We start from the raw sequence: 220,292 nt of genomic DNA, 5'->3' as shown, positions 1-220,292 counted from the left end.
TTGCCTAAACCTAACTTACTTACTGTTAAAGAACACTAAATGAAGTCCAGTTATGAAACTAAGCCTTTCTGCATCTTTCTGCTGTCATTTGTTGTTTTGCATTGAACATTAAAACCATTACATATAACCAGTCGGTAATATCTAACAAGAACAGAAGTTGAATGAAAAACACAAAACACTGTGCAGAAGACCCAGGACCATGACACATGAATGCAATCCATTCCTTCCACTTTTGTGAAAAGGCATCTCCTTTAGACCTTTGCAAGAAATCCATCCTCTCATAAAGATATCCTTTATATACCCTTTAATTACTCCAAGATAGAGCATCATGGGATCTACAGGAATTTTGCAACCTATTTCCTTTCTTAGAGTTAAACATGTATCGTCCCAAAATGTTTGAACTTTCATGTCCAAAGATTTTGTGAGTGGGTGTCATTCATGTGACCACATTGTCTCCTGCTGCTGTGACTCACATTGCTTTTAAGGTGTAACAAAGAAACAAATTCAATTTTTTCTAACCAATTTCTCTCCAGTCTGTTGAGCTTGTGTGTCACCCACATAGAAGATAAATTCTCCTTTGTTATTTGTATGTCTAGTTCTTTTTTGTTTTAATGTAGGTATTATTCCCTTTGTGTTTCTGGAGGCCTTGGTATATTTTTCCAATTATTCTGTTTATATGTTTCAGTCTTTATATATACACTATGATGCTAATAAAGAAATAAATGAAGACAAAGGAAAAACATTACGATGATGTAATAGGGAGAATGGAGGAGACACAGCTCCTCCTCCTGATACTTGTATTAAATGGCTCCTCCAGCGACTTTTCTCGAAATCAGTTCTTAGTTCAAGTCGACATCATGCTGGTGACTCTCTGTGCTCTGCTCACTGCTCTAACATGTAAACATTTTGACTTATTTTGCACACATATATACTAATGTCTGTGTGTTTCTCTTGACTGCATGTCTTCTTGTTGTTTGCAGGTGTGAGTGGTGTGACGGTGGTGACACAGAAACCTCCTGTTTTATCAGTGAGGAAAGGAGAGACAGCCACCATGGACTGTAACCTGGGGACTGTTACTAATGAACCTGCTTGGTGGTATAAACAGATTCCAGGAGGAGTTCCTCAGTATGTAGTGAGGTTTCGTCATGACTGGAGTTCTCAATACTATGGCTCTGGATTCTCTTCTCCAAAATTCACATGTACTCATCAGTCAACAACAGATTATCGTTTGATTATCAAAAATGTGGAGGAGGAAGACTCTGCCGTTTATTACTGTAAGACATGGGACACCTCTGTTAAGGAGTACACATCACAGTGATTTACACTGTGACAAAAACTTCCTCACTATTACTTCTGCTTTTTGGGTACAAACTCAGTGCACCATATAAACAATTAGTTCTTAAACATTTCTCTTTTAAATGTATTTATTGTATTTCTTTATTTATTTCCACTTTCACTTTAAATAAACAAAGGACCAGAATATTCACATATTATTCACACATAAAACCTCACATCATCAGCTTTTAATGTTATTGTACTGTAAAACATGTTTGATGAAAAAACATTCTCAACATATTAACTGGTTAATCTGATTTCAAGCCACAGTACGAAGAAAAATGAGACCACACAAATCCTCTTTATATTACAGTTCAATAATTTCACTAATTCATGCTTCACTAAAATTCAGTCAAAAAAACAAACCAAGACTCAGATCAGATCAGCTAGTTGCAGAGATTTATTATTTTGAATCAGCTTTAGTTCATCAGAAGCATGTTAATGAGGTAGAAAGAGAATGTAAACATATACAGATAAGGTAATTTCCCTGTGTTTATTTCTATTGCTTTTTTTGTTTGTTGACGGAGGAAAACACAGGGCTTAAATACACAGGGAGTAACGAGGGGATCAGACAAATCTGGGAGAAATCACACAGGGACATGGAGGAAGCAAAACTGGAAATATTTACAAAGGATGCGAGACTATCAATGTAAAAGACACAGATTTGACACGAAGATCCAACTGACAGCGAAGACAGAGCGAACATGGGTCACAGAGACAAGGGTAACTAACACTCACAGAGAGACATGACTGACTGGGGAGACACAGGAGATGAACGAACACAGAGACAAGGGTGACTCGACATGAAGCGGTGAACACAGGAACAGCACAGAGAAAACACAGCAGCAGAGACTAAACACAGGCTGAGATAAACACTAAGGGAGGGAGAACTAAGGTCACTGAAAACTTAAAAGGAAACCAAAATCATGAACAACAGTAATCAAAGATTATAAATCTAAAACTTGAAAGACAAATATGAGTCGCAGACCCAGTACTGTGACATATACAGTGGGGCAAAAAAGTATTTAGTCAGCCACCGATTGTGCAAGTTCCCCCACCTAAAATGATGACAGAGGTCAGTAATTTGCACCAGAGGTACACTTCAACTGTGAGAGACAGAATGTGAAAAAAAAATCCATGAATTCACATGGTAGGATTTGTAAAGAATTTATTCGTAAATCAGGGTGGATAATAAGTATTTGGTCAATAACAAAAATACAACTCAATACTTTGTAACATAACCTTTGTTGGCAATAACAGAGGTCAAACGTTTACTATAGGTCTTTACCAGGTTTGCACACACAGTAGCTGGTATTTTGGCCCATTCCTCCATGCAGATCTTCTCGAGAGCAGTGATGTTTTGGGGCTGTCGCTGAGCAACACGGACTTTCAACTCCCGCCACAGATTTTCTATGGGGTTGAGGTCTGGAGACTGGCTAGGCCACTCCAGGACTTTCAAATGCTTCTTACGGAGCCACTCCTTTGTTGCCCGGGCGGTGTGTTTTGGATCATTGTCATGTTGGAAGACCCAGCCTCGTTTCATCTTCGAAGTTCTCACTGATGGAAGGAGGTTTTGGCTCAAAATCTCACGATACATGGCCCCATTCATTCTGTCCTTAACACGGATCAGTCGTCCTGTCCCCTTGGCAGAAAAACAGCCCCATAGCATGATGTTTCCACCCCCATGCTTCACAGTAGGTATGGTGTTCTTGGGATGCAACTCAGTATTCACCTTCCTCCAAACACGACGAGTTGAGTTTATACCAAAAAGTTCTACTTTGGTTTCATCTGACCACATGACATTCTCCCAATCCTCTGCTGTATCATCCATGTGCTCTCTGGCAAACTTCAGACGGGCCTGGACATGCACTGGCTTCAGCAGCGGAACACGTCTGGCACTGCGGGATTTGATTCCCTGCCGTTGTAGTGTGTTACTGATGGTGACCTTTGTTACTTTGGTCCCAGCTCTCTGGAGGTCATTCACCAGGTCCCCCCGTGTGGTTCTGGGATCTTTGCTCACCGTTCTCATGATCATTTTGACCCCACGGGATGAGATCTTGCGTGGAGCCCCAGATCGAGGGAGATTATCAGTGGTCTTGTATGTCTTCCATTTTCTGATGATTGCTCCCACAGTTGATTTTTTCACACCAAGCTGCTTGCCTATTGTAGATTCACTCTTCCCAGTCTGGTGCAGGTCTACAATACTTTTCCTGGTGTCCTTCGAGAGCTCTTTGGTCTTGGCCACGGCGGAGTTTGGAGTCTGACTGTTTGAGGCTGTGGACAGGTGTCTTTTATACAGATGATGAGTTCAAACAGGTGCCATTCATACAGGTAACGAGTGGGGGACAGAAAAGCTTCTTACAGAAGACGTTACAGGTCTGTGAGAGCCAGAGATCTTCCATGTTTGAGGTGACCAAATACTTATTTTCCACCCTAATTTACGAATAAATTCTTTACAAATCCTACCATGTGGATTCATGGATTTTTTTTTCACATTCTGTCTCTCACAGTTGAAGTGTACCTCTGGTGCAAATTACTGACCTCTGTCATCATTTTAGGTGGGGGAACTTGCACAATCGGTGGCTGACTAAATACTTTTTTGCCCCACTGTACACTGATTAAGTCATTTATATTATTTTTTGTAGAGCAAATTCAAAGAAAATTATATGATATCATTGAGATTGAAACAATAATGCTCATATAATGGCAATGTTCACTGTATGAAATTATGAATTATTAATATCAGTAATTTAGTCTTTTATAAATAAAAGCTGTTTTGCTGAATCTCCTCCTCTTTCAGTTCTGCTTCTCTGTGTCTTTATAAGCTTCAGTATCTCTTCTCACTACATCCCCTCTCATCTTTCAGGATCAGTTTCTCCACCTACTACTGTGCTCTCATCTCTGCTCTGACGTGTAAGATGTTCTTATTGATTTTAAAATCTGTATATTTTTAGGTAAATCTTTCACTCATTTTTTTTTCTCGGTTTCTTGGCAGATGTTGATGCAGTGATAGCGTTGACCCAAACACCTGCTGTCCACACAGTTTCTTCAGGTCAACAAGCTGTTCTCAGCTGCAACATAGAGAGATATGATGGGAATTATGTTAACTGGTATAAACAAGTTCCTGGAGGGGTTCCTCAGAATGGTCGAAGTTTTGACTATTCTGGCAGCTCACTTGAATTTGGAACAGGATTCTCCTCTGACGGATTCAACTCTAAATCCTCATCAAACATTGATTCCTAGTTCATGATTAATCAGGCAGAGACAGGAGACTCTGCAGTCTATTACTGTAAGATGGGACAACTCTGCTAACAGTGGAGTATCACAGGGATTCACACTGTGACAAAACCTCCACACTGATACTTCTGCTTTTTAAGACTCTTTCACAACCTGGTAAAAGACACCTCTAACAAACAAACCTTCAAATAGTGTGTTATTTGTTTGTTCATTTTTTTTAAAAATATTTATCATTGAAATCATGAACAAAGAAAACTGGGGAAAATCCATATTCATCCATCCATCCATCCATTCGCTTCCGCTTATCCTTTTCAGGGTCGCGGGGGGCGCTGGAGCCTATCCCAGCTGTCAGCCAATAACTACTCATATGCAAAATCATATACAAAAAGCAGACCTACATTTTATGCATGTACGTATAAGTAATATAAATTTAGACACCAGACTCAACTCTTAAATAGTTATAAACATAGATTCAGCATCATTAAATGTAAGAAAAGAAGAAAATGTGTGATGTGTGACGATAAGGCCATTTGCATTTGAACTAAAATTGTTCAAGGAACTGCCTGTAATGGTTCAAGTCTCTGATGGAGCTGATGGAGAGTTTTTAAATGAGGACAATTCACTTTACTTTGTAACAGGATTCTCCTCAGACTGACTAAATTCTACATCATCCTTAGACATGGATTTAGAGTTAAAAGGAGGAGGGTAAGCATTGTACTGCACTGAAACATAGACTCTATTGAGTAGAACATAACACAATCATGAATACTGAGACAAAAAACAAACAAAACACAACTGAGTGACTCAGTTAACATTTCCAACCATTAATTGTAGAACAAAACAAATGAATACAAAAATGAATTTGAGTGTCTAAAACCAAAATGTTTTAGTAAACGCAAATTAGTCAGTCCTCTAATTGTTGTGTTTAACTCTCAAGATGTAGATGAGCGACACTAGTATTTGTTTTTGTGAATCAGGGGAACTATATCAAAACGCCTGTATCACAGTGATTTCATTTGTGAGAAATACCATAAAACTCATGTGGCTCAAGTTTGCATTGAAAAAGGAGCCCACACAGTTCTAGTACTAAAATTATTCTCTTTTTTGAACTCTTTATTCAGTTGTTTAATATTCATAAATGGCGTAACATTTTATCAAATGTTCTTCTAATCCTAAACACTCCAGTTTCATGTGAATTTCCAGAGAAGTTCATACATTTCAAGGTTGTTGATTATGTAATTATAGCAGGTAACTGTAAGGGTTAGCGGGATTCTGATCTTTTCTTTTTTTTTTTGTCCAAACATAAAAACTGGTAATGGTAAAAGCATCAGTAATAAACCTGAAGGACATAGCAACCATCCATCCATACATACATCTTCTTCCACTTATCCAGGGCCGGGTCTCAGGGGCAGCAGCCTAAGCAGAGGACCCCAGACCTCCTCCAGCTTCTCTGGGGGAACATCAAGGTGTTCTGAAGCCAGCCGAGAGATATGCATATCCGGGGTCTGCACCGGGGAATCCTCCCAGTCAGACATGCCTGGAACACCTCACCCAGGAGACATAGCAAACAATTTTTCATAATAAAATGCAGCAGCACAATCTTAAGGGAGCAGAGGGAGACATCACAATCACCAATATTTATTAATACAAAAACAGAATTACCCTCCACTGAACATAAATTACCCAAACATCGCAAACTACGCAGATTTAGCTCCTCCTCCTGTCAGTCTCTCTGAGTTTCTGTCACATATTTAATGGCTCACACCTCCTCTCCTCCTACAGAAGCAGTGCCCTCTTTCTAGGTCACAGGTCTCAACACACAGTGACAACATGCTGGTGACTCTCTGTGCTCTTATCACTGCTCTAACATGTATGGAACCTCATTTATACTTCAGATTAGTAGTTATTTGTTGGATTCATATGTGCTTGTGTTTCTCTTGACTGCATGTCTTCATGTTGTTTGCAGGTGTGAGTGGTGTGACGGTGCTGACACAGAAACCTCCTGTTTTATCAGTGAGGAAAGGAGAGACAGCCGCCATGGACTGTAACCTGGGGACTGTTACTAACACTGTCTATTGGTATAAACAGATTCCAGGAGGAGTTCCTCAGTTTGTGCTGTATTTTTATCATAGCTATAGTTCTCCAAACTATGGTTCTGGGTTCTCTGCTCCAAAATTCACATCCACTCATCAGTCAACAAAAGATTATCGTTTGATCATCAAAAATGTGGAGGAGAGAGACTCTGCAGTCTATTACTGTAAGACATGGGACAGCTCTGTGAGAGAGTACGTATCACAGTGATTTACACTGTGACAAAAACCTCCCCACTGATACTTCTGCTTTTTGATGCTCTTTTTTCACATGCTGACAAAAGACCCATTCAGCAAACTCAGTGTAAACCCACCACCTTCAAATAGTGTGTTTATTGTTATTTTTTATTTTAATGTTCATCAATGAAAACTCAACAACTTCAGACAGTCTGCTAATAAATACTGAATTACTTGTTTTGATATATTTTTACATTCATCACTGAAAGTATAAAATATCGAGGAGTATAATGACCACCAACAACACAAATTGCCATATATATGTACACAATTATGTGCATTTTAAATTATGTGCATCTAACACAATTAAACCTATTATGTGTGTGTCTTTTTAAATAACAGCAATTTGACAAACGGTTTCCTAAAACTCTGATAACTGTCACATTCTAGCTGCAGTAAATCACATTAATCAACCTAAACAGATACTGATAAAGTTGCATAATAGTTTTAAAAATGTTTCATATGAAATAAAAATGCAGCTAAATTGCATTTTATCTGTTGCTTCTCTTGTCACTACAATCGTTTTCACATCTCAGCTGAATATTAAAGGATATTTACACCTCACACTGACAACATGCTGGGGACTGTCTGCTCTCTCATCACTTCTCTAAAGTGTAAGACGTTCTTCTCATCTGTTTCATAGCCCATCGTTTTGGAGAAAGACATTTCACTCATGTTCTTTCTGTGTTTGTTGGCACATGTTAATGCAGCGGAAGTGTTTATCCAGATACCTGCTGTCCACAAGGTTTCTCCAGGTCAAGAAGTTGTTCTCAACTGCAATATGGTTCAATTATGTTGGATGGTCTAAACAATTTCCTGGAGGGGTTCCTCAGTTTTCATTCTGGCAGCTCACTTGGCGTTGGAACAGGTTTTCTGTCCCCAGAGGTGGGAAGTAACCAAGTACAAATACTTACTTACTGTACTTAAGTACAAAGTTTTCAACAAGATGTTCTCAAATGCAACATTGAGAGAGATGATAGGAATTCTATTAGCTGTATAAATAAGTTCCTAGAGAAGATCATCTGTATGTTTCTAAGATTTCTCCATTCTGACAGCTCAAAAGCTTTGAAACAAGATTCTCCTCAGAAAGATTCAACTCTACGTCCTCATCAAACATTAATTATCATTTAACTATCAAGTTCGCAGAAATAGAAGACACTGTACTTATCACAATGTGTTACAAACCTCTTGGCAGTACATATGCTTTCTTAGACTTATTCACAGTATAGTCCAATCAAGAAAATGCAGAGTAACATACAATCTCCAGATAATGTCTTATTAAACATTGGATTTTTTACCGTTAACCTGCTCAAATACAACATTAAAAAAGCTGAAAGCTTTTATGTCGGCTGGTACAAACAGGTTCCTGGTTCTTCTCCTCATTTCTGAGATTTCATCATTCTCACAGGTCAACTGCATTTTCAGCAGGATTCTCCTCAGACAGATTAATATCTAAATCCTGACCAAACACTGATTTTCAGGCTTTTATCAATCATGCAGAGACAGGAGACTCTGCAGTGAGTTCCTGTCAGACATGGGAACACTCTCCCAAGAAAGCTGGTTCATAGTGAAGCAGACTGTGGCCAAAATCTTATTGAGAGGCAGTACAGTTTTGATTAATTCTGACCAATAATGAGGACTTTATTAAATCTTGCACAAACAAGTGACATGAAGGAATAAACTACAAAGAGAGAGACACAGTTATAAAATACAAACAGATGAAGTGAATGAGATGTTGACAGTACAAGTTGGTCTCTACAGGATGTTTCAGTTCCTCTCCCCTCATCAGTGACAGTCAGGAGGTTTTTTTACAGCCATGTATACAAACTGAATCACTGTGGTATTCGGACAAGGCACCAAGCTGATTGTGACAGGTAAGTACTTTTTAACTGATCATAAAACAAGAGAGATTTTGCGAAAATCTGCTGATGACTACTTAGTTCAATATGTTTCTTGTTCAGCATCATTTTTTACGATTTTGTACAATCTGAAATAGTTTCAGGTTGTCTCATGTACAGGAGACATGAATGACATGTTTAAAAAATGTGAAATGGTGTCAAACCAGTTCTATGAAAATGGTGTGAAATATGTTGTTTTCCTGTTCTTATTGCTTTTAATTTATGTTTAGGTTGGTATTTCAAAAACATACATAGGCCCATTTTCTCTTTCTTCAATAGTAGTTAACACTGTTACTAAAGTTCAAAATTACTTTGAAGTGATTAGAACTTTTCTTTGATATGAAAGAAAATTACCCACATTAGCTGACATGTTATGCAGAAATGTGTAGAATTAAATCAAAGACATCTTACATGGAAAATTAAACAGTGACTAATCATATTTTATACTGTAAAAATACAAAAAGAAATTCAAATGATATGTTGGATCCATATATTTTAGTTCATATTTTATACATTAGTTTTGTTTTCTTCTAACTTCATAACAATTGTTATATTTATTCCATATTGAGTCTTCTTGATTTCTTCTGGTTTTATGACCTCATGTCCAATTTCCTTCTTTCCTTTCATTTCTCTTTTTTTGTTTGTCCTTCATGTATTTTCAGACTCCAGCCTCCCTCCTCCTGTCCTGACAGTCTTCCCTCCGTCCAGTGCTGAGCTCCAGTCCGACACAGCTTCTCTGGTCTGTCTGTCCAGTCAGTCTGTGCCTTTTGCAGATGTGAACTGGTTGGCTGCTGGGAGTCCAGTGAGCAGTGGGATCTCTACCAGCACTGCTGTTCAGAGATCAGACCAGACTTACCAAATCAGCAGCTCTCTGACCATCCAGACGTCAGACTGGAACATGGATAAGGTTTATACATGTAAAGTGTCTTTGGGCTCACAGACTTCAGAGAAAACCATCAAGAAGTCAGAATGTCCCACTGAGTAGTCGATGACCAGAATGTGCTTTTAAAATCTGCTTCTTTACTGCTTGTGCTGTTTGCTCATTACAGTCTTTACGTGTTAGAAATCAAAATAATGCAAAAGGTTTAAGTCATGTATTCATTAGCTGGTTTTCAACAAGTATTTTCAGGAATTCATGTTTTGCATTAAATTAATAAAAGCATTGATTTAAAAATGTGTTTTCTTGTGAATAAATGGGATTGTGCCACTGTTTTGCACTAACATAAATTTAAGGTGATTGAAATGAACTGTTACATTTTAGAGAGGGGCACACTGAGGAAAACAACACTCATAAGCACAAAATTTTCAATTTTCTTGCTCCCATAGTTAAAACACAAGTATATTCTGACATACAGACTAAGTAATATTTGACCACTAGAGAGCATCATTTAATATTTCTTCATAAGAGTAAGAGAGAAGGTAAGTGTCACTGGTTTAAAATGTTGGTTGTAGATTTGCAAATGTATCTTCACTCTCGGTTAGTGAAGCATCGCCTCTCTGTGCTTCTGTTTCTTCGTTTCCAGGATGCACCTGCAGGTCTTAGTAACTCAAGTAAATGGCAAATAGGCTCCCTGTAAAATAAAATGGACCTGCTGTTTTTAATGGAAATGTTTCAGTTCATATCATTTGATCATTCAGAGACAGCTGAGCACGGTACGATGTTTGCCTAAACCTAACTTACTTACTGTTAAAGAACATTAATGAAGTCCAGTTATGAAACTAAACCTTTCTGCATCTTTCTGCTGTCATTTATTGTTTTCCATTGAACATTAAAACCATTACATATAACCAGTCGGTAATATCTAACAAGAACAGAAGTTGAATGAAAAACACAAAACACTGTGCAGAAGACCCAGGACCATGACACATGAAGGCAATCCATTCCTTCCACTTTTGTGAAAAGGCGTCTCCTTTAGACCTTTGCAAGAAACCCATCCTCTCATAAAGATATCCTTTATATACACATTCTTTGAGCTATTTGTTTTGTAACCAACAATGAGCTTATTTTTTTTTTACCACAACATCCTCTTTAATTACTCCAAGATACAGCATCATGGGATCTACAGGGATTTTGCCACCTATTTCCTTTCTTAGAGTTAAACATGTATCGTCCCAAAATATTTGGACTTTCATGTCCAAAGATTTTGTGAGTGGGTGTCATTCATGTGACCACATTGCCTCCTGCTGCTGTGACTCACATTGCTTTTAAGGTGAATGTAAGGAGTAATATTTTAAATTGAATACGGTACTTTATGGGCAGCCAATGCAAGCTAGCTAGAACAGGAGTAATAGGGAAAAATTTCCTGGTACCAGTCAAGAGGCGGGCTGCTTCATTTTGGTCTGTTTGTAGTCTAAGAAGAAGAGAAGAGGGAAGACCGTAGTACAAGGAATTACAATAATCCAACCTGGAGGTCACAAACGTTATCTTAGTGAACTTCTCAAATCACATACTCCTGCTAGAACACTTAGATCCGCCACTCAACTACTTCTGACCCAACCCAGATCTCGGCTGAAGTCCCTGGGTGACCGTGCGTTTGCTCTGGCTGCCCCGGTACTGTGGAATACCCTTCCTCTCGACCTCCACGCATCTGATTCCATTGCACTGTTCAAATCACGACTAAAAACCCACTTATTCAATCTTGCCTTTCCCTCTAGTTAATATTTCTTTTATGATTTTATATTATGCACTTTTATGCTCATTTAACTTCTTGTTTGCTCTGTACCTGTTGCTTTCCTATGTATCAGTGACAGCTACCTGTTTGCATACCTAGTACTTGCTTTGGTCCTATTTCTATTATCTTCCTTCTATTCTCTATGCTACTTGTTAAGCACCTTGGCATACCCTTGGTTTTTAAGTGTGCTTTATAAATAAAGTTTATTATTATTAATACAAAGCTTTCACCATCCCTGAAAACCAAGTTATCAAAATATTCAGTTTGAAGTAATTTGATTGAAAACATTAATCCAGGAAAGTATTCAGGAAAGTAATCACTCTAGAGTTGTGACTGACAAAAGAGCTCGTTTAAAGAGCTTTGATGAGATTTGACCCAATGCGAGAAAAAAACTGAAATAAACACTGAATTACTTTTTTGTGACTAATTTTAACATTTATCACTGAACATATAAATAAGCGAGGAATTTCAATATGTGCACATTCATCTGCAATAACACAAATGATTATACACAAAATGCTAACAAACACACAAATGTGTATGCTGCTGTATGTGATTTGCTTTAATTACATAAATTTGATGTATACTAGTCTATAGTGTTAAAACTGTTACATTCCAGCTGCAGTACATGTGGCAATAATCAGACTAAAAGGATAGTGTTTGTTACACAATGAGGTTGTGTAAAATAGATACATGTAAATGAAGAACTGTCAACTGTCAAGAAAACATTTTTATATATAAACTGAAAATGCACTTAAATTTTAGTTGAAAATCGATCATAAACACACTTGGGTAGAAAGAAAATGGAACGTGTGGGCATAAGGACATCAGTTATAAATATTTGTTTCTTTTACATTAACTGTTCGAGAACATTATTTTACGACAGACATGAGCATGAATGATGAATATGAATCCAAAACATTGTGAAACAATGTGAACAACAATGACAAACTGTTCATAAATCATTTGATCTATGAATGAAAGTAGTTTTGTTGAACCACCTCCTCCTTTGGTTTCCTCTGTCTTTATAAGCTCCAGTATCTCTTCTCACAATCTCACTCACATCTCAGCTGAACAGTAAAGATCATTTACACCTCACACTGACAACATGCTGTGGACCCTCTGCACTCTCATCACTGCTCTAACATGTAAGATCTTCTTTTTATTCCTATTTTTTTATTCCATATTTAGAGCTAAAATTTATCTTCAGTTTTTTTCTGTGTTTCCTGGCAGATGTTGATGCAGTGATCGTGTTGACCCAGACACCTTCTGTTCACACAGTTTCTCCAGGTCAAGAAGTTGTTCTCAACTGCAACATAGAGAGATATGATGCAAATTATGTTAACTGGTATAAACAAGTTCCTGGAACGGTTCCTCAGTATGTTCTAAGATTTCATTATTCTAGCAGCTCACCCAGCTTTGGAACAGGATTCTCCTCAGACAGATTCAACTCTAAATCCTCATCAAACATTGATTACCAGTTCATTATCAAGCGAGCAGAGACAGGAGACTCTGCAGTGTATTACTGTCAGACATATGATGACTCTGCTTCTGCACCCGTATCACAGTGATTCAGGCTGTGACAAAAACCTCCTCATTAGTACTTCTGCTTTTTGAGAAACTTTTACATGCAGAAAAAAGACCCATCAAGAAAACTCAGTCAAACTCACCACCTTCACATAACATGTTGATAAACACTCAATTTTTCCATTTTTAATGCTTTTTAATCTTTGTTATTAAAAGCATAAAGAACAAAGCACTGAAATATGTACATCTCATTTACTCACATCAGCCCAAATGATCATTTAAACCAAACTATCCAACATACAGTATTATATGTTGCTGTTTTTAATAAATTTTATAGACACTACTCACATGTCTAACTGTTACATTCCAACTGCAGTTTAACTTATTGTTTAAAACAAAGTGTTGTTAACATGCAGTTAAACAAAAATACAAAGCTATACTGAAGATAGTTTAGAACATCTAGGACATCTTCATTTACATTTAGTTTGTATTGATCACAAACATATTTATAAGGCGGAAAGAAAATGTAGAAAGGTGAGGTAAAGAACACTAGTAAATGTTTGATACTTTTACAACCACTTTTCAAGAACATTATTTTTGTCAGACATGGTGATTAAACATGACTTTGGTAATTCTGATGGTGTCATTTGTTGTAGTTATTGTATTATTATTGTATATATTTGAGCTAGTCAGTTTGAGCTAGATCAAATGATGAAGCTCAAACTGACTGACATAATACTCATGGGAAGGAAATAAACAGTATCTACTTCTTCTTCCTGGAATTCTGTCAAGAATACTTGAATGTCACATTTAGTTAAGCAGGACTCAGAGCTGTGCAGTCAAAAGGGGTTTTATTTACAACACCAGGTGAGTTATTTACATATATACGGGAATAATGCAAAGAAGGTTCCAGGGATTTGAAGAGAAGGTCGGGGAAAACTCACTCACGCTACTCTTTGTTTCAGTCCATAACAGGAAACACAATTCCACACTGTGACTCACTCTCACTCATGCTTATCCATGTCAGGTCCAAGGGAAACAAGCAAGGATCCAGGAAGATCTATACAGGGAGACGAAGACAGATGTTAGAAGAAATACCAGGGAACACAGGGAAGTACACTAGAGAGAGCCGGGCCTACACTAAAGGAGGTAAGTACAACGAGGAACTTAGGAGGAACGGCGCTCCAACAAGGCCTTCAGTACTGCCTGGATCGATTAGCAGTGACGAGCAACAGGTGAGTAGCACGTGGGTGTAGAAGCCAAGAGGACACAGGAAACCAGACGACGACTTGGCAGAAAAGGTGAGGACAGCACCTTGGAGCAGCAAATGGAGCACCATGAAACTTTAATGAATTTTATGTATTTTCACTTAAATAATTAGTACAAGTGCCCATAAACTACCAAATGATGATCTGTAAATGTTCTTGAAAGTGACTGTTTACACTTCACAGTCATGTCAAAAATACATTTCTTGTATTTTCCTGCTCTATTAGCTGGTCCAAAGGCTATGTGCAAATAGAAATTATAAAAAATAAGACTTTTATTTGCAAAAGCAAACAGATAGCAATAGTATGTTCCCCTAACATCACATGCTTTGTTATTGATGACTAATGAATAAAAAGAACAACAAAGAATACAATACTAATTTAGAATTATTTTACAACAAACGAATGCCAACAAATTGAATAACAAAAGCACAATAAACATTCAACTTATTTGAAATGAATAAGACTTTGACATAAATACCAATTTTTGGTTCACAAATACACAAACACACACACACACAAATATATATGACCTGAGGACTATTACTCTCAGTGGTGGTCGTTGTTACACACAGATTCAGTATTCATCAGTGTGTAATTAGAAACACATTTATAAGGCAGAAAGAATGCCAACCCAAATTTATATTTGGGTTGGCATTTCAAAAACATAGGCCTGTTTTCTCTTTCTTCAATAGCAGTTAACAGTGTTACTGAAGTTAAAAATTAATTTTAAGTGATTAGAACCTGGCCGTACCATTTTTTTTAAAGAAAGAAAAATGCTCACATGTTATGCAGAAACCAGAATTAAATTCATGACATCTTACATGAAAAGTTAAAGAGTAGCTAATCATATTTTATTTTGGGAAAACTTAAAAAGAAATTCAATTGCTATGTTGAGTTATGTCTGTATATTTTTGCAAATAACAGTATAGTAGTATTGTTTTCTTCTAATTTCATAACAAATATTATGTTTATTCCATATTGACTCTTATTGATGTCTTGATTTTTTTTGTTTTCATTATTTCATTTCATTTCCTTTGATTTTTCCTGAACATCTTTCATGTATTTTCAGGCTCCAGCCTCTCTCTTCCTGTCCTGACAGTCTTCCCTCCGTCCAGTGCTGAGCTCCAGTCCGACACAGCTTCTCTGGTCTGTCTGTCCAGTCAGTCTGTGCCTTTTGCAGATGTGAGCTGGTTGGCTGCTGGGAGTCCAGTGAGCAGTGAGATCTCTACCAGCACTGCTGTTCAGAGACCAGACCAGACTTACCAAATCAGCAGCTCTCTGACCATCCAGACATCAGACTGGAACATGGATAAGATTTATACATGTAAAGTGTCTTTGGGCTCACAGACTTCAGAGAAAACCATCAAGAAGTCAGAATGTCCCACTGAATAGTCAAGGACCAGAGTGTGCTTTTAAAATCTGCTTCTTTACTGCTTGTGCTGTTTGCTCATTACAGTCTTTACATGTTAGAAATCTGAATAAAGCAAAAGGTTTAAATCATGTATTCATTTGCTGGTCATTAACAAGTATTTTCAGGAATCATGTCTTGCATTAAATTAATAAAAGCATTGGTTTAAAAAAGTGTTTTCTTTTCAGTAAATAAGAAATTGCGTCACTGTTCAGTAAGATGTCTCACTGAATAGTCGAGGATCAGAATGTGCATTTGAAATTGGCTTGTCTACTGCTGTTTACTAAAATATATTCATGTTGGAAATCTGAATAAGGCATAAGATTTACACCATGAGTATATTTTCTTGTCATTACTGCATAGTTTTAGGAATTCATGTTTTGCTGTCTTTTTCCTTATTTTAATAAAATGCAGTTTAAAATATTCATACATGAATTTTTATTTTTATTTTACATAAAAAACCTTAATTAAAGTGTTGTTCATTTAAACTGTACTCATACTTCTTTCTTTCTTGCTTTTGTTGTTTTCATCTTATTTTTGCCAGAAAAGGCTTAAGTATGTGTTGTTTGTCACAGCGTAATGTACAATCGCTGCACACCAGTGAGCAGCGCTTCTTAAGTTTAGATAAACATACAAAAGGTCACAGTGACACTAAGATGACGTGTTGTTTCTACCCTGCATTAATTTGCATCCTCAGTCAGTGAACCATCACCTTTCTCTCTCTTCTCTTCTTTCCCAGGATGCACCTGCATGAGTTCATCTATTATTTATAGATATATGTAAATGAAGAACTGTCAGCTTTCTGTTTTAACTAGTCAGTTTTCACAGCCGTAGTCATCAAGTAATATTTTTATTTTTTCTCGTTAAATATAAAACGGAGTAGAAGAGCTTCAGCTGTGCACACCATCTTTTTTTCAATCATGACCCAATATATCATATTATTATTTTAACATGCATTTAACATGCTCTAAATTACATTTAATAATAAGACAGAATTAAACAAAAATTAATCACCAATTCTAAGATCTGACTAGAGTACGGTGTACATTTTAGGACATCGTCAGGTATCAGACAAAAAATTGTCAGGTGTCAGTTGTCAAAAAAAAAGTTGTCAGGTATCAGAAAAAAAATTGTCAGGTGTCAGAAAAAAAATTGTCAGGTGTCAGTTGTCAAAAAAAAAAGTCAGGTATCAGAAAAAAAATTGTCAGGTGTCAGAAAAAAAGTTGTCAGGTGTCAGAAAAAAAATTGTCAGGTGTCAGTTGTCCAAAAAAAAAAAAGTCAGGTATCAGAAAAAAAATTGTCAGGTGTCAGAAAAAAAGTTGTCAGGTGTCAGAAAAAAAGTTGTCAGGTGTCAGACAAAAAATTGTCAGGTGTCAGTTGTCAAAAAAAAAAAAGTCAGGTATCAGAAAAAAAATTGTCAGGTGTCAGAAAAAAAGTTGTCAGGTGTCAGAAAAAAAGTTGTCAGGTGTCAGACAAAAAAGTTGTCAGGTGTCAGACAAAAAATTGTCAGGTGTCAGTTGTCAAAAAAAAAAAAGTCAGGTATCAGAAAAAAAATTGTCAGGTGTCAGAAAAAAAGTTGTCAGGTGTCAGAAAAAAAGTTGTCAGGTGTCAGACAAAAAAGTTGTCAGGTGTCAGAAAAAAAATTGTCAGGTATCAGAACACAAGGTACCAGAGAGAAAATCTTCCTGCAGGTGGCGCTGTTGTCATGTCCCACCCGAATTGATTTCCAAATACGTCATCAACGTGTGACCGTGGGAGAGCGTAAGGTCATTGACCTCACCGGAGTTTTACCGTGGTTCAGGCTCCTAACGACACAAGGTAAGTTTAACTTTTTCTCCCTTTTGTTCATATTTTTGCCACAGTTGTGTTATATTAAGTTGCAGTTATGTTGTGAAAGTTACATATCAGAGACGGAAAGCCAGTTTTGTACGAAACCAAATCAGTACTATTTTTGTCTGGCTAATTCATTCTAGCTAGCGACAGTGGTGAAACGTGATTCAAATTTAAACTGTTCAGTAATTGTTTTGTATACATTTCAGCAAATGGACAAGGTGAAAGCTTACGAGCAGCCTGCATCCTTTCTGTCGCTCTTTTTCTTTATTTCTCTTTTCTATATTGCTACTGTCGGGATATTTTTTGATCCCGATTTTTTTTTTCTGTTATTGTTTTTAGACTTTGCTGCAATATGTCATCTGACGATGATGAAAGGAGTATCCGACTCTGGCTGGTTCCCATGACTGTACCAAAAATACTTTTTTTTTTATTAAAAAAAGAGCATTAAAAATAAATGACTAAAGTACAACTTATTTATTAACTACTGCTCACCTATTTAATATCAAAGAAGTGTATTTTTTGCTACACGTTTTATTTGTGGGCACTGAATTGACGATGCTTTTAGTGTAATTGCCACATAAAAAGATTTAGTACTTTACTGGTTAATTACTTATGTTCAGTGTAAGAGGTGGGTGATCAATTAGACTGTTGTTGTTACACTTAACCTTTCAAGATATGATGATAATAACATTGTTCAACAAAGGCTTAAAACAAAAGGAAATCAGCTGTGCACTGAATTCATATGGGCATAAAATAAGGTAAGTCTGCATTTCAACAGTTTCCGTGACAACTCTCTAAAATGACAAAACATGCAGTTTGCATTCAATATAATGTAAGTCTGTGTTGTCTTTTAACAGTGAGAGGCATCTGAGACGAGTTTTAAAACTTCTAGGGTTGAAGCGAAGATGCCCCCAACGACCTTTTACTGAAATCCACAAAGCTGTGGAGGTAAGCGTTAAAACATCAGTGCAAAAAATATATATTTTCCTGAAGTCTGTGTCATGAGCTATTGTAGAAACAATAAATGTTATTTTCTGTAGTGATTAAAAAAAAAAACATTCAATTGTCTGTTTGTTTGTTTTTTAGAGTGAGATGAAACAGTGGTCTCCTGAACAAGGAATCAGGGCAATGGTAAAGCGGGTAAGGGATGTCAGAGGAGTGCGGCCTTGTTACAGGTTGGTTAAATAGTGTGTATATAATCAAGTATTCTCTTGTTTTACTGTTGAGCTCATAGTAAAATCTATTGTTACTGTAGAGACGATGTTGCTAATATAATGAGGTATATGGATGCAAGTGTTCTTCAGAGGAGATCTCCTGGAAAGAAGAAAATTCCCCGTCGGAATTACATCAGCCGTGGTCCAAATGACACATGGCACATTGATGGTATTTATTTTATCTTTTCAATTAACCTTCCAAACATGTTTTGATGGTACTTCTGTTGAAACAAATTGTAATTATTATTTGTTGTTTCATATAGGCAATGATAAACTGAAGTTCTTTGGAATGTGGATACATTTGGGGATTGATGGGTAGGTTTGAATATGGCATTCGCTACTTAATTTATTATATTCAGTGATAGTACAAAGTTGCTTCAAGATAAGGATGTGCGGTAAACTGAGGTGTTATCTCTCCTGAGGAGTCTAGGGCAGGGATGGGCAAGTCCAGGCCTCGAGGGCCGGTGTCCTGCAGGTTTTAGATGTGTCCTTGATCCACAGCTGATTCAAATGGCTAAATTACCCTCACAACATGTTTTGTAGTTCTCCAGAGGCCTGGTAATGAACTAATCATTTTATTCAAGTGTGTTTACCCAGGGTGATATCTAAAACATGCAGGACACTGGCCCTCGAGGTCTGGATTTGGCCAAGCCTGGTCTAAGGGACCAAGATAAAGTATGAATAGTGAAGGAGTATTCAAGATGGCGGTTTTTAAAAGGCTTATTTCCTGCTAGTCTTAAAGTTCCATTTCAGACTGGCAGTTAATTTCAGGGAGGGCCAAGACCAACACAACAAACAAAACATCCCTGATATAAAGTAAACAGAATTTAACTCCAAAGAAAATAAAATGTACAATTTACGATAACCTACCTAACCAACACATAAACAGGAGAATACAAGGGATTACAAAACAAAAGGCAGCTCTCCCCTCGCGTCAGTCTGAACACAGTCAAGAGTCACATTCAATTCCAAAGGCATGTAAGCCTACACAACTATGGCAGTCAAAATGGCCGGAGGAACCAGAAACAACGCCTAGACATAATACAATGGAAAACCAGCATACTCTTTGTCAGGGGAAGACATTTGTTCAAACACAAGCAAGAGAAATAAGACACTGCAGACCAAACTCAGTGTATAAGAGCGTGCGCACGGGTGAGTGTCTCTGAGGAACACACACACCGAATGCAGGCTTGCTTCCTTTATTTATAGGAAAAAGCAGGTTACATAGTACTTTCTCTTTTGTGAGAAGTCGAAGAGAGGTTAGGCATTAGATCAGCTTATCTGATCTTTCACACACTGGGGTAAGAATACAGAAGTATATCATGCTTTATCTGACATCACAGACACTGAAGTAAAGAATGCATCATTATATCATGTTTGTCAAACATCTCAGACACTGAGGTAAGGAATGCATCATGTTTTCCTTTCAATAGACTTGGTTAGGTGATTCTTCAACAATAGGCTTGGTTATGTGAAAATATATGAACACTTGAATATAAGGCACACTTGATTATATTGTATTTCATAAAAATCCTCTGTCACTCTTGGGGAATGTAACAAAAACCAAACATAGTGCCAAAACATGATTAAATCATATGTACAAGTGGCCACTTTTCTGTTTCTTTCTTTTCAGATTTTCCAGGAAGGTTCTATGGCTAAAGGTGGGCACATCCAACCGCAAACAAAACTTTGTGGCCAGATACTTCTTTGAGGCTGTTCAAGAACAGGGTGGTATGCAATATACTAAAAAAATGGGGGGTTAAAAAAGATTACATTTTGTTAATAAATTTATTTTTTCATCATTCACTAATTATCTTCAGTTTGTGTCTTTAGGCTGTCCTCAAATGATTCGGGGGGACAGAGGAAAGGAGAACCTTGTTGTGGGTCAAATGCAGATGGCATTTCACATGCGAGATCTTGGGAATCAGGCATGGAGGTGCTTCAGAATGGGGACATCAGTGCACAACCAGGTATGTCTTTAAGCTGGTAAATGACTATTTCTAAAGTAACAACCTGACAACAAAACTGATAATGTCATGTTTCTGTTGTTTAGAGAGCTGAATGTTTCAACAGTATTTTAAAGCGGACATGGATTAAGAAATGGCTGACAACATTTGAGGTAAAGCAAATCTTTCACCTGTAAAACCTATTAACAAAGACTAGCCATCAAAATTTCGTTAAACATACGATGGATTAGTTTATCTGAAAACACAAGGCCAGAATCTGTGTTTATGTACATCTGTACCTTTTCACTAATGAAATTCTCACCTTCACAACTTATGTCTTTTTCAAAACAACATGCGTAGGCCATGATGGAGTCTGGGATCCTTGAACTGGACAATCCTGTGCACATGTAAGTTAATATTTTTAGACATGAAAAATAATCAAGCAGCAGTATGAAAGTATGTGGTCTAGGAATGCCTTTGTTTTTTGAGTACTGATTAAAATTTAGCTTTTACTTATTCTACCTCAAAGAAGCAGATGAACATATTAATTTTTTAATTCTCCTTTTTCATAGCAACTGCTTGCAGTACTCACACTTGCCACTGCTTCAAAGAGACTTAAAAACGGAGCAAACAGTTTGGAACACCCATGACATCCGCAAGCAACGCAATGCACCTGGTCCATTTGGGAAACCCGACCTTCTGTTTACCTCACCACCTCCTGGTATGTCATTTGAAAGCCTGTGGGGTTTTATTTTTTTGTTTTTTTAACTTTCATTAGTTTACTTTTACTTTGATATAGCACTCTTCACAGGATAAAAACCACAAAGTGGCTTCACAATAATATAAAACAGATGAACATAAAACAGCACAATCGAACATACAGAATAAATGCAATCAAGGAAACGTAATGATGGAGGCAGAGCATTCCATGACCTGGGAGCCACCGCTTTGGAGAATCTCTTGCCTCTGGTCTTCTGGTGGGACTACTAACAGCCATTGATTAGATGATCACAGGCTGGGAGAGGGAGCGTGGGGTTCTATAAGATCAGAAATTAAGGCAGGAGCTTCACGATTCGGAGCATTGAAAGTCATTACTAAAATTTTAAAATGAATTTTCTAAAATATACTGGAAGCCAGTGTAATGAGCGTAAAACTGTTATAATGTGCTTTCTCTTTTGTGTCTTCCGAAGAAGCCTACTTGTAGTACAATAAGAGATTTCTGAATTTCTACTGTCAATACTAAAATGGCTTCATATTGACACCTTTAACTAAAAATTTATCTAAATGTTTGAGTGATATTTCCATCTTTAAGTTTCTGTAATAACATCTGTAAACACTGACTGCTTCTTATACAGGTTCTAGAACAGCTTTGTCATTATTCATTTATTTTTAACATTCAAAGTGAACATCTTTTCAATATTGTCTTTCATTCGCAGGATATGGCAATGTGCTGCACATTGTTGACCCAGACCTTTTAGACTATGCCAAGCAATTAATCTGTGAGAGGGAAGAGCCTTCACTGGTAGCAAACCAGGAATTCAGAGACATGTGCCAGAACATTTTAGAAAACAGCCAGTTTCCCTGCACACCTGATGGTTGCCTTGCTGCATACCTCATGCTAGTCCAAGAGCTCACAACTGCCATGAACAGAAATGCAGTTCCTACACCTTCTACGTTTGCCGAGGCAAATGACATATACATCTTTCTGAAGAGAGAGAGGATGGAAGGTGCACCAGTAAACATTTCCAATGACCAATAAAATCATACAACAGTGTTTGTTAACATTTATTTATCCTTGTTTAAAATCAACAGGTAATTTGAAAACTGTCTGACCAACAAAATGTACAATAAAATTTTGAAATACAATTGACAAGGTGCCATCTTTCATAATGATTCAGTGTTTCATTTACCACAACTTTTGTTAACAAAATGTAGAACATAATTCACATTGAAAGACTTTTGAACTGCAGACTGTAGCACCATTACCACTTGTAGCCATATCGGCTCGTAAGATCAAGGCCTGACTTGAGAAACTTAACAACATCAGATGCGGAAGGCCTTGAGTCTGGGTCATAGCTCACCAAACCACCAAGAAAACTGTTTTTGTCACTGAGATGTGATAGGGCATGTGGTGGGGTTTTGGTGGCCATTAGTGCAGCCAGTTCTCTTTGTTTTTTAACCATCCACGGAGCGGAACCCGTCAGGATCTCCAGATATGTGGCTCCGAGGGACCACATGTCTGTCTGGAACGAGGCCTCTTCAAACATCAGTATGCATTCAGGGGCCATGTAAAGATATGTGCCACCAGCTGGACCAGTAGCCTGGGCAGTGAACTTACTCCCTTGACGAAGCATCACAGTGTCTCTTATGTTTGCCATGCCCCAGTCTGTCAGGACTGCCTTTTTAGAAGGGTGGTGAACCTATAAGGTATATATAAGAACTTACCAGGTTGTCTAAAATTTCACAAATGTTATCAAAAATGTCATTCCAAAGACCACAGCTCATAATTGGGGAAAAAAAAAAAAACCCTCAAAGCTTTTAGCACCCAGATCACCCAATCACTGCAGATTTATTCTGAGATTGTTTATTATACCAAACATTAAAATTAACAGATTGGTTAATGATCCAACCCGGTTTTATAGTCCTGTGCATTTTTTAATCCCCATTCCACTTAAGCAAGTGGTACAGACTAATAAAAGAATAGAAACTTTCAGTTTGTAAAGCCTAAACTTACAACATGTTTGGGAATTTTGTAGGTGTGCAAGAACCAACATATTAAAGAAAAATTGGACTATTAAAGAAACAATGTAAGGCTTCTTACTTTAAAAAAAAATCCTTTATATGAATATGCCAGAAAAGTTTCTCATTGTTCAAATGTAGTGTTTAATAGACTGAAGAGAATAAAGTTAAATAAATAATATACTATTTTTATTTTGATCTTCAAAAACAAAGTGGAGAAAAAGAAAAATACAGTATGGCTTACCATGACATTTGCTGGCTTTATATCCTGGTGAATGATTCTCTGTGCATGGATGTACTCTACTGCCATGGATAAGTCCAGTGATATGAAACCGGCATCATCCCCTTCAAGCTATCAAGACAATATATAATATTAATAAAACAATGCGTAGCCAGGTGTGACAATCTAACATGTCTACCACTGGAAATGTATTACTTCAAATAGGATTAGTATTCAAATGCAATTGCCATTTCAATTTCAATAAATTACAATGGGACCTAAGACCAACAAAGTCAATGTTTGGCGGTGACAATCAAAAAGCCCTGATTGCAGTCCTCTTGCGAAACTGTAAGCAGAGGTGAATGGTGTGTGTGAGCAAGGTGGCCAACCAATCTGACTCAGTTACACCAGTCCTGTCTGGAGGACTGGACAGAAATTCCTGAAAAATATTGTAAGAATATTGTAGAAGAAAACCTAAAATGTCTGGACCTCATCCAAGTAAAAACAGCAATTCTACCAAAACAGTAAGGGAGCTTATTATTAAAAATTTAAGATTATTCTTTTACTAAGTTGATACTTTTCTGGCATTTGACAATTAAAGATCATTTTGGTAATTCTAAATGGTTGAAAACATGAGAGAAAAATAAAGGAATCAGTCTTTTTATATGTTGTACACAAAGATGGTTTCAAGTACATATTTAAACAAATGCCAGCAATAAAAAGTTCTTTTTTAATATGAGGGTATTAAGATAATTAACATCTACCTAAATGTATTAAACATAAAGTTATGAGTATTGGTACCTTCACCAAGCAGCTGTCTGTGTGAAGCACTTGCTGCAGGGTTGCGCCATGAATGTATTCAGCTGCCAACAAAAAGCAGGACTCAGTGCGGGCAACTGCCATGAGTCTGACGATGTTGGGGTGAGACAGTCTCCTAATAAAACAGAAACATGTCCGAATAAAAAAAACAAAATAGAGGCATATTATGTTACAGCTTGAGGAAGAATCGATTTTGACAATGAAAAAAAAAAAGTGTGTCAAAGTTCTTACAGTGAAACATTTATCTCATGATGAATGTCGCTGTCCTCCATCCCTTGTTGGCCACACATGATCCTTTTAACAGCTGCTGGAGTACCATGAAAAGAACCTCTATATACCTTGCCAAATGTTCCTTCTCCCAGTAGATTGTCCTCACTGTATGTAATTAAAGCCTCTTCCACATATGGAACACGTGGAAGATACACTTGGGGATAAAAAAAAAAAACACAAAGTAACATCCATTAACATACAGCTACTGCTAATCATTCTTCTATTAACTGCTGGATCACTAATATCTAGGTTTACTCCAGGAACTTGAGTACCAAATAGTGAAGAATGAAAACCTTTATTTACAATTTTGTCTGATGATATGATGTTAGCCCTAAATGGGAAAGAATGCTTACATGATGGCGATTTTGGAGTTGGGTTGAAAGACTGTGCAAAATCTATCAAAAGCCCACTACTTCCAGCACCTTCAGATAGCTCTTCAGCTCCCTCCATAGCTTCTTTTGACTCAATAACTGCATGTGGTAACATGTCTTGGCTCACTGCTCCACCTGGACCTAGAGATGACCCTACATTTTCCTCCTTCCTTTGCTTGGACTGGCTTTTCTTTCTGACTCTCCCTGTTTCAAATTCAGCTGAGCTGGATGTTTCTGCATGGAAATCCTATGAACACATTCAGCCAAGATATACTTTTTGCAGGGTGCACTGTGAAAATATCCACATTTATGACAATGATAAGAAATTAATTGTTCTGTTCAAGATGAAGCCATGGTTTTACCTGTTCTGCAACACTTTGTCCTATGAGGGTTTCAGGAAGTTCATCTGCAGAATAAGATGCATATTATATACAGTAACTGTGCAATGACCAAGCATAGTAAACAAGTGTGTAAAGGTTGGAAATGTAATGCAAAACAAAAAAGAAGTCAATTTTAATGATTTAGTTAGATGTCCAGGCATTCACCTAAACTGCAACTTTCATCACCACCCACTTTAGTTACAGGGTCTTCATCTGTAAAATAACACATTAATTGCAATATATCTGAATAATGCCCAACATGGCCAGTGTACCATGTTCAATCATAACATCAAAAATATTCAATTTGGTTTGGGCAGGCACACACCTGAGATGGAACTTTGATCATCCAAACACACGACCTCTGTACAAAAAGTAAAATTATTTCATACCATACAAATTCGAGTGCTAGACAGTAGTTAATAGTAATATTGAACACTTTATTACCCAGTTGTCGTCGCCCGATGTATATTGTTCTTTTCCACATATGTGTAATATCAGAAACAGTTCCGTATTCTTTGTGGAACTCCTGCTTACTCCACCTGGTCCCGTCAGAATGGCAAAGAGTGAACTCACTCCCCTCAGTACGCTCTGGCCAGAAGCGTTCTTTGCCTATGGTAATTAAATCATCATAGGTTTCATGGCCTTGAAGAATGATTCGAGGTGGAGCTTCGTCCATTATTAACTTCTGGTACCGTCCACACTTTCTATGAGTTCTTGGCTTCCACTCCATGGGAGCCAGTCTGACCTAGCATCAAGGAAAAAAAGGGAAATTTATTAAAAAATAAGCCAAATTTAGAAAGTTATTTTTTAATATATTGCTGATAGTCATACAGGTAGCTTCACTTTTTAACTAACCTTCAATAATGATTTGGCATGGTCCAAACGTTTATCATTCAGTGGAAACTGCCTTTTCTTTACTTGAGGCTGTAGTAGTTTCTTGGCTTTACCAAAGGCCTCTGCTGCACCTGTAATGGATGAAGCTGAAAGTTAATCAAACTGATCCACAGCGAGTTCTATATTACAAATGACCTTGAAGCAAAATAATTGTGGTTTTCTTACTGAGAAATTCATTGCCACGTGTTGAAGTAGTGTCATCTGCAATATAAATAGGGCATTGATGTGAAACATGTGGTTTATAGAATTCTACTACAATCACAGACTACTGCACAGTCATCTGCTTTCAAAATGTATTGCATCTATTAATAAAGTGGTTATTCAATCATAACCTGCTAAGCATATCATGTTAAATAAAGGAGATTGTTTTGCATGTTGTTCAAAAGTATCAAAACCTACCTGATTTTTCTGCTGTCAGGAGCTTTTTTATGTTGTTATCAAAGCCTTTTTGGGTAATCTCACCTTCAAATAAAATTTTAAAAGGGTAAGTAGTTATAGATTGACTGTAGGAGACAGATCCTACATGACTATCTAACTTTTAAATTGCAATCTTTTAATTTTGTGAGAAATTTAACTTTTGTCATTTTTATTTATTTATTTATTTTTTTAAATCGGGCACTCCAACAATATCATAAAGTAATAACTATATACATCTGTTAACATGCATATTAATAAAGAGAAGTAAATATGAATACCATACATGTTAAATAATTAAAGCATGATATTGTCAGGGTTCTTTGCAGTTAAAAAAATTAACTTGCAAGCATTACCAAAAAGTTTAATAAAGTGTTGGATTACCATTTTCAAGGTCTTTTTTAAGCTGCTCGTAAGCTTTCAGCTTGTCCATTTGCTGAAATGTATACAAAACAATTACTGAACAGTTTAAATTTGAATCACGTTTCACCACTGTCGCTAGCTAGAATGAATTAGCCAGACAAAAATAGTACTGATTTGGTTTCGTACAAAACTGGCTTTCCGTCTCTGATATGTAACTTTCACAACATAACTGCAACTTAATATAACACAACTGTGGCAAAAATATGAACAAAAGGGAGAAAAAGTTAAACTTACCTTGTGTCGTTAGGAGCCTGAACCACGGTAAAACTCCGGTGAGGTCAATGACCTTACGCTCTCCCACGGTCACACGTTGATGACGTATTTGGAAATCAATTCGGGTGGGACATGACAACAGCGCCACCTGCAGGAAGATTTTCTCTCTGGTACCTTGTGTTCTGATACCTGACAATTTTTTTTCTGACACCTGACAACTTTTTTGTCTGACACCTGACAACTTTTTTTCTGACACCTGACAACTTTTTTTCTGACACCTGACAATTTTTTTTCTGATACCTGACTTTTTTTTTTTTGGACAACTGACACCTGACAATTTTTTTTCTGACACCTGACAACTTTTTTTCTGACACCTGACAATTTTTTTTCTGATACCTGACTTTTTTTTTTTTGACAACTGACACCTGACAATTTTTTTTCTGACACCTGACAACTTTTTTTCTGACACCTGACAATTTTTTTTCTGATACCTGACAATTTTTTTTTTCACAACTGACACCTGACAATTGTTTTTCTGATACCTGACAATTTTTTTTTTGACAACTGACACCTGACAATTTTTTTTTTGACAACTGACACCTGACAATTTTTTGTCCGATACCTGACGATGTCCTAAAATGTACACCGTACTAGAGATACTGTTAGTATTAGTGGTCACTCATATTTCCAGGAGGTGTTCATCAGGTTGCAATAATATCTTTCACAGTCAAAACCCTCCAACAGATTTTTCAGATTTTTCTCAAATAAAAAATGGCTTACTTGCTTTTTTTTTAAGAACAAGGGGAAGCATATTAAAAGACCTGTACCACAGCGCTTTACTTTGTGTCAAAGACCTCTTTACTAAGCAGCCTTAGGTCCACTTGCTGACTGTGTATAAGTTTGCAGTGTGTACTGGATAAACTCCCGTTTTTGTAATTATTCAGTTTAATTTCTGCTGTTACTGATAGATAGATAGACAGACACTTTACAATTATGATAAATATTACAATTAAACCTACAGTTTAATGTAATATTTAGGGGAAGGGAGACATCAGTAACACCCAAATTCAAAATAAAAAAATAAGTTAGCCTCCACTCAAGACAATATCACAAAGTATGCAGTTTTACACAAAGCTCCTCCTTCTGTCAGTCTCTCAGTTTCAGTGACATATTTAATGGTTCACACCTCCTCTAATCATCCCACAGAGGCAGTGAAATTTCTTTCCAAGTTACAAGTCCATTCTCAGCACACGGTGACAACATGCTGGTGACTCTCTGTGCTCTCATCACTGCTCTGACATGTATAGATCCTCATTTATACTTCAGATTAGTTGTTATTTGTTGGATTGATATTTCAGTGGGTTTCTCTTCTTATCATTTGCAGGTGTGAGTGGTGTGACGGTGCTGACAGAGAAACCTGTGTTATCAGTGAGCAAAGGAGAGACAGCCACCATGGACTGTAACCTGGGGACTGTTACTAATAGTGAGGCGCGCTGGTATAAACAGATTCCAGGAGGAGTTCCTCAGTATGTGCTGAGGATGTATCATACCTGGAGTTCTCCAAGCTATGGCTCTGGGTTCTCTGCTCCAAAATTCACATCCACTCATCAGTCAACAACAGATTATCCTTTGATCATCAACAATGTGGAGGAGGGAGACTCTGCAGTCTATCACTGTCAGACATGGGACAGCTCTGTTGATGAGTTCGTATCACAGTGATTTACACTGTGACAAAAACGTTCTCACTGATACTTCTGCTTTTGGGGACTCTTTCACACACTGTACACTCACAACTCTTTTACACGCACGTTTTCGTCCTTAATCAAGTTTTGAATAGACGATAATTTCAGTAAGCTTTATAGCGATAACTGTTGCATTCCATCTGCAGTAAAAGTAATAGTACTCAGTAAATCCTATTTACTCTTTCACCTTAGGGTATATTTACTTTTCATAGAGCTACATGCATGCAAATACTCATACTGACGACATCAACAAACTTCTAAATATCATATCATGAACATCACTGCCATGAAATCCAGGATTTCAGTTTGTGCCTACTACACTGAACAAAAATATAAACTGCACATTCCAGGGTGGCCTTTTGTTGTGGGCAGTCTGAGGTACACCTGTGCACTACTCATGATGTCAGATCAGCATCCTGATGTGGCACACCTGTGAGGTGGGATGGATTATCTCAATATAGCAGATGTGCCCACTACCACACATTTGGACTGATTTGTGACCACTGTTTGGGAGGGATGGTTATATTGTGTATCTGGAATGAATTTTAGGTCTCTACGTCCATCCCATGGGGAATGGGAGCAGTAACAAAGGTGTTGCGTTTATATTTTTGTTCAGTGTATTTTTCACAGTACACTTTGAAAGCACTCAGAATAAAGGAAAAAAACATATATTTTAACATAAAAATTCCTGCAGCAGTTACTTAGTTTATTAACTTACCATTCAGTAATCTTACCATCTTTGCCACTGGATTTTGCTCAGACAGATTCAGAGCTTTAAATCCTAGAACAGCTAATACTATTTCATTACTGACGGGACAGAACTGTCGACTCTTTGTACTACTCCTATTCTAGTGAAGTTGTATCACAGTGATTCAGACTGACAAAAATCTGAATGAGATACACTGCAGTGCTTATGTATTCCTAGTATTAATCAGGCAAAACCATAAAATCTTCAGGAAAGCAACTAATGACACAGAGGAGAAACTAAATGTCTAAAGAGACAGAAATTGTTTGAAACACGTAAGCAGTGTTTTGAAATATCAATTAAGGAAATGAGATGTTGGCAGTGAAATTTGGCCTGAAGAGGATGTTGCAATTCCTCATGCCTTATTGGTGCCGTTTTGTAAAGCCATGTATACAAACTGAGTCACTGTGGTATTCGGTACCAAGCTGACTGTAACAAGTACTTTTAACTGAAAAAGATTTTCTGATGATTCATGTTTTCATATGGTTATATGTTTTGTTGTTGTTATTTTATATTCATTTTTATTTATTGATTTAATTTTATTTATTGCTATTATTTATTTATTTATTTTGTGGCGGGGGGGGGGGTGGGGGGTCACTTGTATTTATACCCTCTGTTAATTATGTGTAACAAGGAGAAATGAAACAGGGGGAAAGTTTTGAACATATGAAGAAAATGAGGTGCAAAAAATGCATGGAAAGTCATATCTATGAGTAATTTGAACGTAATCCTGCCACTTTGTGCATTCCCAACTGACGGTCTAGAAAAAGGTGTCTAATTTACCAAGCTGTGAAACAAGAAACATCTCATGATGGTAAAACCACTGAGCTCTCTCACAATGCTTGCAACCTTATTGTTGCGAAACATACTGACAGCATTGGCACAGTTGGGGTCATAATCTGGAAGTGGAAAGACAATCATTTCGCCATAACCGGTGACAACCAGGTGGTCCCTGAAAGAGTTCAGACAGAGTGAAAAGAATCCAAGGACCATCTGTAGAGAGCTACAGAAAGAAAAGAAAACAATCAGTAATGGACTCAATTTTTCAAACTATAGCCTGTATGCAAAAATTCACTGCTGAAGAAAAATCATGTTGAAGTGCATTTAAAGTTTGCTGAACAACATTTAGACATGCCTGAGAGATCACCATACTGGGAGATATACAGTCTTGTCAGATGAGATACAAATTTTCATAAAATGTAATACTTCGGATGGCACAATAGACACCATGCTTGGAAGCCAAAAGCCACTGCAAATCACCTCCAACACAGTGAAGATTGGAGGTGGAGGTGGTGTGGTGCTGTTTTTCAGCATACAGCTCTGGCATATGTCATATAACTGAAGGAAGGATGAGTGGAAAATGCACAGAGGCAATCTTGATAAAAAAATATGCTGCCATCTGTCAGGACATTGAAGATGAAGAGCGTGGACATTTCAGCAAGACAATTATACTAAATGCAGCCAAGGAAACTCACAACTGGTTTCAGAGAAGGAAGATAAAGTTTCTACAATGGCCCAGGTAATCATCTGACCTGATGACCTGAAAATCTGCACAATCTAAAATAGTTTCAAGTTGTCGTATGTACAGGAGACATGAATCCGTTATATTAAAATTGTGCGAAAAGGTGTTAAACCAAATGTGTATATTTTTATATAAATGTTGTTCACTAAAATGATGTGAAATATGTTGTTGATCGCTCTTATTGTTTTCATAATATTTTAATTTGTGTTGAGGTTGGCATAAATTAAAATAAGATAGGTAGGCCTGTTTTATATTTCTTCAATAGTAGTTAACAGCAGCGGTCCCCAACCCCCGGGCCTCGGACCGGTACTGGTCCGTAAGTCGTTTGGTACCGGGCCGCGAGAGTTGAGGCTCAGGTGTGAAATGTATGGTTTTCAGGGTTTTTATCGGTTTTCAGCGTTATTTTGTTATCGTTTTTATAGTTTACTCGGTTTTCCTGGGTCTTTTCACGTGTGTTATGAATAAATCTTCTTTTTTTCGGTACTGGTACTAGTTTTATTTTGTTGTATTTATCCACGACACCTTAAAGGCCGGTCCGTGAAAATATTGTCGGGCATAAACCGGTCCGTGGCTCAGAAAAGGTTGGGGACCACTGGTTAACAGTGTTACTAAAGTTAAAAGTAAACTTTAAAACTTTAAAAGTAATAAGAAACTGGCCTAACATTTTTTTTTTAAAAGAAAGAAAATTACTCATCACCTTTAAACTTCTCCCTCTCTTCCTGCCCAGCATGCACCTGCAGGTCTTAGTGTCTCATTCATAATCTCACGTTATCAGTTCTCTGTCAAATAAACTGATCGTACAATATGAACTGCTTACTGAAAATGTTTCAGTTGCTGTCATTTGTTTATTCAGAAACTGTTTTATTTTGGTCAAACAAAACTTTATGTATTGTCAAGAAAGTCTAAATAAAGTCGGTACTTATTTTTTTTTTATTTAAAAAAAAAAAAAATCAAACATGGAGAGCTTCTGGCTGTGGTAGCATGTCACCAAATGTTTTCACAGAAAAAAGTCAGACAAAAAATGTGTCTCCAAAATTCTGAAATACAGAGAGCACGCCTACACAGTGCTGAAGCTGAAATTTTGCACTTGTTAAAGGCTCTTTGGAATATAATTAAAAATAATCAAATTTAAATATGATCAATCAGAAATGTTCTCTCTTTTTAAATGTATCTATTAGTTTTTATTTAGCAAGTTTTAATTTTGATCAAACTGATTGTTCGTGACAAGGTAACTTACAAGAATTGAATTTCCTGGAGGAACCCATCTGAGGGATAAAGTTTCAGCTAATCTAAGAAGAGCATCTCCTCCAGCTCTCATACTGTAATGTAACCGCTGTGTGGCAGGCAGGTATTGGACCCAAATGCAGGGCACAGGAGACTGAAAATGCTGCACTCAAACAAAATACAAAACAAAGAGTGGCCAGGAACAAAGAAACCAACACTAGGAAAACAAAGAGCAGGAAAATGTGCCACCATTAGGGATTGAAAGTTTTCTGCTTTTTATTTGTTATTTTTGAAAGTTTTGACATAATTATATTAATTTTATCCTACAGTTTCTTTTAACTGCTGCATCTTAATGGTTTATCACAATGTGGGAATTTCAAGCTGGAAACTGGTTTCAAAAATCATGATAAACTGTTTTTATACATCACATTTATAAACAGGCCATTCTCATTTACAGACATTTAGTTACTTAATTAGATGATTTGTGCAAAGCCAGGCGTGTCAGAGAATAAAATACAGAGTTGAAGTTGAAATTCTAAACTTCATGTTGCTTCAGAAAATGTAAATCTAATTGTAATTTTTTAAACAAAATACAAGTTAAAGTATAAAATATAACAAACCAAAATCCTGCCACATTTAGGATATGGAGAAAGTCACCATTCCAAAATACAAAACAAACAAACAAATTTATTAAAAAGAATGGAAGATGATGATGTTGCCACAGGGTAAATGCACAAGGCATTACCAACACCAATAATAATAATATTAATAGCACAGACAAGAGAAAGTAAAAAAATCAAATGCTCCTCCTCCTGTTAGTTGTATTAAATAGCTCTTCCACCATCATCTCTCCACTCAGTTCTTAGCCCACACTGACAACATGCTGGTGACTCTCTGTGCTCTCATCACTACTCTAACATGTAAAGTGTCTTGAATATACTGAAGAAAAGACTTCATGTTAGAGTTAAATGTCAGTGTGTTTGTCTTAACTCCATGTCTTTTTGTTGTTTGCAGGTGTGAGCGGTGTGACGGTGCTGACACAGAAACCTCCTGTTTTATCAGTGAGGAAAGGAGAGACAGCCACCATGGACTGTAACCTGGGGACTGTTACTAATGTTGCTGCCTGGTATAAACAGATTCCAGGAGGAAGTCCTCAGTACGTGCTGAGGATGCATCATAGCTGGGGTTCTCCAGAATATGGCTCTGGGTTCTCTGCTCCTAAATTCACATCCACTCATCAGTCAACAACAGATTATCGTTTGATCATCAAGAATGTGGAGGAGGGAGACTCTGCAGTCTATTACTGTCAGACATGGGACGGCTCTGCTAGCAGTGGGGTATCACAGTGATTCACACTGTGACAAAAACCTCCTCACAGATACTTCTGCTTTTTGATGCTCTTTCACATGCTGAAAAAAAGACACATCCGAGAAACACACTGAAACCCCACCACCTTCAAATACTGTGTTATTTGTTTTGTTTTTTAAATTAATTTTAATATTCATCATTGAAAATATGAATAAATCAAGCAGAGGAATATAGAGATATTATTCAGCCAAAACATGTCAGAAGTGGACTAATACTGTATATAACTAAAAGTTATCTATAAGTAATAGAAATTTAGTAAACACCAGTCTCAGCTCTTAAATAGTGATGACTATACATCAGGCAGAAATAAATATAAGACGAGAAGAAAACGTGTGATGTGTGAGGATAAGGGCATTTGCATTTAAACTACAACTGTTCTGAATTTGTTGAGACTTGTTCTACCTCATGTTCTTATAAACGTTACTGTTTATTCTTTTCACATAAGTCCTGCTCACATTTCAGCTAGAAAGAGATTGGTGTTAACACCTAAAACTGTCAATAATCAGTTATATAATATTTATTCCCTTTACAACAATATTTTCGTGAGCAATATGTCATGACAGCCATAAGTGTGTCAGTTGAACATGAGCCAGAAACATTTAATTGATGTTATTTGCATTATAAATGATTTTTTATTCTATGAATGAAAATCATTGTGTTGAATCTCCTCCTGTCATGGTCCTGGGTCGGTGACCCAGCGCTTTAAGTTTATTATTATCATTTTCCAATTTATTATCATGATTATTATTATTGTTTGAGTTCTACGTGTTATATTCGGTCTGCCTCTGAGCCTGCGTCTGTATCTGTCTGTCTATGGTGTCACCCCGTCTGTTTGTGAATCTGTCTGTTTAGTTCAATGTCTGTGTCTGAGTTTCCTGTTTTATTGTGAAGGTCTGTGTCATATGTGAGTGTGCTCAGTTTACGTTTCCCCTGTCTCGTCAGCTGTGATTTCTCCCAGGTGTGTTCCCCTCCTGTCTCTCATCCCTTGATTACTGCCGTCTGTGTATTTAAGCCCTGTGTTTCTCTGTGTCAGTGTCGTGTCGTACCATCAGATTATGCCTGTGTGTTTCGGTTCTCCATATTCCATGTTCACTTCATGTTTTGTTTTCGTACCAGCAATAAAGCTGAGGTTTTTGAGTTTCAAGTTAGTGTCTGAGTCCTGCGTTTGGATCCTCCTCTCCGCCTGCCCGCACACAGAGCCCTGACACCTCCTCCTTTGGTTTGCCTCTCCTCTGTGTCTTTAAGTGTCAGTATCGCTTCACTTCTCACTACAATCCCACTCACATCTCAGCTGAACAGTAAAGATCATTTACACCTCACACTGACAGCATGCTGTGGATCCTGTGCACTCTCATCACTGCTCTAACATGTAAGATCTTCTGTTTTAGGGTGTATATTTTTGGAGGTAAACTTTTCAAGTTGTCAGAAGTGAATTTAGTAAATTTCTTTACTAAGACCACCAGGTACCGGAACAGTTTCTTCCCCACAGCTGTCAGACTCCTGAACTCTGCCTCCTGACATCTGACCCACGTTAACACATGGACTGAACATACACACACCCACAATGGACAACTGTACCCTCAAACACACAATAATAACATGGACTGAACCACCACTCACAACCACTAGCACTTTATATAGCCTCTGTAGAAATTATCCACACCCTCACCTTCACAACATACTTCATACCGTGTACATTATAACATACCATAATAGACCCATTTCTGTAATATACTTACTAGAGATGGCACGATACCACTTTTTTATGTCCGATACCGATACCTATATCATAAATTTGGATATCTGCCGATACCGATATGAATCCGATATAGTGTTTTTTAATCAACAAAACTGTTTTTTTAAATATCTTGCTGCATTTCGTATAAGTTCATACTCAAGTTTAAAACAACAACTACACTAAAGCTATTCTGTTATACCTGTATGCAAAAAAAAATATTTCATAGTTCAGCAATACTGATCAATCTAATAAACTTAAACCTACACCATCCTCCCTATTCTGGTATCTTAAAGAGTACTTAGCGTAAATATTAAGCAACCTAACCAATAGGGTTCCAACTCCCAGCAACAACAAAAAATAAATAAATAAAAAATAGGGAACAACCCCTCACGCTCCACCTCATGATGCTTAATCGACGTAATCAACCTTAATTTGATGCAGTGTGAAAAAAAATGCACAGAAATCAATTATTTTTCAATATATTAAAATATTAAATAGATTCAACATCTTTCTTCAACAAAATTGCAGACTGCACAGATGGTACCTTCCCAAAGGAAAAAGTACTATAGCTTACTAGGATATATATTGTAACGATGGTTAAGTGTTACTGGACAGTGACATGTTGGTTTTCTCTGCACACTGTTGTTGTTCCTTTAAGATTCATGTTTGGTTGGGCTGCAGGAAGTAGTGAGGGTGGTGTACAGGAAGGGGTGGGGGGACCTGGTTGTTCTGTGTGTGTGCCAGGCTGAAGAGAGGTGTAGTTCGAGAGCGCTTCCCCCTGAGTTAACAACCCGCTGGCTTATGTGCCGAATAAACGGACAAACTGAGACCCCAACCGTCTGGTTCTTGTGAACGTTACAATATATTAGACTTAATAGTTACTATATACAGTAATGGACTTCTATTCATTTTACATCAAAATAAAACTTTGGGTGTCAGATAATTATTTATTTAAAGCTAGACATTTTAAATGAGAATAAGAAAGAAAAGTATGTCTTTGTGCTCCCCCCCCGGCTAAACTTTGCTAGATCCGCCCCTGCAGAGTTACCAGCGTCAGCTACGTAGAAAGAGATCCTGGTGTAGAAAGAAATATTAAATAAATTCTAACAACAGCTTATCAAGCTTAAACGTGCTGCTGTTGTTCAGCCGCTGGTTTCCTCTTTCTGGTGCAAAGTGGGCCAAAAACAAACCAGAGAGACGGACTCACGACAGAAAAGCCGATCAGCTGATCATTAAGCAGTTTCATGATTGAAGTAGCAGCAAGAAGAGGCAGTCGCTCCATATATCGTTTGTTAAGCTTAACGCAGGAATGCTTTACAAACATTCAGAGATGGACTTACACACTTGCTTTACTTCTCTCGGGGATAACTTTGTCGGAGATGAAATGCCGGGTTGCTAGCGAAGCTCCACATGCTATCCAGACCACCGACAGGTCCCGCATGCCACAGCCGCTCTATCACGTGATGCATACTGCTCCGACGTGCTAACGTTCTGAGGCGAGTTACGGCGTGTTGCAAGTTTTGTGAGGTGCTTTCGTGATATTTAATGGATCGGATTACATTTTTTATTTTTCTCCGATATCCGATCCAGTAATTTAGGTCAGTATCGGACCGATACCGATACGTAATATCGGATCGGTCCATCTCTAATACTTACATATCTATATTATTGCTAATATATATTGTAATATGTCTATATCACTGAAGCACTTCTGGATGGATGCAAACTGCATTTCGTTGCCCTGTACCTGTGCATGTGCAATGACAATAAAGTTGAATTCTATTCTATTCTATTCTATTCTATTCATTCATGTTTTTGTGTGTGTTTCCTGGCAGATGTTGATGCAGTGATCGTGTTGACCCAAACACCTGCTGTCCACACAGTTTCTCCAGGTCAAGAAGTTGTTCTCAACTGTAACATAGAGAGATATGATGGGAATTCTGTTAGATGGTATAAACAAGTTCCTGGAGAGGCTCCTCAATATGTTCTAAGATTTCGTCATTCTAGCAGCTCACTCAGCTTTGGAACAGGATTCTCCTCAGACAGATTCAACTCTAAATCCTCATCAAACATTGATTACCAGTTCATTATCAAGCGAGCAGAGACAGGAGACTCTGCAGTGTATTACTGTCAGACATATGATGACTCTGCTTCTGCGTACGTATCACAGTGATTCAGGCTGTGACAAAAACCTCCTCAGTATTACTTCTGCTTTTAGAAACGCTTTCATATGCAGATAATATATATATCCAGTGAACTAAGTGTAACCCACTATCTTTAGACTGTGTTTTTAAACACTGGAATGTTGTTGGTGTTTTTTTATTCATTTTAACCTTGATTATTAAAAGTATAAAAAGAAAAGTACCGAAAAATACATCTCATTTACTAATATTGGCCCAAATTATAATATGTAAAAACACATAAACCAAACTATCCAACATACGGTATTTTATGTTTTTGCAAGTTATTTTTAAATAATAAAAAAATTATAGACTTCTCTCAGCTCTTTCATGGTTGTAATTGTTTAATTGTTATATTCCAGCTGCAGTAAATGTGACAGTAACCAGATTCTATCTGTCAGAAAGAACGACTCAATAGAAATATACACTGGATTCATCAAAAACACATTTTTAAATGGAGAAGCAAATTCTCATTTTATTTAGAGATGTGTTTATGATGTTTGTCTTAATTGTACACACATTTATATTTAATGTGTACATGTTCTGATTTTGACATGGTTACATATATAAATGTTGATGTTTTTGCTTTTGAAAATGAAATAACATTTTTTTTAACCTTTCTAGTTGGTTTTCCCTCATTTCCCTCATTAACAAGAAACAACTAGAAGCTGAAGTGTGCCAAGAACAAAGGTGCTGCTAAGAAAGATATCCATCTCTATCTGGGTGTTTAAAATAGTTCAGACAGATTTAGTACCATATAATGAACCTTCATGTTAGACGTTTATAAGCCAGAAAGTAAATCTAGAAAATTGAAGACAAGAACACTAGAGATTTCATTCTTTTACCTTTTTTCAATAACATTATTTATGTAAGTCAGGTCTTTAAAATATGACCATGAACTAGTAACACTGAAGGTGTGATTTACTACACTAAGTGTAAATACAGTTGAGATCGAAATAACTCCATTATAGATTATATATTATAATCTTATTATATATTATATATTATATATTATATTATATATAGATTATAAATCTAAAACCTGAAAGACAAATACTGAGTCGCAGACCCAGTACTGTGACATATACACTGATTAAGTCATTATATTAGTTTTTGTAGAGCAAATTCAAAGAAAATTATATGATATCATTGAGTTTGAAACAATAATGCTCATATAATGACAATGTTCACTGTATGAAATTATGAATTATTAATATCAGTAATTTAGTCTTTCATAAACAAGCTGTTTTTCTGAATCTCCTCCTCTTTCAGTTCTGCTCCTCTGTCTTTATAAGCTTCAGTATCTCTTCTCTTCTCACTACAGCCCCTCTCATCTTTCAGGATCAGTTTCTCCACCTACTATCATAGTGCTGGGGACCCTCTGTGCTCTCATCTCTGCTCTGACGTGTAAGATGTTCTTATTGATTTTAAAATCTGTATATTTTTAGGTAAATCTTTCACTCATTTTTTTTTCTCGGTTTCTTGGCAGATGTTGATGCAGTGATCGTATTGACCCAAACACCTGCTGTCCACACAGTTTCTCCAGGTCAACAAGCTGTTCTCAGCTGCAACGTAGAGAGATATGATGGGAATTATGTTAACTGGTATAAACAAGTTCCTGGAGGGGTTCCTCAGAAAGTTTTCACTATTCTGGCAGCTCACTTGAATTTGGAACAGGATTCTCCTCTGACGGATTCAACTCTAAATCCTCATCAAACATTGATTCCTAGTTCATAATTAATCAGGCAGAGACAGGAGACTCACAGTCTATTACTGTAAGACATGGGACAGCTCTGCTAACAGTGGGGCATCACAGGGATTCACACTGTGACAAAACCTCCACACTGATACTTCTGCTTTTAAAGACTCTTTCACAACCTGGTAAAAGACACCTCTAACAAACAAACCTTCAAATAGTGTGTTATTTGTTTGTTCATTTTTTTTTAATATTTATCATTGAAATCATGAACAAAGCAAACTGGGGAAAATCCATATTCATCCATCCATCCGCTTCCGCTTATCCTTTTCAGGGTTGCGGGGGGCGCTGGAGCCTATCCCAGCTGTCAGTCAATAACTACTCATATGCAAAATCATATACAAAAAGCAGACCTACATTGTATGCATGTACGTATAAGTAATATAAATTTAGACACCAGACTCAACTCTTAAATAGTTATAAACATAGATTCAGCATCATTAAATGTAAGAAAAGAAGAAAATGTGTGATGTGTGACGATAAGGACATTTGCATTTGAACTAAAATTGTTCAAGGAACTGCCTGTAATGGTTCAAATCTCTGATGGAGCTGATGGAGAGTTTTTAAATGAGGACAATTCACTTTACTTTGTAACAGGATTCTCATCAGCCTGACTAAATTCCACATCATCCTTAGACATGGATTTAGAGTTAAAAGGAGGAGGGTAAGCATTGTACTGCACTGAAACATAGACTCTATTGCGTAGAACATAACACAATCATGAATACTGAGACAAAAAACAAACAAAACACAACTGAGTGACACTACAGCTTTTATGAATTCTGAAGAGTTAACATTTCCAACCATTAATTGTAGAACAAAATAAAATAATACAAAAATGAATTTGAGTGTCTAAAACCAAAATGTTTTGGTAAACGCAAATTAGTCAGTCCTCTAATTGTTGTGTTTAACTCTCAAGATGTAGATGAGCGACACTGCTATTTGTTTTTGTGAATCAGGGGAACTATATCAAAACGGCTGTATCACAGTGATTTCATTTGTGAGAAATACCACAAAACTCATGTGGCTCAACTTTGAAACAAAAAAGGAGCCCACACAGTTCTAGTACTAAAATTATTATTTTTTGAACTCTTTATTCAGTTGTTCAATATTCATAAATGGCGTAACATTTTATCAAATGTTCTCCTAATCCTAAACACTCCAGTTTCATGTGAATTTCCAGAGAAGTTCATACATTTCAAGGTTGTTGATTATGTAATTATAACAGGTAACTGTAAGGGTTAGCGGGATTCTGATCTTTTTTTTTTTTTTGTCCAAACATAAAAACTGGTAATGGTAAAAGCATCAGTAATAAACCTGAAGGACATAGCAACCATCCTTCCATACATACATCTTCTTCCACTTTTCCGAGGCTGGGTCGCGGGGGCAGCAGCCTAAGCAGAGGATCCCAGACCTCCTCCAGCTTCTCTGGGGGAACATCAAGCTGTTCTGAGGCCAGCCGAGAGATATGCATATGCGGGGTCTGCCCCGGGGAATCCTCCCAGTCAGACATGCCTGGAACACCTCACCCAGGAGACATAGCAAACAATTTTTCATAATAAAATGCAGTAGCACAATTTTAAGGGAGAGGAGGGAGACATCACAATCACCAATATTTATTAATACAAAAACAGAATTACCCTCCACTGAACATAAATTACCCAAACATCGCAAACTACGCAGATTTAGCTCCTCCTCCTGTCAGTCTCTCTGAGTTTCTGTCACATATTTAATGGTTCACACCTCCTCTCCTCCTACAGAAGCAGTGCCCTCTTTCTAGGTCACAGGTCTCAACACACACTGACAACATGCTGGTGACTCTCTGTGCTCTCATCACTGCTCTAACATGTATGGAACCTCATTTATACTTTAGATTAGTAGTTATTTGTTGGATTCATATGTGCTTGTGTTTCTCTTGACTCCATGTCTTCTTGATGTTTGCAGGTGTGAGTGGTGTGACGGTGCTGACACAGAAACCTCCTGTTTTATCAGTGAGGAAAGGAGAGACAGCCACCATGGACTGTAACCTGGGGACTGTTACTAACACTGTCTATTGGTATAAACAGATTCCAGGAGGAGTTCCTCAGTTTGTGCTGTATTTTCATCATAGCTCTAGTTCTCCAGGCTATGGCTCTGGGTTCTCCTCTCCAAAATTCACATCCTCTCATCAGTCAACAAAAGATTATCGTTTGATCATCAAAAATGTGGAGGAGAGAGACTCTGCAGTCTATTACTGTAAGACATGGGACAGCTCTGTGAGAGAGTACGTATCACAGTGATTTACACTGTGACAAAAACCTCCTCACTGATACTTCTGCTTTTTGATGCTCTTTTTTCACATGCTGACAAAAGACCCATTCAGCAAACTCAGTGTAAACCCACCACCTTCAAATAGTGTGTTTATTGTTATTTTTGATTTTAATGTTCATCAATGAAAACTCATCCACTTCAGACAGTCTGCTAATAAATACTGAATTACTTGTTTTGATATATTTTTACATTCATCACTGAAAGTATAAAATATCGAGGAGTATAATGACCACCAACAACACAAATTGCCATATATATGTACACAATTATGTGCATTTTAAATTATGTGCATCTAACACAATTAAACCTATTATGTGTGTGTGTTTTTAAATAACAGCAATTTGACAAACGGTTTCCTAAAACTCTGATAACTGTCACATTCTAGCTGCAGTAAATCACATTAATCAACCTAAACAGATACTGATAAAGTTGCAGCTGAATATTAAAGGATATTTACACCTCATCCTGACAACATGCTGGGGTCTGTCTGCTCTCTCATCACTTCTCTAAAGTGTAAGACGTTCTTCTCATCTGTTTCATAGCCCATCGTTTTGGAGAAAGACATTTCACTCATGTTCTTTCTGTGTTTGTTGGCACATGTTAATGCAGCGGAAGTGTTTATCCAGATACCTGCTGTCCACAAGGTTTCTCCAGGTCAAGAAGTTGTTCTCAGTTGCAATATGGTTCAATTATGTTAGATGGTCTAAACAGGTTCCTGGAGGGGTTCCTCAGTTTGTCATTCTGGCAGCTCACTTGGCGTTGGAACAGGTTTTCTGTCCCCAGAGGTGGGAAGTAACCAAGTACAAATACTTACTTACTGTACTTAATGATAGGTTTGTAGCTTGAACCTATTCGCTGGAACGTTGAAGACAATATAATTACACAGCAAGCAAGCCACGAAGTAGGCAAAGTTCTTCATGTTTCTCGTGCACGGGAGAGAACCGGACAAACGCCGTTCCTTCGCTTGACCCCAGTTGCTCTCGTCCGTTCTCCCGTAACACTGCTCTTTTATTGAGGTTACATGAATATGCATAGGTTCATTAACATATGACGTCTACATACACACAAAGAGTACCTTGCCTTTGTGTGTGTGTGTGTGTGTGTGTGTGTGTGTGTGTGTGTGTGTGTGTGTGTGTGTGTGTGTGTGTGTGTGTGTGGCTTGTGTGAGGTCAAGATGTGACCCTGTGAAGACTCCCCAAAGCTGGTGCCAGGAGTCTAGCGGGTCCATCTGAACAAAAGGCTCTTATACTTAAACAGATATACGTGTGTTTGCTATGCCATATATCAACAAGAGAAGATACGACCTCTCCTAGGAGGTGTGTGATCTATGCCAGAACACTCTGTAGAGGAGTGAACGCACCCCCCTCTTCATGCTACACAGAGTTGTTACAGACCTCCTAGGATGAGACATTCTTTCAATCTACAAATGATTATATACTTCTAAGCATATATGGTTAAATATTTCTAAGCATAAATGACAATCAACAATACAAAACCTAACACTTAAGTACAAAGTTTTCAACAAGCTGTTCACAACTGCAACATTGAGAGAGATGATAGGAATTCTATTAGCTGTATAAACAAGTTCCTAGAGAAGATCATCTGTATGTTCTAAGATTTCTCCATTCTGACAGCTCAAAAGCTTTGAAACAAGATTCTCCTCAGAAAGATTCAACTCTACGTCCTCATCAAACGTTAATTATCATTTAACTATCAAGTTCGCAGAAATAGAAGACACTGTACTTATCACAATGTGTTACAAACCTCTTGGCAGTACATATGCTTTCTTAGACTCATTCACTTGAGTATAGTCCAATCAAGAAAATGCAGAGTAACATACAACCTCCAGATAATGTTTTATTAAACATTGGATTGCTCATTTATTAAAATCCTTTTTTTAAAAACCTTTAACCGGCTCAAATACAACATTAAAAAAAGCTGAAAGCTTTTATGTCGGCTGGTACAAACAGGTTCCTGGTTCTTCTCCTCATTTCTGAGATTTCATCATTCTCACAGGTCAACTGCATTTTCAGCAGGATTCTCCTCAGACACATTAATATCTAAATCCTGACCAAACACTGATTTGCAGTCTTTTATCAATCATGCAGAGACAGGAGACTCTGCAGTGAGTTCCTGTCAGACATGGGAAGACTCTCCCAAAAATGCTCCGTCATAGTGAACCAGACTAAACAAAATCTCATTGAGAGACAGTGAATCTCTGTTTAATTCAGATCAGTAATGAGTACTTAATTAAGTCTTACACAAAACAAGTGACAAGAAGGAATAAACATGACTACACACAGAGAAATGCAGTTATAAAATACAAACAGATGAAGTGAATGAGATGTTGACAATGAAAGTTGGTCTCTACAGGATGTTTCAGTTCCTCTCCCCTCATCAGTGACAGTCAGGAGGTTTTTGTACAGCCATGTATACAAACTGAATCACTGTGGTATTCGGACAAGGCACCAAGCTGATTGTGACAAGTAAGTGCTTTTTAACTGATCATAAAACAAGAGAGATTTTGCAAAACTCTGCTGATGACTACTTAGTTCAATATTTTTCTTGTTCTGCATAATTTTTATGATTTTATACAACATGAAATAGTTTGAGGTTGTTGTATGTGCAGGAGACATGAATTCTTTATATTAAAAAAATTGAAAAGGTGTCAAACCAAATTTGTATATTTTTATATAAATGTTGTTCACTAAACATTATGTGAAATATGATATCGTCTGTTCTTATTATTCTCATAGTGTTTTTATTTAATATTGGGGTTGGCATTTCAAAAACATATATAAGATTGTTTTCTTTTTCTTCAGTAGTAGTTAACAGTGTTACTAAAGTTAAAAATTAATTTTAAGTGATTAGAAACGGGCTGTACAGTTTTTTTTTTTAATGAAAGAAAATTGCTCACAGTAACTGACATGTTATGCAGAAACCTCCAGAATTAAATTCACGACATCTTACATGAAAAGTTAAAGAGTAACTAGTCATATTTTATTTTAGGAAAACTTAAAAAGAAAATCAATTGATATGTTGGGTTGTTATGTCTGTATATTTTTCCAAATCACATTAGTATTGTTTTCTTCTAATTTCATAACAAATATTATGTTTATTCCATATTGACTCTTATTGATGTCTCGATTTCTTCTGTTTTCATTATTTCATTTCATTTCCTTTGATTTTTCAATTTCCTGAATGTTCTTCATGTATTTTCAGGCTCCAGCCTCTCTCCTCCTGTCCTGACAGTCTTCCCTCCATCCAGTGCTGAGCTCCAGTCCGACACAGCTTCTGTGGTCTGTCTGTCCAGTCAGTCTGTGTCTTTTGCAGATGTGAGCTGGTTGGCTGCTGGGAGTCCAGTGAGCAGTGGGATCTCTACCAGCACTGCTGTTCAGAGACCAGACCAGACTTACCAAATCAGCAGCTCTCTGACCATCCAGACATCAGACTGGAACATGGATAAGGTTTATACATGTAAAGTGTCTTTGGGCTCACAGACTTCAGAGAAAACCATCAAGAAGTCAGAATGTCCCACTGAATAGTCGAGGACCAGAATGTGCATTTAAAATCTGCTTCTTTACTGCTTGTGCTGTTTGTTCATTACAGTCTTTACATGTTAGAAATCAGAATAAAGCAAAAGGTTTAAGTCATGTATTCTTTTGCTGGTTTTTGACAAGTATTTTCAGGAATTCGTGTTTTGCAATAAATTAATAAAAGCATTGATTTAAAAAATGTGTTTTCTTGTGAGTAAATGGGAAAATGTGTCACTGTATTATAAACAACATAAGTTTAAGGTTATTAAAATGAACTGTTAAATTTTGGAGAGGGGCACAGAGAGGAAAAAAACACTCATAAGCACACCACTTTTTAAAATATCTTCTTCCCATAGTTAAAACATAAGTATTTTCTGACATACACGCTATGTAATATTTGAACACTAGAGAGCATCATTTAATAATTCTTCCTGAGTAACAGAGAGAGCAAGTGTCACTGGTTTAAAATGTTGCAAATGAATCTTCACACTCAGTTAGTGAAGCATAACCTCTGCTCTTCTGTTTTTTCATGTCCATGATGCACCTGCAGGTGTTATAACCTCATGTAAATGAAGTATCAGCTCTCTGTAAAATAAAATGAAAATGCTGTTTACTGAAAATTTTTTAGTTATTACCATTCGATCATTCAGAGACAGTTAGCTGAATCCTGTTTGATTTTTGCCTAAACATAACTTTATTTACTGCCATGGAACACTAAATAGAGTCCAGTTATGAAATGAAATGTTACACCCCAAAACACATAAAAAAGGAAAGATAATGCCCCCGCTCTAATCTCCCAAGGAAAGACCAATGCTGCCACAGGGTTGCGCTTTCACAACAACCAGATATTTTGTTAATTTCAAAAGGTAGCAAGTAGTGATGGGATTTCCGGCTCTTTTTAGAGAACCGGCTCTTTCGGCTCGGCTCACTAAAAAGAGCCGGCTCTTTCGGCTCCAAACCGGCTCTTCAGGTTGTTTTGTTGCTTTAATTAATTTAATATTAACAACAATATAAAATTATGCACAAACGGAATTACTAATGTAAAAAAAGTGGTTTTATTTATATATATTTATATATGCTGTGGCCCCTAGAGACAAAACACGTACAAACTCCAAAAAACATTTCTAGCGTTAACTGAACTTCCAAAACAGAGCTACCTAGATCACTTAAATTACACAATTGAAAGCATATGTGTATGGTTTGTGTATTTATACACAAACACTCATATATATTCAAATAATTTTTTTAAAAAAAGTTAATTTACCTGTTACTACCACACACCAAATCTGGTCGTTGGTACTTTGGTAACAAAAGCTCAACACTGTCTTTTGTACGTGTTTTGAAGTTTGTATGTGCTTTGTCTGTAGGGGCCACCGTAAATATACTTTTATTTATTCACTCCACATAAAATGTAATAAATAAGTCATATAATACAAAAATCAACTATTCACATTTCAACTTTTAACTATTTAAATTTTCAGCTTTTTCCTTTTAAACAAATTTAAAGGGAAACAACACAAAACACTGCAAACCACAACACAATTAAATATAAATTATAATATGAAAACAAAAAGAAGATGCATATTCTCTGTCATATGGACCTGCATGAATAAACTTTCTGAATCCTTTATCATCTGCAACTGAAAATACTTGTGGATGATTACTATACCTTTCTAATGTGACGTTGTTGTCCCTGCCTCTCTTTCTCTCTCTCCCTCCTGCTCTGTTCCTGTGCTACTGAGTGTAACTACCGCCCCTCCCCCCTCTGCCCAGTGCAAAGCACAAGGCTCGCGTGTGGAGTGAAGTGGAAAAAAATTGCGAGAGAGAGGGTGAGAGAAAGAAAAACAAACCCACGGCTCGCGATAAGGAGCCGGCTCGCGTCGTTCACGTCAAAGATCCGGCTCTAAGAGCCATTTCGTTCGCGACCGACACATCACTAGTAGCGAGCATCAAGATGGGCATGGTCAAAACAACAAACAAAACACTCTAGAAATGAAACAGAACTGACCTACCTATAACGAGAAACCCAAAAGAAAATACTGGCCTCTTACCTGTCTCCCTAACCTAAACAGGAGAAAAAGGTTTTGTCAGGTCACAAATTTTGAAGCCAATATGATAACCTTATCCCACCAACGCTGTGGACGTCTAGCTTTTGAATCCAATTAAAATCAAATCACTCATACTGATTCTCTGGAAAAGAGCAGAACAGACTTAGAACAGAGTTTATTAAACATTGTCATATGAACAGCAGAACAGTGCATTTACAGCAAAAATAACACATAGCAATCAACACAAACAAAAGCAAAGCAACCCCGGGGTGTAGAGCCTTAAAGCACAAACACAAACACATCCAATATTTAGGGACAGTGATCCCCCCTCCTATCGTTTGGTATTCTTTCTTCCTTTTTTATTTCTCTTCATCTTCTTTTTGACACTCTTCCACATCCTGATAACAGAGAGATCAAGCAAACTCAGTATAAACCCACCAAGATAAAGTGGTGGGTTTACATTATCTGCAACACATTATGCAGATAATATTTTGTAGTTTTTCTCTGTCAATTTTTGCAAATTTCTCAAAGCAGAATCATCATAACACTTATTATGCAGTTCTGACAAGCAGTTAGGGCATTTTTATGACACAGACCTGTGCACAGGACACCCCAACAATTAAAACAACAACAACCTTTTCACATTCGCCAAAACATGAATAGTAAGTCAGTCACTTCAATTCTGGGATGAATGAATGTAAATTTTTCACCACCCTATAAAGACAGAGTGATTGAAATATGACTAATATCTAATAATATAATATCTAATATCTAGTAGCAACTCAAAGCTAGCAACTTGTGCTTTTTTTGGTCCAGAGTCTCACACAATTAGTTTATAAACATTGTTCTGTTATTTTTATTGATTGTATTTTTATTTTCATTTAAATTTTCACTTTAAATAAAGAAAGCCCCAGAATACACACACATTATTCACACACAAAGCCTCACATCATCAGCTTTTATTATTATTGTACTGTAGCATATGTCTGATCAAAAACTGTGAAGGTTCTCAGTCATCCAGGTCATCTTCTTTCCAAGCTTCTTAGAATTTGATCAAAAACATGCTAATTGTGAATATGATTTCAAGCCACAGTAAGACAAAATTGAAAAAAAATGAGACTACACAAATTCATTTGGCATTACAGTTCAGTAATTTCACTAACTCGTGCTTAACTAAAATTCAGTCAAAATAAAACAAGACTGCATCAAACTCAGAGTTATGTTCACTGTATGAAATTATCAGTAATTTATATCACTTAATTTAGTTTCTATAAATAAAAGCTGTTTTGCTGAATCTCCTCCTCTTTTACTTCTGCTCCTCTGTGTCTTTATAAGCTTCAGTATCTCTTCTCTTCTCACTACAGCACCTCTCATCTTTCAGCTGGACAGTTTCACCACCTAATATCATCATGTTGGGAACCCTCTGTGCTCTCATCACTGCTCTAACGTGTAAGATTTTCTTCTCATTTATATAACAGTTTGTATATTTTGAGGTAAATCTTTCACTCATTTATTTCTGTGTTTCCTGGCAGATGGTGATGCAGTGATAGTTTTGACCCAGACACCTGCTGTCCACACAGTTTCTCCAGGTCAAGAAGTTGTTCTCAACTGCAACATAGAGAGATATGACAGGAATTATATTAACTGGTATAAGCAAGTTCCTGGAGGGGTTCCTTAGTATGTTCTAAGATTTCTTCATTCTAGCAGCTCACTCAGCTTTGGAACAGGATTCTCCTCAGACAGATTCAACTCTAAATCCTCATCAAATATTGATTACCAGTTCATTATCAAGCGAACAGAGACAGGAGACTCTGCAGTGTATTACTGTCAGACGTGGGATGACTCTGCTTCCGCACCCGTATCACAGTGATTCAGGCTGTGACAAAAACCTCCTCATTATTACTTCTGCTTCTGCTTTCCCTTACAGATTATAGATTCATCAAGAAAATTCTAAAGAAAACGTATGGTGTTATTTTTGTGCCACTATTCTGAGCGCACGTAAATAAAAACGCACCACCTTCAGATAATGTGTTTTTAAATACTGGATTGCTAGTTTTTCCTTCTTAAGTTAAAAGTATCAAAAGGAAAACAATGAAACACATTCACACATTATCAGATAAATCAAAATTCAATTTCTCTCAATCAATTTGGTGCAATTCTCACAGCAGAAAGGTCATTCTGACCAGTCGACATGCTTTGCTCAAAACAGTTAGGGCATTTTTCATAACTCACACTCAACCGTGCAAAAGACAATGTAACTATTTTATATTTGTCAAAACATGAATAGACTGTCAGTCACCTCATCTCTGTGATAAATGATCATTTCCCCAGCCTGAAGACCAATTCATTAAAATATTTAGTTTTTTGTTTAGTTTTGAGATAGAATAGAATAAACCTTTATTATCCCACAAATGAGAAATGAGGTTTAAATATTTCTGTAAGGAATAGGAACACCTTTTTAGACAGCGCATCTTGAAACTAGAGAATTTACACTCGTTCCATTGGCAGATCTTTTCACTTGTTCCAAGCTTTTGTTCTCTTCCTGCCCAGCATGCACCTGCAGGTCTTAGTTCTCAGGTCTCATTCATAACCTCATGAGAAATGTTGAAATACAGAGAGCTGAAGCTGAAATTTTGCACTTAATATCACTTGTTGAGGAACTTTGTGTTAGGGTACCTGGGTCATCGACCAGGAGTTTTGAGTTTTGCATTACTATTGAGCTTTGATTTTGATTTTGTTTATCATTTCTAGTCTTTTGGTTTCTTTGTTGGAGTTCTCTGCCTCATGGTTTATGTCTCTGTGTTCCATAGTTGCTCTGTCTCCCCTGTCAGCTGTATCCCCTTGTCAAGTCCACTTGTCTGTGTTATGTTTCCTGTTTTACTTTGAAAGTCCATGTCGCATGTTAATGTATCTGGTTTTGCTTCCCTTGTCTTGTTAGCCCTGATTTGTCCCAGCTGTGTTTCCCTCCTGTCTCCCATTCCCTGATGGCTCCATCTCTGTATTAAGCCCTGTGTTTTCTTTGGTCTGTGTCGCAATCTCCATTCTCCCATGCTGTCCGTCCACCTGCCCGCTGGCCAGCCCAGCTTAGCTAGCCTTCAGTTTTTGTAATAATAATATTAATGGATTGGATTTATATAGTGCTTTTCAAGGCACCCAAAGCGCTTTACAATGCCACTATTCATTCACTCTCGCATTCACACACTGGTGGAGGCAAGCTACGGTTGTAGCCACAGCTGCCCTGGGGCAGACTGACAGAAGCGAGGCTGCCATATTGCGCCATCGGCCCCTCTGGCCAACACCAGTAGGCGGTAGGGTAAAGTGTCTTGCCCAAGGACACAGCGACCAGGACAGAGAGCCCAGGGATCGAACCGGCGAACCGGCCTGCACACAGCCTAAACATGACACTTTGAAATATAATTTAAAATAGCCAAATTTAAATATAACCAATCAGAATTTTTTTTATTTATTACTTTTTATTTAGCAAGTTTTAATTTTGATTAAACTGTTTGTTCGTAACAATGAAGGAGATAGCATCTCCGTCAGCTATCATGATGCAACTGCTGTGACAAATTTTGAGATAATTATATAATTTTTATTTTGCTGCTGAATCTTAATAGTTTATCACAGGGTGGGAATTTCAAGCTGCAAACTGTTTCTGTTTTTAAAAAACTGTTTTTATACATCACATTTTAAACAGGCCCATCTTACTTACAGATATTTAGTTGTTTAATTAGATGATTCCACTGTTGTGCAAAGTTTGACATGTGAGAGAATAACTTACTGTGAAAATGATTTTCTACAGAGCTAAAGCTGAAATTGTAAACTTTATGTTGCTTCAGAATATGCTAATCTAATTATAGTTTTTAAATACAATACAAGTTAAAAGTATAAAATATCACCAACCATGGAAAAAGAATGGCTATTAACCATTCCAAAATAATTAAAAAAAAACCTATATATACAAGACATATTATTATTGTTATTAATATTAATAACACAGGCAAGCGGAAAAAAGAAAACTCCAAAGCTCCTCCTCCTGTTAGTTGTATTAAATAGTTCCTCCACCATCGTCTCTGAGGAAGTCCTCAGTTTGTGCTGTATTTTTATCATGGCTATAGTTCTCCAACCTATGGCTCTGGGTTCTCCTCTTCAAAATTCACATCCACTCATCAGTCAACAACAGATTATCGTTTGATCATCAACAATGTGGAGGAGGGAGACTCTGCAGTCTATTACTGTCAGACATGGGACGGCTCTGCTAGCAGTGGGGTATCACAGTGATTCACACTGTGACAAAAACCTCCTCACTGATACTTCTGCTTTTTGATGCTCTTTCACATGCTGAAAAAAAGACACATCCGAGAAACACACTGAAATCCCACCACCTTCAAATAATGTGTTATTTGTTTTGTTTTGTTTTTTTAATTAATTTTAATATTCATCATTGAAAATATGAATAAAGCAAGCAGAGGAATATAGAGATATTATTCAGCCAAAACATGTCAGAAGAGGACTAATACTGTATATAACTAAAAGTTATCTATAAGTAATAGAAATTTAGTATGCACCAGTCTCAGCTCTTAAATAGTGATGACTATACATCAGGCAGAAATAAATATAAGACGAGAAGAAAACGTGTGATGTGTGAGGATAAGGGCATTTGCATTTAAACTACAACTGTTCTGAATTTGTTGAGACTTGTTCTACCTCATGTTCTTAAAAACGTTACTGTTTATTCTTTTCACATAAGTCCTGCTCACATTTCAGCTAGAAAGAGATTGGTGTTAACACCTAAAACTGTCAATAATCAGTTATATAATATTTATTCCCATAACAACAATATTTTCATGAGCAATATGTCATGACAGCCATAAGTGTGTCGGTTGAACATGAGCCAGAAACATTTAATTGATGTTATTTGCATTATAAATGATTTTTTATTCTATGAATGAAAATCATTTTGTTGAATCTCCTCCTCCTTTGGTTTGCCTCTCCTCTGTGTCTTTAAGTGTCAGTATCGCTTCACTTCTCACTACAATCTCACTCACATCTCAGCTGAACAGTAAAGATCATTTACACCTCACACTGACAGCATGCTGTGGATCCTGTGCACTCTCATCACTGCTCTAACATGTAAGATCTTCTGTTTTAGGGTGTATATTTTTGGAGGTAAACTTTTCATTCATGTTTTTGTGTGTGTTTCCTGGCAGATGTTGATGCAGTGATCGTGTTGACCCAAACACCTGCTGTCCACACAGTTTCTCCAGGTCAAGAAGTTGTTCTCAACTGCAACATAGAGAGATATGATAGGAATTATGTTAGATGGTATAAACATGTTCCTGGAGAGGCTCCTCGGTATGTTCTAAGATTTCGTCATTCTAGCAGCTCACTTGAATTTGGAACAGGATTCACCTCAGACAGATTCAACTCTAAATCCTCATCAAACATTGATTACCAGTTCATTATCAAGCGAGCAGAGACAGGAGACTCTGCAGTGTATTACTGTCAGACATATGATGACTCTGCTTCTGCGTACGTATCACAGTGATTCAGGCTGTGACAAAAACCTCCTCAGTATTACTTCTGCTTTTAGAAAGACTTTCATATGCAGATAATATATATATCTAGTGAACTATCTTTAGACTGTGTTTTTAAACACTGGAATGTTGTTGGTGTTTTTTTTATTCATTTTAACCTTGATTATTAAAAGTATAAAAAGAAAAGCACTGAAAAATACATCTCATTTACTAACATTGGCCCAAATTATAATATGTAAAAACACATAAACCAAACTATCCAACATACGGTGTTTTATGTTTTTGCAAGTTATTTTTAAATAATAAAGATTTTATAGACTATACTCTCAGCTCTTTCATGGTTATAATTGTTTAATTGTTACATTCCAGCTGCAGTAAATGTGGCAGTAACCATATTCTATCTGTCAGACAGAACAAATCAATAGAAATATACACTGGATTCATCAAAAAAAAACACATTTTTAAATGGAGAAGCAAATTCTCATTTCATATAGAGATGTGTTTATGATGTTTGTCTTAATTGTCTTAATCTGATTTTGACATGGTTACTGCTGCGAGATCGATCAACTTTAGACCAGACAACAAACGACGGAGACTCCAGAAAAGTGCAATCAAACGATGAGTTTGATTGTCACAGGAGAACAACCAACCGTCAGCATACGGAATGTGTTGCTCTGACAAGAATACACTGGGTTCTGGTTTTATAGGGTAAAATATCACACCTACGTCAATACAGTTCAAAAATGCCTGGTGACAGACGGGCAAAAGTTCAACTCGTGCAAACAAGGGTACATCACGTACATATAACCTTACACCGACATATAACTTCTCCTTTCTACATTACTTTCCTTTTAAGGTAATAACTTCAGGTCTTAGCATCTCTGAGAGCTAATAATGGACCCTTGTCATTAATCACTAAGTAAAGTACTTTTGCAGCCAGTCTCAAACTGAAGTAGAAGCCAGTTAGGCCTTCCCTCAGACCTGCTACTTGATTAATATGTGTATTGTAAGCGTGCATGCAATTAACCTGCTATGTTCTCATCTCCCCTCAGCATGTATCATCTGGACACTCTCACCAGTGAAGCTTAAAACCTTCTAGAATGGAACGTCAACTCTAACCAAGCACATTTATGCATTGTGTATAAAATGAACTCAACCTGTAAAAATAGAAAGGTCAATGTGATGACAGACATATTCAATGCAATATAAACCCTGTAGGAAATATTACTGATAAATGATACTGTGAAACATGTTATTAATACATTCTTCATAAGGCAAACCACATGGTATCAACAAAAGAATCTCTGAATCCCAACCTTACATATATAAATGTTGATGTTTTTGCTTTTGAAACTGTAATAACAATTCTTTTTAACCTTTCTAGTTTGTTTCCCCTCATTTCTCTCATTAACAAGAAACTTGTGTTGCTGAAGTGTGCCAAGAACAAAGGTGCTGCTAAGAAAGATATCCATCTCTATCTGGGTGTTTATAATAGTTCAGACAGATTTAGTACCATATAATAAACCTTCATGTTAGACGTTTATAAGCCAGAAAGTAAATCTAGAAAATTGAAGACAAGAACACTAGAGATTTCATTCTGTTACCTTTTTTCAATAACATTATTTATGTAAGTCAGGTCTTTAAAATATGACCATGAACTAGTAACACTGAAGGTGTGATTTACTACACTAAGTGTAAATACAGTTGAGATTGAAATAACTCCATACATATAGATACAGAGAGACTTCACTAAAACATAATTAGGTCATGCATTATTATAATTACACATTAGTAAGCATTAGTAAGGTACTGGTAAAAATATTAGTCCTTTACCAGTCAAAAGTTTTAGAACACCCCAATTTTTCCAGGTATTTATTGCAATTTAAGTCACTCAACTCCAATGAATTGCTTGAAATGGTAGTGGTGAACTGCCAGAGGTTAAAAAAAAAAGGTAAGGTTACATCTTATGCCATCAGCTTGCCCTAGGTCACGGTTTCCTTCCACATATAGCTTTGCAAAAATTGCATAAAAAGCGCTTGCAGGAACAAAAACATAATATTCCAGAAACACGCTTTGCCAATCCGATCAGCTGTTCGTAACACTTCCTACATTGAAATAAGAACTATCGCATGTCCGCCATTACCTGCCAGAAACTGGAAGTGACATCATTTTTGCGGAAAATGTAGTTTTTTACTTGTAGGCCTTATAAGCATATACTGGTGTTTTTAAAAGTCATGTTTGACTTTGCCTCCTTTGTCACCGATTCTGTTCATAATTTTTATGGACAGGATTTCTAGGCGCAGCCAAGTGGCGGAGGGCTTTCACTTCGGTGGCCTTAGAATCTCATCTCTGCTTTTCATGGATGATGTGGTTCTGTTGGCTTCATCGGGTGAGGGCCTCCAGCTCGCACTGGAACAGTTCGCAGCCGAGTGTGAACCAGCGAGAATGAGGATCAGCACCTCCAAATCTGAGGCCATGGTTCTCAGCTGGAAAAGAATGGAGTGCCCACTCCGGGTCGGGGATGAGTTCCTGCCCCAAGTGGAGGAGTTCAAGTATCTCGGGGTCTTGTTCGCGAGTGATGGGAGAAGGGAGCCGGAGATCGACAGACGGATTGGTGCTGCAGCCACAGTGATGCAGTCACTGCACCGGTCCGTCGTGGTGAAGAGGGAGCTGAGTGTAAAAGCGAAGCTCTCAATTTACCGGTCAATCTACGTCCCTACCCTCACCTATGGCCACGAGCTGTGGGTAGTGACCGAAAGAACGAGATCGCGGATACAAGCGGCAGAAATGAGCTTCCTCCGAAGGGTGCCTGGCCTCACCCTTAGAAATAGGGTGAGAATTTCAGCCATCCGGGAGGGGCTCAGAGTAGAGCCGCTGTTCCTCCACATCGAAAGGAGCCAGCTGAGGTGGTTCGGGCATCTGACAAGGATGCCTCCTGGGTGCCTCCTGGGGTTGGTGTTCCGGGCATGTCCCACCGGGAGGAGGCTGGAGAGATTATTTCTCTCGGCTGGCCAGGGAACGCCTTGGTGTTCCCCCGGATAAGCTGGAGGAGGTGGCTGGGGAGAGGGAGGTTTGGGCTTCTCTGCTGCCCCCACGACCCGACCCCGGATAAAGCGGAAGAAGAGGGATGGATGGATGTTTAACTTCATGCTTTTCTGAATAGTTTCTGGGATGCTTAGAACTCAAATTGCACTGCTGGAAATAGGTTATTTTGATGCATATGCTGTTTTCTTTGCAAATTTGCATTATAGAATTGTTTTTCGTTTTTTCTGCAGTATATAAAAATTGGTGTATCTCAAAAATAAAACTATGGGCTATAACAGTTGTGTTGATGTATAGCAACTTGAAATGCTCCCAAAAATGGCACTACAGCATGTAAAAATATAAAGTAAGCTCTGGCAGACTTGGTTCTATGGTAGGTCTTAAAGGGTTAAGGAATTTTTAATCATTAAAAAGTATATTGGAAAACATTATATCATTGTTGTGAAATATAAGCAGACTGATGAGGCGCATGATATGTTGACAGTGAAAGTTGGCCTAAACAGGATGTTTCAGTTCCTCTCCCCTCATCAGTGACAGTCAGGAGGTTTTTGTACAGCCATGTATACAAACTGAATCACTGTGGTATTCGGACAAGGCACCAAGCTGATTGTGACAGGTAAGTGCTGTTTAAATTGATCCTGAAACATTAGAAGATTTCCGGTAGTTTACTGAAAAGTTCTTAATTTAATATTTTTTATTGTTCATAATCCTTTTTTTATATATTTATAGTATCTGATGCAGAGCCAACTCGTATTTTATACGTTAGAAATGATTATGAGTTGTATTAAAATCAAGAAATGTTTTCAATCAATTTAAAAAAAATGTTGTTTACTGAAAAAGTGAAAGATTTTGTCATTCAATCTTGTTATTTTCAAAGCATTTTCATTTTTAAAGAATGCATAAGTCTATGTTGTCTTTTCTCATTAAGAGTTTTACCTAATTTAAACATTAATGTAAAGTACAAAATTTTAAAATATCTAGGTTTAAACCTGTCACCTTTGAAATTGAAAGGAATGACTTGCATTGTATAGCATATGATTGTTGACATATCCTCCAGAATTAAATTAAATTCTCTTTAATGTAAAATTAGGGCTTAATTTAGTTTTGTTTTATTTTTTGACAGTTTTTAAAACCAGTTGGAAATGTGTGATTACCTGTTTATTTATTTGTTTTTACAGAAAAACTGTTTATATTGTTTGATTTTTATGGGATTTATCTTTATTCTGTATTAAATCTTGTTGATTTCACCACTTCTACTTTTATTACTTCAGTTCTATTTTTCCTTAACATCTTTCATCTTTCATATATTTTCAGGCTCCAGCCTCTCTCCTCCTGTCCTGACAGTCTTCCCTCCGTCCAGTGCTGAGCTCCAGTCCGACACAGCTTCTCTGGTCTGTCTGTCCAGTCAGTCTGTGCCTTTTGCAGATGTGAGCTGGTTGGCTGCTGGGAGTCCAGTGAGCAGTGGGATCTCTACCAGCACTGCTGTTCAGAGACCAGACCAGACTTACCAAATCAGCAGCTCTCTGACCATCCAGACATCAGACTGGAACATGGATAAGATTTATACATGTAAAGTGTCTTTGGGCTCACAGACTTCAGAGAAAACCATCAAGAAGTCAGAATGTTCCACTGAATAGTCGAGGATCCGAATTTTAATGCATTTAAATTCAGCTTTTTCACTGTTTGTGCTGTTTGCTTATTGCAAAGCTGATATTTTAGAAATCAGAATAAAGCAAAAGGTTCACATCATTTGTTCATTTGCATTTTCATAAACAGATATTTGCAGTTGTTATGCATTAAATCAATAAAAGCATCGGTTTAAAAATCACTGTTTCCTTGTTCTAAAATAAAAAAAATTCTTTCACCGTTTCACTGAGGGGTACACACAGGAAAACGATCCATTTATAAGCACATCATTTTTTTAATGTTTTTCGTTATAAATAAAACATAAAGACATTCTGAAATGCATGCTGTGAGGCATTTGTACACTAGAGAGCATCACTTCATAATTTTACCTGAGTACAGAGAGAAAAAGTGTCACTGGTTTGAAATGTTGGTTCGAGAATTACAGATAAATCTTCACACTCAGTTAGTGATGCGTCAACTCTCAACTCCTCCCTCTCTTCCTGCCTTGTATGCACCTGCAGGTCTCAGAATTTTATTTATAACTACACATGCAAATTAAGATGTACCAGCTCTCTGTCAAATAAAATGGAAGCTGCTTACTGGAAATGTTTTATTACTAAAATTTGGTTATTCAGAAACAGTCAGCTGAATACTCTTTCATTGGTACAAACTTACATTTATGTATTGATTAAAAAGACTAAAGAAAGTCCATTGCTGTGCTTTTTCTTATCACTTTTTCTTCCTGACCTTTGTGCTGCTGTAACAAGTCAATCTCAGTGTAGTAATAATAAAGCCCATGTCTATTTATATCTGTCTGACTTAACTTATATAACCTGACCCACTGCCATTTGCAGGTTTGCTTTGGAAGTTTTTTGACTTTTGACATTTTTGTCATTATTATATGTATTTTTTCAGGACTTTTATGGTTTCTTTTTACTGTTGCATCTTATTGCTTTTCTCTATGTGGGCAATTCAAACACAAAGCTGTTTATTATTTCCTTTTCTTTTAAAAGTCACCATCAACTGTCTTTTAGACGTCACATTAATCCCTTTGGGGGTTTTGTGAGTAAGGACATCCAGCATCAAAGTCTGCCAAGTCTAACGAGCAGAGCTCATTGCTAGGCCACACCTTGTGATTTCAGTAGCAGCCAAAAGCACTGCTGATTTAAAAACAACAAATGCATTCTTTATTTTCTGACATTTGATTTGCTGCATGTCACCAAATGGTTTGGCAATTAAAAAAGAAAAGTAAGAAAAGTTCCCCAAAAGTTCTCATTAACTTTAATATCCAAGAATAATCTACAGAAAGCTGAAGCTGAATTTCTGCACTTATGACATCTCTTGTTAATGAACTTCAGAATGCTTGTCAGGGTCCCCGAGCAGTTATGAATTATATTGTGTTATGTATATGTATTTGTTATTCTATGCTTCTTTTCGGTGTTCCACTTATTTTATGTGTAGGCAGGGTGTGTGTATGTGTGTGTATATGTGTGTGGATGTCAAGCACCTGCAGGCCTGATGGGTGTGGTCCTGCTAGAGGATTGGCCACACCTGAAGCCCCACACACACCTGCTGCTGATCAGGCTCGTCGAGGGAGCTATTTAAGAGACCGATGGAGCTCCCACCGACGCGGGATCATTGCATGAGACTCCACGTTAGTCATACAGTTTTGGTTTAGTCCTTGAGTGCATGCCTGCTATAGTATTGTGTCCTGACGGCTGCCTCTATTGTTTTCCCCAGAAGAGGTGTGGAGCACCAGACAGCAGCCAGCACGGGGAGCGCTGAGACACGGGAGTGGACACGGACTTTTCACGGAGGACGTGACACAGGAGTCAGGGGAGAGCACGGGGATTTATTGTTGTTTTTTCCATACACTGTAAATAAACGCACTGTTTACACACAGAGCTCCGCGCCTGGGTCCTCCTTCCCACATCCCCCACGGTCTGCCACACTGTCCGTGACAATGCTTTTTTTTATCTGAAATTTTCTCCTTTGTTTTCTTTTTTTTAACTTTTCATTTTCTTTAAACATCACGAGGGAGGACACGGCAAAGAAGTAAGACAAACAGGAAATAAATACACAAGCCTATTTATGTATGTGTCGCCCACTTAGAATGCCAATCATCCTCAGCTGTTTTAATCTACTTTGTGTTATAACCTTTTTGTTTCTGAAGGCCTTGGTATCCGATTGTTCAGTCTGACGTCACTGGCCGTGTCTGGGCCTAAACTCCGCTGCAGGTCCATATATCAAACGATCACTATGGCATTACTGAGAGTTGAAAAACTGTCTAAAGTTTTTCATCTTTAATAAAATGATCAGCGTTCTGCTCTACCAGGTGTAACAATTGAGTTTAACATCCAGGCATCCATGAAAACGGAATTTATGACATTTAACGGAGTTAGAAGTTAGCAGGAAGTTAGCTCGCTAGCTTCTATCTAAATACAATATAGCATGTCCTGACTGCGGGGTTTTGGAAACAAATGAAAACGTACAGCTCTGTTATCACTTCCAGCATAAATGAAGACAGAAAACTAGACAGCAGTGACGTTTGTAGGGTTACTGAAGTTTGGCTAGCTGGTATATAATGATGTGCTATGTGACCGCTAGCGACACAGCTATGTTAGCATAATATAAACAAGCTAACTTTTTTCCACTCGATAAAAGTTAACGTGAGTGTTCTCGGTGGTCAGGAACAAATGTAATCGCATGGCAGGATGCTGTAAAAGGTCCAAACCTCAGCCAGGAGAACAACTAAGATAATCCATCCACAATACGAGGTTAGTCATTCATATACTGCTGCATGGGCTGGGCTGTAGTTACATCCTCAGGTTTTAAAAAAAACTGAGCTTAAATAAATGATTAGTGGTAATAAAAGCCGAGGGAGGTCAACAGGGATCACTGACTGTTTTAGGAGCTTTTGAGATCAAATAGAAGAAAATACAAAACATTAAACATGTTAACAACACAAAAGCCATATTAAAGGCAGACTACTTTAGGCCCGGAAGTAGGATTCGTCAAGTCATCACTGAACAATCGGATAATTTACAGATAATTTTTCCATTAATCAGTTTTCTTTAATCAAACTGTAGGCATTTTGTCTCGTTTTGTTTTCATAGTTTTTAATCATGTTTACCTATACTTCAAACAAAAGCACCAGAACAAACACACATTATTCACACATTAAACCTCACATCATCACCTTTTAATTCAATTCAGTTTTCATAAAGACTAGAACTTTAAATATAGCACAAGCAGAAAACAATTGAGAGAACTAAAACCATGACTGACACTAAATTAAGGAATATTAACAAAACTCAAAAAATACATGAGCACTGTGTTAAAGACCCAGTGCCATGACACAGCGCCAAGAAACCTCCAACAGAACCAGGGTCAGTGAGGGGTGGCCATCTGCTACGACCAGTTGGGGTGAGAGGAGGCAGACAGCAAAAAACATCAAATTCAATGTGGTGTATAAACACAGAGAGTAAAAAAAGGGGGAATGAAGAAAGACATCATGGGAAGCCCTCAGCAACTTAGGTCTATTGAAGCATAACTATAGGAGAATTCAGGGTCACCTGGTCCAGCCTTGACCTTATGCTTTATTGCTTTATCAAAAACAGTTAGCGTGGGTGTCTGTGAATCCAATTTGGAAGCTGGTTCAACAGGGGCGTGAAAGCTGAAGGCTCTGCCTCATATTCTACTTTTAAATACCCTAGGAACCACAAGTAAGCCTGCAAGCTGGGAGGTCTTTAAAAAAAAAAACAGGACCCGATTGTTCGGACCTTGTATGCAAGTAGAAGTATTTTAAATTTGATTTTGGATTTAACAGGTAAGACAATATATGAGAAATATGCTCTCTCTCGCTAGCCCTTATCAGTACTAATAAATCCATTTTGGATCAGCTGAGGGCTTTTCAGGGAGCTTTTAGAGCTGCCTGATAATAATGAATTACAGTAGTCCTTCATAGAAGTAATAAATGCATGAAGTGGTTTTTCAGCATCATTCAGACGGCTTCTAATTGTGGAGAAATTGTGTTAATGCAAGAAGGCAGTCCTAAATATTTGTTAGACATACACAACAATGTCTCCTATAGGAAGTAGATCAGGCCAGCTACTAATCAGAAGATTGGTGGTTTGATCCCTGTCTGCTCCAGTCTTAATGCCAAATGTCCTTGGGCAAGATACTACTGCCTGCTTTATTTTTGTGTATTAGCCTGGCTTAAAGTCAACAAAAAATATTTTCACAGTATGAGGCCTGTCAAGCAGCGTTTTTATATGAAAATAAATTTACATTTGAGAATGTTTTCAGTCGGAGACAGTCCCCTCTTACTTGACACTTAGAATCTCACCACTTGATTTGCATAAAACTCTAAATACAGACAAGAAGCCTGCAGGTGCATCCTGGAAATAGAGAGAAGGAGGTGTAAAATAGATGATGCCTCACTGACAGTCAAAGAAAATTCAGTTTAATTTAATACTCATCTTTTTTCAAACCTCTTTACTATTGCAGGTAAGTTAAACTAGAACAAGAAATATGACAAAAAGGGGAAATGCAGGATACACATCAATCATTTTGTTACAATATTTTTTTATTATTATTTTGCTGAATAAACATATAGCAAAGGCCAGTAGAGCACATAAATCAAACAGTCACAACAGTAACTGCTCGTATTTTATAACATGAAAATGAGCACTAAACAAATGCCAGGAGCATTAAAGAGCCAGATAGATGTTAAATGCTGATTCTGACCCTTCTACTACTCAGTGGGACATTCTGACTTCTTGATGGTTTTCTCTGAAGTCTGTGAGCCCAAAGACACTTTACATGTATAAACCTTATCCATGTTCCAGTCTGATGTCTGGATGGTCAGAGAGCTGCTGATTTGGTAAGTCTGGTCTGGTCTCTGAACAGCAGTGCTGGTAGAGATCCCACTGCTCACTGGACTCCCAGCAGCCAACCAGCTCACATCTACAAAAGGCACAGACTGACTGGACAGACAGACCAGAGAAGCTGTGTCGGACTGGAGCTCAGCACTGGACGGACGGAAGACTGTCAGGACAGGAGGAGGGAGGCTGGAGCCTGAAAATACATGAAAGACATTCAGAAACATTGAAATAAATCAATTAAATACTAGAAAAGTTTTTAAGAAAAGAACTGTGTAAGAGACAGCAGTGGATGAATATAATCTATCTGTTATTATAAATGATAACTTATTGTAGCCATGAAAAATATCGCATCTGCTAAATTAGAACCAGTCCTTTATAGCAGCTGAGATTTCATGTACAAACACACAAACAAGAGAACCATTTCAGGTTATGTCCTACAACATCATCATGAAGCAATTTACTATAAAATATAACTAATATCTTCCAGTAAAACTATAAATAAATAGTATCTAAAGTAGTAGAAATGTTACATTTCAAACACATAATAAACATTTACATCAGTCAGTATTTTTTAGTCTGAAACTCTTTAGTGTGAAATGAAACAATACCATCTATGATAAACGTTAAACAGAATACAGTTAGCTCTAAAACTGAACCAGATTAAGGTCAGAATGTTAACTTTAATTTAGTGTTTTGCCTTTTTGAGATTTGACTTTTAGATTAGTTACTACTAATCAAGACTGAATTATTCTCACATTTTGTCTTTAAACAATGTCTCATCAAAGTTCAATAATACTATTGCTTCATAGGAATGACAGAGATAAATATCTGCCTCTAATCACGAAGTTAAAGAATTACATTCAACAGCATTCAAACATTTCAAGCCTCATCTAAGAGGCTTTTTCAGTTCTGAAGAAACGAATTGAAGAAGAATCTTGTATTTGAAGGCTCATTAGAATATTAATAATTAATGATTAAAAATCTGAAACATAAGATATCAAAACATAAACACTGAATAATATTAAGAAAATCTCTCCCACTTTATAATCAGTTTAAAAGTACTTACTTGTCACAATCAGCTTGGTGCCTTGTCCGAATACCACAGTGATTCAGTTTGTATACATGGCTGTACAAAAACCTCCTGACTGTCACTGATGAGGGGAGAGGAACTGAAACATCCTGCTGAGGCCAACTTTCACTGTCATCTTTATTTTCCCCTCATCAGTCTGCTTATATTTCATAACACATTGAATGACTGAGCTTTTACTTTACTGTCACATTCAAGTTTGTTTTTCTTTTTCTTTTTTTAAGTTCAAATCCGATTGAGATGTGAGCAACACAGTTTTTCTCATGTCTTTATCCACATCTGCATCACACAGTACATTTGTAACTTGTTATTCATAAGACTACGCTGAAGCAGTGGATAAGATTTATTATCTCACACTTTAACTCTCTGATTTCATACAGATATAAAATCAATCATGGTTAGATTTTAAAGCTGAAAGTATCATGCTACTGGGTCTGGAACCCAGCGTGTTGTGTTTTTGATTAGTTATACAATTACATAATTTCCCTAGGGATTAGTAAAGTATGCTGATTCTGATTAGTTATGTTTTGATTTGTCGGTTTTATTCCCGTTATTGTTTTCTGCTTATGTTACATTCTTAGTTATAGTCCTTGGGTTTCTGTTACCTTCCCTTCCCCGTGTTCCACGTTTAGTTACTCTTCTCTCAGTGCTCCATGTTCACTTTTCCCTGTCAGCCATGTCTCCTTATTTGTCTGTAAGTAAGCCTTATTTGTATTTCCTGTTTTACTTTGGCGGTCTTATGTCCTGCGTTCAGTGTTTTCAGTCTTGCTTCCTCCCCGTCTTGTTATGTCAGATTAGTCCACCTGTGTTTCCCTCCTGTTTCCCATTCCCTTGCTACCCCCTGTTATATTTAAACCCTGTGTTGTTGTTGTTTTTTATTGCAGTTGTTATATCATTACCCTACAGTGGGGCAAAAAAGTACTTAGTCAGCCACCAATTGTGCAAGTTCCCCCACTTAAAATGATGACAGAGGTCAGTAATTTGCACCAGAGGTACACTTCAACTGTGAGAGACAGAATGTGAAAGAAAAATCCATGAATTCACATGGTAGGATTTGTAAAGAATTTATTCGTAAATTAGGGTGGAAAATAAGTATTTGGTCACCTCAAACAAGGAAAATCTCTGGCTCTCACAGACCTGTAACGTCTTCTGTAAGAAGCTTTTCTGTCCCCCACTCGTTACCTGTATGAATGGCACCTGTTTGAACTCATCATCTGTATAAAAGACACCTGTCCACAGCCTCAAACAGTCAGACTCCAAACTCCGCCATGGCCAAGACCAAAGAGCTTTCGAAGGACACCAGGAAAAGTATTGTAGACCTGCACCAGACTGGGAAGAGTGAATCTACAATAGGCAAGCAGCTTGGTGTGAAAAAATCAACTGTGGGAGCAATCATCAGAAAATGGAAGACATACAAGACCACTGATAATCTCCCCCGATCTGGGGCTCCACGCAAGATCTCATCCCGTGGGGTCAAAATGATCATGAGAACGGTGAGCAAAGATCCCAGAACCACACGGGGGGACCTGGTGAATGACCTGCAGAGAGCTGGGACCAAAGTAACAAAGGTCACCATCAGTAACACACTACAACGGCAGGGAATCAAATCCCGCAGTGCCAGACGTGTTCCGCTGCTGAAGCCAGTGCATGTCCAGGCCCGTCTGAAGTTTGCCAGAGAGCACATGGATGATACAGCAGAGGATTGGGAGAATGTCATGTGGTCAGATGAAACCAAAGTAGAACTTTTTGGTATAAACTCAACTCGTCGTGTTTGGAGGAAGAAGAATACTGAGTTGCATCCCAAGAACACCATACCTACTGTGAAGCATGGGGGTGGAAACATCATGCTATGGGGCTGTTTTTCTGCCAAGGGGACAGGACGACTGATCCGTGTTAAGGACAGAATGAATGGGGCCATGTATCGTGAGATTTTGAGCCAAAACCTCCTTCCATCAGTGAGAACTTTGAAGATGAAACGAGGCTGGGTCTTCCAACATGACAATGATCCAAAACACACCGCCCGGGCAACAAAGGAGTGGCTCCGTAAGAAGCATTTGAAAGTCCTGGAGTGGCCTAGCCAGTCTCCAGACCTCAACCCCATAGAAAATCTGTGGCGGGAGTTGAAAGTCCGTGTTGCTCGGCGACAGCCCCAAAACATCACTGCTCTCGAGAAGATCTGCATGGAGGAATGGGCCAAAATACCAGCTACTGTGTGTGCAAACCTGGTAAAGACCTATAGTAAATGTTTGACCTCTGTTATTGCCAACAAAGGTTATGTTACAAAGTATTGAGTTGTATTTTTGTTATTGACCAAACAGGTGCCATTCATACAGGTAACGAGTGGGGGACAGAAAAGCTTCTTACAGGAGATGTTACAGGTCTGTGAGAGCCAGAGATTTTCCTTGTTTGAGGTGACCAAATACTTATCTTCCACCCTCATTTACGAATAAATTCTTTACAAATCCTACCATGTGAATTCATGGATTTTTCTTTCACATTCTGTCTCTCACAGTTGAAGTGTACCTCTGGTGCAAATTACTGACCTCTGTCATCATTTTAAGTGGGGGAACTTGCACAATCGGTGGCTGACTAAATACTTTTTTGCCCCACTGTATGTGCTCCCTGTACATTCATTGGTTTCTTGTGATTCATTAATTTGGATCCTTCATTCTGCCTGCCACACAGCCACACATGACAGAAAGGTTCTCAGTATGTGCCAGTCAAGTAATTTCAGCCACCCTTTATTATTTTGGAATTCTAAGGTAAAAAGAAGATTTGTCAAAACCGTGTAGTGACATCTCATAACTGAGTAAATATCACAAAAACAGGAATGAATGGTTGTTTGCAAATATGATAACTTAGAAACTGTTGACAGTGAGTATAAAAAGCAAGAGAAATATATAAGTGTTTCCACCTTCAAATTTGAGCATTATAATGTCGTCACATTATATTACTAGTTTATTCAGATGAGTCTTCAAAACAATAACTATAACTCATATCATCAGTGTTTCTGGTTCATAATCATTTTTACATGTCTGACATAAAAAATGTTCATATAAAATATATTAGTTAATCATATGGTGGAACAACGTTAGTGCAGTCTGATGTTTGTCAATAAAAATAACATTTATTTAATCATACTTTCTTTAGGTGGTGAGTATACACTGTCTTAGTTATCAGTATGTGTAAAAATCCAAAAAAGGAGAAGTAACAGTGAGGAGGTTTTTGTCACAGTATAAATCACTGTGATACGAACTCATCAACAGAGTTGTCATGTGTCTTACAGTAATAGACTGCAGAGTCTCCCTCCTCCACTTTGCTGATGATCAAACGATAATCTGTTGTTGACTGATGAGTGGATGTGAATTTCGGAGCAGAGAACCCAGAGCCATAGGTTGGAGAACCCCAGCTATGATAAAACCTCAGCACAAACTGAGGAACTTCTCCTGGAATCTGTTTATACCACCGAGCATTACTGCCAGTAACAGTCCCCAGGTTACAGTCCACGGTGGCTGTCTCTCCTTTCCTCACTGATAGAACAGGAGGTTTCTGTGTGAGCACCGTCACACCACTCACACCTACAAACAACAAGAAGACATGAAGTCAAGAGAAACAAACAGACTAATAAATCTTTCTTGAGGTCCGATTGGACGCATAAGTCCTCTTTACATGTTAATGCAGTGATCAGAGTACAGAGAGTCAGCAGCATGTTGTCGATGTGAGCTGAGAATTGACAATAAAATGTGAAGAAAATGTGCTGGTTGAGCCATTTAATATAACCAGGAGAAGGAGGAGCAGGGAATCTCTCTCTCTCTCTCTCTCTCTCTCTCTATCTATCTATCTATCTCTCTCTCTCTCTCTCTCTCTCTCTCTCTCTCTCTCTCTCTCTCTCTCTCTCTCTCTCTCTCTCGCTCTCTCTCTCTATCTCTTTCTTTCTGGATTGTTTCCTTTATTAAATTCTATTAAATTATCTATCATTTCTGATTTAACTACATATCTTTTTACCACTGCCACTAGATTGAGCCTTCACATTTATCATTCAATGAAATCAAGTAGAGATTTCAGCTTTTGTTTAGTGTGGACCATTCTTTTGTAAAGTTTATATATCTGAAATAAAAGGAAGCTGGTAAAACTCATATAAAAAAGTAATACTGCCATTACTGTGACTATGACTAATGGTAACATTGAAACAGGAGTTTCAGGTGCATTGGAAGACTTTAAACATTGGGGGCTCAGTACAGCGCTGAAATCTTTGGGAGTTTCTCTTAATAACAGCACATTTTTAATTAAAAGGTAATTTATCATATTTTATTGTCAAATTAATATAATTATAGATATATAAAATATCAACCAATATGTACTGCCTAGAGCTTGATGTCACAGAATGATACTGAAATAAACAAACAGTGAAATTTGATTTCTTCTTGTTTGTTACTATTTGTTATTTTAAGCAACAGGAGTAAAACCTTCAGAAAAACAAGTGAAAATGTTGATGAAGTATTCATATGTGAGACAGTATGCTGACAGTACTTAATTCAATTCTTAAATTTTCTGATTCATCAAAACTAATTTAAGAGCAATATATGACTGACTTTTTTGTGTGTATTAGTGAATCATATCGTGAAACAACATTATTGTTTTCTGATGTTTGTTAATAAAAACTGATTTCTGTGGGTGGTGAGTGTACACTGAGCTTTCACTTATGTCTTTGTTATCAGTATGTGTAAATCTCAAAAAGCAGAAGTAACAGTGAGGAGGTTTTTGTCATGATGTAAATCACTGTGATACATGCTCCTTAACAGAGCTGTCCCATGTATGGCAGTAATAGACTGCAGAGTCTCCCTCCTCCACATTGCTGATGATCAAACGATAATCTTTTGTTGACTGATGAGTGGATGTGAATTTTGGAGCAGAGAACCCAGATCCATATTCTGGAGAACTCCAGCTATGATACATCCTCAGCACAAACTGAGGAACTCCTCCTGGAATCTGTTTATACCAACGAGCATCACTGCCAGTAACAGTCCCCAGGTTACAGTCCATGGTGGCTGTCTCTCCTTTCCTCACTGATAGAACAGGAGGTTTCTGTGTCAGCACCGTCACACCACTCACACCTGCAAACGACAAGAAGACATGGAGTCAAGAGAAACACACTGAAATTAGTATATATGTGTGCAATATAAGTCAAAGTGTTTACATGTTAGAGCAGCGATGAGAGCACAGAGAGTCACCAGCATGTTCTCACTGTTTGATGAAAGATAGAATTGCAGCTGTGAAACGGACTGTACTGCTTTTGTTGGATGAAGAGGGGAGGTGCTGCAGGAGCAATTTTATAAAACAACTAACAAGAGGAGGAGCTTCAAAAATGTATATGCAACATTTTTTTGTCTTTACTATATTTATGTCTATTTGTGTTGGTCTCCCGCCTATCAACCCATTACAACATTATTCTTTTTTCTTTCTTTCTTTTTTTAATGACCTTTTTGTTTCCTTTTGTTCATACTCACTCTGACTATATCTATCTGCATGCATCTCTCTGCTTTAGATTAGACATAAAACTTTCCTTTTTGCTAAAGCATATAGTTAGGAGTGGATCAGGTGACCCTGAATCCTCCCTTTTTTATAGTGCAATATATCAAGGCAGCTGGGGGATTCCTATGATTCACTGAGTGTTTCTTCTTCAGTCACCTTTCTCCCTCACTATGTGTCTATACATATATACATGGTGCCAATATGTTTCCAAACAACAAGAAGACACGGAGTCAAGAGAAACACACTGACTGATAATTCTTGCTGTATAATTTGGTGTATAAGACTCTTTACATGTTAGAGCAGTGATCAGAGTACAGAGAGTCACCAGCATGTTGTCAATGTCAACTGAGATTTTACGGTAAGATAAGAAGAGGAGGTACTGGAGTAGCCATTTAATACAACGAGGAGGAGGAGGAGCTATGGCGCTCTCTCTGAATTGTTTCCTTTGTTAAATTCTCTTAAATTTTCTATATTTTCTGATAAATAATGTCAAGTGCTTTTAATATGTATCTTTTTACCACTGCCACTGGTTTGAGTCTTCACATTTATCATCAAATAATATACTGACACTACTACTGATTAATTATACCTGGTGGTAATATTAGTGGTAGCAACACTGGGCTCATCTAACAAACTGAGGTGTAATGTTGTTAAACGTGAAGGTAATTTAAAAAAAAAGAAGTTCATTCATTATCAGTATTTTTTCACTCCTTATGGAATGACTGGAAATATTTAATGTTTTTCAGAATTCATGAAAGCTGTAGTGTCTAATTCAAGTTTTCCTTGCAATATTGAATTACTGTGCTTTATTTACCGAGTCACCCTATCCCAAAGTCTTTCTGTGGAGATTGCTGTTCTAAAGATGAGGAATTTCCCAGAATATACAGAAGACACAAACCAATGTGCAGCAAAAACCTTTAATTTAAATTATTTACAAATTATTTCTGCTGATCTACTAGTATTTTCCCGCACAGTCATCTCTAGGGTTTACATAGTCATATGGGCCCAAAAAAAGTAAATATCCAGTAAGTGTCAGTTCTCTGGAATAAAAATGCCTTGTTGATGCCAGAAGTCAAAAGAGACTGCTTCAAGCTGATAGGAAGGTAACAGTAACTCTGTCGACAACGTTTTACAGACAAGATATTCAGAAGAGCATCACTGAACAGACACACATCAAACCTTGAAGCAAATGAGATACAGCAGCAGGCACTGATCTGGTGTCACTCCTGTCAGTTAACAACAGGAAACTGTGTCTACATCTCACACAGATGATTCATCTGATTCATATTTCCTCTAATAAGCCTCCACAGATCAAAATATAATGAAGCTTTAAGTTAATTTGAAGCAAAACCACAATGCAGTAGTTCACAGTGATTTATGAGGGGCCGTACAAGCCAAAATTCATGTGCATGGAAGAAGAATATATGTATGTGAGAGTGAAAGTATGAATTTTGGCTTGTACGGCCCCTCATAGTGATTCCTTTATATCAACTACTTATTACCTCAATGCTTTTAAATAAAATCACACTCTTCAGTGGCTGAGACTGATTGGACAATGCCTCCCCCTTGTGGGGAAAATATATTCATTTTACAATGCTATTTATTTTTTACACATTTATTTTCTTTCTTATTTACTTACCAACTTATTTATTTGACTTTCAGCATCAGTGACTTTAACTTTTGACTCTTATATTATCTGAAAAGTTATTTACCATTTAACATCTTTGAGCCTTCACACTGACAATATATATATATATATATATACATATATTTTTTTTTTTTCATGGTCTATTATTTTATCATCACAAAGGATTTCTCCTTTTTTGGTAGATGAGCCAGGTTTAAAAGCAACAGTGGTTATTTGTAAAATAATGAAAAGGTTCACTTTTTTTTTTTCCAGTCAGGGACAGTCCCCTCTCACTTAGGACTTGATTTGCATAATACTCTAAATTCAGAGAAGAAGCCTCCAGGTGCATCCTGGAAGACAGAGGGGGAGGTGTAGATAGTTTCAGTTACTACTCATTTTGGAGGGGGGGGGGGGTCTTTTCAAACCACTTTTATTGCAGGAAACTTAAACCAGAATGTAAAATATTAATTATCTTTTCAGGCACTCCAATTCTCTATATATGATCAGAGAATTTTTTTACTTTTGTTTTTTGAGGTGGAAGTTTGGAGACTAACATGAAGCTATGATAACCTCCCCACAAGTAAAGAACTTATGGACATGCACACACTAGCACATGGACATACAGAAGAGTTGAGGAAATTCAAACTGGCAGAAGAAGAAAATGCTACATTGCCTCCAATGTTCACTTGCAATATTTTTTATTAACATTTTGCAGAATAAATGCATAGCAAACATTAACTGCTAGTATTTTCTTACATGTACACAGGCACAAAAAAATACCAAAAGGATTGAAGAGCAGACTTTAAATGCTGATTCTGACCCGTCTGCTAGTCAGTGCTACAGGTTGATTTGCTGATGGTTTTCTCTGAAGTCTGTGAGCCCAAAGACACTTTACATGTATAAACCTTATCCATGTTCCAGTCTGATGTCTGGATGGTCAGAGAGCTGCTGATTTGGTAAGTCTGGTCTGGTCTCTGAACAGCAGTGCTGGTAGAGATCCCACTGCTCACTGGACTCCCACCAGCCAACCAGCTCACATCTGCAAAAGGCACAGACTGACTGGACAGACAGACCAGAGAAGCTGTGTCGGACTGGAGCTCAGCACTGGACGGAGGGAAGACTGTCAGGACAGGAGGAGGGAGGCTGGAGCCTGAAAATAGATGAAAACCATTTTAAAAACAACAACAACAACAACAACAACAACAACAACAACAACAACAACAACAACAACAACAACAACAACAACAACAACAACAACAACAACAACAACAATAAAATGAATAAATAAAAACTGGATCAATATAAAGTAATGTATGAAAAAATACTATACTTTAACTCCCAAAATAGCTAAAATAACTTCTCCAAAATACATAAAAGCTATGTCTTACAACATCATCATCAGGCCTGAGATATTGGATGAAGATGATATTTATCCTAAAATAAACAACTCGCATAAAAGACAATGACATCTGCAAAGAAGAAGGAATAGTCATCTAAAGCAGAACAAAAAAATAGATTTTTTTTTAAATCAGAAAATTGTTGTTTTTTTTCACACAGATGAAAAAATAATACCAACTATGACAAACTGCAGACAAAATGGGTTTAATTCTAAAACCAAGCAACACTAAGGTTAAGGCCAGATTGTTCAATTATAGTCAGTTTTCCACCTTTGGTCAAATGTTTGTTACTACTGAGAGAACATGGAATAATTTCCAGAAAATATTATTTAAAAAATGTTTTCTGAGAGGCAGATAATACAAACCTTTTTTTAAGAATAATCAAGTTCAATATCTGTGTCTGTGCACTAATGAAGAACTTAAGTCACATTACAACGTGTGATCAACTCTGTAGCTTGCAGACTGCATGAAACAGCAAAAAAAAAGTCTAAAGAAAAATCTAAGTATATGAGAAATGAGAAAATTAGAGAATCTAAGCATAAACACAAAATACCTCCTGTTTCATGATCAGTTTAAAAGCACTTACTTGTCACAATCAGCTTGGTGCCTTGTCCGAATACCACAGTGATTCAGTTTGTATACATGGCTGTACAAAAACCTCCTGACTGTAAGTGATGAGGGGAGAGGAACTGAAACATCCAATTGAGACCAACTTTCACTGTCAGTGTCACTTCCCCATATATTGTTGATCAAAATGCTAATCTGATGTTGACGGATGAGTACATGTGAATATTGGAGAGGAGAAGCCAAACCCATAAAGAAAAATATAGCTATAATAAAAATACAGCACAAAGTAGGGATGGGACTTGATAAGAATTTAGTGATTTAGTGATTATCAATATTATTTATCAATTCGATTCTTTATTGAGTCTCACTGAATTCTCACTGGCTTTGCTTCTAGAGTCGCCAACATCACTGAAAAGCATATTAAACACATTACATTCATGAAAATTATTTGCACGCTGTGTGGTCAAACATTTGAACTTGTTAGAGGTATTTCCCCTCTTTGCTGTGATCATTGTTGGGTTATTACTCAAAAAAAGTAATGTTTTATACATTACTCATTACTATTCTTAAAGATAATGCACAAATAATGCACATGACTGAATTATTCCCAGTATAAAGTAATTCTCTACACTAGTTACATTACTTTTGCGTTTCTCCATGAAATGGCCTGAAATTCATTGTCTCATAATTGCTACTGAACAATATAAACCTGAGGCTAGACTGTAGTCCCATACACCAACAGAAATCCATATCCTACGGAGAACACACACATGATTTTTCTCTTAGTGTTTAGGTGTGAACTCAAAGCCATCAGCAGTCGTCACTGTGATTCTAGTTTAGAAACATGAACAGGTAGAAAAGGAGGCTGCAGTCTGACTGCTCATCACTGCTTTTATTATCTGTTGAAGTTTAGAGTCTGGCTGCTGGGCTGGGGTCAGCATTTACACAGCTTTAACCTCAATATTTTAAATGCACAGTACAACAACAAATTAACAAAAAAAAAGTCAAAGTCAAAAAAATGTAATGATTTCAAATGGTTAGAATTTATTTTTAAAATCTGTAGAGTCTCTCAGAATCAGAATCAGAATCAGAATCAGAATCAGAATACTTTATTGATCCCTGGGGGAAATTATTTAACTCTCATTTAGTTTTTTGTCACAGTGTTGATATTCTTCCTTTAAAACAACACATGATATAAAGAGGTGTTCCAAAAAACACACACAACGGAAATATTTGCTTCTATTTTATTTATGTCTGTATGTCTTAATCAGAGCCATCCCATGTCTGACAGAAATACCAAGCATCAGCATTTATGGCTGATGCTTGGCTCTGGGTTCTCTCTGGGGAGAACGTCAACAGAATGTATGCTGTCAAAGTCATGTGGTAATAGAAGGTTAGATAGTTAATCGAATTGAGAGTCCCTTGATTAAAATAAAGTAATTTATTGTTTATTAACACATTATCTGTCGTTAGTGAGTTGGTTTCAAAAAGTTTCAAAAGTGTCTTTGTTATCAGGATGTGTAAATCTCAAAAAGCAGAAGTAACAGTGAGGTTTTTGTCATGATGTAAATCACTGTGATACCTGCTCTTTGGCAGAGTCATCCCATGTCTGACAGTAATAGACTGCAGAGTCTCCCTCCTCCACATTGCTGATGATCAAACGATAATCTGATGTTGACTGATGAGTGGATGTGAATTTTGGAGAGGAGAACCCAGAGCCATAGCTTGGAGATGTATTTCCATGATAAAAATACAGCACATACTGAGGAACTCCTCCTGGAATCTGTTTATACCACCGAGCAGACCGGTCAGTAACAGTCCCCAGGTTACAGTCCATGGTGGCTGTCTCTCCTTTGCTCACTGATAGCACAGTTTTCTGTGTAACCACTGTCACACCACTCACACCTGCAAACAACAAGAAGACACGGAGTCAAGAGAAACACACTGACATTAGTATATATGTGTGCAAGTCAAAGTGTTTACATGTTAGAGCAGTGATGAGAGCACAGAGAGTCGCCAGCATGTTATCGGTGTGAGCTGAGAATGCACTTCTAATTTGTAACTTTAAAGTGGCTGTAAAGCTTCTGTAGGATGAAGAGAGGAGGTGCTGAAGGAACCTTTTAATACGACTAACAGGAGGAGGAGCTTAAACATACATATGTATATTTCTCATCTTGACTTGACTTGGTAATGTGAAGTCTCTTCTTTTTTTTAATTTTTACAATCTTTTCATGTCCTTCATGATGATTTTGCAGTGTTTTAACTTGATCCCTTTTCAGAATTTAAAGATAGATTTAAGTTTCTCAACAAGTGATATCAAGTAGATAATTTAAACAAAAATTAAACAGTACCTTAAACAAAAAGTGAGGATTACTTAGTGTAATACTTATAAAAGCTGAAAATAGTTTGATGTTTTTCAGATCTCATGAAAGTTGTTGTGTATCTCAGGTTTTTGTCACAGTCTGAGTCACTGTTCATGTTAACTTACAGAGTCATCCCATTTCTGACAGAAATACTTAGCAGAAAGTAGAAATGCCATCTGCCTCCAACCACTAATGTAATCCCATTACATGTTTTGTTCGAGATTTAATGATTTGAGATGAGTAATGTTGGATTTTTTTAAAACTGTAATGTCTCTAATTTAGGGTTTTTTTTCACAGCCTCAATCAATGTGATTAAGCTTCATCTGTGCATAAGTCTGCAGTGGACATCAGATTCTTTACATGCTAGAACTTTGATGAGAGTGCAGAGAATCACCAGCCAGTTGTCAGTGTGAGATGAGAGCAGATTTGTAACTTCAAACAATATTGGACAGTTTTTATAGGCTAAAGAGAGAATGAGCATGAGGTGTCATTTAAGATTACCAAAAGGTGGAGGAGCTGTGGGTAAAGATTATTTTGCTCTCTTTTCATCTTGTCTAGCTTTATAAGTAATTGTATCAGCTATATAACCTACTTGCACAGGCATCTACTATTCATTGGGCCATTATGAATTCTTGATGGTTTTCACAAAGACACTTCACCCAGTCTGATGTTTGGATGGTCAGACAGACCAGAGAGGCTTTGTTGGACTGGAGCTCAGCACTGCATGGAGGGAAGACTGTCAGGACAAGAAGAGGGAGGCTGAAGTCTGAAAATTCACGAAGGACATGATCCAAAAACATACAGAATCAATTCAGTAAAAAACTTAAATATACAGCATAAGACTGAGTCAGTACAGAAATTTATTTCTGAAAAAAACAACAACAAAGGCTATCCCTGAATATAATTAAAATGTGTACAGATACAATAATGTCATATAATCTGAACAACTTGTAGAGGATGGACGTGTCTGATGATTTGTGTTTTTATTGGCAGCTGCTGACAAACAGTCTAAATGACACGTCAAAGACTCTAAAAGCAGAATTACTTTGTACAGAGGTTTTTGTCACAGTGTAAATCACTGTGATACGCTCTCCTTAGCAGAGTTATCCCATGTTCCACAGTAATACACAGCAGAGTCTCCTGCTTCTGCTCGCTTAATGATAAACTGATAATCAATGTTTGATGAGGCTTTAGAGTTAAATCGGTCTGAGGAGAATCCTGTTCCAAAGTAGGGTGAACTGTGCTCATGGTAAAATTTCAGAATATACTGAGGAGTAGAACCAGGGACCTGTTTGTACCAGCTGACATAATAGTTTTCAGGTCTCTGAATGTTGCATTTGAGCAGAACCTCCTGTCCTGGAGAAACTGTGTGGACAGGTGGTGTCTGGGTCAACACTTTTGCAGCATCCACACCTGTCAGAGAAAAAAATTGCAGTAAGTCTGTTTTTAACTCTCAAAGTGCAGTCTATAAAATAAACCAGAAGATTATCTTACATGCTAAAGCAACAATAATAGTAGAGATGGTCCCCAGCATGTTGAAAGTACGGTGTATTCTCTTTGCTGTCCAGCTGAGAGGTAAACTGAGCAATGAAGAGAGGCTGAGACTTTTAATAACTAAGGAGTGGAGGAGGAGGAGTTTCAATACTGAAAACTGTACTATTACAACTCAACTAGAAATTAGGGTTTTACACCAAACTCAAAATTATTTTAAATGTCATAAATGTTTACTTTTAGGATAAGTCTACTAAATATGTTTTCAGTTTACAGCAATGTTATTTTTATTTATGAATATATTTAAATTCAGGACATATTTTGTTGGGATTAATCTCCTGTTAAGTTAAATAACAAAGTGTGTGTAGTCAGGTGAATCTATACATTCTATGTGGTTGTTTTATTTGCAAATAAGAAAGTTTTTGTAATTTTTTGCCACTTCTATTTTCACATAATCTTTGGATCTGTTTAAAAAGCAGGAATACAAAACTGATTTATTGTTGAACATAAACGTTACGTAAAAATAGCTACAACAGCTTAATCCAAGGATCTATATTAGGAGATGTTTTATAGTATCTAAATTCAGATCAGCCACACAAAAAAATTCTGCTGCAAACTGGATTCTTTAACATTAAAATGCACCTTAAACAGTCATTTCATCGCAGCTCAGACTTTTATGTGTACTAGCCATTTAAAAATTAGGATTAAGTATTAATGGCAACTAAATGTTAAAAAATCAACATTTTTCATATCAAATGTTTGTATGACAACAACAGAGCTGCGAAAGTTGTACAGCTGAACATTGTTTACTGCTTCTTATATAATAAATAAAGTTATTCTTGGACAAAACCAAAGCAGTATTCAGTTAATTCCCTGAATTACCAAAGTATAGTGAAATACAACATTTCCAGTCAGGGGCAGTTACATCTCCTTTTAGAAAGACCATAACTCTCTTTTACAACTTTCCTGACGTTATAAATTAGATGCTCAGACCTGCAGGTGCATTCTGGGGAAAAAGAGAAGGAGGAGTAGAGAGGTGATGCTTTACTAACAGAGTGTGAAGGTTGCAGGTTTAAAATAAGCATTTTAAACCAGTGACACTCATGCCTTTAACTGTCCCAGGTCTACAAATGTGACACAGCACAACATTTTATTTATTCTAACTACAGTAAAGTTAAATGTCCAGTTAAAGTCATTGAACCCTTTTGTTTTATTTTAACATGTTTGGTAATCAGTAAACAGCAAAATCAATGTGCAAGAAGATTTTAAATACTCATTTTGGTCCTCTGTTATTGAGTAGGATATTCTGATATTCTTGATATTTTTCTCTGAAGTCTCCTAGCCCAAAGACACTTGATATATGTTAACCTTATCTATGATCCAGTTGGATGTCTAGCAGACACATAGTCATTGTTAACAAAATGTTAAAGCCTCTGAAAGCAGAAGTATTCTGTACAGAGGTTTTTGTCACAGTGTAAATCACTGTGATACGCTCTCCTGAGCAGAGCTGTCCCATGTGCTACAGTAATACACAGCAGAGTCTCCTGCTTCTGCTTGCTTGATGATTAACTGATAATCAATGTTTGATGAGGCTTTAGAATTAAATCGGTCTGAGGAGAATCCTGTTCCAAAGCTGGGTGAACTGTGGCTATGATAAAATCTCAGAATATACTGAGGAGTAGAACCAGGGACCTGTTTGTACCAGCTGACATAATAGCCTTCATCTCTCTGAACATTGCATTTGAGCAGAACCTCGTCTCCTGGAGAAACTGTGTGGACAGGTGGTGTCTGGGTCAACACTTTTGCAGCATCCACACCTGTCAGAGAAAAAAAGAATGTTTAAATTAATTAATATTTAAATAAAGTTTTATGTTTCTAAATACAGACTATAAAATGAACCAGTAGCCGCTCTTACATGCTAGAGCAATAAGAGTACAGAAGGTTCTCAGCATGTTGAAAGTATAGCGTATTCTCTTTACTGTCCAGGTGAGAGGTGAGCTGAACTGAATAATGAAAAGAGACTGAGGCCTATATAGAGTAAGCAGAGGAGGAGGGGCTTCAATACTAAAAACTTTTTGATCACAACTCAACTCTAAGAATTTGCATATTTAGATCAAAATCTAACTTATTTCAAATATTGTAAATGTTTGAGTTTTTTTTTACAATAAATCTAAATGTGTTTTCATTTTAGACCTGTTTTATTTTATATATGTATATATTTGAATTCAGGATATACTGTTGATCCAATTTGTTGGAATTAAGATTCTGTTAACAGCACAATTCTGTCATTGCTATTATTTGTTCTGCTAATCAAGGTGAATACCAAAGGTTGGGTGAATGAAAAACAGTCAAGGTGTTTCAGCAGGCAATAAGCAGACATATGTACATCGTTATATAATATCATTAATCACATGGGCAGGGTTTTGAAAGCTAGCATCCTGCTCATATTGCAGGGTATATTCACTGGGCAGCATGGTGGCACAGTGGTTAGCACTGTTGCCATACAGCAAGTTTGCGTGGGTGCTCTGATATCCTCGTGTTGGTGTTGTTCCCAGACCATCATGAAAATGTTGTTCCAGGATCAACATTACAAGTGACCAATCAGAATGTTGTGACGTCATACTTTTGCGACTTCGGGAAAAACCGGCATAAAACAAAAAACTGTACTTAAGCTGCGTGAAACCGCCTCTGTCCGCCGATCAACAGACCCTGACCCTAACCCTAACCGTAACCCTTTAATAAACAGTAAGCAGAATTGATATTGTCCTTGCAACATTGGAATTTCATAAATGCACGAATGGCTTGCCACGCAAAAGAATAACGTCACAACAATGTGATTGGTCACTTGCAATGTTGAACCTGGAACAACATTTTCATGATGGTCTGGGAACAACACCAACACGAGGATATCAGATCATCCGCTCCCACTTCCTCCCACCGTCCAAAGACATGCAGTTAGTGTGAATATGCAAGTGGTTGTCTGTGTCTCTATGTGTTAGCCCTGTGACAGACTGGCCTGTCTAGGGTGTACCCTGCCTCTTGCCCTATGACAGCTGGGATAGGCTCCAGCGACAAGAAAGGAGAAATGGATGGATAGTCACTGTTTTTCTTTTCTTTTTGAACCCCTTTGATAAACATGCTCCTTTGAATATCTGCCCAGTAGTTTATTGGTCAGTCAAATACCACCACAGACTTGTGTAAAAGGACGTATGACCACCGATGCGTCTGGCTGTTAGAAATTTGGGGGAATGACCTGTGAATAAGCAAGAACTTTTGACAGGAAACTAAGCCGAGCAGTGTTTGTTGTAGGCCTGTAACTTTTTTGTATATTTTGCCTCCAGAGTTTGAACATTGTGATCTTCATCTTTATTTTATTGTTTAACAAGTAGTTCTTTGAAGTAATCCTGTAGCTCTGCAGTTCTATTCTTTCCTGGTTGAAGTGATCAGTGGTTCATAAGTTCTTCTCCGAAGGTAGTTACTCCACCTGAAAGTTTCCGTGTTTCAAGAGGTGCCGTATTTTGCATAGCAGCACTGCTACTGTTGCTGTGATTATGAAGCGATAACACATTGTAAAATACTATCTGTAAAAATAAATGCTCCAAGTACACTCAAGGAGTTGCACTGAATCTATAATTTAATAAGTATTTGGATAAACAAATCAAATACAAACCAATGGCTTGCAATGCTAATTAAAGTAATAAAAAAAAATCATAATGAGGTAATATATAACACTCCTTAACTACATGTTTAGCCATTTATTTGACTTTAAGTCCAGCCCGTTGATGCATCCAAAAAACAGCATATAGTGAAGATAATTTGATAAATGCTGCCACCTTGTGGTTTATTGTGATTTTGTAACAGCAGGTGGCTACAGTTTGCTTTAATAAAGTTTAATTAAAGCCACTTTATTTAGCTTTTTTGACCATACTCATCAAAGAAATAGTATAAAACAATCCTCTTCTTCTGAAAAATATATAAACATTTATTTTCAACAAATCTGCATTTATACCAAACAAAAAAGCCCACATGTTTAAGATCTCTGCGGTCCTCTCCTCCTTGCCCTTCTCAGTGTTGGGCTAGTGATTATCCTCCTTTCAGGACCCCTCATCTGTGCACGCAGAGGAGACCTAAGACCAAAGCTCGGTTGGAGCCTATGTACGGGCCGCTGAGGCAGGGCGTATCTGCCGTCCTTGAGCTCATCCACGAAAGCCTCCATTCTGTCGAGCTTTGTGGTAAACTTTCCCAGCTCATCCTTTAAAGTGTTAAACTGCCGGTAGAGGTCTCCCAGAGCATCTGAAAGAGGTTGGATCCTGGACATAAAAGAGGACATGTGGAAAAGTAAATGGTTTCAGTATCAGAATGACCATTCAAAGAACTTTGGCACTGTAAGTTCATGAAACAGGAACCTTGTTTATTGGCAAAACATAACTAAGAAGAGAACCAAGTCTAATTGGCAGCATAAACAGGAAAGTCACGACATGCTGTTAAGTGGAAACAGCCTCACTGTCGACGGAAAACATCAGGATAGCAGACGTAAAGGTCGGAAGTCCCCTGAAAAAAATGAAAGTGCAAAACATAGCAGAGCTTTGGCCCAGTAGAGATGGGCTGACCTTAGATGTTTACTGGGAAAAGTTCTGGTGAACTGTGATCCTAAGTGTTGCAATCACAGTTCAGAATCTAATCACCAGATGAAATGTTCACTGACTTGGAGTAATGTCTGCCAGAGCATGATGAAACACTCACTATTGTATTTTGGCACAGTAAGTACACTGAGGTCATTTACAAAGCAGAGCTGGCCTCATGTGAACAACAGCAATCATTGATCGCTTTACTGGCACTGACAATTCATGTGCAGCACAGAGCAGATTACATAAGTCTTTATTTCAACAAACCCTGAGGACGAGTCAAATGTTCACTGACATCACCGAGCGTTGTTTTTCCTGGACGTTTGACGTTACTCTTACTTAACATTTAGACTCGTCTGTCTGCTATCATTGCTGTGTACATCCAGTTTAATCAGAAGCTGATATAACTCACCTGTTATATTCAGGAAGGACTGAAGCGTGGTCATTGATCAGCAAGTCTTTCACTTGGGTCAGAATAGCAAATTTCCAGTTGTCCAGCACCTGAGTCAGGTTTGAGCAAGTCTTGGCACTAGTCTGTACTGCTGAACACAGAGTTTAACCGTATAAACAAACAAGTCATTATTCACTCCAAGTTTTAGAAACACAACCTCAGTGGTCAAAGGTCACATTACTAAAAATCATTTTCAGACCCTTAGGTTTCCAGCGTGATGTCTCCTGTTTCGATTTCTGAGCTCCACACGCTGAGATCATGCACAGCATAATGAGAGCCAACTTCATCCTCGTCGTTCTCATCTAACAAACACAATAATATAGGCTGTGGGTGCTGCTGAGGAGCAAGCTCACCGAAAAGTGCTGCCAAGCCACGTTACAAAAATACTAAACAGTCTTTCGGTTGAAGAAAAGCTGATGAGAAATTAGTTCAGTCATAAGTTCATCTTTTCTTCACCTTTTTTAAGCTATAAAAAATTGTTTAGTTTTGTTCCAAAATGAGCAAGAAAGTAAATTTAAATTTGGGTTTTTACGCTACCTTTTTTGCAAAGAAGTGCCAGGGGTCTTCTCAGATCAGAGTACCAGAACAAACTCTCTGTACTGTATGATCCTACAGCAGTGACACACTGAGAAAACATGAGTTGTGCAGAACTCTCTTATAACTCTTTCCCCAAACTCCCGGAGCAATTTCCCCACCTGATCCCATCCACGTCACTGATTCAGGGCGGTGACATCCTCAGTTCTTTTAGCATGTGTGCACACTGCTGCATTCACGTGCACAAAAAACAAAATCTCCCTAAACCCACTCGCACACATATGCGTCCCACTCTTGCATCATCTCTCATATCTTATAGACTGTGCATCTTCTAAAATAACCATAATAGGAGGTCCTGATCATTTCTGATGCCCCATCTCTGCTCCACATGTCTTTTAGGTTGTGTGGGTGGCATGTGACAACTGTGCTCCCCGTAGGCTCCAATCCAGAGAAGGTGTTTGATGTAGAAGTATGGCTCCAGGATAACATTCTTATTGCCTACTGTAATACAATCTGCTCAACATCTGGGCTACGACAAATCCAGCCAGCAACACTTTAACCGTCAAGGGTGATCAAAACCTGGTGAGCTGCACTCACTTAATGCAAATGGGACAATAAAAAACACACATTCAACCATATTAATAGAAAAAAGGAGAATATCCAAAACCATCTCAGAATTAGAAAATGGGTTAGAGTCCCAGATTAACTTTAAAATAGCAATTAAAGAGAAAATTATGCAGCCCTGAAGATATTTCTTAACACCTCAGCTGCCTTAATTTCTAACTTTACTAAGCTACTGTGTGATTTACTGCATTAGTTCACTCAGTCTGATGTGAGCCAACCTTAATAAATCTACATAACTGTGGAAGTGGGTTTAGATTTGATGTGCAGTGATGCAACACATGACATGTAGTTTCATGGCTAAGACGGATTTCATACTCTGGATAGTTTTCCACAGGCAAGTGCACCCAGTCTATAACCTATATAGTCTTCAAACAGCTATTTATCTTTCTACTTCTTCTTCTTCTACTCAAAAACCAGCAGCTTCAGGTCATATGAAAATATTGGACAACATTAGTGCTTTTTTCCTGTCCCAGATTTTTTAAATAAAATTCCAGCTTTGATTTATTTCAGATCAGAGTTCCTCATTCTGTTTGAAAGATGTGCCGCTGGGTATGCTGATGTCTGCAGATGTCTGCAGATAGTTGTGCTGATATATGAGCGGAGGTGCACCCATCACTGCTGAAAAGGAATGTAACAGGGCAGCGCTCCCTGCCATCTGCAACACCTTTACAGACAGTATACAAAACTGTATATGCAGTAGGTGGGATGAACATCACGTCACACGGACCATACATCTTCAGCGCTGACAGGCAGGAACTAAATACTTTTTAAATCTCCATCCTCCCAAAAGATTTAAAAGGAAACAGGAAGATTTGTTTAATAATGACTAGATGACATCCAACTTTTTTTTTCTGCCAACAATCAGTCACGATAAATATATTTTCTTATTTGAACGTAGGCTCATAATTTATAACTAAATGAAAAACCATTTTTTGATAGTGGTTATTTGTCTGCTGACCCTAACAAGCTGGAGTTCATTTTCCCCAGTGAGATTTTCCATGACCTGAGAAACCACAGGGCCAACAGTGAAAGTTGCCTAATGTGCAACGAGGGAAAAACTATTCAGATCTTTTATTTCTTTCTTCATTTTTAAAGTAGGTTTTATGGGATTTAAATTATAGAAATAAAAGTATATAAGACAATATTCTGCTTTTTTTCATCTTTTTGTGCAGCGTCATCAACTATTCAGCAGTGGTACACCTGCTAAATATACATAGCAGCATTAAAATAGTTACCTGTGAAAAAAAAATCGGATTAAAAGGTATCATAAAATGAAAGTAATTAGTTTTAAAATTACTTAATTATTTGCCACCAGTCATCCATCCCAGTAAAAAGCTAAAACCTTATCTGATAAATTCCCACAACTTACCCACAAATAATTTTCTAGCAAGTATAAGTGAGCATGTCTATGTTTTGTTTTGTTTTTTATTAATCATATGGATATGGAATCAAATTTATGGAAGGACTAAAGCCAAGCCTTACAAGCCTGGAGTCCATCATCAGTCAGTGCCTGCAGCAGTGCGCAGATCTTCCTTCCATTTCCCTGCAGCTCAGTTCGGCACAGCCAGAGGAAAGAATGAGCACAGTGGACCAGCAGAGCCAGAGAGTGAGATAACCAGGCCTCGCTTTCTCCCTCTGCTTTTTCACTCAGTGTCACATCTGTTCTCTCATGTGCTGCTTGTTATTGACTTTCAGTAGCACATCACTTCATAACGACTTTATCAGAACAACAGAGGATTTTTACTGTGAAATATATCAGGTGTTAAATACAAACAGAAGCTCCACAATGAGAACTGTTGCATTTCTTCGTATTTGTTATAGAAGGTAATCTATGACCATTTCATCTGTGTTTGGGTGGTGTTTCATCTCATTTGACTGATAGCAAAAACCCTGATAAGTCTGAGAGGCAGGGAGTTAATTCGAGGGGATTATTTTGTAAGCTTTTTAGGTTAACACATTTTAAATTTAACTAAAACTGAATTGACACTTCTACATTTCTTTCACTTTATGTAAAACATGCTCCTGTAATTTCCTCCATTGATTTCATCATATTTTGAAGGCTGATTTTAGCATTCTAGCTGTGGTCATGTTGGTATTTTGGAGCCACGGGTTACTATATTAGGAAGAAAATGTGGAGCACTAAGTAATTTGCTAATGTTGGGATGTTAGAAGCTGTCTTTATAAACCTTTTAAGTATAAAGTTCAAACATACATATTTGCTTTTTTAAGTAAGTAAGCACAATCTTCCACAGTGGATTCATATTTCAACCATACAATAGCTACAATAACCTGCCAAAATAATTACACATTTCAAAGACTTTACTCATTTGATGTGTTTTGTGGACTTAAAGAGGTACGTGCATCATTACTAGAGACTGACTTGTTTTTTTTGTGCAGTGTGTGCAACATGATATCATATAGAAATTAACCTGAACACAACTAAGGTCATTCACAAAGGAATGCAAGATGCTGTTTCTGATTAAAAACTGACGAAACATTTTACTCAGTCTTCTAAGAAGTTCTGAATTCCTCTTGGTTAGTAAAGTGTGTTTTATTTTTAATAAATATGACAATTCATTTGCTTTTCTGTTCTTTGTCTGGGATTATTCATGCCATACGTTAGAAGAGTCTCGGTTTTCTGAACTTTTTGTAAACGTTAGAAGAAACTGTCTTGTGCATGATACCTGACTGCATGGCCAACCAGCTCTAACTAGTGACAGATATATTGACAGATATGATATGATTAGTCTCTGTTAATCCCGTGATAAATGTTAAGTTGCATACACAGCAGGAAACCAAATGCACCTGGAAAATCCTCATTATATAAGCACAAAAGCTGGGAATCTATGTAGATTCTGAAACTTAAAACTGGTTTTAGTGGTTGCCCAGCTGCTACAATGTTGTTTCTTTTTTGAGGCCTAAAACATATTTTCCAGGTTTCTGGAAAATTAAAGCAAGGATTTTAAAATATGTCTTCTACTTTCTTCCTTTTGTGGTAATCACCATCAGGAGACATTTTTGTGAGTCTTTGACCCATGGGTCCCACTGTAGGGCAATATATTATCCTTTGCAGGTCCTGCTTTATTGCACATGAGTAGAGTTGAATAAAAAGTAGCTACTTCTATTCGGATGCCCACTTTTGTGTGAGTGTGTGTCTCCGACATGCTGCGATACCCTTTTAATCCCCTCACTGTGACTCTCACATGATGAAGAAATCCCACCCCCGAGGCTAAGCACAGCAATGGTTACTCCAGCTCAGCTCACATGCTTTTCTGTATTGTAGCAAATGATTGCCCTGTGTTACATTTTATCCTGTGTCATTCTGACCAGCTGATGTTTCCCAGTGGTTGACAAGATGAGGAGATTTTTGCCTAGAAAAAGATTCCCTTGGCCATGGCTGAGACGAGATGCTACTCCGAATGAGACCAGTCCACTCTTACCAAAGGTAGGTGTGTTACTGGGTTAGTTTGAGAATACTGTGTTCCTCTGTTCACCTGTAGTTACATTTCTGGGGTGGCTTTAATTTTTTGTGGCATTCTTGTGTGTCTAAAGGCAGGATCTACAAACAATGCTGAGGAGCTTGCCTTGGTCACTACTGATTTTCAAGCAGGGACAAACAGCGGACAGCAACACAGCAGTCCCACAGATGCCAGGATAGATCCCTGTTACGGTTATTCTTTCATGGACTATTTCCTAAAATACTTTCTTATCATATGCAATCTGTTGTTCACAGTTCTGGGCCTGTTGCTTCTTGCTCTGGGGGTTTGGGGTCTCATTAGCAAGGAATCCTTTGCTCAGGAGAAGATCAGCAGTATTGGCACTGACCCAATGCTGGTAGTTCTGAGCGTGGGCTTTCTGCTCACTGTGCTGTGCCTGTCAGGCTGCGTGGGTGCCCTAAGAGAGAATCGCTGCTTGCTGAAGCTGTTCTCAGCCACAGTGCTGGTGCTCATCACAGCTCAAGTCATCATCGCCATTGTGGCCCATACTCTACAAGATCAGATTGAAAGTAACTTGCGATCCGGGATGTTAGTTGCCATCGCACGGTACCAAGATGATCTGGATCTGAGGTTCATCACAGACGAGATTCAGTCAAATCTGCAGTGCTGTGGGGCGGACAACTACAGAGACTGGGAGATTAACATGTGAGCAACTTGGAAATCTTTTTTTTTTTACTTTTTTGAAAGTAAATCAAAGCCAGTTGGTCACGATGTAGGAATGTGTTGAAGAACTTAATGAGCTGTGAAGTTTTTTTATTGGGTTATTTTTCCCTTTCTTCAGATATTACAACTGCTCAGCTCCAGGAGTGCTGGCCTGCGGTGTCCCTGCAACATGCTGCGTGGATCCTCTGGAGAACGGCACCGTGTGGAACTCTCAGTGTGGTGTCGGAGCCCAATTACTGGATGAGTTTACTGCTCAGAGTGTGATCTTCCTGGGAGGTTGTCTGGGGGAAATCTCTCGATGGATCAAGCAGCACGAGGGCCTGATAGGAATAATTGTGACTGTCGTGTTTGGGGTCCAGATTCTGATATTATTTATTACCATACGACTGCTGGAACGCATTAATCGTCATAAAGTATAGCTATAACACGAAGTGACGAATACAGCAATATGCTGGTTGGGGTTTAATGAGTTCTGGCTGTGCTTAAATTCTGGCTTCATTTGTCAATCATTTAAAACAACCTAACCTTAAACACACAGACTGAACTTTTGCAAATGGAAATGAGACATAATTTAAACGAGGAAAGCAAATTCCAACACAAATTATCCACTGAAAATGTTTTACATTTTAAAAATGCTTGAGAGTTTAAGAAAAAAAGAATTTCAGTTAAAAGTTAACTGCAGCTTCGCGATAGCTATCACCTCTTTTGTGTTTAAAAAAAAAAACTCCACTTTTCAAGAACATGTACTCACTGGCCACTTCATTAGGTACACTTGTTGAACTGCTCATTAACTGAAATATCGAATCAGTCTGAATATGGAAATGGATTTGAAAGATTTTAACTTCACCAATGTGGGTCAGACCAAGGAAAGTCTTGAAACTGTATCTGTGTGTGTGTTTATGGGACGGTAGTGACACTATCACCAAAACGTTTTCACCACATGTGCCCAAATCCTTCAAAGACACACACCTCCTGATATTTGAAGGATTCTTGGAGGATCTCAAAATGGTGAAACAGTTCAACAGCATAGGAGTGGTTGTAAATGGGTCACCTGGAGAGTAGAGGTCCTGCAGATCAGATCTGCATCTTCATCACAAGCACCTACAATGTAACAAAATAATCAATGAACAAAAATGGAATTCATTTATTCTGAGCTGAGATCAGAATAAATGGAACAGCTCAGAAGAATGATTAGAGTAAGATTGTAAAAGCACCTTTCAGCGACTGACGGTGGACAACCTGCTGCAAATATGTGAAACACATGTGCACGTCCCACACATGCAAGGTTTCCTGCGCTGTTTTGAATGAACTGAACTGAGTTTGCTAAAAGCAAGTTTTGTGTTCTGAGTGTTAACAAATATTGAATAAATAATGATGATTACAGATGGTATTTATGATGGGAATGATGTAATCTCTCATGCGCAGTGTGGGTCAGTAAATAACCGTCAAATAAAAGGACAAAATCAAATGACTGAAATTGTGTTAAAAATGTCAACATTTATTCGAGAGTTTGATTAAATATGATAAAGACAGTGCTGACGATTGTGCAGAAACCAAGCTAACAGAGTTCTAGCTAAAACCACAGACTCAAGCAATGACACGAGAACACATTCGAGATACACGTTTTGTGAACATGGCAGCTTGAGATCGTTATGAAATTAGGTTTACAATATAAAATATATAAGACAAAGAACAGGATTCACAGCATGCAGACGTATAAAGACACCTTTTCAGCCAGTATTAATGATCCAGATTATTGAAACTAAATACTGAAATTGGCAGCACGGTGGCATGGTGGTTAGCACTGTTGCCGCACAGCAAGAAGGTCCTGAGTTCAATTCCACCATCAGGCCGGGGTCTTTCTGTGTGGAGTTTGCATGTTCTCCCCGTGTTTGCGTGGGTTCCCTCCGGGTACTCCGGCTTCCTCCCACCGTCCAAAGACATGCAGCTTGTGGGGATAGGCTAATTGGATAATCCAAATTGTCACTAGGTGTGAATGTGAGTGCGAATGGTTGTCTGTCCCTGTCTGTTGGCCCTGCGACAGACTGGCGACCTGTCCAGGGTGTACCCTGCCGCTCGCCCTATGACAGCTGGGATAGGCTCCAGCGCCCCCCGCGACCCTGAAAAGGATAAGCGGAAGCGAATGGATGGATGGATGGATGGAATACTGAAATTCAAAATTTGCCACATTTATTTAAAACAACTTCACAGCGGAGATAATCAGATGATGCCATACTGGGCAAGCTCATGTAGCTCTAGATGGCTGTATGCCTCCCACGGGCAGATTACAGTGATGTCTAAAATGAAAAAAACAAAGAGAAGAAAACAAATCATGAGTTGTTGTTTTTTTTTTGTTTTTTTGTTTTTGTTTTTTAAAGGAAGAAAAGGTCATGTCATGTGCATGTTTTGGTTATGTAGCCATCTGACTTTTATTTTTTTACTTACCAGTTCCAAGACCTTCCATTCCTGGGATCTCCTCTCCAAAGCTGGTAAAGAAAGAAAATAACAAGCTTTACTGGAGGATATCTGACAAACTTAGATGACTCGTGCGAGGTTATCAGAAAGAGACATACCCAATCACTCCTCTTTTGGGAGGCTTGCTCTTGAACTGCCGCGTGTTCCTCTGTTTGAACTTGGGTGCAGACTTGCGTGGGGAGCCGGGGGCCGTGGCTCTGAGGGGAGCTTTGTTGCCAGTCTTTCCTTCGGGTTTGGCCACCTCCAAATTCATGCTTCTGTTGTTTCAACTGTAAAAGTCACTGTCTCATTAAAATGCCCAACAATGAATGAAACAGTTATAAAAATCTTGTGACGTAATTATCCTCATATAAAGACAAGCCATGTGCTCATGTTACTAATCAAATGCTGCGATACCTTCAAGCTTGAAAGCGCCTTCATAATCAGATTACTGTGAGGATGTGCTGAAGTGGCCTCTAGGTTTACACTGACAATAGCTTGAAATGTTTATTTATTTATTTTCACAGTTAAAAAATGGAAAAATAGCAATGCAATTTGTATGTAAATGTGCATAGATGTAACCACATATTTTTAAAAAAACAAAAAACAGATGCAAAGCCGAAAGAGTCCAATAAATATAATGTGCAAATAATGTACAAAACATGACTACATAAACAATAAGTTCTGCTTTTGCCCTGAAAGGTTACACAAATACACACAATGACAACTCTAATCAACAATTTCATAAGTTCAGCTTTTTAATCATTCTTAGAAATTCAGGTCATAGTTAAAGGCGGTCATATATTGTTCGGCGACTCTCATTTGTTGTCCTTCCATTATGCAAAAAAAAAGGTGTGACAGAAAATTAAAAACAATTAAAAAGCACCTCAATGCTTCTTATAATGTCCCTGATATAATCTAGTCTTCCATATGACTGAATTAACACCTCATTAACTGTATTAAAAACATATATTAGGCTGGAAAGACTGAATTTCTATTCTGATTAATTTTACATTGCATATTATTTATTAAATATCTACGTTTTAATTAATAATCTAATACTACATGCCTGGATGGATACAGAAACATACTACCAGGTAAAGTCCAAATAAAGATGGAAACTTTTATATAACAATAATAAACTGCATGTGTTAAAATAAGTCCAAAAAGAGAAAGAGTGTTCAAAAAAGATTTAACCTGTTGTTTCAACTCACCGCTTGTGGTGCTTCTCTTGGTAGTTGATTATGATGGTAGTGTCCAAGAGGTCTGAGTGGCTGTTAAATGCTGTTGCATTAAGTTGCATTAGTGCAGTCCTTTTATACACCACAGACTTAGAGACGATTATGACGCCACCTGCCAACAAACTGATGATTCTATCATCACTTGTACCCAAGCAGATCATTGATGAGGGATTGGCCGACTGGCATTCAGCAGGAGGGGGCAGCAGTTTCCTGTTCCTGAGACTGTCCTGAAGACACACATGCTGATGATTCTGAACGGGAATTATTTGAGTATTTTATCCATAACCTCTTCAGATATGGTCAAATGTAAGCACTGAGTTCTGGAGTTTTCTCAGGATATAGCTAATTATTATCACTGTTTTTCTGTTATGACCAAATATTATGTAACACCTGAAGCCGAGAACTTACTGGCATGAACCGTGACATTCTCCTTTCATCAGCAGTCTCGCAGATTGAGCTGCATTATAGCTGCTAATCCAGCCCAGCCTCCTTCCATCACACAGGTGAACACACCTGCTCCATTCATGTGAAGATTTACTACAGCGTCGTTCTGCAGTCTGTACTGCTGATGCATGCTGTTCAGGCACATGTATGGACACTAACTCCTCATGTCACCTGTACAAAAAAGATTCAAATGTCTGAGATTAGTGGATATATTCAATAGAGCAAATCTGTCTAGCTACAGTACACTAAGGAGCCAGCTGTGGTATTTTAATTGAAGGTTGTTTCATTGAAGCTTGTTTATTATGTTCATTATAAGAAACACATGACTTTTTTCCTTTGTATTTTTGTATTTTGTCTAGCTGATCAATCAAATGGTATTTATTTCTGATGAAGAAATGTAGAGTTTACTCTTCACATTGTTTACTGGACAGAGCCACTTATTGATCCGCGTGACTGTTACATGTTATGTGACTGCTGTACAAATGATATGCACGACTTTGTAGATTCAAACCATAAATGATAAAGAGCTTGGTCTAGATCAGGGGTGGGCAGTTAATTTCCCCAAGGGCCCACATTCATCACCTAATTGTAACATCTACTCTTACCAGAGGCAGTTTAATTACAGGACAGTCTGGGTAATGAGCTACCAGAACAATTTTTTAAATTTATTTTTTTTGTAATTTTACACATTTATCTGTTTATTTATATTAATTTAAGCCCAAAAACGTCATGCTGGCAGATTTTTCTTTTATCAAAAGTAGTTACATCTTCATGATGTAGAAAAACTAAGACTAATTGTAGAAATCTCACTTATTTGTCTTATACTGAGATATTGCAGGGATTAAATTTCCATTTAAACTTCTTTACACTGAGAGAGAGGGATATTCACCATTCCCGCCTATTTAAAGACAAAGTGAATTGTCTGAACGACTTTAAATTATTTTGACCTATGTTTTCTACAGTTACTGGATGATGCCCTCTAGCGGTGGCAGGAAGCAGAGTCGTTGAATGGAGTGACCAACGACTGGCTCTGACAGGAAGCGTCTCTTGAGCCAATCAGGTTTGACCAAAGATCGTCTTATGTCTCATGTGTGTCACTCTGCAATAAAATTACTGTACGTCTCATTGATTACAGCGATTTAAAAAAATTGACAATACATATTTAATTTGATTAAATCAGTTTGGTTTTTTTTACAAAGCAAGAGTTTCATCACGAATCTCTCAATCTGTTTCAATACGCCAAACTTGCAAATCATGTTTTGGTACCTGAAAAAGAAATGGAGTGAGATGTCTGTCCTCTACTACGTGCCACCGGTAGAGTTTCGGTTGAAGTCTGAGCATAGTGCTCCACGTGTGTTGTTTTGCTTTGTTATGCATTCATGTTAATTATTGTAGCATGGTGAAGAATAAGAAAAATAAAGTGCCCGATTCGGGGAAACAAGCGGGAAAACCTGGACAACGTCAAAGGTACCATAAGGAAGCTAATACGTAATGGAAAATGTGCTAGTTAAGCTAGTTAGCAACAGAAGCTAGCTGATACGGGCTCCAACCCAAGTTGTGAGCGATCAGATTAAACCGGACTTGTTAAAGTTTTAAGTGGGGACTTGTGTCTGCAACTAAACATGTTTGCTTTTTGTTTTTTCCTGTCTGTATTGTGTCCAAATTTCAGTAATGCCAAGCTCCAGAGAGATGGTAAACCCAAGAAAGCCAAAGAGGTGGACCACATTCAACACATCCCCTTCAAACTACGAGAAATAATGAAGGCTAAGGACAGAATGAAAACTGGGTCCCTAAAAGTCAAAAAGCCGAAAAAGGGTATAAAAAAAGTTTATAAATATTCATTTTAGTGTCATGACTGTCGTGTATAACTAATAAAGACTGTGTTGTGTCTTTACCCATCTCACCTGAAGATAAATCAGAGTATTTTCTAGATGGAGACATACCTGTTCCACATTTCAAGAGGGGCAAACGGGAAAGCGTGAAAGCTTACGTGCAGCGGATGGAGCGTGAGACAAAACATGTCATGTTCCTCTCCAAAAACCAAGTAGACAGGAAGCCCGAAATGGATGCAAGCGAACAAGAGAGACCTGCACACTGCAAATCTGATAAAAAGAAGGAGTGAGTACACTTTACACTACACTTTACACTAAACCCCATCCTTATCTAGTAGGTTTCATGGCATAGCTTGTCTTCACTTATTCTGATTTGTGGCTGGGTTTCTTTTTTAGTGTTGTGGCACTGATATTTTTATATACGTGACATGGATTGAATAACAGTAAAGTATTGAAATAATGTGTAAATCTTTTATCAAAGTTCTTGATCCACAAACTAATGACATGACGAAAAGCAAACTTTGTAGCTGCTCCATCCATCACCATTTGTGTTGTACAGCAAAAAATCTGCAGTAATCCTCCAGAAGTTTTATTAAAACATGCAGATGAACTGTTAACTTTGCCTGATACCGTGTTTAAATTATACAGCTTACAGAATGCTATATAAAAGGTTATATGAAATGGGCAGCTGTCCTATTTTACAAAGAAGAAATAACTGCACCAAACAGGGGTGAGTTTAAGGCAGGGGTGGGCAACTCCAGGCCTTGAGGGCTGGTCTCCTGCAGGTTTTAGATATCACTTTGAATCAGCTGTGTTGGATCAAGGACACATCTAAAACCTGCAGGACACTGGCCCTCGAGGCCTGGAGTTGCCCACCTATAACACCGTTATAACATCTGTTTTCAGCAGCACAGAAACTTTGCGTGAATGCAGAGGGCAAACTTCAGAATGCTGATTTACCTGATGCTCTTCATTGCAGCAACCACATTCTCCTTTAAAGCCTTACAGACACAAACTCGCTCTTCGCTTGACTTCTTCATACTTAAACAGGCAGACACACGTGCACAAAAACTCATAAACATGAACTACCTCATCCCAGAAATAAAGCTTTGCCAGAGAGTGCTTTAGAGTCTTTACATATTTTTGCATTTAAGAAAATGTTGTTGTTTTTTCCAAAAAATTAAATTTGATCTGACATGTAAATACAGTCAGTGGGTTTATGTTTGTTGTTTTTCTGACAGGTGTTGTGTGCAGCTAAACTTTAAAACACTGCAAGTTCTAAAATGGAAACCAATGAACAGTTCATTTTGAAAGACCTGTGTTTTTTCTCTTTTGAATATTTATTATTGCTCATTAATAAGACAAAAGTATTTCTTATCCAATTAATCGATTGAACAATCAATAGATTACTCGATTACTAAAATAATCGATAACTGCAGCCCGACTGTCAAGTGTTACATTTTTAATGCCTACTGATTTTCTATTGGCAGGTATGGTAAAATGAAGCTACAGAAGCTACAGCAGAAAAAGGTGAACAAACAAGAGGACAAGATGGAAGAACAGATGTTTATAGGTAAGAATGAAGGTTTTACAAGGACATGTGGTGCATTGTTCTTTAGATGGGATCTGTCTTTGACTGTCACTCGGTTTGGTACTAATAGCAAGAGGTAGCATTTACCAGATATTATTTTCAACATTTCTTTGAAAGTCTGGGTCTTTTTGACATATTTAAAACACTAAAGGTCTTCGACACAGCACTTGCTTCAGTAGCATTTCTTTTTTCGTAGTACACCATCTACTAGGTAAACAAGGGTGCAGATGGAGGACATGCTGTGAGATATTCTTTCAGTAAAGCATTTTTTTTTTTTGCAGTACTGTCCTGATCACTTCCCTCTGAGGAAATTTCAAACCTCTATCTGAAGTAATCCCAGATTCAGCTGTTAGAACAAAACAAACATTAAAAATTTGTCAGTCTGAGCCAGAGTAAAACCAAATGACGCAGAACCAAATCACCTCAGTTGTAGTTCCCCGTGAAATTAAAGTAAGGACCCAATTCAAGTATATTAGATGATGTGTTCCTGGTGTAAGCCACAATGGATGCAGTGTTTAATGCCTTCAGTTGACATAAAAATCAACCACAAAGTTACTGTTTATGCTCATCTTTTCTGTTTGTGCCCTTATAAATCTACACTGTTTCCTACACAGAAAGTGGGAAGAGCATTTGCATCTCTGGGGTTTACAGAGACTGGTCCAAAAACAAATATTAGTGTGTGTAGATAGATGGATAGCCTACCTATGTATAATCACATTCTACGCATCCTATGATCGCTCACAAAGCTCTCAAACCGGTTTCTTGAATATGACAATGAGTTCACTGTATTCGCATGGCCTCCACAGTCCTCATAACTCATAATAGACTCATAATGGAACGGGAAATGTTATGGATGTGCAGTCCACAAATCTTCACCAATTGCGCGATGCTGTGATGTTAGTACGCACCAAATTCTCTGTGCCATAAATTAAGGAAGTGCTGAAAGCAAAACGAGTTTAAGCCGTTATTAGGACAGTGTAGCTAATAAAGTGACCAGTGTATAAATCAGGTGTTATGGTTAAAAGTTGTTGGGCTATACAAACATGGAAAATGGCAAGAAGTATTTAATTAAGGCAGCTTAACATGGCAACGGTGAGTGGTCATTAAAAAAATCCCTGTAGTTAAATGATGGCTTTTGTTTCGTAGATGATGTTCCTTTTGGTGAGGTTACAATGGCCCCTCCCTCTTTGAGTGCCAAACCAAGGAAAGCTGAAGTCAAATCTCAGGTAATCACACCGTGCATTGATCACATGATCTCTCATCGAACCATGCAGATGGTTCATAAAATCCTATTTCCTTTTTTTCCCCATTTCATTGTGCAGAAAGCATCAAAGGAGCTGCTCCTAAACTCTCTTCTTGGCCATACTGCAGTCTCCACTACAAAGCCCTCCATGGCCAAACAGAGAATCATGGAGGAGGAGCGGGAACGAGCAGTAGAGGCATACCGTCAGCTGAAGAAACAGAAACAGCAGCAGTATGAAGCTAGGACTGCAAGCATGAGAAAACTCAAAAGCCTTCATTAATGTCGCTTTTCACTCAGCTCATCTGCAGTCAGTGTTCCTGGCAGCAGCAGGGCTGAGCAGTGATCTGTAGAAACTGTCTAAATAAGATGGAGAGCTAGCCACATTTGAGATTAATATCTGGAGGAACTTTATGCATCCATAGGCCACTGTTGGAGGCTCCTGTAGCTCAACAGGTACAGCAGGCTGTTTGCTTTTCATGAAACTGGCAACATACCACTCCCCCACCCACGCTGTCTAAAAGAGGGGGAAAATGTGTAGTATTCAAATGTCTGTGTGTGCAAGGGTGGATGTGGCTCCTTGTGTAAAGCGGTTGGTTGGGAAAACTTTAAGGGCACTGTATAATTCCATTTTATCTTTAGTTACACTAAACAACACTGCCGCTTTCACAACGTTGTTAATTTAAAAGAGTGAACGGCTTTCAAAGTGCTTTGTAACACTGCAGAGTCATTTCCCAAGTCCGATGGAAAATACATGGAGATATTTTGCCTATGCTCATTTATCACCCTTGGAACGCTTGCGTATTTCATCATTTGTATTTACAGTTTTTTCACATTTGCATGTTCAGATAACCAAATTCTGAGGTCGTCCGTCATGTGATGGACAGTAAAATCCATCCATCAGGTTATTTCAAAGTAAAGATGATCCTCTGATTGTTTTTAGTGGTCCCACTAGATGGCACTCCTCTTGTACACAGCCGACATAACTTGCTCATTGTTGGTGCCACATTATATATTGAAGTATTTTATATTGTTGTTAAATGGTTGAGTGGTAATGACTGCATTTTATATAGAAAATGTAAATAACATGTTGAGAGAAACCATGAGGTCATTTATTATTAGATGTTTTTGATTTTTTCCATGCTCCTCAGCAGATGTTTGCTGTTTGTTGTCATATTCCCTGTTTTTTTCCAGAGCATTTGGATAAATCTGGAATTGTCATCCACACTGATGTTCAGAAACACCAGCTGAAAAAACAAATATCCTCATGAGACCTTTTTAGCTGTTCTTGGGTTTTAAAGTCCTTTGCAGCTGCTGTTTTTTGTTTGTACGTCTGTGATAGCCTCTGTCTTGGGATAAATGAGCCATTAGCCTTTTTAAATGTGCAGCATTTATTAGAGCCTGGCACAGCTATTTATATTTGTAATCCTTCGAAGGCTTTACACTCATGAACGAAGCCATTGTTTAAATATTTGCATATGAGACAGACTGCGCATATTCAAATCTTTGTTCAAAAACTTTCAAAGCATGCTATCTAAGGAAAAAAAACCACATTGATAATATAATGCAATAGTGATCAACTGAATAATATGACCAGATGGTGTCAATACTGAATTCTTCTTATCTGGTTCGTGGGTCCAATCACTGCTATTTAATCAGCTTGACTGGTGAAACCCTCAGTCCATGTTTGTCCTCTGATGGTTGTCACAGTGACACGGAAATGTATTAAGTGGGGACAGCTGCTGGTGATTGGGTGCACCGACTCCCTTGAGCTGAGCACATTTGCCATTGGTTATATTCCACCTGTGTGCAGGACAGCTGTTCACATTATCAGAGCTTTACAGCTGTTTTTCACTTAGGATGTTAAGATACTGGGTTTTTTTTTTACCTTCTTCTTCTTCTTTTAGTTGAATTTACTGACCCCGGAGTTACGTAATATACAAAGCTTCAATCGTGTTAGCGTATTTATATAGTCAAATATTTCAAGTGCAATGTGGCACATTGTGAGTTCTCTGTATTAAATGTTTTACCAACCATCCAAAGGTCCGCTGGGAAGCACGAAATCTAACCAGACTTGAGCAGTTTCATTGGAAATATTCTGCTCTGTTTATGTCCACATGCAGTGTTTCATTTTGGATATCATGCAACGCTTGTTTTTTTCAGCCAGATCAAGAAGGTGATACTGAAGGTTATTACAGAGGAAAACATCATTTGCTTATGTGTTCTGTTGTTCAGTGCTGTCTGATTTCCTGTTAGTGAGCAATTTATCTTCCGATCAAGTACCCATGGCTGCTGACAGTACAGGATGGGAAAGAGTAATTGGGAGAGAGACATTTAAGCCTGCTGCTAGGCAGCCACTGCTGACTGAAGCTTTTAAAGACGTGTGAGTGTGTGTGAGCGAGATAAATTATATTAAAATAATTGTGCTTGTCATGTAGAGAAGACAGACTACCTCTTGTGAGTCAGAGCAGTTGTAGATGAAAATTTTCGCAGCAATACGTACGCAATATTAATCTGTTACCACAGCGATTGATGATTGGATTCAGCAGCATTACAACAACATCAGCTTGACTATCACAGCGGTCTCCCTTGCTGAACTACAAACTCAGGCATCACAGAGCCAACCCCTGGATGTCCTGCTAGGTGCCAGGCCAGGCTTATCAAGCAAACATATGTAAATATTTGAAGCAGTAAACTTAGCAATCCTGCTGACATGATGACACTTCCTCTTTTACCATCCAGTACCTTTCGTTATTAGTTGATTCTTTCTGCAATCCAAAACGCCAGAGAATTTAACTGAAATTTGTAGGGCGACACCTTAGAATTTACACCTTCACATTTATTTCATTCATGGCTAAAAGCCACATTTTTGCATATGATTACATTATTATAGTTACACAAATTTACAACTAAGTATGTTATACTGTGGTGATCATGAACAAATTCTAACGCATACACACACACACATATATGTGTGAACGTGTTAGAATTTGTTTATATATATGTGTGTATATATATCATCTGTCATATATATATATATATATATATATATATATATATATATATACACACATATCTTGTATTTGTTGTATTTCACTATATAATCTTTCCTCTGTAAGCCCAGTGTGGTTTGCATCATTATAATAATGTGTGGTTTTGATGTACATAGAGCAAGCATTGCATAAGCATTAATGGAAACTAAGCAGTCATATACTGAATATTACTGGACTTTCACTCTGTTTTTGCTTAAGAGAAAACAGAGATATAAAATATCTGATTCTTGGAGCTCTGAGATGGAAAAGCTCAGTGCAATGTGCTCGGCTTGGGCTGCTAACTTATGATAGTCCGGAAGATGTTTAGGAATCCACTGAGCACGACTAGGAGCTGCAGCTCCCCATATTCAAAGGGCCAGGTGTGGTTCGAAGTATCATTGAGTCTTGGTCCTTCTGTGAAAATACACATATGGATTATTTTCACATGTGATGTCATAAAGACGGGATGTTTCGTGATTAAAAATAGCACTCACCCTTGTCAGACCTTTGGCAATCAAGGCTATTTCAGTGGGCTGGTATAAACAACTTCGTGCCTGACCATTGTAAACCCCATATGGAGACGTTGGATTTGTGGATTCTGTCATAAAAAAATGTTATTTTACAGTCATTACTGGATTCATTTTGTTGTCTGTGTGCAATCTGTTGCAAAAACCTAGAGCCACTCCCAATTTTTTAAAATTATTGCGCTTCCAAGGAGCTACACTTTCTTAAAATTGTCCAAGTGATGTTGAGCATCAGTTGTCCATTCTTTCTGAAGTTTTGTTTTTTTTAAAAAAATAAACAAATTGATGCCCAAAGTGCCTTTAGCCAGAGGTTTTGCATATCTCAGCATGGTATAAGCATATATGTGTATGTGCTTGTATGTAACGAAATTTGCTACATTCAAACTGGCATTGACGTGGATAGAAAAATACAGAATGGGACATTATATATTTCAGTAATATTGTGGTCTGAGCCTCAACATTACTGAAGCAGTTTGGGTTTGGGCCAGAAAAACAGTGATTCTTCGCAATGGCAATATGCTTTGTGCTGATAATGTGGGTTGTGGATAAATAGGAAAGTGGTATACAAAAACAGCAATTTTCAAAATTACAAAACAGTAAACTGGAGAAGGTGTACTGTAGCCAGTGTGGGTCTTCATTTGCTACACTGATGCATTATGTAATATACCACGCAGTGCTTGTTATCAGTTTGGAATAATCCAAACGTGTCTCAATAAAATTTAGAAATTAATTCCTATTGATTACTTAATTACTACTTAATAAAATGTATTAATTCTAATGATTCTGTACCCACCTAAACAGTATTAAACTGCTGAACTGTGAAGTTAATGGCTGACCATAATGTGTTATGCTGTACCTGGTTCATCCATAGAAAAGGCTTTATTTTCTACGTAGACATGCTGCGGGGTGGGCTGTGGCTCCTTCAGAATGTTGTCGTAAACCAGGCTTCTAGCAGGATAGACTTCTTCCCCATCGGGTTGTTCCTTGTTTGGGTCCTCCTGGGTCAATAAACAGATTTCTGGAATTGCATAGAACAAGAGGAACACCCAGGCATTTGACACCACGGCTATAGCCATAGTCGGATCGTCCCAGCTGGAATTATCAACTGCTCGGTTCCCATAGATGTACATGACAATCCAAGCTATCCAAAGTGCCAAAGTGAGGACTCCTGTGACCAGGATAAAGGCTCCATCTCGGCGCCAGTGCTTTTGCTTGTGTGTTAGTGAGGGCACAGACGTTAGCACCACAGCTGCTATCAGAACCATTACATATATAAGAGCCATCACAAAGTCCCGGCTGACAAAGCTGCAGGCCAGGTCAGGAACACCGAGACCTCTGAGTGGGCTCCTGGCCACAGTAATGACAAGCCACTCGGTGTTGATGATCACCTCGACAAGCCAGAGAGCCAGGGCTCCCAGCCATAACATCCAGCTCCTGGGCCCCTGGCCTCCCCTTTGCAGCAGGGCAAGCCACAGCCCATGCATCACCAGGCAGGCCAGACAGCCTGAGAACAGTACTCCAAACAGGTACCTCCGTGCAGCACAGGTAGTAGAATACTGCTCCACAATAAAGGCAAAACTAAGTCCAAACAGACCCAGTGTGAAAACTAAAATGCTGGCCTGCAGGCCCACCATACCCTTTCTCTTCTTGTCTGTCACAAACGGTAAGCTAGCCATGAGAATGACGAACAAGATAAAGGCAGTCAGCACACCAACAGCAGCAACAGCTTCCACTACGATGCCCCATACTGCTGTCAGGTCACACAGATTATAATATATGGAGCTCACATCACCACCACATCCTTTTGGAGCACTAGTTGGGTCCATCGCTTCACTGCAAAAAAAAGAAACAAAAATAATTTGATTACTTCAACATACATGTTAATGTTGTAGTTACAGATTTCATTAATAACATCCCTGATTATTACAAAACAAACTATTGGTTTAAATTGCAAGTAATATTACTGTAATAGTTTAATATTGCTCACACAGTAATATTACTGTGTGAGCAAGTTAAATGGTGCCATGCATATACAGCTGTGCCATTCCACTGGAGTTTCAATATGAAAATGACCTCATTTCTATTTTATGGAGTTTTAATGTGCCATACTAATTACTGTAAATTCAAATATTCATTCAGGTCTCTAAAGAATCCTGGAATTATGTACTGCATTCCCTGGCTGTAATTACAAAACTGAGTCATTCTACACAGAGCTTTAGTCACCGCTCACTCTATAGCCTCCTAAGACCAGCTAATTAGGAAAAGCAGCATTTCAGCATTTTACCATGACACCTAATGAGTATTTCCACACAGTATCCCTGTTCCAGTACGCACACAGGTGTCATTCAGGAATCATATGTATTTTAATAGCAGAATGTATAGTTGTAGGTGTACATTTTAAACCAGTTATAATTGAACGGCAACTTAATTATTGTTTATTCTCTTCTTCTGACTGTAACTGTAATATAATAATTAAAGGACACGACATTCAAAAATGAATATGTTTTTTATGCGAACTTTCTGACTGTGAAGATTTCAGATAAAGGTGCCTGTGTGGGATGAGAACATCGTCCTGCTGCTTATTTAATAATTATATTACACCCAGTGAGTTAGCTTAGTTAACTAACCACAAAAACAGGACATGCTGTTTAAAGGACAACAAGTTGTTTATGATTATTTATATAACAGAATCGGAGAGACTTAGAGGGGGAGACAGTTATGATGTTATAAAAATAAAAGACAAACAGGTTCAATCAGGAGTCTTTGCGTAATAACACGAGTCTCTTACCAGGATTGCAATGAGAGCTGTTCCGCTAGCCTCTCCAACAGGTAACAGGTAGATTCAGTCCGATAAAGATTACTGACCTCCGAAAAGGAACTTCCCTTGCACGAACGAGTTGATTTTTTATTGGTGGTAGTAGTTCATCTCCATTTTTACAACACTTCTTGATGATTCGACCAATAATTTCTGTGCGTCAGGTGTTGACTTTTGTTTTGTTTTTTTTCGGGCGGGATCAGAAACGGACCTCCATCGGTCACTCCTCTTTTATTCAGGCATCTTATAGTAGTGACCTCACAGGTAGTCCCAACGAAGTAGTTGCTTCTTTTAGTTGTTATTAATATTCTGTAAGTTCTCTAACGACTAACCTCAAACCACCCTGCTCCTTCCCCAGCCTCTGGTACCTACAGCTTTGCATATTCTTTGAGATTAGCACCCGGCCTACTTATTTATTTCAGGCAGCTTACATCCAAACAAAGGGAGCACTCATGTATACAGGCTATGCGAAGTGGTATGACCCATGCAAACACGCCGATCATCGATGACTTTAACAGGTTTTGTAATTAGGTCAATTTTGAGATTAGCCTTGAAATACTCAGCTCCTGCGCATACAGCAGCGTTTACAGTTGCCTATTTTGCGCTCCTATTGTGGAATATAATGACTCACATTCGTATTTTGGTTCAGATGATTAAATCCAATACTGCATATCAAATTTCTGAAATATAGCATTATTATTGCCCAAATGTCTAGGCTACTTTAGAGCAGTTACAGTTACAGGAGGGACTGTATGGTAAGCAGAGCCACCTGGTGGCATCAAGGCTGGGCTGAGTCCTGTGTTTTTCAAACAAATTGGATTACACAACAAAATAGATCTTTCTATTGATCCGTTGTACAGTAGGACATGTCAGTTAAAAAACCATAAGATAAATAAGCACATTAGTGAAGGAATTGATTTTAAGCTTTTAGACTGTCAGTTTTTCAAAAAGCTCTGCTTTATTTTATCTTCCATCAGTAACTTTTCCCCCCATTCCTGAAAGTTATTCAGTGGTGTTTTATGCCATAGTCTGTGTTTTCAAGTGGTTGCAGATCTGACAATTTATAAAACATAAACATGATTTTGGGTCAGGGGGTTAAACATGTTTTCAATGTTGTGTTTCTCTTTGCACTCTTTTTTTAAAAGCAGTCTCTTTCTCCTCTAATTTTAATAAACTACAAATTTTTTTTTAACCCTAGAACACTATCGCCGGGTGATTTTCACCCGAGCAAATGTATTTACATAATTTTCAATATGTTGCGTTTGTCTGAGTGTGGTGGGTCTCTGGGTAGCTTCAGCATTGTCTTTGACGTCTTTGAAGGCGTGGGTGTTTCCCTACCCCAAATCCCGCTTTTTCCTACAGGCATGTGTTCGGGTGAATTTCACCCAGCAATAGTGATAGAGGGTAAAGTAGGTTTTGGGTGGATTTCACCCGGTGATAGTGTTAGTGTATAAAATCAGGTGATCTTGCCGCATTTCAAGGGTGACAACATTCAGGCTCACCATATTTACTGTCCCTCTTCAACTACAGCTGTCACCCTGTTGCAGGTTTAGTGTCTTTGGCATCTCAGCTAGTGAGTAACACAGAGGTAAGGTTTGTTTAACTTGGCAATTGTTAGCTGATTAGATTTCTTTTTCTTTTCTTTTTTTAAATCTAAAAGCTATGTTATGTAGCTAGCTGTGGCATGACCTTAGTGGGAACAATAAAAGCAAACAAAAGGGAGATCCCACAAGTGATGAAAGTTAAAGAAAATCACGCGCCAGGCTCCAGTGCATTTCTTTTTACCAAAGAACTAACCTTGGTGTCCTTCCTCCCTGACAAAGCTTCAAAAAAGAAGGTTGTACTGCTCCTGTCATCCATGCATACACAACCAAGCATAGGACCCACTTGTAGGGCCGAAGTGATTGAATTTTACAACAAAACAAAGGGAGGTGTCGATACTTTTGACCAGATGTGCGCTCACTATGGTTGTGGAAGAAAAACCAAGAGATGGCCCCTTTGCGTGTTCTATGGCATGATCAATGCTGATGTGATAAACTCATGGATCATTCACAATGAGAATGCAATGAAGAGAGGTGAAAACCAAATGCAGAGGAGGCCTTATATGCAGGCTTTGGCATTGGCACTCAGCAAACCATGGGCAGAGCAGAGGCTCCCCTCTTCAAATCTGTCACATCAACTCAGAGTCCTGATCTGTAGCGTGCTCAACATCCCTACCCCTGGCACTCTTGAAGGTGAGGCACGACCAGTGGCAGCAGAAAGCAGTGGTCCCTTAGTGAGGTGTGCCCCACAGGCTTGGACAGGAAGACGCGATACAGGTGCCATGTCTGCCGTCGACCGGTGTGTCCACGCCATTACTACCCTGTGTGTACTGACTGCATGTAAGGAATAGGTAAGTAAAAGTGGTCCTGGAATTTGCATGTTATCCTTATTTAGTGCAGTGGTTATGAATAAATATCAACAAGTGGTGATTTCCAAGGGAATTCATATGGTAAAAAGAAATATTTTAGTCAACTGGTCATTTTTACCCACTCAAAAAATGCCATTTTTTGTTTCTCTCTCCTGCAGCTGTTCGCGTGTCAAGGAGACTGTGCCTTCACCAGGGAAGACTCAAATATCCCAGGAATGGGTGGACCAAAGACCAAGTTTCCAGCATCATTATATTTTTGTTTAGGATTTGTTTTGTTCTCCAACTGCTAATTTTCCAGAAATTTTGGAGCATTTTTTAGGGTCCCCCCATGAAACTTTTTTTCCATTTTGTTAGATATGGCACAGCTGAAAATAAAAGAAAACCCCTCTAATTTGTCATGTGTTGTCATATATTTTATATATTTTGATGACAAGTACTTTTTGTTGGGTATATTATATTGGGTAAAAATCACCCGGCATTAGTGATGGTGGTACTATTTTTAGCGATAGTGTTCTAGGGTTAAAAAGTAATAAAGTTTTTGTTTTTTAATTCAGTGTAATATAAGAGTAAGCGTCTCCTCACTGGCTTCACTGGCAAGTACCAAGGTGGACCTATTGAAGACAAACTATGGAGGACGTAATCGGCTACAATAATCAAAGCAGGAGAAAACTGAAGTCTGCAATAAATGTTCACAATTATTGGTTGACAGTAGAGGTGTGAAGTTTTTCAGATAAAAGAAACACAACTGGATGAGCTGTGACATAAGAAATTAGAATCAGAATACTTTATTAATCCCAAAGGAAATTATATAGTTACAGTAAGTACAGAACAGACTGAACTAAATTAAATAATAAAATACATTTCAAAGTTAAATATAAGAAATAGCTCTAATATATACAAATAGCTCAATTAGAAATATCCAGAATATTATCAAGATTAAATATATATGATTGACATTTTACCCTAAACTGAAAACTATAAAACTTTGCAACTATTGTACTGTGTACTGTGCATTAGATGGAGGAGTTGTACAGGGATGAGTGATTTCTTGTGTTCTTCAGTCTTGCATTTGGGTAATCTCAGCCTCTCACTGAACCTGCTCCTTTGCAAGCATGTCATGGAGTGGATGGGAGGTATTGTCAAGCATTGTCCTTATCTTGGACAACATCCGCCTTTCCGAAATCACCTTAAGGGAGTCCAGCTGTATCTCCACAAAATTCCTGGCCTTGCAGATCAGATTTATTGAGTCAACCTGCCACCTCAGAGAAAATCATGACAAATGTTAAAATACCTCAGCCGCTTCAGAAAATAGAGGTGACTCCATTCCTGTAGAGTGCACTGGCACTTTAACCCTGTCTAGTTTATTATCTATGTGTACTCTGAGGTATTTACAGCCCTCCACACTGTCCACATCGACCCCCTGGATTGAAACAGGGGGTCACAGGTTTCCTGGTCCTCCTAAAGTCCACAATCAATTTTTTTGGTATTGTCACGTTGAACTGCAGATGATTCTGCTCGAACCACATGACAAAAAGGAGTCCACCACAGCCCGGTACTCCATCACATCACCCTGACTAATGCATCCAACCACCGCAGAGTCATCAGAAAACTTCTAAAGATGGCAGGTCTCTATGGTGGCTGAAGTCTCAACAATCCAGGACACAAGAGAGGCATTTATTGCATCGCTGTCAGCTGATCACCCAGGAGGGTTGGCCTGATACTATTGAATGCACTGGAAAAATCGAAAGAGATGATCCTCACAGTACTCACCGGCTCGTCCAGATGGGCATAGACACAATTGGTAGATGATGGTGTCCTCAGTTCCGAGGTGGGGCTGGTAAGCGAACAGAAGCAGATCCTGATATGGTCTGACAATAGGTGGGAGCTGCTCAAGGATAAGTCTTTCCAGGGTTTTCACGACATGGGAAGTCAGTGCCACGGGTCTGTAATGGGGGCCACTGAGACGTGGCATCTTTGGTACAGGAACAGAGCATGACGTCTTCTACAGTAATGGGACCCTCTGCAGACTCAGACTCATCATGAACAGTTTATAAAAGACTGCACAGGCCTTGAGGACATGGGGACTCACCCCATCTGGTCCAGCAGACGTGCCTGAGTGGAGTCATCTCATTTGTCTCTGAATTTGTCTCTATCTGCTTAGACGTAATTCATATTCTTGCTCAGAAATAGTCAACTTTTGTGCATTAAAGCATCTGAAAGTTTTATGCATTTACATTCATTTAACTTTTTTTTTTTTTTTGAAAATTCATGACTGTCTTGTTTGAAACCCTGGCTAACTGATGCTTTCCCTCCCTGTTTAGAACAAGGGTAAGGTCATCCAGGGCACCTTGCTAAAGCCGGCTCTGGCATCCAGCCTGTACTTAACTTATTGTTTATACTGCGTGATGGAGCCCCCCATGGTGCATTGATCTCTCAATGGATCTTGTCCCCAGGGGTGCTCTCACAAATCCAGCAGTTTGTCAATCCATCCTTTTGCATTTTGGTCCGCTCAGATTCTTAATAGGAGGTTAGATCGAAGGAGAAAGCAATGTGACCTAAATGAAGGACATGCACTTTTCAGAGCTTTAGGCCTACTTTACTGTGAATTCTGCTTGCATATACCAAGTTCCTGAACTGGTAAACCAAGCGAAACCCAGTTAATACATAAAAATATTCATAATATTTACATGCAACAAAACAGGCTGAGTAGTTGACATAAGTCTCAGTGTGATGTCTATATTTTCTGTCTAAAGCTAAAACAGACTGAGATGATGAGATGCTACCATATATAATCCTGTACCCTGTCTGTATTGTCTTGTCCAGTTTGTTGCAGCAGACCTCATTAGGACACCTCAGCTGCACTGCTCTCCTTTGAGAACATGTCAGGTTATTCATAGAAGTGGCTCAGGTTTGGGTCTCACAGGACATCTCTTCTCCTGCATTTTTATTGCAGCCTGGCAGCCCTCAGCACTTCACCACAACCCAGTTCCATCTGAAATGGTCGCTCTCCTCGTCTTTCCCAAAGTAGGTAGATGGGCATAATTTTTAAAAACACTCATCACATTGTTCTATTTCACTGAATATCGCAACTAATGATCTTGCAATGATCAAAAAACACCCAATCTATATATTTCAAGAATAGTTTAGCAGAGATCTCAGTATTGAAAGACCCATCACTGACAAGCAGTTCAGTACTAGCTGAGTGTTAAATAAAGGTTAATTTAGATGAGAATGCAAACATCTCTTTGAACCCAGGGGACATGATTGAAGGAATTATGTATTGTTGTCATGGTTGCTATCTTACATCAGAACCTACTGAATATAGGTGTACCCCACCTACTCTGTGTTTTTTGTAATTCTCTACTGTCACGTGGTTAGCTCACTTTTGAATCATTATAGCATTTAATATTGATTTTTATAGATGGGAGGTTAGTATGTTCCCTGCAAGCAGCAAACCATTACCTCCATATCTAGCTGGTATTTATACTAGATACTCTCAATAAGTACGCCACACTTTGTGGTGCACTGAGTGCACCTGAAAAGGAAGAAAAGGGAAAAAGTTTTACAAGTACTTAATGATGCACTGGGAAGTCTCATAAAAGCTTATTTTACATGCCCTTTGACGAAGAGCAGAAATTCCAAAGCACATGCAAAAAAAGTCCTGATTGGCACTTGAGTTTGATAGACAAAGCTTGCCTCAAATTGATGCGCAGACCCAGCACCAATGAAATTATCCTCACATTAGTATGATTAACATGCCATCAAAGAAATAATTGCACTCAGCTGAAAAATGGTCTAATAAATGGATTACGAAATTTGATTAACTGCAGTTGGTCACACACATTAGAAACTCAATTACTTTTGACAGATAGTCTCAATGCAACCTGCAGTAATTAACTGATAAATTACACAGCTCTGATTATACTGAACTTAGGTACCATAAAAGAACATTTTCAGCCCAGAGATCTGCTGCAGTTTAAGTGCCATTAAAATGTGAAACTGTGTTGTTATTGATTCTTAATAGTGGCTAACCCCCACTGACTTTAAACTAAAAAACATTAAGCTGAGTCCTTGGCTGGCCCGGTGTTGCAGATCAATGCCATGTAACATCCAAAAGGGAGAAATTCAAAATCAAAGCTGTCGCTATAGCAACGCCCCTGCCAGATTCCACCAATCAATGGAGTCCGTGGGGTTGTGAGATGCGCCAGGGAAAGGCCAGCGTCCTACATAAAGAGTCCAGGACAGGGAGCCGGGCATCACACAGGGCAACACACCTTTCTGCACACACATACGACAAAGGCAAAGCAGTGAGAAGAAGAAGGGTTAGGAAGAACGGAAGAGTGGAGAAAAGGACAAAGGAAGAGAAGGAGGGAATAACTAAGAAGATATGGTACGCTCATGTGAACAAGAGATTCCTGCCTGGGTCTGTGTGGGCACCCTGCTACTCTTGATCCACTCTGTCACAGTTAGCGGAGGTAAGATAGCAAATTAAAATCAGTAGTTTGAATTTTGCTACTAAAGAGTCTTCTTGCCTTTACATCTTTTTTTTCCCCACATCCTACACTCTAAGGGAAGCTGTATTGTTCTATTTCAGTCCAGCTCCCCCCATACAGTCATGGGTAGTAGGGCACATCATGAATGTGTGGCTCGTGCCCAGCCTCAGGGCAAAGGAGGGGTATTTATCTGTTTCTCTCATCCTGTCCTCATCTGTTTGTGTGCCGGGTGCAGTGAAAGACGGGCAAGTCCATTTGCCACTAGGCTTTGTGCCAGCACAGTAGTACAGCAGAGTACAAGTGCTGAGAGGGAAATCTCCTCTACTCCTTAAAAGAAGGGCTGATTGTGACAAAAGTTATCGAAGGCCACATTATGCTGCTGTTTGATGTGTGTACACAGACTCATTTAATTCTTATTTATTAATGTGTATAAACCAATTCATGTTGATAAATAATTTCCCCCAGGGATCAATAAAGTATTCTGATTCTGATTCTGATTCTGATAGCTTTTTTCAAGCTTTAGTAGAAGAGGCACTACTTTTTAAGTTGTCTACTTTTAACTGAATTTCACATTTGTTATTCTTTTTCTAAAGAAATTCTGCAAAAAGATGTAACAGCCATTGTGGGTCTTGGGATTTATATTTTTTAATTGATCACACCATGCCAGAATCATTTGTCAATACACACTCCCATATACTCAGCTGGATCACAGTGCTGGCTGGCTAATTGGAAAAATGTTACTTTGAAGTGGGAGCTCTTGATTGCAGTGGAGAAATAAAGACTGTGATGCATCCCGGGAAGCCAAGTGTGCTCCCCCTTGTGTCTCATTAAACCCCCAGTTAACAGGCCAAGAAGGCTGCTGATGGCTGTGGCAGAGCAGAATGGAATCAGCGACTTCTCATGCTGAGTCTTTCATGTATGATTCTCCAGTATGTGCCACTTGTATTTATGCTCAAGAGGACCCATAGAAGAATCCATCTGCAATGGGGCTGCAAACTCAGGATTCATTTTGGTGCACCCGGTATCTGATGTTGTCTGAGTCAGCCACCTGGCTTGTTGCTCTCGCTCCCTATTAATTGAGAAGAGAGGTAGAGAAGGATGTGCAAGTCTGCTTTTCCCCCCGGCGCATTTTGCCAGTTGTGGTTTAGTCGAAAGAGGTGTGCTATTCCAGTTCTAGATGTGTCAGATATGATTTAACTTGTAAGAAAAAGATAGAGAAAGAATCAATCTGTAATCAGAGATGAATAATACATTTTCTTTAAAAAAAAAAAAAAAAAAGCTCAAGTGATTGTTGAGTTTCTGAGAAGTGGAAATCATCTTGCACTATTTTTTCCCCACAGCTGCCCTGAAGCATGATGTGGCATTGGATAGTGGAGCCACAGTGCTAAATCATACTATGAATTTAGTGCATCGTATGGAGACCCTGCTGGCCCTGGGAAACGGCAGTGATGTCACTCTCCGTGTGGAGACCATCAACACGGACGAAGTGAAGGTGATCCAGGCACACAGCCTGGTTCTTACCCTGCAGAGTGATGTGTTTGAGGAGCTGCTGCTCAGCCGCAACACCAGCTCTGTGGTTCTGAGGGAGACGCCTGACTGTGCAGCCATCTTTGAGAAGTTTGTCAGGTGAGCGGGACTGTCAGATGCCACGATTTATTGAGACTGATTTGTTACTGGGTCATATCGTTGATGACTAAAAAGATAGACACGTTTCCTATTTTTCCTTTCTTTTCAGATAAGTAAAATGCTCCATCTCCATCTCTATTCTAAAATTACACTTGCTCCTTGAGGCTTGCAGTCTAAAATCAGAGAGTGTGGGCTTTTTTCAGTGACTCAGATGCGTGCAGAAAAAAAGATTCAAAATATAGTATGCCCCACAGAAATGTTCCTTTCTTTTAACAATGCTTTCAAAAAATCTCTTTGCAGGTATCTGTACTGTGGTGATATTTCTCTGCGGCTAGATCAGGCTATTTCTCTACATAAGTTGGCAAGCAAGTACCATGTGTGGGGCTTGCAGGAGGGTTTGACCCAATATATGACTCAACATCTCTCCAGTGATTCACCCACAGGCCACGTGGTTGGTTGGTACAACTATGCTCTACAAATTGGGGACATAACCCTGCGGGACAGCTGTCTGCAGTACCTGTCCTGGAACCTGTCTTCTGTGCTGCAGAGCAGAGAATGGGGCTTCATCAGTGAAGATCTTCTCCTCTCCTTGCTCCAGCGTTCTGACCTCATTCTGCAGAGTGAGCTGGAACTCTACGAGGCACTGGAGGGATGGATTAACCAGAACCAGCCTGTTCGTATGACAGTGGAGAGTGCCCTGAGGGCCATTCGATATGGCATGATCCACCCTCAGCATCTCTTCCGTCTTCAGAAACATTCCCCCCTCATGGTGAAGTATTATGAGTCAATCCGTGATCTCCTCTATCTAGCTTTCCAATTTCACGCTGCCTCGCCTATCCAGCTTGCCAAGTACTTTGATGTCAACTGCAGTATTTTTACTCCCCGTAACTACCTGTCCTCTGCCTGGGGATCACCTTGGATCATAAACAACCCCACCCGTGATGACCGGAGCTTCAGCTTCCAGACCCAGCTTGGACCCAGTGGCCATGACTCCAGTAAGAGAGTGACATGGAACGCCCTGTTCTCACCTCGGTGGCTCCCGCTCAGTGCCAGGTCAACTTATACCGAACTGGGTGCTATGCAGCCCACCCGCACGGAGGGAGGTCGACCTCGCATCATTGTAACACCAGCCACTTCAAGCCCTGACTTTGCCGGCGTGAGTTTCCAGAAGACGGTGATTGTAATGACAAAGCAGCAGGGAAAAGTGGTGGTCAAGCATGTCTACAACTTCCACCAAAGCACAGAGGAAGCTGGGGATTTTCTGCTGGATGCTGATCTGCAGCGGCGTGCATCCGAATACCTGATTGACAGCTCCCTCTATCTGCACATTGTAATAAAACCTCTCTACCATACCCTTCTTGTTGCCAGGAAGTAAAAACAGGAATTCACTGAGGCCTCATCATCAGTGATCCACCCACACAATCACATGCACATATTCCAAAGTACACTCATATCACAATACATGTGTATGTGTCAGATCTGTGACAATTCCAGTGTTGATTAGTTTGTGCATTTTCTTGTCTTCCAACTAGTAAGAAAAAGATTTGTCTCATAAAATAAAGGACTCAAAATAACAGCTCATAAACTGCTCAGCAGTGATTATTACAGTAATGATGATGGGTTTTTCATGTTTTCATCCATATTGAGAAACAGTGTTACTGTACTGTATTTATCTGTTTTTGTGTGGCAGTTTTCCCCTTAAATGTATTCAATCTATGTGATCTAGTAAGAGAAGCAAGGCTGACATGGTTAGAACAGAGTGATAGTGGCTTCATCAGGGTGTTTAATATGGAGCTACCAGAGAGAAGGAAAATATTAAACCACAGAGAAGATTTCTAGATGTAGTGAAGGACATGCAGAGGGTTGGTGTGGTAGAGGAGGATGCTAGGGAGAAGATGAGATGGAGGTGGATGATCTGCTGTAGTGAGCCCTAACGGGAAAAGGTAAAAGAAAAAGAATACGAAGAATATGTTTTTTAATAGGCCAGTAGACGTTTTCCTTTAAAATAAAAATGTTATTGAGCTTACTTTTATGCATTTTCTCATCCAGTACTCTGTAATGAAACATTTACTACATGGCACCCAATTCCTGTGATATGCTCCTGTTTGGATCTTGCATGCCAAACAGTGGAAACTGAAGTGAAATCCCATTATGAGTGTTCCTTAGAATAATATAGTTGACTTGCAAGACTGTAGAGACTTTAGGATAATTGCAGCAATTTTAATTTATTTTTCTTCTTCTTCTTTTTATTGTTACACTTGAATGTTGCCTATCTTTTAAAGAAAGTCCCTGTGTGATTCTCCTGGAACAAATAAAAAAATCTGTATGAGAAAACACAATTAGAAAAGAAATGCATGTGGTGACTAGTAAGGATTTCCAAAATAAACTTTGATAAACTAAAATTAAGGTAATCTTTTCGTGTGGTTTTTTTTTCCTTGGGGGGAGGGGGGGGGTGGGGGGGTCTTAGATTACCGGGAAATTGCCTGGAAACTACAGTCCTCGTGATGCTTTGCGCGCGGCCGGACGTACGTCATCGGAACCTTCAGCTGTCAGACTTTGGCCACCCTGCAGGTTTTGTTAGCAAACTAACGCGAACTCTGCGACTTTATTTAAAGTTGTGCATTCGTCTGCTAACCGATTTTGGATCTTAAAAGCTGGCGATTGAAGCGCAAAGCTTGCACGAAGACGAGGCGACTCGTTTTTAATCGCTGCTAGCTCTTGCAACACAAGCCAGCGATATACTGAGCGGGTGTAAGAGTAAATGCAGGGAGGGAGGGAGTAAAAAAAAAAGAAAAAAAAAAAAAAAGGCAAAAGTCTTTGTGCTTCCCTTCCCCCTCATCAAAGCGAAGGGGAAATGTCTCTGTCCAAAGGAGGTAAGTGTCTTTGTTTTGCTCTCTTTAAAAAAAATACTTAAGTAAATAAATAGCCGTGCATTTATTGGAAACGCCGACGGGCAGTTTGTGGGGAAGTATTTTAGCTAGCTTTGTATAGGAAATGTAACCTTACCAGGTGGAGAGCTGCATGTATGAGAAGAGGGAAAAGAAGCTAGCCAGCAGGTCTCTTCTTCAGCTTCCTATCGTTATACCCACTCCTGACATCCTGGTATCTCGTGGTAGCGTATTCATCACTAACATATTGAAGGCGCTTCCACTCTATACTTTATGTGATTAGTATTATGGCTAAAAGAATACCACCGCGTCGCTTCGTTTAACTTCCCGTGTTGTGGTTAGCTAACAGCATTTTTTTAAAACAAAAAAGGACTTTCGCCAAACTTGCCTCTCAGCTGGAAATCACAACGCTGCGCTTACCTCCCGTGTTTCTGTAAAGTAGAGCACACTGGGATTACAGGTGTTTATATTTTTAGTACCCCCCTCCTCTCTCCTGACTTATGAATCATCTATTTTTCGTCTCCTTTTGTTTTGGTCAGTCTGTTAGCGCAAAAGGTATTTTTAGCCTCGCGTCCGTGAAAATACCTTTTGTATTTTTTTGTGCGTGTGTTTGTGGAGTTTTCCCCCCTCGCTGTGGAAATTCTTTTCTTTTTAAAGCAGGCGGCGAGGCTAAGCAGCCAGGGCCAGTATCACAAACAAAAAAAACACACACCTTGGGAAAAAAAAAGTCAAGGTTCTTCCTCTGCGTCACACAGTGCGTGATGATGATCATACCGATGATGTCAATTTACATCTCAAGTTGACCGCTTGTGTTATTACACTATCGCGTTAGCGTTACCAAGACTGGGAGTGCTCGGTGTTTTTGAGACGGCCGGGTTAGATTGGCTGGGTGCTATTCAGACAGTCTCAGCCTTTGGCCTACTATAGCATGTTTTGACTTGCAGCAGTCTGTTGACAGTTCATTTGCTGCAAGCAGATAGCTGCTACACAGGTTCTGTGCTCTTATTACTGCGTGCAAAGCGGGTTGTGGAAGGATTTTTTTCCTTTCTTTTGGCCACTACAAGGAGTTGTACTTTCCCCGGTCAGTGGCGGTGTGGGTCTAAGAGCACTGCATGGCATTGTGGAGGCATGTTTGGAGATTGGGTTCTCTCTAACACACTGATAGGGTTGTGTGGAAGATTATCTGGGCATGAGTCATCATTGTCTTTATATGGACCCACTCTAAGGCTGGAACTTCCTGATGGTGACTCGCTGCACAGCTATTGGCACTTTGATCCCATGCACAATCCAGAAATTCTTGTTCACATTATGTATAGCATTGCTGTTCTCTGGGTATTTTCCACTGAACATCACTGGATTTCTAAGAATTCAATATACTGTTTGTAGTGGTTGACCTGAATGAACATCTTCCTGTGTATGAAAAAAAAAAAAAAAAAATGCAGAATACGTCTAATAATTGCTTATAAAGCAAGTCTTTAGTGCAGACACTGGCATGGTTCCTTTTATGGTTTACTTCTGAAAAAGGCACAAGTTTCTGGGTAAGCACTAGGATTTTTTCCTCCCTAGAAACACTCTCTATTCAGAGCATTTCTGAGAAAATGTCTGTTTCCATAATTTTTTTTTTTTTTTTTAATTCCACGTGCAGCTTGATATACTTTGACTGTGTTTATTGTCATGGCACTATTGTGTCCTCTGAGGCTCAGTTTGCAACAGGGACAACAAGCGAGCCAACTGAAATGACCTCATATTTCCCAAAGGGTCCTGACAGTTTTTGAGTGTTTAAGCGGATGTGTCCCGTCTGACTGGCTGTGACTCATATCCCACTGCCCTATGGTTGCTACAGGGTCACACCGCACACCACATGCTGTGTCCCCAAACAGGACGACTACCTGACAGGAGATCATACTCCAAAGCCACTGAAACGTCACTGCACATAACTCCCACATAACTCAAACTACAACATGCACATATATCTTATTGCTTAGGTAGTTTTTCGCCTGCTGCAGGAGGTCATTGTTAAATGCATTCGAAAGCTTAAAATCAGCTTTGGTATTTGAGATCTGTCAGTAATGTTGCCCTAATTTTGTTGCATGGGGACAGGCTTGTCTTATTTGTCAGGTCATCAGAAGACTGTGAGTGCTCGCGCTTTATCCCACGCAGAGGAAATGCAAAATCTATTTTTGACCGAGCATGTGTGAGTAAATCACACTCAATCTCTCCCTACCACATGAGACTACTGTAGTCTGTCCAGACACTGCAGGCTTATTTTAGGGTTGCAGCACAAAATGGATGTGTCTAGGTTTCATTGGTTGGCTATAGAATCGTTGTAGAAAGTTCACTTCCCTTCCAGCTTGAGCTACCAAAGGAGGGGTTTACCCAAACATACTTCCTCCACACTGTAGTGGTGTGACTCAGTCAGCGAAAGCAAGTAACAACGACAGCTAAAAAATCAAAGTTTTCGCCAATTGTTGCTGTTTTTCCTTTCTAAAACTGAAGGTGACTTACTTGCACATTGAACTAGTTTCTCTGAACTATGGTTAGAACAATTACGTCACATCCTAGTGGGCGAAACTATGGCCTCGCAGTCCCAGCGCACGCAGATAAAAGTAAACAAGGTCTTCTGTTTCTCCTCTCAAGCCTGGAACAAGAGCGAGCATGCTCGACACAAGTGTCAAGAGGAGTCGAAAGCTATTTTCCTGCCCTTGTTGTTCCTCGTAAGCTCGGTAGCTGTGTCATTCTGGCAGAGACTCGCAGCCTCTTGTGGGAAGTCTCAGAGGCTGCTGGTAAACTGTGTTTATGAATGGGTGGCTGTCAGGGAACTAGAAGAGGAACCTCCCACAGCTGCAGAGTTTGGACCATAGTTTGCTCTCCACACAACAAAAAAATGTACAAAGAACTTGAATTTGTTTTTGTAAAGAAAAAAAGGAATGATTGTATTGGTTAAACACGCAAAACACGCCAGGAAGGAAGGCTTGATTCCACTGTACCCCTCACTCCCCCGCTTCATTTGAGTCATCATACCAGTGCTGATTAGTCATTTAGTCCACCTTCTCTCTATGGAAGGGCCTTAGCTTTGGGCACACCTAATCTCCAGTTAGATAACAGGTCATTTGCTTTAGTTTGCGTAAGCGGAAGGCTACAGCAAAGTGATTGACTTTTAAAGTGCTCTTTACTATGAGAACAGAAAAGGAATTAAAAAAAAAACATATCAATAAGCAAATGTGGATTATTAATAAAAAGGCAGTAGTTGAAACGAAGTATTCTGAACCTCAATTTTCATATTTTGTTGTGCAGACGATGGCAGCTTTACACTCAGTGCCAAATAGCCTTTTAAGTTTTGCAAGAAGAGATGAATAATTGCTCCACTGGAAGGACTGCTAATTATACAACTTGTGGTTTCTACTGCATACAGTTTTCTTGATCACCACGTACTGAGATGGCAATGTTTTATTCATTTGTTTTAATGGTTTTGCTTTAAGGGAGGAAGAAAAGCCATGGGCTGAAGCTGGCCAAAGAAGTTTTTGCAACGCCACCACCAGAAGTAACAGCGTAAGGCTATTTTTTAATATTGAGATAGTGAGCCATGCTTCTCAAAGTTGGCTCAAATAGATTGATAAATCTCAGTTACATTACAACTGAGCATAGAATTGCTGTTGCTTATTTATTTCCTGTTTTCCTGCAGGCCCCCTCGAGCTCTTGACTCTATAACTTGTGTCAAAATTGGAGATAAGGTAAAGCTGGCTCTGTGTTCCTCAGAAACATGCAATTCTATTGATTTTTCCTGAGCTAAATACATGCAATGTCACAACTTTTCACTTCTTGGTCTAGAACTTTGTCGTGAAGGCAGATGACTTGGAGCAGATTGAAGAGCTGGGGAGGGGAGCATATGGTGTGGTGGACAAGATGAAACATGTGCCCAGTGGTGTTATCATGGCTGTCAAGGTAGGCTGCAAAGCTACTACTCTGGCTACCTGATTTATCATCTCTGTAAATGCACTGTGTTTTTAAAATGCTAATATAAGTGATAGATGTATCCGGTATATGACCTCAGCTTGTAAACACTTGGAGCCTTCCAACTCAGTGACTCAATGTTTGAGGGGCAATGTAGATATAAGGAGCGCCATGGACAATTTGATTTAAGCTATACCTGCCCGAGTTCATGCATTTATTACAGATTTCTCCCATATTGGCTTCCCTTCATTGGCTCCTTGTTAAATCAAGAATTGAATTTGATATCCTTCTCCTTAGGTCTTGAATAATCAGGCCGTGTCATATCTTAAAGACCTCATAGTATCATGTTACCCCAACAGAGCACTTTGCTTTGAGACTGCAGGCTTACTTTTCTAAAAGTAGAATGGGAGGCAGAGCTTTCAGCTATCTGGCCCCTCTCCTATGGATCCAGCTCCCAGTTTGGATTCGGGAGATGGACACGCTCTCTATTTTTAAGGTTGGAGTTAAAACTTTCCTTTTTGATAAAGCTTATAATTAGGTCTTGATCAAGTGACCCTTAACCACCCCTTATGTATGCTGGTATAGAGTCAGCCTGCTGCAGGACTTCATGTGATGTACTGAGCACTTCTCCACTTACCTGTGTTTATGCACCATTGCAGCATGCCATTGCAGTTTTGTCTTCTGGCTCCCTGAGTTTGGGTTTTGTCCCATCTCTTTTTCCCTCATCCTCCAACCAGTCACAGTCAATGGCTACCCCTCCCTGTGCCTGGTTCTTCTGAAGGTTTCATCCTGTTAAAAGGGACATTTTCCTTATCACCATTTCAGAGTGCTTGCTTGTAGCGAGTCTTGTTGGGATTTTCTGTCAGACACTGTTGGGTCTGTACCTTAATGTAGAGATGGACCGATCCGATATTACGTATCGGTATCGGTCCGATACTGACCTAAATTACTGGATCGGATATCGGAGAAAAATAAAAAATTTAATCCGATCCATTAAATATCACGAAAGCACCTCACAAAACTTGCAACACGCCGTAACTCACCTCAGAACGTTAGCACGTCGGAGCAGTATGCATCACGTGATAGAGCGGCTGTGGCATGCGGGACCTGTCGGTGGTCTGGATAGCATGTGGAGCTTCGCTAGCTACCCGGCATTTCATCTCCGACAAAGTTATCCCCGAGAGAAGTAAAGCAAGTGTGTAAGTCCATCTCTGAATGTTTGTAAAGCATTCCTGCGTTAAGCTTACCAAACGATATATGGAGCGACTGCTTCTTCTGGCTGCTACTTCAATCATGAAACTGCTTAATGATCAGCTGATCGGCTTTTCTGTCGCGAGTCCGTCTCTCTGGTTTGTTTTTGGCCCACTTTGCACCAGAAAGAGGAAACCATCGGCTGAACAACAGCAGCACGTTTAAGCTTGATAAGCTGTTGTTAGAATTTATTTATTATTACTTTCTACTCGAGGATCTTTTTCTACGTAGCTGACGGCTGGTAACTGTGCAGGGGCGGATCTAGCAAAGTTTAGCCAGGGGGGCCGATAGGGCATGAACAGGGAAAAGGGGGCACAAAGACATACTTTTCTTTCTTATTCTCATTTAAAATGTCGAGCTTTTAATAAATAATTATCCGAATCTTACACCCAAAGTTTTAATTTGATGTAAAATGAATAGAAGTCCATTACTGTATATAGTGACTATTAAGTCTAATATATATACCCTAGTAAGCTATAGTACTTTTTCCTTTGGGAAGGTACCATCTGTGCAGTCTGCAATTTTGTTGAAGAAAGATGTTGAATCTATTTAATATTTCTTGAAAAATAATTGATTTCTGTGCATTTTTTTTCACACTGCATCAAATTAAGGTTGATTACGTCGATTAAGCATCATGAGGTGGAGTGTGAGGGGTGGTTCCCTATTTTTTATTTATTTATTTTTGTTGTTGCTGGGAGTTGGAACCCTATTAGTTAGGTTGCTTAATATTTACGCTAAGTACTCTTTAAAATACCAGAATAGGGAGGATGGTGTAGGTTTAAGTTTATTAGATTGATCAGTATTGCTGAACTATGAAATATTTTTTTTTTGCATATAGGTATAACAGAATAGCTTTAGGGTAGTTGTTGTTTTAAACTTGAGTATGAACTTATACAAAATGCAGCAAGATATTTAAAAAAAACAGTTTTGTTGATTAAAAAACATTATATCGGATTCATATCGGTATCGGCAGATATCCAAATTTATGATATCGGTATATCGGTATCGGACATAAAAAAGTGGTATCGTGCCATCTCTACCTTAATGTAAAGCACCTTTAGGTGACTGTTGTGGAGCCTTGGCACTATGTAAATAAAGCTAAATTGAATGGTGCTGAAACTGCAAATCTATGATATTTGTGTCACCAGAGGATCCGTGCCACAGTCAACACTCTGGAGCAGAAGAGGCTGCTGATGGACCTGGACATTTCCATGAGGACCGTGGACTGCTTCTTCACTGTGACTTTCTATGGCGCCCTATTCAGAGAGGTGAAGCTAGTGTTTAAACGTCATTCGTGTATGACTGTGCTGTGCACTGTGTGTTTCTCACCTTATTAATGGTCGATCATCTTCTTGGGTTTTTTTAGGGTGATGTTTGGATCTGCATGGAACTGATGGACACATCTTTGGATAAGTTCTATAAGAAAGTTATTGAGAAGGGCAGAACTATTCCCGAGGACATCTTGGGCAAGATCACGGTAGCAGTAAGTCACGTCCTCGACATTTTAAAGCCAGTATCACTAAGATTAGGTGGATGCACATGTGCATGCAAATACTCTAAAGGAGTAGCTCACTTTCCTTTTCTCTAGAACAAATGCTTACTTTCTTTTTAAGAGGAAGATAAGTAGAATGACAGTTTGTGGTTTTGCTGGTGAACAGCAGCTGGGCGTAGAGACTTTCCAGAATCTTGCCACACTTTGAGGTCGCCAGTCAGGCAGAGCTACAGTTTGAGATGCTCAGTATGGATGCTCTGATAAGCGTTTGTCAGAACATTCTCACAAGTCCCTCCAGTTCTGCAAACATTTTACATTTCTGCATGTGTACAATTTGGAAAAAATTCGTAACTTTGATGTGTGCAAAACCCCAAAAATACAACAGTAAGAAAATGGTTTAAACAGCAAATTTGAATTTGTTTTTTGCAGAGCATAAGCCTCGTTTGATTGCTGTGAAGCCTTTAAAAAAAAAAAAAAAAAACTGAGAAGTTTAAGAGTGATAAAGTTTATGCAAAGCACAGTGTTGCATTGAAAATAGATATGATTATGTGGTGGAAATCACTGCACGGGCTATGCAAGACTTCAGGAAGCTTTTAAAAAGACTCATGAGAAACTTTGTTGAATTATGAAAACAAACACAATAAACGTGGCACTGAACTGTTACATTATTGTTTTTAGAACTACACAATTTGGTCTCTTTGTTTCCACAACACACACACACACAGACCAAACACTACCATTAAAAGTTATGCAGCACAGTGGGAGAATGCACAACTTTTTTTCAAACTTGTTTGCATCAAATTGTAAATGAGCATAACGCAACCTCCTGTTTGTAAATTTTCCATATCAGATATGTTTTATGTTCAAATAAATGTTAGGTATGAATCATTTGCAAATCACCATATCCTTTTGCCCTAGCATAACACATAATATATATATATATATTCTTTTTCTGAAATTTTGTTATTTATTCTACAGATTGTAAAGGCATTAGAACATCTGCACCGTAACCTGTCAGTGATACACAGAGGTAATCAAAAGATCAAATCACAAATGTACAGATTTTTCTCATCATTTTTAGTCTTGTATGTGCTCTCTTACACTCTTAACTATGTTTCTCACCAGATGTAAAGCCCTCCAATGTTTTGATCAACACCTTGGGCCAAGTGAAGATGTGCGACTTTGGCATTAGTGGCCACCTGGTGGATTCAGTGGCTAAAACGATGGATGCAGGCTGCAAGCCCTACATGGCGGTGAGTGAGGACTGTCAGAGCCTCTGCTGCCCAACAGTCTAAGCTTTCAGACATCCTCCCTGAAATGTCAGCTCACAAAACCAGAGCATTATTTGAAATAGTCTTGAAAGTTTTCCTATTTTGGATACTTCAGAATGTTCAATGATTCTAATTCATGTCTGACTTTGAGATTCATTTTTTAAATTCGTTTATTAAAAAAAAAATAGAAAAGTAATGATCAAATATTTGTACCACTTATCTGTTCTTAATGTTTTCTTTTTCAGCCTGAGCGGATCAACCCTGACCTCAACCAGAAAGGCTACAGTGTCAAGTCGGACATATGGAGCCTCGGTATCACAATGGTGAGCGGAGCTGTACATGGAAATTTGAATCTTTTCTACCTGCACGCAAAGAAATGTTTTCAAAAAGTAGTGCTGCCTCGTAGCATCCACTGACTTACCTTTTTACTCGCATGCAGATAAAACCACTTTTAAAGGTTGCAAACCGTCCTTTTTCTGTTAGATGATGAACGCTTTTATGTGCTCTGCTGCTTCGACTTTATTTTGGATCCACACCAGTCACACAGATGGCAACCACCACACTCACAATGTTGGTTCAGTTTTATGTAATCATCTGTCCATTGTCCTGTCAATCAGAGCAGTTAATATGTCACAAAAATAAAATGATAAACTCAATTTTCTTGTCAGAAATCATGAGAACGAATATGCAAACAATGGCAGGCTTCCTCGGGTTGATTTGTGTAACTAACCATTTGGTGAGATACAATGCTACCAGCTAATGCTGAGTCATGGTGACCGTTACGCTTTTGATAACCGAGCCACATGGATTCCATTTCATTCGGCTGATAATAGTAGTTCATGGTGGTTTCAATTAATATATAAAATGGCTTACAGATTGCTAGAACTTTTATTAACTCGTTTTTACTTTCACTCCTAAATCTGATTGCTCTGACATGAAGGATACATCTCAGGCTTCTCAGTAAAAATTGGTCTAATTCAAGACAAATGCTGATTAAATTTTTTTTAAATCAATTTTTTATGTTGCATGAAACCATTTTTTTAATTTTTCAGCAAAGTGCTGGAAACATTCCTCTGAGAATTTTGTTCGTCTTGACATGTTGGCGTCACAGTTATTGCAGATTTGCCAGCTCTGCATCCTTGAAATGAATCTCCCGTTCCGCCACGCACCAAACATGCTCTGTTGGATTGAGACTCGGTGACTGTGGAAGCCATTTGTCCTGTTCAACCACCAACTTGAGATGGTTTTAGCTTTGTGACATGTCAAGTTATTCTGCTGGAAGAAGCATCAGAAGATCATAACAGGATAAAAATGGTCAGCAGCAATACTCTGGTGGTTTGTGGCATTTTAATGCTGCTCAGTTGATTCAAAGGGATCCAGTGCAACACTTTTAGGATCCTCCAAATTCTGACCCTACCATCGAATGATGAAGTAGAAATCTTCTATTGCTCAATTTTGGTGTGCCTGTGTGAATTGTACCCTAAGTTCCCTGTTCTTAACTGACAGGAGTGGCCTCCACTATGGTCTTATGCTTGCTGGATTTTTTTTTTTTTTTTTTTTTTTTTGTTCCATAGATCGGGAGTGTTTTCTTAAATACTCAAACCAGCCTGTCTGGCACCAACAGCCATGTCCATCCAGTTCTGATGCTTGGTTTGAAGTGTTTACGTGCCTGAATGCACCGATGCCATGTGATTGGCTGATTAGATATTTGTATTGGTGAGCAATTGAACAGGTGTACATAATGAAGTGGCCAGTGAGCGTAATAAAAGTTTCCAATTGTGCAAAATTCAAATTCTGTAGAAAGACATTTTGCAAAATGTGCTGAGTTTCTGCAAACATGAAAGTAAACCAGTACATGTAACATGTAATCATGAAGTTGAGCTGTAATGAGTACAGTATTTGTTGAATTCTCCTTTCTTTTCTTCCTAGATTGAACTGGCCATTTTGAAATTTCCCTACGAGTCATGGGGAACTCCCTTCCAACAGCTCAAACAGGTGGTGGATGAACCTTCTCCACAGTTGCCTGCTGACCGTTTCTCCCCAGAGTTTGTAGATTTCATCTCTCAGTGGTGAGTTTCACCTTTAGATGGCAATCATTACCTTGTGCTTTAAAAAAAAAAACAGGAAGTAAACACTGAGATCCAGCAGGGGTCAGTGTTTGCCGTTTGTTTAATGAAAGAGGTGGAGGAGAGTGTTTCTGTGTGTAACAGGACATGAGACCATGCTCACACATTTTAGTGCTTCTTTTGTATAGTTTTTGTATAAAATTGTTATTATTTTTCTCACTTTTGCATTTCTTTTGTTTTACAGCTTAAGAAAGAAGCCCAATGAACGACCGGCTTATACAGAATTGATGGTTAGTTGTTTGTAAATATTTGATCACTTTCTCAAAAATTCTAAACACCTGTCATGTAACAAGCAGTTTTGCCGCCATTAGCATTCCTGCCATGAAGATCAGTGTCTCATTCTTTTTTTTGTCCACAAGAGGGCAGCCTTGTTCTTTTAACCCAACAAACCTGTTAAATTATGTGCATTTAACATGTAAATAACAAGAGAGCTGTAAGTAGAATGTTTTCCTGCCATTCTGAAACATTATGTATTTTCTATTTATATGTATGCAGAAACATCCATTTTTCACCCTGCATGACTCCAAAGAGACAGACGTGGCCAGTTTCGTCAAGGTCATCCTGGATGACTGATGTGGTCACTCCAGGCTCCGCCTCATCGGGGATAGGCAGGACCTCTCAGCAAACGAACCTATGGCCTACCTTTTTGTGAAAACTCACTGGAATGACAGACTCATGCACCCACACACAACAAAGGGGGTGACCCAAAGACTGACAGCAGCCCAACAGCACTGGAGTTGGACAGCAGTGGTGATATGAACTTGTACGGTCAACTGGAGAGGTTTTAATTCACTCTTCCCAAGCTTCCTGTGTGAGCAGTTATGCAGTACGACAAATATGAACTCACCCCAATTTGTTGTTCTTATCTTGTTCAGTCCCCCTCCAAAAAATCCTTATTTTAACTCTTTCTCTAAAGCAGACAGAGCCAGCCTTTATTTGTTTGTGACATATTTTATGCATACTTTCAATTATATCTGCAAAACCATCAGTTAATGTGTATGCTGTTCTTGTACTGAAAGCTATATTTGCATATCCGTTTGTATCCGTTTCAATACTGTAGCTCATTGAAAAGTGTGAATTTTACCACACTAGGGCCTTACTGGTCAGCTCGGATCAGGTCTGACCTGGTTGCTGCCCACGTGTGATTGATCAGTGCAGGGGCTCCAGATGTTGCGGGCCAGGCTGTGTGGGAGGCTCCGGAGCTGAGACAAAACGCAAGAAATGTCAAAGGTCATATTCTGGATAAGTCGAGTCGCACAGATCTGATCCATGCAGTGAGCCCCTCCCCGCATTGTGTTTTTTTTGGGTATTACAGAGTTGGCTCCTGTGCTGCCATTGTTACTGCCTGGTGGTGTTCAGGGGTTTGCCTAATCAAGCTCACAGCTTCGTCTTCTATGTGCCATTTTGCAAATCGTTCTCATGACTTATTGCATTAAATAATTTGTGTTCTTTTTTGCATTTGTTCTTTCCTGTGTTTTGTTTTGTTCCCCCCCCCTCAACCACCCTTTTAACCCCACCCCCTCCTCGTCTCAGTTCCTTCTTATCTTATTGATTCTGGTTGTTTTTGTTTTAGAGATCTTTTTATGCCTTACACAGGCAGTATGTTAGGGAAATAATTTATGTTTGGAAGATGTAAATATCTTTGCTTTGTTTTTTCTTTATAAATGTAAGATGACACTGTCCCAACCTGTCCTGGTGTAGATGAATGGTAGAGTGGTTGGATTAGTTTGTTTTAATGCAGTGTGACACGCATGCACACAAAACTCACAGGGCAAGCTGACTGGGCCAGGACTGATGTGCTCCACCATTCAGGTTTCTGCGCTCTCCTATCAGTACTCAAAGATGACACCCCCCCCCCCCTTGTTCCCCCCTCCCCCTGGTCATCTTCATGAGTACTGGACCAAGATCCTAATTTTTTTTTATTTTTTTTTTAAGTCCATGGTGGGCAGCCATCATTGTTTCTCTCAGACCATCCTATGCAGAGCTCCATGTGCACACAGCAAGAGGCCCTTGTTATGTGGAAGTTTCCCCACCCCCAAGTGTTAAGAGACTGAGATGGTGATGGTATTGATGGTGGCGATAACTGCCGGGCCTCAGTTCATGGCTAGTACTCGCTGCCCCTCTGGTTTACACTGTAGTGCTACCTTTTAAGTCAGTGAATTAGGAGTATTTATGATTGTGAATAAGGGAAAAGCTAGCAACACCACAAAGAAGCTGCTGTGGGGTTTTTTTTTTTCTTCTTTCGTTTTTTTTTTTTCAGCCTTCTTTGCATGGCCATTCCCTTGGTGTGTAAAAGTGAGCTTTTACGCTGATCACAATGAGAATGGAACACTTGCTCTACCTCTTATTCCTTCACTCTATTTGCCACCTCTTCACTGGGTGGGAATGACAAACTTGAACTACGGACAGACAAAAAAAATTAATAAATAAATGCTTTATTGTTCAGTAACTAACTTTCATGTCATTATTCCTGCATGTGTACCAATAAAACCTTCCAAGGGTAATGCAGGCATTACGGTACAGCTCTGAAGTTTAAAGTTAGAAAGTTGTTTGGAGTGACATTTAATCAAACAGTGTGTCAAAGATGGACACGGACTACAACTTTTTGCCTTAAACTTAAATTCCATACAATTGCCATCAGTGAGCGACTGGTTTACAAAACACAAGATTCTTTATCTACGAGGAAAATGCTGCTCACTTGATTGGCGATGTCAAGCATTTAACGAGTTTAAGGTTTCACTCGGTAATTTAAAGTAATGGAAAAGCAAAAGTTGTCCATTTGTAAATTTGGTCTTGGCTAAAGTCAAGGCTTCAAAAAGAGTCCAGTCAAGAGTTTTGTTGGGTTTTTGTTTGTTTTCCAGTATTGTCTCTTTGTAGATCTGTCTTCCAGTACACTGTACACTTTAATTGGCCTGTATGATCCACAAGCATCTAAATTTTTACTTGCATGTTAGTAAGAATTCCACTTTAGACACTTGTTTGTGCAGCCATGCACTCTTGCATGAATAAAGAAGCCGATTGATGCAATTGTCACCAAGACGTCCGTCCTGCACTTTATGCTGTACATCTATTGTTAAGTGTTGCTCAGAGGAAAAAATTGCCTGTGGCAGTAACACCACAGTTACTGCTTGTGTAAACGTCCTTATGTAATTACACTGATGTGAATGCACATTTTTGGGAAGGCAGTGACCCTTAATGGGTGCGTGATGAACAGGATTCCTTCATTTTGTAGACTCTTTCTGATTGCTTTAAAAGAAAAAAAACACGAGTGTCAACAGTGCAGTTCAACAAAAGCTTACTTTGAGCAGCCTATTCTGCCTCTAGTGTGTCAGGCAGAGGCCTATGATTTCACGCCAGGACGAGAAAACTCAATGCCAGTAGACTGCAGGCAGTGGTCCAGTGTTGTGCAGTAGAGGGGGATTGTCAGCCAAGCTAAAGACGCGCTTTTTAAGAAAGTACTCTTTTGATGATGGCTTACATAATGCTACACAAAAGATTGTCGTGTGAAGGGGGAAAACCGCTAACATCTGCTTGAATTAGTGTCCGAGCTCAGCCTAAAGTGCACTGTGATGGAGAAGTTAAGATGCCAAAACAGGTTATGACATAATCCTAACTTATAGGCATTAATTAGGAAAAAGCTATGGTTTTTATTTTTAATAGTCCACCTCATTCTGGATATTTCTGCTATGGTTTCAAGTGACTATCGCATATTTCTGACTATCTTAGCACGTCATCAATCAGCAGGCAGATGTTGGGGTCTGTGTTGATATTCTTTTTTCTGTTCAACCTTTACTATCTCATTTCAAATTCTCAGATAGGTCTCATTTAACAAATAAGCACTAGTGGATTAAACTTATGCCTATTTTTTGCCTGGTGTAGTAAAGTTTGGGAACTCTTGCTGTTGCCCCAAGGGTCCCGCAGATGGACAGAAGAGTGCCAGACAAGACAAAGTATGTGCACTCCATTTTGGAACTGTTTTCTTAATCTTATGCCAGATCTCACGATCTCCTGACCTGCCTGCGTCCTTCAGATCGAAGTTCGAGTGGAATGTTTTTTTTCCAAGCCATTAAACAACTCATTTGTGTGTCTCACGTACGCATACTCTTACACATACAATCACGGCATCCACTGATAACTCTGTTTGCTAATTATCATAATTAGTCGGTGTAATGAAAACTGTGAGAAAGCTCGGCGTCGAGCCACTCTGAATCGGTAGCCTTCTCTTTCTCTACTCCTTGCCAGGGAAAATGTGGCCATTATCGTGCCCTTTGAGGGCAGATGCACAAGAAGCAGATGACATGGTGTATGTTTCCCTTTGACGGGCATAACACAGCGTGGCCTGTGGTGGGAAGTTAGAATAGGGTCATTTTACTGAGACTGGTGAAAGAACTTTTATGGAACTAGATCTTCCTAAGCCCTGGGCTGACATCACAATCTTATGCAATGTTTTGTACTGTAGATGCACACAACTCACACTGAGAGTCTGGGAGGTGTAAAGAATGGGTTACAAAGTGGTGACTGTTGACATCAAAGAGGAACATGGCCAGTTAACTTGCCTCAGGAAATACAAATATATACATATATATATATATATATATGTATATGTGTATATATATATGTATATATTTGTAGGTATAACCTCCATGAGAGACATACCAGATGCCATCTTTGAAATGAGCCAAACATTACATCACAAAGCAGTTGGCAACCTTTTTTCATGTAGAAAGAAACTTTTTGTATCGTAAGAAAGAGTCCGCTCGCTGAAAAACCTTTTGTTGCACATTAGCTTTTTTAAATCTCCAAAGTTCAGATGGAAATTGTTTTCTCAGTCCTTTAATCCTTAAGGATTACTGGAAAACATACCTAAAAGAGTAGGTACTCATTGAGAAAACAAACACTGGTCTGTCAGTGTTACATTTTGTATTGAATATAATACAGTTTATGCAATAATAAGAAGCCATGCAACAAATGTTACTCAACTGATATCTGCTGGATGCTTCATTTCCATACTGCAAATCTTTTCTGTGAACTCCGGATTATACTAGTAAAAAATATATGAACGAATACAGTTTAAAAAGTAAAGTTTTCCTTTATAAATGTAACACAGTGAAAGTATAAAACAGAATAAAATATAAAAGTAAAAAAAAAGGATTACAGTATTTTACCTTAGTAAAACATTCAAGAAGCTTATTTTCACCACTGAAAAGTATATGAAAGTTATAGATCATTTAAGCATGACGAGAGGGCTGAAACAACTCCTGCAAAATAATCACCATGTTTACATGCAAACATGTTGGTGTGCAGCGCCACATTGCTGGATGTAAACTGTCTCCTTTCTGTTAAAAGCCTTGAGGGGAGTTCTGTGCTCTCTGGTTTCAAAGGATTGGGTGACAAAGCAGACGCTAGGCCATAAATAAATCTTCTGCAGAAAAATGTCTCAGAGGGCATTGCACAGGACGAGGCAATTACATAATTACACTTTGGTGAGATCTTTTGGGACCAAAAACAGCCAGTGGCTTGGGAATGTCTGCTGCTGTACCTTTTTTTTTTTTCCAGCTTTTCAGGCTTGCATGATTACAGAAGCAGCATGGCCCGATTACCCTCCCACCTGGCCTTTTTGACATACGAGTTGGTTTCATTATTTCCCCAATCAATGTTGTTATTTTGCATTAAAAGTGCCAAAAAATAACTGCTAGCAGCTGTGAATGTAATGATACTCACCACTTTTGCTATTGTCTTTTGAGTTAATAATAGCTGTTATTTCCCATTTTTTGTGTTAATTACTCGCACTTTTCAATAAATCACAGCTTTGTAGTGGATGTACAATATTTGTCAGCAACATCGGTTTAGTTGTTCAAGCCAGCCATTTACTTGGGAGAAGCTTAATCCATTAAGGCATGTAGACGAGGTCAAGGGTACCTGAATGGGGAAAAAAGGTTATTTTAAGCTACAATGATGATGAAGGGTGAGCCCTTTCAGAAACTACTGATCTACTGGGATTTCAGTGCGCAATCATCTGTGGGATTTTCAGAGAACTGCCCAAATAGAAAAACAAAAATGCGGTTAGCGGTGGTTCTGTGATCTGATGAGCATAAACAATCCGGTCATTAAGTGATGACTTGACGAATCCTACTTCCGGGCCTAAAGTAGTCTGCGTTTAATATGGCTTTTGTGTTGTTAACATGTTTAATGTTTTGTATTTTCTTCTATTTAATCTCAAAAAGCTCTAAGACAGTCAGTGATCACTGTTGACCTCCCTCGGCTTTTATTACCGCTAATCATTTATTTAAGCTCAGTTTTTAAAACCTTAGGATGTAACTACAGCCCAGCCCATGCAGCAGTATATGAATGACTAACCTCGTATTGTGGATGGATTATCTTAGTTGTTCTCCTGGCTGAAGTTTGGTCCTTTTACAGCATCCTGCCATGCGATTACATTTGTTCCTGACCACCGAGAACACTCACGTTAACTTTTATCGAGTGAAAAAAAAGTTAGCTTGTTTATATTATGCTAACATAGCTGTGTCGCTAGCGGTCACGTAGCACATCGTTATATACCAGCTAGCCCAACTTCAGTAACCCTACAAACGTCACTGCTGTTTAGTTTTCTGTCTATATTTATGTTGGAAGTGATAACAGAGCTGTACGTTTTAATTTGTTTCCAAAACCCTGCAGTCATGACATGCTATATTGTATTTAGATAGAAGCTAGCGAGCTAACTTCCTGCTAACTTCTGACTCCGTTAAATATCATAAATTCCGTTTTCATGGATGCCTGGATGTTAAGCTCAATTGTTACACCTGGTAGAGCAGAACCCTGATCATTTTATTAAAGATGAAAGACTTTAGACAGTTTTTCAACTCTCAGTAATGCCATAGTGATCATTTGATATATGGACCTGCAGCGGAGTTTAGGCCCAGACACAGCTAGTGACGTCAGACTTAACGACCGGATTGGAAAATTCAATTCAATTCAATTCAATTTTATTTATATAGCGCCAAATCACAACATAAGTCGCCTCAAGGCGCTTCATAGATACAGAGAAAAACCCAACAATCATATGACCCCCTATGAGCAAGCACTTTGGCAACAGTGGGAAGGAAAAACTCCCTTTTAACAGGAAGAAACCTCCGGCAGAACCAGGCTCAGGGAGGGGCGGCCATCTGCTGCGACTGGTTGGGGTGAGAGAAGGAAGACAGGATAAAAGACATGCTGTGGAAGAGAGACAGAGGTTAATAACAGATATGATTCAATGCAGAGAGGTCTGTTAATACATAGTGAGTGAGAAAGGTGACTGGAAAGGAAAAACTCAATGCATCATGGGAATCCCCCGGCAGCCTATGTCTATTGCAGCATAACTAAGGGAGGATTCAGGGTCACCTGGTCCAGCCCTAACTATATGCTTTAGCAAAAAGGAAAGTTTTAAGCCTAATCTTGAAAGTAGAGATAGTGTTTGTCTCCTGAATCTAAACTGGAAGCTGGTTCCACAGAAGAGGGGCCTGAAAACTGAAGGCTCTCCCTCCCATTCTACTTTTAAATACTCTAGGAACAACAAGTAGGCCTGCAGAGCGAGAGCGAAGTGCTCTAATAGGGTGATATGGTACTACAAGGTCATTAAGATAAGATGGGGCCTGATTATTTAAGACCTTGTATGTGAGCAGCAGGATTTTGAATTCAATTCTGGATTTAACAGGAAGCCAATGAAGGGAAGCCAAAACAGGAGAAATATGCTCTCTCTTTCTAGTCCCTGTCAGTACTCTTGCTGCAGCATTTTGGATTAGCTGAAGGCTTTTCAGTGAGTTTTTTGGACATCCTGATAATAATGAATTACAGTAGTCCAGCCTGGAAGTAATAAATGCATGAACTAGTTTTTCAGCGTCACTCTGAGACAGGATATTTCTAATTTTAGAGATGTTGCGCAAATGGAAGAACGCAGTCTTACATATTTGTTTAATATGTGCATTGAAGGACATGTTCTGGTCAAAAATGACTCCAAGGTTCCTCACAGTGTTACTGGAGGCCAAGGTAATGCCATCCAGAGTAAGAATCTTGTTAGATACCATATTTCTAGGCTTTTCAGGGCCGAGTACAATAACCTCAGTTTTATCTGAATTAAGAAGCAGAAAGTTAGCGGCCATCCAGGTCTTTATGTCTTTAAGACATTCCTGCAGTTTAACTAATTGGTGTGTGTTATCTGGCTTCATGGACAGATAGAGCTGGGTGTCATCTGCATAGCAGTGAAAATGTATGCTATGTCTTCTAATGATACTGCCTAAGGGAAGCATGTATAATGTAAACAGAATTGGTCCTAGCACTGAGGACTGAGAATCCGTCCTGCAACCATCAACAATGCCAACAACTACTGTATCAGAAATTCAAGCTGATGCTGCTGGTGCAGTGGTGTGGTTTTTTTTTTGGCACACTTCGTCATCAGCTGAGCATCATTTAAATTCCACAGTATTGATGTTAACCATGTCTAACCTTGACCAAAGTGTCATCTTTTATTGGCGACCCTGAGTAGGATAACATGCCATGTCACACAGCTCATTTTATCTCGGCCTGTTTTCTTGACGACAGAACGAGATCACTTTACTCACTTGGCCTCCACAACCAAAGATGTGATGTTGTTAGGGTACCTTCGGGTGGTGTTGGAACTAGACGTATGCTTCTTGAAGGCATTGCCCAAAATATGTACACCACAATCATCTAAGATGCAACTAATAATGTTGGAGGCAAGTTTAAACTAAAAAAAAAAAAAAGATTCTGACACAGTGACAGATACGATATTTAGCAAACCTCGTGGGCCTTTGCGTGGTTGGTAATCCATCCTCGGATACAGCTTTAGCATGCTATCAGGTGCAAGGTCATGGTGCTGCATATCAAATGTAAGGGCTAATTGAATTAAACATTGAATAGAAGCATTACACTATGAACAGCAACTGTGTTAGAGAGATTTTCTCGACCTCTTGACAGAATGATTTGCTTCAAATGGATATCCCGAAAAAAAACTTCAGAGTTGTTCCAAGCTAAACCCACTGGAAATCAACAATCTAGTATTACACTACATTAACAAGCAGCTTAACCTTACTTTGTCCCAAAACATACTTCAGGTGCATGTTAGTACTTCTGTCTTGTGCTGAAGGTGATACCTCAACAGATTAGCGATTTGATAGTGGGGCCTGGATTAAAGCATGTTGTAATTAAACGCTGATGCACCGATGGCAAGCATCCATCCTAAACAACATGGCCAAAGCAAAGTCTGAGAGGAGATGTGTGTGTCTCGGTGCTGCTTCCTGTGTGCAGAATGAAGTGCGTGTGTAAATAAGCAGAGCGCATATTAAAGCAAATATTTGTCATCAGTACTCCTCATGAAAAAGAGATGACAGTGTATTTAATCAAACTGGCAAATGGGTTCTGTGTACTTTCAGATGCCCATCTAATGAGTGGTAAAGGTTTCTACAATCAAATTTCAGCTCCAATGTTTGTGCTAGTTTATGGTTTCAGTAAAATGGATCCACTGCAAAGACCCAAAGCAGGTGAGTGTGACGTACGAGTTTCGATTGCTTAGAATTCTAACCCTCGCTCAGTTATGTTTAGTCAAATCATCATGCAATGATTCCTCCACCATATAAAGTATGAAACATTAGTAGAGACCATAATTATATCAGTAATAGCCCTTTGCTAAGATGATGGATTGCACTGCTGAGGGAACCAGGAGGGTGTGTTGTTTACTGCATGATTGGGAACATTTGGACTATTTTAAAACTCGGGACAGCAGAAGAAGGTGAAATTTAATATCTTCACAATCACTGCTGGAGCAGAAGTGCTGTGAACTGATGTCAACAAGTTGAACAGCTGCAGCGAGACAAGGCAGCCTCTCCTGTCAAACCACAGCTGAAGGCAGAGCCCTCACCATCCAAATCTGGAATAATAACCTCACTGATGAATATTTATTCCAGCCCAGGTCAATTAATTTGTTGCTTGCACGCTGCAACTTCAGCCAGACCTAAAGGAGGAGACAAGGGCTTTTTTGACCCCTCATCACCCATTTGCCTGATTACGTAAATGCGTTTCAATGTTTCCATTGATGACCTCCAGCATTACTGACAAGCAACTATTGATCTACCAGTTGTGTTTTGGTAGGCATCTGCGCAAATGAGCAGAATGGTAACACCCATCAAACTGCTAGAATATTCCTGAATGAAATGAAGAATGCTTACGAGTTTTCTGTGCCAAGCCTGTTACCTGCAAACACACACGCACACAAACCGGCACACGTAACTCAACAGTTACGTGTGCCGGCTTGTGTGGTCCTAGTATTGTGGTCCTGTGCAGTGTCTCATACGTGGTCCATCCATACAGATTTACAGTGTTTGCATAATATAAAATGTACTTTTAAAAGGTCTGTAAAGATAAACTCCCATTCTGGAAAACAAAAGCAGTAAAAACTGGATCTAGTGATTCGCAAATATCATAAAGTATTTAAAGTGAGACATTTTCAGTATTTCATGAAAATTGTTAGCTCATTTTGAATTTGGTAGCAGCAAGATATTTCAAAAGATCTGGGACAAAGCCCATGTTTAGCACTGTGTAGCATCCACTGTTCTTTTAATAACAGTCAGTAAAGATTTAGGAACTGAGGAGACCAGTTGCTGGACTTTGGGGAGGAAATGCTCTCCCATTCTCATCTGGTATAAGATTCTATAGATTCTAGCTTGGCCTTTCCTGAAAAAGACCGTCCCTCTTTTCTTTAGCCTGGAGGATGTTGTGTCATTGTTTTTCCAATAGGAAACAATAAAACTGGAACTCATGTGCAGTGTCTAATATTGACACAATGTGATTCTAAAACACCACTTAAGCACCTAAAAACTCCTCAAGCATCTCCCCCACATCCTCGATCTCTTCCTGGAACCTTTAAATAGTGGTCTGGCCCAGGGGAGGACAAAGGAGAAAACAGGCGAGTGTGTACGTGTGCTACACCCAGGAATTGACTTTGCACTAAAATTAGTGCACAGATACATTTACACACACTAAATGACCACATGGTGACCCATTGCATTCCTGTTGCTAATCCTTATCTTACAGGATCTGTCAACTATACACTAAATAGCTGCTCAAGCTCCTGGGAGACAGGTCCAAAGTGGTAGCTAAAGAGCAAAAGTGCCTAGAAAAATGTATATTATCTAAAACAGAATACATTCCCAGTGCATCAGTGCCATTGCACCAATATACCAAGATTAGTCAGTAACTGATTCATAAATAGTACAGTGATTAACTGAGATTATCTGCAGATTCGTTTCTGCTTATTCAGTGTTGCCAGTCTAGTTTGAATGAAAACATATTCTGAGTCACCATCTCTTCTTTGACTGGCAACCTTTAAGCACTGAGAAGTGAGGGAACCAGCAGCTAAAGTTTTGAAAGCCAAACATTTTTCCATGCTTGCAGTTTGCCTCTGTTTTAGTTTTAAAATTGCATGAAAGGCCTTGGTTGTAGGGAGGCCACTGTAGCCTTCACTGAACAAGGGTAATCCCTGCCCATCTTTATTTCTGAAAGACTCAGCCTCCCTATGGTCTGTTTATGCCAAATCATATTAGAAGAATCCTTTAATTGTCCCACAAGGGGAAATTTGGGTGTAACAGCAGCAAGAAATACACATATACAAACAAACAGTGCACAAGACACAGAACAGAAACATACACAATTTTTACATATTTGCATACCTACCTTTAGATATTCCATCACGTATTTCTCCTGCTTATCTCCTGCTGCCTCTATTTGATGTAAAACGAGCAAAACATGCAATGTCATATTTTTACTTAAATATGGAGTTTCAGTAATTCGTAAATTAATGTTTTGCTTTTGTTTTTTTTAACCTTTTTGCACAGAATCCCAAAGTGAGATGCTTTTCATCGTGAGTACCTCTCTGCCTCTCTGTGCCTGTTCATGCAGTATAACCAGGATGGAAAAAAACACCATCAATCATAGTGCATACGTAAACCTCGTTTCATCAGCTCACGATCATCTTTCATCTTCAAAACGCCACTGTGAAAAGTGGAAACGCTTTCTTTCCAGTGCTATGAGTTTCTTTCAGGAGCAGGGCCAGTCAGCTGATCCAGCTCCAGTGGCCCTGCTAGATCCAGTGATTGCATCAATATCCCTTAACACACCCCATTCACTTTTCCCCCCCTCTTCTTTTAATTAGCGATGGAAAGTAATCGTCTCTCACGAAAGGGATGATGTATTGTTTTTAAAATAGACTTGGCAAAGCAGTTGACTTTTGTCCAGATTATTTCAAAGTCTGCCAAAATTTAAATGACACAAATAATCCTGGCTTCTGGGAAAAAGGATGATGGCGTATGTGCTGCGTCTCCTTTTCAAAGTAATCTTTCAGTTGACAAAAGAGTGTGCCACATGCACATTCACATGGGGTCACAGCATTGCAAGTACATCATTTTCACTTAAATTCTGGCAAGGCACTTCCTTTTTTCCCGTTCCCTTTTGCTCGTATAACTCTTGCTGTCTTGAGATCAGAAGGCTGACTTTTCCTTGGTCTTTGTGCTGATTCCAAGGTGCCAAGGTAAGTGACAAGGAAAGTAAAGAGATCAGGGCACGACGTTGATTACCTAGCCCACAGGTGTAAAGCTGATCCCTCTCTCTGCCACAAGGATGTCCTTAAGTGGTGCGCTGCTCCTCTTCTGTTACCCGTTACTCTCTTTGGACAGAAAACTTGCCCTGTTTTCAGTGCTCTACTTGAGCAGAGATACAGTAGCTTCTGTTACTCTTGTGGCTCTTTTACATCACATTAATTAGACTGCACTGGATAGCCAGTACCTACTTTGTTACCCTGCTATGCAACACATTACTTAGTTTGCCAGAGGAGCGATGATGTATCATTATCATATGTATCACTTGTCAAACTACAGGTACTGGATTCGTGATATATTGTGTATTTGCTTTTAAAGCGACAAAGCTGATAATATTAAATGTTACATTATTATTTTTGATAATTTACTGTAAAGGACACAAGTGTTATCATGTCGACCTTGGCCTGCTCTTCCCCTTTCACTCTTTCCCCTCTAGAGTTCCTAATCAGGGGATCACGTGTCACCTCATGCCGAGCTTTTTTCTGCATTGTTTTCCTTTGGGGCGACCTGCTTAAATCAAGCATAAACTACCTCTGTAATCTCAGGACAGGCAGGGCCGAAGAGAAAATTGTGCTGTGACGTAAGAAATAATCTTCTTGTTTGGAGAAATTGCAGCCCGAGCATAATGAGGAAATTGCTTTGTGTGTGTGTGTGTATTTTGGTCTGTATTATTTACTTATTTTTTAATGGGGAAGCTTTTTGCTTACTTAAATATGCATTTAATATGTTAACTATTTTTAGAGTCTTTGTTTGCTTCCCTTCAATTTCTTTCAGTTATATTTTATTATGATACTAGAAATTCAGTGTATGCATGTATAAAATCCATGATCACTGTAACACACTGGGAACATTGGCGACCCTTTCGCTGTTTGTATACTTTGGGTCTCACACAGCAGTGGGAAACATTAGCGTCCCACAACCGGATAGCAGAAAGGCCACTACTGCAGTAAACATCCACTTGTAAAGTCTGAAGCCTAAAAGATAATCTCACCTAGAAAAGAAAGAAGATGATATCGACCATCTGCTTAGTCTGGAGGGGATTTCATTGGCCTGCTGCAGCTGAGTCGAGTCATGGGGATGATTAGGCCTCCCTGGTGTCTCATTCCACTGGGTGCCAGGTTCAGTGTCACCACTGATTGGATCCTCTAATCTTGTTCTACGTGAATTAAATTTAAAGCAAGGAAGAAGATGACCGCATTCACTTTGGGTCTGCTCCACATCTCTGTGATGGTGTGTCGCTGCGACTCCTGCTTCGCCTCTTCCATGATTGACAGGTATAGTATCAGACAAACCGTTTTTATCTGACATTAACAGATATCCAAGGTTATCTGAGTTCAAACAATGCAGCGAGTAACCACAGAAGCACAGTGAATATATAAGTTAAATATGAGTTTTGACTGACAACAGGCTAATTAACCCTAATTGATGCAGTGAGTTGCTTCTCCTTTTTTTTTTAAAATAACCCTATAAGAAGACATATCCTAAAGAGGTTGCTGAAACTATTAAAAATGGGGTAAGAACATGTTATTAAAATCTGGCTGGACCCTCAAGGAAGAAATGTGGTAGAAAGAAAAATCTTGAAATCAAATCAGAAAAAAACAAAAACAAGAGTAGAAGTCACAACTGTTTGAGAACATTTCTACATGCACAATATAGAAGAGAACTTATCAGCTAGGCTAATCAAGAAAAAAAGGCTTCACGTTGCTGGAAAACATAAAGATTGAAATGGAGTGATGGAAAATGGTCATGTGGTCTGATGAGTCCAGATTTACTCCTTTAGAGAGTGATGATGTATCAGGGTAAGAGGAGAGGCAGATGAAGTGGTGTGCCCATCACTCCTTGGTGAGTACTCAACAAGCCTGTGGGGGCAGTGCTATTATTCAGGGTTGTGTCAGTTGGTCAGGTTAAGGTTCAGCAATATTATGTGCTCCAAAAATGAGGTGGGGTCATTAGCACATTTTCTATAAACACTATAAATAAAGTGAATATACTCAAGGACCATTTTTTTATCCATCCGCGGATTTTTGTTTGATGATGTTTGAGTGATGATAATAAAAGGTCACCGCTGCACAGAATAGTTTTCAATACGCATATTTTGTGCTCTAAGTTTTTAATAATACTGGATTAATAGCGACGTCTAATTGCCAAGCAGATGTCGAAAAGAATCACTGATTACATTTGCAGAAATATTCTAACATGTACAATCTTAGAACTTGAATATCTGTTTTTGTTAATCATAATTTTCATTTTGGCTCTACAGAATTCATCCTCTGCGAAACAGAGAAGACCGAATATTTACTCTAAATTTATTGGCTGTTTATACAGTATTTGTTACCTTGCCACACTTTGGGTTTGGTGAAGAACAGCTCCCAAGCTAATTCTATAAAAATAATACAAAAAGGCAAATATAGTAAAGTGTTGCGGGCCTCATTGCAAATCAGATAAAAGCAGTTACACGAAGCGCAGCAACAGCAGGAGCAGCAGAGATCTACCGGGGAGCAAAGGTTCAGCCACGAAGCCTGTCACATGAGCTCTAAAAATAATTGAACGTGTCATACTATCATCATCTATTCGGGACGCCGAACAAACAACAAGAGTTTGATTCCAAGTTTATTATGTGTCTCTGTTTGCCCCGCAGAGGGTTCCATACTGGAGCTGACGTCGCTTGTTGCCCAGATATCGTTATGGTAACCCTGGCTGTTGGCTCTTTTAGGTGTGGAAGCTGTTTTGTCCTGAGGGAGCTGCTGTGCCACACATTCAGTGGAAAGAAAACAGCGCACCATTCACAAAAACAGATTTACAACACTGAATGAGCAGTTTTGTTCTTTGAACATGGAGCCAGCTGGTGCGCTTCTTAAAGAAACAGGCTTGTGGTCGAACTGGGTGCCAGCGAATACAGCGAAGGATCATCTCTATCATAATTTTCAAACTCTGGAATTGTATTTATTTTGTGAAAACATCATCGAGAAGATTTGAATAAGTAAATAAGAAAATATTTAGTCTTACGGCCAGCACAATTTGGTCGGATATTGGTTGACATAAATAAACAATGCCCTGTTTGGCACTTAGGCCTGCAGTTGGCTGTGCTCTGTATATGAATGTACAAGAGTCGCTGGCTGACAAGACCGGTTTAATGTTGACCTTTATCACTCAAGGGCTGGACACAGTTGAGAGGAATCCATCACTCCTCAGCTGTCACCATAAACAAACCCTTCTCAAGTATCCAGTTCCATTTAAATTATCCTTCAATGAAATCACAAGTTTTATTTTCCTTTATTGTTTTCCAGACTTCACTAACCAAGTTTAAGGGGAGACCGGATACTTTTGCAGGCATGACAAAACAGGAGAATGACATAAAACGGGCAAATCAGACATTTAAGGAGACAGAGATACACAAAACAGTGATGACTACCTGCACCTGTTAATCCTATAATGTATCACTTCCACCTCAGGACGAGTAGCTCATTTGAGCTGCAAGTAGATGCTGGGGATGCTGAAATGGAAGCGTGCAGTATATACGGAGGACAGGAAGGCTGCATGTTAGCTATTGCTTCTTATTTTCTGAAGCAACTGTATTATAGGTTAAAATAAATAAACAAGTAAAAAGTGTGATACCGCACACAGCCAAGTCCTCTAAGTACAAAGTGCTACTGGTTATGAGCCAACAATGACCATAAAGTTGGGATCACTTTTGTTTCCTGGCTCTGGCTGTCTCTGTCAAGGTCAGAGGAGCCAGAGCCAGAAGATCAGAGGCATTAATAGACAAGCATTTACTGAGATATGACATATAGGATTGCAAGCCCGTGCATGCACCGTGCCTAAATGACAATGTTTGCAAAACAAATTTGCATGAAATGAGAACGCAAAGTGGGAACAACAATAAACTGACAGCATGTAAATGTGACTACTGCAATCTGCTGAATGCAGTTTTTGTTGCTGCTTGTGTGACCGGACACACCCACTGTGAATAAATATACATATTGTCTTTCACCGGGCTCGGGGAATGGAAAAAGCCTGAATCCCATCCAACATATTGTACCTGCTGGATTCTCCTATTCCTCCCCTGAGTGTCATGAGACACTCAGCTGTCAAAGATGAGGCCAAAATGAGTGTCAGTGTGCTGTGTGTATGTATGTGTTTGTGCAAATGTGTAAGGTTATTGTAGCTGAAACGACATTAAAAATTAGCAAGGATTACTTGAAATTTGATACAGCATAATCCTGTTACGCATGCCAATGTAACGTGAAATCGTTTTTAAATTTTTCTTGGTAGGCAAAACAATGAAACTTGAGTAACAACTGAAAAAACACAAAGGGGGCAAAATCAAGTTGAAATCGCCCAGGCTGATAAAATGAAACCAATAAATAAATTAGCCAGAAACTTCTTTAAACACTCAACAGCAGAAGATTTTGACAAGTGTGTTGAGTGTTGGCCGTGTTAGTGAAACACATTTATCTGTGATCTGGCACTCTATTGCTTTTTAAAATGAACTGTAAAACTGTGTGGCTCCAACAGAAAATGCCAAACTGATTGTATCGCGTAATCTCAGATGCTACAATTACTGGCTCTGCGCTAAATGCTCATATCAATGTGCTAACAACTATCATGCTAACATGTTTTAATGCTAAATACCGCTTACATCAGTTTTTTGGCTATGAAGGTCTTTATATACTGTATATACGTAAAATCTGTGCAAATATTTCCTGCTTTAAAAAGAATGATTGGACTCTTCTTATTGCAGCTATTCATATTTCATATTTTTCAGATAAACAGATCAGCCTAATCAAGCCAATGCATTTGGCAACAAGTGTGTTGGCACAGTGGCAAAACTGGCATTGGTATAAATACAAATAGTAAAATAATACTATTTTACCGAGTACACATGGATGATGCTGCTCCACGTCTGAAATAATTTGTCATTTGTGGCCACTGCTCTGACAACAAGAGCTCAAACTGCTGCAATGACATCCTATAATAAGTGCGAAAGCAGTCATCATACAACTAACACTCCTGGATCAAACCATGAAATTCTCTTTAGAATCAGATGAACAACAGAATCTCAGTCTTTTCCTCTTCTTGTTTCAGGACCAGCTCATCATTGCTTGATGTTGACTATTTTGTACAGTGCATTTTTAAAGGACAAATTTACTGCAGAAATGCAACGCACTGTGTTGTACATGTTATACGACAAGTTCAGATTAGAAAAATTCTAAACTTTGCTTTGTTTTTTTTTCAGTGTTCTGTGTGTAATGGCCTGTAAATCTATAGAATAAAAATCTATGTGTGAATATAAATCACACATAGAGACAAAAAAATTGATTCTCTTCTATATAATGCTAGATTCTGAGTGCTTGTGTAAGAGTTAATCCCATTACCAGTCACGTGCTTCCGCACTGTTCAGATTGCATTTCTTTTATTTACATGGGTTAGCATTTCTGCTGCAGCAGTGTCCTTACATGAGAAATATGGCAACATGATCATTTTTGGTGTGGCAATTTAAATGCAGCAGGTGAGTATCAGTATTTTTTGCCCCATTGTCAGTCACCCTACCGCCATCATCGACTGACAGTCAGCAGGCCTCCATTGCACTGCCAGCTCTACCGAGAAAACTTATGTAATTGCCATGTCATCAGAATTATATAATTACCTAATTTAATCCTGATGCACTCACAGAACACCATTATGGTGTCATGGTGTCTTTCCCCCCTATTTACACTAAAGATCAAGGATTTATAAAAGGCTAATTTATGATTGAATTACTGAATTTTGTGGCATTCCCCGTCTTCTTATGTGACAGCAATATATCACAGACTTTCTATGAGGTTTACATATACTTGCCATTAGTTATATTATTGCAAAATCCAAGGCCCAAACCACTGTTTAGTATATCCAAAATGCCGATGCTGTCTCTTAATCCCAATTTCAGAGGTTTGTTTAGTAAAAGGTGTAGTTTAACAGTTATTCATAACTGGCAGTATGGCTCCACTCTATGGCCTGGCTCAACTATGCTCATACTTTAAAAAAAGCGTAAAGTAGGGAGATCAGATTCAAGACCAACTGTACAAAATGGAGCAGGCAAGTCAGACACATCTTTGAAAACTCCTAGGATTGAAGTGGGGTGCATGCCCTATATTAGATTTGCCAAAATGATGCATAGAAGGATGTAAGATGAACCATGAACTGACATGAGGTGGCATTTAGATCAGCTGATCTATCAGGAAAAACAAGTGGCTTGCTTGAGCTAAACTAGCGTTTGATGTGACTGTAACAGAGATGTCTTAGCTGTTAGATGACCAGAAACAATAAGCCAAAACAAGTGACACAGATCGGCTCAAATCAAACTGCTAGAACTCATGATTCAAGGTTAACCCAGTGAAAACAAAGAGACCGGAGTCATTTAATCAGGCAAACGCACACATGTCACTGTCTTGGATTTTCACAATTTGTTTTCACAATAAAGAGGAAACTCCTCTGTAATCCCCCCCTCTTTTTTTAAATCTGATTTACAGCATTAATCTTGTTGCCACCTAATGACCTCACCAGGACACTTAGGACGTTAATTCAGGGCAAATACACTGTTACAGCTATTTATAAAGTGACAAGCTGCGGATGTGGCCCACATAAGATGAGGCTCGGATAGTTTTTCTGATATAATTCCCTCCTAGATGTGACCAACTTTCCAGACTACAGACAGTCTTCCTCTTGAGCAATAAATATGACTGTGTTTTTAATACATTTTAAAATTATGACCATAAACTTTAAGCAAGCGATGGCCATTGAGATAATCCAGGGACATTTCTGCCTTTACAGACTTGACAGGAGGTCATATCTTAATGTGTTATTTATGTTCAGGTCTGAAACATGGAGTATGTCAGAGGGTTTTTTTTGTTCAAATTGCTGCAACTGCTACCATATTTAACATGAACCCATAAGCTATACTGTATGTTCTTTCGCGTGTTGGTTGACTCTGCTGGTTAATTGTTTATGTTTACATTCACCCTTCTAATCTGAAGGTCAGATTGATCAGTCTATTGCTAATAAGCCAGCTCAAGGGAATTCGCCAGAGAGACGTCATCAGAAGCATTGACAGGAGCTCTCAGGCCGGCGCTGGCTGTCGATTTCTTGCAAATAGGGCACGCAGCATGGACTAAACAGTCACCATCCACCATCCGCATCCAGTGAAATTTCTTTGTGATCATAGCAAAAGTTTAGAGATGATACTGGTGAAATTAAGAAGATATTTTTAGAAGGAAGCTACAAATATGGACTCGGCTTTATAGGATTTTACAGCTAATAAGAATTAAAATTAATTTTTTGCCTTTCTTTGACAACAAGATTGATTTTTACAGAAAATTGTAATTGTTGAACTAAAATTAATTTGCTATGAAGGAAAAAGGGATAACCCTCAATTTTATTCCAAACTCCAGCTTTGTGGCATTTTGATTGGCTAATGTGGAAAAAGCCCAGAGGCTTGGGACACTTCCTATGCAGAAACAAATCAAATCGGCCCACTGCCTCCCAGCGGATGTGCGAGATCAATCTGTTGCATTCAGCATGGATGAGACTAGGATCAGTCTGTGCTGTGGATGGAAAATAGCTAAATTTGCAGATAGCCGTGTCAACCTGCAAAACAGAAGTTCAGCTATTACTCAGCTACATTGATCAGATCTGTGGCTTAATAGTATTTTGTGCATATAAATGCGGAATTAGAGGCATTGCATGGTGCATATCCTCTGCATATTGCATCTAGAATATTGGTTTGTTACGCAATTTGTTTTACTGAGCAGCACATATATCATTTCAACTGAAGCATCTAAGAGAATATGAGAGCATCTCCATTCAAAATAAAGTCTTAGCAAAGGATTTGAGTAGCAGAGCTACGCATTCTGATATTATACTGTTACATATCAACACTTTCCCTTGAGACATTGTACACCGCAGAATTTATTTCCCACAGTTTACGGAAAAAGGCAGAGAAAAGTGAAGTCGAAATTCTTTCCATTGTGTCATTAAAAATTATATCCAGTTAAGCCACCTGCCACTGTGGGCTTTCACAGAAGTGGAGTGGATCAGTTTGTTGAAATACAGAAATTGATGGCGTTAGCTTTGACAGCTGGAAATTTGGGTCACAGCACCACACAGCTCTTTATAAAGTTTTGCTGGGAAAAGCGACAGAGCAGGATGGATAGTTAGTCAGATCACAAGATCATGCAGACACAATATCTCCATGATGCGGAGTTTACAATTAATGCATCAACTTCACAATGATTTCATTTTATTAATTTTTTTATTGAAAAAAGGACAAACTGTTTTCAACAACTGCAATATCAGAATACAGTATTTGCATTATAATTTACAAAAGATTAAAAAAAAAATCTGTTCAGTCTGTGGTTTGTGCAGGAAGGTGGGAAGACCCTGGTAGAAAAATAAAAATCTAAGACAGGAGAAGTGCCCATGTGAGATTTCCTTACCAAAAAAGCATTACAGTGTTCTGGCATCCACTGACATTATCCACGCTCGAATGTGTCATAATAACTCCTAGAGTAATAGGTAAAGCTTAATGTTACGTAAGACTGAAGTCAAGCCCTCTCCATCCGGCCAGGATTTCTGATTGTAAGTGAATTATTAGTCCTGATCTTTCATAAGACAAAGCAGGGGTCCATTCAGAAATGACAAATAACTTCACAAGACCCACAGTAAGGAAGCTAAAAGGTTAAAAAATTCCAAATTCTGCAAATCTCCCAAGTTGCCAAGAACACTGATGTTAAAATAACATGTTAAAAAGCTATTCAAATAATTCAGTGTTTCAAAAGCCAAGCTCTGTTAGATGAGGATCAGTTCAAGTTTCCAATTAACTAACAGATGTGTTACAGTTGCCTCTTATTAATATGTGCACATCTGGCTTTTAGGGAAATAACCTAGTTTCTGCTCTTACTGGGAGGAAAAATCTCAAATGAGGAAGAAAGTGCACTAAAGCTTTGGAAAACACACCGACAAGAGTCATGCTTGTCTATAGCTAGAAATAAAACTATAGGCTGCATCGGCAAACTTCAAAACGCTTTAAAACACAAATAATACATTTTGGCTTCTAGATTTCTGTCTGACATACAATATGTAACTTAGCAGCAGCTGTCATCAACATTCATAGCCTTGGCTAAAGGTTGAGCTTCCTGTCACTTTCCACCACTGAACAGTATTGCACATTACAACACAGAGACCTGTAAGAAGTGGCAGTATATTGCACAATGAATCACATCTTAATGCTACTCCTTCTGCTTTACATCTAATGCATTGTGTGCGTAGTCGAAGCCAAACCACCTGAGTGCCTCTACTGGGACTAAAACTTCTGTTAAGGCACACATTGCAAGAGATGCTCTATAGACAAGATGATAGGTTGAGGACAGCAGTGTACTTATGCCCGTAATCTGTGCAAGACATAATTTTAATCCTCAATCGAGCTTTCAGACCAACACATTGAAGAATACTGCAAATAAACTTCGCTAAGAGACCAGCTCATTAACAAATGATACCTTGTTTATTTAATGGTGGTTGAACTTGTAAAAATGTTATAGCCTGTTAAACAAAAATGTTGTCATTAAATGTATGATTAGAAATTTATAGGTTTGGGTTGTTGCTGCAAAGAATGATGAAAACATGTGTTTCAAATAATTCCTTGTTTTTTATATATGTATAAAATTACATATATATAAAATTAGTCTAGCTAATCACACCTTGTGACATTTATTCCACAAGGATGAGGTATTACACCATAGATGAACCCCATGCAAAAAGTGCAAACTACGAATATGCAATTGATTAAATAGGCAAATTTAGTCATTAAATGAACTGACTATTCTAGTCAAATGTTTTACGGTGGATAATATTCTGCATTGTGCACGAAAACAAACTGCACAGTGTGTATTAGCGAAGGCATCGTTCCCATTTTATTCCTCTGGCACCATGCAACCAGTTAATCTCTCACCACTTTCACCATACACAACACATTTGTCTGTACGTGTTGTTTCATGTGAGAGCTTCTGCATACTGAGAAGTTCATACTCAAATTGCAGGGTTTATTTGCCCTGTATTTTCAAACACAGCAATAGAGACCCAAGTCATACGAAGCTTCACGTACCCTGTGACAGTTTTTAACCTGGGTTCATATTTCTGATTCTGCCGTCAAAGGCCTTGACTCTAAAGGCAAAGAGTCAAGGTTGCATTCAGAGTCTAACACCTCATCTGTGTTTCTGTCCTCAAGTGCGCAAACCTCAACACCCCTCATTACCATGTTTTCCTCCACCTCAAACTCCTCCTCCATTTCAACTTTTTCAAGAGCCACTTCATTCTCATAACAAAAGGAGTTCCTCGAGCTAGAGGCAGTGGACTTCTTCTCAGCCAGTTCCCTGGCACTACAGCTGGGCGTGCTGGGCACCTCATAGGTGTTGTCAAAGCGAGAATAGTCCACTTTATAGTAGTTCTTTTCTTCAAAGAGCACTGGCTCAAAGCGGTGGCCCCAGAGGATCTCACTGGCAATATAGGAGCTCCGACACTGAGTAGTCATGGCTGTGGCCTCGACCATGCCCTCGAGGATCACCACTATCTCAAACTCTGATGTTTCCAACTCCTGCTTGCTCAGCTCATAAAATGGGCTGTCCTCATCAATTTCATGAACAATGGTAATTGGAGAAACCAAGAAAATTCGGTCAATGCCACTGTCAAAGCCTACGTCAATGTCTACCTGATCCAGAGGGATGAACTCTCCCTCGGCAGTGGTACGGGACTTGAGGAGTTGGGCCCTTACGTGGGCCTCCACCAGGTGACTCTTCCTCAGGTTTCCCACCCGCCACATCAGGCAAAGCTTGCCGTCCCTCATGGCCACTGTAGCATAGTGACTGAACACCAACGTCTCATTCCTCTTTTTGGGCTTTGCCATCTTGGCCATGACGGCACCGATGATAAAAGCATCAATGATGCAACCTACGATGCTTTGGAAGACGACCATAAAAACAGCAATGGGGCATTCCTCCGTCACATAGCGATAACCGTAGCCAATTGTGGTTTGTGTCTCCACTGAGAACAAAAAAGCAGCAGTAAAACTGTCCACGTTGGAAACACACATCTGCGTCTCATTCTCCAAGTCCCCATAAGAGAGAGCCACCAACCAAAAGACAAAGCCAAAAAACAGCCATGACAGCAGGAAAGAAAGGCAGAATATGACCAGCATCCAGCGCCAGCGAATGTCCACGCAGGTGGTGAAGATATCTGCCAGGTAACGCTGGCCTTTCTCGCTCATATTGATAAACTGCACATTGCAGTGGCCATCCTTCCTGACGAAGCGGCTCTGGTGGTGGTGCTGCGTATGCCCCTTGTTGACGTTGCCATTGCCGTAGCCATTTGGCATGGCAATATTCGCTAGCTTCATGCCATCTTCCTCAGAGGACACAATGCTGTAACGGTGGCCTCTCACACTCCCCATAGTTTCCTCTTGGGAGGGCTGGGCCGATTCTGCTTTGGAAAACAGTCTAAGTTTTTGGTAGAAGCGTTGGAGAAACAGTTTTAAATGATCTTGAGGACAAACTTGTGCAGAAAATGTGGGAAACAGGATTCAGTCCTGTGAGGGACGGGGGAGACTAGGTCTGTGCTTCTCTGCCAGTGATGAGCACTGTTGGTGAGGGCTGGTCACTCTTCTTTGATGCCTGGCTTGGACCTCATTAGTAAAGTGGGCTGTGGAAATTATAGACAGAGAGACAACATAGATCAGCACAGCTAGGTGTGTGGTAGCTGTTAAATAAATAATGCAGTGCACATCTAAAGTTAATAGCACAATTCTAGTATACTCTCAGAAAATGCATAAACTGAGCAGTCAGAAAGCACAGTCAACAGATTAGGTAAATTAGCAGTAATAGAAGGAAAGCATTAGACACCTGGCAAAGTAGGAAATTATGTTTACACTGCTTAATATAAGTATTAATTAGGGCGGGCCCTTCCTTGGGGAACGGAGTCAAATTATAGATCAAGTTCATGTTAATCTAGTAAATCTCTTAAAGAAAAATACATTACAAGCTGCAGCTCTGGACAGACATAACAGAATCATATGTTGCATGCATGTAAAAACCTATAGCACATTCACAAGCTATTACATGTCATTACTGAGCGAATACAGAGTTGCCCTGAACCACAATTAATGAAGCAGTAGCCTTGCTTTATATGTAATAGAACAACAAGGACAGCTAAATTAGAAAAGCTATTGACTTGATGTGTGTGGCATGAGAGGTCCATTAAAATACAACACCACAGGCTACAAAAGGTTATGGACAGCCAGACACGCTCTGGTGGTGCCAAAATAAATCACTGCTCCACTTTTAAAACTCATTATCTCATCAGAGATTCACATCTGAAGTGCATAAATGAAGTCCAGAGCCCTTTTCAGTGAATATTCTGATTGTTCTTAACTCTGAAATTGTAGCTCGTTAAAAAAAACAACAACAACAAAGCTCTTCGATAGTCATTCAAGTCATTTAAATTGTTTTGGATATTGTCAAAGGTCACATGGGATAAGATTTGCTGGACGTGGTTTCCCTGCATCATCTCTGTTTTCTCAACTTATTATGATGTCATTGTGGGGTCAACTTGAAACAGCAACAGGCCACTCATAATATGAGGCACCATTTACACAGAGCAAAGCATGCCAAAACATTATGTTTAATAGGTTTCAAGGTTTCAATGTATTTTACTTGGTATTTTCAGGAAATTTAAACCATGCTTGTTCCAAGTTTTAAATGTTTTATCTTATTTTGTTTTCTCCCATACACTTGCAAGGAGTCTTATACAAGCAATTATACTGGTGTATTGTGGGACACAAACTCAAACACTTGGATGGCGTCTCCAGCTTTGCAAGTCCTGATAAACCTGCACTGAGTGCATTGCAAGCTTCCTTCCTTATTGCACTATTCAGTACTTTCCCGCTCAGTTAGCTTTTATCTGCTCAGTATCACATCACTTATTACAGCAGGTTGTTTCATGGTGACAGAAAAGGCTTCCAAAGGCTGCACAACCTGGGATTGTTTGTTTTGCATGTGTTCTCATTTAGAGCTAACAGCTGAGGCAGATGGAAACTGGTTACATAAAGGTGGTCTATTTTTCATCACACAAATCGATATATATATATACATACATACATACATACATACATACATATATGTATGTGTATATATACATATATATAGATATAGATATACATATGTATGTATGCTGTATGTTATTTCCTTTTTTATTAGACAGTTAACAACATGTTTATCACGCGCCAACTACAGAGTTAAGAGTTTAGTTCAAATCAAAGACAATCCTTGCAGAACATCCAGTTCACATCCTGCAGTCTCTGAAACCACACTGCAACAACAATAATATTGTTGCAGAAAGTGGTATTACTTTCTGATCAAAACTTTTTATTCCTTAAAAACCGTGAAAAGTCATTTTTCACGTTTTTAACATCAACACGCACATTCAACTACTCCCAATGTCCCCACATCCATAACTACACAGAACATTCCCACAACACATGTTTTTACCTACCTGTTAGTCCTTGGCTGCAAATAGGATCGTTTCTTGTCGCAGTAAGTTCCATATGTGCGCCAGATATGCGCACTTTGCCCTTTTTTAAATCTCGACGTTCTGTTAGTATTTTTTTCTGGCTTCTCGTGTGGAGCTGTAAATTCTGCCATAACCCTCTCCAGCAATACTAGAGAAGATATTTGTGGTTGAAAAGACAGACTATAAAAAAACACGTGCGCATATCCCCGCCCCTGTGGCAGTGACAACCAATGGAAAGCTGCAGCGCCTGTTTAAGGTTTCTAGTCCAAAAAGAGGTTATATCGTTCTTATTTATTTATAGTTTATTTATTAATGTACTTTTTGGCAGACTGGGACACTCAGTGTACATCACTTTTAAAACTTCACGGTGAAACTGGAACCAAGCAACAAACATGCATGACGCTGGTCACAGGAATACAATGTAGGTAAGGTGGTAAGGTAAGGTGTTTGTTAATCGGTGTTTAAGTCTAAAGTAAATAAAGTGACTGTGCGAGAACGATATGACTGTATCTCTGACCTGCACAAAAATCTCTAGGACTGCAGGAATATTGAGTGGGTGAACACAAGGGGGAGGTAAAGAGCTACAAAGGTAATTACATACACAGGACTCAAAGTAGTTTTTATGACTGGTACTATTTTTATCATGCAATTAGAAATAAAACCCATTTTAAAATGACCAAAGAGAAGATTTTTCCAGTTTATTTCACTTACACTTTCATTTTACATGGCAGAAGCAAACATGAATTTCTGAATGCTGTATTATATGATTTTACATTGGCTATAAACATATTTACAAAAGCTCACCTTATCACATAATCTTTATGGGAACAGTGAAAGTTGCATTTTAATTTCATTTTGATTTCTTTTGTCATTTCATCTACAAAAATGTTTGCAGGATCATCTCCTCATTGATGTTAAGATTCACCTGAGCAATGTGTCTGTTTCTCTTCCCTATTGGTATAAGTGTGGTGCCATCTGCAGGACGTCCCCTCCTGTTGTATTCCTCTGCACTGAGGAAAGGCACCGGCACCCATGTGGTCACATGAAAAAGACTGAAGTCCACCTTGTAGTGTTTCTTGCCCATTTTCAGCACGTCCTGGAAACGCTGGCCCCAGCGGATGTCTGCTGATGTGTAGGAAGCACGTGTTTGGTGGAGTATTCCTGTGGAGTCCCCTGTGTAGGTGAAAGAAACTACCAGCTCAAAGCGATTGTCCCGCAGGTTATCAGGACCCATGTTGTACAGGGGACTGCCAGGCTCTAGCTTGTGAATAATAGTGGTAGGTGTGGCGAGGACAATCTCCCGTTCCTCTATATCTAAGTCCTGGTAAGTGATTACAAGTGACCCCACTGGCTGTTTTACATAGCGGATTAACTGGACCCTGACGACCCCCTCCAGGATGTGATTACCTCTGAAGTCCCCGAGGCGCCATGACAGACACAGAACCCTGTCTCGTAAGTTGACCACCGCGCATCTGCTGAAACCCACCGTCTGGGCTCTCTTACGAGCAGATGCCATCTTAGCTACAACAACGCCAATGACAACTGTGTCAAGAAGACAGCTAAACACAGTTTGAATCGTCACCACAATGATAGCTACAATAGAGTTTTCGGTTACATGCCTGTAGCCGTAACCAATAGTCGCCCCGGTCTCCATTGAGAACAAAAATGCCCCAGTGAAGTCGCGCACATTTGAAACACAGAGATCGTCATCTGCATTATCACTGTCTCCATTTACATGGGCAATTAACCAATAACACAGACCAAAAAGAAGCCAAGACACAATATTATTAAGGGAGAAAATAAGGAACATCATTCTCCAGCGGATCTCTACAAGACTGGTGAAGATGTCGATCCAATATGTGGTCCAGTCTCCAGGGGCCTGTTGAAACATCACAGGGAATTTGCCATCTTTTTGCATGTAGCGGAGACTCTTTTCCTTCTTTGCATTTTGCCTGCCCAGCGTGTGGACTGTGGTGCAGCAGGTATCAATGACCTGCTCACTTCTTTCTGTGCTCATCTTGATTAAATCTAAAGTTCAGTCTCCTGCAGAAAGACAGAGATGACATGAAAATGCAGACTAAAATATCAAGTTTTTAGTTTACCTTGAATAACGTGTCATGTATTCATTCACTCATTACATGTGACTAAAATGTAGATGCAGACTCAAAACCTTCATGTTTTAGCAGCCACGGTCACTCTGTGCCTTTGGCTATTAGCAGAAAATGAGCAGGTGTGAAAAAATAGACCTCGTGATCACCTGCTTCTTGTTGGCTGATGATTAACTAAAAAGTTCCATTACAAAGCTTTCAATAAGCACTTATATGGCCACATTATAAAAAAGTGCAATTGTGAATAGGAATTTTTCTTTTCAGTTCTGTTAAATTACCAGCACTGAAAATAAGCCAGTTAATAAATCTACAGTTAGGCATAAAAAAATAGCGCTGTGGTCGCCCCTGGTCAGACTCATTAGTACAGATATGTGAAAAAAATTAATAAATCAGTCATCGTTCAGGGAATGATCAAACCACAAGCCGAGCATTGTAACTTGCACGCACACATTAATGTTTAAGTTTAGCCATCAATTGCATAGAAAGAGTTATATAAGACATTAAGAGAGGTCAGATATAATCCAGGTCCAAAACCATTTTTATCATATTGATACCAAATTGTTATTAGGGCAATTACACAGACTTATGTAAGCACGGCATGTTCCTCTGTTATATTGTAAGTATGCCATTTTCTTCCTCTTATGTTGTTTTTGTCTTGGACAAAACACCAGCTTTGTTTTACGGTAAAAAGAAAAACATGTATGTTTCTACCAGTGGAAAAAAAAGCCCAAAAAACAGTTACCAGGCAGATCTATGTCAATTTCATGGCATTTCAACAAGCTTCCATAAACACTAGTTTTCTGATCCTATTGTACTTGACCGTTATTTAAGTAAGAAGAATATTGCATTAACTTAGTTGGATCAATTTTTTTTTCAATTTCAATTTTCAACTGTTAATGATCAGAATTGTTAGATGTTACGCAGTGTGTATTTTTTTTTATCCTGTCAAGCTTAATATTCTGTTTGAGTGCCTGACATAATTCTTTCATAATGATACGTCCTTTACTGTATTGTTTGTGCATTTTTCTTTACTTTAACACATTTTGCTTGCTAAATTACTCACTGTTACAGACTTTGTTGCTTTATATAGATTAGGCCCCGACCATCCAACAAGATTAACTCAAGCTATGGGAAAACCTATTTTCCTCAGTGAAAAACCTCTTTTTAATCACTTCGGCTAATCTCTTTAGTTTTGAATTTTAGCCAAGTTTGCTGTCTTCCAGATGTGACAATGGCCAGCAGGGAGCAGTGACCAGTGTTTTGATAACAGAGTGCAAATGACTTCTGAGAAATTAAAGTCATAAAAAGTTAAGGCCAGCTACTGTAACTTTTCACTCGAATCCTAAGAACTTAAGTCTCGGTTTGTCTCGGTTAATTAAGCAAAAATCTTGACCTTAGTGCGGTGTAGTTATTAATCTGTGTTTGTTATCGAAAGGGTAAATAATTACTCACCAACAACCTCTAACAGTTTTCACCTCCAAATGTTACCTCAGATGTCAAACTTTAATCACACCTAGTAACACATAAAATAAGGCAAAGCCAAGACGGTTTTATCACTTTTTGTCTGCAGCACACACGCCTACTTCGGGTGTTATTGATATCATAAATGACACCTGACAATCAAAGGCACCGCTTTAAGCTTGTTACCAGTTTTGTTCTTCAGGATCTTAGTCACAGATCAATAAGCTATGTCCTTCCAGTGAGTGTTTTTATTACTTATTTGAATGAGCTGCGTGCTGTTGTTTATCTGCTCTCGAGATAAATGGCTACTCAATAGGTCTAATCTTACATCTCCTGTGGTTTAATTATGAAACCAAATAATGTTAATGTTTGTACAGTTGTGTCAATCAACATCATCTTCAAATCAGTGTTCATGACAGTTTAATAAATGTCAGCCCAAAAGATGAACTGTCTTATTTCTACTTTTTACTAAGTCTTCCATGGAAAACTATGTCAAGGTGATGTCTGCATTTTGGTATATGTTAAATTAATGCACAGAAAAAAACAGGAAAACAAGTGCAAAGGTATTTGGATTACAAGTAGGGGAATGCTAGACTCATATTTGCTGCAACAATCAGTCTGTTCCCTGAATGTCAAATGACAAGGACAGTCAGGTCTAAGAAAACTGAGACCACTCCCACCCTCGAGGAATTCTACAAGACAGTTGAAATGACACAGATCCAGTATGCTGTTAACTCATTGCAGTTTACAATGTATATATCACTATCGCTTGTTTTTAAATGTCTTTCCAAATTAGTTCCTTGTTTTTAGAGTAATAATAATAATAAAAGATTATTTAGGATCCACTTATTATAACTGAATGTCTCTTTTGTTTTCTGTGAGTTTTGTGAGCTTTACTTTTATAAACGTAGCCTCTTGTCTTTTAAATATTATCAATTATTAAGTAAAAGAAACTATGCACTTTTTTTCTATTAGCGTTTTTTTTGTAGCTCACAAAGTTAATTCTTTTATTAGAAAATATGATCATTCGATTAAAAACGCTGTCTTACACATTAGGTACCCCTTTAATAAACCCATTGCAAAGCACAAACATGTTCAACTTACTTGCAGAGTAGATCAGAGTACGTCAGGTGTCACAAGTCCATCAATTCCACCAAGCATAAGACGATGTGTTGCTCAAGTTGTGGTAACCTTCACATTTAGTTGGCTGCAAAGTGTGACATTGTAGGGGGCCGGCCTGGTCCTGAGGCAAAGTCCCATTTTTTTGCGATATCACTGCTAGCATGTCTCCTTGAACCCTTATTGGATACAAGAATTTATGACCTATGGAATATTTTAGAAGTTCCTTACGATAAAGCCTTAAAGCCTTTTCATGTTAAAATTCTGTGCTTTATTAGAAAAGAAGTTAACCTTTGCTCAGTCATGTAAAGGCTTTGTCATTGGCACACAGATTTTCTTTGTCTCAATTGTCCCCAATTTAGCTCTGATAAGACAAGGAAGATCACAGGTGAACCGAAAGTACACACTACGTTTCAAACCACTTTTACTGCAGTCATAAGAGCAAATTTAGCTGCAACAAGGTCAGCAACAGCAAAACAAACTTCTTGTGCTTTCAAAAATAGAACATGATCGTCCCTCCATTTCAAAACCTGCCTGATTCACGAAGCTGGTTTTCTAAAGTAATGTGTGAAGACAGAGATAAGAGACATTCCTCTGAGAGATAACCTGGAAGGGAAGTTCATCAGTGTGTCACTTGCAAGCAGCAGCTTTATATTGAATAAGTGAAAACAGACAGGAAATAGTATATCTATTTAACTACATGACTGATAACACAAAAATATGAAGGTTACACAAGGGTGTATTGATTGGTTTATTGATTTATTTACAGTTTCTCCCTCCACACTGTGCAGGGCCATACATGTCTTTATAGGCCTGTATGGCCCTGCACAGTGTGGAGGGAGAAACTGTAAATAAATAAGAGGTAAAAGTAAAAATGTAAACTAGTTAAAAGAAGATTTTGATCAGATAACCAATAAAATAAGCTCATACTGACTGTCAATTCAATTCATGTTTTTTAATACAGTGCCAAAATCACAACAACAGTCTCCTCAAGGTGCTCTATATTGTAAGATAGACCCTACAATAATACATACTGAGAAAAACACGACAATCATATGACCCCCTATGGTGACAGTGGGAAGGAAAAACTCACTTTTAACAGGAAGAAACCTCCAGCAGAACCAGGCTCGGGGAGGGGCGGGGCCATCTGCCACGACCAGGTGGGGTGAGAGAAGGAAGACTGGACAAAAGACATACTGTGGAAGACAGCCAGAGATTAATAACAAGTAGGATTCAATATATTCAATATTGAATACATAATTCAATGTCTGCAAGGCTACACATTATGACATACCTGAATTAAGATTAGAATTAAAGGGCCATGCAAGTGATGGGCCAAGATTAATTCACTTTATTTTCAAGACTATTAGAAAGCATGTAGACCAGGGGTCCCCAATCCCAGTCCACGAGGGCCGGTGTCCCTGCAGGTTTTAGATCTCATCCTGGGTCAACACACCTGAATCAAATGATTAGGTCATTACCAGGCCTTTGGAGAACTTCAAGACATGTTGAGGAACTAATTTATCCATTTAAATCAGCTGTGATGGATCAAGGACGCATCTAAAACCTGCAGGGACAACGGGACTCATGGACTGGGATTGGGGACCACTGATGTAGACTATGTGTCTGTGACTGAAAGGTATGTGACTGCTATGGATTAGGAGTGATGCTGTAGTGATCCACCACGAAAAAGTGGTAAGGAAACAATCAGATTAAAGACAATCTACAGAGTTTTTAAGAGAAAGCTTTGATTAAAAAAGAAGATGGTGTTTTGAGCTGGAAAAAGAGGCAAGAAGGGTTTAATTTAAGAGATGTTGTTAAATCATGTGTCAAGCATGCAAGGAGTTAAATGTACAGTAGCACATGCTTTCCAGCACATAAAATATTACTGAGGCCAAATTTGTTTTTTTGTTTGTTTGTTTTTTTAGAAATTTTAGTTTACTGGAACTATTATAACTATTTTCTTTATATTACAACTATGTAATCCAAATGCATATTAATTCAAATTTTCATTAACATAATATGACATAATTGCTGTACAATTCGAAATTTAAGGATGGCCTTAATTAAAATCAACACGCAGAGGCACAGCAGTTTGAAAGACAGAGAGATCTGTTTATTTTCGCATTGTTAATAATCCATAATTATACTGCCTATAGGGTACAGCAACAATATGTCTTTACATATGAAAAAATATGTATTGTACCAGCTCAATGCAGAATTTCGACTGAGCATTATGTAACTTAATAAGCTTCTGAGTGACTTCATCATGCAGCTGTCGAAACTAGATGTTTGATCAATGGTCACGCCTTTTTTCAACTTAACTTAAACCACAGATGTCTCAGATCTTTGTTCTGAATCTATGGCTGGCAGACCAGCCTCATTCAGCATTACTGTCTGTATTACTGGTTGCTTCAGTTCACTCTTATGTATGACATACACAGCCCATAGTTAGGCAGATTAGCATAGCTCTAATAACAAAAAGCAGCTGGAGCTACCTGTATCTGTCAGTAGGTAAAAATACACTGGAAATAAATGTGCTCTCTGTTTACACAGGATCACTCACGAACACACTGAACCCTCTGTAAATAACCATGTTATTGTGTTCCTAAAGGCTATTGTGCGTCAGTGTCTTGAAGCGTGCACACTCTAAGAGGTTACACGACATAGCTGGGTTATAAAAGTGACATGTTGGGCTGAACCTAAACAAGGACGATAGGACAGTTATGGTAAAAAGTTGCACACAACTGGTCGGTCAATTTGTAGTTTTTAGTTGGATATAAAGTCCGGTTTAGAGACTACAGAAATGCTGAAATTTCTTTCCCACAATTTAGTGAGGACTATGTTCTTACTGAGTGTAATAACTGTAGGTAAGTGCACCTTACTTTTGTCAAAGCTTATCCTACAAAATATATTGTAAGAGGGAGCAGAACAGTGAAAAAGTGTTGTAAAAAGTATTCAAACTTATGTTCAAACTTTCTCCAATTTTAGAACATGTGCATTCATCCAACTGCACAAGTCGCCGATGTCTGAGTAACGTGTTGATAGATAAAAATCTGTTGTCGCAGCCACAGAACAATAGCTGCACTCACGAAGTCCGAGTGCCAAAATTAGAGTACCAGACTCTGGAAGTTGTAAGTATTAACTTTTTGTAGTGGAGCTAATATATATATTTTCATTTCTCCATTTACACCTCTTTGGTGACTTTTCTGTATGACAGTTCTTTGTTACCTAATTTGTTTTCAACAGAACACAAAGCAACTCCGTCTACTAATTCTTCTACAAGCCTCGATCGTAAGCTTCAAAATACTTTTTAAAAAAGTAAAAAAAACAAACAAACCCCAAAACATTATTTTGAAAAAAATAAATTTTGATTTGAAAACACAGGAATGGGAAGATCCTGAGTTGGCGTGGGACACATCGGTGTACAAGTTTGATGAAGTAATTCTGCCAGTAGACAAAATCTGGACTCCAGAGCTCCTTGTAACAAACGCGTAAGTAGTTTCATCCAAGAGCCATCACTAAGCCAGTTCAAACAATGGCTAAAATTCTTCTGAGACATCACTTATCTCTTCTGTGTAGAATGACATCAACTCTGAAGCATGGCTCTGCTAATGTGCTGGTGTACAGTAACGGCACAGTGAAGGACGATCTGATCATAAATGCAGAAGTGAACTGTGAAGTTAACCTGTTCAACTATCCCTTCGCTTATGATGTGTGTCCTGTTGCAGTACAAGCCTGGGACACTGACAGTAAGCTCAGCAATTCACTAATATACTACATATGTGATCATTTCTGAGATGTGTTTTATAATGTCTCGTTTTCGCGTACTTTTTTGGCCATTTGTATAAGTTGAAATGTAAAATTTATGCATTACCATTTGAATGGAATTGTAATAATTTTAACAGTACGATAATCTCATAACAACACCGCTGATCACCGTTTATGATCAACGATCATAAAAGTGTAACATGGAAAAAAGCAGGGTAACTGCAGTTCTTCAATATAACTTAATTCATTGCAGGTCTTTGCTACCAGTTTTACTGCTTTTAATTTGTGTCTTACAATATTGCTAAGAAGTCACTCGATTACTGAAAAGAAATTATCTTTATGACTCTATTTTAAAATAAGCAATCTCAAAGCAGACTTAATTTTATTCAGAATGTGGTACAACACTGGTGTTTGGTGAAGTGAGACTAAGTGATAATAGTCACGGAGACTGGCAAACGATGGCTGCAATACTTCAGAAAAAACGAGATGACCGCAATTACATCCAGGTAAGTTCACCCAGGCCTGCCATTTTTTATACACCCCCCCCCCCCCCTTCCAGCAGTTAAAAACGAATTAGACTAAAAATAAATTAAATGATTATCATTGTGTTTTTTGAATTCCTGAAGTTTAGAAGACATATCCAGTGTCAACAAGGTTTGTTTCGGGGCCTTTACTGCAGTGACAAATTGTGTCACTGTCCAAAAATGAAAGAATCTGGCTGTACATAGACCCACTTTCTTTCATGGGGGTGGGGTGGGGGGGATTTGCTGGTTCTCTTGTCACATATGATGGTGACCCAACATTTTTTCAACAGCTAGGACGACCAAAGAAAGGACTTATCTTATTAACTGCTGCATCCTTAGATAACGTCCTTTTCATCTTTAAATTGAACACTGGCTAACATTTATATACATAGGTGTAAAAAAATGTCAAGTGTTACAAAGATTCTTTCAAAAATGAAAAGCCACTTACTTTATTTCCTTCTGCTATGTTTTCTGTTATACTCCTAAGGTGGAACTAAAACTCAAACCTACCAACCCGTTCTTAACATTGATGCTGCCCAGTTATTTGATCCTCTTTGTTGATATAGTCAGCTTTGCTCTGCCACTGCGAGGTGGAGGACGCAATGCTTTCAAGGTCACCCTGGTGCTCAGCTTCACCCTGTTTATCAATATCCTAAATAGCCAGCTCCCTGGAGACAGTGAATGCAGCCCAATAATCCGTGAGTCATGTTACAAGAGAAACATGTGCACAAACAAACCGTATACATGGCCTCACACTGGGTGTTAAATAAAAAACCTGACTAATTTGTTTGTGCTGCAGGACCCCACTTCTGTATTTGCCTGATCTTCTTGGTTGTGAGCATGCTGGTGTCCATGCTAACTACTAGGCTATCCCTAGAAGGCCAACTGGTTTTCTGCTGTTGGTCCAAAGGATCAGCCCCCAAAATTACAGAAAACAAGGAACAAAATGAGGATGAGGGTGAGGAAGACTTGACTGTAGAGCAAATCCTGCAAATATTGAAACTGTAAATTGTTACTATGTATGAGGTGTCTTGATGTTTATTGAGGCTTGATTTTTTTTTTAGTAATAATGGCATAACCTATTCTAACTATGATTTCAATCCCTCCAGAAACTAAAGCTGACATTAGCACCATCCAGCCGAATGGCTCAGAGAACAGTCGAATACTCAGAAAAGTGGCCAAATACTTGGAAACTCATGAGACCAACGAAGCGGAAAAGGAGAGACAACACAAGTTTGCCGACATGTTGGACAAGACTTTTTTCTGGATCTATTTCATTGGTGGCCTTGGATACCTTGTTATGATGACTGTAATAATGTTAAATTATAAATGTGAAGTTAACCATTTTGATTTCTGGTATAACTGATGTGCATTAAGAGCTGCTCTTAAAACCAAACTACATTTATTTAAAGCTAAATCTTAGGGTACATGTCAGCTGCAATGACTGATAAAAACCTCTGCATGTGTGTATTAGATTAGTTAAACCACACTGTCACTATGATATGCTAATTACAGATGTCTACAGATGTGTGCAAATGTGTAGTTGTACTGTGTCTTTGGGTGTTTAGCAAAAAAGATGTTATTGCATACTTCTAAAAATAAGAGAAATAAAGACATTTAACTTTCACCATGAACTAAAAATCATTTTTAGGGTTTCTTTATTGTGATTATATCCACATATTTACCAGATCTGCTAAACCCAAGTGTTCCTTTGTTGCCACCAAGTGGCTGAATGATTCACCTGCAGTCTGGCGACAACGTTATTAATCGATTTTCCTCTTTGACATATTTATGAGATTAGCTAGTAGCTGGACCTCTGTTTATCTGCACAACACTACTAAATTGTGAGGATGTTCATATTTAGAATTTGGGACGATATACAGTCATCAGGCACATTATTAGGTACAGCTTTCAAGTACTGGGTTGGGGTTTCTTTTGCCAGAACTGCCTTATTCATGGAATATTCAACACAGTGCTGGAAACTATCTTTAGAGGTTCTGGTCCACATTGACATGATACCATTACATGCTGGCTGGAGATTTGTCAGTTTCACTTCAATGGTGAAAATCTCTCCTTCCAGCACGTTCCAAAGATGCCCTATTGAGATTGCGATCAGGTGACTGCGCAGGCCATTTGAGTACAGTGAACTCTTTGTCATGTTCAGGAAACCAGTTTGAGATCATTTCAGCTTCGTGGCAGTGGGTACTAAGGGACCCAAAGTGTGCCAAGAAATGATCCTGTATACCATTACGCCGCCACCTCCTTGACAGGAGGCAAGATGAATCCATACTTTCATGCTGTTTATGCCATATTCTAACCTAGTATCGGAGTGCTACAGCAGAAATTGAGACAATCGTCTATTGTTCAATTTGCATGAAAATTGTAGCCACAGTTTCCTCCTCTTAGCTGGCAACAGTGGCACCTGGTTTGGACTTCTGTATGCCTTGGTAATAACAAGTGGTTATTTGTTTGACTTACTGTTACTTTTCCTTGCGTTAATGAGCAGCTAAGAAAGTCAATACCCATTTCATAGTTTTGACATTCTTATTGGTGGAAAGCACCACAAGATAATAGTCCCTGGCTCTATGAAATCTGATGGGTCACATGACGAAATCTCATGACACATACAAGAGTGTTTTAAGAGAGTATAGACATGCTGAATCTTTCCTAAGCCTTTTAAATACTTTTTGACGACAATAATATATTTGGACTACCACAATGGTAAGATTCAAATTTCAACCCAAAAATGACAGTAAACCTTTATTTTCTTATTTACCATAACATATAATTTCCCATAAACATACCTTAACAAAAATGACCAACTTTTGTATAAATTTACAGCTAAACTGCAAAACACTTTGTCTTTACAATACCCAATATCAAACACCATAAAAAGGGTAGGTAGCAGGTAATTACATACATTTTCCCAATAATGCACAGTAAAATGTATTTTTCCATGAGGCTACAAAAATGCATGAGTTGTCAAAGGCTACAAAGTGGCACACCCTCAAGATAAAAGGAATGATTTCCTTATCCAAATCCTCTTCCTGGAATTGAAATCACCCATGTGCTGTGAAAGAAGACCAAACACCTTTTTTTTTTAATAAGAAACAGGCCCATCCAGCAGCTGACTTCAAAAACTTTCTGGTTGCTTCGTTGCCTTTGTTTTAAAAAAGAAAAAAAAAAGAGGAAAATATTAATGTAAAAGTTCATTAGACAAACTACAGAAAAGAAGGGCTAATGTATGATGATTCACATACCCGTTTAAGAATCTGGACACCGAGATAGTTCTTTGCCATGTTTCTCAGGTTAGACTTTCTACCCACCTTGCACCTGACATAACCATACAGGTTTGCCCATTGTAAAACCAAGCCCAATATTACCACAACCTGGAGGAAACAAGAAGTAGATGTCAGCCAATAATCAGCAGCTATTTAAGTTGTCAGGAATGTGTCTTACACGCTGAAACTCTAAACTGACCAGCCATTTAATATTAAAGGAGAAGACAGTGCTGAACACAAACAGGATCCAGAAAATGGGGCAGACAAGAAGGCCGAGCCAGAATACCCGGGATTCTGCGCTGGACTTTGTGTTTTTGCTGTGCGTCTGTTAAGAAAAGTAGACATATTTAAAGATATATATACACATGTTATATCACCATCAGTCAAATGAAAAAGGAAGATGTCACATAAATCTGTGCAGTCTGTCCTGTCCACCCCATGATTCAGTGGCTTGTAGAACCACTTTTAGCAGCAGTAAGTTAAAGAACTTGAAGTGATTGTTTTCTGGATGAGTTTCTCACAATGTTGTGTTGGACTCTTCTTTGTACCATTTGCTTCAATTCATTGAGGTTTTCGAGCTCTGAGTCTTTTCTTTGTGTGGTGTAGATCTGCTGTTGTGCTTAGGATCATTATCCTGACATATGGACCAATTTCAATACTTTAGCATCCAGAGGTGTTCACAGTTGACTCACTGACTGCAAGGTGCACAGGTCTTGTCAGTAAGTATATGTGGTGACATGTTGAGTTTGGTTTTCTTTAAATATGTCCAATGAACATTATTCCTAAAGACTTGTGGTTTGTTCAGATGGCCTAAGATACCAAGATACCAGAGAAGAGTTTTTTTCTCTCACAAAACCTTCCAAATAAGCCACACAGTAATTCTCTAAACATGCAAACTGAGGCCTGTAGAGTCTAAGATGTTGCAACTAGGTTGCATAGGTCAGATCGCATTATATGATCTGACCTTGGAGTGAATTTGCTGGCATGGCCACATATTAAAATCAACAGGTCAGCAAACTACCAACAGCTTTTTTAGAGGTTCTTACACTTGCTGATCAATTAATCAAGTACATTTGATTTAAAGAACTTGGATGTTTCTTACTCTTTTAATTCCAATGGAAGCAGTAAGAGTGTGGAAACTCTTTTTTTAGGTGACTGTATATTGTGGCTGTGTATGTACATTTTCCCTTGTTTTTCTATTTTTCCATCTATAAGCTGGTGGTTTAAACCTTTCATACCTGATGTCTGTGAAGGTTCTAAGTCATCCGGGTCATTGTAGTCTAAGGAAGCGGTCCCCAACTTTTTTTCCGCGACGGACCGGTTTATGTCCAACAATATTTTCACGGACCGGCCTTTAAGGTGTCATGGATGAATACAACAAAATAAAACCAGTACCGGTACCAAAGGAAAAAAAAGATTTATTCATAACATATGGGAAAAGACCCAGGGAAACCGGGTTAATGATAAAAACGATTCAAAAATAATGCTAAAAATCGATAAAACCCCTGAAAACCATTCAACAAGCTTCTTCGGCTTTGGTGGAGAGTCACACATTTTTAAGCTTAAAAACTTGTGACTCTCTCTTCTGTTCTTAGAACAGAAGAAGCTTCTCGGATGAGAGGTGAAACATCTTAAAGAAACTTAGAGAAGATCAGATTCTTTTCTTTCCAAGCTCCTTAGACCCATTCAAAGCTGATTAGTTCCTACTTGCCTTCTTTGACTCAAACACCCAGTGGCTCTTCCCATTTTCATCCACTTGATTCCACCATCGAAGACCCACCAACAATCTGCCGGATACATTCTAAAACCCACAAGGTAAATTGTCATAATCTTTTCCAGATGCATTTAGTAATTTTTTTCTAATAAATGATAAAGTAAAAAGATAAAAAATCTCAATGCAGTGGTAAATGGTAAATGGCCTGTATTTGTATAGCGCTTTACTAGTCCTTAAGGACCCCAAAGCGCTTTACACATCCAGTCATCCACACATTCACACACTGGTGATGGCAAGCTACATTGTAGCCACAGCCACCCTGGGGCGCACTGACAGAGGCGAGGCTGCCGGACTCTGACCACCACCAGTCGGCAACGGGTGAAGTGTCTTGCCCAAGGACACAACGACTGAGACTGTCGGAGCCAGGGCTCGAACCGGCAACCTTCCAATTACAAGATGAACTGCCAACTCTTGAGGCACGATCTATTCCCTTATAAAAAAAAAAAAATTATGCGTGGCAGCTACTTATATAACTGCATTTAGCCCTGTGGTGAAACGTTACCCACCTTGACAGTCCAGAAGTCACATGATAGCAGAAGTATGATGGTGACCATGCAGACAACAAAGCGACCGCTGAGAATGTCACAGAAGAGATAAACCAAGATGGCACTTGTTCGGAAGAAGAGATGGAAAAAAGACACCAGAGGATGTCTGAAACCCCCAAATGGAGAATTTAGTTCGTGGTTAAGGAGGTTTGGGCTAAAAAAAAACAAAAAAACACATTAAGTGCAACATCTTACCTCATTTTGGACCTTTTTCTCTGGTTATTCTCATCCTCTTCTCCAAAAAGAGGGGCATCCTGAGTGTCCTGAAACCAGAACAAAGTTAAACACACCGAGAAAAGTACCTGCTACGGCGCTTTACTCTTATTTGATAAATATTAAACAGTCTAAAACGCCTATTTCAAAAAATAATCTCTTCTAAATACTGATACAACTCAAATTTAAGCTCGATCACCTGTCTCTGCATTTTGGCACCAGAAAGCTCTACTTCCTGGTGACGTGTAGTAAACAAACCCGTGTGCTAAGGACCCCGCGAAGGTGTGGCTTTGAATTTGCCAGACACAAAGGTAAGCACAACACTCCCAAATACGTAGATTATCCGTTTATGTTTTAAGCTTGTTGTATTAATAAGTAGCCTATCTGCTGTACGGGCTCTGGGAAAGCGTTTTCTTTGTTGCGTTTTAACTTATTTGTTTTGTAATTTTTAAAAAGGGCAGTAAGGGCAAGGAACTCGAGAGGCGAAAGTTAATTGGTCATTACACTACAACACCGGCGCGTGTCAGAGCAGGTGAGTCGTCACAACTCTCTTTACAGTCACTGGGCCAGTACAAAGGTAACGCTGGGATGTATTTTTTCAATTATTATGGCATCTATAATCTATCTATAGTCTTCAAACAGAAGGGCGTAAACCCCCCAAAACTAATGCAGCCAGTGATTCGACATAAAAAAGTTCTGTATTTATAGCACCATTTAAATCGCTAGTGAAGTTAGAAATGTGAACATTTCTGACCGATTCTTTTCGTTTGTGTGTGTGGTGGTTGGGAGATGATTTTTTTCATTCGTTTTTTTTTTCTTAAGCTATACAGGAAAAGACGTGGGCAAAGCAGATCTGACTAGTCGTATTTATTGTAAGGTCTTCACTGTTTTCAATAGGGCTGTGCGATATGACCAAAATCTCATAACCCGATATAAGACATCTATCATCCCGATAACGATATAAATCACAAAAATATAACATTTTCTGTAAATTCTGTGAATCTCGGGCAGCTCGACTTGCGGGAAGTGTTTCCAGCTGCGCGTCATGTACCTGGAGTCGAGTGTTTTAACAGATGCATGAAACTATACATTTTAAGACATAAGTTGTAAAGGCCACCGTTTTCTTTGTGAGTATTTATTACACGGTGTGCCGCGGGGAAAAGCCTGTTCTAACGTTTGAGTCTAAGGTTTATTTTTTAGCACCTGGCGGCTTTTTTACTTCTCATCCGTAAATAATCTGCTCTTTCAAGTGATTCAGTTTATTTTGAAAAATCTCAACAGGATCTTGAGCTTTATTGTGAAAGTTTTATGTGGAACTTAAACAAGCGGACACGCGATGGCGTTACCGTCGTTGTTGCTAACCACAATGCATAAAAACAGGCGCTTGTCCGTCCCTAGTGTGGTCATATAAAATATAAGAGAAAGAGAGAACTTTAAGAAATTAATATAGCCACTACAGTGACCATCAAAACCATGAAAAAATGTTGCCGTAAACAGTTTATTTTGCGACACCACGAAACAAACAATAGCGTAAAATGAAACGATAGACGTTTTTATATCGTCCTCCGATATATATCGTTATATCGAACAGTCCTAGCTTTCAATGGTCATTTCAAAATAATACACCACTACAGTATTGGCTGCTTGTGGTTATAGTTATGACAGCTGGGATCACTATAAATGAGAAACTGAAATAATAATAATTACTTTGACTTTTATATTGCACATGCAGCTTGTGGGGATAGGTTAATTGGATAATCCAAATTGCCACTAGGTGTGAATGTGAGTGTGAATGGTTGTCTGTCCCTATGTGTTGGCCCTGCGACAGACTGGCGACCTGTCCAGGGTGTACCCCGCCTTTCGCCCTATGACAGCTGGGATAGGCTCCGCGACCCTGAAAAGGATAAGCGGAAGCGAATGGATGGATGGATGGATGGACTTTTATATTGTAAACTTGAATTAATAATAACAACAACAACAACTCTTTTTTTTTTCTTTTTGTGCATGCATTTATTTTGTGCTTACATGCCTGAAGTGTAAATCAGTTAATACAAGATCAGAAACAAAAACAGTTCTGAAAACATTATAAATACATGTGCATTTTCATATAAAAAATAATCAGATACATCTTAGTGGCTGTATTCATTAGTTAGTTTTGACCGAAATTTGCAAAGAAAAATCATTGGAACAAACCACAGGTTATAAATGGTTTAAGTGTCCACCCAGTCAGCTGTACAAGTTGCACGCTTCCATTTTATGATATCAGAAACACCTCAAAAAGGTTGGCAACCGAATGCATTCGGTAAAAGATGCCAAAAGGAAGTCCCACGTTTACAACAGGAGCCCATACGTTGAATTTGTAGAATTCAGTTTCAGTGGTGTGGTCAAACTGAGGACGAGCACCGAATGCAGGCATGATCCACAACTGTAAAAAATTAAAAAAAATAAGAGAGCCTTAATATTTAGTGAGTTTTTAAAAACCATATTTAAGGCAGCGAGAGACGAGGTACTCACAATGATGTTTCCCATGAGCAAAAACATGCAGACCTCCTTCAACACTTGTCGCTTCCACAACGGTTTGTATTTGTACTGTATCTTGTCGCCTTGCAGGTTATCTTCTGGCATATCAGGGCTTGTCTCTGTGTTCGTGTTTGAGCCTTCGTGGTTGTTCATGTCATTGCCGGGTTCCACCACATAAGGATTTACAATCACAGATGGTTCCTTCACTTTGTGAGAAGGCAGCCGATGCAGACCTTCAATGATGAAAAAGTTCTGCAGGCCAAGCTGGATCACCATAATTATGGCAAAGGACAGATCAAGCCTATTCAGGGGGTCTTTGACTCCTGTTGAAATCATGGCTATGATACTGAAATAGCTTATGACGAACTGTCCCAGTGAGGCTCCGACCAGCAACCCCACATCCAAGTTGCGTGTGGGACTTTTTTCTGACACGTGTTCGCGGTCATCAACCCTGTAAATCATCATGCCGATCACAGTCACAATAGACATGAGGCTCACTATGACTATATTCATGATAAAGTGCATCATCAATGCTTCTTCTTTGGTTTTTGCATCTTCATTTTTCATTTCCATTTCATATGCAATGAAGGTCGCCAGCCCTGCGATCACTAACAGGATTCCAAAAGTAGGACCAATATATATGCCGTTAAGACGGAATTTGATTTTGGCGTGGCCATGTTCACCTACTAATCGACCCACGTTTTTCCACATGATGTAGGCCATAGCAGATGCAAAGAGGCTGTACTCGATATTGAAAGGGTACAAGTAGTAGTAGGCAACCTTGAAGATGCTACATGAAGAGTGGCTGCACTTACACTCACGGTCTCCATAACTTGCTGTAAAACATGAAACCAAAGAATTATGTTGTGGTTTCATAACGACTCTTTTATCTAGTACATTTTTTTAAAAACTGCTTTAATTACCTCTACTGATGTACAAACTTCGCCCAGTGAGTTTAGTGATGTTGTCCAGATTGGTGGGAACTAACGTTTGGTGAACAGACTCCTCAGCAACTGCAGTCATCCACAAAACCAGATTTGTGGAGAGGGTGAGCATCAGCCCACAACTAATATTGAGGGATAAAAAGAAGGTACAATAAAACAAGGATTAGATAGTCCAACATAAAACATATCAGATAATACCTATGAGTGTAATGTTTCCGGTTATTGTTATAGTTTCAAGCTAAATCCTGATTAATCAGCATGGAAATTCCTTTTAAAGCAAAGAGTTTCAAATCTAAATTTTAAATATAAACTGGTTCTCTTACTTCACTGTTATAGGAAATGAACTTCCTTTGAGGTTTTTTTAAATCATTTTTTAACTAAAACAATTCACAAGAACTTTTTCTACACCTTTTAATACAGATGGTAACTACTGGTTATAGCCTCCTTTTAAAAAGAGACCTTCAGAAGGTCTGGGAATCATAGACAGTGAAAAGCATAATTAGTGGCTGCAGCATTTCCAGTATAAAGTTACTCTGATATTTTTCACAGCTTCTTGGACAACAGATTTTACAGTAACTAGGTTACTTTCCCTGTATCGAAATAGATACCACCTGGAAGTACAATGATGAAGAAAGGGGTAGGAAATATCTTAATTACCTACCAAGAAATGTTCTTTTGTAGCTGCACGCAGTCTTTGGAATGGACCCACAAGAAGTATGTCTACAAATTGATTTTACAATTATTACAATAATTATTTTGCAACCATCAAGACCAGATTAAATGTAGTAAGGAGCATTTTATTATTCATTTCTACCTGCACAAATGTGAAAACAATTTGCACCACGGGAAATGCAACTTTAACTGCAGAACCACAGTGGAGGTATCCAACATAGCTGGCAAGCTTGAAAATATCCATGATAATGCTGAGGACTGCAAACAGCACAAGTCCTCCTGGAGGAGCAAAAAAGAAAGAAGATGTAGAACGGATGAAAAATCGTAAAACTACCCAATAATACTTAAACTGAACTGAACATTTACTCACCCCTGAGCCAAGTTGGCCCAGCGTGGACATCCTTGTAATTGACAGCATTTTTAATCCTGGCTGTGTAGATGCTGTAATAAATCATCCACATGGAGGTAAGCAGGAGGATGATGATGAGGAAAATCTGCAGGTGAGGGGCTTTGATATTTATATCTTCATAAGTACTCCCGGTGACCAAGACACTGCCCAGGATCAAAATGTTTACACATATGATCCCAGATCCCATCCATCCCCAACTTTGGCTTTTTTCCTTCCCAACTTCTGCAGAAGAGATCTTCAGTTCGGGTTCATCCTTGCTTCCCTCCTGACAAGGTGAATTTATGTTGTTTGACTGGTGGACCTCCTCTGTTTCCTTGTCCTGGGCCATCATTCTGCAGGGTTCACATTGATTTCCTGTGGTCAAACAGTTAAACTCATAGCAAGAGCTGATAGACATGGCTACTCTCTCTGCTCACAGGTGAGTTCTCTGCTGGATTTGTTTCTATATAAGACAAGACAGGTTTAACAGCCACACCCAGTCTTGGTTGCTATTAGTAGAGTGATCCTGCGCAAAAGAAACTTTTCTCCGAATGCCAAATCAGCACAATTTGGTCTTTTTCTTTTTATCTAAAACAAAACAAATTTTTAAATCAACAAACAAAATTCTATTTCCACACTTCTACTACACATAGTGTGTACAATAATGTGTAATGTGTTCAAAATCAGAAAAAATATCTCCTGCAGTTAAAATATAACTAGATCAGCTGTGCTTTTTTTCTTGAATTCACCAACAGCATCCCATGCCATCTAAATAAAGAATTACAACAGAGCAGGTGAAAGAATTGTATAATATTATTTTTTTTAAAATGGCGCTTATCAGAGAGAAAATCAAGCTCCTGTCCTGATTTTACGAAAATCAGGACATGAGCTAAAAATAGTGAAAAGTTACTGGATACCTGTAAGCCTACCTGTCTCAACAAGATCCTATGAGCAGTCTAGACAGTCACTACATTTATATGCCCAAGAAAACACTGTAGTATGATCTACAAAGAGTCATAAATATCAATAAATCTGCTACGAGCAAAAAATACTCCAAACAGAGTGTGTTTTGGACTTAATGTTTCTGTAAAGTTCAAAGGATGTTTCCAAGAATAAGACTTGTTTTCTCACAAATTCTAAAGAAACTAAAAAAAAAAGGAACTGGTTTATTTTCTCATAAACAGCTGTGTTTTGATATTATACAGTACATTTTATTGTTATGCAAGGTATGCTATGGGTGTCATGGAAGTTTTACTAGCATGGCCACAACAAACAGAGTAGAAAAAAAACAAATGGTATGAAACAAATTTTTGCTTTAATGCTTTTGAGGTTTTATGTTACCTCTTTTTTTCTGTGATCCTATTGTTATAAATTTATTTGAACTGCCTGTAAGGCAGCAATAATCCATTGATGTCTAAATGGGTGTAGGTTGTATTAAGTGAATATCTTTTTTTAATTCAGTGCTTCAAGTTGTTTCCATTTTTAATCCTTTTAAATAAGCGATCTACCTGTCTATTTTATCATCTCTATTTTGTCATGGAAGTTCCAAGTAGTCTGAGTAGTCTTACTGAGAACGTGCATACTTATGCTGCAGTTTTACGCTTTGCAGTGGGGTGGGGCTGAGATTTGAGGTACTTTTTTGCAGCAATCCTTTGTACTAATGAAATCATTCTTTGTGTGCCATGCATTTTTCTAACTGGAGATTTAAAGTGAGAACAATAGTTGATTCAAAAGGACAGTGACACTTCTTGTCTTCTGTGTCCACGTCATAATGATGCCTCTCATATCTCTGATTTTTTCCAACTTGAATGAAGTTGATTACATTGGATTGAGATTTATCACACACCATGAAAAATGAGTTGAAAAGAATAACGAGAAGTCGAAGAGATGTTAAAATATTTTTTTATATTGATATTTATTTTAAAGATCCAAAATGGCACATTTAGCAGAGTGAAGCACGTTTTGTCTTTGTTTCCTAACAAGATGCAATGTGGTGTAAAATAATTAATAAAAACCTCAGGAAATGTTTCCGTTTCGGGTTGGATTTTTTTTTCTTTTTAGAGCCCCAAAGATGTCATCTCAGTTTCAGACCACCTCGACCATCAGAAGCACTGATATCTACTCTGTGTCACTGTGTGCTTCTACACATTCAGACTGCCACTTCTGCACCATGAATGACGGGTACCACGAAGCTGCTGGAATGATTTCCTGGACCTGCTAAAGGAAGCAACTTTTAAGGATCTCTTCCGGATACGGATGGCATGACACTAATTTTATGGTCTGCGTTATCAGTTGTGTTATCAGGCGATTGTGGCAATGGGTTGGTAAGGATTTATGCGAATGTGTGTGCAAAGTGATGAACAGCCACAAATTTTACCCATGATATAAAGTGATCTACCATCTATTTTATCGTATAAATTGTGGCAGATGTTGCACATGATCGAGATCTGTGTCCTCAACGAAGTTTCAACTGAGTAGCGTGACTGAGAACTTACAAACGTATGAGGCAGCATTGCTCTTTTCATCCGGGTGGGGCTGAGATTTGAGGTGCTTCTTTCTTGAAACACTCCTTTGTCCTAATGAAATAATTCTTTGTGAGCCTTGCTTTTTTTTTCTTCGAAGCATAAGGTTTAAAGCATGAATAATGCTTTATTCAAAAGGTTAAACAGTATTAACAAATCAACTAAATCTTTGTCCCCTGTGTTCCAACTGCTATGAGGTCAATAATTTATTTGTTTCCAACTTTAATGTAGTTTAGTGTAATTTTTTTTTTTTAAAGCTAGTAGATGTAATAAGATTTATTACTCAATTTGAAAAATAAAAAAATAATAATAAAGAAAACTTAAAGAAATATTAATAGCATTTTCAAATATCACAATACATTAAAGAACCAGGGCAGCTATTTTTTTTTTTAGTAGAGTAAAGCGTGTTTCATGTCTTGTTCCCTGACATGTTGAATGTCACTTTAAAAATAAATAATATATCAGCTGGATATATGTTTGGGCGAATTGGGACCTTTCGGCCACCGGAAGCACTGTACTGCAGCGCGTCCTTGGATACCACCGACGCGTTCTTCACTGCGGTCTGTGTCTGATCTGACCAAATGGTTCTGAGTGAAAAGGGGGGTAAACTGCCCCCTTAGCCGCTCAGCTACCATTGTGTACCCACACGAAGAAGACGATGGTAGCAATATTGACGCGTCGGAATGGGGTCGAGCTGGGTGACTTAATTGTGCACCATGAATGACAGATACCATAAGGCGGCCCGGGATGGCTACCTGGACCTACTTAAAGAGGCAACTCGGAAGGATCTCAACGCGCCGGATGAGGATGGCATGACACCGACGTTATGGGCAGCTTATCACGGCAACCTGGAAGCTCTGCGACTGATTGTGTCGAGGGGGTGAGTATGATTTATGAGACTGTGCGCAAAATGATAAAGGGCCATAAACATGACGCATAAGCCCGTATGTTTCTGCAGAAATTGACATGGCTGCTTAAACTACGGGCGTTTTTGTAGCACAACCATAAAATGTTTACACTTATTACAAGACTTTTAACAGGCACTGAAATAACACTAAAACAATGTTTTTCTTTACTGTAACCTAATTTCAGTCTCACCAACAGAAAATAGCCACGTAGATATGCTGTTAGGCCAGGTCTTAAAAATATAGAGGCTGCCTTTTAATATGAATATATTTATAGCGTAGTAGCAGAGAAATATCAGAAATCCACAAAATCTGAATGAACCTTATGTCTTCAGATGGGGGGGATCTTAATATTCTAATTTAGACTTTAAATCTTTGTTTGATAAGAACAAAACCTCTTTAAACAGATAATTTAGACAGTGGCGTTGTTTCTGTGGAATTTTGGCTGAGGTTCAACATCCAACATTGTGATGCCACTTTAACCCTTATTATCCATCTATTTTCAGGTCACACACAGCTTTGAATTTCAAATAACAGCGTGTGTTATGTGTCATGTTCAAATGAAGCACTCTACCATAAATTTTAAAAGCTCAGCTCATGACACTGCTCAAAGTCATCTCATGATGTGGAGATGTTATTTCATGCTAGTACAGAATCAGAGAATTACATGTAGAAAGAAAATCTATTTTGTCCTATAACAGACGCGCATGATTCCATGATGATAAGATGATGCAAGTTCCTTAAAACAGAGTTTGTCTTGGACAGTTTGCTCTATTCCCTCCGTAATATTTTGAAAATGTAATTCCAGTGATAGAAAAATAATTATCGAATTAATAGCAAATTAGATCATATTAGGGAGTTGTTGCATCTTTGCCGGTGTCCGTATTGAGCAAAATCTACAAATGTGATTGGTGTTCACATGGAACAGCCCATTTATCATTACATCTACTTGACCTGTTTTGCATCCCCCCCCCCCCCCCCCAATCCTCCCAAATGGGGCCATTATGAATTTAAAGTGTTTCTGAAACGTTCTCAACAGCAGACCAAACATATCATCTGGTGATAGCGGCTAAGCACCTCTGCTAATAAGCGCACATATAAACTACTGATTGACATGTGATGCTAAAATTAAACATCAAATCCTCCAATAATTCAACCCCAAGAGGCCCCATTATATAAGATAAGTTTAATGCTGCCTGACATGCTTCATGGGAAAGATGCCTCCTCTGCCGTATTTGGCAAGTATATTACAGATGCAGTAACATCAAACTGTCACAGGGAGTAAAGAAGCAAACAGCCCATAATGTCATAAAGAGCAGATGAGGAAAATGTGCGCTCTACTGTAATCATCGACTTTACAAGGACAGGTATAAATTACATACATAAACCTATGAAGTTAGATGGCCCCTTACTGCAGCTACTGTATGGTATATAGAGTATAGAGATTGTAGAAGGTTCTAAGTATTTTGTCTCAACGTGCAACCTGAATATCTAATTTCAATTTATCTTTTCACCCGAGTTGAAAAGATAATGTCGTTTCAGTGTTTTACAGCACAAAAGGGCAATAATGATGCCTTTGTTTAATCTCTGTTTTATTGTTACTTTCTGGGTGGTTGGTGTTTACACTCACTCATGCAAACTGACAAAAGTCACTCTTCACATGAACTCAAATAATGCTTGTTTTTAAAGCTGCATATTTAAATCTATTACTGTCCATAAAGGTGGTGTGATTTGCTAAATTAAGCTATGGCGGACTTTGTACATACATTCCCAATGAAAACTGTGCAACAGCAGCCATCAATAATACAGCTTCACTTCAACAGTAGTTTCATGTCCTTGGTATCAGCACTCTGTATGTGGCTGTATTGGAGGAAATGGATACGATACAAGACAGTTCAATAAGAATGTAAATACAGGAAGAGTGATGCCAGCAAAAGACTGTATACTTTTTAAAAAATCCACAGAAATAATAGCCTAAAATAAATTTACCTCGGTTTAGGTGTACTGGGCACACATAAGTTGTGCATTATGAATACATGCTGTTTTTGACCAGTTACCAGAAAGTTTCTTCATGGGATGCTAGTTTGTAAAAAATGATGATAATGAGCTCTAATGTGCGTAATCGACCTGTGGTGGGGTAGGAAATGTGCAGGGGCAAAAAAAAGGAAAATTTGCCCTCAAAGTAATCTAACTCAGCTGTAACAATGTGTTTTGTTCTGTGGACTTTAGTGTGACATTGCCATTCACGCGCTCATTCTTTTTACAGTTTCCTGTAATAAGATACAGGTAGTGTAGCTGTGGCACCAGCAAGCTTGTGGTCATATTACAGACTGACAGCAACATTACAACACAGATAGAGGTAACCCTAAGGTCGTGGAATGTCAGTGAAGGGCAATTGTTTCTTTTAAAGGATTCATTTAATTATGGTGCTTCCACTGTGGAAAAAAGAATTGATCCATTTTTCAATTGATCAAAACTACAGAAGATCAACAGTTATTTGCTGAAACTTAATGTAGTTCTTAAGGTTTAAATGATTAAAAGAGGTCCATTTAACATCCCGTAATTGGCAGTTCAGTGGTGAAATCACGGTCAAAAATCACATGATTACTCACAAGTGAGATATCTGAACACTAGTCAGAAAGAAAGAATCCTCTACCTCATTTTTTTTTATATTAAATGAATTAAATATATTATGTTTTACTTCATCTCATGTCTTTTTTTTCTCTTTTTCATTAACTTGTGAAGCACTTTGGTCAACTTTGCTGCTTTTAAATGTATAAAAATAAAAATGACACTGAATTGACATTGACATATTTTGAATAAGAATGTCCAAATAGTCAATAAATTACTTTCTAAATGTGTCTACACTTTTCTTGTGACCTTCAGGGGAAACCCAGACAAGTGTGACATATGGGGGAACACGCCGCTCCACCTGGCAGCTGCCAATGGTCACCTCAACTGCCTTTTCTTCCTGGTATCTTTTGGTGCCAACATATGGTGCTTGGATAATGACTACCACACACCTTTGGACATGGCTGCCACGAAGAATCACATGGATTGTGTCCGCTACCTGGATTCCATCGCTGCCAAGCAGACAAGCCTTAATCCCAAGCTGGTCAGCAAGCTGAAGGATCGGGCATTTCGTGATGCTGAACAGCGAATCAAAGAATGCATGAAGATGCAGAAGAAGCACCACAAACGTATGGAGAGAAAGTTTTACAAGGAAGTTTCTGAGACGTCTGCATCAGATGTCATGAGTTTCTCCAGCTACACGAGCAGCTCTCTTAGCCACAAGCTGCTCAACTTAAACACAGCCACTGTCAGTGTGCCATATTCCCAGGTTTGTTGTTTGTAATTAGTTTTTTTGTTTTGGATTGTTGCCACCTAGAAAGAGCTTCTTCTCTTAATTGCAAAGCCTGAAAAGAGTAAGGATATAGAGTTCTCAACTCTATATTTTTTCATGCTTTTCCAGGCCTTTCCTTGCCACTGGCTTGAACTGCTGCTATACCTGTTTAGCCACAGACAAAATATGTTACACTTTATAAGGCATAAGCCACTTCAAGTGGTGAAAGACTATAAACTGTATGTAAAAGTTGGATGTAACCACCATGAAGTCTTCTGCTTTTTGATTCCTCATCGTGAGCATTTTGACTCCTGCCACGTTGGTGCTTTGTAGCCAGAAATGATTGTATATGAACAGGATAGTGTGCTAAAAAATATGTAGCAAGCTTGGTTAGCTGCCACTTTAAACTGGACAGGTACCTACTAATTGGTGACAAACTGATAAAATTCTAGAGTACCTTGAAAAAAAAAAAAGACAAACTTCTTGGTTCGTCTGTACCGCCAAAATGTTGTCTTCAGATTTTTTCATGAAAAACCTTCAAAAAGCAGCAACAACACAGGTGAAGAAAACCAGACAGCTAGCTAACCCACCTGTCTGTTAAGCTGCCACATCCCTAACTTTAAGTCTTAACAGTAGATCAGGGGTGGGCAACTCCAGGCTTCTAGGGTCGATGTCCCTGCAGGTTTTAGATGTGTCCTTGAACCAACACAGCTGATTTAAATGGCTAAATTAGCTCCTCAACATCTCCTGCAGTTCTCCAGAGGCCTGGTAACGAACTAATCATGTGATTCAGGTGTTTTGACCCAAGTAGAGATCTAAAACCTGCAGGACACCGGCCCTCGAGGCCTGGAATTGCCCACCCCTGATCTAGATGGATTACTTATGGATGGATTGGTGAAACTGTGCAAAAGTTCATGATAATCCATTCAAAGATGTCAAGACATATAAGTAAAATTAATGTATTGCTTTGGGGAAAGCTATCAGTAGTAAATACAATGACAGTGTATTTCAATTTGCATGGAAGCACATCCAAGAATTCAAAACACATATACCAAGAAAGGATGGCAACAGTGTGAAAAATATCTACCATAAATAAATCTATTAAAATGTGTTACTACTAATGTAAGATAGACACAAAATTTAAGAATATTTGTCTCAAATTTGAAAAAGCTTTTAAGATGGAAGTCTTTCATTTCTGATGTGCGCCTCATTGCTGCATGCTTACTATCCTATTAGGCAACTCTCCATGCCACAAGCCGAGGGAAGACAAAGATCCAGAAGAAGCTGGAGAAGAAAAAACAAGGAGATGGCACCTTTAAAATCTACGAAGATGGTAGGAAAAGTGTGCGCTCCCTCTCTGGACTTCAATTGGGTAATGATGTCATGTTTGTCAAACAAGGGACTTATGTCAACCCAAAGGATCGTGCCCGGCGCAATGTTCGCGACATGTTTCCCAGAGACAATGACGATGCCATTTCACGTGCCATGAGTGAGCCAGACCTCCATGGACCAGATGTGGACTATTCTGAGATCAGCACTGATTCTGGACACGATTCCCTGTTCAACCGACCCGGTCTTGGCACCATGGTGTTTAGGAGGAACTATGTGAGCGGAGGAATGTTTGACCTTAGAAGTCACGATGCAGCCAGTGTGGCCCGTTCAGGCAATAATGTGCGTTTACGCAGTCGATTGCAGCAATACCCAAGTCTAGATGAAGACAGCATTGGCAGTGCACGCAGCCTACAGGAGAGAAATGTTGAAGAACTGCCTTGGGAAGAAGTTGAACTAGGGCTGGATGATGATGATGAGCCTGATACAAGCCCTTTGGAGGTCTTCCTCGCCACCCAGAGCATGAATGACTTTTTCTCCATCTTCAAAAGGGAGAAGATTGACCTTGCAGCGCTGTTACTGTGCTCCGATCATGACCTTAAGAGCATCCATATACCCTTAGGACCAAGGAAAAAGATCTTAGATGCCTGTAAGAGACGACGAGAGACTTTAGTTGAGCCTGACTACATCGAGGACACAGAATTGTGAGTGTTGAGATTTTTTGTTTCAATTTTAGTTTATTTTTTTTAAAAGGGACAATGCAGTTTAACATAGTTCAGATATGAAACACTATGGAGCATGAAACTGATGTGCTGCACATATAGTGTAGAGCTATTGCTAATTTTTAACTCTATTTGTAGCTATTGCTATTGTTCTAGTACTTTAATAGATCAGCTACTGCATTAGTCTTGATGAATCTTAGATATTTCTTTTCCTCCCTAATGTTTGGTCTTTATTAGTGAAGCACATACCTAGTTGTGACTAAGGTCAGATGACTGCAAGTCAAAAACATCCCATCCTGAAAAAATGCTTGTCTGGTCTGCATTTTGCTATCATCACTAAAACTGAAGAGCTGGATATAGAAAAAAGTATAGCTGAAATAATCAAAATCAATCTTTTACGGTATTAGGTCACATGCCAAAACACAAAGACAAAACTGTGTTTCTGGACTTTTTTTGTTGTCTTATTGTTATAGCTCTTGAAAGAATCTTTCATTTTACAAACATTCATTATTTTTCTTTCTGTTCTACAGATAACGAAAGATGTGGTCACCCATCCTGCTGTGTGCTCATCCGGCCTTAAAGGTTAGTGGAGCATTGCAAAGTAAATGTCACATATGGGCTGGATGTTAAACCCAAAAGGACACTGTCATGATGAATATATCAAGCATGAGATAAATCCTTAACAGGATTCCTTTACTGTCTTTTTAGCTCAGGATGATCACTGAAAATATCTCTGTTTGGTTTATTGGAGTTCCCCGTGCTGCATGGTTTCACAAACTGAAAGACCCTTATCTGAGTGTAGCACTGTGCACATTGTATGCCGTTTGGCACAGTTAACAGAGAGATGATTGTGGGGTCTGTGTCCCCTGAACCTTTTAACCCCCTCGGGGTGAACCTGGACCTCATGTGCCTGCATTGCTTGTGCCTGTGCATTTGCTGAAAAGTGTATGTTGTTAGAAATACACTAGTGTGATTTCAGCTGTAACAGAATTTTTAATAACTATTTGTAACTGAAGTAACATTTACTTGTATTTGTATATTTTGTCTCTGTATATGTTTACATACAGACAGCCACGTCAGGTCTAGAGTAGCCCACTGGTAGTGAAGGCCAATCCTTTGTTGTTATTACACTTGTGATGTAAAATCTAATACCACAGTATTTTTTTAATAAGTGCATACTACACTGTAACATGTCACTGTAGAATTAGACTAAAGTGGGATCATGAAATTGCGTTTTTGTTGTTTTTGTTTACTCTGAGTGCTTTATATTAATGTACCTTTGCTCAGTAGCACTTTAATGTTTACTATCTGAACTTTTGTAAACAAATGTAGGTTGAATTTACTCTTATTAAAAATGTTTTTAATGATGTAATTTGTTTAAAGGGTGTGTGCATGCACTACTTCTTGCTATATAACATTTCATCTGAACTCAGAGTGACACTGATTGCAGAAAAAACCTCAGTTACATAATGCAGAGCATTAGCTCTAATGAGTGAGATTGAGTTCATGTGTGATATCATTTTTCTGGGAATGCCCATTCATTAGTGAGATAGCTTTGACTGATCACTAAACATCCTGCTTTAGTCATCTCCTGTTTACAGTTTGCATTTGAAGCTTCTTCTAAGATAATTGTGTGTGTCTGTATTTGAAAGACACACATAAGGTGTTTTCACAGCGGCAGTGCTTAATCCATGTAAATTGAATTCTGGTTCATTTTTCCATTTGGTGCTGTTCATATGTGCAGGTGTGAACACAGTAATCACACTCATTTGCAGACCAAAACAGAGACTGACACTAACCGCATCAAGGCCGCTTTGAAGAAGGTGGTTTCTGTATCGTTCCAAACAGACTCCAGAGCGGTTCATTTATGGTATGAATGTTATTCGACCTCAATATGAACCAGTTACCCAGTGTACATTACAAATTTGAGCTAAAAATCATCCAATAGCCACATATACTTTGTATTGTCAGTGCGGCAAAGTACTATAGAAGTGCTAAGATCTGTATGGGCTAGCAACTAGCCATGAGAAGAACATAAATTCTCCATGTTCTCCATTAGTCCAGAACATAGCAAATTGTTCTTGTATCTACTTTTGTTGCATCTGGACAATGGGTAAACTGAACAAACTGACACAATTTGATTTGCTTGGAGTTCACTTAGATTTTTCTCTGTGTGAAAAAATAAACCAAACAACAGGAAAAAGCTACAAGTTTACAAACACATCAACTGATTCTGACCAGAGTTAACGAAGTATAGGTGTGAAAACGCCATTGTTGTATCACCATAGTGATAGTACACGATTGCTGATCCCGAATATCATTGTTCCGTCTGTGCTACATGACAGGAAATGAGGAAGTTGTCTCAGTGGATAAAACTAATTTTAAAAATGGCTCAAATGTCATCTGTAAATGATATTGCTGTATGATAATATTAGTTTTACTGAAATTTAATTAAATTGTCAGTTTTGGAGTCTGTAATTGAGAACTAGGGAGGATGTTCAGTCCCTAGGCTCAAAAGCAGTCTCAAAGATCAGATGGGTCAAGTTTCGAAGAACAACACATGGCAACTCTTAGCGGTAATACAGTGGAGAGTTTGAAGGGCAATAAACACAATGTTAACATCAAAAACAAACTGGAAGATTGCACAGTTGAGATGTCCAGCATGCTTCTGCTACAAGACATGGTATGTGATTCCTGCATTGACAGCCCGAGTAAAGCCCTAAAATTCTGCCTGACTTGCCCTATTCCCTACTGTGAGAGCCATCTCAGAGCAGGAAAAAGCCAAATTTCAAAACCATCACTTAGTGGATCCACTCCATGACATCTCATTTTGAGGTTCATAAGCTTCCTCTCAACTATTTCTTCCTGATGGAGGACTGATTCAATTGTCTGGACTGCGAGAGAGAGAAGCACAAATTGAGGTCTCAAAGATACAACACAATATAATTTATTTACAGGGTAAAATGTTCCTAAAATTTTCTAAAAAAGGAGTAAAAATCATTTGGAATACAATGGTTTTGCAATCTTTTACTTACAATCTGGGGCTCACTTAGTCAGTAGATGTAGCATGTGTTATTTTTTGTGCTTTTTGTTTGTAGACTGAGCACCAAAGGAACTGAGGGAGATTAGTGAGAGTGCCTCAGGAGTTGATAAGGCAGTTGAAACACCGCAGAGCATTGACTGCATGATTTATTCATTCATCTAGTTGCATTATGATTTTGTCCAGTTTCCTTCAGGTTTGTGTTATCATTGAACAGTAGTTTCCTAGGCTGCAGAGAGCTGTGGAGAAGGCCAGAAAAGGGACAGTGGAAGTGCCTTAAGGAGAACAAAAAACAGGCCCATATACAGACTGAAGGCATTCAAGCACACCTGGGGCAAAAGAGAGCATAGGTGATGAGAACATTGACTGAAATAAACAAAGTGTCCAGGAGAAAGTCTGATATTGACTTCCTACAGGTAGAAAACATATGAAACATTCAGGTTATTGTATTATAAGTAGAGGAATTACATATAGTCAAGTGGTTGTGAAACCTTTTTGGCATCACAGCCTATTGTAATAGTGTGGCATTTTAAGACAAAGACTTTATTTTGGAAACGAATGTGTTGACAGTATACAAAGAACAGGAATTTCAACTTTTGGGATATTTATACAGAAGAAGTACAATGTTTCTTTTGATGTTGGTTTTTTTTGATAAACCAAAGAAATTTCACATCATGGCATTTTTCAACAATGACAGAAGTGTGGAGGGAAAAACCTGCAGAACCGCACATAGGTCAGCAATCTACCTTAACTAACTATGGTGAGGCAAAAGCAAAGAGAGAAAAAAAGCAATGACAATAAACAATGCATCGGTTACCTGATATATGTTTCTTTTGTTTGTGTACACGTGTCTTCTGCTTGCCCTCTTCTCTCTATGTAAGCTGCGGGTTTCTCTGATTCCAGACCTGCATGCAAGTCATAATTCTTACATGGTTTGTTGCCTCTCTTTGATCTTTTCTCTTTACTAGCCCATCACCTAAAGCAGTCAAAGCAGAAGGTGACCCTCCTGACCCTGGTTTGTACAGAGGATTCTTCTGTATAAGGGTTTTTGGTTTGTTTTTTGTTCCCACTGCCACTCACAATCAAATTGCTATTTTCTTTTTATGAAAATAACAATTTCCATAAAGGTCTTACCTTGCAATATAAAGTCCTTTCATATTCAAATATAATTAAATTAAATTAAATTGGCTTGTTTACAAGGGTACTCAGAGTGGAAAAAAGGAATGACCGCTGTATGTCTACCTAATGTGAACATGAACTGCATGGATCATCGAATCTTTTTACACCCAAATAGTAACAGATATTACACAGGAACTGTACAACCTGATTTTTTTTCCCTATTTTTTTCCTCCTGCAGTGGAAAGCTGAGCATGATTTGCAAAAGTGGTGAGTTTCACTCACAACATGGGTTTTGTTCCACACGTCATATTTGGTTATTTGAGCCTCGGTGAAAGTCAAGATATAAACCAATCCTGGTAATAACAGTCGTTTTCAAGGTGGTTCCACGCCTAATACTGGAAAAGGCCTCATACGAATTGTTACAGCGTGTTTTTTGTTTTGTTTTTGTATTTTTTTTGGGGGGGGGTTACATTCATGACACTAGGGATGACACTTGGTGTGTATCAGTGTCTTCTGTGTCTACAGTATCTGATCCAGACTATGATGACTACTTTGATAATGAATTTATTCAGCAACACTGCAAGTTTCATATTTTTTCCTTTGAATGAAAAGTCTTACATCGCAGGCGTTCGTGTTTTTCTTAGGGTGACGTTAATGACCCTTTTTTTTTTCTTTAGTTTACATTTTCCAAGCACGATGTCGAAAAATAAAGTGGTTTATTGTTTCTGGATTAAGCATAAAACAAACACAGTTTACTTTGTGTTGTGTGCAAATTTTGCATGCTAACATTAGCATTTAGCTCAGAGCACTGCTGTAGTACTGCCACACAGAGCTGAAATTCAATATAGTGTAAACAATCATGAGAAAAACCTCTATATCAAATTAATGGTACTAAATCATCCGTGCCAGTCCCTCATCTTTCTACCCTGCCTAACCCTGACACCGGAGAGGACTTTTTAAAATGCAAATAACCCTTCAATACATCACCCACCCACCGCTTGTCATATCTTATTTTTATTTCCACATTGTCTATTTCCCCCTTTTTTTTAAGACTCCAGAAGTTTGACCTTTGACCGAGACACCTGACCAACATCAGCCCATGGCAGCACAGATACCCGGAACATCCCGACTTTGAATACTCATGCCAAGCCATGAATTTACAGAGCCTTTACTTGGGAAAACACTATATTGAAGCAGAGCTGAGTGAGAAGAGTATCGATCGAAAGGGAGAGTAAAGTAGCAGCTGCATCACCGGGAACAATTTTTCCTGGTGCGTGGGAAAGAACAGCGGATGTTTTTCTGCCTGGCATACTGGTGTGGTTAATATGTTGCCTATCACCAAGGCTCAGTTTCATTTCATAATGTTACTGGTCCTGTCAAGCTGCTCCATAAATTCATGGCTGACTTCACTGAACCTTTGCTCTGGTCAATGCAGAATGATGTATATGCTAACAGATTATGAGCTGCCTCCACTGTGAGCTTGTAAAAGAAAAGAAATGGTCTATTATGACTATTTATTGATGTTACATAACAAGCTTTGTAAAGATATTGTATAAAGAGCTTTTTAACCCCCACAATAGATAACATAGAAGTTTAAATTGAATAGTGGTAGTAAATGCGCACCATGGAGAAAACTATGCAGCACATGAAGTGTTAAGGATTTACTGCAGCTTTTTGAAACTTTATTGCTCTTAAATGTGATGCGAATGAAGAGGAAAACACACAATTGTCTGCCAGCAATTCTTTTATTTGCGTTACAGATTTATTTGGTTATTCGAAGATTTAGTGCCTGTCGCCTAGGTTATTTACATTGTTCAGTGGTAATAAAACTGTATACAACTATATACTTTAATTTGTGGGATTTAAAATCATTCAATTTGAAACAAAAGTACTGTCATTAAATGCTAACATATGTTCATCTTTAGGCAGTAAAATCTGTTTCACTCTCATCATAAACTGGGTTTACAAAGTGTACAGCTGTCTGAGTCATCGAGATTGAATTACTAACTCCAGTCCCATATAGACTAGGAATGTCAGGCATCATAGTGGGCTGGTCAAACATAGGATTATCAAACCCATGGTCGAGAGGTCCACCGAGATCTGGTATGTTGTTTCTATTTTTGAATCTGTTCAGTGTTGGCATTTGAACAACCCCTTTATGAATCAAGACACCCAAGATAATGAGTGTAATCAGCAGTAAAACTCCAAAAACAACTCCAACTGCCAACCCTGCACTATCTCCAGTTTCCTCAGAAGAGGTCTGAACTTCAACTCCGGAGATTCCCAAATTAGAGCCATGAGAACGAGCATCCTTCATTATGTCCTGGGCCAAAGCTGCTGACTGTATTCCCTGCTCTCCATCCAGTATTACTATCTGGATTTCAGATAACGTACCAAGACTGATTATCCCCATCAGCCGCTGTGGCTTTAAGACTTTGGACATCCCCAGCTGAATGGACTGGTATTGTGGCAGGGCAAGAAAAAGGTGACGGATTCGTTCCCTGTAAGTCTGAAGGTTAAAACCGTCATCAAAAAGGAGGGTAACAATGGCACCACACACATCACAACAGTGTCCTGTTGGGCGAAGAGGGTTCTTACAGTTTGGAGAGTCACACGTTACTGTGCTACAGATCTGCTGATGGTGTACAGAATTCCCACAGTCACAACCAGAGGGATCCTCACAGGCTGGGTTTCCGACAGCAACAGCAGAGGATCCATGAAACTGCAGTTTGCCCAAACTTGAGCTGAGATACTGGGAGAACTCAGACTGGGTAGTAAATGTATCCCCCAGCACAGACACAGATTTGACAGTGATGCTAGAATGACTAGAGCTGGTGTCCACTCTGAAGGAGGAGAGGGCTTTAAAAACAACATCATCGTAATGGCAGGGGACGCTCTCCTCGTGGACAGAGAATAGGAAGTTTCCTTGCTCTAGGTCATTCAGAGTTGCAGCTGCCTGCCATAGAGTTGGATCGTACCACTGAAATGACTCTGAATCTTTAAACTCGGTCGTGACACCCGTTCCACAGCCTGGGTCCTGCCCGGTGACAGCATAAAATCCAGCTCCTGAATTCAGGATGAACTCCCCATCAACTGGCAACCTCATCTCCAGCACAGCATGAGTGGTCTCCACAAACACAGACACTTTTCTTTGAGCCGAAAACTGAACTATGTCATTGCCACAAGGAATATCGCCTTTGTCCCAGTTGGTCTTATTCTCATAGTTTGTATCAGGAATCCACTGTTTATATAGGGCATTTGCTACCCCAACGAGACAGAAGAGCAAGAGCATGTCTGGTATTTTCAGCATCCTGGGTAATTGTGACAGCCTAAAAGAATATTGCGTGACCTTTGTTTCAAATCTTGTGACTAACACGAGTGCACACAGCTTACTAAGGGTACTAAACCAAATCAGCCTGCTCAAGCAGGTAAAACATTTACATTTTCTGCTACAACAGACCGGTTTTATTGGTAATACCAAAACATCCTTACCACTGCATTTTCCCTTCAATGCATTTCTGCTTAGAACTAAAGTAGAAATGAATTATTTAGGTTTATATTGCTGCTATTGCCACTGACACTGCTATTTGTATACTCACTGAATTACATTAAGTCCAATGCAATCAAATGTGGTGATAATTCTGCTTCGTCAGTAATGCTAATTCTCTGATCGATGCAATAATTTAGCTTCTGGTCTAAATTATATATATATATATATATATATATATATATATATATATATATATATATATATTGTGGAGCAGGGAAATTATTTTACTGCTATTGTTAAATAATCATCATTATTACCATTGCATTAATAATATAATCTGCAGTATGATCATTGCTTTAACAATGTAACAGATAGCTTTAAGATGGCCTTAAGATGTTTATGATGATGTTAATTTTGTATTTCAGATGCAGTTATAACTATTGTGTACACAATGCATATCTGTGCTTATTTGAGTTGATGTTCAGGTTCTTTAAAGGTCTTAAGCTTCACTGACGTGACTGTTCAGGTGATACATGCTGAGGGAAAACTAGAACATAGAAGGAATTGCAATACATGCTTACAAAACACTTATATATCAGGTCATTTCATATTAAGGTTTTAGTAGAGGTTCTTGGTTAAAACATTTATTTAGTAGAAGACATACACATAGTCTCAGTGAGCCTCTGGTCTAGTGAAAGGTCAGAAGTGCAACAGGTGAAGAGGTGACACAGAGAGCATGTGAGGTCGTGACACACACACATGAGTTCGATTTATTTAGAGGAGAGAGAGATTAGTCATGTCTCGGTAAAAGAGGAACCGTCCTTGTCGTCTCGGCAAGAAAGAGGAACTGAAAGGTAGAAAGGAAGTGCCGGCCATGAAAATAGAAGATGATCTTCTGGGTTAAAAGTCATTGTGGTGTTGATCTGATCTATGTATAAAATGTATCTGTGACGCATGAAGGGGCGTCAGTAAATCAAACCCTGATGCTATAAAATATCTATTTATGCTTTGATTAAGTCGAAGATCACTTGCTGTCTGCGTACAGAGTGTTCTTCCCACACGTGTGTAGTCATTAAAATCATTGTTTGACCAAGAGCTTCTGGACCAAGGGTGGTTTGTACTCTCCCTCCTCAATTTTGAACCTTAACAATATATATATATATATATATATATATATATATATATATATATATATATATATATATATATATATATATAATGTGTGTGTGTGTGTCAAACATAATTAATTTGACTGCTACCAGCATCAGATACGCACCTTAATGATCAACCATCATCTAATTCATTTTCAGTGAGTAATGAGCATTTATATGCACATAAATCCATTCAGATGCTTAATATGAATGCATCAAAGTCCATATCATTTACATTGTTTATTTTGCATTCGAAGGAAAGCCATCAAGTTTACTTCTTGAATTTTCAAATGTCTAAGGTCAACAGGACTACACTTACAGTCGCACGACCAAAATAGCTCCTTCTTGGAAGCTGCAAGAATCTGCATAGTAAACAGACTCAAGTACCCGTCGCACTTGGATTTCCCTTCAGGCAGTTCCTGACGTGCGCCAGTGTCACGAGCTAGTAGAGTTCGTTGTTTATGGAATAACGACCAAATACGAAACCGGACCTGACCAGCACAAGTGACGATTGGGGAAAAACACCAAAATATGTGGTGTAAGTCTCCTTTGGGTGCGGTGAGAGATTAAACAATCAGCCAAAACTAATTGCACCTGTTTTTAGTCGTTTACGTGAGCACTGCGGAGGCTTTCTGTGCAATCTGACCTGCGCAGACTAGAGCGCTGATCCACTTAGGCTATGCCTTGTTTTCCAACTCAGTGTTCAGTTTAGATAAACTTTAACCCGAAAGCAACATGCACCCTCTGGCATCTTGACACTAGTTTGAAAGTCCAACACGAACGCTGTAGATCAGTTTTCAAAGATTCACTTTTCTTTCTGTCTTTCTTTTCTCTCGCTTTCTCTCTCTCTTTTTTGGACAATCACATTTAAAATAGTGGTGGATGTAAATAATATTAATCCTGTAGCTAAAGCTGAAATATCGTTGTTTTCCATAATAAAAGACTCATGTGGTGTTTTAGTACTCTTGAGTGCGCTTTTATAGTCCTTCCCCGCTTATTTTCTTTAGTAGGCTCATAATAAAATCTTGTATTTCTCAGCGGTTAACCTGTAAAGATATGGGATCATTACAGCTTCACTTAAGCTAAAGCACATGATCTTTTGTAGGAAAATGCCAAACGTTGTTATGACGGCTCATCCATCAAATGGTGGAACTGTGACACAAGTGGACAGCATCCAGCATTTGCCCAGTCCTCCCCATCCTCCCACTGTGGATGGTGCTAGTGAAAGTGGACACGATGTGGAAGTAGTTAAAGAAAGGACCCCCCAAGGTGGTGAATGGCTCCTGTCTGGGATAATTTGCATCAACATCCTGATGCTTGGCTGTGCTCTGGTCAGCAGCAGCGCCTTCAATGTTGTGGCCATAACACCAGTGCACCGGCAAATCTTCCTCATCACCCTCCTCGTCCTTACTATGTTGTGGATGCTGTTTTACATGGTCGTCACCTCCCGAAAGGATCGTGCAGTCTTATTTAAAGATCGCCATGCTGGGCCTGTGTGGCTCAAGGGTGAGAAGTCCGAGCAGTGCTTTCTGGCTCTGTTTCTGATTGCTCGTTTCAGCTTAAACCCCTAATTTTTTATTTTTTTATATGTTGCAGCTGGGCTTGTGCTGTTTGGCCTCCTTAGTTTCCTCATGGACATCTTCAAGATCGCCACTTATGTGGGCTACCTTCACTGTGATTCTCCTGTTAAAGTAGCCTACCCCATTGTGCAAGCTGTGTTTTTATTTTTCCAGGTTGTTGCATGTTATGAAAATTGTAAGAATATACGCGCTCTTGCATGCTGCACTGGCAAAACTTTTAAAAATTGTCTCTTTTAGACCTACTTCCTGTGGTTTCATTCAAGGGACTGCGTGCAGCTACACACCAGCTTAACACGGTAGATTCTTTTAAACATTTCATCACCTCCATTCACTCATTTCAGAGTATATAACATTCCTTATCTTTTTTCCCTTTCAGATGTGGGCTTACTCTTACACTTTCAACTAACCTGGTGGTGTGGATGGCAGCAGTGACTGAGGAGTCAATTCACCAAACTGAGATAACTCATCTGAATATAAGTGTCTCGCACAAGTTGTACAGAGGTATTGAGCCGTAGCTTCCTGTTTTTAGATGAAGGTCAGTGTTTACAAGGAAAATAACTGATGGTTGCTCTTTCTGTTCCAGCCAACTACGGTGCCAAGAAGTGCACATGCAGTCATATGGCATGTGAGACCTTCAAAGAGGCCTTCTACTACCTGTACCCCTTCAACATAGAATACAGCCTCTTTGCTTCTGCCATGACCTACATAATGTGGAAAAACGTGGGCAGAATTGTTGAACATCACAAGCACTACAAATTTAACTTCTATGTGAAAGATGTTTTCGTAGGGCCTGTAGCAGGACTGCTCCTGGTGGTGGCAGGACTTGTTACATTTGTACTGTACAAGATTAACATACTCAAAGAAGACAAGGATAAACGAAATAAGGCCCTGCTGATTCATTTCATTATGAACATAGTGATTGTTAGCTTGATGTCCCTCTCCACTATGATTGGCTGCATTATTTACAGACTGGACCGCAGGGAATATGTATCAGACAAAAACCCCACTCGCAGCCTGGACGTGGGGCTACTGGTGGCATCCTCTTTGGGGCAATTCATCATTAGCTATTTCAGCCTTGTGGCTACAGTGGCGACTGGAGCCCAGGGTTACCTAAATGTGCTCAACCTGGCCTGGGCTGTGGTATTGGTGGTTGAGATTGGCCTGCAGAACTATTTCATCATTGAAGGCCTCCATCGGGAGCCCATCAATGTAATGCCGGCAAATGCCCGTGCTTTTCAAGATCATGCTGAAATGGCCAATGACGTGGAGGGTCAAATATCAAGATACTCAATTTCTAAAAAGCCAAGTTGGAAAAGGAGAGTTCTGAGGGAAGTGTGTGCCTTTTTGCTCCTGGCAAACATAATTGTAAGTTGTATTTGTGCTTATTGGACTATCTACAGTTGTAACAACCAGTGTTTCCTGTCAAAATGTGTCTAATTCCCTTTTTCTATATTGACAGCTATGGATCATGCCTGCATTTGGGGCTCGTCCCCAGTTCGACCACTCCGCTGAGATATACTTTTACAATTACACAATGTGGAACGCAATTGTGAATATTGGACTTCCTTTTGGAATCTTCTATCGCATGCACGCTGTGGCCAGTCTCTTTGAAGTTTATCTAAGAGATTGACTAATCTCGTAATCATTATTTTGATTTAGGTGTACAATTTTATGTATCAAAACATTTAACATGTTATTTAACTACCTTTAATAAATAAATTTAAAAAATGTCTTCGTGTTTTCAGTTTTCCCTGTAGAAGGATTCAGTGCAGGGATTTGATATGTGGCGATGCAAATGTGTTCATATAATAAACCTTTTGCAGATTAAGTGACGAACAGGAGCATGATGCCACCTAGTGGTTAACATGTGAAGGTGGCGCTTTTACAGATGGCAGAATTGGACTTTGTGCAGAACTGCTGCTACTTTATGAACTGTTTACACACCTGAAATTTCAGATTTGCTTTACAGCACTGTCATACATAATGTGACCAATGCAGAATTTGCAGATACATATTATATATTAGATATATTTTTTTTCAGGACACTTTAAGGAAAATACAATTTCAGCATAGAACATTATAAGCATTTCTCAAAAATGAAACCTTGTCATATACATAAAAACATACAATCTGTCTCAAAATATAATCACATAAACTTCAACCACAAACGACAACTCAAAAAGGTGCAAGTTCACTTTAAAGCATTTCAAGTACAACAAATAATATTGGAATGATAACTTTGAGCTATACAGGATATGTTACACGTCTTTGAAAGTTAAACAATGTTCCCTCTTTCACTTTTATACTGCTAAAATTTGCCTCAGCCCTTACCAAACACTCCAGTCATCTCAGTGCTTTGACAAACATTCTGCGGTCTTAAGGTTTGAAGAAATGTACAAACACAGTTGTTTATGGACACTAGTGATAATTCAAACACTTTCTATCTTAATATAGAGAGAAATTTCTACTCCACTCATCTGAATGACTCCCCTGTCTAGTTTGGTGGTGTCAGAAGCAAGCAACAGGTTCACAAGGATAGTTTCAACACAATGAGGTTTCCCACAAAACCAGCAGATACTGAAGGGATGAAGAACCCTAGATTCATTTTCATTGACAGTCTACATCCTCTGGATCTCAAATAGTCGGACGTCAGTGTCATACCAGATCGGAGGATCAACATTGCTGAAACAGAAAAAAAGAAAATAATGGATTCGTTTTAATTTGCTTTTGAGGATATCAGTGTCCATAATTCTCGTCTAAAATTTCTAACTCACCGCAAATAAACGACGCCCCACATGTAGGTGCGAAACCACATGGCAGTGCCTGCATTGGCCTGATATTTCCTAATGAGGATGGGGTGAGGAACCGGCAGCAGGCCCACTAATGTGCCATGCTGTAGAAACTTTAGGATCTCTGATTCATCTGTTAGACCTCTGCAATGAAAGACACAGTAGACGTTTACAGCATTTTTAGTAATATATCAAAACAGTTAGAATATGCTTTTTGCAGTCCGATCAAAGCTAAGTGAAGTGTTTGCATACTTGTCGATGCAGATTTTCTCCACCTGAGGCACCAGCACCTGTAGAAGTCTCATGATGGTCTGCAGGGGTAGCTTACATTTCCAAGAGAGGACCTGGGATAAAAGCGAGCAAATCTAAATTGACTTCTCATTCCTCTAAATATCCAACATCTAACAAAAACTGAATGAGAGGCTGAAAGCAAACCCAGTCTGGTGTGGGAGCCCAAAAGGACGTTGACGATGCACTTGACAAACGTCTTCTCTCCATTTCTGCTTCAGTGTAGAAAACATCCTAATAGTGTGAATAAATGCATTTAGAAATATCCTCTTTCCACTGGAGCAAACCAATACACCCCATAAAAAGGCACTTACTTCATTGTCCCTGCCTGAGTTAGACTCCGTGTCGCTGGTCCCAGTGACTGCACTTTGGTCTGGGTGGACAGCGTTTGGGGAGTCTGTCTTTGGAACTGACACCATGGTGCCATCCTCTGATACTTGGGACTTCTCTGTCAGTTTATCAATGCCTACAGGAAACCAGCATCATAAATCACAGGACATTAGTGAATACGTTACAGATGTGTCTGGCGACATTACTTTACTTTTATAGTCTTACCAAAAAATTTAATGCAACACCAACTAATTTTGTGTTGTAACTAAAAAATGCATAGAGACTAAATTAAAGACATATGAATTCAATCTGCTAGTTCTAAGGCAGTCATTTTCATGTGCATGATGTGCATATGTACATGAAATACATGACACTTTATTAGTTATAGATGTTCAGCAGCTTGCATCTAATGAGCTAATAACATGGCAGCAACTCAATGTATCTAGGCATGTAGACATGGTCAAAGCAGCCTGCTGAAATTCCAACCGAGCATCAGAATGGGGAAGAAGGGTAGTTTAAGTGACTGAACATGAAATGGTTGTTGGTACCAGATGTGTTGGTCTGAGTAAGATTTACAGAGAATGGTCTAAAAATAAGAAAATATGGAATGAGCAGCAGTTCTCTGGGTGAAATGTCTTGTTGATGTCAGAAGAGGATGGCCAGACCGCTTTCAGCTTATAGGAAGACAACAGTAATTCCACTTCTTATAATCAAGATACACAGAAGAGCATCTCTGAACACACAAAATATTGAACCTTGAAGCAGATAGGCTACAGCGACAAAAAGCACACCAGGTGCCACCCCTGTCAGCTAAGAACAGGAAACTGAAGCTACAGTTCACACGGGCTGGTGGAAAAACTCTTCCAGGTCTGCTAAGTCTCAAAGTCTCAGTCGGATAGTAGAGACAAAATTTGGTGTGAACAACATAAACGCTTGGCACATTTTGGGCCCCTTATTACCAACTGAGTATTATTTAAACCCCACAGAGGACTTGAGTATTGTTAATGACCATATCAGTCCCTTTATGACCAGTGTACCAATCTCCTAATTGTTGCTTCCAGCAGGATAACGCTCCACGTGACGAATCTCAAATTATGTCTGTTTTTTGAAGAAGATAATGAGTTGACTGTATTTGAATGGCCTCCACAGTCACCAGATCGTAGACCTATAGAGCACCTTTGCAATGTGGTGGAACAGGAGATTCTCATCATGAATTTACAGCCCATAAATGTGCAGTAACTGTGTGGTGTCATGTCAATATGGATCAAAATCTCAGAGAAATGTTTTCCTCACCGTTTTTGAATCTGTGCCATGAAAAATGAAAAGACTTCTGAAGGAAAAATGTGTCCGGCGAAGATATATGTTATGTGCGCTGTGACTACCACACAGTGAATAGATTGTTTTGAAATTACAACATTACCGTACAAACAACACGTAGAGTCATTACCTGGCATAGCAACCAGGCTGGCCTTTAGTGTACCGGGCTCCGCTGGCACTGCAGGGTGTGAGCCCTCCATGGATACAGTCTCTTGGGAGCTGGTGCGGGAAATGACGTCGGGCGACTTCTTCTTCCTTTGCAAAGCCTTCTGGATGGAACTGGGGTCAGAGGGCAGGTTAGCCAGCTGATGGAACACATTACGCTTGCGAATTATGGCATAAACCAGGTTGCAGTTTCCTGGGGAGAGAAACATGGACACTTGTGAAAATAATGTATCTCACAACAAAAGAACTAGATATCTATCTATCTATCTATCTATCTATCTATCTATCTATGCCTTGAATGTCTCCAGCTTTCTCTTACCATCAAACTGGTACTGGATAATGTTGTTGAAAGCCTCGAGAAGGAAAAAAACCAGGTGATGGTTCTGAGCTGCAGAGAACAGGAACCAGGTGGTGGAAAAGGCCTCCAGCAGGTGGAGCAGTTTATTAGCTGCTACCATTGACAGGCTCTTCAAGTAAGGGGAAACTGAAGGATAAGCAGGAGTATTAAAAGGGTGTGAAATAAAAACTGTAACAACTAATTGTCATGGCGTGGTTATGTTGAAAACAAAATCTGAAATCAAATGCGTATTTACCATTTACAATGATGGTTAGTAGGCAGTCAAAGAGAGGCTGGAGACGCTGGTGGCCTGTTGTGATTATCTTGTGAAACACCTAGAAACCAAACAGAGCCACAGCTGTAAAACTTCACTGTATTTGAATTAGTTAGCTATCAAGAAAACTCCCATTTCAGCACAGCAGCAGGTGTGTCTTACCACTATAAGGAGGTCAGCATGAGTCCCTGTGAACACCGGGATGTCCATAGGCACATGGAGAGAATAGGGCTTATTCAAGCGCACGCCAAAGTTTCTCTCACCACTCAGCAACAGCAAAATGAACACACCAATGTGCATAAGTCCAACACGTGCTGCAGAAAAGACAAATCACACCAGAAATTGTTAAATGCATGCTTCTAGTAGAGGTTTGTCGTGTGCAGTGAAGCAACTGAGGAGACTCACACTGGTCTGCTCTCGCGTCATTCAAGTAATAGAGTATAGGAACCAGGATATCTAACACATCGCTGCTCTTCAGGACAAAGAACAGGAACTTCTGCAGTGGGAACACAAAGTAGATTGTGACGTCAAATGAAAGCACCTTTTAATGCATCGCCTCCCCAAAGAAGCCTTTATCTTTGTTCTAACCTTATTGAAGTCGCAAAGTTTCCAGAAAAGCACCAGAAGCTCCTGGTGGAACTGGATCTTCTTGGTGGAGTTAGGCAGGTAAGTCTGGGTCAAAGGGTTGGTCAGCAGACGAGCCAGGCCTTTCAGTACAAAATCAAAGTCCTACCATTGGGAGACCACAAAGATACAGATTTTCACAATACAGTCTTTAAAGTAATGACATTGGAGGATTTTTAAGAAACACTGATATGCATACCTCCTCTCTGTGAATCCTTGACAAATAATTCACAAACAGGTTTTCTGGTCCTGTAGACTGAGCCGAACAAATTCAGAAAGATTTGAATAACATTAATTAAATGCAATAAAGCCATCAAGTGTCTTCGTCACAGTCTTGAAGTTACCTCTTGTTCCTCTATGCTGGAGGCAGGGGGGTGGGGAATCCCTCCATCATGCTCCAGTGTCACAATGAGGATCTGTACCGCCTGCTCCACCAGCTGCTCCCGGTAGTCAGAGAAGAGCAGGTGGTTGTACGGGATGCCATAACCCACCGGGTCATAAGCGCACACCACATTCAGGAGAGACGTGAATAGAGGCAGAGCATGTCTAGGGACAAACAAAGATGGTGACAATGTCACTAAATGTCATGCAATCCATCTTTCATTTTTTGCAATTTTATTTACATCTAAGAGATAACTGAACCATGACACATCACCATGGTGATATAGCAAGGTTTATGTCACGAACACTGGGGGGGTTTTGTGACTGAGTTTGAGTGTTGTATTATTTTACTTTCAGCACTTATTCTTGGTTGGTTTCTTTATGTTTATACTCTCAGGCTTTTTTGGTTTCTGAACAAGTATTTGATTTCTTCTCATGGTAGTTTGTTAATATTTAGTTCCTTAAGTCTTCGGTTTCTTTTACCCCCTCTGTGTTCTTTGTATCCTGCTGTCAGCTCTTAGCCTCTGTGGTAGGTGTTTTTCTGTCTTGTTATTTCCTGCTTTATTCTGTCATTTGTCTCCTAGTGTCATGTTTTAATTTTACTTATTATTCTGATTTAGTTCAGCTGTGTGTCCCAGGTTCCTCCTCACTACACCAATAACCCCTCTGTGTATTTATAATCACTATCTTCCTTTGTCCTTTGCCAGGCCGTCTGTGTTCTCAGCCTGTTCAGTCCGATCTGTTTGTTATGGTTCCTTGGTTTCAGTGGTCGATTTTCTGCTTTTTATTTGTATTGACTTATACTCCACTAGAAGAAAAGTCATTATTATTTAGCAAGATTGGCCTCTATAGTCTGCATTTGGCTCCTTTTGCGTACATCACTACATTTGTGTGTGTGTGTGTGTGTGTGTGTGTGTGTGTGTGTGTGTGTGTGTGTGTGTGTGTGTGTGTGTGTGTGTGTGTGTCATGGTAAATAGTCAAAACCTTCTGTCAGTTCTAAGGTTTACATATCAGGAAATTATTAAAACATTTTCTAGTCCTTACTGTGTCACCCTAAGATGAACAACAGCATGACATATTACACTTTATCTTTATTTATTTAAAAACTGATATGAAATTGAAGAAAATGCACCATTCAGTAGCTTGAAGAACTGCCTTTATCAGCAATAACTAGAACTACTTGTTTTCTCTATGACTTTATCAGTCTTTTCCATCATTATGGACTCTTCTTTACATGCATAACCCAGTTTCAGCCAAACTTTAGATATCAGACAGAAGGCCCCACATTTGACTCTAGAATAATTTGGTATACAGAAAAGTTCAGGGTCAGCTCAGTGACTACAAAGTGCCCAAGAAAACAAGCATAAATCATCACCTTTTATAATTGGTATGAGGTGTTTGTGCTGATATGCCTTGTTTGGTTCTCTCTAAATGTGGTGCTTTGCATGATGACCAAACATTTCTGCTTTGGTCTTGTTTGCATAAAAGACACTGGTGTTTTCAGATGCAACTTTTCACATCTAAGCCATTCTTTTTAGAGAGAAGATGCTTGTGTTTTTCTTATCGCTTTGAAAAAACATTAACTTTTTTCTTTTTGAGTCTGACATGCAGCTTGGGTTTTTTGCACTTTCTGTGAGCACTGTGCTGTCTGACCTTTGGGTAAATTTGCTGGGATGCCCACTCCTGAAGATACTGGTAGCTGTCTTGCAATATTTTCCACTTGTGAATAATGTCTCTCGCTGAAAAACAATTGAAACTGCCTTATAAACCTCCCACTGCCAAAATATCTGTTTTTTTAGAAGTTGTCGCACTTGCTGATGATCAGTTAATGACGTATATTTGGTTAGCAGCACCTGGCTGCTCTTAATTCCCATGGAACCAGTAAGGATGTACTTGGTTTTGTCACACACCGCTTCTGTAGTCTGGTTTAAGTTGTGTTAAGTGATAAATGACATGCTGTCATATGTCATAGTTCATCTGAGGTTGTATTTACCTCATTTTGAGATGTGCTAAGGGCCTTTTTTTTTTTTATCGTGTCCTGTGAGTAAAACTTTAGAATTGGATTTTAAAATTTGTGTACTTCTCCTTCTTTCTTTTTTTTTTTTTTAAAATCATTGCTGTATGTGTGCATGTGCTTTTATTTTCCATTACCTGTTTTCTGTTGAGCAGAAAAATGTCACCCAAGGATTGAGGATAGTGTTGTCTGATGAAGGAGGGAGGTACATGGCCTCGGAGAAGCAGGTCAGTAATAATCTCAACAGTTCTGTCCTGAAGGATGGAGATTGAAAAGACAGAAAAGACAAAAAAGAAAAAAGAAAAGTAAATCACACACACAAAAATAAGATTACATTTTAGCTTTTACCACACATGAGATTTTACACACTTGAGGCCAACTCACCTATTCAGATCATGGATGTAGTTTAGAGGGGGCGACTGTGCAAATCCCACCCCTGCCTCCCAAATGTATTCACAGCTGTCTATAGACTGCATGCTCTCTACTGAGTCCTGGATAAAGTCACACACACAGACGTACACACACACAAAAAAAATCCAGTCAAATAGCTTTATAGCTACATTTCCTGGTCTTAGATTTGCAAAGTAATTTATTCAGTGACTTAGACTCAATTGTAGATAATGGGAAGATTGACATTGTCAAACATTGTTAACTCCTGGTAAGAAATAGCTTATGAAACCTGATTTCTGGTATATGAATTCTAATATTCTGCCATTGCCATCCAGATTGTGGGTAGGTATAATTTGCTGTTGCTGTCACTTTTTATATAAAAGATAATTTCACTTTAGTTGCCATAACAGACTTTTCTGACATCTACCTTAGCACTGAAATGATTACATGAACAGCAATGGGGAGTTCAAAGTTACAGACTGAGCAACATTCTTTTCATACTCATGGAGAATTCTTCCTTTGTCGCTGAGAAAGTATCAGCCACCAGAACCTAGCTCGGTGCTTCGGTCAAACTTGAGTGGCAGGTTAGTTGGGAAATCTTTGATCAGGAAGAAGGAAACAGTGCTTGAAGAAATATGTCTAACGTCTGGAACAATGTTAGAGACTAAGGTCAAGGAATAAATGTTTGTGCTGCACTATTCTGTCAGCAGTAACTTCTTTTGCTGGATGGAGGTAGGATGACAAATTAATGACACTGGACTGTACCGTGTCAGAAGGACAGCTGTTACTCACAGGGCCCCTCTTGTGACTATGCACAGTGAAGTCAGGGCAGAAGAGGAGGTCAGCGATAGCCAGGAGCAGCGACTCGGCCAGTGGTCGAGCTCCTTCATCATCATCCAGCTCGTCTGTCTGAAAAAATGTGGAAAAAGTGGAATCCTTCAAAAATATTTACATTTTTTTAAAGAAAAGGAAGAGAATACACCTTTTTATATCTGGAATGAGGGAATTTAGGTTCACTGGAATAAAGCATTCCCACTTGGGAAAGCACAGGGCTTATAACCACTGTTCCCTATAAGCTGAGTGCATGAGCAATCGCGCACTGCTGACACAGTCTCCGCGCACAGAAAATCAGCGAAATAAAATAAATACATGTATTTACTTTAATTCCAATTCAGGCTGGATTTTTTTTCTTTTTGTGTGTGTGATTTTCTGTGTGGGGAGACCGTGTCAGCAGTATGCGATTGCTCACGCGCTCAGCTTAGAGGGAACATTGCAACTAATTTATTAGGTGAATCCATCTTTATATAAGTAAAATAAGAAAGCTTCCGAGAAGCTTGTTGACACTCTGTCATATTTTTTTAGAAACAAACAAAAGCAGTATTTAGTGTTACAAGTGATTTAAAAACCCGCTGAATGTGATGAGTATATTTATGAATATTTTTATCTAGCTATCTATTTTCTTAACTCCTGATCCAGCCTTGTGAGCACTGTGATAGACTGGTGACCTCTCCAGTGTGTGCCTCGATTTTCTTCCATACAACCATGGATACACAATGTTAATCTGTGACAAACTGATCTTCCTTTTCCCATGCCAACTCACCCCAGCCCGCCCAGCACCAGGCACTGTGGACCAGAAAAATCCTCTCCAGTCCTGGTCCTCAAAGATGTAGGGAAGGATGCGGGTCAGGATGCGACAGCAATTCAGGACTACCTGCTTTTCTTTCTCAGAGGGACAACCAGACTCTGCTCCCTGGACAAGCTTCTCCACGGCCTGAAGAATCCAGAAACATTGTAAGTGGGTGATTATATTTAGTATGGAACATAATATCTAGTATCTACATCTTCTGTACTGATATATGGCACTGATCATTTAATTCAGTTTGATATTGTGTTTTAATTCAATTTAAAAACAGTGAATATGCTTCAGCTACACTGGTGCTAGAACTTGTTTAGTTAATGAAGCATGACCCACACAGCACACCTCACCACACATCAAGGATCTATAGTGTTTTATAACATTTTTTTTGAAATAATATAATTATTTTAACACTGAATTCTTTCCAAACCAGAATGTCACCATGAGGAAAACAGCTATCCATCCATAATCATAGATTTTAATCTATGATTATAATAATTTCCAATCAACTTTTAGTTTGAGGACATAAAGATATTATAGCAGTTATCAAGAGTCATGCTCATTTGTTTGTTAGGAAACATGGCACCATGTTAAGCACCAGCAGTCTTACCAACAAACAGACAAGCATACTTAATCTCTGTATCTGCAATTTTTGGACCAAAAACAAAAATTTACTTGGTGATTTATTATCTAAATTTAATCAAATACACGCTGCAGATAAGCAAGCTAAAAATAAGCAAGAACCCCTTTGAACCTGCTCAGCTTTCAAGGGCTCTCATCCCCACCTCTTCATTTAATTATGCTGTGAGCCCCACTGTGTTTGTTTCTGACAGGCAGCTTCAAAACGGAAGCTGGTGGCTAGAGACGGGAAGCAACGGGAAAAGGAAGGGGAGCTGACTCATTTATTCAGACATCTAAGAGCCTGTGCAGGGCTCTGCAGTCAAAATAAAGCACAGTTTCCAAACAACAGCATTCCATTATGTAACACAAAATGCGCCGAGAGTTTATTTAATGCTTACTTTATAACAAAGGGTCGCTAAATTTGAGGGGGACTCCTCTCGAACAGCTCTTATCTCTGCAGCTGGCACCAGTGCGAAAACATCCTGGACCGTGGTGGTGGTGTCTGCCCAGAACTGATCCCAGAAGGCATCGTCTGTGGCTTCCACTGGCTGGAGAAAAATATGTGCACATTTCAGTTCCCTTTGAAGCAAAGCTGAGCATTTAACCTCGGCCAGACGTCTTATTTTATTTTATTTTATTTACAACAGCCTTGATCTTGCGCTGCACAGCATTAAAATCGCATCTGAGACCTTTACCTTCATACAAAGATGTACACGCTTATCCTTTATTTATACATAATCAGAGCTCATGGCAATGTCAACACAATTGGTTGTTCTAGCAGCAGCGCAAACAGTATCTGTGACACTGACGGCACAGTCCACCTGCCGCATCTGCAAACGTAGTCCAGACCTACGTCATCACCTTTGATTTTGCTGTACGCCATAATGTATAATCATCTGAACTGAACGCGTACAGCATTGAAAAACCAAACAAGCAAAAAACAAACAAACAAAAACAAATTACGGTGACTCACAAAACAGATTCTGTGACAATTTAATCCAGTTTAATAAAAATACGACACAGGCCAGTTTGCCGCGTTACATTCAGGTGATAAATATTTATAATCTGCAAAATAATAAACAGACGTGACCCGAAAAGGCTGCATGCAACACGAGATTAGTTTATTTTTTATTTATATATATTTTCTTTTGCTCCTGCGTCGCAAGCGTTATCCCTTCATCTCGTCGACGATGCTCTTCGGTGCGCCCACTGGCTCTGTCTTTTAACGATTTATTTAGTTGGATAGAATATATATATAAACTGCTCATAACCCACCTGTGTTTTGGTCGTGAGCTGGATCACTGCCTTCCTGAAGTTCAATTTAGAGTCGGTGCTGCCCATTGCGGTTATTTGCCTTTATACACAGAAGGACCGCCGCTACTGACAATCCCTGATAATCTCACCTTCGTCCTTCGCTCGAGTCATTGGCGGAGACAATTTTTCACTCTATTGGCTGACTGGGCAAGCAGGCTGCACTACAGACTGCAACTTCCGGGTTGAAAATGTGCCAGCCACTTACTTCAGAGTGGATATTTTGTTTTAAGCCTTCTATCTGCCATACAACAGAAAATACAATATAATACATGGCAACCTAATCTGCACGTCTACTCTTCAGTATAAAATATCCATAAGAAGGTATATGTGGAAATAGACTTCAGCTTACTGCTTTGTTGACTTGTTTCTATTTAATAGTCTCAGCCCTCAAGACAAACATTATGACAATAAATGTGTTTGCAAATGGCGACATCCTATGGGGAAATTAATGTGGTATAAATGGGGTTGACTTGATCAGTACATTTTCAGGGTTAATGTGCTGTTTAAAGTCAGTTCTTGTGTAGAACGTAAGTCTCTGAATGCTTTGTTACTTTCGGTTACCACAGAATCCGGGAACAAGACGCAAGAGATTTGTGCATTTGACTGACATCGAACCAAAAACTTGCTTCTAAAGCGAATGTACAAATTTCACACTATAATTGCTAGAATACTGTTACCTTTAGGCGTTCTTCCTTTCAGTCCCAAGCCACCTCATATTTTTACTTATGAAAAAGGAAAAGCATGCATTACACAAGTTAGCTTTATTTTCTGTTGCTTATTTCTGTTGCCCTTGTTATTAACCTTCACGTCTATATTGGTATATATATATGCTTTGTTCTCCCAAAAAAACAAAGCCATGTGAGTTAGGGTTCGTTTTTTCCTATTGGTCTTTAAAGGCACCATAATTGGTCTTTGCGCAGGCGCGGTGCCATGTAAACACAACAGTTGCGGTTGGTTGTGCGTGTTATCAGTTGCAAGTATCGTTGGCTAGGTTGAGTTTGAACGCTAGTAATTTTATTTCGATTTAAGAGCGCAATAGTTCCGAAAGGGAATAAAAATTGTACTGCGTGCTGTAGTTAGCTAACATATGATAAGAGGATTCCCGTTAGCTTGCGGTGACGTTAGCATTAGCTTTGAACCTATGATAAAGCGCTTTAGGACAGGCTTGTTAACTACCTAGCTCGTCAACGCCTGATCTTTTTTTGTTGTCAATTAGCGCCACGTTGATTTTTTTGTGTGGTTTATCACTCTAACTGATGTCTTTGGCACTGTGACTGAAATGGAAAACCGTATCGCATTGTTATTGAGCGTAATTAGCTAATCAGGCAAAGTTAGCTAAACTAACAGGCCGTCGACAGACAGGAAACGAGCTCCGTTAACCAGCAAATAACGACAGCCAACCGGCTCCTCCTGTCTGCTCAGAAGAAAATAAAAAGAAGAATCTCATTTAGGTTGCTCAAGTGTTATCATATGTTGACTGAAAGCAGGTGAGCTTACAATATAACTCCATTTGAGTAGATTGAGTAGTGATTGAACGAGAGTTGGCTCGACGTTTCCGTGGCCTTTGTTGCAGGACCCACGTAAAATATTGAATATGCTAACAAAATAAGCATGGTTCCAGCAACCGTAACTGGTCACAGCAACTGTATTACTTTAACAACTGTAGTGCTGTAGGTCTATGGTGTCTTCGAAGTACCGTTGAGAATATACCGAGCTAGCTGGTCTTGAATATAACAATGGCAGCTTGCAGTGACTTTGCATAATAATCGTCATGTATACACTGTAGCAGGGATAAGTCATTGCTTTTAAATTCGTCTACTCTACAGTTAACTGAGGAGTTAGGTCTCATATGTTGCTTACACTTGTTTTTAATAAGTTGGTGAGGCCAAATTAATCTTTACCTATTTTGGCTTTCTACCTGAACAGGAAACGGCAGCACAGTGGTGGTGATGAGGAGAATGGCCACCTGGTGCCCCAAGCCAAAAGGCAGACCAGAGCACATCCCATCTCTCCTGAGCCAGGGCGTGATGCCTGGGACTCTGAGGTACAAGCGTTAACTGAAACTTGCATTAAGCATGTTATTCAGTTCATTTAGAAACTATAGAGGGAAGGTAACATGATACTCACAGAAACCTGAATAGAAATGCAGAATAAGCATTTCTCATTTTTTTGCATGTCATTAAGAAAATTTTGATATTACACAAAGATGACTGGTGTGAATACAAAGTGCAGTTTTTAAATGATGGTTTCATTTATTAAGGGGAAAAAGCTATCCAAACCTACCTGGCCCTATGTGAACAAGTAAACCTAATAACTACTTGTGCCATCCTTTGACCCAAGAACTGCAGTCTAGCTTTTGATAACTGGCTACGAGTCCTTCACATTACTGTAAATGAATTTTTGCCCTTTCTTTTTTACAGAATTGTTTTAATTCAGCTACACTCTCTAGGTTTTTGAGCACTTTTCGAGTTCAGGACAAACCCAAAGCATCCGAATCTGATTTGAGTCTAGAATTTGACTAGGTCAGTCCAAAGCTGTCCATTTTTTTGTTTTCTTGAGCCATTCAAAGGTGGACTTGCTTGTGTGTTTTTAGATAAGTCCGACTGCATTGACTAGTGTGTTTGAGCTTCATGGCACAAACTGATCAACAGACTTTCTCCCTTAAACGTTACCTACCATATTTGACTTTTAATGTAATGTTGGCAGCACAGTGGTTGGCACTGTTCTGTCACAGCAAGAATGTCCTGGGTTCAATTCCACTATCAGGCCGGGGTCTTTCTGTGTGGAGTCTGCATGTTCTCCCTGTGTTTGTGTGGGTTCTCTCCGGGTACTCCGGCTTCCTCCCACAGCCCAAAGACATGCAGTTAATAGGGATATGTTAATTGGAACCTCTAAATTGCCCATAGATATGAATGCGGGTGCAACTAGGTGTGTGTGTGTGTGTGTGTGTGTGTGTGTGTGTGTGTGTGTGTATATATTAGCCCTGCAACGGACTGGCAACCTGTCCAGGGTGCACCCTGCCTCTTGCCCTATAACAGCTGGCATAGGCTCCTGCAACCCTGAAAAAAAGATAAGCAGTAGAGAATAGATGGATATGATGTTGATGTACAAATTAAATTTTATGCTGGTACTAATGAAACTCGAACCTTATTTTCCAAAACTTTCAATTAAAGATATTAAGATTTAAGATCATTTAAAACATGCATTTTGTGTTCATTCAGGTTATCTTTGTCTAATGCTAAAATTGGTTTGACCTGAAACATGTCAGTTTTCCAAATCTGCAATAAAAGAAAACAAGTACACTTACTTGCACCCATAATGTCACTGTGCAGATGAAACTGTTGTAAAATCATGACTGCTTGTTCCTTAGTTTGAAATATCCCTCTGTTTTCCTGTATTAGTCTGTGTACATGTGGTATTTTAACTTTGTAGTATTTTATTTTATTTTTAGTCAGGAGCTTTGAATTTTACTAGATGCAGATTTAAAGTAGTATCTGTTTCACTTTGTATGATATTAAATTCCATGTTGATGTGCAGACCCTGGATTCTAACATTCTAATGGTAATGTAATATCTGCATTTCAGTCATCCAACAGTGAGAGCAGCAGCAGCATCAGCAGTCCTGAACGTGCAGCTGGGAGCTGCGTCAGTCAGTGTGCTCAGGGCCCCTGCAGTCCGCTTAGTGTGGGCAATTCTTTTGAGCCCACGAACCCAGTGTCCTACCTGCATATCAACCGCATCCTGAAGGATGCCCACTTCCAGAGCCTTCAAAACCGAGGTCACCTGAGAGACACATGACGACATAACGTCCCTCTGTCTGTCGCCAGAGGATTGAAGCTCTGAGATGAGTATGAGGATCACATGCTGAGTCACTTCACACATCTCTTCCCCACCCATCTCCACTGTGGTATGTCACAGCTCTATAGATGTGTGGATGGAGACCAGCATCTGGTCATGTGTCTGAGGATGGTTCATCATTAAAATAAATCATAATGATAATCATTTTAGCAATAATAACTGTGATCAACAACCATTCTTTTGATCCACTTATTTTCCGACCAGTCTGGTTTACGTGCTTCTCTATGAGCCTTATTGTGACTAGAAGATGATGATGAATCCATGTATTTTGTCTTAAATGTTGTGTGAAAACAAAGCAAGCTGTCAAGGTGCCACCATACACAATTTTAGGCTGGTCAGTGTGACTGCTTTAGGCTTCTAGTAGGGGAATGGGGGTTGTAAAATGCTGAATCAGATGTCTGTGTAAGTACATAGACCAGTCTCAGGGAGGATTTGCACTTGTCTTGGACTGCTCATTTGCTTTCATAATCAGACAGGGACTACTTTATGGGGGGCTGTAGAAACCATGGCTGTTAACTTGGCAAAGGACAAGATCTTTTCAACCCTTAATTATTTAAATACCTGATTTACTGTTTTGTAAATGCATCTCAATCAAACGTGTTAGAGTTGGGTCACGGAGAAGGTCACATTTTTGAAGGATTGATAACACTCCACTACAGAGAATTTCCAACAGTTTGACTGGTAAAATATTTTCAGTGCCATTGCATTCTTGTGTTCATTTTCATGTAGTTTAATTTACTTCTGATTTTGAAATTTACCATGTGTGGATCACTTGAATCACACTTTTTGTTAGTTCATGTTAATAATAACAAGATACTGAATTTAAAAAAAATAAATAAAAAGATGGACCAGTGCTTTTGCTTTTACTTTTTTTTTTTTTTTTTTTTTCTCAATTCAGTACCTTGTTATTTTAGTTTGAAAGCCATGGCACTGCTAACCAGCTAGCCCCACCTTTTTTCTGCTAGCTGGGAAACTTTCAGCTGCCTTCAGTGAGTCTGTTATCCCAAGAAGGCTCTTTTCTGGCTCGGTACGAAATCAGCTGTAAGCTGAAAGGTCACTTCAGCCAGAATCTGCAGCAGACGCAGAAATTGTACATGTTTCATAATGCAAAGCTCAGCAGATGTGCAGATCAGGACAAGAACCAACATCTTTAACTGTAGTCCAATTCAATGGCGTTTAAGTCTATTTGTGGAACGTGATAAGTACTGGAGAGGCAGGGAAATGACATGAAAACCACGAGAATAGCCTCCTGGCCAACATGGGAGCTAGGGTAAGGTAGTTAATTCCAATTAGACCTAAAATAATATACCTCTGTATTGCAAGTTTTGTGAAAGTTATCTGATAAGATTGGTCGACCACTCAGCCTTAATGCAGACTGAATCATCTATAATAAGGTGCATGTAATTATAATGTTACTGTTTTAAATAACAACTGGATGAAGCCATTTCCAAATGAATATAATGATCAAAAGGGACAGTGGGAATGCTCTTATTTGTCTGTATTATTATTTTTTCTTATAATAATGACAATAGAGGCTGGTTGGTATAAAATTGAGTGGACAAAGCTGACTAACAAAAACACAAGAGTACTTTGATTATTGTGAGTTGAGCTCAGACGAAGTAAAGATAATTTTAGTGTTTTGTGACCATGGAAAAGTGATCCAGTATGTTACCTTTTTATCTCGTGACCACAAAGAGAAATCCAAACAGTAATAACACCCATTAGCTCTACAGCCTTCCAGATGTCTTATTTTCTCAGTTTTTTTTGTTTTTTTTCTTTCTTTCCTTTATTGTACAGGGGATGGTGCATTTGGGGGACAGCTAGTTGTTTCTGTCCAGACAGAGTTGCGGTGCAGCCTTTTAGGTTTAAAAAATAAAAAATAGGCTTGGACTGCAATTATTACTGGAGCCACTAAAGAGCAGATAGTTTTTTCTGCCTGTGCACTACCATTCAGATATTGCTGCATGAGTGTCCCTCTGCACCAAACATCCAGGTGGGTTTCTAGCATCCTGTTGGGATTGATTTATTTAAATCATTGTCCCAGGACTAAACTCAGTTGTTGTTTTTCTTTTATTTTAATTTTTAAACTGGCATGGCAGAAATGAAAGCCTTTTGAAGATGTGGTTTATTTTTGTTCAATTTTATATTTTTTCTATATTATATATTTAGTAATGTACATGATATTAATGTGGCAATGATTCTTTTGTGAATATCCTCTCATTTCATAAATAAAATTTATTGATTTTTCAACAGTTGTCTTTCTTTTTTTTTTTTTTTGCTTCTGGTCACCAAATGTTTTATGCTTTCCAAAGTAATGATGTCTTTTGGTTTGTTGTTAATATATCAACTCTTAATTTTCAGTGCAAGAAGGAATGTTTTCTATTGGCTATTCATGCTGTCAGGTTTGCTCATTGTGGAAAGTCTATGCATACAGGTATCCCATCTATCCACTTTTTTTTTTTTCCTCCAGTAATGAATGGCTCCCCATGCACTGAGACCATCTTTAATGAGACATGACCTGTGTCTAAGGGAAGCACAATGAAAGGTTTCTTTAATTAGCATGCTATGTGTCCTTGTCACAGACACAGTAATAGATTACATACATTAATGCACCACATGTAACCACGGTTACCGTACTGGCTACTGTGGGCGCTCATTACTTGCCTCCTTTGATTCACCCACTCCACCTCTGCTAAATTAGAGATGACAAATGGGTTAGAAATGTTCCCGCATTGTACAGATATACCTCTTTCTGCAGGTGCATGATTTAACTAATATACAGCAACATACAGCCTTTCATCTAAGCATCATCATCTGAAGTATATCAGAATATCCTCTTGTTTTGTTGTGGACAGATATATATACATATAGAGAGAGAGAGATAAATAGATTTAATTTCTTTTTCCAATATGCATGAGGGAGGAAAGAAGCCTATTAAAGATATTATACAATATTGCTTCCAAAAATGATTCTTTAAGTTGATGAAGTAATAAACTGTAAAAGGTACAACAGCTAAAGTTGGCCAAGGGCTGTCTTTATTTTAACCAAGTATGTAATTATGTATTTATTTATGAATTAATCTAACTTTTCTGATCTTATTTAACATTAAGTGTCATTGAAGTTTTGCAAAAGCCCAAAGGCTGCTCCTGCACCAACCTGCCATTAAAACAACCCCAGTAGGGTTGAGTGTGCATCCCAGTCTGTGCTGTGGAAGCGGCAGATGTTCTAAGCACAGATGTTCTCAAACAGAGCAGCAGAGGGCAGCACACTCTGTTAGCTAGACAACGGTGTTCATTGCAGTCTGAAACTCATAAACAGTAAACAACTCCACAGCAGGATCAAGACATGTGAGCTACATAGAAGATATTTATCTTTAATCAGTTGTTACATAGAAACACACACACACAGAGTCCTTTCCTTTCAGCACACAGATATGAAGGTGGGCGATGATGAATGGCTCCCATCAGTTGAGTGGAGAAGCAGGAGAGAGTTAAATGCGCTGTCCTTGTTCTGCGGTCTATGTATGCGCATACATTGTTATATTTTTACCATGGCCAGCTAAAAATCTGGGTTAGTCTATGGCTCCTTTTCTGTGTGTCCTCTCGGCTGATTCCCATCTCGCTTTAAAGGTGAATGCACGGTGAACACCAGTTACACACAACAGTGCAGGCAGACAGAGAAACCTGTGCATGTTTTACATTCATCAGTGTCTGGTTCACCTTCAGTTTCAAGATTTGCAGATACCAAAGCTCCTGGAATAATCTAACCAACATTGTTCTAAATAATGTTCACAGGGCAGTCCCTCAAGTAATGGACATTCAGGTGTATATATAGTTATACGTATAAGTGTAAGGACTAAAAGAACATGAGAAAAGACAGAAAAAGTCTGTGTTAAGCTGCTCTGGTCACCTTTGACTCTGTTTGCCAGACTCTGGCTGAAATGTATTTGGGCAGCTGTTGCCTGGCATGAAATGGTGATTGGGTTGGCATCAAGTATGGTGTTTTCCTTCTCCAGCCAACACAAACATCTGCTTTGCCTCCCATCACCATTTCGCCCGATATCAAACAACAAAGCTCGCCTGCTCTGCTGCCCACGGCCATCCTAAGGATTAATGACCCACCGAGCACATTAGCAGTGCCCTATTGCCCCTGCCTGGCTGGGGATGGGAACAAGGAAAGCCAGGGCAGGCAAACAAGGAGAGGGAAGGATTAGTGGTCCGGATGATAAAGTACTGTACAGGTCAGGAATCAAGATGAATAAATTTTCAGGTGATTGTGAAATGTTGAGTATTTTCTCTTTATACACTTGGCCTTGATCAATAATTTTACTGCCAGAATAAAAATATTGCAATATCTGAAAAAAACAACACATAGCAGGGAAAGTCATCTGAGGATAGAGGTCGTTAAAATACGGAATGTATGGCTACTAAAGCACAGCACTCAGGCTAAAACGACTTGCTCTTAAGTAAAAACAAAAACTAAGGATCTTCTTCCTTCTCCTTTATGAGCTGACCTGCACTGCTCCTGTGAGTGCTCACTTTCCTAAATGCTGATGTCCGAGTGTGGACGGGAGGGCTGGATTACCTCAGTGACTGTAGCCTAAACATGCAGCTCCAATGCAGCTGAAACACAGTCGTCATTTTCCTGAGCGAAAGAAAGCACAGTGCGGCCTCTATCTATAGAGCTGTTTTAAAGCTTTGACCGGACTGACCAGACAAGGAAGATAACCAGCTCTGCATGCTTGGGCCGCTGTCTCCAGTCCACTTTATGGCCTCCCTATTCAATTTCACACAATACATTCCACGGGCAATGTACAGTTTAAGCTTTTCATCGCACAGCCGAGTCTGGGCCCCAATCGGACGCTATAAACGTTCATCCCAGAGTTCTGTGTGTCACATGCATGCTGCAGCTGTTCCTCCTTTTATGAATGCTTAGGAGAATATTCACCCACGCTGTCTTGTATTTGTAAAATGTGATGTTTACGTGGTTCCATTTTGCTCTGTTGAACTGTCAAAACTTGCGGGCTTTCAACCCAGAGAGCCCTGCAGAGAATAAGTGCAATAGTTTAGAGAGTGTCATGCTAAGTGGGACTGTTTAGGGTTGGCTGGGTAGAACATGCACTCAGCACACCACCATATAGACTGCTGTTTTCTAAATGGACCCTATTAACTGAATGGAAATGGGCTGCACTCAGGCCTGCGTTGTTAGTTCAGAGAGGACAAGCTACGCGGCTCACACAGCCTGGTGTCGTCTCAACACGGCTGACCTGCCACACTGGCATGTTTCATCACCAGAGGACCGATATGGCGCCGCTCGCAGCCACCAAAGGGCAATTTGTTGCATTTGGACTATAACTGTCAGGAAGAGATATACCCTCACTTAAATAGCCGCCCATAATCTGCCCCTCTCCCTGTATTATCCTAATTGAACCCATGGGCGGCCAACACCATCAATAGCTGAGCTCATCTGCAAATTAATAAAACATGGGCCTTCACCAACTCTATGTCTGTGATAGAGCTTGGAGCTACTTAGACACACTAAAGGAGAGAGTGTTTGTGATTTTTATTTGGAGAAGAAAAGGAAGTACAATAAAATGTTCTCATTTTGTTTTCCAGCGATGATGAGCACAACTTCTTATGGCTCCCATGGTCAAACATGCATTTCCTAATGAGATCCTTTATCTTCTTCTCCTTCCAATAATGGAAATGCCTATGAAAACCATTATACACCACTTACCTAAACATCATCGTGGTAGTTACCCTGTCATATAGTGTTGCTAGATCACTGGTTGCAGGTTCCAGCTGATTCAACAGGTGATACGATGTTCTGTGTTTTTTCCTCACTGCTGATGTGAGAACACATATGCCTCAGTCAGGACTGAGACATGCTGGCACCATCAACAAGTGCCACATCAGCGCAAGTACGGGGCGGCGGGGCTTTTGACTAGTGTTTATTTTGACTGTCTGGACCGAAGCCCAGCGTGATGTGGGAGACTACGAGAGAGGTGGTCATCATAATAAGACCTGCTTCTTAATAACAACAAATCCTCGAGGACACTAAGAAAACAGCCCGACGTTATTAAAGACATCTATCACATCTCGTGGGCCGTTAATCACTCAGTCACCATCTCTCCCTCCACCTCCTTTCGCCACTGATGATCACTCTTCTACCGAGTGTGCAACCAAGCCCACAGTGACCAAACTTTCCTCTTCTTGCTCTTTTTTCAATCCCATGCAGCTTTCTTCTATGTAGCACAAGGACCTTTGTTTTCACACACACAAAAAACCCACAGCAAAGACTTTCAAAGACTTTGACCTCCCACTGGTCCCCGAAAAGGAAGGCCAGGTCCAAAGTGGCATCACTCTCTGAGGGAAAACAGTGCTCCTCCAATATCAACACAGCGTACCTGGCCTTGAGTGCGCCTCAAAGCTTTTGGTCTATTCATGGGTTTATTTTACAGAAGAGTTAGTGTGCACTAAAAAAAAGAAGAAGAAAAAAGAAAAAGCCTCTTGGACATAAAGAAAGGAATGCTGTAAAAGCTGCAAGGCCATGACAACTTGATGAGCCATCAAGACCGACGCTGAGCAACCACAAACATGGATAAAAAAGGCTGACATCACAGGGTTTGCTTATATGGAGTCATGGATATATGGACAAAACAGAAAAACAAACTGACTCCCCAAAGAAAACAGAGCGAGTAATCCTTGGACAGAGCATTGTTTGGGCACACTCATGATTGTTGAAACACCTCAATGTTATTGTGAATGATGGGGCATGATTGTCTGTGCTGGACTGGTTACAAGGTGAGGGGGTGTAAAAACATGAGTAACCATTAAACAACGAAGGGTTCCCACAAAAAAATATACACATATATGAGAATGTTTAAAGCTTTTAATTACATGCATAAGAATGAAGAAAAGTATTTCAGAGTATAAGAATCATGTCATAACCTTTGAGTTAACTGAATCATACTAAAAAAGGATGGGTAGAGTTAGAATATAGTAAAGTGCATTTTTTTCTCAACTCTCTGACTTCACTTGCGCTATTCTTGGCGATTTCTGCAATGTTTGACTTTATTCCAGTGAAATTTAAGGGAAAATATAGTGCCTTTAAAAGAGTCTCTAAACCAGCGGTCCCCAACCCCTGGGCCTCGGTCCGGTACCGGTCCGTGAGTCGTTTGGTACCGGGCCGCGAGAGTTAAGGCTCAGGTGTGAAATGTATAGTTTTCAGGGTTTTTATCGGTTTTCAGCGTTATTTTGTTATCGTTTTTATCGTTTACTCGGTTTTCCTTGGTCTTTTCACGTGTGTTATGAATAAATTTTCTTTTTTTCGGGACCTGTACTAGTTTTATTTTGTTGTATTTATCCGCGACACCTTAAAGGCCGGTCCATGAAAATATTGTCGGGCATAAACCGGTCCGTGGCGCAAAAAAGGTTGGGGACCGCTGCTCTAAACCATCCACCGCCTCCTTTGGCTGTGAATCCAATGTGGGAAAAACATACTTGTGACTTTAAAAAAAATCAAAAATCAAATCTAGATTTGAAACAAAAAGCTTACATTACAAACCGGAGGTGAGACGTTTAAAGAAAGTGGATATTCAGAGATGGGAATCTTGGTTGTAAAGGATACTCACTTCAGGCAAATGAAGGTCGGATGTATGGGTGGATGTGGATGCTGGGAGTTATACAACACACTGAAACTCTATACCAAAGGCGAGTTGCTCTCGAGCAGCAACTGAAATGTGGTTAAGTTGTAACTCATTTTATAACTCAAATGCTTTGTTATGTCCATAAAGCGTTTGGACGTAACAAAGCATGTATGGTCAAGCTAGTATGGTCAATTCTGGCTGCAGGAACCCAATGTGCAAGTGGTTTTAAAATGTGGAATCCAAAACAAATGGGTTGCAGGATGGTGGCTGTGTCAGTCTTTTATACAGTCTCTGCTAGCATACAAAGTAATTCAGGAATTTAGTTTGAAATGCACCTTTTCCCCTCGCTGACTTGATTTCAGATTTCTAAATTTTGCTGTGATGTCAGGACTGAAAAGCCAAGCCAAGCCAAACTGCAGTTCCTCTAATGGCCACTTGACTTTCACTAGTTACTTTAACAGCATGAAGAAGTATAATATATGTTTTTAGCCTACATGAGTAGTTTCCTCCATCATAACAGCTGTTCGGTTGGAGAATGTTTTGATTTGTGGACTAAAGGGGACGGTCCCTTGATTGATAGCTTTTCTAACATACCTGCTCTAGCTAACGGCCTAAAATCCACTGAATTGTCCACTGTGTGTTTATGCTCTACCTGCCTTTTGGAGCATTTTTAATTGAATGATCTGATACATAATTTAGCTTTCTGTGTGTTTTTTCATCAAAGAAAACAGTGAGTAATCCTTGGACAAAGTATTTTTTTGGCACTGCACATGATTGCTGAAACGCCTAAATGTCACTGTGAATGATGGTGCATAATTGTCTACAACCTGTTCAATCTTCAGTTGTGGTGAGTGAAATTCTAGTGTTTTGTTAGCATGTAAGCATTCATTAACTGATCTGAATGTATTTGCCTTGCACCCATGCAGATTATGAGTACAGCTAGCTAACATTAGCCGATATCTTGGTGCTTCAAAAAACCCCTAAACAATGCTAAAGTTAAGGCTTTAAAAGGGAAGTCTAAAACCAGTGGGTGACATCACAGTGGCTGTGTTCATCTGTACAAAGTCTGTGATTAATCTCCACAGACTCCCATGTTAAAATGTTTTACAACAAACTCTGCTGTTTACATTGTATTAAGGCTTAAAGTTGTGCACTTTTAGAGGGATGGACAGTTATGTGACAAGTGGCACTGACTAGGCCCAGCTGTCTATGAAGTATTGCCTCAGCATGTTTGATTTTCTTAGCTGGACCTCTCAGACATTCACAATATTATTGTATTCTATGCTCAATATTCCATTCAGTTAAAAATATCATCAATTTTACTGTTTTTTTAACAGCAGGAGATCAAAACATATTGACATATTCACTTTGCTATAGATCAAACAAAAATAAGTTAATCCATAGTGCTAGTAAGTGTACTCTGTTCCTTTTAAACACAGCCAGGTTATCCATTTGACCCTGCTTTGAATCTTCATCCTGAGCAAAGTTGTTAGGTCTAGCTTCATATTTTTCACACAAATGTGACAATATAGATTTTTCACATTTAATACTACACCAAAAAAAAAAGAAAGAAAGAAAGAAAGAAAGAAAGAAAGAAAGAAAGAAAGAAAGAAAGAAAGAAGAAGCACATTTCACAAAATGTTGGGTTCTGTGTGTGAACAGCACCCCTTCTTTCTGACAATCCCACATTTCCTGAAATGATAATAGGTGTTCAGACTGTCTAACACTGTTTGAAATAGTTTGCACAACTACATTAAAATCCTCCCTACAGCTTTGTGCATTAATAATTTAGCGCTCCGGAAGGGGCCATTCTTCATAAAGATGACTATTACTTTTGATTCCTAAGTAGTAAATTTTACAGCTGATACTTAAGCGCAACTTCTTCTGTAAGGTTGCACGTGTATTGTCGCAGTAAATTAAATTCCTAGGACTCGAATAGGATCTACCAAGAATGCCAGAAAGAGACATAATACCTTTATTTCTTCAAGTGTGGTCTTTAAAACAGCGCAGTGTCATGCAATGAGCTGTCCGGTTTCTATTTAATGATTTACTCCCGCGAAACTTCAGTGGAAACATAATATTTTACATCCCTCTGAATGTCTTGTGTAGTGCAGCAGAACGTAATGTCGACTTTCATTACTGGAATTGGAGTTTTTCAGAGAGTACAAGCTGGAGTTTGTCCAGACAGGGCTGTTGAAATTTGCTGTGTTGATTAACATAAAAAAAAAAAAAGAAGTCACTCACTGTCGCTGTCACTGCCCATAAAAAGTCGAGCCCAAAAGACATTAAGTAGAGGATTTATGGCCCCTATATATTTGAGTGGAGGGCTGCTAAACCTTGTGAAGTCTCTCTTGGCGCGGTAAGGTTTTGCTTTCTCTGTCTCGCTCTGTTGGTTTTTTCCCTGTTGCTTCAGAGTGCCTACAATTTCCCTTTCTTTATTTTCATTGGCATTTAAAGAGCACAGCGCTCTGTTGAATGTACTCATTCAATAGTGAGCTTTTCAACACAGACATACACACAGGAATACATTAGAACACAGACCCGTGTACACACACAAAGAACGAAGCCATGCGCATGCAGAGAGTAGACCCTGACTTTCCTGCTCAATGCCACATGACGTTGGAACCCAGCGAGCATCAAACATGCACCGGCTCTGAAAGCATTTCTACCTGTCTGTGTTCGTTATTGTTGGGGGGGGCATTAATTGATTGGCTTTAGTCCTGGCCTTATGAAGGTTGCTGAAATCTATTCAGACCATTCTCTTTGCCTGGTGGAGCAGAGCACAGCGGTGGAGCAGCCGCTGTCTCCAACTTTATTGGTGGAAATTGCCCTTGCACTTTTTAATCTGCCATCTCCCGGGGTCTCATAACACTTTATGGCTTTATATGTCTCATCAGGTTTTATATTCTACGATCATACAAAAGATGACTTTCTGCTTTTTATGTCTTTGATCTCGTTTTTGGTTTTTCAGTCACATGTTGGTTTAAAATGGAGCACTGTAACAAAAAATAATTTCCCCCAGGGATCAACAAAGTATTCTGATTCTGATTCTGATTCTGACATCAATTTCTTTTCTTCGATATTTCCAGCTAAACGAGTGGATGATGTTATGGGGCCCTAAGAGAAGTTGAAGTATTGTTTTTACACTTCAGTACAATAGTTTAAAAAAAAAGAGATGTGCATGTACCATTGCGCTAAAATAGAAAGAAACATGCCTTTTATGAATGCTGTACGTGCGTCAGTATGACTGAACTGATGAATAGAAGCAGTCACATGGGGGAGATCAAACTGTGTTTGTACAGCTACAGTTTATGATCTGTTTTTTTATATACACACTTCAAACTATGTTCCAGTAATTAAACATTTAGCTGTTTTTCTCTCCCATAAAACAGCCCACGTGCACCTCGAGGCTATCTGGATCATCCATAATTCTTAGAGGGAATAATTGCAGAGAGAAATTGTCAGGATCAAATCATCAAAAATAGTGACATTACTCAGTTTGACTCATATAAGCTGCAACTTTCTGTGCATGCCTCCCCCCCCCCCTTCTTCTTCTTTTTTTAACACACACACACACACACACATGGTAATAGCTCATGCAGATGGTTCTATAGTCACATCTGGCAACAGCTGGAGTTGTGGGCCCATCTGTTCCATCCTAGGTGGAGACAGAGTGGGATTCTGCTGCTTTCATACTGACCCTCCTTTACATATATTCACTTTTCAATCCACTGCAGCAACACAACAGCCAAAATCCTACACCAGCGGGGCTCTCGTACCTTCCCCCTATTCAGACAGAGCAGTCTATTACGTTGTTGTTTCCTTCTCTTTGTTTTCTTCCTCTTGTGACTTCGCTGATTTTTCTTCCTTTTGTTCTTTTATTTTTCTCATTTCTGTCCCCCTCAGTTTTTCCCCTTCCTTTTCATTTTCCTCCCCCACTTTAATAATATGTCCACATATTATCAAAGTGACTCGTAATTAACTGCGTGGAACACGTACAGCTAGATGTGTGTGGGAGACACAAGATCATTTCTAAAGCAGCGAGGGTTTGTGGTCATTTCGTCACCGCCGTTTGATGACATCTTGCCATCGGAGGCTAACTCTGCATCAAACCCCCAAACAAAATAAAAACACCTAAGTTCTGTGCGGTTTTCAAACTAGACTGAAAAGACGCAAATAATTAGATCTGAATAAAAATGTGGAATACAGTTCAAGACACATGGCCTGTCTCTTACTCGTTTAATTTCACTCCCCAGTTCTTTTTTCTGGAGAGATCCATGAGACCCATTTCCTTTCTCTTCCATCACCTCCCACTACTCTACATCTTACTTTTTACTTGCCACATTCTGCAATCAATCTGGTGTTCATTTTATCTAATGAGCTCACTAGGTTGTCTTAAGCAATGGTGATTGATAATAATGGCTTAGAAATGTCTCATTGATTCACTCCTGTATCAGACTAGTGAAGTAAAGGCTCTCTCTTCATTAAAATCATAGGTCATCAACTGAACGGTCTCTCCCACAGTATGTTTTGCCTCTATCGGGTTGGCAGATCCTTTGTTTTTGACTGCCCCTCCCCCACTCCAATGCATGATAAGTGAAGCTGGTTTGTAGTTAACGCATCTGCATCTCTTGTAATATTCCTTTCTGTAAGGCTTCCCAATCTTATGTTATTGCTTCTTTTTTTTTTGAGAACATACCATCCGCCATGTTTTACAATATTTTGCACCTTTAAACAGACTGTTGAGTGTTAGCAAATGTGTGCAGTAGACATCATTTCATTGCAGCCAATCAAAAAAAAGCAAACGTGTTACAGTTGGTCAGTTTGCTGGAAGTCTTTAATTTTTATGGCTGGGCTTCTTAACAGCCATGACTGATGGAGCCATTTGACTTTAAAGCTGTAAGAGCTCCTGTTTGTTATGCAGGCAAGATTGTGAGGCCACTGGCAATATGTCTCAAAACATATTACTGCTTTATGCATATACCCTTTGTGTGTTTGCACTCGCATGTGTGAGAGGTTGTGCATGAGAGAGGGGGAGTGACAGCGAGAGAAGGAAAAAGAACTTGAGGGGTGGGGGCTTCTTCTAATGATAATTTAGGAATGGGTGTATGTGACAGAATTTGCACCTACATGAACAGTGCACAGTCAGCATGCGAGCTCAAATCACTTCAGTAGTTTCACATCAACCAATTTAATAGCTCAATCCCGGCCAGTGAAGTTTTTATTCCAAATCCTGTCCATAATCTAATGGCCTTTGAAAGTCTGCCACTTCCCCCTGGCTGACAGGTTGTGCATTTGGATCTAATTGAATCCATTTACATCCTGCACAAATGGAAAGCACATGGAGGCCTTCCCACCTGGTTTTGATCAGCTACTGAGTTGGGAGAACCACACTCTTTGGAGTCCGCCGAGTGCCAGCAGGGGTACGCTGCGGAGTGAAAGATGGAGAGTGAAGGAAGAGAGGACACATTTTGATATCACCCTTGGCTCTAATTAAATTCAGTTTGAGTCCTGTTGCCTCTTTACAATTTTGAGTGTCCCTGCCTGTCTGCCAGACTGTAGTCGTTTACAGTTGTATTATTTTGCCACAAGGGGGAGTCTGGCAATACCCACTCATGTATCACTGCTTCTGTAGACCCAAGAATCTTTCATCCTTCTTTTCTGGTTTGATGTTGGATAGAATATAGATTCAATCTTAGATGTACAAGCCCTCAGGGGGTAGTTGAAATGTTACAGTAGTTTGAAGGATAATTAAAAACCTTTGCTGTAGCCTTTAAATCCACTTAACAATCAACAGGTTTGAGTTTTTAAAGCAACTTAAGGCATCTAAAGACAAACAGAACTCAAAAGAGGTCAAACCATTTGCAGCTGAGGTGCAGGAATCTACGAAATGCCTTTGTTAGGCTCCTCTTTTTTATTTTCGCTTCATTTTACAGTGTTTAAACTAGTATAAAAAAAAGATTTGGGGGCATGCTGGTGTTGTCACTGGGTGCACTTGGTTTTAGGGATGGGTCATAAAAATGTTTAATTAATGTAGTTAGTCAAAAGTTCCATCCGTCTACTTTTTTCCACTAATCCAATTCATGGTTGTGGGGAGGGTGTGCTGGAGCTTATCCCAGCTGTCAGAAGTTAAAACGTTAAATTCATCTCAGGAAGAGTTAGAAGAGAAGCTAAACTTAAAGACCAGACATTAAAAAATATGCTTCATTTTACACATGTTAACCTGTGTACCGCTGTAGTCATCAAGGAGATTTAACAGTCATGCCTTGTTCCCATATAGAACTGCAGTCTTAAAAAATTATGCGTGAAACATATTTTCTCTCTCCCAGGCAGCTCGGTGGTGCAGTGGTTAGCACTGTTGCCTCACAGCATAAAGGTCTTGGGTTGAAATCCAGTCTGGTTCATTTGTGATTCTCACTGTATCAGGACATAGCCTATCTTGGTAGTTGGGATAGGCTCCAGCCTCCCCCATGACCCTGAACTGGATAGACAGGTGAAGATGGACGAATATAACGGATGAACAACTGACCTCACAGCTCATTGTTCATTTAGTGGGCAAAGTTCAGTTATTGTGCAAATGTACTGTTTATAAGGTTGGGGAAACCTGCAGTCAGCTGAGACTGAAGAAGTCACTTAGATGAGTGACGAAATGTTTCTTCCACTGAAAGCGCTACATTCAGATGAACAGAATCAACCTTTTTGGGATGGATGACTATATTTTCTCCCAAACCTTCCTTTTTTCAGAGAGAGCATATATAGTTATATATAATTATATTATTTACAAGATAATTTTTTTTCACTTTCTTTCAGGAAATAAATCATACTGGTAACCATAACAAAAACAGTTTAGTCTCTAAAATGAGGCCAATGTTGTGAACCCAACATTGGCCTCATCTCCTGAGTGAAAGATCTGCATTTGACCACCCCACCCTCCTCAAAGTATAAACATCTCTAATACCAGGAGCAGGATTACAGCTATTATTACTGGGGGGGAAAAGTATATATATATTAGCTATCAAGAAGACAATCTATTCAAACACAGGCACACTGATGCTGTCTCTCATTCAAAGCATAATTAAGATTTTGTTTTACTTGTGTGGGAAAATAAGAGGTTGTTTGTGTATCACCAGTTGCCAGCAGTAGCTCTGTGTACTGCATGCAGCATGCAAACGTTAAGATTAGTGTCATTATTTCTATCAAGAGAATTTCCTAATGCTGTTCTTTTAATTTAATGACTATAACTTTTTTGTTTGTAATGCTGATGTATTGCGCACATCATGGCTAAAGTATCCCTGCATGCTGAAGGGAAGCATATGAGTGGAAATTGGCATTTGTGTGTCTTTTTCCACACACATCAGAATTCATAGCACGACTGCTGTGCATGGCCTACATCCATGTAGTTCTGCAAACAGATACGGTTATTGGAGCAATGGGTAACATCATGACCTTCATCGGGTCCTGCTCTGTCCATCCAGCCCCACCTCCTGCCGCATCTGGTTTGACCATCTCAACCCCAAACCCCTGCTAGCCACCCCCACCTGCACCTCATCAATCTTGGGTGTCATCATTCCCACACTTCTGGCTATTGCTAAAGTAAGCCACGACATGAAGACGTGAAAATGATGAATGGACTTTTCCGGACAGGAAGCGGCAATGTTTGAAGAGACACCCCACCCCTCCGTCGTCTTTCCGATCCATTTTTCACTTTCTTGCATCTGCCATGTCTCTCAGTTGTCCGTCATCCT

The 220,292-nt window shown here is 38.9% G+C and overlaps 25 protein-coding genes across 37 annotated transcripts; 13 read left to right on the top strand and 12 right to left on the bottom strand.

Annotated features, from left to right (window-relative positions):
* Positions 1–6,364: 6,364 nt before the first annotated feature.
* LOC112435735 (immunoglobulin lambda-1 light chain-like) lies at positions 6,365–9,965 on the top strand. The gene is made up of 4 exons (XM_024804692.2): positions 6,365–6,442; positions 6,539–6,861; positions 8,740–8,773; positions 9,460–9,965. Exons 1-4 carry the CDS (start codon positions 6,403–6,405, stop codon positions 9,780–9,782), a joined length of 720 nt encoding a protein of 239 aa, XP_024660460.2. The 5' UTR covers positions 6,365–6,402; the 3' UTR covers positions 9,783–9,965.
* Positions 9,966–12,577: 2,612 nt separating this feature from the next.
* On the top strand, positions 12,578–15,656 carry LOC112435715 (immunoglobulin lambda-1 light chain-like). Its single transcript, XM_024804614.2, has 4 exons — positions 12,578–12,617; positions 12,703–12,847; positions 14,024–14,145; positions 15,334–15,656. Exons 1-4 carry the CDS (start codon positions 12,578–12,580, stop codon positions 15,654–15,656), a joined length of 630 nt encoding a protein of 209 aa, XP_024660382.2.
* Positions 15,657–16,919: 1,263 nt separating this feature from the next.
* On the top strand, positions 16,920–22,531 carry LOC143418379 (uncharacterized). Its single transcript, XM_076883225.1, has 13 exons — positions 16,920–17,490; positions 17,845–17,882; positions 18,179–18,263; positions 18,363–18,453; positions 18,592–18,680; positions 18,761–18,888; positions 18,983–19,034; positions 20,353–20,450; positions 20,553–20,689; positions 20,773–20,838; positions 21,026–21,072; positions 21,238–21,386; positions 22,102–22,531. The coding sequence occupies exons 2-13, from the start codon at positions 17,858–17,860 to the stop codon at positions 22,422–22,424; spliced, it is 1,290 nt and encodes a 429-aa protein (XP_076739340.1). The 5' UTR covers positions 16,920–17,490; positions 17,845–17,857; the 3' UTR covers positions 22,425–22,531.
* On the bottom strand, positions 22,430–27,909 carry LOC143418380 (uncharacterized). Of its 4 annotated transcripts, XM_076883228.1 has the most exons (13): positions 27,430–27,909; positions 27,157–27,208; positions 26,758–26,820; positions 26,524–26,559; positions 26,320–26,429; positions 25,909–26,209; positions 25,790–25,825; positions 25,630–25,677; positions 25,447–25,490; positions 24,675–24,867; positions 24,426–24,558; positions 23,649–23,756; positions 22,430–23,085 (listed from the first exon to the last, which is right to left on the bottom strand). In XM_076883228.1, exons 2-10 carry the CDS (start codon positions 27,203–27,205, stop codon positions 24,829–24,831), a joined length of 726 nt encoding a protein of 241 aa, XP_076739343.1. In that variant the 5' UTR covers positions 27,206–27,208; positions 27,430–27,909; the 3' UTR covers positions 22,430–23,085; positions 23,649–23,756; positions 24,426–24,558; positions 24,675–24,828. The 4 variants fall into 4 exon arrangements, with proteins under 4 accessions (XP_076739343.1, XP_076739344.1, XP_076739342.1 ...); XM_076883229.1 differs by lacking the exon at positions 25,630–25,677 and having other exon boundaries at positions 27,157–27,909; XM_076883227.1 differs by lacking the exons at positions 25,630–25,677; positions 25,790–25,825; positions 25,909–26,209; ... (3 more) ...; positions 27,157–27,208; positions 27,430–27,909 and having other exon boundaries at positions 25,447–25,623.
* Positions 27,910–28,631: 722 nt separating this feature from the next.
* LOC106674522 (immunoglobulin lambda-1 light chain-like) lies at positions 28,632–45,728 on the top strand. 2 transcript variants are annotated; one of them, XM_076883235.1, is made up of 4 exons: positions 28,632–28,709; positions 28,793–29,119; positions 44,450–44,479; positions 45,216–45,728. In XM_076883235.1, the coding sequence occupies exons 1-4, from the start codon at positions 28,670–28,672 to the stop codon at positions 45,536–45,538; spliced, it is 720 nt and encodes a 239-aa protein (XP_076739350.1). In that variant the 5' UTR covers positions 28,632–28,669; the 3' UTR covers positions 45,539–45,728. The 2 variants fall into 2 exon arrangements, with proteins under 2 accessions (XP_076739350.1, XP_076739349.1); XM_076883234.1 differs by lacking the exons at positions 28,632–28,709; positions 28,793–29,119 and adding exons at positions 35,296–35,378; positions 37,583–37,912.
* Positions 45,729–52,612: 6,884 nt separating this feature from the next.
* Positions 52,613–57,981, top strand: LOC101477869 (immunoglobulin lambda-1 light chain). Its single transcript, XM_076883595.1, has 4 exons — positions 52,613–52,710; positions 52,788–53,117; positions 56,743–56,772; positions 57,471–57,981. Exons 1-4 carry the CDS (start codon positions 52,671–52,673, stop codon positions 57,791–57,793), a joined length of 723 nt encoding a protein of 240 aa, XP_076739710.1. The 5' UTR covers positions 52,613–52,670; the 3' UTR covers positions 57,794–57,981.
* Positions 57,982–62,349: 4,368 nt separating this feature from the next.
* Positions 62,350–74,945, bottom strand: LOC106674513 (immunoglobulin lambda-1 light chain). Of its 2 annotated transcripts, none has more exons than XM_076883223.1 (4): positions 74,862–74,945; positions 68,544–68,869; positions 63,735–63,768; positions 62,350–62,861 (listed from the first exon to the last, which is right to left on the bottom strand). In XM_076883223.1, the coding sequence occupies exons 1-4, from the start codon at positions 74,899–74,901 to the stop codon at positions 62,539–62,541; spliced, it is 723 nt and encodes a 240-aa protein (XP_076739338.1). In that variant the 5' UTR covers positions 74,902–74,945; the 3' UTR covers positions 62,350–62,538. The 2 variants fall into 2 exon arrangements, with proteins under 2 accessions (XP_076739338.1, XP_014264359.2); XM_014408873.2 differs by lacking the exon at positions 74,862–74,945 and adding an exon at positions 68,953–69,032.
* On the bottom strand, positions 71,591–76,819 carry LOC105941094 (immunoglobulin lambda-1 light chain). The gene is made up of 4 exons (XM_076883224.1): positions 76,736–76,819; positions 76,329–76,654; positions 72,898–72,931; positions 71,591–72,064 (listed from the first exon to the last, which is right to left on the bottom strand). Exons 1-4 carry the CDS (start codon positions 76,773–76,775, stop codon positions 71,742–71,744), a joined length of 723 nt encoding a protein of 240 aa, XP_076739339.1. The 5' UTR covers positions 76,776–76,819; the 3' UTR covers positions 71,591–71,741.
* Positions 76,820–80,348: 3,529 nt separating this feature from the next.
* Positions 80,349–82,470, bottom strand: LOC143418378 (uncharacterized). 2 transcript variants are annotated; one of them, XM_076883221.1, is made up of 4 exons: positions 82,346–82,470; positions 82,008–82,110; positions 81,770–81,899; positions 80,349–81,042 (listed from the first exon to the last, which is right to left on the bottom strand). In XM_076883221.1, exons 2-4 carry the CDS (start codon positions 82,108–82,110, stop codon positions 80,763–80,765), a joined length of 513 nt encoding a protein of 170 aa, XP_076739336.1. In that variant the 5' UTR covers positions 82,346–82,470; the 3' UTR covers positions 80,349–80,762. The 2 variants fall into 2 exon arrangements, with proteins under 2 accessions (XP_076739336.1, XP_076739337.1); XM_076883222.1 differs by having other exon boundaries at positions 81,770–81,896.
* A 3,751-nt stretch (positions 82,471–86,221) lies between these two features.
* Positions 86,222–88,586, top strand: tspan10 (tetraspanin 10). The gene is made up of 3 exons (XM_004559453.3): positions 86,222–86,411; positions 86,519–87,108; positions 87,245–88,586. The coding sequence occupies exons 1-3, from the start codon at positions 86,322–86,324 to the stop codon at positions 87,543–87,545; spliced, it is 981 nt and encodes a 326-aa protein (XP_004559510.3). The 5' UTR covers positions 86,222–86,321; the 3' UTR covers positions 87,546–88,586.
* A 17-nt stretch (positions 88,587–88,603) lies between these two features.
* LOC101474509 (retinal cone rhodopsin-sensitive cGMP 3',5'-cyclic phosphodiesterase subunit gamma) lies at positions 88,604–90,946 on the bottom strand. 2 transcript variants are annotated; one of them, XM_004559452.3, is made up of 5 exons: positions 90,795–90,946; positions 89,700–89,870; positions 89,572–89,612; positions 89,302–89,423; positions 88,604–88,903 (listed from the first exon to the last, which is right to left on the bottom strand). In XM_004559452.3, exons 2-4 carry the CDS (start codon positions 89,852–89,854, stop codon positions 89,347–89,349), a joined length of 273 nt encoding a protein of 90 aa, XP_004559509.1. In that variant the 5' UTR covers positions 89,855–89,870; positions 90,795–90,946; the 3' UTR covers positions 88,604–88,903; positions 89,302–89,346. The 2 variants fall into 2 exon arrangements, with proteins under 2 accessions (XP_004559509.1, XP_076739335.1); XM_076883220.1 differs by having other exon boundaries at positions 88,604–89,423.
* A 1,601-nt stretch (positions 90,947–92,547) lies between these two features.
* On the top strand, positions 92,548–97,964 carry ccdc137 (coiled-coil domain containing 137). Its single transcript, XM_012921350.3, has 6 exons — positions 92,548–92,732; positions 92,935–93,080; positions 93,176–93,383; positions 94,588–94,670; positions 95,835–95,914; positions 96,011–97,964. The coding sequence occupies exons 1-6, from the start codon at positions 92,662–92,664 to the stop codon at positions 96,209–96,211; spliced, it is 789 nt and encodes a 262-aa protein (XP_012776804.1). The 5' UTR covers positions 92,548–92,661; the 3' UTR covers positions 96,212–97,964.
* Positions 97,965–98,102: 138 nt separating this feature from the next.
* On the bottom strand, positions 98,103–102,754 carry LOC101473729 (G-protein coupled receptor family C group 5 member C). Of its 2 annotated transcripts, XM_004559450.4 has the most exons (4): positions 102,273–102,743; positions 100,341–101,317; positions 99,455–99,558; positions 98,103–99,374 (listed from the first exon to the last, which is right to left on the bottom strand). In XM_004559450.4, exons 2-4 carry the CDS (start codon positions 101,308–101,310, stop codon positions 99,306–99,308), a joined length of 1,143 nt encoding a protein of 380 aa, XP_004559507.1. In that variant the 5' UTR covers positions 101,311–101,317; positions 102,273–102,743; the 3' UTR covers positions 98,103–99,305. The 2 variants fall into 2 exon arrangements, with proteins under 2 accessions (XP_004559507.1, XP_004559506.1); XM_004559449.4 differs by having other exon boundaries at positions 98,103–99,558; positions 102,273–102,754.
* Positions 102,755–108,941: 6,187 nt separating this feature from the next.
* btbd17b (BTB (POZ) domain containing 17b) lies at positions 108,942–113,234 on the top strand. Its single transcript, XM_004559448.6, has 3 exons — positions 108,942–109,184; positions 110,543–110,828; positions 111,129–113,234. The coding sequence occupies exons 1-3, from the start codon at positions 109,097–109,099 to the stop codon at positions 112,201–112,203; spliced, it is 1,449 nt and encodes a 482-aa protein (XP_004559505.3). The 5' UTR covers positions 108,942–109,096; the 3' UTR covers positions 112,204–113,234.
* A 105-nt stretch (positions 113,235–113,339) lies between these two features.
* On the top strand, positions 113,340–126,256 carry LOC101473145 (dual specificity mitogen-activated protein kinase kinase 6). The gene is made up of 12 exons (XM_004559447.5): positions 113,340–113,701; positions 117,196–117,265; positions 117,399–117,447; positions 117,545–117,658; positions 120,067–120,186; positions 120,285–120,401; positions 121,389–121,440; positions 121,536–121,663; positions 121,927–122,004; positions 123,611–123,750; positions 123,992–124,037; positions 124,303–126,256. The coding sequence occupies exons 1-12, from the start codon at positions 113,683–113,685 to the stop codon at positions 124,378–124,380; spliced, it is 1,011 nt and encodes a 336-aa protein (XP_004559504.1). The 5' UTR covers positions 113,340–113,682; the 3' UTR covers positions 124,381–126,256.
* Positions 126,257–144,725: 18,469 nt separating this feature from the next.
* On the bottom strand, positions 144,726–150,176 carry LOC101472854 (inward rectifier potassium channel 2). The gene is made up of 2 exons (XM_004559446.4): positions 150,024–150,176; positions 144,726–148,175 (listed from the first exon to the last, which is right to left on the bottom strand). Exon 2 carries the CDS (start codon positions 147,925–147,927, stop codon positions 146,611–146,613), a length of 1,317 nt encoding a protein of 438 aa, XP_004559503.2. The 5' UTR covers positions 147,928–148,175; positions 150,024–150,176; the 3' UTR covers positions 144,726–146,610.
* Positions 150,177–150,724: 548 nt separating this feature from the next.
* LOC101472570 (inward rectifier potassium channel 16) lies at positions 150,725–154,843 on the bottom strand. Its single transcript, XM_004559445.2, has 2 exons — positions 154,715–154,843; positions 150,725–152,084 (listed from the first exon to the last, which is right to left on the bottom strand). Exon 2 carries the CDS (start codon positions 152,056–152,058, stop codon positions 150,919–150,921), a length of 1,140 nt encoding a protein of 379 aa, XP_004559502.2. The 5' UTR covers positions 152,059–152,084; positions 154,715–154,843; the 3' UTR covers positions 150,725–150,918.
* Positions 154,844–157,479: 2,636 nt separating this feature from the next.
* Positions 157,480–160,649, top strand: LOC143418522 (ligand-gated cation channel ZACN-like). The gene is made up of 9 exons (XM_076883594.1): positions 157,480–157,599; positions 157,721–157,863; positions 157,979–158,023; positions 158,117–158,223; positions 158,312–158,481; positions 158,891–159,006; positions 159,512–159,722; positions 159,824–159,982; positions 160,134–160,649. The coding sequence occupies exons 1-9, from the start codon at positions 157,536–157,538 to the stop codon at positions 160,388–160,390; spliced, it is 1,272 nt and encodes a 423-aa protein (XP_076739709.1). The 5' UTR covers positions 157,480–157,535; the 3' UTR covers positions 160,391–160,649.
* Positions 160,650–161,771: 1,122 nt separating this feature from the next.
* Positions 161,772–165,182, bottom strand: zgc:112148 (Golgi apparatus membrane protein TVP23 homolog B). Of its 2 annotated transcripts, XM_076883219.1 has the most exons (8): positions 165,037–165,182; positions 164,820–164,887; positions 164,586–164,730; positions 164,354–164,509; positions 164,017–164,106; positions 162,505–162,630; positions 162,285–162,413; positions 161,772–162,184 (listed from the first exon to the last, which is right to left on the bottom strand). In XM_076883219.1, exons 1-8 carry the CDS (start codon positions 165,046–165,048, stop codon positions 162,158–162,160), a joined length of 753 nt encoding a protein of 250 aa, XP_076739334.1. In that variant the 5' UTR covers positions 165,049–165,182; the 3' UTR covers positions 161,772–162,157. The 2 variants fall into 2 exon arrangements, with proteins under 2 accessions (XP_076739334.1, XP_004559501.1); XM_004559444.4 differs by lacking the exon at positions 164,354–164,509.
* A 1,663-nt stretch (positions 165,183–166,845) lies between these two features.
* On the bottom strand, positions 166,846–169,779 carry LOC101471984 (proton channel OTOP2). Its single transcript, XM_004559443.4, has 6 exons — positions 169,344–169,779; positions 169,116–169,252; positions 168,963–169,021; positions 168,281–168,423; positions 167,352–168,193; positions 166,846–167,262 (listed from the first exon to the last, which is right to left on the bottom strand). The coding sequence occupies exons 1-6, from the start codon at positions 169,777–169,779 to the stop codon at positions 167,092–167,094; spliced, it is 1,788 nt and encodes a 595-aa protein (XP_004559500.4). The 3' UTR covers positions 166,846–167,091.
* Positions 169,661–179,554, top strand: ush1ga (Usher syndrome 1Ga (autosomal recessive)). Of its 4 annotated transcripts, XM_004559440.4 has the most exons (6): positions 169,662–169,800; positions 171,515–172,763; positions 175,675–176,128; positions 177,368–178,164; positions 178,713–178,764; positions 178,891–179,554. In XM_004559440.4, exons 2-5 carry the CDS (start codon positions 172,600–172,602, stop codon positions 178,714–178,716), a joined length of 1,419 nt encoding a protein of 472 aa, XP_004559497.1. In that variant the 5' UTR covers positions 169,662–169,800; positions 171,515–172,599; the 3' UTR covers positions 178,717–178,764; positions 178,891–179,554. The 4 variants fall into 4 exon arrangements, with proteins under 4 accessions (XP_076739333.1, XP_004559497.1, XP_004559496.1 ...); XM_076883218.1 differs by having other exon boundaries at positions 169,661–169,800; positions 171,423–172,763; positions 178,713–179,554; XM_004559439.4 differs by having other exon boundaries at positions 178,713–179,554.
* Positions 179,555–184,076: 4,522 nt separating this feature from the next.
* On the bottom strand, positions 184,077–185,678 carry amn (amnion associated transmembrane protein). Its single transcript, XM_014408903.3, has one exon. It carries the CDS (start codon positions 185,649–185,651, stop codon positions 184,263–184,265), a length of 1,389 nt encoding a protein of 462 aa, XP_014264389.3. The 5' UTR covers positions 185,652–185,678; the 3' UTR covers positions 184,077–184,262.
* A 1,716-nt stretch (positions 185,679–187,394) lies between these two features.
* Positions 187,395–190,278, top strand: LOC101471700 (proton channel OTOP2). The gene is made up of 7 exons (XM_004559442.3): positions 187,395–187,520; positions 188,088–188,488; positions 188,579–188,715; positions 188,800–188,858; positions 188,939–189,063; positions 189,146–189,927; positions 190,022–190,278. The coding sequence occupies exons 2-7, from the start codon at positions 188,092–188,094 to the stop codon at positions 190,190–190,192; spliced, it is 1,671 nt and encodes a 556-aa protein (XP_004559499.1). The 5' UTR covers positions 187,395–187,520; positions 188,088–188,091; the 3' UTR covers positions 190,193–190,278.
* A 187-nt stretch (positions 190,279–190,465) lies between these two features.
* On the bottom strand, positions 190,466–201,158 carry hid1a (HID1 domain containing a). Its single transcript, XM_004559437.5, has 19 exons — positions 201,004–201,158; positions 200,127–200,276; positions 199,072–199,242; positions 198,264–198,380; positions 197,466–197,572; positions 197,219–197,335; positions 195,031–195,232; positions 194,886–194,942; positions 194,651–194,791; positions 194,468–194,558; positions 194,225–194,376; positions 194,045–194,123; positions 193,771–193,935; positions 193,417–193,644; positions 191,954–192,105; positions 191,787–191,873; positions 191,604–191,695; positions 191,337–191,495; positions 190,466–191,244 (listed from the first exon to the last, which is right to left on the bottom strand). Exons 1-19 carry the CDS (start codon positions 201,067–201,069, stop codon positions 191,181–191,183), a joined length of 2,397 nt encoding a protein of 798 aa, XP_004559494.1. The 5' UTR covers positions 201,070–201,158; the 3' UTR covers positions 190,466–191,180.
* Positions 201,159–201,952: 794 nt separating this feature from the next.
* Positions 201,953–207,149, top strand: LOC101470236 (protein VCF1). The gene is made up of 3 exons (XM_004559436.4): positions 201,953–202,529; positions 202,969–203,086; positions 204,627–207,149. Exons 1-3 carry the CDS (start codon positions 202,513–202,515, stop codon positions 204,837–204,839), a joined length of 348 nt encoding a protein of 115 aa, XP_004559493.1. The 5' UTR covers positions 201,953–202,512; the 3' UTR covers positions 204,840–207,149.
* The last annotated feature ends 13,143 nt before the right edge of the window (positions 207,150–220,292 follow it).

The sequence above is a fragment of the Maylandia zebra genome, linkage group LG4 (assembly GCF_041146795.1).
Source record: "Maylandia zebra isolate NMK-2024a linkage group LG4, Mzebra_GT3a, whole genome shotgun sequence".
Taxonomy (NCBI): Eukaryota; Metazoa; Chordata; class Actinopteri; order Cichliformes; family Cichlidae; genus Maylandia; species Maylandia zebra.
The sequence above is the reverse complement of the archived record's forward strand: the minus strand, read 5'-3'. Positions and strand labels throughout refer to the sequence as shown.

Excerpts from the sequence above, each read along its gene's own strand:
- LOC112435735 (XM_024804692.2), top strand. The coding sequence starts at position 6,403 with ATGCTGGTGACTCTCTGTGCTCTTATCACTGCTCTAACAT. Across the intron at positions 6,443-6,538 it reads TCTTATCACTGCTCTAACAT|GTGTGAGTGGTGTGACGGTG; the intron begins GTATGGAACCTC and ends TGTTGTTTGCAG. Across the intron at positions 8,774-9,459 it reads CACCAAGCTGATTGTGACAG|ACTCCAGCCTCCCTCCTCCT; the intron begins GTAAGTACTTTT and ends ATGTATTTTCAG.
- LOC112435715 (XM_024804614.2), top strand. The coding sequence starts at position 12,578 with ATGCTGTGGACCCTCTGCACTCTCATCACTGCTCTAACAT. Across the intron at positions 12,618-12,702 it reads TCTCATCACTGCTCTAACAT|ATGTTGATGCAGTGATCGTG; the intron begins GTAAGATCTTCT and ends GTTTCCTGGCAG. Across the intron at positions 14,146-15,333 it reads CCGGGCCTACACTAAAGGAG|GCTCCAGCCTCTCTCTTCCT; the intron begins GTAAGTACAACG and ends ATGTATTTTCAG.
- LOC143418379 (XM_076883225.1), top strand. The coding sequence starts at position 17,858 with ATGTCATCTGACGATGATGAAAGGA. Across the intron at positions 18,681-18,760 it reads GGAGTGCGGCCTTGTTACAG|AGACGATGTTGCTAATATAA; the intron begins GTTGGTTAAATA and ends TTGTTACTGTAG. Across the intron at positions 20,690-20,772 it reads GGACATCAGTGCACAACCAG|AGAGCTGAATGTTTCAACAG; the intron begins GTATGTCTTTAA and ends TCTGTTGTTTAG.
- LOC143418380 (XM_076883226.1), bottom strand. The coding sequence starts at position 25,199 with ATGTTACCACATGCAGTTATTGAGTCAAAAGAAGCTATGGAGGGAGCT. Across the intron at positions 24,559-24,674 it reads CATGAGATAAATGTTTCACT|GAGACTGTCTCACCCCAACA; the intron begins GTAAGAACTTTG and ends CTGTTTTATTAG. Across the intron at positions 23,086-23,648 it reads TAAAGCCAGCAAATGTCATG|GTTCACCACCCTTCTAAAAA; the intron begins GTAAGCCATACT and ends TATACCTTATAG.
- LOC106674522 (XM_076883234.1), top strand. The coding sequence starts at position 35,339 with ATGCTGTGGATCCTGTGCACTCTCATCACTGCTCTAACAT. Across the intron at positions 35,379-37,582 it reads TCTCATCACTGCTCTAACAT|ATGTTGATGCAGTGATCGTG; the intron begins GTAAGATCTTCT and ends GTTTCCTGGCAG. Across the intron at positions 44,480-45,215 it reads CACCAAGCTGATTGTGACAA|GCTCCAGCCTCTCTCCTCCT; the intron begins GTAAGTGCTTTT and ends ATGTATTTTCAG.
- LOC101477869 (XM_076883595.1), top strand. The coding sequence starts at position 52,671 with ATGCTGTGGATCCTGTGCACTCTCATCACTGCTCTAACAT. Across the intron at positions 53,118-56,742 it reads CTCTGCTTCTGCGTACGTAT|TCGGACAAGGCACCAAGCTG; the intron begins CACAGTGATTCA and ends TCACTGTGGTAT. Across the intron at positions 56,773-57,470 it reads CACCAAGCTGATTGTGACAG|GCTCCAGCCTCTCTCCTCCT; the intron begins GTAAGTGCTGTT and ends ATATATTTTCAG.
- LOC106674513 (XM_076883223.1), bottom strand. The coding sequence starts at position 74,901 with ATGCTGGCGACTCTCTGTGCTCTCATCACTGCTCTAACAT. Across the intron at positions 63,769-68,543 it reads ACAGCTCTGTTAAGGAGCAT|GTATTCGGACAAGGCACCAA; the intron begins GTATCACAGTGA and ends TGAATCACTGTG. Across the intron at positions 62,862-63,734 it reads CACCAAGCTGATTGTGACAA|GCTCCAGCCTCCCTCCTCCT; the intron begins GTAAGTACTTTT and ends ATGTATTTTCAG.
- LOC105941094 (XM_076883224.1), bottom strand. The coding sequence starts at position 76,775 with ATGCTGGGGACCATCTCTACTATTATTGTTGCTTTAGCAT. Across the intron at positions 76,655-76,735 it reads TATTATTGTTGCTTTAGCAT|GTGTGGATGCTGCAAAAGTG; the intron begins GTAAGATAATCT and ends TTTCTCTGACAG. Across the intron at positions 72,932-76,328 it reads ATAACTCTGCTAAGGAGAGC|GTATTCGGACAAGGCACCAA; the intron begins GTATCACAGTGA and ends TGAATCACTGTG.
- LOC143418378 (XM_076883221.1), bottom strand. The coding sequence starts at position 82,110 with ATGAGAACGACGAGGATGAAGTTGGCTCTCATTATGCTGTGCATGATC. Across the intron at positions 81,900-82,007 it reads ATCACGCTGGAAACCTAAGG|CAGTACAGACTAGTGCCAAG; the intron begins GTCTGAAAATGA and ends CTCTGTGTTCAG. Across the intron at positions 81,043-81,769 it reads GTCCTTCCTGAATATAACAG|GATCCAACCTCTTTCAGATG; the intron begins GTGAGTTATATC and ends TTTTATGTCCAG.
- tspan10 (XM_004559453.3), top strand. The coding sequence starts at position 86,322 with ATGAGGAGATTTTTGCCTAGAAAAAGATTCCCTTGGCCATGGCTGAGA. Across the intron at positions 86,412-86,518 it reads CCAGTCCACTCTTACCAAAG|GCAGGATCTACAAACAATGC; the intron begins GTAGGTGTGTTA and ends GTGTGTCTAAAG. Across the intron at positions 87,109-87,244 it reads AGAGACTGGGAGATTAACAT|ATATTACAACTGCTCAGCTC; the intron begins GTGAGCAACTTG and ends CCCTTTCTTCAG.
- LOC101474509 (XM_076883220.1), bottom strand. The coding sequence starts at position 89,854 with ATGAATTTGGAGGTGGCCAAACCCGAAGGAAAGACTGGCAACAAAGCT. Across the intron at positions 89,613-89,699 it reads CCCAAAAGAGGAGTGATTGG|CTTTGGAGAGGAGATCCCAG; the intron begins GTATGTCTCTTT and ends TTTCTTTACCAG. Across the intron at positions 89,424-89,571 it reads AATGGAAGGTCTTGGAACTG|ACATCACTGTAATCTGCCCG; the intron begins GTAAGTAAAAAA and ends TTTTCATTTTAG.
- ccdc137 (XM_012921350.3), top strand. The coding sequence starts at position 92,662 with ATGGTGAAGAATAAGAAAAATAAAGTGCCCGATTCGGGGAAACAAGCG. Across the intron at positions 94,671-95,834 it reads GGAAGAACAGATGTTTATAG|ATGATGTTCCTTTTGGTGAG; the intron begins GTAAGAATGAAG and ends TTTGTTTCGTAG. Across the intron at positions 95,915-96,010 it reads AAGCTGAAGTCAAATCTCAG|AAAGCATCAAAGGAGCTGCT; the intron begins GTAATCACACCG and ends TTCATTGTGCAG.
- LOC101473729 (XM_004559449.4), bottom strand. The coding sequence starts at position 101,310 with ATGGACCCAACTAGTGCTCCAAAAGGATGTGGTGGTGATGTGAGCTCC. Across the intron at positions 99,559-100,340 it reads CTTTTCTATGGATGAACCAG|AATCCACAAATCCAACGTCT; the intron begins GTACAGCATAAC and ends TTTTTATGACAG.
- btbd17b (XM_004559448.6), top strand. The coding sequence starts at position 109,097 with ATGGTACGCTCATGTGAACAAGAGATTCCTGCCTGGGTCTGTGTGGGC. Across the intron at positions 109,185-110,542 it reads CTCTGTCACAGTTAGCGGAG|CTGCCCTGAAGCATGATGTG; the intron begins GTAAGATAGCAA and ends TTTTCCCCACAG. Across the intron at positions 110,829-111,128 it reads ATCTTTGAGAAGTTTGTCAG|GTATCTGTACTGTGGTGATA; the intron begins GTGAGCGGGACT and ends ATCTCTTTGCAG.
- LOC101473145 (XM_004559447.5), top strand. Across the intron at positions 117,448-117,544 it reads GTGTCAAAATTGGAGATAAG|AACTTTGTCGTGAAGGCAGA; the intron begins GTAAAGCTGGCT and ends TTCTTGGTCTAG. Across the intron at positions 123,751-123,991 it reads GTAGATTTCATCTCTCAGTG|CTTAAGAAAGAAGCCCAATG; the intron begins GTGAGTTTCACC and ends TTTGTTTTACAG.
- LOC101472854 (XM_004559446.4), bottom strand. The coding sequence starts at position 147,927 with ATGGGGAGTGTGAGAGGCCACCGTTACAGCATTGTGTCCTCTGAGGAA.
- LOC101472570 (XM_004559445.2), bottom strand. The coding sequence starts at position 152,058 with ATGAGCACAGAAAGAAGTGAGCAGGTCATTGATACCTGCTGCACCACA.
- LOC143418522 (XM_076883594.1), top strand. The coding sequence starts at position 157,536 with ATGCTGAAATTTCTTTCCCACAATTTAGTGAGGACTATGTTCTTACTG. Across the intron at positions 157,600-157,720 it reads ACTGAGTGTAATAACTGTAG|AACATGTGCATTCATCCAAC; the intron begins GTAAGTGCACCT and ends CTCCAATTTTAG. Across the intron at positions 159,723-159,823 it reads TGAATGCAGCCCAATAATCC|GACCCCACTTCTGTATTTGC; the intron begins GTGAGTCATGTT and ends TTTGTGCTGCAG.
- zgc:112148 (XM_076883219.1), bottom strand. Across the intron at positions 164,107-164,353 it reads AGTCCGGCAGCCTCGCCTCT|AATGTATCCGGCAGATTGTT; the intron begins GTCAGTGCGCCC and ends TGTGGGTTTTAG. Across the intron at positions 162,631-164,016 it reads GGGTGTTTGAGTCAAAGAAG|ACGCACAGCAAAAACACAAA; the intron begins GCAAGTAGGAAC and ends TTTTCTTAACAG.
- LOC101471984 (XM_004559443.4), bottom strand. The coding sequence starts at position 169,779 with ATGTCTATCAGCTCTTGCTATGAGTTTAACTGTTTGACCACAGGAAAT. Across the intron at positions 168,424-168,962 it reads CTACAAAAGAACATTTCTTG|TTGTGGGCTGATGCTCACCC; the intron begins GTAGGTAATTAA and ends CCTCAATATTAG. Across the intron at positions 168,194-168,280 it reads AAGTTTGTACATCAGTAGAG|CAAGTTATGGAGACCGTGAG; the intron begins GTAATTAAAGCA and ends CATGTTTTACAG.
- ush1ga (XM_076883218.1), top strand. The coding sequence starts at position 172,600 with ATGAATGACAGATACCATAAGGCGGCCCGGGATGGCTACCTGGACCTA. Across the intron at positions 172,764-175,674 it reads CGACTGATTGTGTCGAGGGG|GGGAAACCCAGACAAGTGTG; the intron begins GTGAGTATGATT and ends TGTGACCTTCAG. Across the intron at positions 176,129-177,367 it reads TCAGTGTGCCATATTCCCAG|GCAACTCTCCATGCCACAAG; the intron begins GTTTGTTGTTTG and ends CTATCCTATTAG.
- amn (XM_014408903.3), bottom strand. The coding sequence starts at position 185,651 with ATGCTGAAAATACCAGACATGCTCTTGCTCTTCTGTCTCGTTGGGGTA.
- LOC101471700 (XM_004559442.3), top strand. The coding sequence starts at position 188,092 with ATGCCAAACGTTGTTATGACGGCTCATCCATCAAATGGTGGAACTGTG. Across the intron at positions 188,716-188,799 it reads CTGTGTTTTTATTTTTCCAG|ACCTACTTCCTGTGGTTTCA; the intron begins GTTGTTGCATGT and ends TGTCTCTTTTAG. Across the intron at positions 189,928-190,021 it reads TGCTCCTGGCAAACATAATT|CTATGGATCATGCCTGCATT; the intron begins GTAAGTTGTATT and ends CTATATTGACAG.
- hid1a (XM_004559437.5), bottom strand. The coding sequence starts at position 201,069 with ATGGGCAGCACCGACTCTAAATTGAACTTCAGGAAGGCAGTGATCCAG. Across the intron at positions 194,377-194,467 it reads TGACGCGAGAGCAGACCAGT|CACGTGTTGGACTTATGCAC; the intron begins GTGAGTCTCCTC and ends TCTTTTCTGCAG. Across the intron at positions 191,496-191,603 it reads GAGAAAATCTGCATCGACAA|AGGTCTAACAGATGAATCAG; the intron begins GTATGCAAACAC and ends CTTTCATTGCAG.
- LOC101470236 (XM_004559436.4), top strand. Across the intron at positions 203,087-204,626 it reads GTGATGCCTGGGACTCTGAG|TCATCCAACAGTGAGAGCAG; the intron begins GTACAAGCGTTA and ends TCTGCATTTCAG.